The 249,415-nt window shown below is 43.3% G+C and overlaps 2 protein-coding genes across 17 annotated transcripts; both read left to right on the top strand.

Annotated features, from left to right (window-relative positions):
• Positions 1–21,339: 21,339 nt before the first annotated feature.
• TJP2 (tight junction protein 2) lies at positions 21,340–133,082 on the top strand. 14 transcript variants are annotated; one of them, XM_070495348.1, is made up of 25 exons: positions 21,340–21,479; positions 46,719–46,839; positions 52,460–52,592; positions 97,952–98,005; positions 101,326–101,450; positions 102,589–102,691; positions 104,095–104,674; positions 108,978–109,081; positions 109,712–109,865; positions 111,143–111,251; positions 111,356–111,471; positions 113,281–113,347; positions 114,190–114,340; positions 118,250–118,358; positions 119,516–119,726; positions 120,437–120,624; positions 121,085–121,180; positions 122,172–122,251; positions 122,667–122,877; positions 125,361–125,461; positions 126,670–126,882; positions 128,095–128,205; positions 129,304–129,633; positions 130,972–131,057; positions 132,097–133,082. In XM_070495348.1, exons 3-25 carry the CDS (start codon positions 52,497–52,499, stop codon positions 132,260–132,262), a joined length of 3,561 nt encoding a protein of 1,186 aa, XP_070351449.1. In that variant the 5' UTR covers positions 21,340–21,479; positions 46,719–46,839; positions 52,460–52,496; the 3' UTR covers positions 132,263–133,082. The 14 variants fall into 14 exon arrangements, with proteins under 14 accessions (XP_070351449.1, XP_070351450.1, XP_070351453.1 ...); XM_070495350.1 differs by lacking the exon at positions 52,460–52,592 and adding an exon at positions 25,676–25,833 and having other exon boundaries at positions 21,348–21,479; XM_070495349.1 differs by lacking the exon at positions 52,460–52,592.
• A 53,815-nt stretch (positions 133,083–186,897) lies between these two features.
• On the top strand, positions 186,898–249,110 carry ENTREP1 (endosomal transmembrane epsin interactor 1). 3 transcript variants are annotated; one of them, XM_014845987.3, is made up of 11 exons: positions 186,898–187,483; positions 197,220–197,276; positions 224,715–224,825; positions 231,715–231,843; positions 233,291–233,398; positions 233,508–233,641; positions 240,317–240,446; positions 240,620–240,698; positions 242,041–242,193; positions 244,690–244,979; positions 248,213–249,110. In XM_014845987.3, exons 1-11 carry the CDS (start codon positions 187,064–187,066, stop codon positions 248,414–248,416), a joined length of 1,815 nt encoding a protein of 604 aa, XP_014701473.3. In that variant the 5' UTR covers positions 186,898–187,063; the 3' UTR covers positions 248,417–249,110. The 3 variants fall into 3 exon arrangements, with proteins under 3 accessions (XP_014701473.3, XP_070351650.1, XP_070351651.1); XM_070495549.1 differs by lacking the exon at positions 197,220–197,276 and having other exon boundaries at positions 186,944–187,483; XM_070495550.1 differs by lacking the exons at positions 186,898–187,483; positions 197,220–197,276 and adding an exon at positions 205,190–205,483.
• The last annotated feature ends 305 nt before the right edge of the window (positions 249,111–249,415 follow it).

The following is a 249,415-nucleotide window of genomic DNA, read 5'->3' as shown; positions in this document are numbered from 1 at the left end:
TGTTCTGGTACCCTTCACTATTAAGCCGAACATTACAGATTTACAAAACTATAATGTCATTCTTCTCACTAAATGCTGTCTTTTTTGTTTTGAAAATATAGTTATTTATCATAAATTATGTCATTAATATTAACAGGTAATGGGTTCATTATTGTTATTTCTAAATTAATGAACTAATAAATATCTTGAAATTTTTCAGATTTAATTTTAAATATGGTAAAAATGGACAAACAAAAGCTCTTTGCAGCCCTTTATAACTTTTTTTAATAGACTTTATTTTTCAGAGCAGTTTTAGGTTCACAGCAAATTGAGAGAAGGCATGGAGATTTCCCATACACCCTGCCCGCACGCATGCACAGTGTCCCCACCACCAACATCCCCAACCAAAGTGGCACGTTTGTTACAGCTGATGAACCTACGCTGACGCATCACTCTCACCCAAAGTCCATAGCCTACATTAGAGTTCACTCTTGATTGTAGTAAATAAATGACAAGCAATAGGATATATTAGAGTATATGAGGAAGCCATTTAGGTTAAAACTAGTTTGGCCTGACCTTGTTTTTCCAAAAGTTCATGCTGTGGCCTATTGAGCATGCATTGTATAACTGCTTTAAATGTTTACTATGTCCCAAAGACAAGAACAACACTCTTAAAGATAAGGATGTAACTTCCCCCTCATCAGCATTTCTTTAAGGATAGGCACCTCATCCTCTAAGGATTAGTTGCTGACCTGCTGTGCTCACCTTGTGACCACCTACCTTGTGACCACCAACCTGCTGTGTTCACCGAATTGCTGTGCTGGGAAAGCAATCTTGTGACTATTGTAAAAGGAGTATTCCTGTCATATGTGATGCATGCTCTTTGATGGTATATAACCACTCTGTACGCCCCACACCTTTGGAGTGCTCCCTTCCTTTGTGAAAGGACTCTCCCGGGCTATATGGTCCTCAGGGTTGGCTCATAAGAAACTCAGCCCAATTTTGATTTATAGATTGTTTATGGATTACTTGTGTCAACAGTTGTACATCCAATGGTTTTAGACAAATGTATAATGACATGTACCTATTATTACAGTGAAGGAGTTGAAGACATGACAACTCAAAATATTCCACTTTGGCATATTGTCTATTCTGAAGGCACTTGAAAAACAGCAAATGCAGGGAGAGCCTTTTCTGAACCCTCCTTATCTGCCTCCTTTGGAGGCAAAAGAAACTCACTTGTCACAAATCCCCTCCCTGGGAGCTTCATCAACTAGGGAGGATTGACTTTTATCCCAGGCGAGACTAGAAGTCAACCCCAGACAAACTTTGTCACAAACTATCTTATCTCCCATCTAGTCTTCTAAGGGCCCATTCATCTTTTCTAAAAATTACTTATTCTCCTCTAAGTGGCCTATAACCCTCATCTTCTTCCCCAGTGAAGATGTTATAGAAATTCTCAAATCTCATCATTTTGGGGGGTATTCACTTTTTTCCTGTGATGCCCTTATGCACAAGATATTAAAAATTAATTTAAAAAAATTAACAAATTTGTATACCTTTTCTCCTGTTCATCTGTTTGTTGTCAGTTTACTTCATAGATCCAGCTATGGAACCTAGGAGAGCAGAGGGAAAGTCTTCTCTTCCCTACGACAGTATCATACAAAGGAGTTTCAGTGCTCTGAAAATCCTGTGTTTGGCCTCTGTAGCTTTGAGTGTAAGGAGTCCTGAGATTTTTTCTTAAAGTTTGGGATCCACTGTACTATTCTATCCTACTAGGATCAAGGCTGCCCCAGGGAGAAAAGCCCAGGGCGCCCTGCCCTACATGCTGATCTGTATCATCCTCCGGGAAGCATAGCACATCCTACCTGATCTGACCTGATTCGTACCCAAAGTTATAAGACCACCCGATAACCAGACCCCACCTGCACTGATACGATCTTAAGGGTTTTTTTTCATGATCTTTCCTTTGTCTTGTAAAGAAATAACTCATATACCTATGCCTTATAAATTTAGCTCTAACCGTCAACACATTGCAGCTCTTCACTGCCCATGGGTCCTGTCTCCATGCTACTCCATGTTATCCTCTGAATAAAAGAGCACTACTGCCAGACCTTGAGAGTCCAAGAAATCTTTCTTTCAACTCCTTGGCTGGCTGAGCCCACATCAACCCCACAATCCACTCTGGTTTTCTGAATTTCTAGAATTGATGTGAGCCTTGAATCCTCAAGTTCCCCTCACAGCATCCCCTAGCTGTCATTGAGGACTCTCTCTCCATGTGGGCTTCCTACTTTTTCTTCCCCTTTTAAGGGCCCTTTTGTCCTTTCCTCTAATTTTGTGAGTCACCGGCAGGGTACTGCTCCTTCCAAAGCTGGTAGACCCGTCTGTACGGAGCAGGGGATGGAGGAGGGGAGAGCCAAGAGCCCTCTCATCCATCTGCCCTCAGGGTGCACTATCCTCAAGATTATGGGACATTTCCAAGGACCTGACTCCTTCATCCTAACCAGGTGTGTGCCCAACCCTGGGAGGAGGGAGGAAGAACCAGGAAAATGAATGCTGCCCCCTGCTCTGGGCAGCTATGTACCCTGCTCTACCCCACTATGTACCCTGACACTGCTTCCAGTGAGGGCTGCCTGCTGTATGGACTCCAGGTCTGAAAAGCAAGATCAGCCCTAGGGAGTGAGGTCTTCCAGGAGTTTTAGAAAAGAACTAACAAGGGGAAAGTTAAAAAGATTGCAGGACGCCATAAAAACATCACAATAAATGCCTTTCCAGATGTTCACAGGAGCATAAATGAAGCTCAGCCCCATCCTTCACAGCTGACCTTGTCCTCAACTTTGCGGTGAGCTACTGCTATGTGACTCAGGATTTTTCACCAATGGTTAAGAGTTTTGCAGGGACCACCCTATGCTCAAGGTTAAAAGTGCAAGCTGTATAAAGAGAAAAAATCATCAGACTCCCAAGGAAAGTTCGTTCACCATGCAAACACCTGGACAAACTCTAGGGCAAAGGAGAAATCTGCATCTTTGACTAACTCCCCAGGGGGGTTCTCATGTAAACTAAAGTCGGGAAATCAAGGGCCTTAGAGATAATAAGAGGGGTTATTCAGAAAACCAAAGAATACAGTGGATTCCGAAAAGAAGGAGAATCCAGACCTTTCCTTTCTTCCTGCTCAGCAAGGGGCCTGATAAGGGCAATGACTTCCTGGAGCCCATAGCCGCGTCTGGTGGAAGGAAGTGGACCTGGCAGGGAGGGGAGCGAGGGAGTTGGAACTAGGCAATATTAATATCCCCTGCCTCATCCCTTATCCCCTCCTTTCGTCCCCAGAGACTGGCACTGGGACCAGAGAGAGTGGAGAGGTGGGAGGCCAGGCAGGCGCACACTTCCATTGCCAGCTCTAGGGGTGTGTCAGTGACAAGGAGACCCGAGAGAAAAGGAATCCCGCAGGCAGCTTGAAAAGGAGGGGAGATTCCCAGGGGCTGTGGGAAGGCGAGAGAGTCCCAGTGGAAAGCACTCAGGGCTGCATTTGGCTGCAAACCTATAAATACATTCTTCTCTAAGATCAGATACAAGCATTTAGAAGACGGGCCATTAAAAAAATAAACAGTATTAACGATGTTAGTAATCATGAGTGTCAGTGTGTTGAAATTTTTCTGGAACCCTTTCCTGAGTTGCTTAATGCCCAGAGAAGGAAAATAACAGTGTTTAGCAGACGTAAATTATAGGATCAGGGCACAAAGCTATTGAAATGATGAGCCAGGGCTTGTAAATTGGTTTTGTTTGGTCTAATTAGATGTTCGTTGTGTGTATGTGTGTACACGTGTGTTTAATTTCATGATTTTCTTTTTGCCTCTAGCTCTTTCTGATTAAAAACAAAATTTTAAAGGTTGGAAGTGACATACACCTTTGATGGATCTGTGTTTATGTTAAAAAATTGGCTTAGTAAGTTTAACTGAGACAAGGAAACTGTTAAAGGCAGTGCTTTTGCCTTTATTTAATGATTTATTCAACTGACTTTTACTGATTGCCTGTTGGATCCAAGCCATGCGCTAGGTTGCAACAGTGAACAAAGGCATTCCCTCCCCTCAAGGAGTCATGGTCTGGAAGAATTGGAAAAGTAAGAGAAGAAAATGCATGGTGAAAAGGGCGTGTACTCTGGGCATACAGAGACCCGCCCTGTACTTATCCAAGCCTACCAAGATGCCTTTTTGAACTATAAAAGGCTGTAGTACACTGTACAACTGCTGGGCATCTTGGGTTTGTGTTTTAGGTTTGTTTTCTACTGTACAATATTCCCTGGGGATCATTTTACCTGGTGGTTGTGCTTTTCAAATAGATCCTTTGGCCCTGAGCAATGGGTAGTGGGAGGAACTGGGACAGTGCGGAGCGAACTGGGGCGCAGAGTCAGGAAGGGAGGGAGGTGCTGTTGCTGCGTTTTCATGGCTGCGTGCCCGGGTGGGAGGGGGACGCCTTCAGCCTGGTGCTGGACCTAGTGGAGGCTCACTCACCCTCTTGCATTTCGCTACAGCTTCTCTAGTGGAAGAGAAAACTGCAGTTCCTGCCAGGGCAAAACCTAGAAGCTATTTTATTCATGCCGCAACTATGGCGAGCTAAGCGCTGGGTTAGTGTTCAATAATTATCGCGACAAATACAATTTACTGTAAGGCTTAAAATTTAGGTGTGTAAACATCTGTAACTCTGTTATGTAGTTCTTAGACATAAATGTTAAGACTTTAAAAATTGTCACATCTAGGGCCAGCCTGGTGGCACAGCGGTTAAGTTCGCACATTGTGCTTCCGCAGCCCAGAGTTTGCTGGTTTGGAACCCAGGTGTGGATGTGGCACCACTTGGCAAGCCATGCTGTGGTAGGCGTCCCACATATAAAGTGGAGGAAGATGGGCATGGATGTTAGCTCAGGGCCAGTCTTCCTCAGCAAAAAGAGGAAGATTGGCAGCAGATGTTAGCTCAGGGCTACTCTTCCTTAAAAAAAAAAATTCTCACATCTAGCATAGGATAACCTGTGTTCAACTCTAAGGTTCAATTACATATCTATCGATTATTATATAATTCTATGTAACCATTTGGGAACAATTTTGATTTTGGTAGTGCAATAAATAAATAAAACAAAATTAAACCACTGATTTGGGAGAGAGCATAGAATTCGGGGAGGGCGCATCTCCTCACCTTAAATTCTCAAGTGTTTTGTCAATGTGCTTCATAATGCTGGGTTGTTACTCTACTGTTTGTCTAGCAAAGGCTTGCCTTTTCTAATTGAAAGGATAACTTATGACAAATAGAAATGGCAAGCAATAGGATATATTGCAGTATATGAGGAAGCCATTTGGTATAAACCTAATTCGGCCTGACCTTGTCTTTCCAAAAGGGCCTGACCGTGGCTGTTGAGTATGCATTGTATATCTGCTTTAGATATTCCCTGTGGCAAGAACAAAGGCCCTTGAGATAAAGGTGCAACTTCCCTCCTCCTTCCAACGTTGGCATTTCCTTAAAGATTAAGCATCTTTCCTTAGGCTGGGAACTGATTGCTGTGCTCATCTGTGACCACCCAGCTCTAGACAACAGACTTGCTTCCTGCTGCGCCTGCTGAGGTAGCAGACCTGCCACCTGCTGTGTCCATCAAAGGCTGTGTCGACAGGGCAATCTTGTGACTATTATAAGAGGGACATTTCAATCATATGTGAAACATCCTCTTTGAGGGTATATAACCACCCTGTATACCCGTGCTTCTTTGGAGTGCTCCGTTCCTTTGTGGAAGGACTCTCCGGGGCCATGGTCCTCACATTTTAGCTCAGAATAAACTCTCCCAAATTTTCATTTATAGATTGGTTATGGATTTTGTCGACACTTCCCAGGTCCTTATCCCTGCCAGTATCTGCTGTGCAATCCCCTAAATTTGATGAAGAGCTGTAGGAATGACTTTAGGGAACCTAAGCTGGGTTCCCTGTGCAAATAAAATGTAGTGGTCCTGGGGAGCCAAACCTGGGCAGAGTGGTGTGCCGGGAAATACTTAACAAGCAGTTATCCGAAGGGGCAATGCCCTGATTTGTAGGCTTTGCCAATTCCATGGTATAAACACTTCTCCCAAGGATGATAGGGCAACCAATTTGTTCCAGTTTACCTGGAACTTTCCCAGTTTTAGCCTTAAAGTCCTGAATTACAGGACACCCCTCATTTCCCAGGAAATAGGGTGGTTGGTCACCCGAATGGCCGGTTTCAAGCTGCCAACATAACATCGGTGACCATGGAGTGCACATGGTGCAAGCCTTGTGGGGAACAGCCTGCAGCACACCACTGCCTGGGTGTTCTTGGCCTGTTAGAGGGGTGCTAACATGGCTAGGTTGTTGTTCATGTCATCTCTCAATTTACCACCTGCCCTGTGTTAGTTTCCTAGAGCTTCCACAACAAAGTGCCACATACTGGCAGGCTTAAAACACAGAAATTTATCATCTCACAGTTCTGGAGGCCAGAAACCCACAATCAAGGTGTGGGCAAGTCCATGGTCTTGACGGTTCTACAGGAGAATCTGTTCCACGGCTTTCTCCCGGCTCCTGGTGTCATTCCTTGGCTTGCAGATGCATAGCTCCAATCTCTACCTCCATTGTCACCAGGGCATTCTTCCCTCTTTGTCTCTGTGCCTTCACATGGCTTTCACATGGTCTTCACATGGTCTTCTTATAAGGACATCAGTCATTGGATTAGGTGCCCACCCTACTACTCCAGTATGACCTCATCTTAATTTAACTAAGTTACTAAGTTGACTTAATTTAGTTACTAACTAAATTAATTTAATTTAAAGAATTAATCGATTTAATTAATTTAACCTCTGCAATGATCCCATTTCCAAATAAGTTCACATTCTGAGGTACTAGGGGTTAGGACTTCAACATATCTTTTTGGGGATGGGGACACAATTCAACCCATAACAACCCCTTCCACCAGTATCACAACAACCCTAATTACTAGGTCCTTTTTTGAAGAAGAAGAAGATTATCCCTGAGCTAACATCTACTGCCAATCCTCCTCTTTTTGCTGAGGAAGACTGGCCCTGAGCTAATATCCGTGCCCATCTTCCTCTACTTTATATGTGGGACCCCTACCACAGCATGGCTTGACAAGCAGTGTGTAGGTCCACACCCGGGATCTGAACCAGCGAACCCCAGGCTGCCAAAGAGGAATGTGCGAACTTAACCACTGCACCACCGAGCTGGCCTCCCTAATCACTAGGCCTTGAGTCAATGTGTTAGAAATATAGGAGTTCTAAAACTTAAATCTGTTTTAAATATTTTGCTACATACGTTCGTAATTGAAGCAGTAAATGAATGAATAAGATTTCACCAGTTATAGAATCATCTTAATTAAAAAACGCTTTGTTAGAACTATTTCTGTGTGGTGAGAATTGGGGTAAATTTTCATTTTCTTTACTCGTCCTTTCCTGTATTTCTTGCTTTTTTCCAAATAGTCATATCACTTTTATATTTTGACAACTAATGACAGATCCAGAGTTTCAGAGAAATGAAGAGAATCAGGTTATTCCATTTGCACTAGGAAGATGATCCGTGGGAGCTGAGCCAATGGGACATGATGGGACACGATGGGACACAAAGTGGGCCACAGCCAGAGTAGCTGCAATGAGGACAGGCATGGAAAGGGGAAAATAAGCTCTGAAAGTAAGCAGAGAGATTGTCCACTCCAGCACCTTCCCAAGTGAGTCCATGGGTTCTGCAGGAATAAAAGAATTCTGTGGGCAAGGAAATCTGGGACGAGCAGCTTCCTCTCTCCCACTTGAAAAGTCGCAGTGCACACATGCTGAAGTCCTGCAGCACAGAAGCCTGTCTAGCCCTGAATCCCAGACACCCGGATTCAGACCCCTGGTTGGGAGCACGATGACATCTATCAGAACTGGGGGTTTGCTCTGCTGTAGTCCAACTCCTTCATCTTATAGACAAGAAAATCGAGGCCCAGAGAGGTTAACTGAGATCAAGCAAGTAGTCAGAGGCAAAACTGGGACAAAACAGTCAGGCCTCCTGATCATTGATTTATCCCCATGCCTGCTGTTTCCTGCATTTCTTCCTGCTCAGGTTTGGTGTGGTTCTGTTGGGAGTTTTGGGGAAGAGAAAGAGGAGTAGGACATCCCTGTAAGATTTAGGGAAGAAGGAAGGAGTGAAGCTGTCATTAAAGCAATAGAAGCCTACTTGTTTGGGACAGTTGTTGGGTTTTGTTTGGTTTTTGTTTTTCGCTGTGATAATTCTCAAGTAACTTAAACAAATTTTTTAAAAAATGTTCTCTTGGTTGCTCCTTCATGAGCCAGAAATCAGCCAAGTTTTGCACACGAGAAATGGCAGCTTGCACAACAAGTCTCCACGTTCTCTCCATCTAGGCTTCCACTGGCCTTGGGAGGACTCGCCCATGGAAGACAGACGTCCGTGGTGAAGTGGACCAGTCAGTGGGGTTTCCTGTGGGCCAACACTGATTTCTCCCTCCACACTGACTGAAAGCCAAACACGGACAAAGCTCTGCCTTCCCCGGTTTCAAGTCCGCTCATCAGAAGCCGTCTTTCCTGTGATGACACACAGTAAACATCTGCCCTGCTGATTCCCTGCCCTGTAGACCTCGGGGCTCAATCAGGTGGACCAGACAGGGCTGTCTCTTCTCTCTGCCCGTGGGCAGTGGCCATGAAGTCACATGTGGCCCCATCCTGTTCTGGCATGGCACAGCCACTAACACCCCCATCTAAAGCTGAGAAACAATAGCCTTGACAGAGGGTCAGATGTGGAGTATAATGCCCTGGAGGCACATGTGACAAGAAGTCAACTCCGACAAACTTGCTTTGAGCACCTGTTGTGTCCACCACCACGCTCCCCTCAAAGCTTACAGTCTGGTTGGAAGGAGAGATAGAAGCACACAAATCTTTGATCCCAAACCCAAAATAGTGTTCTAAGAGAGGCTTGAAATAAAATACCATATGAACGCAAGGAAATTAACACTTGCATTTGATCTAGGAAGACTGGAGGAGAAGGCCTTGAAGGATGAGTACAATTGTGGCAAGTGGAGAAGAGAGGAGGGTAAAGGCAGTCCATGAAAGGGGTCAGCTGGAAGAGGAAGGGGGCGCATTCTGGATAGGGGAGAGATTTGAGGAGATGTGAGGAAGGAATAAAGTGGACAAAGTGATAAAGTGAGCAGAAAAGTCTGCTGTTGGCGGAGAGTCGGGGGTAGTGGGGGGAGGGCCTCGATTCTCGAGGCCATGAATCTGTAGGCAAGGAGCTGGATTATGCTCCTGTGACCCTGCTCCATGCAGTGATTTGGAGGAAGGAGGGGACATGCTTATAAATTCCATGGCCACCTTAATTATCGTACTGGAACTGTTACCGTCAGAAATTAAGATGTCATGCCATCTATTACATTTGGACCTTCTACCGCCGTTAGTAAAAAAGCCACAGCTAGCTCAGGGAGTTTTTTGTTGTTGTTCATGGTGTTGGTTTGCTCAGGACCTAACATCTTTCTTAAGTCTTACGTGAGACTTTGGCATGCAGTGGAATCAGGAAGTTATTCCTCAGAATTGATCTATGTAACATTCTGTGGTTAGCACTTACTATTTCTTCTTCTCTTTTTAAAAATAGATTTGTTTTTCTTCTAAACATGGAGGACTGGGGAGTATGGAAATAATAAGATCAGATCTATGTTTCACAAAGATAACCCCGATAACTCTAGGGTCGGTGTTCAGGACGGACTGGATTAGAGGCGGCGAAACTAGAAGTGGGAGTGCTAGTTTTGGACCCAGTTTGCTTGCTCATTTTCATTCATTGCTCCAGAAAATCTTCAGGGTATTGACAATGTGCCAGGCCCTGTTCTGGGCATCGCAAATATAGGAGTGAAGAGAACAGATGAGGCCCCTGCTCTCCTGGAGCTCCGTTTCATCTGGGGGAATACAGACAATACACACGTGAATCGACAGTGCTGGGTATTGATAATTGCTAAGAAAAACAAAGCAGGCCAGGGGGCTGCCCGGTGGCACAGTTGTTAAGTGCACACGTTCCCCTTCAGCGGCCCAGGGTTTGCCAGTTCAGATCCCGGGTGTGGACATATGCACTGCTTGGCAAGCCATGCTATGGTAGGCATCCCACATATAAAGTAGAGGAAGATGGGCACGGATGTTAACTCAGGGCCAGTCTTCCTCAGCAAAAAAAGAGGAGGATTGGCAGCAGATGTTAGCTCAGGGCTGATCTTCCTCAAAAAAACAAAAAACAAAAAAAAGAGGGATGGAGAGTGCTGGGAGGGGCTCTTCTTTCTTTTTTTTTTTAATTGTGGTAAAATGTGCATAATATAAAATTTACCACTTAACCACTTTTAATTGTACAGTTCAGTGGCATTACGTACATTCACATTGCTGTACAACCATCACCACCATGCATCTCCAGAACTTTTCTGGGTAGAGCTCTTTTTGATGGAATAGCTGAAGTCTTCTCCAACACAGGAGCCTCTAAGCAGAAGCCAGAATAAAGAGTGAGAACAGGCTTTGAGCTTAAGGAAGCATGTCCCAGGCCCTGGAAACAATAAGAATATTTCAATAGCCCAGGTGAGAGTTGATACAATAAGGGCTGGTGTAGCCGAAGCCCCCCCACGCCCCCCCCAAAGCACAAAGGAGAACAGACTTGGCAGTCACTTTTCTCCAGGAAGTAACTCAGTTAGTGGAGAGGCCACCCCAGATCCACAGAGAGACAGACAATTCAGGGCTAAGCACAAGATCTTTAGTCATGGAGAGGATTTTTATATCTGTCCCAGGATCCCGCATCAAAGAGCACGTGGAGTTTGTGGACGCCAGTTTATGAGGCTGAGAAGTCTACTGAGTTTCCTTTTTGAGTTATGACTTTCTTCCATCAGATAGGAGCAAGGAGTCATGAGTTTACTTTGGAATGTCCTTTAGCCTGTTGGTACACGTTTGCCTGCGACAGGAGCAATTAGTCATACATTACTGAGTACATTCCATTTTTCTGCGGACAACAAGGAAGTGCCTATATCGCCTCTCCTTGGTCAGCAGAAATACCTTTAGACCTTAATCCACTCATCCAACCTAATAATTTTGTCATCCATGAAATCTTCATGTGTTCTGAATTCTGTACCTGATTCCTGTTCATTGAAAGATCCAAATCATGATTTCTGACTTACCTGGATATTTGAAAGATTCACTTGCTGTGGTAATGTTACTGAACCCAGATTCGTTTTTGCCGGTTGCCAGGAAAGTCCAACACCACGACAATGTCTGATGAGCAGAGAGAGGGTTTAATCACAAGGCAGCCAAGTGAGGAAGCGAGAGAATGAGTCTCAAATCGGCTTCCCTGAAAATAGGGACTCAGGGATATTTATGGGATGGGGGGCAAGGTGGTCTGAAATGTGGAGAGGGGTGATTGGAGGTGAAGAGAGGTGAGGTAATTGATGATCTGCGCAAGCATAGTCAGCCTCCATGCCTCTTCATAGGACCCATGTTCACAAAATGGTGGCATTAGGATGATCTGAGGGTGGAGTTTTTAGCCTGTTGATGTCAAAAGGTCACTTATCAGACATCTGTGCAGGGCCCAGTTGATGAGCTGGTGGTCTCAACCGGACTGAAGTGGATAAGGAGTTCTAATTCCTGAAAAACAGCTTAAACACCCATTACCATGGTGACCCAGGATCCAGGGAGATGTTACCTATAGGAACCTAGTGGGAGTCAGATAGCATATTGCCTAAACAGCACAGTCAGCAATGGGCAGGTAAATAGCTAAAGGCTATAATCAGTAATTGCAAAAAGGAAAACAAAACTTTAGTTCCTACTACTTAATCATCAATGGCTAACTGTTTGCCGGTTTCAGTAATAATATACTGAAGTCACAAAACCAAACCCAACCCCACAGGCGTGAAAAGGAAATGAAGGGACACACAAAGAAACTGAACATGTTCTTCTTTCAGTTGCTGTTCTAGTTTGCTTTCTTTGGAAACTTGCAGAGAAACTTGAGTAGATTTGCCCTAGGTTGATAGCTCTGTTCTTATTGATATGAAAAGCAGTAAGAGGAACTACAGTAGTGTTGCCTGTAAGGAGGGGCAGCCCTTGTAAATATAGGCAGAGCCAGTGCAAATTTGTAGTGTAAGAATTTTGGGGTGTGTCTGATGAGTTTGCAAACTTTTCTACCGGGCTGATACAGCATGCAATAATTAGGGGTGGGTATAGTGTATGTTCGGTCAGGGAAAGCAGAGGCTCTACAGCTCATAAGGTGCTACAAGTGCAATTTGACATGCTGAATAACTCATCAATAACTGCTCATCTCCCTGAGGTTTAATTTTACAGGTTCACTATCCTTTACCTGAAACCCTTGGGCCATCTGTGTTGGAATTCAGAGTTCTTCAGAAATCTGGTGTATATCCTATATGGCATTATATAATACTTCCAGCCGAGTCTGGAGTGGCACCCCGTCATTAAATCCATGGATATATCCCCAGTGAAACGCATGATTATTAATAGGACATAGAATAAATAAAGATCATAAATAGACCCACATCATCAGTTCAGGGTATGGGAATACTAAGACCACATCTCTGTTGTAAAAAGATAACCTGATAACTCTAGGGTCAGTGTTTAGGATGGATCGGATTCGAGGAGAGAAAGTAGAAGTGGGAATACTAGTTTAGATTTTGCTGCCAAATTAGTTTAAGCACCAAACTTTTGGTTTCAGAGACAAAACTCTGAAATTTCAGAATTGCAGCTAAGGGTTTATGGACCTATGTAGCCTTCTTGTGAGTAATTCCAAAAAGCAATTGCTTGAACCAATCTCCTGAGTGGCCACAATGCCATAAATCAAGAATGTTGGCCGGGCCGGCCGGTGGCGCAGCAGTTGAGTTCACATGTTCCAATTCTTGGCCGCCCGGGAATCGCCGGTTCGGATCCCGGGTGCGGACATGGCACTGCTTGGCAAAAGCAATGCAGTAGGCGTCCCACATATAAAGTAGAGGAAGATGGGCATAGCTCAGGGCCAGTCTTCCTCAGCAAAAAGAGGAGGACTGGCAGTCGTTAGCTCAGGGATAATCTTCCTCAAAAAAAAAAAAAGAATCTTGGCACAACCAGAAGGACCTACAAGTAGAATATACAACTATGTCCTGGGGGGCTTTGGGGAGAAGAAGGGAAAAAAAAAAAAAGGAAAAAGAAGATTGGCAACAGATGTTAGCTCAGGTGCCAATCTTTAAAAAAAAAAGAATCTGGATCTGGGCAGGAACGAATTCCTCAACATCGCATCCTTCCACACACGTTGCATACATCTGTAATGGAAGGTCCTTGATTGGGTGGTGTTTAGTGTCTATCAGTGGGACCTGAAAACATACAAGTAAGAACTAATATGCATTTGTGGGGTGTTTTTATCTGGTTCACCAGAAGGCAGAAACCCTATGAATCATAACCAGTGAAGCAGGTGCAGGCCACAGACAACTGATAGCTCCCAAGTGAGTTTGAAGGATCTTATTACCCAGGATCCTAAGGGGGTTGTTGCCTTGTTGCCTTGGGAACCATAGGTAAGGATAATTAACTCAGCTCCTTATTTTAGTGACTCGAGTTTTTGATCCAATTTCTCGCAGACATGGCTGCCTAACAATTGCCAGACCCACACTCACGACACATTTCTTCTCCCGGAAGGTTAACGTGGCACCCTTGGCTGCTCCACCCAGGACAGGCACTGTGGATCATGCTCTCCCAACAGGCCACGTACAGGACTACTCCTGGTTTCCATCTCCCGGGTTTCAGATCAGCGAGTTTGAGGCAAAGCAACCTGGACAATGTGGTTCGTAGGATGGCTTGGGAGCCACGTAAGTAGCTTTTTGTTTTTTCCTCACTGTGGGTGTTTACTATAAAGGAACATATAGAACTTTCTTGACAGGCTGTTTAGTCCTATCAAGTCAAGAAATTAGTATTTCACTTTTGACTTACTGTTCACATAAGAAATCATACCTTGATGAGATAGTTCAATTTTTTAATTCAACACATATTATTTATTGAGCACATTTATGGTCACTGAGTCAAATGTAAGCTCAATCTGCAGAATTTAGAGGCTGGGGTATGTGTGTGGGTATATGTGAGTGTGTAATCAGTAATAGACTTAGGAGCCAACTTTGGCTAATATAACATAAGCAGAAAAGCACGTAGGAAAGCTTACAGGCAGACTCAGCTGGCACAGGCTTCTGCTGACACTGTGCACTAGATGCCTGAGGTGGAGGAACTGTCTTGGAACTATGAAGATGAAACCACAGGCAAAGATGGGCTGACCCAGTGGCGTCATGGTTAAGTTCCACATGCTCTGCTTCAGCAGCCGGGGGTTTGCGGCTAGATCTGGGGCGCACACCTACACACCACTAGTTAAGCCACACTGTGGTGGTGTCCCATATAAAATAGAAGAAGATTGGCACAGATGTTAGTTCAGTGACAATCTTCCCCACCAAAAAAAAAAAAAAAAAAAACCACCCATAGGCAAAGATGCCAGAACAGAAAGACTGGAAAAGCGGTCCCCTGTTTTAATCTTAGAGCTGCTGTACCAAAACTGGATTGTCTGCCTCCAGATATTTTGTGATGTGAAAAAAAATAAGGCTTATTTCTTTTTTGGCCACTGTGGTTGAGATTCTGTTATCTGTAGCTGATCATGATCCTGATACAAGATCCTTCTAGAGCTTTTTCTCTGCGTATATAGAGATATAATTTCTAAGACTAATAACAGTCTATGAGGCAAGGAATATTATTCTCATTTTTAAAAGGGAAAACAGGTCCAAGTAGGTCCAGTGAGCTTACTTCAGTCACACAAGTAGAAAGTGGTCACCCTGGGACGTACGCCCAGGTCTCTGGGACTCCAAAACCCATGTTTTCTCCTATGTGCCCCTCTCTAGAGTTCTTGCGCTGGCAGAGGAAGAGGTTCCTCCAAGTCTTTAAAAAGTACACATTGTTAGAAAACTTTGGTGGCATAGTGGTTAAGTTCGCCCGCTAGGCTTTGGCAGCCCGGGGTTTGCAGGTTCAAATCCTGGGCGCAGACATACACACGATCCATCAAGCCATGCTGTGCTGTCCCACAGTCAAAGTAGAGGAAGATTGGCACAGATGTTAGCTTAGCGACACTCTTTCTCACCCCCACCAAAAAAAGACTTTGAACCAACAGTATTAACATGCATTTATTGAAAAAAAATAAAAGATCAGATCCTACCGCTTTTTCTAGTACTTTTCCTTTCTGCATAATTGTTTCAACTCTTGTTCATGTGTGTGCAGAGCTGCAGCTATTCTGTACATACTACTTTTTTCAGCTGATGTTTCTTTTTTTTTTTTAAGATCGGCTCCTGAGCTAACATCTGTTGCCATTTTTTTTCTCTTTTTTTCTTCTTCTCCCCAAAGCCCCTCAGTACATAGTTGTATATTCTAGTTGTAGGTCCTTCTGACTCTGCTATGTGGGATGCCACCTGGGCATGGCTTGATGAGCGGTGCCATGTCCACACCCAGGATCCCAACCAGCAAAACCCTGGGCCGCTGAAGCGGAGCATGCGAACTTAACCACTCGGCCACAGGGCTGGCCCCTAATAGTGTTTCTTGATGTTTCTATATAGCTCACATTTTAAATTAAAAAAGTACTGAATGCAATCTGTAAGATGATGAAAGGGGGGAAATCATCTGGGCTATCACTGCCCCAAAAAAACCAAAAGCACAGTTTGCATTTTGGTTTATTTTGTTCCTACCCTTTCACCTACACGTTTCATTTTTGCATCTTGGTAATCATAGCATGTGAATTTTGTGCTCTGTCATTTACACTGAATATCCCATGGTAAGTATTATCCACGAGCTCCATGAGGACAAAACCTCCATTTTTTGTTCATTATTGTACCACCTACGCTTAGCAGGATATAGTAAAGCTGACTCAATAAATATTTGTTGACTAGCATATTGCTACATACTCTTCATAGTTAACATATAAATGCCCGTATAATGTTCCTTTTAGTAGCTATGCCTTAATTTACTTAACCTTCCCCTAATTATTGGATATTTCTGTTTTCAATTTTTGCTTCACTTTTTTTCATAACAATGTATTATGAAAAGTTTTCTGCATATAATTTTCTCTGCATTTGTTCTATTTTCTTAAAAATAGGGCCCCCAGGGTAAAATTACAGGGTCAAATGATTTGGGCATTTTTTACAAGTCTTGATGCATTTTATGGAAATGCTTTTAAAACAAGGGAGCACTTTACAATGGCAATAGCAACAGGACAGTTTCTTCATACTCTCAGCTGCCCTGATTTTTGCTGTGTTTTTAAATCGTTGCTATTGATTTAAGTGGAAGAATCCCTTAATCAGTTAGCATGCTTATATAACCTCAGTTTAGTGTCACAGGCATACTAAGCCAAATAAATACTCATTAAAATGTGAGCCCATTATTTCAGTCACGTCCCTAATACCCCGACTATTAACCGATGCATAATAAGCACAGGTGCAATTCAACTGTATCTCAACTCTAATTTCCATGACTGGCCTATGTGAACACCAGTTGTAATTATCACAGAACTATTATCTTATGGTTTAGAGCTTTTCGAGCATCATAATGAGAAAGATGATTTTTACATTAGACACTATAAGTAATCATATCCTTTTTTCTACAAAGTCGTTCAATGAATTTATCTCTAGCCGTGTCTCTATATATTTCTATCTCCACCTTTCTCCCTGGAAATTTATAGGCAATCCCAGCTCCAGGGAAACTATGCTTTTCATGTGTGTTAAAAATTAAAATTCAGGAGCTGGCGCCGTGGCTGAGTGGTTAGGTTCACACGCTCTGCTTCTGCGACCCAGGGTTTCACCGGTTGGAATCCTGGGTGGGGACATGGCACTGCTTATCAGGCCACGCTGAGGCGGCGTCCCACATACCACAACTAGAAGGATCCACAACTAAAAATACACAACTATGTACCAGGGGGCTTTGGGAAAAAAAGGAAAAATAAAATCTTAAAAAAAAAAAATTAAAATTCACCAGAGGCTTAACTAAAACTATGGTGATCTTTGGACAGTTAACAAATGATTGACACAAAATATTATTTCTTTATGAGCTGTTTGTCAAAGTCCAAATAATTAACATTGTTGAATGTGATAAAGCAGGCAGTGTGCCACTTAATGAACTAATATTTTCTTAGAAAAACTTCCAAAGTTTTGGCCATAGAAACAATGAATCTCGAGGTAACCCCTAGCTCCAAACAGAGTTATAAATTGAAGGACTTAAGGTATCACACGGAAGTAGAATGGACTATAAAGTGTGTTCAAGGGGATCAGAATAATTAACCCAGTAATTGCTGAGCAAGGAGAAGGCATCATCTTTGCCTACTCTTCTTGCCTTTCTTTCCACTCCATGACGGGAAGCTACACGGGAGGTGTTTATCTGCCCCATTTCCGCCTCTGCTTGGAGAGAAGGTGGGGCTACTGCCTGTGCGGCCCCATGGAGGAAGGTCCTGGGATTTCTCCAGGCCCAGGAGCAGCCTGCCCTCAGGCCAGACAGGTGTGACTGGGAATAAGGCCAAGGTGGGGAGCATTGAAAGAGCACTCAGCAGTCACATGACTCAGGCAGTCAGAGCCAGTTTGTTTCTGAGAGCTGCAGCTGGCTCCATTCAATCTTCAGGAAGCACCAGGGCGTCATGACCACAACCTCTCACGAAGTCCCCATCAGGACAGACGTCCTTCATCCCATTAGGCTCACTGCAAGTGTCAGCCAGAAGGTACGCGACAGATCTTCCAACCCACCCCACGCATTTATTTTACTTCTGCTTTTACTTAAATTCAAAATAGTACCCAAAAGTACAGGTCTGTCTTCACCACCGTCTCTACCCCTCTAAATCACAGCCTCTCCCATTCACCTTTCCAGTTAACCACTGTTGTCAAGATGCTGAGCATCCTTGCGGCCCTTTTTCTATCCGTTTGCATATACATGTGCATGTATGTATTGCATAAAGAGGTTCATACCATACATATGGTTCTGTAACTTGCCTTTTTCCTTAGCAACAGGTCTTGGAGTCGTGTCTTTGCATGTTGGGTTCATATAGACTAGCTTACTGCTTTTAACTGATGGAGAGCACTCCTCAGAGTCAGTCAGGGGAAATACCTTAAAAAGTTGTGATCCCTCATCAAAGCCAAGACAGACATCCAGAATTCAATCCAATTCAATTGCCCTGCAATTTTTCTATCCGAAAAGTTCAAATATACAAAATAGTGGAAAGGCTGGTACAGTGCCACCCGTATACTCGCCACTATTTTCAACAATTGTCACCACTTTCGTTGGCTGTCACTTTAACTCTGCTAGAGTTAGATGGTTCTAAGATAATTATGAAAAGAAATAGGATTCATCAAATCCCAAGGTCTTGGGGCTGGCCCCGTGGCCGAGTGGTTAAGTTTGCGCGTTCTGCTGCAGGCGGCCCAGTGTTTCATTGGTTCGAATCCTGGGCGAGGACATGGCACTGCTCATCAGCCATGTTGTGGAGGCATCCCACATACAAAGTAGGGGAAGACTGGCACAGATTTTAGCTCAGGGCTAATCTTCCTCAAGCAAAAAAAAAATTAAATTAAAAAAAATAAGGAAACCACCCAGAAAGTCACCAAAATACATTTAGCACATTCTGTGGATGTACCATTGTTTATTCAGCCATTCTTTTGCTGGCATTTCATTTTAATTTTTTGCTATTCCAGACACACAGGAATAAGCATTCTTGAATATATTTCTTTCAATACTTGTGTGACTTTGGGGGGCAAGGGAGATAGATACCTAGAAATGGAGTTGTCAGGTCAAAGGGTGAGGAGACTGAAGTTGAGGCCAGAAAAGTTAGATGCAAAACTCAGGATCACACAGGGCAGCAGGTAGCAAAGTGAAGGCTGGAAACAAGGCTCTTTCTGGGGCTCTGTGGTGTGCCCATCGCCAGGAAAGAAAACAGCTGTCTTATCAAGGGATGTGTCCCACTTTAGACTGTGGCGTCACCCTTTGCCCCTCCTGTCTGGCCAGCCTGCAGGTGAAGTACAGTATCGATTTCAGAACCTCAAGACACAGAACACAAGAGCTCCCTGTCACAAGAGGCAATGAATAGGGCTTTGTCTGGAAAGGCATGGTGGTTTCTATGGGACGGCCTTGGTGCCAGTGGCACAGAGGGAACCTCAGCTGAGCTCCAGCTCAGAACCCTGAGTTCTCATCCCACTTTTCATAGCACTGCCTCTGTGGCCCATAGAAGCGTCTCTTTTTATTTCTCTGAGCAGATTTTGCAGTGTTTAGTCTTCAGAGTGGACATGGTTTTTAGTTACTGAAAATGCTGTTTTGCTGATTACAGGAAAGCACAGACAAAGGAATACATACAGCATGTACCCAGAATAAAAAGAGTGGGTGGGAAAAACGAAGATAATGTCAGTTACCAGCTTGGCCAGCCAGAGTCCCTTTCTTCCTACCTGAACACATTCAAAGAAAATCCAAAATCCAAGACTTGCTTGAAATGTTCATTTCATTTCAGATACAGAGAGAAATTAAACAGATGTTTTATTGTGTGTGCATACACATATATAGAAAATGAGTATGCCACCCAAACACATGTAGTAGCAACATCGACTCCATGTGTGTACTAGATTAAATCAGTGATGTATGATTAAAACTTTAAAAAATTTTTCCTAATTTAGGGAATATCAAATTTCCCCAAATATCTCATAATTTTTTTTAATGGTTGGTTGGTTTGAATCAGGACCCAAACAAGAATTATACATTGTATTTCATTGATACTACTTAAGTCTTTTAATCTGTAGGTTCCCCCCCACCCCATCATTTTGAACACCTTGCTACTTGTTGAGGAAACTGGGTCATCTGTCTTTTTGAGTTTCTCATGTTCTGGATTTTGTTGATGGTACTCAAAGTAGTTGTTTAACACATTCCTTTATTCCAGCAGTTCCTATAAACTGGTAATTGGATCTAGAAGCTGGTTCAGACTCAGGTTTGCTCTTTCTGTGCTGGTGTGTATTTCCATCAGATGGCACATAATGTCTAGTGATCCTTTCTGTGATGTTGGTGGCCATTGATGACCACGGCCTTGATCCATTATTTCATTAGAGTTTTGGAAAATTCAAATGTTGTCATCCCTTATTTATTGACCAGAATAATGTCCTCGTCAACGACTTAAGTTATCCTGAGACGCAGTTTGGACATGTCTTAGCCTGGGTTTCTCAAGAAGCAGAGCCTTGAGACGTGGGCTGCATTGGGGAGCGTGGTCCTAGGGAAGAAGTGAGGCATGGGGGAAGCAGAGAGCCAATTCAGGGGAGCCTCCCCAGGAGTCTCCTGCTTCAAGCCAACACCGCTATCCATCTCCAGAACATTTCATCACCCCAAATTGAAACTCTGTACCCATTAAACAATAACTCCCCATGATCTTTCTAGGCTTTTTAAAAAGACTCAATGGAAGGAGCACCGGCTTGCCAGGTGCAGGCTTGGGCCCTTGCAAGAGGCTGCCCTCCCGGCTGAGCAGGGATTCCGTTGTGACTAAGCAGGCTCTCCGGTTAGCGCTCCCGCCCTCACCTATTGTCCCAGCGGGAAGAACCGGTATTTCCGGATTGGGGCCTCAGACTCTGATGCCGGCTAAGGGCGAAGGAAAAAGGAAGGGGGCAGGGGAACGGAAGCCGATCATAAAAAGTTAACTTTCCACCAAAATCATTAACCTGCTTCGCATCCCCCCCAACTAAAACAAAGACCCCAATACCACCGGATAGACACTCGCAATGGCCCACAACCATCCTCTCGTGGTCTTTTGAAGGTAGCAGAGCCGAGCCCTTCCTCGCCAGCACCCCTGGGGAGGATCGGAAAGCCGACCTGGGCAGAAATAAAGAAAGCAGCACAGAGAATTCCAGTCGCCCTGGGCGGGAAGAAAGCTCAGCAGCGGTTTTGCAGAGAAGGGAAGAGGCAAGGGAGTGGGCGCGCCGGCTCTGGGACGAGGCGGTCTCCGCGCCCCAACCCCTGCCCCACCACTGGGTGGCGTGTGTGACGCTCCCCTCCGTCCTTCCCGACACCCCAAAGTAGCGCTGCAAGAAGCTGCGTCCTTCCCCGAGGTGACACGTCTGGCACCCTCGGGGTCTCCAGGACGCAGGTGACAGCCGCGGCCCACCCTCGTCCCCTCCGGATCGCCGCTCTCTGACTCGCTGCCGCCCACCTCCCCCTGCCCCCACCCTGGATATTCTTTTTCTTTCTTCTAAACCTCCAAACAGGAAATAGCTTGAGTCACAATAATACACAGGAGCAGCGGCCGAGGCCACTGGCTCCCGCCCATTCCCGGGGCAGCCTCCTGCACTCCGCCTCGGGCCAGGCGCCGCCAGCGACGCGCGCGGGGAGCGCAGGGGACACGGGCCCAGGAGCTGGCGCGGCGACGGAGCGCGCCCAGGCGCCGCCGAGAGCCGCCTTCGCCCGGCGCCCGACTCCGCTGACTGCGGCCGCCACCCGCCTCCAGGCGAGTACCCTCCCTCCTCCCTGTCCCTCCCCGGGCCCGAGAGCCGGCCGGGCGGTCGGAGGAGAGCCGCCCCAGGCGCAGCAGCCCGGGCTCGGGCGTCGCCGGGCTGCCTTCCTCCTGTCCCAACTTTGGCGAGGGAGGGATTCGCGGGATGTGGCGGGGCGCTTGCGCCGTGGATCTGTCGTGCGGGCGGAGGTGAGGGGCAGCACCAGTAAATGCGAGTGGATGCCCCCCTCCCCTCCCGATCTCTGGATTCGGGGTGTACTTCATTGGGCATTGATTTTTTTCCTCTCTGGGGATGCTTAACTGACTTTTGCCTCCTCGTACTCCCAGGGGACGACAGCGCATCACGGGGTTTCTGTTGGGGAATCGCCCGGAAGTGGGTTCCAGCAGCTACAGGTGCCTGGGAGCCACCTTCTTTCTCCTACCTGGCCTAGAGCCTTCTACCCCAAGGGATGGGAACTGTTTCACTTTCTGCTGAGCTTCTCTTTAACCAGATTAAAAGGGCCTCTGAGTTTCTGTTGGCGCAGCCAGCGTTTGCAGTATCTGGAGAGGGCAGGAGCTGGTGCCTTGGGTTGAGGGAGGCGCTGGTTAGCTGAAAGCAGGTGAGGCTGCCGGGCGGCCAGCAGATCTCAGCTGCGGGGCTGGAAAACTGTGCACACTTGCGAGCCTCGCTGTACAGCCCCGGAGGTGCTCGCAGGCCTGCGCAGCCGGCAGAGCGGGGATCTGTGCCCCCGGCCCCGCAGGGCTTTCGAGCATCTTATGTGTGTGTGAGGTTTTGTTTTGGTTTTTTTTCTACTTTCTGACCCATTTGTAAGGGAGGGGCCGAGTTCATCAACATGCTGGGTGTTGTCAGTTTTCAAGGGCTGCGTTGCAAGATTCTTCTATAGGAAACTCAATCAGAACTGAGTTGGAGACTTTTATGTTGGATAAAGGCCACTGAATTCCAGGCATTCTTCGAGCTTGAGAAGGGTATTTTCAAGCCCGTTTTGAAGTCTGCATGAGGGCTTTCTGCGAAACTGCCTCTCTGTCAACTATCCTTATCCTTGGCTGCTTCCTGGTCCCGGATGGGTTGAGGGGTGGGGGGTGCTCTCTGGCGGCCCCTTCAGTCAGTCCTTCTGTCCAAATGTCTCAGCGTATTTTTACAAACGGTGGTTGGTAGGTAAGTTGAGTCCTTAACCAGGTTGCTTGAAAGATACGCTCGACCCTCTGCATTTCTTGGTGAGGCCAACGGTGTTCTAGATGGTCAGACCGATAGGGTGACAGCCTGTTTACTTTCCAGTGCTCTGGGGACTTGTTGCTTCAAGGAGGGCCATGGTCCAGGCGCAGGGGCATCACCTGGGGGCCTATTAAAAATACTGGATCTCAGGCCCCACCCAGACCTGCTGAGTCAAAAGTCCCAGGGGACTGTTTGCACATTAACGTTTTTTTTTTTAAAGATTTTACTTTTTTTCCTTTTTCTCCCCAAAGCCCCCCAGTACATAGTTGTATATTCTTCATTGTGGGTCCTTCTAGTTGTGGCATGTGGTTCGCTGCCTCAGCGTGGCTTGATGAGCAGTGCCATGCAGTGCCATGTCTGCGCCCAGGATTCGAACCAACGAAACACTGGGCCGCCTGCAGCGGAGCGCGCGAACTTAACCACTCGGCCACGGGGCCAGGCCCTGCACATTAGCGTTTGAGAAGCACTGGCCTGCGGTGTTTAGGGAAGTTTTCTGCTCAGTGATTCACAATACATTTCCATCCAGTCCTCCATCTGAACCTTGATTTTTGCCAGGTGGGGACAAATGCACCACAGCCGAATGGGTCCCAGCCCCTCGACCCCAGGGTGACAGGCTCCTTAGCAAGATTTGGACAAGTGGTTGGCATACTAGCCTGTGATTTTTTTGTTTCTGGATGCTTTTATTTTATTGTTGTGTAAAATATACATAACATAAAATTTACCATTTTAACCATTTTGAAATGTACCATGTAGTGGCATTAGGTACATTCACGATATTGTGCAACTATCACCACCGTCCATTTCAAGGATTTTTCCTTATCCCATTAGACTCTGTACCCATTCAACTATATGCCATTCTCCTCCTCTCCCCAGCCCCTGAGCCTCTGGATGCTGTTAATGATATTTTTTGTAGGGTATAGAAAAGGTGGAATAGGAATGTGAAGTAAAACTGAAATTGTGTTCACAAAACATGAACAAACATTTGGAGATTCCTGGGTTGCTGGCCTGGTGGATATGGCACTCTAGTTCCAGGCTCTTAGAGACAACCGTAAACCATAAATTAGGGATATTTATGGGATAAAGGGGTAGAGTGGCCTGCAGTGTGGGAATAGATGATTGGAGGTAAGGAGAGGTGAGGTAATTGATGATCTGCACAAGAGGAGTCAAGCTTCCTGGCTCTTCACAGGATGCACGTTCACAAAATGGCGGCCTTACCATGATCTGAGGGTGGAGTTTTTGGCTCCTTGATGTCTATGAGTCCTCCAGGAAGGCCCAGTTGATGAGTTGGTGGTCTTAACCAGCCTGAACTGGACAAGAAAAACCACACAGGTTACGGCAGTGACCTAAGCAGCCCTCAGAGATGTTATCTATAGGGTGGGGCTTAGTAATGTGTTACCTAACTGCTTTTGCAAACAACTAACTGAGTTTAGTTAAAGCAAGTTGGCCCCCAGTTTCAAACCCATGAGGATTTCCTTTTTGGTTTGGCTGGAAAGGAATGGAGCTCCCCAGGGCTCAAACTACACTAATTAGCTAAACGTGATACTGGTAAAATCCATCTCTGTGCTTCTTTTACCTGGCTTCATTTTAGGTGTCTTGTTTATATTGGGTTTAGGTTTTTTTAACACTGACTCAAACTCAGTTTTGAAAGTAGTTGAAATAAACCCGAAGGAAAAGCGCTGTTGTTTGGTAAATAGAGGAGGTCACAGCAAGACTTCAGAATGAAGATTCGAAGTAATTTTCCAAAATACCCCAAACTATTTTGTTTCTGCTTTAATGTTAAATACGTCCAATAGCGTTTTTTCTAGTTGTAAAAACGTTTGTATACTTTAGAAGAGCCTTGCAATAGTGAAAATTATCTCCTTAAAATTGTCCAGCCTGTGGTTTGAGGACACGCTGTTCAGTGAGGTCATAGATATGAATTGGTGATCTAATAAAAATGGTTTCATTTATGATCTAAGAAAGTTATTGTTATGGATCGAGAGTGTGGTTCAGAATACATAGGTGATCAGAGATATTGGGAAGATTTACTAAATAGCTGATTAGTGAGAGATCTTTCAGATTCTTTCCAGATTCTTTTTTTCTCTAAGACCCTTGACTTTTCTCGCATTATGATTTTCATCAGAATGAGGCTGTCAACTTGTAGGAAGGAACGTCCAGCTTCCTTTGACTGAAAAGTCCCTTTGAAATGATGAATGAAAATAATTCAAATGGGCAAGATTTGGCAGAAAATTCTCCTTATTGAGGAAATTCTTATAGTCAGAGGATTTTAGAATGTTATTTCCTTCTAATTCTAGTAATGCAAAAGGGAAAAAGTTTCCCTACTCCACTATATTATCTTTTGAAATAGCAATATAGTTCAGTGTTTTATTTGGTGAACAAATGCTATTTTGTAGTCCACACGTAAGAAAAAATTCCTTAGAAACTGTCCAATGAATGGTTTTACCAGTGGTTCAGTGATGCCTGGGGAATCATGTGGGGAATTTAGTAAATATAGAAACTCTCCAGCTACTCCCAGACCTACTGAGTGAGAATCTTTGCATTGGAATCTGTTAACACCTTGGGTGATTCTGATATATAATTAGGTTTGGGTTTCTCTAGAATAAACACACACACATGCAAACTAAGATAATTGAAAAGTTAATCTGAAGGTATAAGAGAACATAATGTTATATTAAACATGAAATAAAATTAATAATGAATTTTTCCTTTAAATTAGGTAGACATTGTTTCAGGTGTGGCAAATGTAATCAACACCTTTTGATGTTGGTCATCATTCTTGAGATCTGAGATTTAGAATCCTGAATGTCTAGAAGAACCCAGGGGTCTCCAGAGGAGAGATCAAGGTATTAGACTATTTGACTTAGCATCAGCCAACGTTTGTTGAGTGCCTATTGTGAATCCGGTATTTTCAGATATATTCTCATTAAATCTTTATAAAAACGTTGAGAGAGGTATTTCTTTTTTTCTCATTTTACAGACGAAAAAACTGAAGCCAACCTGGGTCTTCCTACTCTAGACCGTGGTAGTTTCCGTGGTCCCTCCATGTAGCATAATAAATCCCTGCCTACGACTCTGTTTCACCTTCAAGAAGCTATGGTTTCATTAATTCTTCATTCACATCTCTTGGAACATCAGGTACTATGTGCACCAGGTCCTGAGGCAAATAAAAAGATGAGCCAAAAATCTCAAAAGGTTGTAATCTATCATAACATTAATAAAAACATAAAAAAAAAAAAGATGAGCCAAAACTGTAAAAAATTCCGAAAGAGCAAAGAGTTCTTTTCCGTGGTACCACAAGACCTCTGATGAGTGGTCAGTTAGATTATACTTGCTTGAGTGTAGCATTAGTGTAGCTAGTCCAGCTCCCAGAAAAATCAAGTCTTGGTCATTCTTATGGTTGAGATCGGTCAGCTAGGTTATCTCTGCGCATTCGCCTGACAGTGTCTATGTTGGTGCCTCAAGATGTTACACATGTAGAAGAAAGGGCACGGAATTTAGGTAGAGAAAAACTGACATTTCCCTTGACCAGCTGCCTGAGCAGGAGGAAACCTCATAAACTCAGAGCCACTGCCTCCTGGACTGTAAAATTAGGGAGTAATTCTCCCCTCTAAGATCGTGGTAAGGACTCGAAGGGAACTTATTTGTAAAAGTGCTTGTAAACTGTCAGATGATGATAAAAAGCTATCTCCTGTCTTCATTTGGGAGAAGTTTACAGTGCAAAGGAGACAGAAAAAGCAACACATTTGAGGTAACTAACACTTTTTAGTTAACTGAGTCTGTTTGTAATTCTTTTCTAGCTTTAGGCCATTTTTTAAAAAACAATTTTATTGAGAAACAAAATTCACGTGCCATACAATTCACCTCTTTCAAGTGTACAATTCGTTGGTTTTGAGTATATGAACAGAGTTGTATAACCGTCACTACAATAAATTTTAGGACATTTTTATTGCCCTAAAAAGAATACCCCCCAAGCCCCCATGAACCCCTTAGCTGGCACCTCCCGAGCCCCTCCCTCCCTCACCCTAAGCAACCACTAATCTACTCTCTGGCTATAGATTTACCTATTTTGGACATTTCATATAAAATGGAATTACACAATATAGGGTCCTGCATGTCTGGCTTCTTTCACTTAGCATAATGTTTACAAGATTTATCTGCCTTGTAGCATGTATCAATGCTTTATTCTTTTTATTGGCAAATAATATTCCATTGTACGTGTATACCACATTTTGTTTATCCATTCATCTGTTGATGGACATTTGCATTGTTTCTACTTTTTGGCTATTATGAATAATGCTGTTGTAAACATTCATGTACAAATTTTTTATGTGGATATATGTTTTCATTTCTTTTGGGTACATACCTAGAAGTGGAACATATAACACTATTTTAACATTTTCAGAAACTGCCACACCGTTTTCCAAAGTGTCTGCACCCGTTACAATCCTACCAGCAATGTATGAGTGTTCCAATTTTTCCATATCCTCATCAACACTTACTGTATCTTTTTTTTTTTGAAAAAGGTTAGCACTGAGCTAACATTCATGGCCAATCCTCCTCTTTGTGCTGAGGAAGACTGGCCTTGAGCTAACATCTGTGCCCATCTTCCTCTACTTTATATGTGGGACGTCTGCCACAGCGGCTTGATAAGCGATGCATAGGTCCACACCCAGGATCCGAAGCAGTGAGCTCCAGGCCACCAAAGTGGAGTGCGTGAACTTAACCGCTGTGCCACCAGGCTGGCGCCTTGTATGTCCTTTTTATTTTAGACATTCTTCTTGCTGTGAAGTGGTTTTGAATCACTCTGCTCTGATGGCTAATGATGTTGAACATCTTCTCAGGTGCTTATTTATTATGCCATTCTTTCTTGACTTTTTAAAAAAAATTCTTTTCTAAGGGAAAACCAGATAAAGAAAGAGGGAAATCAGTTTTGAATAGATTCTCAGTTTTGGTGGTTTAGAAGAATACTGAAAATGTAAATTGAGCCCATTGCTCTTTTGACATTTATTTCAGTTTGGGCTCATCTTTTTATTTGCTTTAGGTCCCAGTGCATGTAGGACCTGATGTTCCAAAGGACATGAGTGAAGAATTAAGGAATACGTAGCTTCTTGGAGGTGAAGGGGAGTAAGTAGGCAGGGACATATTATTCCATATGCTGATTTAATGCCCTCTAAAACATCATGCACCTCTCAAATGTCAATAACACACCAAAAAATGCATTGGTGCTAGCGGTAGACATTTTAAACACTTTAACTAAAATATCGTTTAATATTATTTTGGTTAACATCTGTCCATTCTACTTATTAAAATATACAATGATATACTTTAAAAATCGTATTAACAAATTGTTTACATATTTTGTTAGGATACTCTTTATTTTATTTTCAAGTACTCCCAAAAGGAGGTAGACTGGTGGACATTTTTGGGTTAGTATGTTTTTGTTCTTTCCCAAGCTGCCTAGCAGTGTTTTTTCTCTATTGCCATGTGGACAACTATCTTCATGCTCTACAGTCACAAATCAATTGTGAATTTTTAAAATACCTGTTGGCATTTTGGAGGCCTACTCTATTGAACTTGGTTTGTGCTGTTTTGATCTTGCATTACTGGTAATGTAGGTAGCATTAAGAGAAATAGGGACATCAGCTGGATTTAGAAAAAGAAAATGACTTCCATTTGAGAATTGTTTGAGACAGCCGTGGAGTAAGCAAGTGGCAGTGTGTGGTGCAGTGGTTTTCAAAAATGAGCCTGAGTCTGGTGGGGCGGAGGGTGGGGAGGGAGGAAGCTGAGAATCTGCATCTCTAACCGGTACCCAGGGGATGCTGATGCTTCTGGTTTGCGGACCACATTTTCAGAACCAGTGGTTTGGAGGTATTTGGAAGTGTAGGCCTGGAGCAAGACAGAGGGAAGGGACAAGGCTAGAGGTTGCCTTGGGCATCCTGTGCACACAGGAGCTTGGTGGAGCCAGGGGAGTGGGTACAATTGAGGAGCGACATGGACAAGTGCTGGGCCCTGAAACATAGGGATCTGGTGGGGAGTGTTAGCTGAAAGAAGAGAAGCCTCTGAGATGGGGAAAGCATGGGCAGAAGGTAATGAGGTGACCAAGGCTGGTGAGGGCCCCAATTGTTCCACGTAAACAGAGGAGCGAGGACACATCTGGGGTGTTGGTTGCAGAGGAAGGACTGGGCTGCTGCCCAGATGGTGGGTGTTGTAGCTGTGCAGGCCTTGCCTTTCCACCACTTTCAGGAAGGCCAGCATTACCGGGTAGTGGGATATGCTGCTTGGGGCCACAGGGTCAGGTGTGGACTTTCATGAGATGACAGAGCCCCTTTAGTCCTTCAGGCCACAGTCCTGGAGTCATGACTGACTCCTCTCCTTCTTGCCTGTCAGTGCTAACTGTAATCAACTTAGAACCACGGCGAGCTTTGTGAGCCAGAAGCAAGAGTCCTTAGTGCAAGTGGGGCTGTCACCTTTCCGCCTTTCATGCGTTTGCCCGCTCAGCTTAATAGCTTTAAGATCTGTGCTACCGTGCGTCGAGTCTCCTTAGTGTAGCTCAGTATAAGCCGATTCTGAGAGCGGGTGCTGACAATCCACATTATGAAGGTCAGAAGATTTGCTACAGAAAAGAAATCCAAGAAGGGCAGCAGCCCACTGCTGTTGGGTCCTCTGACGCTGAGCTGTGTGCCACCCTTCCTGCTGGTTTCAAAGAGTCGAGACAAATGCCTCCTGATTTTATTTCATATTTTAATTTAAAGGAATCCTCATTATATTTGAGGACATAAAGCATTTCTCTTGGGTTTCGGAAGAAGGCCAAAGCCATCCTAAGGTGTTCTGTGTTATCCTTTGGGGACACTGAGCAGAGCGAGAGGGTTAATATCAGTGGTTGTAAGCTAACTGCCCAGCTCTGCCTGGGGCGGGCCGGGTGGTCAGGAGCTGAGTGGCAGCTACCTACTTTAGACTCACCTATTTGTCCCCAGGCCTACTTAGCTGGTTGCACACTTTTGCATTCCTGCCTGGCCCCTGCAGCTCTGGGTGTCTGATTCTTCTGGTTAATGGACAGGACTGCATAGGAAGTCTTTCACAATCCTGTTTGTGTGGAGAGACCATGTCTTGAGACCCCTAAGACCACCCCCAGTCTCAAAGATTCTCTAGGAGGCCTCCCAGAGAATCTTCACATATAGTCATCCTCACCACTATGAATATTACAGTGAAAGAACACCAAAAAAGTCCACCAGGGGAGAAGGTATATGGAGCGAAGACCGAGGAAACCAGACTCAAGCTTCCAAGTGTCTTCCCCCAGTGGGGTCACACAGGACGTGCTTAATTCCATCAGCAACGAGCTGTGGCAGCCCACGAAATGTTGCCAACATTCGCCTGTTCATTAAAGACTCAGTGCCCAGCGTTTTACCTGGGGACTTGTTACATTGACATCCTCCGCACAGCGTGTACCAAAAAGTTCAGACTCCCAGAGGGAAAACAGGTGTCAGCCACTCTTATTAGTCCTGGGAATGATGGGAACCTTCCTAAAATCCAAGTTCCCAGATGCCAGCCAAGGGCCGACCTTGTCCACAGTCCTTTCAAAAGATGGTAACTATTCTGTGTACTGATGGGGCTGAGGATGGGAAGTGAGGATGGTGATGCAAGCCCCTGCACTTGGGGAAGGGGTCTGTCCATGCAGCTTCAGAGTCTGGTGCTGCAGGAGCTTCTCTCCCTCTGATCAAAGCAGGGGAAGGCAGAAGTGACCTTGGGTTTTGCACTCAGGCCTTGGTTTCAGGATGATGACTGGGATTCCTTCACTACAGGGATCGAGAAGGGCACATTGGAAAAGAGTTCAAGCCTTGTTCATTCATGCATTCGTTCATTCTTAACATGCACTATTGATGCCTGTACTCTGCCAGGCATTGTGCCAGATGCTAGGGATATTGAGCAGAGCAAAGTCTCTGCTCTCATGAGACCCATATTCTGGAGGAAGACAAATAAGTAAAGAGGCAATTACATTCATTATGACGGGGATAGGACATACCTAGGGCCCTCGGGCACCTACCCAGGCTTAGTGGGTGTCAGAAGGCATGAATTTTGTAATCAGACCATCCTGGTAGGAATCACACCTCCACCACTTCTTACCTGTGTGGCCTCCGGCAAGTTGCTTAGTCACTTGGTGCCTGAATTTCTTCACCTGAAAACAGGAAGATTTTATATGCACCTTTCAAGGTCATGAAAATTAAACAAGATAATGCATATAGAGTGCTTGTCTCAGTGGTTGGCACAGTGGACATGTTCACTAAATAGTGGTTTATCGACATCTAAGCAAGGGGAAGGTGTATTAGCTGGAGGGTTTGGCATCTGCCATACCCTTGCTCTGTGCACAGCCTCATGTGAGAAGGCTACCCTGCCTCCTGCCAGCCTTGGGCTCATAGATGCACCGCAGGCTGCGTTCCTGCCAGCGCGCTCTGCTTCCGGGTCCAAGAACACTCTTTGCTGTATCGCTTTTCTGGCTCTTGGGGATACTTTTCCCTCTGCTTAGGATGCTTCAGATCCTTTTGTCAGCCTAAGAAATATCTACTTATATTATTAAGACCTAACTCAAGGACCTTCTCTGTGAAAACTTTGCCAAGCCAAGCCCCTGCGACAGGATTGCCCACTCTCTGCTTTGCCCCTCCCTCTTCCGTGGTCACTCGCATCCCTGTTACTGCCTACTAGGTTGCAGTTACTTGTCATCCCATTGCACTGGGTCATTCTCTTTTTTTTTGAGGAAGATTAGCCCTGAGCTAACTGCTGCCATTCCTTCTCTTTTCGCTGAGGAAGACTGGCCCTGAGCTAACATTCATGCTCATCTTCCTCTACCTTCTATGTGGGATGCCTACCACAGCATGGCTTGCCAAGCGGTGCCATGTTCGCAACCGAGATCCGAACCGGCGAACCCCGGGCTGCGGAAGCAGAACATGCGCACTTAACTGCTGCGCCACCGGGCTGGCCCCCGACTGGGTCATTCTTGAGGACAGGGATGGTTTGGTGTTATTTGTATGTCCAGGTCAATCAGTGTTTGATGGGGAGGGAGCGGCTCAATGGTTGTCCAGGGAATGAATGAATGAATGAATGAGTGTAGGGTTGGACTAGAAAACCCAGCAGGAAGTGGATACACTGTCAGCAGAATAGGTCTCTGCCCTCAGATCAGAGCTTGCAGTGTAGAGGGGGAGGCAGAAAGAAACAGGAAAACACAAATATGTAATTAGAGACTGAGAGGTGACACAAGGTAAACAGAGTCTGGTCCAGCAGCAGATGCAAGGGGAGCTGGAACCGGCAGGAACGGGAGGTCCGAATGTTGATGCCCTGGGCAGTGTGCTGTTATTTTCTGCAGTGTGGGCGGTGTTGGAGGCTGGAAGGACTGGTCAGGCAGGGAGCCGCACCAGGAGAGCCAGGAGCCCTGCAGATGGAGATAGATATGCAGATCAAAGGTTATAAGCAACTCAACTGCCAAAGGACAGGCCCATGAGAAGATCTAAGTGGACACTGGGAAGCTTGAAGTGGTCTAGTCAGGGGCCGTGGAAAACTGGGGTTGAGGGCCCTAAGGGTGATTGAGGAAGTGGCACCCAGCGAGCTGAAAACCTGTCTGAGCTGGATCCAGGATAGTCAGCTCAGGCTTCCATAACCAAAGGCCATAGACAGGGTGGCTTAAACGACAAACTTTTATTCTCCACACTCCGGAGGCGGAAGTCTGAGATCAGGGTGCCAGTGTGATCAAGTTCTTGGTGAGGGCCCTCTTCCTGGCTTGCAGAAGGCTGCCTTCTTTCGGTGTGCTCACATAAGCTTTCTTAGGTACATGTGTGCAGAGAGAAAGAGTGAGATCTCTCTCTTCCTCTTCTTATAGGGGCACTTTTCCCATCAGGAGGGTCCTGCTCTCCTCACCTAATCTAAGCCTAACTACCTCCCATAGGCACCTCCTCCAAGTACACTGGGGATTAGGGCTTGGGACATAAACATTCAGTCCATCGTCACCTGGGCCAATAAATATTTACTGAGGAAATAATAATCGTCGCTAGCACTTAGATAGCATTTTGTATGGTCTAGGCCCTAAGTGTTTTGCATTTTTCATTAAATTTGACTCCTACCCAACCTTCACAGGTAGGTGCTATTATTATCTCTTGTTTACAGATGAGGAAACTGAGACTCTGGGGAGGTTAAAAGACTTGCCCAGATCACACAGCTAATTAAGTATGAAGCTGGGATTCAAATGCAGGCAATCTGGTTCTAGAATGCACTGTCTTAACCATTATACCCTGCTGCCTCTTAATTAGCAAGTGAACTCTGATATTCTTGAGTATCTATCATATGCTGGTTCCTGAGCAAGGAGAGACTCTGGAGATACAAGGATGAATATGACATCCGGCTACCTTCTAGGCCATCACAGAATGCTCATGGAGATAGACCAGCAAAAACATAATTTTTTGAAGTCGATTAAAATTTATTGAGACTAACAAGAAACTTTCTTTACCTTTTTCTCTTTTTTTTTTCTTTTGAGGAAGACTAGCCCTGAGCTAACATCCACTGCCAATCCTTCTCTTTTTGCTGAGGAAGATTGGCCCTGAACTTATATCTCTGCCCATCTTCCTCTATTTTTATGTGGAACACCTGCCACAGCATAGCTTGATGAATGGTGGATAGGTCTGTGCCCGGGATCCGAACTGGTGAACCTCAGGCCTCCGAAGCAGAGTGCGCAAATTTAACCACTATGCCACCAGGCCTGCCCCTACCTCCTCTTTTAACTGTGATACATAGAACTATTGGCAGAGGGAAGTGTTTTGTCATTTCAAATGTGTCTGGCAGTTAAACTGCTTGAAAAAAATATACTGTTTAGGGAATAGTGGGCTGACTCATCAAATTAAAATTTACTATTTATTTTTAGTAGAGTGAATAATATAATGAGAATAATTAAGCGATCGTAATAGGTAACCTAAAATTTATAAGACTCTCAAGATGCAATTGAAAAAGTAGATGTATTGAAAAAGTAGAACCACTTCTGTGAAAGAATTTTTTTCACTAAAAAAATATAGATAATTTAGAAATATTTTATAGGAAAGTTTAAAATGAGATGCCTTAAAAGCCTTGTGGTATTTGAGGATCTTAACTATTAGGGTCCTGTGGAAGCTCACTGAGCCCAGGAGGTAAGTCACTTCTGGTTCTGGATGGGGGTGTCCAGGGAGAAACTCAGCCCATGAGGGGGAGGATGAGGAGGACAGTGCCCCCTTGGTGAGGAGCCAGTGTGGTGATGGTGGTGGTGGGGCTTACTGGAGAAGGAGAAGGAAGAGGTTGTCTCCTTGCCACAACTCCACATTTGGATCCACTGAAACCGGCAGATTGGGCAAGAGGGGGAGGAGAGGGAAGAAGAAAGTCTGCAGCTAGGAGGAGAGTCTGAGGGTGGGGGTGTGAGACCTCCTGTCTCAGAGGAAGCAGCACCCCCTACCCAGGGATCAGGGAGCAAATGCTCTGGCTGGCTCATCAGATGCATGAGGATCTACTTTTAGAAGGCACTAGAACAGAATAGTAAAGAGTCAGACCTGTGCTTGAATATTGGCTCTGCCACTTAGAAGCCACGTGATCTAGAGCAGGTTTCTTAACTCTGAGACTTATTTTCCTCCTTGTAAAAGGGAGTCGGTAATATTGCCTTCTCCCTGAGTTGGGGTGGCTCCAGTTTCATTGCTTTTTTGGTTATTCTTTGTCTCAGGTCTGCACCCTCCCATCTTGAAAGGGGAAGGTTTCGTTCAGCCTCCCACACTCTCAACCAATGATCATGAGCTCTTTTTTCAAGGGACAGAAGCTGGCTCTGAGAAGAAAGGATCTTTCCAGCTTTTTTCCAAGGTCTTTTAGTTTCTTTGGAGACCTCCTCATGTTCACAGCTCATCTTGTCGTTTGCTTCAGACCTTTGCTCCTCTGGCTCTGCCTTGACAGGTAGCATCCCAATAAGCTCCATTTCTTTCTCTTGACAAAGTGCCATCATTTCATTTCCTCTCTCCTGAAGGTTTTGAATTGTACTTTCAATCAAAACTTGCTCAATCTGACATTATTAAGATGGCCTGTCGGGTCTGCTTTTCTGTCCTGTTCTTCTGCAGTGTTAGTGTAGATTGATTCTTCTCTCCATCTTGGATGGTGAGATTCATGCTTGATTTTGGAACATCAGGCAGTTTCCTCCTGGATCTTCCTGCCTGGTCATCAATGTGGTCTCCATCCTCTGATTCCAACTTATCACCCCGTTCTCTTCTCCAAGAGAAGCTGCCAGTTCTTTGATCTTGAGTGAGCAGCATTCCACCAGACGCGGCTCTGACTCCCCACACAGGCCCTGGAGTGCTGTCCAGTCTTTCTTAGTTGCTCGTAATAGTTTTATGTGGCTTTGTCCTCTTATATTTTAATGGATTCAGCTTCTGCTTCCAGAGACTAGATCATTCTCACAGTATCAGGCATTGGCTCATCTTGAGGACGGAGAATTTTTTTTCCTAGCTGTTGTGCTCTAAGGCATTTGCTGGACCAAATTACAGTCTGGACATGTCCAGGCCATCAGGTACGTCTGGGCTTTCGTCTTTTTCCATCACAGGGCAAAACTTCAGGAGAGCTTTATATTGTTTTTTCACTTTAGGCAGCGTTATAGGTTGAATTGTATCCCCTCCCCCTCCAAATTCAGATGTTGGCGTCCCAACCCGCAGTTCCTCAGAATGTGACCTTATTTGGAGACAGGGTCTTTACAGAGGAAATCAAGGTAAAATGAGGTCATGAGGGTGGACCCTAATCCAATATGACTGGTGTCCTTATAAGAAGAGGAAATTTGGACACAGACATGTACAGAGAAAAGATGATGTAGAGACACTGGAAGAAGATGGCCATCTCCAACCCTGTCAACACCATGGTTTTGGACTTCCAGCCTCCAAGACTGTGAGATAAAGAAATTACAAGATTTCTGTTGTTTAAGCCATGCAGTCTGTGGTACTTTGTTATGGCAGCCCTAGCAAACTAACACAGGCAGAAAAAGAAATTCTGCCTGAAACTGAGAACCATTAACACAGCGGCTATCACGGCACACTCCTCCACCTCCCACTGATACCCAGGGAGAGCAGGGCTGGGTCTCACATGATCAGGTTCTTCTGCCTTGAACTCCGCGGCGTCTCCTGGGTATACAGCTTTGGGACAGGATGAAGCTCCTCCCTGGGGCCCCACACTGGGGCTCTGCGGCCAGCTTGGCCACAACACTGTGATCACTGAGCAGATGTGCGCCTGGAACCAAACCTGTGTCTGACAACCAGGTGGACCCTGCTGGAGAGGGTTGGGGGCAGGCCTCAATCTATGTGGAGCTCAAACCCCCTCCAATGCTACCCAGGACTCCTTCTTTCCTTTAATTAATCTTCTCCATGGAAGGGCCTTCCATGGCCCAGAGGACCCACTGTATCCTCTGCACACATTTCAACACAACATAAATTCATCGTGGTTCCAGTTTTAATAGGTTAAGCAGAAAGTATTTGAGAGAAGAAGGAGCACCTAGCCCAGTCTGGGGTTCAACCAAAAGAGCTTTCTGGAAAAAATGAAGCCGCAACTAGTTAGCAAGGAAAAGAAAATAACACACACTTTCTGGCACATAGAATATGCTGGACATTACAGGTGCTAAGAGCTTTACATATAATAACTTAGTTTTTAAAACAACACCATGAGGTCAGTGCTCTTACTAGCCCCACTTTACAGTTGAAGAAATGGAGGCAAAGAGACGTTAAGTGACTTGTCCAAGGTCACACAGCTAGTTAGTGGTGGAGCTGGACTTCAGTCCTAGGCAGTGTGGTGCCCCAGTTCATGCTAGTGAGTGGGAGGGGTGTGTCAGCAGCTGGAACTTCTCTCTCCAGGCGCCGGCAGCAGACTGCTGTATCCCAACCCTTCACCCCTGGCATGGTCCCTGCCAAGTTCCAGAGACTCTCTCCCTTTCCTACAATTGCAGAGCAGAGGTGACTGATATTCCCCTAAGCCAACGAATGGCCAAGCCCCTCTTGAGCTAAGCCAGCTCCCATCAGTGTTCTAAATTCTGTGCAATGCCTCCTCACTCGTTGGCTCCTGGGCGAGAGACTGGACAGAATCCAAAACTCTAGGTTCTGAGTGGAAACGTAACATGAACACAATTTCTACCAACACTAGTAGGGAGATTTCTCTCACGTAAGGAGTTGAAAGTTTTTTATTTCTTAGGAATGAGGGTACTTGAAGAATCCATGAATTATTATGTAAGCAGGTTATTTGGGAGGGGCAGTCAATAAAGTGATTTTAATTTTGGCTTTTAATTATTCAGTAGCAGAGGTTAAAAATCTGGGAAATATCATAAGGAAGAACCTCCCCAGATAGTGGGCACCCAAGATCCTATGTTTACTCTTTCGAACTCACTCCAGCCCCTGGGTCCCTGTACCCTTCAGCCAGCCTGTTTTCCAGTCTCTGTTTTTCCCACAAAACCTCTCAGCCTTGGGGTTTTTGGTTCTTTGACTGTGTGTTGAAGGAAGTTGTAGCTGCAGGGAGAGTCAGAAGTTTATCAGTGTACCTTGTTCTTACCTGCAGAGAAATGAGGATTGAGGAAGGTTTCTTGAATAGGTATTGGGGATGGGAAAAGCAGAACAGATGGCAAAGGTGGCAGGAAGGCAGGGAGGAAAAGCTATCCATTGAATGCATATACATCATCTCATTGATTATTGAAACCACCCCTGTGTTGTGGTCTTATTCCAGTTGTACAGCTGATCAAATAGGTTCAGAAGGATCAGGTAACTTGTTCAAGTTCACAAAGTCTTAAACAGCAGAGGTGGGATTTAAGTCGAATCTGATTTAACCACATTTAAGTATTAACCCATTTAACCACAGCTCTCTTTCCCTGTGTCGTGGGTTTATATGATTGGGCACCCACAAGGAATGGGTGAGGGTGGCTTCAGGGTTGTATGTCGGAGAAACAGGAGGAGGATGCAAGAAGCAAGAAAAGGCAAGAGGCAGCACTGCTGGGGGCTGGGCATTGGGTTCTTTCAGATATATATTGGGTTGGGTGGGAGAACAGGTTTGGAATGACAGATTTGGTGACATCCAGTTGAAGGTAATAGTTTCAACTCAGTAGCGAGTGCGTTCTGAGAATGACTGTGAAGAGAGAAGGGTAGTTTGTGTTGAGGCGGGTGAATCAAGGAAAGCCACAACGAAGCCTCTTGAACTCTTTGTTAATTCTTTTATATCAGGTAGCCTGTTTTTCTTACAGTGTTCTGGTGGGTCACCTGAGTAGGAGATAGGTAAATAGATATTATATATGAAGATATTAAGGGGGGAAATGAAATGACATGCATTAAGCCATATGGTCTATTTGTAGTAGAGCTAAAAAAAAAAAAAAAAGAAAAATAGCTGTTCTCTACTCTTCTACTTTTAGTTAAGGCTTTTTCCAGCTCCCTGAAAAGCAGACCACACCCTGTAAAACAGCCTGTTTGAGAAATTAGTTCATTTCCATTTTTATACTTCCAAAGCACAGGAACAGTTAAAGGACCCAGTGAAGAAGGATGTCCACTGTTTTCCTCCAGCAGAAATAAAGTTGAAATAATTAGTTCAAAAGGAATGTCAGTGTGATCTGTGAATTTTTATGTTCAACCTTAATCATTCAAAAAGAGAACTTGAACATCCTGACATAAAAGCTATTTTTGGATCATGTATATTTAAAGACTTTTTTTAAAAATAGATAAGTGATTTTTAATCAGACACTTGTAGTTGTAAAGAATTTCTGGAACTCTAAGGGAGTTAACCAAATAAATGCGTATTTCTAGAATCATACAGAAAATGCCATATAAGCACATACCTGGATGGGGTATTTTGGCTAGATAGATTTTTATTCTGTGTTACTGTCCTTGTGTACTATTATGAGGGAGTTCACACAAAGATGACAATTTGTTTTAATGAGTAAATAAACTAGAAAACTGAACAATCTCGTTTGTGAAAGAAAAGCAAATTCTTTCTAAATTATTTGCTAAGGCAAAATTCTTTTCCTAATGAAAGATCCTATTTTAATTTTGTATGAGATCATCATAGATAAAGATCACTTTGTAAGAACCGTATGCTAAAGGCATCAAAAATTCTTACAGAAAATGAAACTTTAAAACGGGCCATTTCTAAAGTATTATGTCACTTTTACTGTAGTAAAACAGCTTCTAAAGGGGAAAAGTTTAACGATGTTTTTATCATCGCAGGCTTCATTTCTTGTTTGAGAGTGTTGTGTAGTAATTTTTATCATGCGTCCTCAGAAACGTACAAATTGTTAGAACAAAGACTGTTGTGTAAGTATAATTACATCTTCCTGTATCATTAAATGAGAGCTGTATTGAAGCTTTTTTCAGGGGTGGCAGCTGTAGCCAGCCAAGTTCAGCCTGTAAAAGAATTCCTGTGACTAACTGGTACTAATTGTTTGCAGAGCAGCCAGTGGGAGGAATAGTCATGAATACTATGGAAATGAAATATCCCAAGTCCAAATGGTTTATTCCTTGTTTTCACCACTTTCTTGTGGTCAGATTACGTTATTTGGATAATCAGGCGAAGTGAAGTGGGTGATCTTAATCTTTTGTTGTTGCTGGAAGATAAGAGCATTCCTGTGTTCAGACCGCTCATCTTAGAAATGGGGAAACTGAGGCTTAGGGAGCAGTTGAGGGGCTATTTAAGTTACCGACCTTCAAACTTTTGGCTCACACACTCCTATCAGATTTTCAAGTGCTCCCTACAATATATATAAGTATATTAATTTATAAGTGATATACCTTAATGTAATTTGCTCTCTTAGTTCTCAAAGTAAATATGAATATTTAAAAAACATAAATACTCAAACTAAATTTTTAATGGATGAGGGAAATGAAAGGAAATAGGTGGTTTAATATTGTCTTCTCACACCCCGAAGATTGTTGGTGTGTGTACCCAACTTTGGAGACCACTGATTTAGGTCATTTTGCTTTATTCAAAAAAGCAAAAGGGAAAAGAAACTTGCTATTGAGGAAAGAGAGAGAATCTGCAGAAGAGGGTTCAAGATTTAGGGGGATGGGGAAGGGTTTGGGACATTTATTCACTGTGGATATCTAGGTTAATCAGAATTAGTACACAATGTTGTCCTTTTCTACTTTACTTCCCTTTTATATATGAATTTGTTCAGACAAGAAGCAGCACAACTCCTATAGCACATTGAACAGAAAGAAAATAGCTTGAAGAGGTTCCTCAAGGAGGTGTATAAATCAGCTTGAAGAAGTTCCTCAAGGAGGTGTATAAATCAGAACTACTTCAGAGTTCTGGAACTCTGAAGTACAGTGACAGAAACTCAACTAAAACTAAATTTCACAAAAGTTAATTTATTAGCTGTAATAAGAGTGTACCGGGGATCTCCTGGGATGACAGTGGCCTTAGGCATAGCTGGATCTGGAAGCTCAAATGATGTCATCCCATTTCTATTGGTACTGTTTTTCTCAGCTACTGATGGTGAGCCCTCTCCACGGGTGGGGAACATGACTGCCAACAGCCCTAATTTCTGTCAGCCCTGGTTAGCAGCTCAGTGGAGAGAGGGTATTTCTCTCTCAAAGTCATATTTTCATCCCAGGGAAGACTGTGTACCGTGACCCATTAGGTGGGCCACGGTGATGGACGAACCACCTTTACCCCCTGGAAAGAGGGCAAGAAAGGTCCTCAAAGGTGAGGGGAAACACATAAAAAAGGAGGAGGGAGTAGATTTGGAGCATCTCCAAACAATATATTTTCAGGCTAGCAGAGCTCACCCATGGGGTTCTAGAGGTATTTAAAAAGATATTTAAAAAAAAAACAAAACCAAAGCCAGAATTATTCCTCAATTAATTAGTCTTTGCTTTGCTATTGACTCAAGCTAGGAATTTATAGCATTTAGAAATGTATTGCTATAAAATGACAACTGGCATTCCGTCATTTGTCAAAGCACAGCCTTTTAGAGAGAGAGAGATCTATAGAACGAGCAAATCTGCTTCTGATTTTAATTCTTACAGAGGCATGCTGGCTTTTTGGACCAATTATTACCAGACCTTGAGATAAATCACCTCCTGCGCCATTAGTACTTGAAGGATTAGTGGCCTCAGATTTATGTGCGGATTAATTGGGCGGTGGACGTTAGATTGCTGTGTTTACAACCACGGTCATCCTGCAAATCATTTTCATTAGTGCTTTATTCAAAATTCTTTAGCTTATATAATACTGACGTTGCAGGGAAATCTGACCGAGCCTTTTCTTTCTTTATTTGTGGTTCGGCCTCAGCTTCGCAGCCACCCTTACCCCCACCGTATTGTTTAACAGCTCTGGCTGGGGGTACACAGAGCATCTAAAAACACAGCAGCTTCTAGTAGTGTTGCAAAGATTACTTCAGTTGCTTCAGCTGAACAGTGACTGAAATTTGCATGCCCTTGAAGTGAGAGAGACAAGATGAGGTACAAGAAATACATGGCTATTCTGGAAGCAGCAGTTGGCATCACCCCACTGAATAAAAGAGAACTTCTACCTGAGAGCAGAAGACATGTGAACCTTTGGCAGCACCCCGGGTAAGCAGAGGAGACCAGAAGACGCCTTGTGGGGGTCTGGGGCCTGGATGGAGGAAAGGGTCATGGGTGTTGTAAGGGCGACAGATGTAGAGTTCTTCATGGAGAACTTTTTTCTTCCTGGTGGATATGGCCTTCCCAGACTGATTTTTTTAACAGTCAGTCATGAAATGCATGGTAATAATACTCTAAGAAAAATCCCTGGTCTAACAGTCAAGAAGATGAAGAAAACGAAGTCTACAGATGATTTTTACATCCAGATATTTTAATTTTCTAATTTTGAAATTTTTTTACATGGTCTATCAATGTAGCAATCCTTAAAGATGAAGTCAATGTGCCTTATTCTTTTCTACAATGCAAGTGTTTTTCTGACTGAAGTGTGTGTGAAGACTGTTTCAGGTAAATACTTTTCTTGAAACAGTAGTTTTTACTTCATATACTTTACTTTCTAGGGCTCAGTGATTCACTGTGTTGAGGAAGTGTTTCGACGTTCTTTTCTGAATGGTTAGAGGTCTCCTTCCTGACTTCTCTGTAATCTCTCTCCTGTATCTTTTGCACAATGAGGAGAAGTTTAATTTATGGTGCTGGTGTGGTAAGACAGTATTTTTAGGGACTGCATTTAATTTTTAAACTGAATGAGCCACACCTTGGCGCTCACCCAAGGATCAACTCCAGGTATCTGTGTAGCTAATGATATTTCTTTTTAAAAAGTAGAAAGTTTATTTAAAGTCACCAGTTTATTTTTATTATGGAAACAATATATGTTCATTAGAGAAGATTTAGAAAATACAGAAGAATAAGGGGGAAAAGTCACCCATAGTCCCGTCTCCCTATGAGAACTACCACAATCATTTAGGTCCATAGTTCTCAGTGGGAGGTGGGGGGGATTTGCTCCCCAGGGGATATTTGGCAATGCCTGGGCTCATTTTTGGTTGTTATAACCTGGAGGTTACTACTGGTATCTAGTGGGTAGAGGTAGGGATGCTGCCCAACATCCTACAACAGACAGGACAGCCCCCCACAACAAAGAATTAGCCAGCCCAAAATGTCAAGACCGTCACTCTGGAGACCTTTGATTTAGGTAGATTTTCTTCCCATCTGTAAAAGGTTGTTTTTGTAAGAAATAAATTAGATATTTCTTTGGGGAATTTTTAGGATGCTTTGCAATGGAATCCTTAGGCAGCATTATTACCGTTACTATTACTACTATTATGATTTTACTATTCTCTTGAAAGTAAAAGGAAGTGTGTGTAAGTGTGGAGGGGCAAGGGGCATATGGTGACTCCATGAGAGTCCATGTGGGTTCACGTGTGGCGAGGGCTGCGGGAAACAGTGTAACGACCAAATTGAGATTCTTCAAGTAGCCGCTAGAGATTGGACATACTGTAGCCTGGACCTTTGTCCCAGAATGATGAGGGTTTAGAGCTGGGAGGGCCTTTTGTCAGGGATGGCGAACAGGTCTCATAGGGCACGTCAAAGTCAGTTGATGGGGGTGCTGCTTAGAGTGTCACGTTAGGTAGAACCCCGGGTCAAGTCTGGGCTTAGCAGAAAAGCAATAACGCAGTTGATGAGGGATGTTGGTTCTGGACATGTAATTGGAGACTTGGGGAGCTGCAACACGTGGTCTGTATATTTACTATTCCTTAATTCTAGTTTAGTCTTCGAATTTTATAAGTGTGAAACTCAGCCTCATTTGAGTCATCACGAGCTAGAGCTTGGCCCTCAGACAGCAACTGGATGTTCTTAGTTTCTGACTCAGGATCATTCATTAAGGGATTCACCCTAAACAAGCTCACATGATTTAGATGTGTAAATTGAGAGCCAAATTATTCATTTCTTTTTGGAGATGACCTTTTCCAGAAATTGGAATAAGTAAGTACCCTAACTAGAACCATCTCTGCTTCTCCTCATTTCCCCAAGTCAATCCAAACAGAAGTCAAGTTATTTATTCCAACACGATCCTTAATGAGGGAAGTGGAATGTTCCTTTCTTTTTTAAGAGAACGTTTCCTGAAGCCTGATGAGGTAGCCCTGCCTGACAGGACAAGAGGACCTTCCTTATATCTGTAATACTTTGAGTTCTTTGAAAACACATGGACAAAACACGGTTTTGTGATGCCCATTTTTTTGTTTGCTGACTCCTTTGTCACCTGACACAGCCTTCCTTTGGACATACTAATATTCCTCACTAAGCTTGTAGTAAACTCTCCTTTCTGGGTCTGCTAGGACGGGGTATCTTCTAAATCTTTCAAAGGCGCCTTTATGTCTTAAAATGCAGATTCTAATTCTGTAGGTACGGTGGGGCCTGAGAATCTGCATAAGCCTCCAGGTGATGCTGTCAGTTCAGGTGATGCCCTATGGATGGTCCAGATGATGCTGATGGTTCAGTCTCTGAACCACACTTTAGGGAGCAGCATCTGGAGAAGCGCTTTCCATCATAGCATACTTGTTTCTCTTGACCTGGAGCTTTTCTATTTTATTTATTTATTTATTTATTTAAGGAAGATTAGCCCTGAGCTAACTACTGCCAATCCTCCTCTTTTTTGCTGAGGAAGCCTGGCCCTGAGCCAACATCCATGCCCCTCTTCCTCCACCTTACAAGTGGGAGTCCTACCACAGCATGGCGTGCCAAGCGGAGCCATGTCCACACCCAGGATCTGAAACAGCCAACCCCGGGCCACTGAAGTGGAACGTGCGCACTTAACCACTGCACCACCAGGCCGGCCCCTGACCTGAGATTTTTATGAGGGTGGTTGACTAAACAGTGAGGCTGATATTTCTTCCAAGAATTCTGTCTCTTTCATTCTTTTCAAGAAGTGTTCTGATTACTACCGCATCCTTGTACTATTGCATAGTTTTCAAGAGCAGCTGCTTTTGTGTTTTAAAACATAATTGGAAGTCAGGTTATGAAGCAGATTTCAAAACCTCAAGGAATTCATTCTCCACCAAGCCCCTCCTCCTGTTTGTACTTTTTCTTGCTGTCTGCAGACGAGGCTGTGCTTGGCCTTCTGCTCTGCAGACTGCACAGTCACTCGATAGGCCAAACCACCAGCTACAAAGCAATTGACTGAATGTTGCAAGTTCACTGAAGCACAGATCGGATGATTTATACATGTGCGTGTTTCCCCCACTGTCCAGCACATGATAGGTACTCAGCAAATATTTGCCGGTGCTTACTTGGTTTCGGTATAACCACAAATGAAGAAAAAAAAGTTTTAAAGGAATTGGCATCCAAACATAAAATGATTGAGCCACCTACGGATTTTCCTTTTAAAAGTTTGTAAAGTTTTTCAATGCTAACTCATGTTACCTGACGATAATGTTACATATCTGTCAATACTATTGAAAACTAATAATATAATTTAGATCTTTCTGCCAAGCTTTTTCTAAATTTAAAGGTAGCCCTAGTCAATAATAGTATGTTTTAGAAACGGCTGATTGTTATTGATGGTTCCTATACGTGTCAAAAACCTTGGGAATGTTACAAAGAAAGTTAAAACCAAGATGTCTTAGGAATGCAGAAAAGTGAGTAAATTAACAGCAAGCTCTTTCAATAAAAGAAACACGCTCTCTTTGGAGCTGATACCTGTAGGAAAATTTCATATTAAGGCCAAAAGCATAACCAAGCCCATGTTGATTTGCTGGCCATTTATTTCTCTCTGGAAGTAATAATAGAAACCATGTGTAGGCTGGGCTCTCACCCTGTGGTTTGCTTTGTAGGATGTCCAGATGACCTTGCCTGAGCCAGGACCTACATTTCCTGCTGGTCCTTGGAGAAGGGAAATGTGTCCCCTGCCTGTACAAATAAAATTGATGCTATCTTTTAGTTTTCTTTTGTGGTGTAGGGAGTGTTTTGCACAGATGCCACAATATCACTTTGTCTAGCAAACAGAGGAGTATGTCCAGAACTGGTGAGAAGCCACATTCTTCCTCCCACTGCAAGTGTTCTCTGTGACCGCCCCGTGCGAAGCTGCCATGGCCCAGGCCCAGCCCAGAACTGAGCTTGTTTCCTTGTGCTGTTTGAAAAGCACATGCAGGATTAATAAAAATGTCCAGAGGGATATTCCTTGGATTTTCTTGGGATAAGGGGTAAAAAGTATTTGCCATCTGTTTTTTTAAAGATTATATTTTTCCCCTTTCTCCCAAAGCCCCCCCGTACACAGCTGTGCATTTTTTTAGTTGTGGGTCCTTCTAGTTGTGGCATGTGGGACGCTGCCTCATCGTGGCTTGAGGAGCGGTGCCATGTCTGGGCCCAGGATCCGAACCAGTGAAACCCTGGGCCGCCGAAGCAGAGCACGCGAACCTAAACACTTGGCCACGGGGCTGGCCTCTGCCATCTTTTGTAATTATGGGCAACCCATACATATGGAAGTAAAGCCAAGCCAGTATTATAAATGCTGTGAAGAACGAATTCCCTTTTAGTTTAAAATCTTTTCTCTACTGTATACTTTAAAAGGGTAAATTTTGGGGCCGGCCCAGTGGCACAGCGGTTGAGTTCGCACCTTCCGCTTCTCAGCGGCCTGGGATTCACTGGTTTGGATTCCAGGTGTGAACATGGCACCGCTTGGCAAAAGCCATGCTGTGGTAGGCATCCCACGTATAAAATAGAGGAAGATTGGCAGTAGTTAGCTCAGGGCCGATCTTCCTCAAAAAAATAAATAAAATGGTAAATTTTATGTTATGTATATTTTACCACAATTAAAAAAAAGTTTTCTTTAAATATTTTCTCACCTGCTGAGCATTTTTTAACCTGAAAAGTGAATTCTTATGTATTCTTCAGGATGACCCTCAGGTGGACTGATGATGCCAAACTTTACATAGTTACTCATTTTCTCCATTTTTTGAAGACTGAAAACATTAGGGGCAACAATTCCTCTCCTAGATATATATATATATCCACAAGAAATGAAAACTATGTCCACATAAACACTTGCACACGGGTTTTCATAATAGCCAAATAGTGGAAACAGCCCAAATGTCCATCAGCTGATGAGTGGATAAATACAATATGGAGTGTCCATACAATGGAATAGTGATTGGGCATCAAAAGGAATGGAGTTCTGACATATGCTACAACATGGATGAAACTTGGAAACATTAGGCTAAGTGAAAGAAGCCTGTCACAAAAGCTCACGTATTGTGTGAGTTCATATGAAATCTTTCAGGATAGGTAAATCTATAGAGACAAAAATTAGACTGGTGGTTGCCTAGGGCCAGGGTGAGGTGAGGGGAGGCAATTGGAGGAGTCGGGGGGTGATGTCTAAGGGGTGTGGGATTTCTTTTTTGAAGCAATGAAAACATAAAATGGACTATGGTGATGGTTGCACAACTCTGTGAATAGGCTCACAGCCATACTGTAAATGGGGAAATCGTGCAGTATGGTGAACTCCAACGCATTTCCCAAGATGTTGCCATGCTGGGAATGACCACGTTGGATTTTTAACAACACTGTCTTTTTCAGGGTGCGGAGTACCACCTTATTATCCTCTCCCTGTGAGTGGGATTGGCACCCCAGCTCTACCTCCTGGCATAAGTACTCCACGAAACGCAGACGTGTGCCGGCTGACAGCCTGCCTTACCAGGTACTTGCGTTTTTGTCTCTCATCAACCTACTTACTGATGGAAATTATTTCCCATGCTAGAATCAAGGCCACCATTTTTGATGTTGCTGATAGAGAAATTGTTTAATATCAAAGAAAATTTCTTTGTCATGTCCTGTTTACCAAAGAACAGAAACATCTTACCTGCATTTATGGTCTAAATTGATAGGTATAACTTTGGGTGAATGCTAATTGAGGGGCCTTCCTGGCTAAAGCGAATAAGTCCAACTCCTTTGGTTCAGAATAAATGCCTAGCGAGGTATTTTGGTGTCTGGGGTTTTAGGTCATTCTGGTAGGTCACGTTTCTTCCATTATCTTTGAGGTAGCACAATTGTATAACAGTGGTAAGCACTTTGCTGAAAATATAAAAGACATCAGTCACATTGGCTTCTAAAGATTAATTATGTACATACAAGCTTTTAGTGGAAGAGCTAAGAGTGAGTATTATCTGTTTACTGATTCAATTTTAAGTACGAATTAAATGAGATTTACAAGGTATTAGATTTTATTTTGACAGATGCTGGGACGTATTTGTTCTTAGTTACACTTTAACCCCTGATTATAGGCCAGTCCGTGGCCGGCCGGAATGGGGTTGGAATTTTTTTCATGTGCCTGTTTCATAATTCCTGTCTGTGTAAGCTCACATCTCCTGCTGGGTGGATTCCCGCTATGCGTCAGAGTTGGAGTTTAGTGGAGTGTGAATAGCACATTCTGGAATAGCAGATAGCTGTTCAAATCCCAGTGCTCCCGCCTTCCAATTGTGTGATCTTGGGCAAGTGTCCTAATGCCTCTGAGCCTCAGATCCTTCATCTGTAAAAAGGGAACGTGAACATGAAGCTAAATGAGTTAGCGTACAGAAGCACTGGGCACAGGCCAAGGCCTTTCTTGGAGTTTAGTTATCCAAATGGGAGGCTTGAGTGGGGAAGACTCAGTTTCCACTGAACTGACAGGGTTGGGAGTGGCTTTGGTTTTTCAGAGATGTTCTCTATGGAGCTTTAAAGGTTCCAAACCTAGGAAGACAGATGCTTGCTCAGGCTCCAGAAGTGGTTTTCCTGAAACTAGATTTCTAGGTAGGATCTGCTGATTTAGTCAAATGAGTTGGTGGGACAGCATGGAGTATGGCAAAGGGGGATCGGAACTGGCATTGTCTGTTGAAGAGAAGGCACTTTCCCACTCAGGCAAGCCCCTCCTGATAAATACCTCCCAGGTTCTGATTCCTGTCCCCCTCGACATCAGTTCGTTTCCCCAAGTCCATGCCTTACTCCAAGCTCTTTCGTGTATAGACACTTAAGCTGGGCTTTCTGAAATGAATTAGCCTCCGGAGAGCTTGGGGGGTGAGGATTTTTCCCAGAGCATCCCACATCACCCTCATTTCAGATCCAGTGAACGTCTATGTAGAGCCTTTTATTTGCCAGGGACTGGGCAAGGAGCTTCCGCCCAGGTTGTTTATCCCCAGAAAACCCTGAGAGAAAGGGGTTACAAGACCCCTTCTGCAAATAAGGAAACTGAGATTCAACTATTTTAAAGATTTTTTATTTTTCCTTTTTCTCCCCATAGTCCCCTGGTACACAGTTGTGTATTTTTAGTTGTGGGTCCTTCTAGTTGTGGCATGTGGGATGCCACCTCAGCATGGCCTGACAAGCGGAGCCGTGTCCGCGCCCAGGATCCGAACCAGCGAAACCTCAGGCCGCTGAAGTGGAGCGCACGAACTTAACCACTCGGCCATGGGGCCGGCCCCCAAGATTCAAGGATTTTAAATAATTTCCCTAAGATTGCACAGCCCCTGACTCCCAAGTTCAGTGAGATTCCTCTCATCACAGCTGGCTTCTAAACGAACTCTATGGAGCTTGAAGTCTTAACTTCTACCTTCGGATAGTAAACAGGCTCTTTTCAAGGGCCAGTTCTGATCGATTGATAGTGGCTGCCTGGAGTTAAGCATTCGTAGGTGCCATCCCAGTTTGTTTGAGCAAGGATGTTGTGATCCATTAGCAACGTCTGGCATGAGTGGAGGAGCGTGGCTGTAGGGCCTGCCCTTGACCTGAGGTTTCGGATCATCCGCTTCTACCAGTTCTGCCTCCGTTACGGTCTTGGAGTCTCTAGAGAGCACTATTTGCGTGACGCTTGTTTCTTGCTACTTTGAGGGGCTTCAATGATCACTTTTCTCATGTGGCAAAATCATCCTTGCCTCTTGCAGGAAGGCTGCTAAGAGTCTGGGCAGAGCCTCACTTCCTAGACGTGGATTCTCATTGTTGGGCAATTCAGAGTCCTTAGAGTTATCACTGACTCACCCCATAGTATGGGCTTAGGAAAGTGAGTTGAATGTGAAAACTTAAAACTTGTACTTCCAAGCTCCACAGAGCCCCTCCGCAGTCCCCTCGCCCTTAGGGGCCCCTCAGTCTGTAGGAATACTAGGGGCGATCACACCAGCAACCACGCCTCCTCATATTGAATTGGGTAGACGCAGAGGAGTCGTTCTCAAACTTTAGCCGCATCAGAATCACCTGGAGGGTTTGGAAAACACAGATTCCCGGGTCCCACCCCCAGAGTGTCTGCTTCAGCCAGTCCGGAGGGAGGCCCAGAAACTTGCATTTCTAACAAGTTCCCGGTCAGGCTGCTTTCCCTGACCACACTTGGAGAACCACTAAGCTGGAAAGCATTTTTGACAGCTGCTTTAGAGTTTGGGCTTGTGTGGCCAGTTTCTCTACCTGTGGTGAAGGGAGTCCTCCCTCAAACATTTGATGAGCGTCTCCCACAGCGCTGCCTGAAGGACATTTAGAGGAAGGTAAAGGCTCCTCCCTGGGGGCCTTGGGAATTTGGAATCAGTGATCCCACTGCTGTATGCAAAGCACCGCTCTCACCCCTTACAGTGGGTGTGAGCAGAAGGCCTGAGGCAGTGACTGAGCGAGGGGAGGCCTCCTGGGGGAGGTGATGTTTGAGAGCAACCTGAGGAGGAAAATTTGTTGGCCGGGTGTGCGAAGGGGGAAAAGAAACCCAGGGAGCAGAGACTGTACCTCAAAGGGCCAGGAGATGCTGCACTAGGCTGGAGGAAAGCTTGTGGTGTTTGTGGTGAGAATTCCGTTGTAATTCCGACGTGAAGTGAAGCATCAACCTAGAGTAATAAGGGTGAAAGCTTTCTGTTTCTTTGGGTGCTTATTGTCGTGTAGTTGGTACTGTGCAAAACGCTTTAGCTGCATTGTCTTCATTTAATTCTCATACCCACCCGGTGAGGCGTGGTCCAAGGATAATCCTGATTTGTATGCGTTTCCCAGGGCTGCAGTGACAGAGTACCACAAACTAGGTGGATTAAATGATAGAAGTTTATTGTCTCAGGGTTCTGGAGGCCACAAGTCTGACATCAAGGTGTCGGCAGGGTTGGCTCCTTCTGAGGGCTGTGAGGGAAGGCTCTGTTCCAGGCCCCCCTCCTTAACTTGTAGATGGCCACCTTCCTTCTATGTGTCTGTTTCCATGTCCAATTTCCCCTTTTTACAGACTCTAGTCATACTGGATTGACGCCCACCCTAAAGACCTCACTTTAACTTGATTACCTCTGTAAAGACCCTAGCTCCAAATAAGGCCATATTCTTAGGTAATGAGGGTTAGGGCTTCAACATATGGATTCTGAGGGTACACAATACAACTCTGAGGGTACGCAAATGACACCATTTTACAGTTGAAGAAACAGTAGCTTAGAGGACAAAGATAAGCTGCCCAAGTCACACGGCCATTAGGTCGAACTATGCAAACTTGTCATTTTTATAGGTCAGAAAGTTAAAGAGAGGCAATGTCGTAGGTTAGACCTAAAAAGTAGCAGAATTCGGGCTTGTTGAAACCCAGGTCTATCTGATTCATAATTGCGCTCTTTCACTCACTGCGTTACTGGCTTCTAGTGTTTTCTTTGTTTCCGCCATGTTTCCTGATGGCTCACTGGGAGAAGCAGTGGTGTGGATATCAGGGTACCAAACTCCTAGCCTGTTAGTTTCTGGATAAGATACTCTTGTATTTCAGTTTTCTGTCGTATCTGTTTAAGGAAACTGTTGGGAAGTTATTAGAATATATAAAACATTTTTTCATGAAAGAATCGGCTATATTTTTGAAGAAGATGTGCTTTTTTTTGCTATCAAAATGTTAAATATCTGTAAATACACAGGTTATCTGAATATAGATGTCCTTTCTTAATTTCCTTCTCAAACCAGTCTAAACATTTGTAAACACTGTGTTAGCCCTTACACTTGTATTATAAGTACATTTACTTGGAATTATTTCAGCATTCAGGGATTCACGTAACTTCATTGTCTAGCCATAAAGATTTCAGACAAATCAGTACCCATGCAATAATTCCATCTTTTCCTCTGTAAGTATTTAAAATGAGAGCGCATTGCTCCAAATCCCGATCTACAAAGACTGTCATTTTAGCAATTCAAGCAAATTTTCATCATGAGAAATTGCTATACTATTTAAGTAGAAGAAAAAGAAAAATACAAGGGGTTTATGCTTGTTTTCAAATGTTTTAGTGATAGTCTAACGTGTTTTCCAAACAAAAATTAGAGTGTATGGTTTACTCAAGAAAAACAAGGCAGTGGTGGCTATCTGGCCTATCCCTGGAAATCTGAGGTGTCTGGACATTTTAAGTATAGCACAGAGATGGGTAATACTCAACCTTGGATCTGAAATATAAAGTTAATTATACTCTTTGCATGTTTAAGAGAATTCAGGAGCTAAGAATTAAAAGATGAGTAGGAGCTTGCAAATTCACAGCCCTCTCTCTCTCTCATACTTATTACGGCTTAATTTCTTAAAAGGATTCTCTGTGTTTATTATTCCTTTTCCTCACCACCACTTGCCCCTCTCTCCAACACTTTCTCCTCCACCTATTCTAGCCCATTATGGATCCAGTAACTGGTTGCAGGTTCCCTATGGGCTGGGCGCTGCACATGGATAAGGAAATTTACATGGATAGGGGCTCTCCCTGGCTGGGAGTTGCAGACTAATTTGCAATCAGCAGTTACGGTACTCTGCGTGCTGCCTGTATTGGTCCCTGGTGCTGTGATTATGTGGGGAGTCCTAGAGGCAGCTTACTTTATGATTCCCATTAACCTGATAAAATTGAGATAAAGAATTTGCAACTAGCTTCTGGTGGGAGGGGTGTCATCATTGGAGCCTGATTTTGGTACTTCATCACAATTTCATCAATTGAGTGGGTGGCGACAGCAGTTTTCAGTGCAGCCAAAATTTTGATTCATTTAAAGGTAATCTGGTTGTTTAGCGAGATTGGACGGGATATCTCCCACACAATTATAATTATATTGATATTTATATATATCAATTTTTATATATAATATATATTTGATATATATAATTAATATATAAATATATATACTTATATTTATATAAGTATAATTATATTGAAAAAATATACACAGTTATTCATTATAATTATTAATATTTGATATTTATATTTGAAATAGTTATTGATATTCAAAAAATATATGTATAATTATTTTTAGTTAGGATCTTAAGTCTGGTTACTAGAGTAATTAGTTCTGTCAACACTTTGAAAGAGGCTTCGTGATAATGTTAAAGTTAAATCTGTCTCTTCTAATAGCTTTCGCTCAGCATAAAAAATATGACAAGAAAGAGGGATGCTTTCCGAAGACTTAGAAGAAGAATCAAAATACTTTCGTAACTGGAGGATGGTTCCAGCAGAGGCAGAACTCAATCAGGGAGAGAGAAGATGGGTAAAAAATAAAGTGTCATTGGGAATAATAGCTACAACTGCTCCTGAAAAAATAATAGAAAAACACTTTATTTGTGAATTTAGTGTACAGAATGTAAATCTCAGAGAGCTCTGAATCTCGGAAATAATCTTGATTGATTTCTTAAAAACTTAGGTAATAATTTTGGAGGTGGGAAAAGCTGAAAGCCACATGTATTCCTGAAATTGAATTAAAGATTTCACTCTTGTGCTAACCTCACCCTCTTGGCACAGAGTAGCAAAGAATTTGATGTAGCTTCTATAAACCTAATTTTAGTTATTATAGCTCCCCATGCTGCTTGCTTCTCTCCATTGCTCTAGGAGTGTTGGAAATTAGCTTGGTGTAGTCTTAGCCTCCGAGACGCTGCCAGGCAAGCTCCCCCAGAGATCATGAGACACAAAGCTCAAAGACCAAAATCAGGTGTTCCAGTCACACGATGTATTCGATTTATTCAACTTGAAAACACACAGCAAGAAGCAAGGGAAGGAGATTAGAACACGTTAAAATAATTAGATTAGGATACAAATAGGGTGAGAGGTCCACACTTCTGGGAGCCTGCACTTCCAATGTTTGTCCTGTCTCTCTGCCATGTCAGCAGATGTGTGGTCACAAAGACCAGAGTTGAGGTTGAACCAGGGGTCTCAGCAGATGGAAGCTGTCTGAAGCCAGCACATGCTTGCTCCATGGGAGGGATGCAGGGCAAGTAGCCTGGACAACAGCTGTAGCTTATCAGCCACCTGTGTGTATCTGTATTTCCCGGCAGAGTGTACATGGGGCCAGAACTAGACATAATGGGTGTCCCCAGTGGGTGACCAATTTAGGGATGACCTAGCTATCAATCTGGAAGTAACATGAGCTGGGCTTTATTATATATTATTAATATTTTATTAAATAGGAAATATTTATTACTGGTAATATAAATTGTAAGTTATAAAATATATCTAAATAAATACAATTATAAATTAGATATTTATTAAATTTATTAATATTTTATTAAATATTATTACTATTTAATATGTACTTTGTCTTTCCATCCCATTCTATTTATAACTAACACTCTCATTTGTTTCATTCTTTCCATCTAAATTTAACACACAAACCCTCCCTTTATTCTGTTTATCTTTACCGCATCTTACAGGTTACTAACTTACTGTCTACACTATACACATCTTATGAATTCTGCCTGAGTCTTACAAGCTACTTGATTTCTCGTTATCTGTGTGAAATATTGCTTAGACGTTTCATCCATCTGGTTTTTTTCCTTGTCCTCTCTACCAGTGTTTTTTTTTTTTTTTTATGGAGGAAGATTAGCCCTGAGCTAACATCCTCTGCCAATCCTCCTCTTTTTTTTTTTCCCCTGAGGAAGAGTGGCCCTGGACTAACATCTGTGCCCACCTTCCTCTACTTTATATGAGGGATGCCTGCCACAGCATGGCTTGATAAGTGGTGTGCAGGTTCACACCCAAGGATCCGAACCAGCCAAACCCGGGCTGTGGAAGCAGAGCACAAAAACTTAAGTATTATACCATCAGCTGGCCACTATACCAGTTTTTAAAAGAACTGTAAATATGCAAATTATAGTATATTCATACAAATGGATTAGTATGCAACTAGAAAATGATGATAATCTGTATTAACATGAAAAAATAGTCAAGCATATTTTTATGTAGACTAACAGCTAGTGGAAGAGCATGTCTAGTGTAGCCCCAGGTGTATAAAGTCGTATACGATAGCTACACGCTTACCTGTGCATAGAGGTACCTGGAAGGGTGCTCATCCAGCTAATAAACAAGTATCGTTTACATAAAAATAATTGAAATCCAAATGCGTGTATATAAACATAACACAAGAATTATAGGACCAGACTCTTTTCTTTGTAAACCAAAGACAACATTTTGCAAATAGAGAATTATTTTCTGACCTTCCAAATGTTTTACATGCCTTCGCAATGGTAATCTTCCTGTCTTGTGTCAGAGAATTCTAACAGCATCCCTTTAGCAGAATTTCCTAAACCTCCCCAATGATGAGACTCACCTGGGAGTAGAGGCTAAAAATCCCAATTCCTCAGGCCCCTTCTCAGCCCCACTGGAGGCGAATCTCCGAACCTCCCAGGAGGGCCTCAGGTGATTCTTGCCATCAGGCAAGTTTAGGAGGCCATCCTTATGGAAGCATAAATGTTACGAGCCACGTTTTCGGTTTTTATTGAACGCCTCCTGGAAGTGCCTTTTCCAGGCCCAGCTTCCTTTGTTTTATTTAAGAGGCCTGCCCTGGTGTGCAGGGCTGCCCTGGAAAACTGTCTGGGCAGTTTGCTAAGGTCCCTTTCAGGTCTGAGAATTCTTGGAAAATCTAGGAGACTTCAACAACTTCAGTCCGTGTTGATCAAGGATACTGAATTCTTAGGCCTAGAGGATTTGGGTGATGGCTTTTTTTAAGTTATTCAGTTGTTGCCAGAGGCCCCTCTGGTTTCCCTGGAGGACTCGTGTATCTCATGCCGACAGTCCCCTGGGCCTCTCGGACCTCAGATTCCCTCCCTTGCCCATGAGATGAGGGCCTTTTTACTTAGTGCAATGTTTTAGCTTATTAGAGTGGGGGGTTATTTTTGCTGGTTAACTAATTTTATGGTGGTCATAATTTTGCATATATACACATCAAATCATGTTGCACACCTTAAAATTACACGTTAGATGTCAATTATATCTCAATAAAGGAGCAAAAATATTTTTTCAATGATTTTATTGAGATCACAATGGTTTATAACCCTTTGGATGTACATTATTATTTATCAGTTTCTGAATAGACTTCAATGTGTTCACCACCAATAGTTTAATTTTTGTCTGTCACCATACATATGTGGCCCTTTAACCCTTTTGCCCACCCCCAGCCCCCTTCCCCTTTGGTAACTACTAATCTGTTCTCTTTTTTTTCATTTTTTTTTAAAGATTTTATTTAACTCTTTTTTTTTTTTTCTGAGGAAGATTAGCCCTGAGCTAACATCTGCTGCCAATCCTCCTCTCTTTGCTAAGGAAGACTGGCCCTGAGCTAACATCCGTGCCCATCTTCCTCTATTTTATATGTGGGACGCCTACCACAGCATGGCTTGACAAGTGGTGCCATGTCTGCACCCTGCATCTGAACCGGCAAACCCCAGGCTGCCGAAGCGGAACATGCGAACTTAGCTGCTGCGCCACCAGGCCGGCCCCTCTTTTTTTTCTTAAGATTGGCACCTGAGCTAACCATCTGTTGCCAATCTTCTTTTTTTCCTTCATCTTCTCTCCAAAGCCCCCCAGTACATAGGTGTATATTGTAGTTGTGAGTGCCTCTGGTTGTGGCATGTGGGATGCTGCCTCAGCATGGTCTGGTGAGCGGTGCCATGTCTGCGCCCAGGATCCCAACGGGTGAAACCCCGGGCCACTGAAGCGAAGCATGTGAACTTAACCACTCGCCCATGGCGCCGGCCCTGTATGGTATTTCTATTTTTAATATTTTGAGAAATCTCCATACTTTTTTCCACAGTGGCTGCACCAGTTTGCATTCCCACCAGCAGTGCATGAGGGTTCCCTTTTCGCCACATCCTTTCCAACGTTGGTTTTTTTGTCTTGGTAATAATAACCATTCTGACCAACATAAGGTGATACCTCATTGTAGTTTTGATTTGCATTTCCCTAATAAATAGTGATGTTGAACATCTTTTCATGAGTCTGTTGGCCATCTGCATATCTTCTTTGGAAAAATATCTGTTCCTACCTTCTCCCCATTTTTCGATTGGGTTGTTTGCTTTGTTTTTGCTGAGCTGTAAAGTGGTTTTCTTAAAGCACTCATTTAGGGAGAGGGAGCTCTGACAATCAGACTCCAGAATCACATTTGCATCAAGGACGCTAAGTAACTAACCCACCGACTGGAGTCAGGTGGCATTTATTTGTGGCAGCTTTCCCTCCTTAAATCGAAGTTTCCTCACCTCTAAAGCAGGGCAATAATACCAAATATGCAGGGGCGCTGTGAGGCTTCACATTAAGTGAGTTAAAATAGTGTTTGAAAGATTTTTGGCACATAATATGCATTAAATCAATGACTGTTTATTCTGTTTTGTTATTGTTTTTTAATGGAGGGTTAACAAGTAGCATCTTTCCCTGAGAGGAGAGTGTGGATTGTCTAGACCAGACTGTGCTCCAAAAGGTGCTTCCAGGATCTCCAGGCCTTGGGCTGGAGTATGCTCTACCTCAGCCCCGTGTTGACCAGGCTGAGTACACCTCGACCTTGCCTGCCTGCCTGAGTATACCCAGACCAGCCCATAAGTCTCCCAGGAGCCTGCACCCAAGCAGCCTGGCACCAGGAGTTCAGCCCAGACCACAGCTGCCTCTTTCCAACCAGAACTCCCCCTCCAGGGCTTCAGACTCATAATCCAGCCAGCCCACAGCCAACTCTGATTTGCACAGCTAATTCTTTTGTCAACTCTGTGGCCAGCTAAACTAGTTATGCCCAGAAACATTGCCGGTCCCTTACATCAGGGGGAGGATACTGGGGTTTGGGATTTGTGCCATCCCCAGGGAGAGGAGGGCAAATAGACAGCCAACATCCACTGAGAACTGAGAACTTTCTCTCCCTGTCAGTCTGAGTACTGATGTTCTCATCACCTTTGCACTTCCTCTGACATCTTTTCATTGTAGTGATAACAACATCCTGCCAACATATTACCAATAGTAATGATAATAAGGTTAAAAAGAGAGAGGCATGGATAACAGGCACCTTTGCTTTCTTAGGCTACTCTCCCTTCCTGCCTTTGTTCCTCCGTAGGCTTCCCTAACCCTGACCAGACCACCGACTGCCGCCACCTTTCCATACCCCTGCACTGTGCTCTCTGAAACACGCAGCTGGACTCCGGCTCTTTGCTTTAACTTAAACTTGGCCCTCTCCTGAGGTCCTCGCTTCCTGGTAGCCACCTCAACGGATGCTTCCTACTTTAGATAGAAAGTGAGAGCTGAGCAGGAGCTGGCTCTGTGGTCCAAGCAGAGAAGCTTGAACAAAGGCTCTGGGGCAGAAATGAGCTTGGCAGAGTCTCAAGAGGAACCGAGAAAGGCTGGTGTGGCTCCAGGAAGTGAGCTGGGGAGAGTGCAGGATGAGCTGAGCCTGGAGAAGGCAGCAGTGTCAGCTCATGTGGGACTTGGGGGCTGCCTTAGTCAGCTCAGCTGCTACAACGGGATAGCACAGACTGGGGCCTTAAACCACAGGTGCTTATTTCTCCTCGTTCTGGAGGCTAACAAGTCCAAGGTCAAGGTGCTGAGAGATCTGGTTCTTGGTGAGGGCCCTCTTCTTGGCTGTGGACAGCTGCCTCCTCCCTGGGTCCTCACGTGGCCTTTCCTAGGAGCATGAGCATGGAGAGAGCTCTGTCTCTCCCTCTTATATGGCCACAGATCCCATCATGAGGGTCCCACCCTCATGACCTAATTAAACTCTAACTCCGGAAGGCCCCACCTCCAAATACGACCACATTGGGGGTTAGGGCTTCAACCCTCTTAGGGCGCAGAATGGGACACAAACATTCAGCCCATAGCAGAGGCCATGGCAACGAGTTTGGACTGGTGACCTTTTGAGGGTTTAAACGCACAGGAGTGACAAGATCTGATTTGCTTTGTGAAAAGATCACTCTGGCTGCTGGGGAGAACGGATTCGGGGCAGGGGGTGGGCCAGGCTGGATCGGGGAGGGGAGATGGCGAAGAGGCAGGTCCTGGGGAGTAAAGAAACTTTCTGAAATCAAAACATATAATTTTTTCTAAATTAAAAAATGACTCAATGTTTTTCATAATAGGTTTTTCCTTTTTTTTTTTTGAGGAAGATTAGCCCTGAGCTAACTATTGCCAGTCCTCCTCTTTTTGCTGAGGAAGACTGGCCCTGAGCTAACATCCGTGTCCATCTTCCTCTACTTTATGCGTGGGACGCCTGCCACAGCATGGTGTGCCCGGTGGCGCCATGTCCGCACCTGGGATCTGAACCAGCGAACCCTGGGCCACCCAGAAGCAGAATGTGTGCACTCAACTGCTGCGCCACTGGGCTGGCCCCCCATAATAGGTTTTTCTTAAGAAGTGTCTTTGGGAACTCACTATTGAAGATTTTTGAGGGGAAATTAATCTTTCTTTCCTCTTCAGATGATCTTTTGGGGCCTAATATATTGAAGAACTATTTATCTTATGTTCATGAATTTTTTAATGTTTCATTCGAGTTTCTTTTTTTCTGTCAATAGCAAATAGAATTTGATTCACTACTTTTAAATTAAAATAGCACTGTAGTAGGGTCTCATTTTTGTTAAAATGATTCTGTCTCTGGAGTAGTCATCATCTAGCTTTCTATCTGTATCTATGTATATGTCTGGAATGTTCACCTAATGTCGAAGATGGTTGTTACGATTTTAGTTGATTTTTAAATTTCTTTGTGCTTTTCTGCACTGCTTTGCATGCTTTATAATGAGCATCTTATTTTTGCAAAACTTGCTGGTCTAAAAAATTAACAAACCTGAAAATAGTTTGTGTTAACTATGGAACAATGTAAGTAGCGTTACCTTAAGTCACTACTTTACTGAATCGAAGAATGGCTATGTGAAAGTTGGCACTGCGCTTTGAGACACTAAAATGTAGATATCTGGACATATTTGAAAAGCGTCAAATTAGAGGAATAATAGTTTGCCTTTCCACATAATATTAAACTATGAAAACAATTCTGAAGACTGGCAGTCTGCAAATTGCTTATCAGTGAACTAGAGACATAGCATGTTCAAAGGTAAAGCAAGAATCTTTAGTTGCCCAAAAGATGGAAGTGGACCTGAGAGTTTTTCTAGCGGTTTATAATGCATTCATCTTTTAGTCTATGTGATTCTAAGTGCTAAAGGATAGTTTGAAAATAATTCTCTGCCTCTGCAATCTTTATAAATCTTTGACTATTATACTTAAAGTCAACTTTGCTCCATTGTAGTATCGTATTTATAGAACCATTGCAGCTTTGAATGAGGAGTGTCTCAATCAGAAGTCTATTTCTCTATGGGGCTTGGGGGTCCTGTGGGAATATGTGGTGTTAGAAGCAGTTCCATATACAAGTGGGCTCTTCCATATACAAGTTAAGCAGTCCTTTAACTTAGAAACAGGATTGGGAAGCTAGGTAGCTAGTCATGCCCCCTCATACCCTCCCCACCACAAGAATACTTTGACAGACTTTCACAGTGAGCAAGAGTAATGTTAAATAACTAAACGTGAAGGCGTGAGGGGCAGAGCAGAACTTTTGAGGCCTCTCTCCTGCATGTTATTTTAGGGCCTTGTGGGGGCTGCTTGGGGAAGGAGTTCTTTAAGTGAGCACGTGTGGTTATTGATATGGTGTTTGGACCAAGAGGGGTGGGAGAGGCCAGGAGAGAAGAGGCGGCTACTGGGAATGGGAGGGAATGCCAGGCCTTTCTCCGGAAAAGTGCCCCTCCCTCGGGCCGCTTTAACTGCTGCCTCAGCACCTAAGGCATACGTGAACCTGAACAGTTCTCGTGCCTTGTTGTTATTTGTTTATGTGCCTTTGTCTTCATCACACTGTCAGCAAGGCCCCCATTACATACTGCCTTCAACTTCTCTGTACCTGCCCCAGGGTACGTGGTAGGCATTCAAGAAATATTTGTTGAAGGAGTGTCTATGATTGCAGTCCGCCATTCAGTGTCCAGTTAACCCGTAAACTTTTCAATGTCAGATTCTGTTGCTCCCATTTAACAACCCTTCATAACCATATTGCAAATATATGTATGTATACACAAGTGTGTGTATGTATATGTGTATATATGTGTATACGTATGTGTGTGTGTGTATACATGTCCCCTAATCTTAACATTCTTAAGGAAATCTGATTATAAGTGTTTAGTTTATCATATTTATTTGAGGTCTTCTGACCAACTTGTTTCAAAGACCTTATACATTGTCATATATACTGAAAAGTGTTGAAAAACTGTCCATTGCACAAACAATAACTACAATTAAAAAAAAATACACACAATCCTATCCTTTCATCAAATCATGTGCCCATATGCTTTCCAATTCTTTCATATATTTTTCATAATTTCTTCATTGTCATCATAATAGGTAAGATTTGTGTACTTTTTCGTTGATTATCATATTATTCTCCTTGTTGCTATATAGACTTCCTTATTATAATTTTAAGTGATGCCTTGCTGTGCCCATTCAGTTGATTTAACCGCTGTAATTTAATAGCCCTCTCTCATTGCACATTGATGGTTTCTATCTTGCGTTATTATAAAGAGGCATGCAACAAAGTGCTGCCTCGCCTCCGGGTCACCCACTGTAATCTAACCTCTGTCCCATCTTTCTGTTGCAACAGCTCTGGCCAAGATAAGCAGCGGTCTTCTTCTCGAAGAGCATTTTCCCTTCTTACCTTAATTGGCCTCCAAGCTGCGTGTTATTGGCTTCTCTCCCCTTCTTGAAATTCATTCTTCCCTTGACTTTTTGGACACTCTTCTCCAGAGGGTTTTTTCTTCCCTTCTGGCAGTTCCTCTGTTGTCTCTGATGTGGGCACTCAAGCTTGCCCCCTCTATACTGGCATTCCCAGGGATGGGTCCTATCCTTAATCCTCTCTTGCCTCAGTCTGCTTTGTGTCTGTACCGTCTCATCCTCTCCCATGACTTCAACTTTCTTGATACATTGATGATTCCCGCATCTCTTCCTCCATCCTACATCGCTCAGCCCAAATACTCCTCAATGCCTAGCACAGAGTAGACATAGGGACATCTCCATCTGGACTTCACAGAGTCCTTAAACCCAATGAGTCCGTAACTAAATTCACCATCCTCCCCCAAACCCCTCCCAAGATGTGCTCCCACGCCTGTGTTCTCTATTTTGGTAACCAGCACTGTCAGCTACTTAGTTAAGTAAGCCAGAAACCTAGAGTCACCTTAGACTCACTTCCCTCTTCCTTTCCTCATATCTAATCGAGCAGTCATCCAGCCTGCTGGTTACACTTCCTTAATTTCTTTTGAATTGTCTCTTTTTTTCTGACACTGCCTGACTTCATAGCCACATCATCTCTCACCAGCATGCCTACAAAAATGCATCTTTTGCTGGTCTTGTCATTCTTACGGACACTCCTCCCCCCAACCCCCACCCGCCAAATCCATCTTCCAAGAGGCCAATGGAGTGATCTAAGGCCAATCTAATCCCACTTCCACTGTGTTCACAGTCGAGCACAGCCCCTGCTTGCCTGGGCAGCCTCACCTCCTGGCACCTCAACAGCAAGCCTACAGTCCCTTTATTCCTTGTTTTGCCACTTGCTATTTATTCTCTTCACCTGGAAAGCTTTTCCGCCTCTTTCTGTCTCACAAACTCCTTCCTGCCTGTCCTTTAGAATGCGTAAGCAACCCTATCTCTAGAAAGCCTTCTCTGAACCCCATTCCCTTAGTGTGGGTGAGAAACCCCTCCTGAAAGCCCTAGAATACCCTGAGCCTGCCAGCAGTCTCAGCACTTACACAGTTTCTTATTATTTCCTGATTTTCTACTGCAATAGACTGAGCTCCCTGAGGGGAGAGCCTAAGTCTTTTATCAGAGGGTTCTGGCTTGACAGAAGGTGTTCAGTAATTACTTGTTGGATGGAAGTTCTTTGGAGAAACAAATTCTAGGAGTGGGTTCAAATGTGCAACCCCACTTGTGAAAAAGATGTACTATAAATTGCTTCTCCAAAGAGTTGTATTGATTTATACTGCCACCAGCAATGCTAGTGTATCACGTTTTTCAACAACTATTTATTGAGTGTTACTATATGTCAGGCATTGTGCTAGAAGGATAGGATTTCTACTATGTAAGTATTTCATCATTTGGAGCAGTGTAGTCCAACAGAACTTTCTGTGATGATGGAAATATTTTATAGCAACGCTGCCCAAAAGGTAGCTATTATCCACATGTAGCTACTGACCGAGCGCTAGAAATGGGACTGAATTTTTCTCTTCCTTTAATTTTGATTTAAATTTAAATGTATTAAGTACCTGCATGTAGCAAGTGGTTATCATATTGGACAGCGGAAACTCTAGAGAGAAAAAGGAGATCACTTAGCATTGCTACATTCTGGGTTCCGTCCTTTTTAAATGCTTACTGGGCGAAGCTCAGTTCACAGATGCTGTCATTGTTATTATTAGGCAACACCACCCAACCTGGGAAACAAAATCAGTGCTTAGGTCAGGCGAGTAACACCTTGCACCAGGAATACAACGGAAACACCTAAGTCTGGAGACTTGAGGGAAGTGGGAAATGTTAGGCACAGCCCTTTTTATTCAGAGGCGTGCACTTACCTACTGCAAAGGAGACCAGAAGCCTAACACTTTCAGAGAGGCATCTGCTGGACTTGTTTTTCCACATAAACTGCCAAACTTGTTTTGATTAGGCAGGAAGTGAAGCAACTTTTCTGGCAGAGAGTCCGGCATCTGTATCTTGTCAGCGGCTCGGGCCAGACCTCTTCACCTTTTCCCTTCAACTTGTGAGCCTAGGCCGTTTTGCTTTTCCAGTTAAGGGAAGAGCAGGGTGCACCGCGCTTTTCTCTTACAACGCGGTTTCCTTACATTTCACACCCAACGTTATATTTTCAATCAGTGTACTTGTTTTGATTCTCCAAATAATTTACATGCTCTAAAATAAGGAAGCTTTTCTTTATCTGGCACAGAGAAATGTGGGGTACAGTGCCGTGTACGTGTTGGCTGGCCGGGCAGGCTTCCAGGCAGGGCAGAAAACTTTGAGGTTTCCCCTTTGCAGACAAGAGGCTCTGCAAATCTCTCCAAAAAGTGCTGGTACAAAAAGCGTTCGCATCCTCCCATTGGATGCGCACGCGACCTCACGGGAAGAAGCCGCGGACCCGCAGGCTCGCGTCCGCACTTGCAACTCGTGGCGCTGTCCCGGGCGCGCGCTCGGAGCCGGACCTGCTGGCCCCAGCGCGCGTCGCGGAGCGAACCATTGGGCCGGCCGGGGGGGGGGGCGGGCTCAGGCGTGGAGGCCGCGGGATGCTGGGGCCTCGGGGTCCCTCTGCCGCCGCCGCCGCCCCCCCTCCGCCCCTGGCCGGAAGTCGCGCGGGACCCGGGGGCGGCGGGGGCGCGGCGCTGGCGGGCCCTCCTCCCGGGCGGCGCGGGGGTGGTAGCGGCCCATTTGAGAGTTTCCTGGGCCGCGGCCCGCGGAGAGGCGCTGTGGCTGGCGGGGGGCGGGCCCACGCCGGCGCCGCGGGAGGAGGGACAAAGGGGTGGGTCCCCGCGGGCCGGCGCTCCCGCAGACCTGGCGGCAGGTCCGAGGACTGACCAGCCTCGCGGAGGAGGAGGAAGGAAGAGGAGCAGGGCGCCGGTCCCGCGCGCCCACACCGGACCCGCGCCCGAGATGCCGGTGGGAGGAGATCGCGGGTTTCCACCCCGGCGGGAGCTGTCAGGTTGGCTCCGTGTAAGTTCCCTCTTGAGTCCGCTCCTTTGGGAGCAGGGTCGCGAGGAGTGAGGGTGGGAGCGCATGGTGGCCTTCCCTGAGGTGCTCTGGGTAGCTGGGATTCTACCCGGAGGTGGGGCTGAGGGCAGGGGGTAGGTTTCACCGGAGGGGGATGGTGGCTCGTGGCCTCCAGGGCTCCTGGATCCTTTTCTCTGCTCCCTAGAGTCACTTGGGTTTCAGGTTAAGCCGCGAGTAGGGAGAACTGTCTTGAACCCTGTTCGGAATCTCTGCTACGCTGGAGGCATCTCGTTGTGCCTCTGTGTCGCCTGCTGTATGCCTTTGTGTTTTCTTTCTCTGCTTAATGCAGAGTTACGGACGTGTGTGCTTGAGACAGACTGACAACTTGAGACAACTTGAGACAGACTGACACCAGATTCTCGTTTTCCCTTTGAATCAGCTGCCTCTGCAATAGTATAAGTAAAAGTTATTTTCAGTAGGGAATGGAGACGGGGTTGGGGAAGAAGTTAGGAAAAAGCAGTGATGAATGCTTTCTCCTCTGGTGTTATCTTACCTGTCGCGGGTGCCTTTTACGTTTTCATTTGTCAAGTTTCCGCTTTTACACTGCGGTGTAAGTTACAAATATTCAGGGTTTGGACTAAAGGGTTTTAGCATTCTTGAAATGTGGACGGCTTGGGAGTGAATACTCCGGGGCTTAGTAATGGAATACAGCCTCCCACCTCTATTTTAGCGTCAGTTCTTAGGCGGCGCTGCTTTCCTGGCAGCTGTCTGGCCTGAGTGATGGTTGTGGTTTCGCAGGAGCTCCCAGCGGAGACTCAGCCAGTCATAGAAACTGCCCTGCGATTGCAGCCCCTCTGTCCGCTTGGGGAATCCTAGCAGAGAAGGAGAGAGGCCCTTTTCTTCAAATCTTAAGGTGTGGTGACAGTTACTTTGGGAGAACAGGCCCGTCTTTGTCAGGGTCGTTCCTGGGAGAGACATCAGTGAATAATGTCTACACGCTCCGCTCACCTGGGAGGAGAGGTTTAAAGTGAGGAGTTAGTAGGAGTAATTGCGTTTGTAGTGAAGTGCCATTTAATGTCCTGTCCAAGAGAATGAAATTTGATTATTCAATAAGTTTTCGTGAACAGTTTCACTTCCGTGTGGGGAATACAAATGGTTAGAGCGTGCCTCTGCCGCACAGTCTTATTGGGGAAGCCTGCAAATAATTAAGACCGATGAGTTCCAATTAGACATATGGACAGGATGCTGTAGCTTCCCCTCTCTGGGGAGGTGAGAGAAGAGGATGCTTTACTAAGGCAACAGAGGCTTTTTAGGTGTTTCTTGAGCGTTTTCAGACCGGTTGCCAGAGATTGATGAAGGGATGTTTTTTCCCCCTGAAATGCTGTTGGCACCCTTTTCAGGACCCTGCAGCTAATAGCTTAACCAGCAGCCACTTGTGCCGGTCACTGTGCGGAGACACGAGATGAGGGAGACTCATTTCTGCCTTTAGGAGTCTGTTAGGTCTGAACATTTTAGACTGTGTTTTGGAGACTCTGCAGACTCTCTGCAGGGATTCTTGGGGCTGAGGGAGGGAGTGTGCAATACAGAAACACAGCAAAGGGTGGGGTTGTCCTGGAAGCACTCCCTTCAGGGGCTCTTGCTGGGAAGAAAGTGTAAGCCGGTATGGAAGATGGGGCTCATAGCGCGTCCACCTCAGGGGGTTGAGCGAGGACTGAAAGAAGTGACGTGCGGTGCTTGGCATGTAGTGGGTGCTAAGTAAACAGTAACTAATAACATGAAGCAAAACTGGTGCTGAAAACTAAGCGCTGGGTCCTGGGGTTGGTAAGGGACGTGGGATCTAGAAGTACAGGCAGGAGGTGCCAGGTAGATGTCAAGGCAGGAGCTAAGGGAAAGAGAAAGAGTTGCTCACACTCTCTGGAAAGACTTCGAATGCCAGTAAGAGAAGCTCAAAACAGAAAGTTATAGAAATCTCTAATGTATTAATCACTTGACTTTTCCTACAAAGACGTGAGCCTGTTTCCCAGTAAACACTCCCCTCCACCCCCTGCACAGGGAATATGACTATTTTTGAGGCCCTCATATGCTAAGACCAATTAATTTTTACGTCACCCCCTGGGGAATTCCATTTGCAAGGACTTCTGCCTACTTTTGTTTAACTTTTGATCTGGTTTCTTGTACACTGATAAAAGGTCGCAGCCAACCATTTATTTTCTGCAGAAGAGCCTGAGAATGCAGGGAGCCCATAAAATTCTTACAGGGACTTTTGAGTTTAGCAAGGTTTTCTTTCCTGAAGAAGGTTTTCTTCTGAGCAGGCAGATAAGTTCTTGAAACTAGGCGGGGCCCCTTCAGTCCTGTGTACTGTAGTTTTAAAAAGTCACCGGGAGTGGCAGGAGGTGTGGGAGTGGTGGGGGTGGGGTGAAGAATTAGGAAGGCTTAGTAATCACTGCTGAAACTGTCAACAGACTGCTACCAAGAATATGAGCCATCAGGGAATTCCTTGTCTAATCCCTAAAATAAATCCCACAAAGGAGTGTGGTCACAGATTCATTTATCCAGGTCGAGAGCTGACTCCCTATAAAATGCCTCATTGATCAGACTGCAGGAATAATTAGGAGGCCAGCAGTTGCTGGCCAGAATGGACCAGCCAGCCTTGGTGTTGAGGGGCATTTTCCATGGAAAGTTGGGTGAGCGGGCAGACTGATTATCTTAGATATTTCACTGAGTTAGTTTCTTGATCCTAAACCCAAGGGTCAGGGTCAGAAACAGACTCAGAGGTCAGATTTCCACCTAAATCAATGTTTATGTGAACTTTTTTAAGGTTAAAAAAGAAATCTTCCCTAAAACTCTTTAGGGCCTACTTCACCCCCGCAGGAATTTTTGTGATGACCTTTGTTAGTAGAAGCCCATATAGCTAGCAGATTTTTGAGGGCCTGAAGTGGTGTTCCCATTCAAATGTCAATGGAGAAAAGTTATGGGTCCCAACATGGGTATTGGCAATAACTAGTTCCGGTTTTGAAGGTCCCCTAGGAAAGCCGTCGATGAAGCTTGCGGGCCACCCACATCATCCAGTGACAGGCAGAATTCTGAGTCACAAAGTGCCTGCTCCCGCTTTCTCAACTTGATTAGGAAACGCTCTTCTTAGAACGTGGCGACTGCCTGGCAGAGCCGAGGAAAGCCTGCACGGGCCTTCCCATGAAGGTGACGGTTTCATTTTGGTATTTAAAGGACTAGTGCTGCCACCATCCAGCCGGCCATGGCCCCCAAAGCTTCATCAGCCTCAGTAATCTCTGAGCTCAGAAGAGAGACTAGGGGCTGTCCTGTTGAAAAGGTACCTAATAAGTTAGCTAAACATTTTCTCTGCCTTTTTTGCTGTCCCCAAGGAGTGCTGTACAGGTAGATAACAGGTGGCACACGGAGGGCTATATACTATTTTTCGATTACTGTGCATGAATGTTGTTCCTTAGGAATGAAAAACATAAAGGCAGCCACCAAACTTCATTTATTTCATGGATGGATGGCTTAGAATGAGGCAAAAATAAGTATCAAGTAAAACAGTGAGTTTAAGAAAAATAGTAAATTATTGGGATGAGCAGTATGAAAATAAGGCAGAAATTGTGAATGTAGCTCTTGAAATCTGAGATTTAGGAAATACTACTTAAATGATGAGTGTGACATTTATTATGGAAAGCTAGCCATGCCTTGACCACACCTTCAGGAAAGTCGGACACAGAATGGCCCAGAAAAGGCAAGAACGTCGGATTTGATGGACTTTGTGCCTTAACATGTGCATCTTGCTCTTGTCCACCCCGCTTTCTTATCTCTTATTGCAAACAGTGTTTGTGAAGCTATTTCATGTGTGGCCCAATTCTCATTCCTTTCTCTGCTTCTCACAAGCCATTCTGCAATTTTTTTTTTTTTTGAGGAAGATTAGCCCTGAGCTAATATCTGCTGCCAATCCTCCTCCTTTTCCTGAGGAAGACTGGCCCTGAGCTAACATCCATGCCCATCTTCCTCTACTTTATATGTGGGATGCCTACCACAGCATGGTGTGCCAAGCAGTGCCATGTCCACACCCGGGATCGGAACCGGCGAACCCTGGGCCACTGAAGCAGAACGTGTGCACTTAACCACTGCGCCACCAGGCGGGTCCCCATTCTGCAATTTTTAAGGTCTGTTGGTATGATATTTGTGATGTGATAGAGTGAAGAGGGAGGGAATATTTCGGCACTACTGAGGGACATCGCTTGTCATCGAGTACATTTCGCTCATGGTCCATTGGTGCTCCAGAATGGAGAGAGCCAAGTGGCCTTACACGTGAATGCATTTAGCTTTTTAAAAAGTGTTTCAAAAGGGGGCCAATTAGAGAAATTTTTTTTTCATGTAGCTTATACTGGGCTGTAAATAGGCTTTAACCAGGATTCTCATAGGAACTGGAAGTCTTGAGGTAGAAAAAAAAGTAACCCTCTCATGACCTAGAAAAATGAGCAATTGACGTTCACGTTGATGGTAGGTAAATAAAAGCAGAACAGAAAACACTTTCAGAGAGCAAAATCGCTAATTGTGTGTCTGTGCACACCGTTTATGAGAAATCCTAAGCCTTCAATTAGTAACTTGTACTTTAGTCACTTTAAATCACTACAGATATTTGTTTAGTGCCTCTGCCAGATGGTTAAAGTTAAATCTGGTCTTTAACCTTAAAACATAATGCAGGGGTCTGACCCTGCGGCCGAGTGGGTAAAGTTCCCCGAGGTCTGCTTTGGTGGCTTGAGTTCGCCGATTCGGATCCCAGTGCACACCTACTCCACTCATCAGCCATGCTGTGGAGGCGTCCCACTTACAAAGTGGAGGAAGATTGGCACAGAGGTTAGCTCAGGGTGAATCTTCCTCGCCAAAAAAAAGAAAAGAAAAAAACCCCATAATACAGCTTTCCTTAGTCACTTATACACTATTGTACATTGCAGACCATAGCAATATACATTTTTGTAATAATGAATGTTTAATTTTCAGACTAATATTTAGCCTAGTTAGAATACTCATGGGTTATAGTTTCTATTTATATTTCTCTTCTCCCGACATGGTATGTGTGTAGGGGGAGGTTTAGGGGCTGGCGGAATGATAGTGGAGGTGAAAGCATACTTTTGATAGATCCTTCGTGGATATAATATTTGTCTGTGTTTTAAGAAACTGGACTCACCAGGAAACTTCAAATTATAATGTTAATTATGGCAGAGATCTCATGTCACATCCTTGAATACAAATGTTTACTAAATTTTACCTATATGCATATGTAAACACGAACTTAAGAATTCAGAATTAATATGGTAATTATTATTTCTATTGTAGGCTTTAATCAGCCATATGAAATATATGCATTATATTCACAAGAAAAATGGTATCATCTTTCGAAACTTTAATTATAGTTTGCCTCATCTGATAGGCACCCTGCATAAGCATGGGGCTAAATATATTGTTATATATTTATAGTTAGTGACAAGTCAGAGGTGTTTGGAGGGAATATATATAATACATTGTGGGAGAGAATTATTGGGATAGTTAATCTTGCTGGTAGGTAACCGTTAATAGGCTGTACTTAATACATAATGATTAAAATCCAATTATATCTTTGCCGTTGTATTAGAGAAAGCTTTGATAGAGAAGAGAGAACACTGCAGATCCCCTAGATTTTGTCACTTGAGTTGAAGGTGAACCGGGGAAATAATGCTTTCTAGTCATCAGTGGGAATTTACTGAAGTCTCCTAGAACCTTTGTTTTTCTGAGGAGGAAATAATCTTCCGAATGTAGCTGCTTGTTTCTGTTGGTTGAGAGGCATTTATCATCAGAGTTTTAAAGGAAGTGTTTCCAGTTCTAGGTTGTGGGGTTTCTTTTATGCCCTATGTAGCAGCGTGCATCTGAGACCCCCCCCCCCCGGGTGGGTGGAACTCTTGGATGGGGAGGGGGTGTAATGTATGCTGTGAGAGGTGACTGGCCCATTCTCAATCCGTGGAAGACTGTTCCCAAGTATATCTGGCAAAGCAGAATGACATTATTTGAGGAAACTAATTTAGCAAAACTAACCATTTCTCTTTTTGAAAAGAATGAAGGAACTTCCTGGTGAGCTCATTTTTAGAAGCCGAGTTCCTCCCTTACCCTTCTACACTCAGGCTGAATCAATTGCCCTCTTGGCTGTGATTGGTCACTGTGCTCATGCCAGTATTTATTGGAGCCCTTCTCACGTCTGCCACATGCCAGTCACTTCCCCTCAGTCACTTCCCATCAGCCGTGAGCCCCTCCCTGGTCTGAGTCATCTTGGTCACCCCAAAACTGACAGGGCACCAAACATGTCCACTAAGTATTTACCATATAGAGCCAACTTGATTTGGGGAAGGCCTGTTGCATAAACTAGTAAGAATTGAAGACCCATTGAGAATTTGGAAGACTGGATTCCTGACATTTATATAGTGAGTGGATGATAGCTTTGTAAGAAAAAAATTGGAGAAGTATGTACAGACTATTTCTGTAGCAGCGTATAAGCTGTACTGCTAATCACCTGGGGGACTTTAGCTAAAGCATGGAATTCTGGTTCTCAGTTTCTTTGTAGGAAAGTGAGTAGTTACACTGATGGTCTCTGCAGTCTTCTGCAGTGCTTAAGATTCTAAGTGTTGGGGTATAAAGACTAGAGAACATTCTGAATAATTTCCGTTCATTCTTTTCTTGAATTGCTTCCATGCTCTTTAAACAGCTTTTGTGTTTTTTCTTTCTGTTTTTTTCTTTTAAAAAGAGATCCAGTGGATTCTCTCTGAGAGGCATTTTTCTAAGACAAACTGAGAGCCCAAGAGTGGCTACAGTTGTTTAGTTCATGAAGTGATGGAAAGATCTGTTACTCAGTGCAGCTTAAATAATGTACCAGCACAATGTGTGCTGGATTCTCTTCCTTACTCTGCAGCCCAAGCCAGCAACCGAAACCCTTTGCAGAGCTCCGTGGGAATCACTTTCTCTTTCCTCTTCCTCTCCACCCTTCCCAGTAAAAGCTGCATACTGGGAGCCTCCAACACCCCCTTCTTTTCCCATGGACTTCTCTCCCGGGGACTGCCTTGCCTGTAGCAGCAGCATGGAAGGTAAGGCAGGCCTGTGGTTGGGAGCCCTTTCTGGTTTGTTCTTCGTAAATGCGCTGAAGATGAGCCTCCTGGTTACTCTTGCAAGACCTCTTGCTCACTGACTAATGTGAAATCACTCACTGTCATCCGAATTCAGCGTCCCTTCAGGCACATCTGAGGTTTTCCGAGGAACTGCAGGCTGAGTACTTTGCCTCCCTTGGGATGGTCTGTTTAGTGTCTGGGTGAGTTTTAAGAGGGGAGAGAGATTTGTGGCATCCTAGACACCCATTGAAATTTTCCAGAAATGGAACTGGAGACATTTGTGCTTTTCCCTCTGGTGTTACTGTTAGTCTAAAAACAGGCAAGTGGTGGCACGTTGAAGTGAAGAGGCACTGAGTTCATTTTGAGATCGGTGGCCTTCTTTCTAGCAGACCCTAAATTCGAATTTTAATCAAAGGTCAGGGAAAAATATTGGGTCTACTTACGCTGCTTAAGCATACAGTTTTTAGATGTCTTTACTGAAGAGTCAGGAAGAGGCAGGAAAGGTAGACTCAATTTACCAAAGAACTGAGGTTAAAAAATTTGCCTGAAACTGAGAAAATTTTTTCCCATAGAAACAGTGTCTGTCCTCCCAAACCTGCTTACTCATAACGATGCTTTTTCTAGGTTATTATTTTTGTGGTGTTTTTATGGAAATACAAAGTATAATTTACATACAATAAAATGCACAGATCTCAAGTGGAGAGCTTGGTAAAGTTTTTTTATTTTGCTAAAACACATATAACAGAAGAGCCACCATTTTAACCATTTTAAAGTGTAGAGTTCAGTGGCATTTCACACATTCACAATGTTGTGCAACCACCACCACTGTCTAGTTCCAGAGCTAATGGACTTTTACAGGAATGCATTCACCTGTGTGATTACCACCTAGGTCAAAAAACAACTTTCCATCATTCCAGAAGGTTCTCTCTTGCCACTTCTTCTGACTGTTACCACCCCACCCACAAGGCCGCCTTTCTTCTGACTTCTCTCACCAGGGAATAGTTTTGCTTGACCTTGAGATGATCCATATAAATGAAATCAACATTTTGTGTCTGGCTTCTTTCACTCAACGTTACCTCTGTGAGATTCTTCTGTGTCATTATGTGATTCAGTAGTTCTTTCTTTCTTCTTTTTTGGGGAGGAAGATTGGCCCTGAGCTAACGTCTGTTGCCAGTCTTCCTCTTTTTTTCTTGAGGAAGATTGTCCTCGAGCTAATGTCTATGCCAGTCTTCCTCTACTTTATGTGGGATGCCACCACAGCGTGACTTGATGAGTGGTGCTAGGTCTGCACCTGGGATCCAAACCTGCGAACCTGGAGCTGCCAAAGCTGAGTGTGCGAACTCGACCACTACGCCCTCAGGCTTGCCCCCAGTAGTTCTTTTTTGTTGCTGAGTAGTATTCCATTTATATGAATTTACCACAGTTTGTTTATCCATTGCATTGATGGATATTTGGCTTCTTGTCAGTTTTGTTTTTGTTTTGTTATTATGAATAAAGCTGCTGTGAAAATCATCTGCACTTTGTTTTATGAACTTATGAACCCATTTTTCTTGTGGAATTTCCTAGAAGTAGAATTGTTGGATTAGGGATATGTTTAACTTTCATTCTGTAACTTTGAAGTCAGATACACCTGGATTCAAATTATTCTGTCCTGCCCCTTCCGTGCTTGACCTTAGCCAATTTACTTTTCCATGTTCACTTTCCTTAGCCGTAAATGGGCATTATATACCCTATCAGTCGGGGTTCAGTGAAGAAAACAGAAGAGCGTCTAGCATTTCAAGGAGAAGGGGATTTAGCGGAGAGAATGAGGTGCCCACAGAGCAGTGGAAAGGCTGGAGAAGTGAAAACCAAAGGCCCACCCCTCCCTTTGAGATTTGCCCCCCAGAAAGCTGGACAGCCGCTGCTCCCGGAGCCAGGACCTACAGAAAGCCCTTCCCTGCACTGCCCCGCACCCCTCCAACCTCTGTCTCCTCAGGGTGGCTGATCTGGTAGGGAACCTGGAGATAGCTGCAAAGCTTAGTCTGGGAAACCCACTTTTTGCCCAAGGCTGCTGCTATAGGAAAAAGGAAGACAAATGGCATCTGTTTTCCTTCGTTCTTCCAGATCTTAAACACGTGCACCCCATTGGCGCCCTGTTGGCAAGGGAGTCTGGGCTTCCTGGACTCTGGGAGTGAGGGAAGCTGAGTGCCAGCCAACAAGAAATGGCATAGACGCCTCCTGCGGTTGCAGTGGCAACCTAAATGGCCGTGGTTATAATTTATCGTCATCGTCGTGATTACTAGGAACACAGTGCCGCTGCAGTCCTCAGACTGATTTCTGTATCACGTGTTCAGAATCGGTCCTGGGACGTGATTGTCCCCTGCTGGACTGTGGATGCTGCCGTGGGACCTGCCTGTCGCGTAGGCATCGTCTCTCTGAAGGGCCTCCATTTCTTCGTCTCCTCCTGTGATTCTAGCTACTTTTCTGTATGGGTGAGCTTGAGAAATGATCATTTTCAAGCCTACAAATTAATACCAGAGTTCCAGGTGCCTGAATTCTAAGAGCTGCTGCTTTGATGGATAGCTTTATGAAACTTCCTGAGTGTTTTCTTCTTAAAGTCATTCTAATTTGTTAGTCTTTAATGAAGTAAAAGGTGATTCGTAAATCTGGTTTACGGTGGGCTAAAGAGGACGCTCCTTTTTATCTCCCTCCCTCTTTAACTTCCTTTATCTTTTGACAAATGAAATGGAAAGAGATTAGATTTATATCCTATTTTGTGCCTCACATCTCATGCTGATAGCACGTTCTAGTCCACCAAAACATTTGGCAATAGTGTCTGTCCTGTTTCTAGCTTATTTTATGAAATATGAGCTGTAATGTATTGCTCTTGAGACGTTTAAAAATCTTGAATCAATTTTGGCAAACTCCTCCCTATAATGTTACATGTGGGAAGAACTGCGTATTTCTCACTTTTGACTATCTGTGCATCTTCTCTCATTCAAATAATGTTCCCTATGACCCTGCCGGATTTTACTTCCGAGGGATCTTGCTGTTGCTGCTTTGGGGTGGTTCCTAGAAACAGGCCGGCTGAGTGATTTATTGATTAAGGTATTTTAGGCTTAGATCTGCAGTGCTGCTTCTCAAAGCTCCTTGCAGACACATTTGAAGCGATAAGGAAAGCAAATATTCCAAGTGCCAAGATAAGCATGACCTGGTAACTTCATTTCAGCCACTGGTTTAGCAGTAAGAGTGAGCTGGCTCTTTGCAGAGCTTGCTTGGAAATACATTGACAGAATCCCCTGTTTTATCTCTTTTTCCCCAGACTTAACCAGGCGGCCAGGGCTAAGAATGGATGTCCAAACAATTTACAGTGGCTAACACAATGGACAAAGGGTTTCACTGTTCGGAGAGTAGAAAATAGAGCCGATGGGGAGCTTCTTAAGGGCATTGACCTAGTTCACTCCTTTGACAAAAATTATTCGTTTTAAATATTTATGTATTTCTGATCCAGGTGTCTGTAAATATTTCAGCTAGTAGTGTTACAGCCTGAGGAAGGGACGTGTGCTGCTGCTTTGTGTGTATTTTTATAAAGTACAGCCGCTATTTTTATTTGACAATATCCTTTAAAATTAAAAAGAAAGAGTTTTGCCGTGAACTGATATTCCACGAAAGTTAGAGATTAAGAAAGGCAGCTGAAATCAGATCGTCACCCCCCAAGTCCTGAAACCACCTCACATTTGGGAATTGCTTAGTCATCCACGTTTTAAAGATAAAATTCCCCGTGGATCTTTCCTTTACAAAATGTGGGGAAACAGAACTGGGTTAAAAATAAAATTAGTTCAGGCACTGCTAAATTTCCAAGTATCGTGTTTGTGATTTACTTTGTCCAGGAAACATAAATTGGCAGTGTTTCTGCTGTTTGTTACCACAGAATATTTGCTGTTGGAATGCACTGCCTCAAAGAATAGCTCTGCCTATTAATAGAACGGGAGCGCAGGGGAGCGCACATGTCACCCTGGGGGGAAAGCTCCTCTGGCTTAGTAGTAAGCTCCAAGTAACAATTGCATTGTTGTTCTGAGTTGTCTTTGAGTGTGATTGGATGATTAAATATAAATGCTGACCTGATTGGATTACATCCCAGCGATGAACCTTCCTGAGAAAACAGCAGCACTGTATCACTCCCGACGTTTCCCAGACTACTTCTTTTGGCTTTCTATTTGGGATAATGATTTATGCAGTGCAGTGTCATAGAAACTGGGGTGCTGTCGTGTCTGTCTGTCTTGTCTTCCATTGGTGTCGTCTTGGATGTACTGGCTCTATTTGTGTAGTCCGCTACATGGAGAGGCCATTATCTTCATGGGAAGCGGCGTAAGCTTTTTGATGGGGATGAGCTGAATCAGAACGAATGCCTGGAAGCAGTGAACTGCAGAAATGTCCTCATCTGATATAACCTCCAGTGCATATGTTTATCCTTTCAGAAGAGCCACGTGTTTTCAGGGAGGCCTGGATTCTCCCTAGTGTTGGGAGGGGGGTCGGCTTTAATGTTGGGGGTGGATGGCAGTTCTCAAGGGCAGCTCTGGTTCTTGCATTCCTAGGCCAGGCAGGGAGTAGTTGCTCAGTAAATGAGGGAAGGTGAAAGGAAGACAATGGAAAAGAGAAATTCCAAAGGACTGCAGTGTGCTCAGCAGGGGTGTGTATTCTCTTCCCTTTCTTACCAGATTCCCCCTTGCCCCCCTCAAAAAAGCACTTTGCGGGTGGTTTAGAGACAGTTTGAGCCCGCAGCTTTGCAAATTTGGACCAACCCATTTAAAATATGCATCAGTGGTGCTTGTGGAACAGGCCGTGTCCTCGGTTTCTACAAATACGGGCGTGTTGGGGGCAGGCTCACTCAGCCTCGTTCCCAAGTGTTCAGTAGGTCTCCTGATGTTTGTGTGAAATGCCTGATCACGAGGGAGCCCAGACACAAAGTAAGAGGCGGTCGTTTTTGCTCTGTGGTAAGACTTCTCTTTTCTCCACAGAACCCAGGGAAGAAAGCCCCGTGGTTGACGAGGCGTTAGACCCTTGGTACAGATCTCACCGAGTACTCCCAACCAGGTGGAGTGAGGTGTTAAAACCCGATTTTATAGGCAGGGAAATTGAGACTCAGAGACGTTAAGTAACTTGCCCAGTGTCACCTAGCTTGTGTGACAGGGAGGGAATTTGAGCCAAGGTCCATTTGACTAATTCAAAACCTCTAGGTTCTTTCAAGTCCACCAGCCTCTGCTTTTCAGAGTCAGATGGCCAGAGAAATAGGGAGAGAAGCTAAAGGTCCTCTGTTGATTTTTAGGAGTTTAAACATTATCATTGGAAGTATACAGAAATTTTCCACTCCGGGGAATCATGAGCAACAATAATATATCAATGTTTTTAAGAGATGTTTTTATTCTTCAGTGACCTATATGTGTCCTTTACTGTGTGAGGCCCCGAAGATTCTAAGATGAGTAAGACACAGCCTTATGGGGAAGTAGATTACATAGACAACCAACTAAAATCTCAATTTTATTATAGAAATATTAAGAGACTATGTCTTGTCAAATGAGAGTCTGCTGTCTTCAAGTCTACAGCCTCTGGTTAAAAATGATGTGTTATCCCCCCCACCCCCACCCTTTACTCCCCAAAACTGGTTGTTAGTGTCAAGAAAAACTTGTGGTTACAAAGCACTCTATTAATAGAGTACTTTTGTCTCTTCTTCACTGCCTCACCGTGTGGCTTTCTTCCCCCAGGACCCGGAATCTCTTCCATAAGGCTGACACCATTTGAAATGTCAGTGCTTGGTTCTGAGCTCAGCTGTGACAGTGCTGGGTCTATAATTCTGACCATATTCTAAGTTGGACTTCATGGTGGGCAATGGAGACTTCCAGTGTTTACACCCCTCTTTAAAAAATTTCTTCTAAAGCCTTGGGTTGTGGGTGCTACATCCTTGTCATCTTTTTGTGAGCATCCCAACTTGAGACCAGGAACCAAGGTTTCCACTCCTCTGCGTCCAACACGTTTCTTCACACAGTGTCTTGCCCAACACATGTGTCAATAAGACCAACACATGTAGTTAATTATCTGCTTTGAGTATTATCGGAAGCAAGATTTTGTTCCCAGGCCAGCTTGCCCTGCACTATGTGATTGGAAATTGTGAACAAGGTCAGATTTTAGTTTAGGTAAAATATAACCAGAGAACTTCCGTTGCTACCAAAACCAAGCGGAGTTCACTTCGAATTGACCTAACTTTTGGATTATGTACCCAATAAGAACGTACCCCTGTCAATTAAAAAAAGAAGAGAAAAGGAAGAGACAGGCACACAAAACAGGATTATCCCCAAATAGTGCCTGGATGCTAAGACAGCCCTAAGGCTTGTTGAGGATAGAAGTGAAAAATGAGATGAAGGAAAGCGAGAGTCAAGGAGCCTGTGCACATCCCTCTGTCCCGGGCAAGCACCCTGCAGGTAAAGACCATGTCTTGATAAACAGACACCTGCATGTCAGTCAGGGTCGGCAAACTACTACCAACAGCCTGTTTGTTTTTCTGCCTACCAGCTAAGACTTGTTCTTACCTTTTTAAATGGTTACATTTTAAATGATTATATAAGTATCTATAGAATATCCTCACCCACAAGGTCTAAAATACACCCTCCATGGCCATATGAGACCATGCTCGCTCCCCCTGGTTTAGAACGCCTAGAGGCAGTGTGCTTGGTTTCTGGCCTGTTCTGCCTTCTGGGAATAGATATGTCAGGATGCTGACTTGTGAAAGATTCTGGCTTCATGAGGATGCTCTTGTCCAAGATCCCTTGGCTGTAGGAAAGCAAAAGAGAGAAGGGGTTGGTCCTGAGCCCCAAAGGGCTGGTTTGTCTCTGGTTTTGGTCGAGGAAGGTGACTGATAACAGGGCCAGTTGTGGAGTTAGGAGTATAGACTTCCTCCAGGGTGAGCAGTAACATGGGTACAAGAAGATGTGGGAAAGTATGCTTCGAAGCGCACGTTTTGTTTTTAGGGTGTAGAAAGGCCATAAAACTGAAATGTCTCTCTATGATAAAACGTTTCTGTCTGGATTGTAGATACTCTTATTTCCTTGCATTTCCAGTTTGGGGATGGGTACTGTTTGCTGTGTTTATAAGTTGTTGACCGTTTCAGTTCCAAACAATGCATTCTGTCCTGTCAGGGAAAACTTCAGAGCTGGAATAAAACTGCCGTCATGTGTTCAAAGCCTTGAGGAGATGTAGCGCGGAAGAGGAATTAATGACGTTCCTCTGGCTCTGGGGGTTTGGAAAGGCTTTGGCTAATCGACATATCAGTGACTGATGCCCCAGCTCAAAACGCATTAATTGCGTTGTCCCCAATACTATCTCAGGCCTTTCTGCATCACCAAAACAAGCTTCCTTTGAGGGTAGGGCCTGGGTTCTATGTGATGGGCCTTTGTTTTCAAAGCCTGATGCAGAGTGGATACTTAACTGTTGAATGACTGAATGCAATCTATTTTTAAAATCTTTCGTTAAACTTAGACCACATTACCCTCTTTTAGAGTGGGGCTTTTCTTTTTTTTTTTTTTTTTTGAGGAAGATGAGCCCTGAGCTAACATCTGCTGCCAAGCCTCCTCTTTTTGCTGAGGAAGACTGGCCCTGAGCTAACATCCGTGCCCACTTTCCTCTATTTTGTATGTGGGATCGGCTTGATGAGCAGTGCGTAGGTCTGCGCCCGGGATCCGAACCAGTGAACCCTGGGCCACCGAAGCAGAGTGCACAATCTTAACTGCTACCCCACTGGGCCGGCCCCTAGAGTGAGGCTTATTTAATATGGGAAACATCCTTCCTTTGTGTGGTACTTTACAGTTTGTAAAAACTTCCACATAAAATTCTCGCTTCATCTCCCAAGAACCCTGTGCGCTGGGTATTATCACCCGAGATGTTCAGAGAACTTAGAGTTTATACACCTAGTTAGTGATAAATCAGGGACTTGAGCCACTGACAAACTGGGAAGGTTGGAGAGAGAGTGTTGTGTTCTTGTCTGGCTTCCACCCTCAACCCCCAAGGGGAAACACAAGCCTGAGTCATCTGGCAAATGCAGGGGAGGTCCTTACCTGAATTTTCTTCGGTGGACAGGTTTGGGGGCTTGTTGCTCTCCTTCAGATGAACACTCTTGACGGTGCCCAGCGGCTTCCCTGGGTCCTTTGACGTTCCCTGGTGTGTGCGTCCGTTTCTCAGAAAGCCTAGGACACATTTCTGAGGCGTGTCCTGATACCAGTTCCTTACCCGCTCCTCAGTAGCAGACTGCAGAGGTGTCTTTGGAACCTGCCTTAGAAACGATACTTTACTTTGGTCTTTCCTCACAGGCGAAGGGGATCTTGACTGGTACCTAAACCCTTGGCCTCAGCTGCCCTGAGGAAACCATTACTGCAGGCGGAATTCAGGGCCTCCCTTTCTTCCTTCTTCCCGCCTCCTGTATGCAACAACTTGCTGGGGCTGCCGACCTAGGCTTGCATTTCTCCCCTGCTTCTCAGTAAAGTGAGGAATTTAGACTTAAATAGATAAAAATACACACCCACTTGTGCCATCGACCTGCCTCAGACTTCTTCTTATTTTCCTCATAGGTGGGGACCAAGATCCTTCCTGAGACCAGGGTCCCCCATCTGCCTCCTCTCTGTGCCCCAGCTGTGGGGGTCTCCTGCCTGTCCTTCCTCAGGGGGCCGCATACCCTGCTTCCACAGGGTCACTAAGAGGGAGAGCCTTCCCTCGTCTGCCTGGAGAGGCCAGTCCTCCTCTAGACCTTGCTGTGCTTTCCCTTCGTGGCGCACGTCACAGTTTTCATTCTGCAGTTGCTGACTGACCCTTGATTTAGGGCCGACCGCGTTAGCCGTGAGCTCCAGGAGGGCAGGACCGTGTTTAGTAGCCTCACCATTTAATCTCTAGTGCTCAGTACAGAGCCTGGCACGAAAGAGGTGCTTAATAAATGTTTATTGAAGGAACCAACGATGGAGCCCACCTTCTGCGTGAAACTTCAACTCCTGTAGCTCTTTCTCCTTGAAATTCTATTCTTCCATACCAGTTAGGGAACGATGAACAGTAGAAAGTGCTGTCTTCTCCTTTGCGGATGGCTTAAATTCCTTCGGCGATCCCGTGGCACCCAGAGCAGGGTCGGAAACTGTGGGTGTTGATTGATTGTAATAACGCTTTTGTGTTTTTTTAATGTTAATGAGCAACAACTAAAGGTGTAATTTTCCACTTTTGGTTTCCCCCCTGCTATTTGCACATTTACCTGGCCTCTTACAAAAGCCATAATGGCAGCCTTTTATTGTCATTATTAAAGTCCATTTCTAATTTCCTCTAAATTACGTTTTGAAATTTTAAATTTAAAGGGAAACTGGTGTCTCTCCCTTTTTATTTCTGCGTCATTGTGCCACCTAGTGGATTATAGGTGTGTTACTATGCCGTGGCCTTTGCTGGTTTCCTGATAATCAACATAGTCCACAAAAGGAATATGATGGGTACCTTTTTATGCTTTAAGATCACACACAGTTTCTGCCAAAAATTTACGTTACTAGGCAAAAATGGATTTTTTTTGAGAGAAGCTCAACGTTATTTAATTCAGAATTTAAAAAAAAATGTTGACCCGTATCTGAAATTTCCCATTTCACCAATAAAGGAAAACAATGTGTGTGTGGAGGGGAGAGTGTCCTACACATTTTTTTATGGACTGTCAGTTTAACTCAGTTTATTTAATAATGGCACACAAGATACTAGATCAAAGAATGAAGTCTTTTTTTAAGTTTGGAAATAAGCCGGTTTCAAACATCTGAACTTTTTCTTTCTTTCAATTTTGTCAGGAGAAAAAAAATTAGAGAAGCCTAACTCTTTTGGTATAACTTGCTTCAATTTCATCTACTTCTCTGTTTTATTATTAAGTCGAAGTCATCAGTAAGGCTCCTTGATTTGCATTTTTCTTATTTTTAACGGCCTGGCTCGGGTTCCCACATTTCATACGTTTCATCGGTGTGGGAGGTAGATGCAGGAGACCTCACCTTTCCCCTTCTTGTCTCTGGTCTTTGCCGCCCCCTCCCCTTAATGGAGTGTGTTCTAGTAGGACCGAGCCAACTGTGCAGACCGAGGAGTTCTTTGTTTTTCTCCATTGATTCCCTGAGACGCAGTGGACACTTGTGCTAAATGCACCATACAAGTACACCTTCTATTATCAAGTTGATGATATTTTAAATACGTATAAATATATAACAACAAATACTTATGCAGTACAAGCCCTAAATTGTAAGTTTTTTAATCGCATCCATACATTAATGGTTTAATTTAAAGTTTTTGTGTCTCTTACTGAGAGCTGGTTAAATTAGTGTTTTCAAAGTGTCATTTGCTAAGCGTTATTGACATGTCTACAAAAGGCGTTCAGTCTTTTCTTTTTCCCCCACAATCTTTTTTTCTTGCAGGGAAGTTTTTAAAAGATTACCAAAAGGATGCTTAAAAGTATGAAAACAAGTACTGTTTTTGTAAATAAATAGTATTTTGTAAATAAATAGTATTTTTTTTCTCCTCAAAATGGCGTTTGAAAAATATGGGATTTGACTCATGTTGCTGCAGCACTGTAGATGGCTAGAACTTTTTTTAAAAGAAGAGTCAGTACACATGAAGAGGCTTAGAGATGTTGATGCTCTTTAATTCAGAAATACTACAGAATATGGGGGGAGTGCTTCAGATACAACTACATTTGCCATAGTATTAGTTACGGTAGCCAGAAATTGCAAACAGCTTAAATGACTGCTATGAATATAGTTAATAAATTGTCTACTAAATGTGGCTATTTACAAATTTAATTTAATTAAAATTGTGTAAATATTCAGTTCCTTCATTGCAGTAGCCACATTTCAAGTGCTCAGTAGCCGCATGTGGCTAAGGGGCTACCATACTGGACAGCACAGCCACAGGACATTGTCATCGTGGCGCAAAGTTCTGTTGGAGAGCTCTGCTGGTCCACTGCCTCTCTGTGTCAATGTGCCTACCAGTCACGTGCGGGCTCTTGTTAAAATGCATGTTCTTATCAACAGGTCCAGGGGAGGGCTTGAAATTCTGCTTTTCTGACAAGCTCCCAGGTGGTGACAATACAGTACCTAAAGATGAGATTCTTCAAGGTCCTGCATTTCTTCCCTGGTTATGATAGGAAAGGCGTGGCTTTGAGACTTAGGACTCTGTGTGTAGGCTCACTGGCTTTCTGGGGATTAGCCAGGAAGATTGATATGTGGCGGAAGCATCGTGTCACTCTTTCCTGTGTGAGCCATCCTCTGATGGTGCCCTGGGTCTTCGAGGCATAGTTTACCTTGTGTGTTCCATCACGGCCAACCCTGCTGGCAGGATTTAGCTGAGCACTCTAATAATTGGTTTTCTAACCTGCCTTTTGATGAAGCAGTTTATAATTTTATTTATCTTGGTACCTATCATGGGGTGGTAGTTTGTTGGTATGTTTGTTTTTATAAAGTGAAGCTGTGTCTGATTGTTATGGGCTTAGTCAGATTTAAAATCATAGGGTAGACAGGGTTGTGTCTGTTTTGCCAAATTAGCACCTTTCTGTTCAGCTTATTAATGGCTTCTTTGTAATTGCAAATAAGAATGGTCTGTTTAAATGATAATTATACTTTATAGCTTAGTGTACCAGAACTATGAACATTGAAGTCTTAAATGTAATTATCTGCTGATGTGTTTTTTTTGCCTCATATTTTACTAAAATTGGACTCATGCAGATCTGGATTCAGAACATGACCAGCCACCTACTAGCTGGGGGGCTGTGTGCAAGTTCCTTAATATCTCAGGTCATATATGTATATATTTTTTTAAGACTAATTTTTTCAGAGCAGTTTAAGGTTCACAGCAAAATTGAGGGGAAGGTGCAGAGATTTTCCATATATTCCTTGTGCCCACAGGTGCACAGCCTCCTCCATTATCAACATCACCTCCCAGAGCAGCACATTTGTTGCAGTTGATAAACCTACACTGACACATCATCATCACCCAAAGTTTGTAGTTCACCTTAGGGTTCACTCTGTGTTGTACATTCCAGGGGTTTGGACAAATGGATAATGACATATCTCCATCTTTATAGTATCATACAGAATATTTTCACTGCCCAAAAAATCCTCTGTGCTCTGCCTCTTCGTCCCTTCCTCCCTGTTCCCCTGGCAACCACTGATCTTTTTCTTGTCTCCACAGTTTTGTCTTTTCCAGAATGTCGTATAGTTAGAATCATGCACTATGTAGCCTTTTCAGATTGGCTTCATTTATTTAGTGGTATTGCATTTAACTTTCCTCCCTGTCTTTGGTCTGATGGCTCATTTCTTTCTAGCGCTAAATAACATTCCATGATCTGTATGCAGTACAGTTTATCCATTCACCTACTGAAGGACATTTTCGTTATGTCCAAATTTTGGCATTTATGAATAAAGCTGCCATACACATTTGTGTGCAGATTTTTGTGTCGACCCAAGTTTCCACCTACTTTGGGTAGATTCCAAGGAACGCGATTGCTGGATTGTGTGCTAAGAGTACGTTTAGTTTTTTGAGAACCCACCACACTGTCTTCCAAATCAGCTGTACCATTTTGCACTCTCACCAGCAAGGGAGAGTTCTCCACATCCTTGCCTACATTTAGTGGTGTCCTTGTCGCAGATTTTGGCTGATCTAATAGGTCTGTAGTGGTGTCTCATTGTTATTTTAATTTGCATTTAGCTGATGAGATGTGATGTGGAGCATCTTTTCGTATGCTTATTTCCCATCTATATGTCTTTTTTGGTGAGGTGTCTGTTAGGGTCTTTGGCCTGGTTTTTTTATTCAGTAGTTTTCTTATTGTTGATTTTTAAGAGTTCTTTCTGTATTTTGAATAACAGTCCTTTATCAAAAGATGTGTCTTTTGCAAATACTCTCTCCCAGTCTGTGGTTTGTCTTCTCATTCTCTTGACTTTGTCTTTCATACAGCCGAAGTTTGTCATTTTAGTCAAGTCTGGTTTATTAGTTCTTTGTTTCGTGGATCATCAGGGCTTAGGTTTTCGTATGTAAAAAAGGGAGGAATTGGATAGGGTTTTTGGGAGGATTAATGGTCAACAGCCATAAAGCACTTAGCCTGGTGTCTGGCATGCTGTGACGTTCAGTCAATGATGGTGTATTTCAGGCCCCCTGGTTTGCGCATGTGTTCATGAAGGCGCAGCCATTAGGGAGCTTAAACCTAACTGGCTACTGAAAGAGCCAGAAATAAAATCTGACCCGATTCCCTTCCTCCACCCTCTTCTTACCACTCCTTGCAGAAGAGTCACTGAGCCAGGTCGACTGAACCCAGGCCAACTACTTGGAAATGACCATCATGCTTATTAAGATGCTCTGAGTTGTCTGAGTGATTGCATCCATTGCTAGTCTGGGGCCCAAGTACCGACAGCTGTGGAATTTTTTTGGTTTGAAGGCCAGGGACCAGTCCCAGGTAGCTTTTGAAAGCCGCAATGGGTGCACTGTGGGAGAGGCAGTGTTCTTCAGTGCAAAGGATATAGACTTTGTAGCCACGCTGACCTGGGTTAGAGTCTGTCCTCTGCCACCTTTTACTTGTATGACCTCGAGCAAGTTACTCTACTTTTCTGACTTCAGTCGTATTTTCTGTCAAATGAGTCTAACAATTTTGGTATATTGATAATAGCTGAAAATGCCGGAGCATTTCCTCTGTGTCAGGCACTACCCTGAATTCTGTATGTGTGTTGTCTGATTAAATTCTCACAACTCTGGAGAGGTGGGTCTTGTTACTGCCCCAGCTTTATGGATGGGGGAAACTGAGGCAAGGAGCAGTTAAGTAACTTGCCTAAGGTAAGTGACGGAGCAAGGATTGTAATCCCTGCTTTCTCACTACAGATGCGTTCTTTTTTTTTCTCAAACAGCTTTGCTGAGATATAATTCACATACCATACAATAAAAGTGTACAATTCTGTGGTTTTTAGTTTATGCAGAGTTGTATGTACAGCCATCACCCTATCTATTTTAGAATGTCATCATCACCCTGAAAGGAAACCCCAAACCCATCAGCAGTCCCTCCCCGTTTACCCCTAAACTCCCCTATCCCCAGGCAACCACTCATCTGCTTTTGGTCTCTGTGGATTTGGCTCATCCGGACATTTTACAAAAATTAAATCATACAATATTTGTCCTTTTACATCTGGCTTCTTTTAGTTAAAATGTTTTCAAGATTCATCCATGTCGTAGCATGTATTAGTACTTCATTCCTCTTTATGGCTGAATAATAAATAGTCCACTGTATGGACATACCACATTTTGTTTACCCAATTATCAACTGATGGACATTTGGGTTGTTTCCACTGTTTTGCTCTTGTAGATAATGCTGCTGTGAACATTTGTGTACAAGTTTTTGTTTGGGCGTATATTTTTCATTCTCTTGGGTTCCATGATGCATTTTTAATTACTATACTTACTCTGCTCTTCTGGGAGAAGGAAAACAGGCAGTTCTTACTTGGGAGAGGTCACTTTACTTTGCTGCTAATTAATTTACCAGCATTGCCTCATTCATTTCTCTCAGCAATTATAATGGGCTGGGGATTGTGAGTCCCATTTTACAGATGAGGCAACTGAGCCTCACCAAGTGAACTGCTCTAAGTCACAGAGCTCGGAGCATGTGTAGGGAGCTGAGCTTGGACCCAGGTGTGTGTGATGGGCTACAGAGCTCTTACCTCCATGTTGTATGGCCTCCATTCTCAGGGTATTTATGGCCACCTCACCTCCCACTTGAAGGTTTACTGGCCTGGATTTCAGAGAATGCTTTCGCGGGACTTTCCCTTCTTTCACCCTGTGAAATAGATGATCATATCCTTGTTTGTACCAAGTGGCAATGGAATTGCTTGGGTGCCCAAGGTCATGGGTAAGTTGGAGAGTCAGAGTCTTGGCTGGAAGTGTCTTCTTGGAGTCTGGGCTCATTGCTCCTTATATTTCAGCACAACTGCTTTCAAAACAACAGAGCGTGCCTCCAGGCTTACTGTCATCCTCCGCCAGTTCCTCATTGCTTACTTAAATGTTCACTGAAAATTTTCCCTTAGGTAAATAAAAGGCGATGGGGTTAAAAACTCAGTAACTCTGGTACCCTTCAGCGGTAGGTCTGGAATCTAATCATATGAATTCCGATGACCTATCAGAAACCCATCTTTAAACTTCTATATTTAGGTTTTTTTCTTACCTCTGGTCAGACGCTGGCTGTGTTTGTTGTGAGGTGTGTGCTGTGAGCACACTGTGCCCACGGGTCTAATTGTTGCCTGTCAGCACTCGCCTCCCTGAGTTGTGAAGGGAGGGTCAGGAGCTGGGGATAGCATTGTGATTGTATTGGAAAGTGAAATACTGTGGAGTAAACTATGAAAGACTTTTATTGGTAAACCAGAAATTACATAAGGGGTTGTTTAATTCTCTGCTGACTAGTTTACTGCTACCAGGAAGGATTTACCTTTGAAGAGACCACAGGCAAGGGCCTCAAAGCCAAGGAACTTAGTTTATAAATTTAAAAATTACTCATTTTAGGAAGAGGGAGAGTGGAGCTCATTTTCTGTCTTCTCTGGGAAAAAGCAGTTCCTGTTTATTTATTTGATGGGTGTCTCAGAATTATGTCCAGTGAGTAGAATTTTGACTAAATCCTTCACAACCATTAAAATAAGACCGATTTCATGGGGGGAGAGGAGGAGACCACAGAAGCCCCATTCTCGGCTCAAACCATAGCCTGCCCATCCTAAGGTTGGCTGGCTATTTATACTCTCTCTTTCCAAGGATTTGAGATGCCTTCTAGAATGACTTAGTGGACACAACATAAAAATATCAGAGGAATTCTGATGCAGAAAACCATTGGCCCATTATAGTGGGGTGATGTTCTCCTAAGGTTTGTCAACTTAAAAGCAAATTCACCTGTTATTTTACCCCCAAAATGAGTTTATTCAGGAATAGCCTAAAGAATTTCAGTTGGGGATGTGCGTGCTATAGCGAACCACAGGCAAATCTGGAAAACAAGGGAGGGGAGCTGCTTTTGTAGAGGAAACGGGGGAGTGGGAGGGGCTGTTGTAAAGGAAAGTCCATTGGAAGAAAGTAACAGCTCAGGGTGGAAATGGCTTCTCATTGGCTGAGCTGTGGTGTTTCTCATTGGCTGAGCTGTTGCCAGGTGGAGAGAGAAATCTTCCTTCAGTCGTAAAGTAGTTTTACTTCCTGTGGAAGATGAAGATGCAGGCGTCCCTCTCTTCCTGTTTGGTGTGATTGACGATGAATGACAGGGCGTGAGAGCTCTCCCTGCAGATCTTCCCCACTCCAATTTAGTTAAGGTTTCTTTTATTAATGTCCACAGGTTTCACATCTGCAGTTTGGAGCCTCTTGGGAACTTTGATGATTTCTATTTGGACTCCTTTAGTCTTTCTTACTTTCTTCCTCCCCCTTTCCTTTCTCCTTCCTTTCCTTCCTTTCAGCTACCCACATAACACTTACTAAGGGCTTAGTGTGTGCAAAGCACACATCACATTCTGCTTGTGAAAAAGGGGTTCAGTCTGGAGCCGGGCACCATCTTCACCTCTCTGTCTGGTGGTGGTTAGCTGGGTAAACTCTCTGGCCTCAGCTTTCCTATCTGTAGAATGGGGGCAGTCAAGGCCTGCTCACAGAGTTGTCGGCCTTCAGTGAAAAACTGTATACATAGCCCTGGTGCGGAGCTCTGCTGACTGTTAATGACTTCCTGCCTTTCCAGTTCTCATTTTGTCTCCTATTTCCAGGGAGGGTATGGGTTTTAAGACCCCCAAGCTGCAGATTAAGTTGTTTCCACACTTGTTTCCATGCTGAGATTGTAGAATCCTGTGTGTGTTGTTAAGCACTTTACTGCCCAGCCGCACTGAGGACTTGCAGTGACTTGAACACACCTTGCAGGTTATCCCTCCTGCTCTGCCATGCTGGTCCATCTTCCTACAATGTTCCCCGACCTGGCAAGTCAGCCAGCCTTCAGCACCGAGCTCCTGTAGAACTCTGAGTGGCAGAGAGGGCCTTCCTGTGGTCGGGCACACCTCCCCCCCCCCCCCTCCGCCCCCCCCAGACCTCCCATCCCCAGTGAATAACTCCCACTTACGCCATCACTTTCACGCAGTATGTACTTGCCATTACCTTGTGGCTCATCTTGTTCCAGCCCCACACGGCCTTTTTTCTTTCATGAAATAAGAAGCTTGGTTCTCACCTCAGGGCCTTTGCATTTGCTCTTCCCTCTCCTTGGAGAGCTGTTCAGATTTTCCTGGGATTAGTTCTTTCCAGTGTCACAGCCCATGGCACTTATTGCTACCTGCGATTATAATATCTGTTTACTTGTTTATTGTTTGTTTCCTCTGTTAAAATCCTCCCCGTGAGGGAAGGACTTTGGCTTGTACCCCTGCAGCATCTAAAACGGTATCTGGCACGTCGTAGGTATCGGGGAATATGTGTTGAATGCATGAACCTTGTACATTTGTCTGCTGTTGTAGTTGCACTGAGTACGGATAATTGTTTATGTGGCCCACTTCCCACTGGCCTGTGACTGCTTAGCGTCATGACTTAGGGTCATTCGTCTTCAATTTACAGGGCTAGGTGTCTAGTTGCTGCTCGGTAAGTATTTTCTGAATATGTGACTGTGGAGGTTAGGAATCTTTGAGGAGGTAAATCGCTAAACTCTTGAGATCTTCTCATGGAGGTAGCTGTCCACCACAAAACGTCCCTTTGACGTCCTGGCAGAACAGCTGCTGGTTGGCACGGGCTTCGGTGGTTCTGCTGGCCATGCCCTCTGGCCCCTCCCCCTTTCTTTTTCAGGGTCTTTGCCCTGTGCTGTTCCTCGGGTCCTGCACAACCCCCTCCACATTCTTCAGGCTTCATCTCTGCCTCCCTTGCTCGTGCAAACAGCCCCCGCTCCCCACCCACCCAACTGGATCAGGTGCTGGGTCTTGCCAAACTTCCTGAGGGCAGTGCTGTATCTGTTTTGACTTTCATTTGATCCTCAGCGCCTAGCGCATTGCACTTGGTAAACATTTGAGTGAATCAGTAAAGAACTAGTAATAGCACACTCATGTTCATAGCAGCGTTATTCACAGTATCCAAGAGGTGAAAGCAGCCCAGGTGTCCATCGAGGATGAATGGGTAAACAAAATGTTGTATATGCCTACGGGGGAATATTATTCAGCCTTAAAAAGGAAGGAAATTCTGACACGTGTTACCAGGATGAAACTTGAGGACATTATGCTAAGTGAAATAGCCAGTCCCAAATAGACACATGTGATTCCACTTTGGTGAGGTATCTAGAGCGCTCAGATGCATAGAAACAGAAAGTACAACAGTGGTTACCAGGGGCTGGGGGAGGCAGAGATGGGGAGTTGTTTGATGGGTGCAGATTTTCAGGGTGTACATTTTGCAGGACAAGAGTCTTGAAGATTGGTTGTGCAACAGTGTGAATGTACTTAACACTACTGAACTATACACTTAGAAATGATTAAGTTGGTACGTTTAATGTTATTTGGTTTTTAGCACAATTACGAAAAAGAATTAGGGCAGAGACTGATTCTGGAAATCACTGTACAAGAATCTGGAATCCTTAAATTATAGGACACCTGTGACTTCTGGGCAGTATGCATAAATTTAGGGGCAAGAAGTATTTATTTCCTCACCAGGGAGACCCGGATGTTTTCTTAAGGACTGTCAGAGTCAAGGAGTGGGCTGGCTTGAGCCCCTCCACGCCTCCCAGAATTCCTGTACTTTTTGCCCCTGGGGCCCCGTGAGCCAAGGAGCCGGGCCCTAGCCCCGCTGGTGTGCAGGGACCCTGCCCAAGTCTGCACGGCCCGGACTGCTTAGCTCCAAGCTTCCTCCTTCAGTCGGCTCTTTTGTCCTTTCTCCTCTCCTGGGTGTAAGGTCTGAAACAAACTTTCATTCACCTCCCATCTTGTTTTGCTGTTCCAGCACTTACGAAGAACTGATTCTTGTAGAGTTCAAGGGAAGGACATGACCATTTCGAGTGCCTGTTCAGCGCAGGCACTTGGTAGTGGTGGCCTCATTTCATGCTGACATTGGCCGCTGAGGTGGAGGTGGTATTCTCCCTGTGTTATAAAGGAGGAAGCAGATTATCCAAGGCCCCACAGCTAAGTCACACAACAGAAGTTGCACCCCAAATCGTCTCCCTTTCAAACTCACATTCTTGCTTCTGCTTCAAGTTGCTCCCTACGTGGTCTCCATCTTGTGGTCCAAACTTATCGCACGTCTCAACCTCAAACAGATCTGATGGTGTAGTCCTTACTTGCAAATGGCTCGGTCTAGTCCATTGGTGTGACCTACACTATGGTAGTGAGAATGATCACGGGCTCCCCAGACCAGCTTCTGAAATCCCAAACCAATCTGAAGCCCTGGGCATCCCATACAATCTTTTCTAGATATTCAGAAACCTAGAAATGTGCTTTTCAAACCCCTCTCCCCCAAGTGGTAAAGACAAAGAAAGAAACAGATAGCAGGGCTCTGTTTTGTTCTTTTATCTGCTAAATTTACAGAAAGTTTAGAGAGAAGAGAAAATTCTGCTGAGTGAGGACTCTGTCCCTGAGTTGGCCTTATGCTGCCCAAGTCTTATCTTCTCCAAGAATGTGAAACATCTTATCTTCGTGCCTTTTCGTTTCTATGTAACAGTAGCAATTCAGTTCGCCTAAAATATTACCAGTTCATTTCCAACCAGCTTTTTCTTTGTGTGTGTATATGGGAGGGTCTGTGTATATAAATACTTCTCCAAATATTCCTTTCCATAGTATTGTTCTAGAATGTCCTGCTTTCTTAATTTCTACTAGATACTGAATCATTTTATATGTCTAAAAGGAATATTGACTCAAATTCTCTAGTTCCCTCGCCCAGGAGAGAGGGAGGAACAGAAAGCTGTGAAAGTGGTGCGCAAATGCAGACTGCTTTCCTTTTTCCCTCACAAGCGGTGCTTTTCAAAGCGTTTGGCGTCCCTGCTGTGTGGATGTGCCACTGCGAGATGACAACAGGATTTGCTGGGAATGTGGGCCACTATTGTATCCGCCTTACGTAACCACGTGGAGTGATGGCAATGGGTGAGCAGCCTGGGATGTAGGCAGTAGCCTGGCTGAGTACCCTCCAGAGTACCCATGAAGACTGCTCAGGTCCTGCAGAGGATGTGGATCCAGGCTGTTAAAAAGTTGAGGAGATGGAAAGGCCGTGTGAGTCCCTCTGCAAACTCCCCCCCTTTTCTTTCCCAAGCTTTCTTTGTGGGAAGTTGGTGGGGGGTGGGGGCTTGGGGGGGAAGCAGAAGCCTTCTCACAGTGACTCCTTTCTCTTCCGTTCTTGTGCTATTGGCAGCTTTCAGTATCAAACCGTCAGATGCAGATTCTAGTCAGTGTGGGTTTTTGAAATACTCATCTTATTTTTAGCAGACTTGCACGAAACTGATAGCCTCTTATGGGATTTATGAATCAAAGGCTGCTGTATTCCATGTGTTGGCAATCTGCACGCACAGTTTTGCTTGCTGCGTGTAGCTTTAATATACTGCCTTGTATAAGTCGTTTGTGTTTGGGATTTCTTGTTTTGGGGTAAAACTTTTTGCTTCCTTGTACTGTAGAAACCTATATTCCTTTTCTTATATGTAGGTTTCTAAATTATAGGAAAAAAATTTTTCTCATGTTCCTTTTTTCTCTTTTAGTTTGAACACGTGTAATACTGTCACACACAGGAGCGTTCACTTTTATGACTTGGGATTTTTTCCAAGCATGTCCCTTCTGGGCAGATTCCAATTCATCTTTAGTTTTAGCTGTGGCCTCCATCCCTGGGAAGCAGCAGTTTGTGGACAAAAAGCCTAAAAGTTGCCTTTTGGGGGAGTCAGGACAGTGAAGACTTTTGGTATCTGCCTTCTGCTTGGTTTTTATCATACTTCTGTATTCTTACGTAAACTGTAGGATTTAACCGGTTCAGCCAGGATTTTTCAAGGGAAAGAAACTTATAACAGCTAGAGGATATTTTTTAAAAGATCAGATAGCTATTTGTCTTTGTCCCTTTCTCATCATTCTTCATGTAAACACCTTATCGTTAATGCAAAGTTTTTTGTTTATGGCAGAAAAACAGGCTCACTTTGAACTTCCCCTGTGGTCCAGGAATGACCCGTTATAGTATCGAGGGGGTTGTTGTCAACACTGCTTCCATGAAAAGTGAAAGTGATGAGGAAGAGGGGGTGCAGGGCGGCTGCAGATCCTGCTGGTGCACGGAGTGTTGACTCTTGGGTGAGAAGGGGACCAGGGGGCTTCTGTGCGCTGCTGCTCCCCCAGAGCTGGCCTCCTTCCTTCTCCACCTCACCTGCCTATCAGGCACCTTTCCAGTTACAGCCGCCAGCCCTGCCTTGCCCTCCCTCCAGCTGAAATGATCGCACTTTCTTCCGCTCTTTCGCTTTGCAGACTCTGTACTGCGTTAAAAGGTGTTTGGTATAAGATCCTTGGCCGGGAATTGGGTACCCACTGATGTTCATTTATTCCGCCCCCCCCCCCCATTTTTTAGCTTACGAAATGTTTGGTACATGTAACAGAATTATGTATCTGAATCGTAAAGCATAATTATAAAATCCATATCCCTGAGTCCATCACACACCCCGGAGACCCTCACCAAGACGGACGCGAGTTCCTTCCCCACTGCTCTGCCTCATCCCCAGGCTGCTTCATCCTGAACCTTGTGTTTTTCGTTCCCTTGCTTTTTCTTTATAGTTTTACCACACACACACACACACACACATACATACAATACATACAAACATCTCTAAACAAAAAAATGGTTTTTTAAAGTTTTTTTTGGTTTTGGGGGGTTTTTTGCTGAGGAAGATTCACCCTGAGCTAACACCTGTGCCAGTCATCCTCTGTTTTGTATGTGGGTTGCCACCACTGCCTGGCTGCTGCTGAGTGGTGTGGGTCCGTGCCCAGGAACCAAACCTGAGTCACCAAAGCAGGGTGTGCTGAACTTAACCACCAGGTCGTGGGGCCGGCCCCAACGAAAAATTAGTTTTGTTGGCTTTTTTTCCTATTGTAGTCAAAAACGCATAATGTAAAATTTACCATCTCAGCCATTCTTCAGTGCCCAGTGCAGCAGTGTATATTCACATTGCTGTGAAACCTTGGTTTGCTTTTTGAATCATATAAAAATGATATCACACTCTGCAAATTCTTCTAGGATGTTTTTCACCCAACATTTTGTTTTGAGTTGCGTCTGTGTTGTGGTATGTGTGGCTCTTGTTTGTTTTCATTGCAGTATTGCATTTTAATAGTATAATTCTATGTGTACCCTTGTGCACATATATTTGTGCATTTCTCCTGGGTCTCTGCCCTGAAGAGGACTCATCGCATAGTGGAATATGTGTACCTTTAACTCTGTTATATGTATGTTCTTCCTATGGCCCTGCATATAAAGCTCCCCAAATGCTTAGCAGCTACCCACAGCCATTCACCCAGAGAGAGTCTGAATATTGACAGCAGCTCTCTGATCTGTGCATAGCCCAGCACAGGTTGGGTGGGGCCAGAGCCCAGCAGCCCAGTTTGAAAGGCATGAGATCAGCTCTCAGCTAAGCTGCTACAGGCTGGCAGCCTGTCCCAGGGGATGTACACAAGCTGATGTTCTGAGGCATGTGTGTGATTATGTGGGGTGCTCTGTGTTCTGAAAAAAGAACAGATAGAAGAGGCAGGGAAGATACTCAGTGATTGGCTTTTGGGGCACACCGTGATTGGTTTCTCCACGTGGGCTTTGGCTGTTTTATTTTTTCATTTTTAAATTTTTTTTTTTTTTTTTTTTTGAGGAAGATCAGCCCTGAGCTAACATCTGCTGCCAATCCCCCTCTTTTTGCTGAGGAAGGCTGGCCCTGAGCTAACATCCCTGCCCATCTTCCTCTACTTTATATGTGGGACACCTACCACAGCATGGCGTGCCAAGCGGTGCCATGTCCGCACCCGGGATGCAAACCAGCGAACCCCGGGCCGCCGAGAAGTGGAACGTGTGCACTTAACTGCTGCGCCACCCGGCCGGCCTCTTCTTTGGCTGTTTTATACAGCAGTGTACCCCAAGTGCCACATAGTGGTTGCTCAATAAATATTTTTGAATGAATGAATGAGTGAATGAATGAAGGAAGGGTCTCAGTAAGGAAGGGTTTCCTCTGAGACTTGCAAAAAGTCACAGCACTGTGGGCTCAGCACGCAGGTGTCGTGTATTTTTAATGCTCAAAGGAGCTATTAAAATTTATTTTTAGTCCAATTTCCTCACCTTTAAAATGAAGATTTTATATTTATCACTTAGTTTAACAGAACACATATTCTTTTAATATTATGTTTAAGTCGGTAATGGTTTATGTCATAACCCATTAGCCCTGTGTAAGGTGAAGCCCCTTATGGTCTGATCAGTTTCATGTCAAGTTGGTCAGCAGCTGGCGAGCTCTGATTGATTAGGAATTTGGTTCAGTCCTATTGGCAGTAGGGGATTAATCCTCTCTCTGACAAATCTAATTTAAATTACCCCAGCAGGCAGCACTGGCATACTTAAAGACAGCAAAATCTCATTATGGAAGAACAGTCCGTTTCAAAGCCAGATTCTTTCTACTTGGACAACATTTTTAAAATGGAATTTTGTAGTAATTCATTTATTTGGCCAAATGATAAAATTTAAATCCAAAGCTTTCAAAAGGGAGTTTGCTGTTTTCTATTTTTAAAATAAAAATGTATTCCAAAATGTGCTCATAGAAAAATCTCTGCCGTACCACAGCTCCTGGGGAAATTTAACATTTTTTGGCGTTTATTCTTCCAGTCTTTTCCCTATATACCTATATAAATATATATAGTTATGAAAATAGGAATGAAAACAGTGATGGTTTGTATCTTGATTTTTTTTCTTCCCCAAATAGACATGTAAGTATAGATCTATAGATGTGCAACCAATCTCCAATTGTTGGGCATTTCATGATTATCTATTTAAAAAATTAAAAGTGGTTGTAAATAAATTTATACGTATGTCTTTGTGCAGTTGTGCAAATATTTCTGTGGAATAAATTTCTAGAACTGGAATTGCTTGACCAAGGAATATGCAGATTTTAGATTTTGATACATATCGGTCATTTGCCCCCTGGAAGGTTTGTATTCGTTTATATTTCCATGGCTTCCACCAACAACGGGCAGACCAGAAAATATAAAACTAACTCTCTTTCTCTCTCTGTTTAATTGGAAAAACAGTCATCATCATGAAGAAACTTTTTTTTTAGGTTATAAAGGTTTATAACATTGTGAAATTTCAGGTGTACATTTTTTTTAAAGATTTTATTTTTCCTTTTTCTCTCCAAAGCGCCCTGGTACATAGCTGTATATTTTTAGTTGTGGATCCTTCTAGTTGTGGCATGTGGCATGCCGCCTCAGCATGGCCTGATGAGTGGTGCCATGTCCACGCCCAGGATTCGAACCAGTGAAACCCTGGGCTGCTAAGCCAAAGTGGAGCACGCGAACGTAACCACTCCGCAATGGGGCCGGCCGCTCTGGTGTACATTACTTATCAGTTTCTGTATAGACTGCATCTGGCTCACCACCAATAGTGTAATTTTTTTTTTTTTTTTTGGCGAGGAAGACTAGCCCTGAGCTAGCATCCATTGCCAATCTTCCTCTTTTTGCCTATGGAAGATTGTTGCTGAGCTAACATCTGTGTGAGTCTTCCTTCATTTGGTATGTGGGGTGCTGCCACAGCATGGCTTGATGAGCAGTGTGTAGGTCTGTGCCCAGGATCTGAACCTCCAAACCCCGGGGTGCTAAAGCAGAGTGTACGAATTTAACCACTATGCCACCAGGCTGACCCTCTGTTTGCCTTCTTGGTTAAATTTATCCTTTGGAAATTCTATTATTGCTAGTGTATGGTAAAATCTGCCCCAATTTTTGTTTTTGTTTTTACTTAAATGTGTTTTCTGCCCACTGAATCAACAGATGTTGTTTTAAAGCTATTATTCTACTGACTTCACTTCTGTAACTGCTGTTAAGAAGTTGGCTGCCGTTGTAACTGTTCTTTTGTAGGTAATCTCTTCTGTCTAATTGCTTTCAAGATCTTTGTATCTTTTTTTGCAGTGAGATTACCATGTATTTTAACATGTTTCTTTAATTTACCCTGCTTGTGATGTACTGAAAAACCTGAAACATCTGCAGTTCGGGAAGAGCCTTTGCAGTATCGCATCTCTCCTCCCTCTCTTACCACCTCCTTCAGGAAATCAAAGACTCCTTGTAAGACTTCCTTACTCTTCACTTCTCTTTCCCACGTTTTTCACTCTTTGTGCTGCATTCTGGGCATTTTCTTCACATCTGTCTTCCTATTCATTAATTATTTTCTCAACTGTGCGCAGTATGTCATTTAATCTATTGTTTATCTAATTTCAAATACATTTCTTCATTTCTAAAAATTTTATTTGCTTTTTTTTCGAGTTTGCTTGGTTATTTTTGATGTTCTCTTGTTCTTTCATTATACATTGTTTCTCCTTTTAATTTCTTATAATAAACATGATACATGTTGTACATACTTTTTTTTGATCTGTGACTATTTCCCATGTTTCGTCTTTGATTCTCCTGTTTTTTTGTTGAACTCTCACTTGTGGTGACTTGTTTTGTGTGTGTGTTTAAATTGTGAACTCCTGTCTCTCAGATGTTTACCTGGGTGATTCTTCGAAGCCTGTTTTTAGCCTATTCTGGAGAGAATTTGCATTTGCCTCTGTGTACCTGAGTGGCGCCCCCAACACAGAACTGTTTTGGGTGTGAGTGTTTTTGAGGGGTGTGGGCATATCCATAACATGAATTTCACTCCCGAACCTGTGTGGCACAGGTCTGTTGATAGGAATTCTCTAGGGAGGTATTTTTAGTTATTTCTGTTCTACCCAGAGCCAAGGTTGAGACAGGCGAGCGTCCTCCTGTCTCCATCTGCCTGGTGGTGTTTTTCCCCCTAATTCATCCTCTCGGATCCGATCTCCAGCCTGTTGGATCCTCCAGTTTCTCTCTCTTCCCAGGCTCCTGTGTAAATGCCTGCTTCAGCGCTCACTTCTCTCTCTGGCTTTGAGCTTTCTTGGCGTTTCCAGGCTTTAAGGATTTCTCCTCAAAGGCAGTTTGACTTTAATGCATTACTATTATTTTAAAAACGATATCCACTGTTTTCAGGTTTTTCTAGGCATCTGTTTTGGAATATTGTCAGAAACTGAAGCCCCAGTGGTCTTTTTATGAAGGCATTTTCGTCTTGCACACCCAGCAATATACTGGTGGAGAAGGGGAATCCCACAGATTACCCAGTTGGGGGCGCTGTTTGTGATAAGACCGTGGATTCTTTTAGACATAAAATGCAGAAAACTTGCCTGGGAGATTGCCTTTGCTGGGGGATGGGGAGAGTGTTATAAAAAAAGAATGAAAAAATATCTGTTTGAAACTATCTTGATTTCTATTGGAAGGATTTTGGAGTGCTGATAATAAATGGGCTCAACACTTAATGTTCCATTCTTTTTAGGGTGTATCTCTCACTGTGCATTTCGCCGATTTTCTGGTCCTGTCAGGACTGCCATTTCATCAAAGGAGAGTGTATCTGAAAATAGATAGCATAATGTTCCTAAAAAACAGCAATTCTTGTTGATGTGTTGAAAGCGTGAGCTGGACTTTACAGTGAGATATTTTGAATTATAATTTTTGCTTCTGGCATTGAAACGTTTGTGGTTTTAATCAGGTTCGTTTTGCTTCTTTTAAAACAGGCCCCAGGCATGGAAGAACTGATATGGGAGCAGTACACCGTGACCCTGCAGAAGGTGAGTGCTGCGCGTCTCCTACAAGCTGCAGCTGTGTTCCTGAGTTTCTAGATCACGGATCTTAGTTATTTTTGCCCAAACACTTTTTTCCCCCCTTTGAAGCGGATAATGCTTCGTAGGTGATAGCTGGCAATAATTACCAAATTAACAAAGACCTGCATGCTACTATCTTTTTTGGTTAAGGTCACATAATATGGAAAATTATAGAGATTAATAGTGCATTCACCTATCTCCAGACAGAATAGGTTATGGAAAAAGAGAAAGGAGGGGAAGAATGGAAAGAACCCATACTGTTTAAGGACGTTTAGGTGGCCCCTACAACTTTGGTCATTTTAGTTATAACATATATGTAGCTTGTAAGTCCTTCAGTCAGTTTTAAGTCCAAACTAAATTTTTTTTATTAATTTTTTTTAAAGATTAGCACCTCAGCTAAGATCTGTTGCCAATCTTCCTCTTTTTTAAAAAATTTTTACTGAGTTTATGATAATTCACAGCCTTGTGAAATTTCAGTTGTACATTGTTGTTTGTCAGTCGTGTTGTAGGTGCACCACTTCACCCTTTGTGCCCACTCCCCACCCCACCTTTCCCCTGGTAGCCACTAATCTGTTCTCTTTGTCTACATGTTTAACTTCCACATGTGAGTGGAATCATACAGAGTTGTCTTTCTCTATCTGGCTTATGTCACTTAACATAAGTCCTTCAAGGTCCATCCATGTTGTTGTGAATGGGATGATTTATCCTTTTTTATGGCTGAGTAGTATTCCATTGTATATATATACCATATCTTCTTTATCCAGTCATCAGTTGATGGGCACTTAGGTTGCTTCCACGTCTTGGCTATTGTAAATATTGTAAATAATGCTGCAATGAACATAGGGGTGCATGGGACTTTTGGATTTGCTGACTTCAAGTTCTTTGGATAGATACCAAGTAGTGGGATGGCTGGGTCATAGGATATTTCTATTTTTAATTTTTTGAGAAATCTCCATACTGTTTTCCATAGTGGCTGCACCAGTTTGCATTCCCACCAGCAGTGTATGAGGGTTCATTTTTCTCCACAACCTCTCCAACATTTGTTACTTTTTGTTTTGGTTATTTTTACCATTCTAACGGGTGTAAGGTGATATCTTAGTGTAGTTTTGATTTGCATTTCTCTGATGATCAGTGATGATGAACATCTTTTCACATGCCTATTGGCCATCTGTGTTTCTTTTTTCAAGAAATGTCTGTTCATGTCCTCTGCCCATTTTTTGATCGGGTTGTTTGATTTTTTTGTTGTTGAGTTGTGTGAGTTCTTTATATATTATGGAGATTAACCCTTTGTCCTCTTTTTTGTTTTTCTTCTCCCCAAAGCTCCCCAGTACATAGTTGTATATTCTAGTTGTAGGTCCTTCTAGTTTTGGCATGTGGGACTCCACCTCAGCATGGCTTGATGAGTGGTGCCATGTCCGAGCCCAAGATCTGAACCAGTGAAACCCTGGGCAGCCGAAGAGGAGCACGCAAACTTGAGTGGTTAAGTGTGCAGACTTAACCACTCAGCCACGGGGCCAGCCCCAAACCAAATTTTGAAACATTGGTTTAGCAGTCAGGAGTGATGGGTTGTATTCCTTGTCCCCCTCCTGATTATATTAAGAGGTGTTGAGTTAATCTGATTTTAGTCACCTCCCCACCCCCCACGGGATTGAAAGTAGAAGTAATGCCACATGGAAATATATTTTACTTTATTTTTAAAGTCATTTCACAGGTATTGCCTCTCTTGATTAAATGAGGTAACACAAAGAGCTTCCAATACATGGAGTCTAGCACATAATTGTTGCTTAATAGATCTTAGCTCCATTCCTTTTTGTTTTGACAACAAAGTTCAAGGTAAGCATGATAGGTATTAGCCCCACTCGAGACGAGCAAGTGCGGAGTCTGGACATGATTTGTGTGTGGCTGAGCTAGACTCGAACTGCACTCGGGGTCCTGAAGTCTGTTCCATCAAGGTGCCTTGGTCAGCATCGCTGTGATTTTCCTGGGCCCCACAGGGGTCTTAGTCCTCCTCTGATTCCCTTCAGTCTCTGTCACTTCCTAGAGGGATTATAAGTTCCTCAAAGGGAGATTTTTCTTTCGACCCTTGGAACTGTGAACTTCAAACCCTGTCTTCAGTGAAAATTTGGTTCCTAGATAAATGTGTCTTAAGTTAAGCTGGATGGAAAAAAATAGATCAGTGCTCAGGTGCCAAAACCTCCTGAGCAGCAGTCACGGTTTCTTCAGTCCAGGGCTTCCAACCCCTTTAGGTCTCATTTTTCAACTCTAGCCATCTTCTACTTGCTCCATCTTCTGCTTGCTGTCTTGTGCCCTTCCACCAGCATTTCACATACTCTTTGAGTTGTGGACCCCAAATCGGCAAAGGCGAGAGACATTTTAGGCCTGGTATGAAGGATGAAGCTGCCTCTGCGTAAAAGCAGGTAGCAGGTGATGGTGCTGCCAAATTCAGAGCCATGTGATTAGCAGATAACAGCTCAGCCTGTTGTCGTCGTTCGTCATCAGTTGGCATCGTGGGCCCCACGTGGGAACTTTTCTTTGGGGGGAAGGTTTTTTCTTTTATTCCCTGAGTAGATTTTTACAGAATCAAACCCTGATTTAGGGTTATAGTCACACATACCTGTTATCATCTGGGTGAAAACTGGGAGCTTAGCTCTTTTAAACACTGAAATGAATTAGGATTATGTGTTATCTGAGTTCCCTGTTATACATTTCTAGACCAATCATGGATGTAATTAATCTGTGTTTCCATCGTATATGCATGTAGAAAAGAGTTTAAGACTTTGCTCTCTTATAGGATCTCAAAACTGAGTTTATCTTCAGATTTTATTTTATCTTGAAAATCTGTTTACTTCTTTTTCACCTTACATTAAAAAAACCACCAGCTCACCTAACGTAGAAGTTCAAGGTATACTTTAAAAACACGGTTTTAGCACGGACTCAGCTCAGGCCAGGACCGGAGAGCAGGGACGGTTGGTGATTAGAACAGCACAGCCCTCTTTGGACAGATGTTCTTTCCCGTCCCCAGCCAGCTTCTCATGGTAACTGCAGTCTATGCTATCAGTCTTTTCCAGCTTTCCCAAGGCTGTTTCTTTAGATAAGAAATTTCCCTTTATAAACCTGTCAGCTCACCACGATGATGCTTTATTTTGTTCTCATTTGTTTTCTGTAAACCCTCTGTTCCTGAGCTGTCTCTGGTTGTTGGTTTGACCTTTATTTTATCAGGTGCTTATAATAAATCCTGAAAGCCACTTATGGAAGGATTTTTTTTTTCTCTTAACTCTGATGAACAGGATTCCAAAAGAGGATTTGGAATTGCAGTGTCTGGAGGCAGAGACAACCCCCACTTTGAAAATGGAGAAACGTCCATTGTCATTTCTGACGTGCTGGCGGGTGGGCCCGCCGATGGGCTCCTTCAGTGAGTGTCCTTTCTCCGACCCCTAGCCCCTGGCAACCGCTCTGGCGAGCCCTAGACAGGGTGCTTTGGGTGGTGTGCACTTTTAAAATATTAAAAAAAGAGAACTTTTATATATATATAGAAAAGTCTTCAAATGGGAATTGAGACTATAACATACTATGTTTTAGCAATGCTAGACCTTTGGCAACAGCCAAATTTTGGAGGAAGGAGAGCAGTCATTTCCGTGGTAAGATAGTTATGATTATCACAATTATCATTCCTGGGTTTAGGGATCATTTCTGAACATGGAATATAAAAGTAGCATGGCCCCCCCCATGCCTACCCATCAGTGTTTATGTATTTTTAAATTTATATTCATTAATTTAATGGGGATACTCTGACTTAATGATTATCTGATTTGTAAGAGGGATGTGGAAATTGAGAAAATTTACTACATGAAAGTACAAGTTTTCCAACTGCCAGCCTTCTGGTCTGAAGAGATAATGCCATTTGAAAAGATGCATGCCCAAGTCCCCTCAGGATAATTTCTCAGGGCACCATCTCAAGTTGGCCAGATAGCCCCAACATTTAGGTTCTCTCAGCATTTCAGGTCTCGATGGTCCTATCAAAGTAAGTAGTCTTTACTACAGGAACCCAAGTAGAATTTTTTTTAAAGATTTCGGGGGATAAGATAAAGTAAGAGTTAGGGTTCTGTGACCTGAAAATTTCTTGAAGAATCTGAGGCAAGCTCTTGACTTCTTCCCCTCCTAAACACAAGTGGATATAAACCTATTTTGGGGGATATTTTTAGAGTTCCTGAAGTCCAGCTAGCACCTTGAGTGTGGAGGGCCTGATGCAGAAGTTCCATTTGTGTGCAGTCCTCGAGAATGTCACGTGCCTCCTGGAAGCACCCCGTGGTTTGGGTCCTTCCCCCAGGTGGTTCCCAGTAGACCCTGTCAGAAGTGGACTGAGCGGCCCCTGGGTTCCTCCCTCAGAAGAGCTCAGACCCAGTCAACTGATTAAGCCTCAGGAGTCATCAGACACTGAGCCCTTTAATAAGTATTTCGGGTCAGATTGCTGCTTCTATTTGTTCTTAAATAAACGATTTATTGTGAAGAGATGGGAGTTTTTCGCATCCCGTTTTTATTTTTGTTTGCAGAGAAAATGACAGGGTGGTCATGGTCAACGGCACCCCCATGGAGGATGTGCTCCATTCATTTGCGGTGCAGCAGTTGAGAAAAAGTGGGAAGATCGCTGCCATTGTAAGTTCCGGGTTCGGCTGCAGTTCGCCTCAATAGCGTTTTGTTTTTATGCCCAGAGGAAAATTACCACTTGCTTTTAAGCACTTGACAGAATTACGTAATCTAGAGGCCACTACTTCTTGTATCCTCAGTACTTTGAAGGGTGATGTTATGGATGATGTGAAGATGTATGTAAGTGATCTCTCCCTGCCTTTTCCTCGACCTTCTCCTAACTTCTTAAGACCAGTGATTCTTTTATCTGAGTGAGTTTGCCTTAAGACGGATTAGAGAATTAACTAGATTGTGAACAATAGTAAAATAGTATTAATTTAGAAAAAAATTTTCAGCTCAAAAGCTCGTTTGTAAAAAAGGCACAAACAAGATCTGTTACATCTTAATAGACTGGAGTTCCTTAGGAGACAGAGGCTGTCTATCGCATTCATTCATTATTCACTCACTCACTCATTCAGCAAACATTGGTTGAGGATCAGCTATGAGCCAGATGCCGTCCGGCCCTGGAGCGGGTCTGTGCTGACTGGGGCAGGTGGACACACGAAGTGAGCGTTGGAAGAGGGTATTTAAGGGTGCTGTTAGGGGGCTGCACCGGGGATGTGGTGTTTAATTTTGTTTTCAACCTTATATTATGAAAATTTTCAAACAAAAAGAAAAAAGTTCACAGACTAGTAAAATAAACACATTTTTTACAGTGTTAATATTCTGCCATCTTTATTTGATCTTTCTTTGTCTGTATGTGTACAAACACTGTACGTATGTTTAGTGAACCATTTGGAGGGAAATTACAGACATGCCAGTTGAGTCTTACTCACTTCAGCATGCATCTCCTAACTAAGGACATCCTTCTCCATAACTGTAATTTTCCTAAGAAAATTAGTAATAACTCTGTGGTATCATCTAATATCCAGTCCATATCCCAAGATGTCTTTGACTTTTTTCTTCCCCATCCAAGATCCAATCAAAGTTCACTCGTTGCATTTGGTCCTTATCTCTTCAGTCTTTTTTCAATCTAGAAGGGTCCCTCTTTCCCCTGCCTCGCCCTCTGCCTCCTTTTTTAATGACGTTGACTTTTGGAAGACTCCAGGCAGTCATAGACTAGAATAGAATGTCTCACTTGCTGGGTTTTCATTTTTATAACTTAGTGATTTAAAGTCCATTGGTGATTTTCACACTCTGAGTAGAAGCAGATTTTGGAGGCACTGTGCTCAGAGGTTTATACTCATTGTTGTCGTATTTTAGTCACAATCATGTGAAGTGTTTATGGTCCGTTTTCCAGATAGAGGAACCGGAGGCGAAGTGAGTAGGCGGGGACATAGGGTTTTACTCGAAAGAGAACCAGGACTCTTGACCACTGCATTCTGTTTCATTGTGATTGTCCTGTGTCTCCGCTGTGTTCGTTTTGTTGACAGGTGGTCAAGAGGCCCCGGAGGGTCCAGCTGGCTCCGCCGCAGGGCAGCCGTCCGCTGGATGAGGATGACCGGGCTTTTGAAGTGATGGACGACTTTGATGGGAGAAGTGCCCACAGCGGATACAGTGAGAGGAGCCGGCCCAGCAGCCGCGGTGGGCGCAGCCGCAGCTTGGAGGACAGCCCGGAGAGGGGGCACCCCCACGAACGGGCCCGGAGCCGGGAGCGGGACCGGAGCCGCGGCCGGAGCCTGGAGCGTGGCTTGGACCACGACGACTACGGGCGAGCGCGAGAGCGCAGCCGCGGCCGGAGCCTGGAGCGGGGCCTGGACCATGATGACTACGAGCGAGCGCGAGAGCGCAGCCGCGGATGGGGCATTGATGAGGCCTACAAGCGGGCCTACAGCCCCGAGGTGGAGTACAGCCGCAGGGCCCAGCCCGATGCCCGCTACGAGGGGTCCCGGAGCCGCAGCCGCGAGCACCTGTGCTCCCGCAGCCCCAGCCCCGACCCCAGGCGGCGACCAGACAGGCTGGATGCGGACAGGCCCATCGGTGTCCTGCTGATGAAAAGCAAAGCAAATGAAGGTAGTCATGCTTGATGAAGAAAAGCACTGTTGTTATAATACTAACAGCTAACTCCTGCATGTCGCTGACTGTGTGCTGAGCAGTGACCCGAGTGCTTTGCACTGTTAGCTCATTTCATCCTCACAACCACCTGACGATGGAATTCCTCTTAGAGCTTCGCTTTATAGACAAGGAAAGCGAGGCACAGAGAAGTTCATTGACTTGCACGTAGTTGTGTGTCAGCGGCAGAGCCAGTCTGCAGAAATTTGACCTTAAGCTACTAGTACAGTGGTTCTCAAAGCAGCTAAGTTATCGCCTGGGCCCTTGTTAGAAATGCAGATTCTCAGGCCCCAGCCCCACTGGTCAGACCCTGGGGTGGGCCCCCGGAGTCTGTGTTAACAAGCTCTCCTGGTGAGCCTGGTGCAGCTTAAATTGATCAAGGACAATACCGATTTTGACTTTTTGCTCTTTGCCAGGGCCTATGCTGAATATTATCTTATTGAGTCCTCACCAGGGCCCTCTGTGGGAGGTGGGAGACTTCATTCTTGTCTCTCAGGTGGGAATACAGATGCAGAGAGGTTTTTGGTACAGCCGTGCAAGAGGGGGCATCTGGCCATCCTGTGTTACTTCTGGCCGCGTTTGCACATACTTAGTCACATCCGGAATTCACTAAAGCCCCGTGCAGCAGCTAGAGATCTAGTTGCACCTACAGTTTAGTGAGGATTCTGAGTTGCCTGTGTTTTGAAGCCAGTAAGTAAGTGTTGGAGCTAGAACTCAGGCTGTATCTCCTGGAAATAGATGATAGGAAATAAGTAGATGAATGAGCAGGGCTTTAGAGCCCCGTGTTGAGATGTTCCTTGCGTCCATTCTTGGCTTCCAACTTTTCAAGTTCCTTGTAACTTACCTTTTATCTCGTCATGTTTCCTAATTGTTCTACTTCTTAGAGGAAAAAAGATGAAGGGCATACCTGAGACTGCAAAGTGAAAAGCTTCTTGCTTTTTAGGTTTAGATTTTGCATAGTAAATGGCCTATCAGATGAGGGGCTTTGCTTTCTTTAGTTCTGGAGGAGCATAAAGAGTTGAGTTACAGAACTAGGTTCCTGTTGAAATACCCGAAGAATAATGTAAGGACGTGAGTAATGGGGTACCTGCAGTCCAGTTCCAGAAGATGCAGGCCAATGTTGAGATTGCACTGTCTCTGAGGAATGTGCATCTCAGGAGGTTTAAGGATTCTGTAGAATCTGTATAACCGTTTATCATGACATATTAATTCATTAACCCCCAAGAGTTGCAGAGTAAAAACCCTCTGCTCCCAGATTAAAAGGCGGACTGTAGAGAAGTTTTGAGAAAGAAGATTTGAGAGATCCGATGCCCATTCTATAGGACTTGCCTCCCAGGTTGTTGAGTTACCCAAGACAATGCTTTCCAAACTTTTCTTCTTCCTCCCCTTCTTCCTTTTCCTCCCTCTCCTCCTGCCACAGAACGAACCACATCTTGCAAACAATCATGGATGCACTTACATATCAAAAACTTGAAAAATGTTGTGGAACGGTACTCACTCTGTGTAATGCAGTCTGAGAGGTTCTGTTACATTTAATTTAAAAATGCTGGCCGTAACTCACTAAATGGATTTCCAAACTAATGGGTTGTGACCTGTAATTTAAAAAGACATTTTCTGGTTCTGAGAGACTGTCCAAGTTATGCCTGGTGTAAGTAATACTGTCCTGGAAAAAAGGGGCTTACGTCTCTTTGCTGAGACAGCCTGTTATTCTTCCCGGGCTATTTTTCTTCCTCAAACTTGGAATTTGTTTAAAAAAAAAAAAAAGGTCACGCCAGCCCTGATGGCCTAGTAGTTGAAGTTCAGTGCTTTCACCACTTCGGGGGCCCGGGTTCGTTTCCCTGTCTTGGAACCCCACCACCTGTCAGTCAGTTGTCATGCTGTGGCGGCATCCCACGTACAAGAACTAGAAGGACTTCCAACTAGGATATACAACCATGCACTGGGGCTTTGGGGAGGGGAAAGGAAAGAAGAGGAAGATCGGCAACAGATGTTAGCTCAGGGCGAATCTTTCCCTGCAAAAAGAGAGTTCCACTTTTTAAAAGAGTTTTGTCACCTTTTGCTGAGATTACACAATAACTTAGCTGTCTCTGGCTAGAGTTGCATAAGAATTAATCTTTAAAGAAATATGGCAGTAGGTAAGACCTCCATTTGATAAGAAAAATATGATCCATTCGTATGACCAGCTATTGCGTTTCATGGGCACCAAATAGCCTTGCTGGTAAATCTTATAGAAGCTGGTCAGCTGATTTTTTTTCCCCCTTCATTTAAGAGATACCCATGCACACCACAGTAAATCTATTTGCAGCCGTACCAGTAAGAGTGCAGTTTTTGGGGCTGGCCCCGTGGCCGAGTGGTTAAGTTAACGTGCTCCGCTGCAGGCGGCCCAGTGTTTCGTTGGTTCAAATCCTAGTGCGAACATGGCACTGCTCGTCAAGCTATGCTGAGGCGGCGTCCCGCATGCCACAACTAGAAGGACCCACAACGAAGAATATACAACTATGTACCAAAGGGCTTTGGGGAGAAAAAGGAAAAAATAAAATATTTAAAAAAAAAAAGAAATACCTTAGACTCCCCTCTTTACACCCTGCCCCACAATATTAAAAAAAAAAAAAAAAGAGTGCAGTTTTTAACAGGAGAGAGGAATTGTTGACATATGAGAAAGAAGTCATCACTCAAACGTGTTTCAGCCTTCGGTCCTGGGCTGTGAGGCTGTTTAACCAGTAGGGAATTGTCGTCCGTGAGAGAAGATGCTGTCTTACCCATCTTTCTTGTCAGCTTCCTAAAGGGGAGGGGGTGGACCTCAGCACTTTTAATCATTGTGGTAAGATCTGATGTTAACTTACTGTGTCATTTAAATCATCTTTAAATCCACTTTATAAATTTTCTTTTCTTTCTTTCTTTCTTTTGGTGAGTAAGATTGGCCCTGGGTTGACATCTGTTGCCAATCTTCCTCTTTTTTTTTTCTTGTCCCCAAAGCCCCAGTACATGGTTGTGTATCCTAGTTGCAAGTCATTCTAATTCTTCTATGTGGGATGTCTCCACAGCATGGCTTGATGGATGTTGTGTAGGCCCAGGATCTGAACCGGTGAACCCCAGGTCACCAAAGTGGGTTGTGCGAACTTAACCACTTGGCCATGGGGCCGGCCTCCATAACTTTTCTAAATGGTAGAAAGTTTCTTTGTTTTGTAGTTATAAGAGTTTCAGTGCAGAATAACAATATAATAAAATTTGAATGTGGCTCTTTTAAAATCTGCTAGGTTGTGTTAGCTTCCTAAAATAACCAAAATTCATCCTTAAAATACATGGTTTACTAGTTTTAATAAGTAAAATCAGGATAGTTTGAATAGTATTTAAAATACCTTAAAATATGCATACTTGGTAAATACAGTGTTTTTTCTTCTGAGAGCATTTGAAAGTCCCTAAGCCCCAGAAGCCATGCTGGTTTTGGTTAAAAACTTTATTTATTGCTTTGCCTGGCTTTTTTACCCCTTTTCTTCACACACTGACTTTTCTTGAGTTCCAAATGCCACACAATCTGAATTGTTGCAGACGGAGAGTATACTGTTTGCAGTGCCTGCCTGTAGGCGGCTACATTGTCAGCAGAACATGTCTATTAAGATGGGCTGAGTTCTTTTTTTTTCTTCCCAACATTTTATTTTGAAAAATGTTAATTCTATAACAAATACTCATATAGCTTTCACCTAGTTTTACCATTTGTTAACATTTTGCTACATTTGTTTTCTTTCTCCTTCCATTTTCTCCTTTCTCCTTTCCCTCTCTCTCCCCTCCCCCCATGAATTTTTGGAACCACTTTAAAGTAAGTTGCAGGTAACGTAATTCTTTACCCCTAAATATTTCAGCAGATATTTCCCAAGGATAAGAACATTCTCCGACAGAACCATAATGCCATTGCTACACTTAAGATAAATAACATTAATATCCCTTTTAATAGATTTTAGTACAGTTCATTTTAAAGTTGCTTTAACATAAGGTAACCCACCTGCCACCTCTGCCCCACATTGGATCAAGGATCTAGTGAAGCTTCATGCATTGTGTTCTTTTTGTCTTTTCATCTCAAATAGTCCCTCTGCCTCTTTTGTTTTTTTATGACACTTTTTTGACAAATCCAAACCGGTTGTCTTACAGAATATCCCATGTGCAAAATTAATGTTTTCATAAATATTTTTAAGTAGTGCTAAAAAACCAGACTAAGTTTTCTGAACAAGTTGATGAAACGTGTGTGTATTTATGTGTTTTCTCCTAGAGTATGGTCTCCGGCTTGGGAGTCAGATCTTCATAAAGGAAATGACCAGAACGGGTCTGGCAAGTAAAGATGGCAACCTGCACGAAGGGGACATAATTCTCAAGGTGGGTCACGAGGGTAGGGGACAATGGGACTCATGCTTGGCTTCATAGTCTGCAGTTCCACATTCGAGAGCCAACACAGTGAAATGTTGTTGGGACCGGAGTCAGCAGTGAGGCAAAGGCTGGGGAGAGCAGCAGAGTGACATAATCTTATTAGAAAAACCAGACCTGGAGATTTGTAATAGTTTAATGTCAGTCCAAAAAAACCCTCAATGAATACTTTCTTCTTCCCTGTTTATTTAAAGGTTAAACTCTTATTCTCTAAACTGAGGAAAGATGAGAGCAAGAGTTGGTGGTATAGGAGTACTGAATATTTAATAGTTTTTGTAAACCTGTCTGGTCAGGAAACACGTTCCAGCAGTAAACCAAACCATTGTCTTGAGCTTGGAAGTTAAATAAATTAGCAGAGCAACTTAAGGACATTACAGCTCTCTCACGCCTGTGTCTGGATCCAGGCCGGCAAGGTCATATTTAATTTAAAGGATAATTTCTTTTTATTCAGTCAGTCATCCGGAAGTCCATGTTTATTTTGAATATCTGAGCAAAGCCTTTTTTGAAGGGGAAAACACAAATTTTCTATTTCGCTGTGAATAGTCGTATTGCATGTAACATTACTGTTCTTCATAAACACAGATAAATGGAACTGTAACTGAGAACATGTCTTTAACGGATGCTCGAAAACTGATAGAAAAGTCAAGAGGAAAACTCCAGCTGGTGGTGTTGAGAGACAGCAAGCAGACGCTCATCAACATCCCGTCCTTGAATGACAGCGACTCAGAAATAGAAGGTAAAGGAGGCCGTGAGCTTAGCTGGCCGCAAGGAAGGCTGCGCTTTCACAGTCTCATCTCTAGTTAGCATAGCCATCCAGCTACAAGTTATATTTCCGACAAAAACCTCTCTTTTAAACTTGAATTCCAAAAGATAAGTGTTTGTTGTTATTTTCTTATTAAAGTGTCTGCTGAAATTAGGTTTCCAGTATGGAATTCTGGTGCCCTGGTGAACTGCCGGTGCACTCTGATTTAGGCCACTGAAAACAAAACTTCTCAGTGAAAGATGTACGTACGAGCATTTCGAAGAACTAACCACATACATTTGTAAATTGCTCATTCTTGCACTTTCTCGTGTGTTTTTTTTTAAAGGGGCTTTTAATATTTCCAACAAAGAGAAGACAATGCGGAGGATAGCTAAGACAGGTAGACGCTAGAATGAAGAGTTAGAATGGCTGCATATTGTGGTATTCATTGATTAGCAACCGGTGTCACCTCTTTAATGAAGCTATGTTCATTTCTCCAACATGAATTATATGTCGGATAACATTTTAACCATGTAAAAATTACCAATAAAAATAAGTAATCATGATATTTCTTGCTTAACCATCTAATATTGCCTTTGTTCAGGAAAGTTTAGAAAATATTAAGTTGGCAAGTTTGAAAACAGACTCCGTTGATTTTTAAAAGAATTACTTTATAAAACCTTAAAACTTAGTTTAATTTCCATTATATCAAAAGTCTAACCAATTGGTGACTGCCATGAGTGCAGTGCGGGAAAACGAGTGGAGTGTGAGAAATGTTCCCGGCTTGCTGGGAGCTTAGGGTTTATGTCCTTGCTGTTCAAAGCGTGGTTCTCAGGCCCCCCAGCAGCAGCATCCCGGAGCCTGATAAAATTGCAGCATCTTAGGCCCCACTGCAGGACAGCCTTATTCTAACCAGATCCCAGGTGATTTTTATGCACATTAAAGTTTGAGAAGCACTGGCCTGTGTGGGTAAAAATGAGTATAAACATATATGATCCAATAATTGAACTTTGACTCTTCAGTAGCAGCTTTGATGGAAAGTATAATGAAAGAGGCACACAAAATTCTGAATTTGGCTTCCTCTTTATTAATTAATGCCTTTCCCTTCAAACTCTCAGATTGTTTTTTCAAGTGAAGACTATTAGACTAATAGCACACTTACTGCCTGCCTCTCTTCCATTTCCCACGCTTCCTTACCCAGAGAAGAGTATAATTTCTGGTACAGGTCTTAAATATTTTATTGAACAGTCTTTGCTTATTTTTGAAACTAGATATCTCAGAAATAGAGTCAAACCGATCGTTTTCGCCAGAGGAGAGACAGCAGCAGTATTCCGATTATGATTATCATTCCTCAAACGAAAAGCTGAAGGAAAGGCCAAGGTGAGATGATGTGTATTTCCCCTTGCACCTGCCACTGTGAGCGCACACACACAGTGTTTGCAGATCACTTATGTTGCGAGGCATTAACATGGTATGTGCTTAAGTTCAAGAGAGGACATGCAGAACAGATGGTCCAGGATGGGCGCCACTCCCACTCCCTTTAAATCCTCCGGGGATGTTGAGACCAGCAAGGAGCCCAGACACCAAGAGGAACCCCCAGGTGAGGCTCATTTTCCACAATTGTGTTCAGAAGTATGTGCTTAGAAATTCCAGGGGGTGGCTAGAAGGAGAGAGAGAAATTATTTTAAAAAATCATTCTCATATGGAAGAGGCATTCCAGTCTCTTTCTCTTTTAATCTTGAAAAAGTATGAAGAATAGCTCTTTCTATATGCCAGTAGATTGGTCACATTTTGTTATATTTGATTAGTCTTGATCCTTTTATCTCTCATCCCTGATTCCAACCTGAGCTGTTTCTGCTCACAACACTTCTGGCACCAGTTGTGTGGGTTTTTTCCTCTACCCAACTGTCAATTCTTGAATTCTCCAGTCGCCAACTGGATGTCCTACAATTCGGTTCAGTTCTCACACTGACAAGCTGGAGTTAGCACAGACCCCCACAGGTTAAGGACTTGGTCCCCCAGGATGCCTCCACGTCAGACATCAATCGAAATTCCCAGGTTACCACCTGTACTTCTGACCGAACGGCTCTAAACTAGGGGTTCCCACAACGCCCTCCTCAAGTTTGATAAATTTGCTAGAATGGCTGACAAAACTCAGGAAAGCGCTTTACTTTGTTGCCGGTTTTTGGTTTTTTGTTTTTGTTTTTTTTTTTGAGGAAGATTAGCCCTGAGCTAACTACTTCCAGTCCTCCTCTTTTTGCTGAGGAAGCCTGGCCCTGAGCTAACATCCGTGCCCATCTTCCTCTAATTTATATGTGGGACACCTACCACAGCATGGCGTGCCAAGCGGTGCCATGTCTGCACCCAGGACCCGAACCGGCGAACCCCAGGGCCGCTGAGAAGCGGAACATGCGCACTTAACCACTGTGCAACAGGGCCGGCCCCATGTTGCCATTTTTTTTTAAATAAAGGATCCAACTCAGGAACAGCCAAATGGCAGAGATGCCTAGGGGAAGGTGTGGGGCGAGGGACACAGAGCTTCCACGCCCTCTCCAGGCACACCACCCTCCCGTATCTCAGTGTGTTCACCAACCCTCAAGCGCTCCACACACTATCATTTATGGGTTTTTATGGAGGCTTTGTCCTATGCGTGATAGATTATTTACTCCATCTCCAACCCCTCTCCCCTCCCAGAGGATGGGGCGGTGGGCTGAAAGTTCGAAGCTTCTGATCATGGCTTGCTCTTTCCCCGTCCTGAAGCTGAGAGTCATCTCTTTACAACCAAAGACACTCCTTTCATCCAGGAAATTCCAAGGGATGAAGGGTTCTGTGTTAGGAACTGGGGTCAAAGAGCACATATTAGAGCAAAAGATGCTCCTGGCACCCCTGTCACTCTGGAAGTTACAGGGATTTTAGGAGCTCTGTATCGGAAACTGGGGACAGAGACCAAATATATATTTCTAAGTACATGTCACTTTTTGTCATATTTGATTAGTTGAGTTTCTTTTGTCTCCTGTCTCTGATCTCAACCCCATCGCCTAACCCCACCTCCACCACCCTACAGTTATCATCATGATTTTACACACATAAATATTTATCCATGGAAAATATAGCATCGTACATGGTTTATAAGTTATGAAAAATGCTCTCTTCTTGTACATGGAATTAGGCACCTTGCATTTTGGAGGTTCATTTTTCTTCTCACTTACTTTGGGAAACCATTGGTTCCTGTTAATGCCTCAAAATTAAACTTTATTTCAAAGACTTATTTCATTTGTTTGATTTGATGACATATATGTAGCGTAAGGTACACACTGGAAATTTCTGTGGATTTTGTGATCCTTCTGTTTTGATACGAACAAACTCCCATTAGTTCAGGTTGACATCAATAGATGTTTTTAATCCACAGCTCCTCAACCAAAACCAGCCCCAAGAACTTTTTCCCGTCCTAGTCCTGAAGATGAAGCAATATACGGGTATGTATTTTAGTCTCTCTCTTTTTTCTTTCCTCTTCCACACAGCTCTGTCTTCATAACTGAAATTGAGAAGAATGGTGTTTTTAAACTACAGATGGTGATGCTGCATATAATCAGCCACCTTTAACCAACCCCTACTGCCAGTGTTTATGAGGAAGAGAAATCATTTATAGGAAAAGTAAAATGTCGAGTGGGTGAACTTTGTGATGTTAACTTTATCTGCTGTCTGCTTATCTGGCTGCTTCTCCAGAATGTGATTCAGAATATTTGAGTTTTCCAGATCAGCAGCTCCCAGATAGGAGGAATATTGCTGAACTGCGGTGTCTCAGTCGGGTCTGCATGACAGGAGGATCCCAGCATGTGGAGGGCAGGGAGACATGGCACGGTGACATGCACTTGATAATGACAGGCCCTGGGTCATCGGTGGTCAGGAGCAGCAGCTCCTGGAGTAGGATTTGCTTCCCTAGACCCAGGCTGTGTCTCCATTTGACAAGAGCTCTATGGTGGCGGCAGGATTTCCTTTGGAAGAATCCTGAGCCAGGAGGCAGATGGCCGCAATTTAGCCCCAACTCTGCTCTTTGTTGCTTTCTCGTCTTGAATGAGCTTACGTAAGCATTCTGTATTTCTGCTGCTTCTTCACTGGTAAGGTGGGCCTACTGATGATCGTCTCACAGTCCCAAGGAAGATAAGATTGTAGACTAGATGAGAAAAATGAGAGAGACCTTTTTAAACTATGAATCACTCTACAGATAGAAGAAATCTGATCTCAACTGCTGATGTTGGTTCCCCTTTACAAAAAACCCACCTCCCTTCTTTCCTTTCTGAAACTGAACCCATTACAGCCCCAATACCAAAATGGTGAGGTTCAAGAAGGGAGACAGTGTGGGCCTCCGGCTGGCCGGTGGCAACGACGTTGGGATATTTGTGGCCGGCATTCAAGAGGGTACCTCGGCGGAGCAAGAAGGCCTTCAAGAAGGAGACCAGATTCTGAAGGTAATGAAAACCCAGCATGTTTTCTAGAAGTTACTGGGAAAGAGTGGGGTTTTCTGGAGAGGCAAGTGGTCCAGCTTGGGAAAATTGACTGGCTGTGGTTTTGTTGATGCTGAGCCTTAAAGTCTCTGTTTTCCTTGAATGGGTCCTGTCTCCTCAATCCCGGGACCCAAAACTCCTCCCTGTGTCTCTGGGATTTTATAGTATCGCAAGACCCTTGCAAAGACTTTTATTAGTTTGGCAAAAAACAATTGTGACTCTAAGTAAAGGCCTAGGAGGAAGGTCTTTCAAAAGGTCTTGCTAATGTTTGGTTTTAGTTGACTCCCCTGCCTGGTTGTCACTCTTAAGGCCGTGTGCTGTAATTGAACAAAGGTGGGTGTTGTCATCAGATCGTCCCGTTTGAATCCATTCCCAGCGTCTCATTAGTTCTGTGCCCCTGGCTCAACCTCTGAAACTCGGGTTTCTGTATCTGTTCATTGAGGATAAGGGTCCTTCCTTGTGGGGACCCTGGGGAGATTAGAATAGATAAGACTCACAAGGCACCTGGCAGAGTTTCTGGCACAGAGTAGGAAGGTCAGTGTCCATTCTTTTTCATCATTGGGAAACAGTAAGTCGCTGCCACTCAATATGTTATTTACATCTAGAATTGTCCAGGAAGGGGAATTCCCGGTTAATCAAATATTGATACTTTTAAAGTAACTATAGGTTTGTATCCACCTGTTGGTTTTAAAGAGTTAAAAAACGATAACCCACTCAGCTTTGACTGAGTTTTATTTTTGACTGTATATTTATTTATTTATTTATTTTTGACTGTATATTTATTTATTTTTGACTGTATATTTATTTTATAAAATAAATATAATGTGTTTTCCATTGACTTTAAAATAAACTTCAGGAATGTCAAGCACCTTTGTGGCTAAAAAGAAGAATATGAGGGAACTGTTTTCACCAGAATTTCTGCTTCTGAAAACTTGCAGTTCTTATATCTGAGGTTTTTATCATCAACTTTAGTGGAAAATCCATGTGTAATCAACTAGGGGTCTGGAAAGACCATCTAGGTGCAAAGGAGAAGAGAGAAGAAGTTGCAGAGTTCCTGAGGGACCAAGCAGCAGAGCCCCAAACAGGCGCTCCTCGTCCTTCCTGGCTCCTGACCCCCTGCGGTAGCCCAGCTTTCTTTTCTGGAGCAGATGAAGGGCAAACCTTGATCAAGAGCTTTGCTGAAGCTTTCCAGTGACATTCTAGACCCTCTTTGGCTCCGGTCAGCATCCTAGAAGACTAAACGTACCTGGGTGAACTTCGTGGTACCACACGATCCTAGGAAACACCACTTGCCAAGTGTTAGGGATGAGAGTCCCGTCCGGGTGCCAGCTCATACCAGTTTACTCCTAGGCTGATGCCAAAGAAGAAAAAGCCTGTTTCCTAACTAGTGTGGGGCCATAGGATGTCAGCTAGCAATTTGGAATCCTTTGCTCCTGGAGGTTCAAGGATAAAATATTTTTGTACCACAGGGAAAAAAAGATTTTCTGGATTTCCATGAAAAAAATAGTGAATTCACCTAGGGGCTTGACGGATCTCTGTGTAAGTCGTTAAAGATGGGAGAGTCACTTCCACAGACAAGAGTCATGGTACGCACATTTATACTTAGGAGTTTTGTTTTTTGTTGTCACGCTGGTGACAAGGAAGACACTGTGGGAACCGGCTTCTTTTGCAATAATCCCACATGGAGGTCAGGCAATAGACGGTTCTCCTTCTCCGGCGTCAGTTATCTTCTGTTGACTCCAGAAGGAGCCCTCAGTTCTACAAATCGGTGAAAACGATTGAGTTCGCCTACCAGGGCGGAGAAGCTGCTACACGATTGTAAGCTGTAGCTGACACAGAATCATCTTCAGGCTCACAGTAGAAGTAGCTAGATCCTGCAGACCACTAAATAGGTAACGAAAGAGGATATTTATTGGAGAGGACTGTACAACTTAACCTTCAAGTATCAAAGTGCTACCCTGGCCTTTTTCACTTTAATTTGTTTCGCTGCCCCTTTTCATGGCCAAATTGAATATACATGGAGAACTAGGTGCATAGACTAGACACATTTTTCTCTTGTGGATTTTTTTTGGGGGGGGGGAAGATTAGTCCTGAGCTAACATCTGCTGCCAACCTTCTTTTTGCTGAGGAAGATTGGCCCTGAGCCCATCTTCCTCTATTTTATATGTTGGATGCCTGCCACAGCATGGCTTGATAAGCAGTACATAGGTCTGTGCCTGGGATCTGAACCAGCGAACCCCAGGCCACTGAGGCAGAGTGCACAAACTTAACCGCTACACCACCAGGCAGGCCCCTGTTGCAGATTTTTTTAAGTGCACAACTCTTCCTTTTGTCAAGGTGACAGGCTTACATGTGAATGAAAGCATGTGTGCTCTGCTGTGGCAGAATATGTGCCTTATCAATAACAGAAATGTATGTGCTTTTGTGCTTGGCTTGACTATCTCTTTATTGTTTATGGTATTGGTTGTCATTTCTCTTTCGGAAACTTCTGTGAAATGGAAAAAAGAAAAAAGCTCCTAAGTTTGGTTATTAACTATGTGGATTCTAAAAATGTAGCTTCCCTGTGTACTTTAATTTTGAGAATTACAGCTTTGGGCTTGATGGAGGGTCAGTCTCAGGTGGCCATAGAGATGGAGAGAGGGACCTCCAAGGTCTTCCCCCAGCCCTAGGGCCCTGTCTTATTTAAGTAAACAAATAGAATCATGAACAGCATATGAAAGCATACATGTGGCCATGTATAGAGACAGGTGTAGTATACCAATGGCACAAGAAAGGATTCGATTCCACAGGCAGTGATCCCTATTAGGGAATGGAGAGATGGGGGGACAGTTATCCTGAACAGAAGTATGTTTCAAAGGAAAAGTTAATGTGATTGCTTTAGCAAATCGCTTTATTTTAAAAGCACCAAGTAAGTTTTAGTCTAATGCCTATTTTCACTTAGTCATAAACTCTAACCTTAATTAAATTAGGCTCAGTTAATCATCTTTTTCCAGTAATAAAGCATTATTCTTCGATTAAAAGGATTCTGCAGTCCTCAATGATTGAAGAAAATCTTCTTTTCACTTCTGTAATTCATTATTAAAATATCAGGTACTTTAAAATAATTTTTGCATTTTACTAATTCTGTTTTAAAGGTACAGAACTGAGATTTCAAAATGTCTTTTTCTTTGTGTCACATTTCAGTTTTACTTTCTTTCTAACTCATCTTCCAAAAGCTATTTAGAGTGTCCGCTACTTAATCAATGAGGAATAAATGTTGTGGGCTCCTTGCCAGAAATAAGTGTGTGCCAGAAGCTTAAATATATAAGCCTGTATATTAGGCTAATGGTCTTCAATTTCATAAACATATTAAACACCTAAATTTAGTTGATACAAGCTAGAGGAGAAAGGCAGACTTGGTCAGAATTCTTATTGTCACGCTTTTATTTGAATCAGTTTAAAAACAGTGTTAATACCTTAAGCTGGACCAGCATGCTTGTTTGCCATAGACCCCACCACTACCTATTGCATTATAGCTCTCTGTTCCATGATTGCATGTTATCCCCTTGGCTACCTCTATGGGAGACTCAAAGAAGAGAGGGAAACAGACACAGCCACAAGAAACTCTAATGGGATCCCGTGGCACATCCTTGATGGACTGGCATATCCCTAAGGGGTGGTTGGTGGTGTGAGGAGCAGGAGCGGGCGGTGATGCTCGCACAGCCCAGGCCCACAGCAGGCTGCTGCGAGGGTTCGAGCGGGCACACTGAGGACTGCCTTACATCTGAGCTCTGCTCTGGGCGGGTCCTGATGAAAACAGACAGACAAAAAGTGCAGGTGGCACCTTTTTATAAACTCCTTTTTTTTTTTTTTCCTGTTTGCCCTTCCTGTCAGGTGAACACGCAGGATTTCAGAGGGCTGGTTCGGGAGGATGCTGTTCTCTACCTGTTAGAAATCCCCAAAGGTGAAGTGGTGACCATTTTAGCTCAGAGCCGAGCCGATGGTGAGCACGTTTGGTCATTAGTTTAATTGGGAGGGGAGGGGAGGAGATGAGAGAGGTATCTTGGCTCCAGAATAGGCTAATCTGGATATTGAAAAATTGGTGGTTCTTCACCCTTCATCTCTGGGTCACAGGTGTGTGGAGAAAATTCGGGTACTATTTAACTTTCTATAGAAATGTTTTCTATGCATCCACTGAAATAATTTCACTAGTCGTGTCAGTTTGGAATAACGCTGCTTCTCTGAGCAGTGATCTGTCCTGAAGCACTGCCTGGGGTTCTTAATGAGTTCTCCATGCGACAGATGCAAGGGCCACACCTGCCATCGGCCCCCACGCTAACCCTTACCATCTGACACGTGGCTTCCCCTTTCCAGGCCTCATTCCCATCTGTAAAAAGGGAGCTGATTGTATCTTCCCTGTCTGCTTCCAAGGGTTGATTGGCAGCTGTTTTAGTTAAGATTTTCCAGAGAAACAGAACCAACAGGATGTTACACAGGGGAAGGGCGGGCAGAAAGAGGACGAGAGATTGAGTTTTATTATAAGGAATTGGCTCACGGTTATGGAGGCTGGCAAGTCCCAAGATTTGCCACGTGAGTCAGCAAGCTGGAGACCTAGGAGAGAGAAGGGTTTAGTTCCAGTCCAAGTCCAAAGGCCTCAGACCCAGGAGAGCCAGTGCTGGGGGTGTCGTCTGAGGGCCAGCGGGCTCAAGACCCGGGAAGAGTCAGTGTTTCCATTTGAGTCTGAAGGCAGGAAAAAAGCTAATGTCCCAGTTCAAAGGCAGGAGGAGTTAGCTTTCTCTCACTTGGGGAAGAGTTCACCTTTTTGTTCTATTCAGGCCTTCAGGTGTTTGGATGAGGCCCACCCACATGAGGGAGAGCCATCTGCTTTACTCACTCTGCTGAGTTAAATGTTAACTTAAACAAAAGCACCCTTGCAGACACACCCAGGATAATGTTTGGTCAAATATCTGGGCAACTCATGCACTTAGGTATTTGTCCTTCTTCCTTCTTGATCTGTGGTTCCCTGGGGCCTGTCCACTGGGTTCACTGAATGAAGAGAGGGGAAAGAGGGTGATCAGAGATGGCAGAAGCTCGTACCTCTTCAAGAAAAGACCTCTGGCCAGGCTGAATGCGACATATGACGGTGCTTTTGTCTTTCAGTGTATAGAGACATACTGGCTTGTGGCAGAGGGGACTCGTTTTTTATAAGAAGCCACTTTGAATGCGAGAAGGAGACTCCGCAGAGCCTGGCCTTCACCCGGGGCGAGGTCTTCCGAGTGGTTGATACGCTGTACGATGGCAAGCTGGGCCACTGGCTGGCCGTGCGGATCGGAAATGAGTTGGAGAAAGGCTTAATCCCCAACAAAAGCAGGTATCTGGGACCACACACTCCCACATGCCCCTCTTAAACCTTCCCCCCACAGATAAACCGCAATACTTCCCCTCCGCCCCCTGTCGGAAAGAAAGCCCCACGTGACTTCGTTATTTGTCCTCATGTCCTCTCCCACCATCTACGTGTTGTTCATGAGGCGGGGCCGGGAACTGGGGAATAGCCACCAGCTGGTTTGCTGTATTAGCATCACGTGGTTGGTTGGTGCACTTGGCTGGCGTTGAACGACATCCTGAGGAGCATCTGCTGCCTTGCACAGCATATGAGCAGGTGCCACTGGCCGTAGCACACCAGCACAGCTCTTAGAAACAGGCCGCCCTTGTCGAGTGCCCGGCCCTCATTGTCGACCCCAGTGAACGCTGGGTAGCTGACAGTGGGGAGAATAGGAAAGGTAATTGTACTTGAGCCGGTGTTTCAGGTGTGTGTACCATATACCAGCCTCCCAGAACGAGCCATGTGTAGCGTGTTTATTACTGAGCGACTTCGAGTGGATTTTACGTGCACGCATCTTTTCTTTCCCTCCACTGGGCAGAGAAGGTCCCCATGTTTCCCACCCTGTGAAACTTTTTCTTCATCAAGCCTCATTGTCTTTAATCCAGCTTCATGTCAATGTTACTGGATTTGGTTAATGACACGCACATTTGCACATCTTCTGGCTTTAGGGGTTTACTTCCTGTGGTTTCTTCTCTCAGAGCTGAACAAATGGCCAGCGTTCAGAATGCCCAGAGAGACAACGCTGGGGACAGGGCAGATTTCTGGAGAATGCGCGGCCAGAGATCTGGCGCGAAGAAAAACCTAAGGAAGAGTCGGGAAGACCTGACGGCTGCTGTGTCTGTTAGTACCAAGTTCCCGGCGTATGAGAGGGTTTTGCTGCGAGAAGGTGAGGAGGCCAAGTGGGGCCAGGAAATGATCCGGCCGGGGTCTGAGCCTGTTTCTCTTCATTTTCAGACTGTAATGGTCAAGTTCAAGCTTATCTATATCACTTAGGCCAAAGCCAGGTTATAGATTAGAAATCATATTTAAACAAGAGTTACAAGAAAGTGAGCCGTGCAGACTCCTATTGGAGACCTATTTCCTCAACCTCATTTATTCTTTTTAATACCACCATCCAAACGTCTATTACCCGAAGCGAAGTTTATGTTTAATGATGGCGAGGGGAGTAAGGGCATGTTCTACAGGAAAGAGCTGGGCTGAACTGGGCGTGGGGAATGCAGTTTCTTTCATTCAGTCATCTTATCGATAGCCCGTGAAATACTTGTGTTCTTGTCTCAACATCTGGGACATTGTATATACCCATTTACATAATACGTGTTTTCATGGCTTTTCTCATTTCGTTTCAGCTGGTTTCAAGAGACCCGTGGTCTTGTTTGGCCCCATAGCAGATATCGCGCTGGAAAAGCTGGCGAATGAGTTACCTGACCTGTTCCAAACTGCTAGTAAGTCTGTCAGGGATATTTTTTTCCTCCCCCAATTTTTATTTTAAAAAATATCTAACATTTAGCAGGAAAATTGAAAAAATAATGAACACCCACATACCCTTCACCTGGAGTCACCATCACTGGGTGTTACCATTTTGCCGTTGTACACCCCTCCCCGCCCCGTAGACACACATAGTTATACACTTTTTTAAATTTCTGGTGAACTGTTTGAAAAGTTAAGGTGCACATGTTGTAACACTATTTACCCTGTGAATCTCCTAAGAACAAAGATATTTTCCTCCTGCACAACCACACTGCCATTATCACAGCCAAGAAATTTGACACTGGTGCAATAGTATTATTTACTATATAGTCTGTTTTTCAAATTTCCTCAATTGTCCCAAGTATGTCCTTCACAGCTTTTCTTTTAATTCAGAATGCAGTCAAGGGTCATGCAGTATCTTTGATTTTTTTGTGGGTTTTTTTGAGTGAGGAAGATTGGCCCTGAGTTAATTTCCGTTGCCAATTTTCCTCTTTTTACTTGAGGAGGATTGTCCCAGAGCTAACACAGCTTCCTCTATTTTTTTGTACATGGGATGCTGCCACAGCATGGCTTGGTGAGTGGTGTGTAGGTTCACGTCCAGGATCCAAACCTGCAAACCCCAGGCCACTAAAGCAGACCACATGAACTTAACCACTACACCACTGGGCCACCCCTGCAGTACATTTGATTTTTATGTCTCTCTAGTCCCCTCCTTTTTTCTAAATTATTTTGTGGCATTGAAATTTTGAAAAGTCCAAGCCAGTTGTCTCATGGGTTGTTCCCTGTTGTACTGGCCTGTTTCCTTCTGATTGGGTTTCAGTTGAACGGTGGTGTGGGTCCTTTCCATTGCCTCTCCATAGGAGGCACATAATGTCCAGTGTCCCATCACTCCTAATGGTAGGCTGGAGAATTTGGTTGTCACTAATTTCTAAAAAATTTTTTAGCCAATTTTTTTTGCTTTTACAGAAACGGAACCAAAAGATGCAGGATCCGAGAAATCCAGCGGGGTGGTGCGGTTAAATACCGTGAGGCAAATTATTGAACAGGTGAGCAAATTCATCTGAAGCCCATGTTATCAGAAAGAATTGGGTCGTGATTTGCCACAGTCTATTTTAGAACAGAATCTGCATTTTCATAATCATTAAATGTTAATGATAAAAGATGACTATAAATGCAAACCGTGTCATTGTGTGGAAACCAGTCAATGTTCTATGGCAGTGATGTGTTGGTTTTTTTTCCAGAGTTCCCAGCATTATACCAAATAACCTGTTAATTCATTTTCTCAGAAGTTCTAACAGATTGGTAATATTAAAGTGGACATAATATAGAGGCAAACATTTTCTGCTTTTTTGATTTAAACTGACAAGTTTTATCTGATGCAGCCTTTATTATTAAGGCAAACTCATCGATGCTATACAACTTTATATGCTCGTTTACGTGACTTTTCCCCATTTCTAACAGGATAAGCACGCACTGCTGGACGTGACTCCTAGAGCTGTGGACCTGTTGAATTATACTCAGTGGTTCCCGATTGTCATCTTTTTCAACCCAGACTCTAGACAGGGGGTCAAAACCATGAGACAGAGGTTGAATCCAACGTCCAACAAAAGTTCCCGAAAGTTATATGATCAAGCCAACAAGCTTAAGAAAACTTGTGCACATCTTTTCACAGGTAAGTGAAATGTAAAATGTAGCCTCTTTGCTCAAAAATGAGAAATAGAGAATTGAAGAATGAAAGAAATAAGAAAACCATCTGAATAGAGAATAGTAATCTGAAATCCTATTGATGATTTCTTGAAAAGTAGCTAATCCTAAAAAATGAGTACATGAGACTCATGGCTTTTGTATATTTAGTTTTCAATGTTTGAAAATGATCATAAAGATCCATGACATGTAATAATTGGTCATTTTGATGAGGTTCAAATTTTTGTGGGGGCCTGCAAGGCTAGCGCATGACCTAGCACCCACATGTCTATGGATTGCATCATTGTTCTCTACTTATCATCCATGCGTACTAAATTACAAAGTGGTGGGGACTTGGTTTAATTATTAAAAAACCTAATGAGTAAAAGCTAACATGTTGTAAACTAAAGGTACGTGATTCCCAGTAAAGGAAAGGCAGCATCGTAGTTGCGTACCCGCCTGTCAAAAAGAGGTCACGTGGGGCCGGCCCAGTGGTGTAGTGGTTAAGTTCGAGTGCTTCGCTTTGGCGGCCTGGGGTTTGTCAGTTCAGATTCTGGCCTCAGACCTACACAACACTCATTAAGCCATGCTGAGGTGGCGTCCCATGTAGAAGAGGGAGAAGGAGCTACAACTAGGATATATAACTGTACTGGGGCCATGAGGAGAAAAAAAAGAGGGAGATTGGCAACAGATGCTAACTCAGGGCTAATCTTCCTCAACAACAAAAAAAAAGCTTACCTTAAAAAAGATCTACTCCTTAAAAAAAAAGATGATCAAGTGCATGAGTTAGATGTTGCCAACATAGTTGGATATTACCTTTATACGGGCTTAGGAAATTAGCTACTGTGAAGCTCCCCGCCCCCCTGCCCCACATGTTTGACTCAATGTGAATTCAATAAGAGGTTTTATGACTTTTTTTATTTTTTCAGGGGGCATGAACATATTTTCAACATTTCATAAATAGCCCTTTTAACGTTGGGTTTTCCTCATGATAAATACAGACTGTACTCATCTCAGACAAGTCCAACATAAAGCTCAAAAGGCAGCTTAATGTTCTGTGTACATTTAGTACAAATCACTCATTTTGTGTGTGGGGTGCACAGTCTCACTTCTGTAGTTCCCGAGAGCACAGTAATCTCTGCAAAGTACCATGATAAGGATACAACTCCAAGGAGTCGAGGGTAACTTCCTTTGAGTTGTCCCATGTCTCAGTTCATTCTAGTGTTATAAATAATTAATAACTGAGGAAACTGTAAGACCATTCAGGATTTTCCAAGGTCACTGTTAGAACTTTCTAAATGAAAGAAGGCTATGTGTTACTAGGGAGAAAAGTTGAAGCATAATTGCTTAGAAAATTTGCTTCCTGGTTCTTCTTGGCCATCTATGGAGAGGAGTAAGCAGACTTAGGATCGATGGAGCAGGGTGCCGGCAACTTCTAACCAACAAGCTCCAGCTTCTTTCAAGTGGTACACGTAATGTGATACACCAAATAAAAAGCCATGCCAATATAGTTTTTAAAAATCCTAATTTACCTCCAGTTTGACAATTTTAGGCCCAATTTTGCTTGTCTGGCTTATCCTCATTAAGTCCATAAATACATATTGCTGAAGAATGATTGCGTATCTTCACTTGGTTGGCATTTTATGTTGGTGCTGTAAATTCATGTTTTTAGAAGGCCATGGGCTCTTAAAGCAGACTTCCAAGTTTGCATCCAGGCTTCTCCACTGGCCTGGTATGAGGCCTTGGGCTACTTTCACTTCTGTGCCTCAGTTTCTCATCTGTAAAATGGGAATGATAGCAATACCCACCTTGCAAGGTTTGTTTAAGCATGGAATGAACTAATCCATGTAAGGTATTTGGAAAAGTGCTTTGTCAATCCATAGTAAGGGCTATTATGTAAGATATAGTTTGTTCTGAACAGAAAACATATATTCCACAAATACACACCTGTACAGTTCAGTTAATCTGTGTCTGTATTCTAAAATGTTTAAGCCTATCAAAACGATATACATTTAAATGTTACCTTTAGTATTTTATTGGAGATAATAGTCCATCGGTTGTATATTTTTCTTACTATATACATGTCTATGTAGTGATCTTTAGAATATGATTTTTTATATTTATTTTAGATGTGTTGTTTGCTCCTGAAAAAACATTCTTTAAAAACATTTTTTAAAGGTAACCTTTCTGATAAATAGACATTCTGAAAAGGAGCTAATCCATTTTTAGCTTTATAACATTTGTCTGTATTGTAAACTCCGACAGCTAGATGGGAAAGAGTTTTAATTACATTCAGCTAAAAGGGTTTAGAGTCCAAATATGTGCACACTTTCTCTTGAGTTTGCCAAAGCTCCCCCTTCCCAAAGTTTTAATTCAAATATGACAGAAATTCTTGTAAATTACGTCAAATAGCATTTGTACTAAACATTGCTCTGGAAATTGACATAGACCTTTGTGTTTACGTTTCTGTAGCTACAATCAACCTAAATTCAGCCAACGATGGCTGGTTTGGCAGCTTGAAGGACACAATTCAGCAGCAGCAGGGAGAAGCCGTGTGGGTCTCCGAAGGAAAGGTATGTGGCGTGATACTCTGCTCCGAGGTGAGAGTCGTGTCCTGAGTGTTTTCTCAAGAGGGTAGTGAATGTAGGGAACCCGTGCCCATTTCAAGTGATGCCCACATGTGCGTTCATCAAGTTTGAGATTTTATAAATTCTCTGGAAAAGTAATACCACGAAGCGCCTTTTAACAGAAGAGCAGAATGTGACATATGCAACCCTACATTCACTTCCCTTTCACTGTTAACGTAGTAACTAGTGTTGTATTCCAAGCACACTAATCAGAGCTTACAAGATCCTGTGCTGAGCTCCACTGCTTACTAAAGACGCAGGAACTCAGAGTGGAGGGGAGAGGTGAGGTTGAGGGGCGTGGAGAACATGGTAAAAATTAATAGGAGGAGGAAAAGCTAATGGAGTTGGAATCATCTGCTTAGAAAGAAGGTTGGCAGAGCACGTGTCCTGGATTTGAGTAGGTGATCAGAGGGCTTAGAAGCTCGTGGAGGCTCCCCCAGCTGGCCAGCTTCTCGTCGGTGGAGGTGGTTTCCACACAGCTCTGCTGCAGGGAGGAAGCAGAGAGGTCATAGGAGTCCTCTGGTTCTGGGCGCCTTCGGTGCTAGTGCAGGCCAGCTGAACTGAGGCAGTTTGTGCGACGTTAGAGGTACGATTTTGTTGCGGAAGGGACTCAATTATCAGTTAGGTTGTTGAGTCCTAGTCTTGCCCTTTGGGAACTGTGTGTTAGCGAAGGTGTCTAGCATCTCCTGAGCGCTTGCAGCCTGCTGAGGCTCTATGCTGGCCCCCATGCTGAGAGGAAGTTGAGTAAGGCGGAGCTGCTGCCCTCAGGATTGAGGAGCTGTGGATGAATGGAGAGGTGTGCAGCACGGGGCAGCGTGCGTTTATTATTAGGAGACAAGCACCAGCAGAAAAAGCTGGAAAGGAACCAGATTCTGGAGGAAAAGCCCAACAATCTGAGGAAGTGTGGCTCAGTAGCGGTGTGTGGATGCATGGTAGCAAGTATAGGCAGGGTGGAGGGTTCGTTATTTGAATCCCTGCACAAAAATTAACATAGTAATTTAAAGTGAAGTGATTTCAGCAAAATAAAGGTGATTTCCCTTTCTAGAACATGTCAACGTTTCAGTCACTTGGCTCTGCCCTTGGGAATTTTCTTGAGTCCCCATTCCCAGGAGCCATGTCAGACCCCACTGACCCTCCAAAACAAATTCCTCTAGATGGAAGGGATGGATGATGACCCCGAAGACCGCATGTCCTACTTAACCGCCATGGGCGCGGACTATCTGAGTTGCGACAGCCGCCTCATCAGTGACTTTGAAGACACCGACGGCGAAGGAGGCGCCTACACTGACAATGAGCTGGATGAGCCAGCTGAGGAGCCGCTGGTGTCTTCCATCACCCGCTCCTCGGAGCCGGTGCAGCACGAGGAGGTGAGGCGAGGCAGGCCACAGGCTGCAAGGCCACGGGCAGGAAAAGGCGGTTCTGGTGTTGCACTTGAATTCTTCCAGACAGCTGTTCACTCAGGGCGCCGTGGAAGGTATTCCTAAGGGCTAGAACAGATGACTTCTAGGGCATCTCTCATTCCCAGTCAAAGCCTGTCTGATTGTGGCTCTGCTCCATGGGAAAGCGGGGCAGGGACTAAGCGCTGGGAGAGGTTGAGTGGTCACTGCTCATCACACCGATGCCCTCAGGCAGGATGGAGAACCTGACCGGCCTTACGTGCTGGCTGTCCAAATTACACATGGAACAGTATTTTTAAACACAATATTGTTGTATTTACTTGTAACCTTTGATTAGGTCTCTCTCTGTACTCTTAGGTATCCTCGCTTTTTCTTCTCCAGCCTACCTTTAACCTTTCTAATCTTGCCAAAGCTCCTGAGTGTTTCCCCATCAGTTTCCTTGTCTCGTGTTTCAATTTTTAAATTGAGTTCATGATCAAATAGACATCTGATCACATGTACTATGCCTCCACTGGCCAGTGAACAGACAGCTTCTGTGATCCTGGAAATCACCTGGACAGGCACTCAGTTAGGACCCGAGCAGTTGTTGGTTGCAGCTCTGAGAACACTGGGATGATGATCTTTGTAGACGAGATTATCCGTGTATTTGGATAATTATTCCTGTGGATTTCCCTTTAGCAAGTTAGCTCCTTCCAGTGAACGATTGTATTCTTTCTGAAATAGAAGCAGCAAAAAATAAGTTGAAAGGAGCATAAAACCCACCATGACAAAAAAATTAATATATACTGCTGGACAAGTTGTAAAGAATAACTTAACTCCTGAATGTCTACAGGTATAGAGGAGCTAATGCTTACAAATGCTAAGCTGTAAGTGACAAAAGGGATTTTAGACTTTAGGAGGACTTTTTTTGTCCTTTAAAGGAAGAGAGAACTGCCATCAAAGCAGTTACTTTCAAAAAAATGTGTCCTAAGCATTTGCCAACGGGAATATGCCTGGGATCTGCCCTTTCAGTAAAGAAGCGCTGAGTGAATCTCAACTTAATGCAAGGTACCAACTGTTATACAGGTTACGAACCTCAACTTCTGAACTTAGGCAAGTTCACAGAACTCCAGCAAAGCAGGCGAGTGCTCTCTCCTCTCTGCTGGGATGTTTTTGTTGCGAATGAACCTTTGTGTCTTGTAGAGCATAAGGAAACCCAGCCCAGAGCCGCGAGCTCACTTGAGGAGGGCGGCTAGCAGAGATCAACTTAGGGACAATAGCCCGCCCCCGGCCTTCAAGCCAGAGCCGCCCAAGGTACGTGGCTGGGAAGCCCAGGACGGGAAGGAAGAGGAAGCGGACGCCCTATGTTCTCTCTTAGAGCCTGTCACTCAAAGTGAACCCCCAAATTAGGGACGGGCGAAAAGATAGGAGGGAAAGGCAATTTTAGAAGAGCATCCAATTTTTGAACCATTAGTGTTTATTTTGTTTTATTTATTTATTTATGTAGAAAGAATAAAAGTTTGGCAATTACTGCATGCCCAGAATCACCAGTCTCAGAATCTGTTTCTCTCTTTCTGTCCAATTAAAGTTTTCTGGCCACAATTTGATTTAAATGTACCAGAAAATATTTCCTGGTGATTTGCTCAAGAAAACAATCACTACCATTGTTTACAGTGCCTCTCATTACAAGGCCTGCTTAATTTACTTTTTAAATAAATGTTCAGAACAGAATCAATATAAGGACACATGGGCATATATCATATGATTCCTTACTCCCTCTGAATCAAAGCTGTGACCACAGGCTTTTCCTTATAACCCAATCCAATTTCTCTTTTTAACTCAATACTTTGGATGAGAAGAAAGTAGTAATTGATTGTGTGAGCTGTCAGAAGTAATTGGTGACCTCATAAAAGGTATCAGTGAAAATTTACAGCAGGCCTAGGATCGAAGGATGAAGGAAAAGTGACTATTAGCAGGATAGGCTGCCTTCCCCGCTCTGCACCCCAGACTCATGCATGGCTGGACATGGGCGTCACCTCAGGCCAAGGTGTGCACCTCAGTGAGGTGTGAACTCAGGAGCTCAGGTCCGACCCTACAGCCTGACTTGTTCGGAGGTCCTTTCCAACATTGTGATCTTCTCTAGTACAGATGAAGTCTAACCGACCTTGAGTACTGGCAGGCCTCCCAGCACTTCCCCACACCCTCCCGGGTTCCTAGAGCTCTTAATACCCTTCTGTAGGAAGTGAGGTGGGACTCAGGATGCCCGACCAGTGGCTCTTGGATTACTTGTCAGAATGGTATTCGTTGACCGCCTTTGGAAACTGATCAGGAAATGGAGTGTATTAAATCACTAATATAGATTTGAAAATAAACCGAAAGCCCAAAGTAAAAATGCGTCATTGCTGTCTGCAGGCCAAAACCCAAAACAGGGAAGAATTCTTTGACTTCTCCAGATCCTACGAATACAACTCAAACCCCTCAGCCGTGACTGGTAATGAAGTTCCCGGGGCATCTCCCAAGGGTGGTCCTCCTCCGGTTGCTGCGAAACCTGCCCTTGGCCGGTCTATCCTGAAGCCCACCACTCCCGTCCCTCCGCCCGAGAGTGAGGAGGTGGGAGAGGCCGGGGAGGGGCAAGACAGCGCGCCCAAGTCCGTCCTGGGCAAAGTGAAAATATTTGAGAAGATGGATCACAAGGCAAGGTTACAGAGAATGCAAGAGCTCCAGGAAGCACAGAACGCAAGGGTAATTGTTTTGAAACCACTAGATTATGTTAGTGTGTCAACAATAAGAATTTTAAAGTTTCGTTTCAGTATAGTGATTCGCAGTCCTTTTTCCAATGCCACAGACATGAAAGGGATGTTCACATGCACAGGACCAAAGGCACATCTGTGTGTGTGTCATGTCCAGGTCGTCAACTCTCAGTACATCTCAGTGCCAACGAGATAGGTGAATAAGATTCTGCTCTTCATACTTAGAACTTTATATCAGGTTCTGGAATGGGGAAGTGTGATAAGAGAATCAGTGCCTCTCAGAAGTTATTTTTCATTAAAACATTTGTTGGGGCTGGCCCCGTGGCCGAGTGCTTATTAAGTTCACGGGCTCCACTTTTGGGGCCAGGGTTCGCTGGTTCAGTTCCTGGGCGCAGACATGGCACTGCTCATCAAGCCATGCTGAGGCAGCAACCCACAGAGAAGAACCATAATAATTTACAACTAGGATACACAGCTATGTACTGGGGCTTTGGGGAGCAAAACACAAAACAAAGCATTTTTATATTTGTTTGGGACTTTGAGTTTATTTTGCTCCCAAGTTTGCCACAGAAATCAAAGCAAACCTTGGGTGCTAAAGTTGAAAGGCCCATAGATTGTACTTTTTGATACTGTTTGAATTTTTGTACCATGTGCACATATAACCTTTCAAAAGTCAAAGAAGAATGTAAAAGGTCCATGGAGCATATTCTGCCCAATAGGTATGAGTGTTTTCTTTATTCAGGTCTGTCACATTTTTGTGTGTGTGTGTGTGTGGTAAAATAATAGGTAACATAAAATTTACTATTTGAACCCTTTTTTAAGTGTTCAGTGGCATTAAGTACATTCACATTCTTGTGCAACCAGCTCCACCATCCACCTCCAGAACTTGGTCATCCTCCCCCACTGAAACTCGGTATCTCTTAAACAGTTGTCCCCATTACTCATCTCCCAGCCCCTGGCAACCCCCATTCCACTTTCTGTCTCTATGAATTTGACTGCTTAGGAACTGCATATAAATGGAATCGTGCAGTTTGTCCTTTTGTGACTGGCTTTTTTCACTTAGCATAACATCCTCAGGGTTCATCCATGTTGTAGCATGTGGCAGAATTTCATTGCTTTTAAAGATTTTTTTTCTATTTGACATGTACCACTAGGCATCGCACACAACCATGGAAACTAGAGAGCTGTGTCTACGATTCCTCTTCTTCTTGAAGTGGACTGGAAAAGAAATAGGATGTGGGGAAAGAGTGGGACCAGCAGAAGGCCAGCGAGCCGACTGTCCAATGATGCATTCTTTCCCTCTTGTTCTTTTTTCCCTTCATCACCACAGATTGAAATTGCTCAGAAGCATCCTGATATCTATGCAGTTCCCATCAAGACACACAAACCAGACCCTGGCCCGCCCCAGTACACAAGGTAAGGGCTGCTCGGCAGAAAGCAGTCTGAAAAGGGGCCTGCCTAGGAATTGGACTCCTAAGAAAGAATTTTCTTCACCTACATTTCAGAGCCACAAGAAGATTTTTTTTCCTGGTCAACTGTTTACCTTACTTATTTAGTCAATTTTAGTTGTAAAGATTATAGAGTCAAAAATTCACGGTAATGTTGCTTGTGTGCTAAAAACTCGGAGGAAGCATCATCAGTGTTTCAAGTCAGTCCCCTTTGACACCTTGGAGCGCAGTTCTATTAAATTGTAGTAGGATAGCACATGAGCTGAATTCCTGGGATCTGGACCTGTTTGTCGCTGATGTCTGTCTCTTAGCCAAGCTCCTTAATCCCTTTGCGTCACCTTGCAAGGTCAGGCCATTTGGGTCGAACTGTGGCCTGAGGGGAAGGTGACAATCAGTTGACTGGTCTAAGCAAGATGCTTTATATTTAAAGTGCTCCCTAAGCACCAGGAATTATCACAGCGTCTTCCTGTTGAGGTTTACACCGGATCGTTTCCTGCTTCTGAGAATAGAAAAAAATAAATCGCATTTTCTTGCAGCCACTCTGACTGGAAGCTAGAGTCTAGTTTTACAGCATTAGAAAACTCGAGGCAAATTTCTTCTTTACCAGACAGTGGCACAGCCAACCAGGTCTCCCCTGGCAACAAAGGGGGTTTGGTATAATTGACAGAAACTGGCAGAGAGCTCACTCTACTGGGTGAGGCTGTACTTGGGCCTTAGGGATGAGGAGGGCCCCCCAACCCCCCCAGTCCAGCTGGGGAATTCCTAGGTCAGGGAGCATGGCTGGCTTCCTCACTCACTTCCTCCCTCCTTAACCTACTACCCTCATCCCTGTGTGAACCTGGAGCGGGGCCGAGTGCCCCTGGTTTGTCAGCATGGAGGGTGGCTCAGTAAGCCATCTGTCTTGGGCAGTTGCCTGCTGTGTGCATCACCACACCCCCACGGGCAGCTGGAGCAGTTGGAGGCCCTTGGTGAGCTTTGGGATGCATTTAACCCTCTCACTTTGTTAGTTCCAGAACCCCCGAGCCACAGAAAGTTCCTTCCAGACTCTATCAGGATCCCGGAGGAAGTTATGAAAGTGACGCCGAGGAGGAAGAATACCGCCAACAGCTGTCAGAACAGTCAAAGCGCGGGTACTACGGCCAGCCTTCCCGATACCGGGACACGGAATTATAGATGCCCGGGAGCGGACTCCTGTGCCCCGCTGCCGCCGCCTCAGAGAACACTCCCACTGAGCCGTGGGATCGTGCTTTCCGGTTAAAATGCACTGTGGAGATGCAGAGGGACCTGAGCCCCCATTCCTTCACGGGAGCCCAGGGGACAGCCAGCCCACGTCAAGAACTGAAGGCTGTTTGGGGGACTGGGTCTGGGGAGTTGATGGCTTTTTACTCAGAATTAAGAGAAACACTACAGTCTGATACTGTTACCTGCTTCAGTGGACCAAAATCTGTATTAATTCTGTTTGCCTATTTTTAACATGTATATTAAGACGTGATAACTATTTTTCCTTATTAATAGCTGCCTTCAAGGACTGTTTCAGTGTGAGACAGAAGGTGAAAAAAGGAATAAAAATACTGTCAGACTCAAATTCAAAGAAGTATTTTATTACAACTCTAAGTGCCTTTTGATGAGAAGTGTATTAAATTTTCTTCTTTGAAGCTTTATGCAAAGCCATAATGAACTAAAACATTTTGACTAAATTTTTATACCAGTTTAATAGCTATGGTTTTCTGTGCACTGTGTCATCTTTTCAAAGCATTGCTTTTGTAATATTTTCCACAAATTCTGACTATATACATAATAGCTAAACTTGGTAGTTTGGCTACCAGTGCTAAATATTAGCTTGAAGACCAAGAAGTTGGTATAGAAATTTTTTGTTTAAAACCCTGTGCCCCACAAAAGCAGAGACTCAAGAAAAACACATTTTATTTCCAGAAGTGTGTGTATTGACTTCAGTTTTATAATTTAATAAAGAGGAGGACATTGCAATCAATAATTTGCCCTGTGGTGGATTTCTACACTACTTGCTATTTTTAAAGGCAACTTTTATTTCAATTACTGATCATAAAAGTGAGAATGGGCTCATTGCTGAATATTGGAAAATGGAGACATATATGAAAAAGAAATTAAAAATTACCCATAATCCCACACCTCAGATAATTTTGGTACACTTCCTCCAATATGTATTTATGGAGGTCTGTGTGTTATGCTTGGGGATATACTGTGTCTGCACTTCTGTTTTTTACTTTTTCTAATTAACATTCTATCATGAGTATTTCTCTCAGGTAGTTAAAACTCGTGCACACATCATTGCTAACAACTGCAGAATAATTTATCCCATGACTGCTTGATAAGCAGACAGTTCTGTTACTGTTGGCTATTTGGGTTTCCAGTATTTTGTCTATTTTACATGAAATGTACCTCTTCGTATATAATCCATTTTTGTATATCAATGATCTGTATTTCAATCCTTTTCTGCAGGTAGATTCTCAGAGGTGAAATTACTGCGTACAAGCATAGGAACATTTTTTTTCCCCCCGAGGAAGATTAGCCCTGAGCTAACTACTGCCAGTCCTCCTCTTTTTGCTGAGGAAGCCTGGCCCTGAGCTAACATCGTGCCCATCTTCCTCTACTTTATATGTGGGATGCCTACCACAGCATGGCGTGCCAAGCGGTACCATGTCCACACCCGGGATCCGAACTGGTGAACCCCGGGCCGCTGAGAAGCCGAATGTGTGAACTTAACCGCTGTGCCACCAGGCTGGCCCCTAGGAACATTTTTAAGGCTCTTGATGTTCATTGCCAAATTGCTTCCTAGGAAAGTTGCACCATTTATACTCCCACCATCACTCTTTAAGGGCTAAAATGTGTTTAGAATTTAAACAAGACAGCCTAGGCGTTTAGGCTTGTATAAATCAAAAGTACACTGAATTTAGGAAAGGAGGAGGAAAAGAGTCTTGGTTCCATGAAAGGTCTTTATAATATGAGTTGACACAAAGGCGTTAAGCTTATGTTTTAGTCGAGTTAAAAGTTCATCTCACTCGTAACTGAGTTATATTAGAAATAGGTCCTTGGTTGTGTCTCTGTCACTCGGTGCTGTCACTCATAAACCATTTAGTGTTGTAGTACCTTGAATTTCTGAGCAGTCCTCAAGGCACTGACTCAAATATGTATATTCTGTAAATAAAGGCCACCTTTCGTGAATAGAAGAAAAAATACGATGTTTAAGTGTATGATGATTTAGTTTCCTTGTGTCCTTTAAACACAGGAATGAGCACTTCGCCAAGCCAGGGAGGGGAGGCGGGGAGGAGCTCAGCAGGAGCTGGCCGGCATCAGCTCCAGCACCGTGATGTCCCAAGTGGTGCAGGCAGGCAGGGCCTCCATTCCGCGTGGTGCCCCCCCCCCACCCCTTTGTTATTCCTATTCTGCTTTGTTCTGGGGAGGATTTAAGGCTGCCTACAATATTCAGGGAGTATCATTAAGAAAAAGTAGGTGCTAGGCAAATAGGGAAAGCGGGACAAAGCCGTCAGAATAAGAAAGATAATGTCGTGAGTGAGGGTAGTGTTGTCTACACATGCTGTCCGGGCTGCTCCACGGTGCAGCGGCTGGGGTGGGGCACGAGGTGTGACTGCTGTGTGATTTGATTCTGTATGTCCCTAAGGGAGGATGTCGTTCCGGAGTTCTCTCCCCTCCTCCATTCTCTCTCTTCTCCTGTGGGGTCTCACGTTGCATCCGGCAGTCAGGACCGCTTCCTTGCCAGGATGGTTTTGGAGGTCCATTCCTTACTGTGCCCCCTCGTGTGAGGCGATAGACAATTCAAGGGCCCTTCAGTCAAAGTTCTGGAGACAGCACCCAAGCTGCAGTGTGGACGCCTGGCTCTGCAGTCTGGCCTCATCCGGAGATCAATTCCAGACCATCTCGAGCCAATGCCTCCCCAATGGCAGTGTGACATGCCTGATGCCCCAAGGTCAACGTGTTGTCCGTCTTCCTGGAAAATCTATTTTACTCAAAGATTGGGGGAGGGGCGTTTTGCATTACAACGTAGGGTGGATCACGCAGCAGAATGCAAACATCACACGAGTTTGTAGCATAAAAACATGGGACTGACTGGAAGTTGTGCGACTTCCGGCGTCCGCGTAGCCGGCCCGCCTCCTAAGCAGCCTCGTTACCCGCTGCCGCAGGGAGAGCGGCCACCTCCCCGCCATCCCTAAGCGTCTGTCAACCACGGTTTTTTTCGGTGAATGAACAGCAGTAATGGGTGGGGGGGGGGAAGGGCGGGTCTTAACTGGCGCAGCAGACGCCGAGACCAGGCTTTGAGTGTTGGTAGTTAGGTTGGGAAGGACAGGGAAACTGCGCAGTGGGAGACCAGAGCCTAATCCCACCACGGGATGCTGGTGGACCGCGTAAACACGGGCCGCCGCGTGTCCCCCCACCGGGAGGTGGAAGAGCAGGGCTAGTCGCCAACCGCTTCAGACTCAGGGCTGCTCTGTGCAGGCGTGCGGGTTGGTCGGGGGAGAGGGTGTCCTTGTCCCCCGCCACCTCAAGCAAAGAGATGCAGACATTGGCCCTTGAAAGGCCGGAGCGCCCAGGGAGCGAGGCCTGAGGGCGGAGGAGCGCTGACCGCGCGGGTGGATCAGGGTGGTGACTGGCCTGTGACTCTGCCGAGGCCTCCAGGGTGACAGGTGTTTTCTGTACAGTGTCTTAGGGTGGGCTGGGAGAGACACGGAACTAGAGAATTATTCCTAGGGAGTGGAGAGGGTGAAGCCTGCACACCTGCAGTCTTGAGGGTTCTCCAGGGAAACAGAACCAAGGGGATGTGTGTACGGAAAGGGATTTACCTTAAGGAATTGCCTCTCACACCATATGAAGGCTTGTAAATCCAAAATCCAAAATCTGCGGGGTAGATGGCAGGCTGGAGACTCGGGGAAGATGGCAGTCTGACGGCCAAGGGGGTGGGCTGGCAGAATTCCTGCTCGCTTGGGGAGGTGAGTCTTTGTTCTCTATTCAGGCCTTTCACTGGTTGGATGAGGCCCACCCCCGTTATGAAGGGCCATCTGCTTTACTCAGAATCCACTGGTTTAAACGTTAATCTCATCCCCCAAACACCCTCACAGAAACATCCAGGATAACTTTGACCAAATAATCTGGGCTCTGTGTGTCTCCCGCCCCCAAGGTGACACATAAAATTAACCATCACAATACCCCGTCCTTTTTACTTTGTAGGCCACCTGTGCAGCTGTACTTCTTGTCCAGTTTAAAGCATGAATGAATGAATGAACAAGTGAACTAGAAGAAGGGAGAATTACATATATTTACATATATGTATAGATTTTATATGATAGATATAGTTCGCCTAGGCATACTTATAAATATATTGTTTTAAATAAAGAAGAATAAATTTAATTTTAATGAGTAGAAAAGTCTTCAAAATTAAGCAAAAACAAAAGTGAGTAAAAGAGATACAAATAATAGAGAAATCCCAATAAAAATAAAATATTTGACATTTAAAAATATTACTGAGTGAAATAAATTAGATTTAAAATAAAAGGCTGACTGACAATTAAAATATATATGTGTGTACACATATAGAGAGATAAAACTTATTGCCATCCTGCCTTTTATTTTAAACCTCATCTATATATACATAGATATAAATTTGGCACAATCTACATTCCCAGCCTAGTGACTGCAATGGCAATATTAGTATTTTGGCATTTATTTTGTGCAATAAAAAGTGAGATGTAGGAAGCAACCTAGGTGCCCATCAGGGACGAATGGATAAAGGAGATGTGGTATATATTCTCAATGGAATACATACTCAGCCATAAGAAACGATGAAACCTGGCCATTTGTGACAACATGGATGGACCCTGAGGGTATTATGCTGAGTGAAATAAGTCAGAGGGAGAAAGTCAAATACCAGATGATCTCACTCATAAGTAGAAGATAAAAACAATGACAAACACACACATAAAGACAGAGATTGGATTGGTGGTTACCATAGGGGAAGGGGGGAGGGAGGAGGGCAAAAGGCGTGATCAAGCACATATGTGTGGTGATGGCTTGTAATTAGTCTTTGGCCGGTGAACATGATGTAATCTACACAGAATTCAAAATATATTGCAATGTACACCTGAAATTTATTTAATATCACCAACCAATGTTACCACACGCACACACACACAAAAGTGAGATGTGGTTTCATTGCTACTGACTGCACTGTCCTCAGATGCTGTTCCACCTCGGGGCCAGAGTCCAGGTCCCTCTGCCTTTCTGAGTTTGAGTCTGTCCAGGAAGGACGATTGGGAAGAAGATCCTGAATGATATAAATCATCCCTGGAGAGATAGGTTGAGTTTACGAGAGTAGATCTGTCTCTGAGGATAAGAGGAGAGAAGAGTAGAGAGAATGAAGGCCTGGAAAAAAGGAGGAGGAGCGGCTGACGCTGGGCAGAAACTCCCCAAACCCCCTCTGTCCCTCGTCCTTCCCTAATTCCACACCAAATGCTGTTTCTTTTCTCTTCGCCCCCCTGCCATTCTAAAATTCCTCCATTAGGGACTACAGGAAGTATAGAAGACCCAAAGGATGTGTGGGAAACATCCATGATGAATACGCATAAACCTCATTAGAAGCCCAGGAAATAGGAACCACAGCAAGATACTTGGGAAGGGTTTGAAACTGGGGAGGGACGGGTTCTGAATCTTTCCAAACAAATGCACCTTTGAGTCAAAATGTAAACGACTCAAATTTCAGGTATTTTAAAATATCAAAATGTTTTACGCCAATAAATACACTGGCATTTTATTACTTAAAAATAGAATGGTAGGCCAAAATTTAAAGTCACTATTCCAGTCCCTACCCAAATCAAATGTTAGTGCCTTCCTGAGCTGGTTCCCTTGTTATCCCCGTCCTGAGATTTTGAACTCAGATTCTGGAATCAAAGCAATTTTATGTTCAAACCCCAGTTTTGTGAGTTCTTAGCTTAGAACCTTGGGCAGGTTACTCAACCGTTTTAAGCCTCAGTTTTTTTTCATTTATAAAATAGGGATAGAAAGCTATAACACTATGTCATAGTTTTTTTTTGTGGCACTTTAATCGGATGGTATGCATAAAATATTTGTAATAGTAGCTGGTACAAAATAAATACTCAATAAAAGTAGCTAGTATTATTATCACTATCAATGGTTTCACCATACCGATTTAGAAACCTGAGTGGTGTCTTTGATTTTCTTACTCTTCTTCCAAGTGATGACCTACTTTATTCTACTTAAGAACTATTTTTAATTTGTCCCTCTGTCCCTTTTCCCACAGCCGCTATCCTAGTTCGGATGGTTGTAAACTCTCTAATCCTCCATCCAGCTGGCAGGCAGAATCATCTTTCTAGCATAGATCTGAGACTGTTTCCCTTCTGCTGAAAAAACTGGGATGACTTCCCCTTGCCGAGAACAAAGTTTAATTCTTTTTTCTTAAGTGAGATATAATTGACGTATAATATTGTGTAAGTTTAAGATATACAACGTGTTGATTTGATACATTTATATATTGCAATATGATCCCCCCCTTGGTGTTAGCTAACACTTCTATCATGTTACGTAATTATCATCTAGTCTCTTAGCAACAAACTTTAATTCTTTATCACGGCATTCAAGGTTTTCTACTATCTGCCCCTGTGGTAGATTGCATCATTGGCTCCAATTCTTCACCCCTCTTTGTGTCTGTGTTCTTTGCCATGTGACTTTACAGTGCCTTCCACTAAAGAGGCAGAATCTATTTCCCCTTGGCTTTGGATTGACCACGCATCTTGCTCTCTTGCACTTCTGCCGTCCCAGGAGAGGAAACTCCTCAGGCGACCTGGTGTTCCGGGAGCAGGGTGAGAGATGGAGCAGAAACACTCCAGCTGAGTCCCGCCTGCATCAGCCAACCTGCGGATGTATGAGAAATAATGAACAGGTGTTGTTTTAAGCCACTGAGTTCTGGGGTAGTTTGTTAAGCAACAATAGACCCCCAAATCCTTTTTCGGGTAACTTTCTCCTACAAAACCCATGTATGTTCCAATTTCATAGGAGAACTTGTCCCCAATACATTTCTTGAATTCTCTCTGTTTCTCTCTGCTGGGAATACCCTTCCCTTTTTTCACCATCTTTCAAAACCCTAGTCATCCTTCTAGGTCGAGCTAATATGTCACATTCTCTGTCAAGCCTTCTCTGATGCTGCAATCAGATTTAACACTGATTCCTTCCATAACCTTCCACAGCCCTCCATCTGTATCCTCTGGTATTTTAGTTATCCATGTACAGATCTGCTCCCCACTAAGTTCCCTTAAAGGGAGTGTGTGTGTGTGTGTGTGTGTGTGTGACCGTTATTCATATTTGTCTCCTCTTCAGTGCCCTGCATACATTCTAGAAGTGTTTGTTGGAAAAATGGAATGAAGGAATGAAGGGAGAAATAAATTGAAATGCAGTGTCTGTCTTTTATCACAAAGGCAGGTCAATGAGGGACCATCTCATGGCCGAGTGGTTGAGTTCGTGTGCTCCACTTCGGTGGCCCAGGGTTTTTGCCGGTTTGGATCCTGGGCACCGACATGGCACTGCTCATGAGGCCACGCTGAGGTGGCATCCCATAGCAGAGCCAGAAGGACCTACAACTAGAATATACAACTATGCTCGGGGGTGCTTTGGGGAGAAGAAGAAGAAGAAAAAAAAAGATTGGCAACAGATGTTAGCTTAGGTGCCAATCTTAAAAAAAAAGCAGGTCGATGACATAATGATTTTCTGACAATGTGCCCGGTTTAAACTTCAATGCTGATGTCACTGATCTAAACTGGAGAACATTAGTAAAACAAATTGAGAAAAACTGCTAAGAATTCAGTTTGGTTAATATTAAAGTATAATTTTGAAAAGGATAAAATTGTGATTCTCATGCAAATATAAAATGAACACATGTCAAAGATTTTATTTATTTAATGAGGGAACCAGTAAGATGTTAATACCGGTTTACACAGCTTTTGAGGAACTAGGTATATTTAAGCAATTAAGGAATATTAGAATAAGCATTCTGAGTTAAGTACAAAGTTGGTTAACATTCTACAGAATAGTAAATGATGACCTTTGTAGATATCTTATTCACCAGACAGTAATTATTTGCATCTCTACCAGACAAAAATCTATACTTTAAGATGTAATTTTATGAAGTCTGGGAACTTTGGTCAATGGTTTTAGCATGAATGAGTCATCATGTGAATTATTAAGCTTAATAAGGCACACAAACTATTTTAGATCAGTAAAAAGATTAATTCTCTAAATTTGCATTATAACGGAATTTTGGCAAGCTAAGTCAATTAAAAATATGTGTTGAGTGTCTGTGTGCAGACAAGCACAGGCACCGTGTGTGTGCCAAATATCACTTATTCTCTGCCTTCCAGAAGTTCACATTGTAAATTCTTTCATTTTATGAGAATTTCCTGAATTGATAGTCTGATTTGTTCTTTGCCACGGCCCTGCCTAGGAAGAACGGCAGGTGTGGCTATGCCAATTTTGTAAGTAATCTGTAACTTAGTCAGGTAACTTGCTCAGAATTCTTCAACTAATGAATCACACATATAGTTTGGATTCAAACAAAGTTTTATGCTTCTGAGTCCAGTCTCCCTGTCTTTCCATCGAGAAGCCCCTTCTGTAGGATCTCTCGAAATGGTTTGCCCATCATGTTGCATGGTTTTCTATTTACAATTTTTTAAAAAAAGCACTTTAGAGCTGGGTCTGCAAATTGCCAGAACCCATGGGACTGTTAGTTTCCCAAACATGTTTTGTTTGGCCTGCATAAGGCAACGAAATTTTTTTTTTATTTATAAATCAGCAGATTTTACATACAAGTCCAGATTTGGGGCCTTTTTTTCTTTAAAAAAATAGTAGATTTGACAGTCCCGGGCCCATATCTTTGTATGACAACCAGTGGCTGGAGCTGGGTGGCTGCTGCCCCATACAGACAGTCCCCCACCACCCTCACTAACATGGCCTTCATGTTGCCTGAGGGCATTGAGTTTGCAACCCTTGCTCACTTCTTCCTTGCATCCCCTCTCCCCGCCAGACCCAGCCATGTGCAGCATCCACGCAGCTGCAAGAGAAGTCAGTGATCTGAGGGCGCAGAAGGAAGGCCGCGGCTCCCACAGGTTTGCAACGTCCTCTACAAGATGGGCCAGAAATTTCACCTGGTTCTAGAGGAAATTGGTGAGAATGTCTTTTCAGTCCTGTTCTCTGTGACCACAGCAGCTTAAATGGGTTGGAATAAGAAACAAGAGATTTTGGCAAGGGTGGCAGATAAACTTTTGTGGCTTAGAACATTACCTCCCATAGCTCTGCTGAATAAGGACCAAATGGAATTTCTGAGAGATGGCTGTCCACCTTTGCTAGCAAGATGATGGCACAGGTCAGAATTGTGGAGCCAGTCTGGGGAAGTGCATTCTGAAAAATTCTGGAAAGAATAAATAGAATGTTGTCTAGTACATTACAGGAGATTAGATCATAGCTTTAGGCCCAGCTGCTGGACTTGTTCTGTGCCTGTGTTCCTCTTCAGGCCTAAATTAATTAACATTCCATAAACTAATCAATATTATCCAACAATAGACGTGCATGTGACAGAGGGGGAAGGAAACCAGGGCTCCAGTGTTCTGCATTTGGACCCACTCGGCTGAAAGGGGGTCAGATGGAAGGATGGTAATGTTATCCTGTGTGCCGGGAAGGGGGAGTGGTACCTTCTCCCTATTTGTCACTTTCTTTTTTGCTGCACAGATGATTGAGCTGAGAGAGGAAAAGGGCTCCTGTGAGAGAGCCTGAGAGGCTGGAGTAGAGCTAGCCACCTCCATCCTCGGCTCAGAGCAAGGGCTGGCGTCTCAGCCGATCTGGCTGCAGTTACTCAGTGGTCCTGTGACCTGGGGTAAGTTACCTGAGCCTCAGGCTCCTCATCTGCAAAATGGGGCCAGCAGTAGTTCCTTCTGCAAAGTGTGCTTGTGAGATTGAGGGAGGAATCTGTGTCAGTGACTGGCCCAGAGCAGGGACTACAAAAATATTAGGCCAACCCTGCCACCAATATATGTTGGCTTCCTTTCTTCTTTGACAAAGCTTAGGGTAGAAGTCCTCTGAAGGCAGTGAATTAACGAAGCTCAGTGATTGAGAATGTTGGCCCTCGAGCAGATGACCTGTGTTCAAATCCTTCCCTGAAAACTACTGTCTGTGTGACTTGGGCTAATTATCGAACTTCTTTGTTCTAGCCTCAGTTTCCTCATGTGTGAACTAAGTATAAAAATTACCCCTATCTCAAAGGGTTGACTATGAGGGTAACATACCATAGGACAGTTAAGCACTTAGCAAAAGGCTTGGCACGAAATAGGTGCTCAACAAACATAAGCTTTTTTAAAAAAATTAAATGCAAAAGCTTATCTCCTTTAAAAAATCAAGGTAAAATTCACATGATCTAAAATTAACCATGAACCATTTTAAAGTGTACAATTCAGTGGCATAAATTTAGTACATTCACAAAGTTGGGCAAGTATCACCTCTATCTAGTTCCAAGATGTTTTCATCACCCCAAAAGGAAACCCTGTCCCTATTAAGTATACCCCTTTCGGGGTATACTGCCCATTCGCCCCTCCCCCCAGCCCCTGGCAACCACTAGTCTGCTTTCTGTCTCTGTAGATTTGCCTATTCTGGATGTTTCATATAAATGGAATCATACAATATGTGTCCTTTTGTGTCTGGCTTCTTTCACTTGACATAATATTTTTGAGGCTCCAAAGCCATTATTTTAATTATTACTACTCTCTGAACTGCTCTGGCTAACATTCTAGAATTATTAGATTCCTTTTGGGGAGTGAAGATAAGATAATAAAAGCAAAACAAAACAAATTAATGGTTAAAGTGCTTTTCTAGGACAAATAGAACTTCCTTCTCTGCATGTTTGGGCGTCAGATATTTGGGGGCAAATGAGAGACAAAGCTGTTCCCGGGTCACTGCAGCCCCATAGTGGCACAAGTGACAGGCCAGATGTGCCTGTCTTGGCGGTGGGAAGCCTTAGAGGGACAGGTTGGAGCTGGGTCATACCTGACCCACAGTTGTTTGTGAGGCTGGAGAGCACATACCAACGTCTCCGAACTAGAATGCTAAGGGCCAGCCTGAAGAACTGTGTCCAGATTCCTCCAAGTCATTGGGCCTCAGGCAGGCACTGAGCGTTGGCTTAAGAGGCAAAGAGGGTCAACAAAGAATGCATCAGCCCTGGAGAAGGGGAGAGAAATTCCAGGGAGGGCGACCCAAAGCCCTTGCCTAGGGGGACAGTCCTTTCAAGAGCCTCTTCAACAACCAGACAAACCAGTCATGGGTCCTTCCTGTGACAAGTGCTTATTGAGTGTCTGGCTACTGGAACCACAAAAATGAACAAAATGAAGTAGGTTCCTAGGGGTCTCTGTATCACAAGGAGCACGTGGGTAAATCTATATAAAGGGCTTAGACCAGGGTCTGGCACATAGCCCTCAATAGGAGATAGCTGTTGTTATTATTACTGTTGTTATCATAGTGTCTTGTTTGTTTAACTATTTTCTGGTTATTAATTGTAGGAGTAGTAGCAACGGTAGTAGTAAGATAGGCAGATAGATGGATAGATAGACAGATACAGTCCTCTGGGGATTCTGCCAGTTGTTGTGTGAGTCAATTCCAGTTATGCATTCCCAACGTAGGGAAATAGCTAAATAACTACAGGTGAGGTAAGGGACATCCCAGGGGTAACATGAAACAGACCTGAACTCCATTGATCATCTGACCTCCGTAAGTCCTCTCTGGCTGCTGGGCAACAGTGGCATTTTGAGTCTCCAGAAAGTAGTGTTAATTCAAAGCCAATGACCAGTTATTTCCAATCCACAGTCACCTGGGCTTAGGTCCCTTGGAGGAAGGCTGGGAGGTGTGAATTTCTGGTGGTATAGCAAGTTCTTTCCTCAGTGTGCCCGGCCTCCCCTTAATTAAGGGGGCTCTGGGTGTGTGAACTGGCCCACGACTGGAAATTGACTGAGTGGCCATGTCTCTCCATTATGAGGATTCAAGTCAGACTTCTCGTCACCAAACCTAGAGCTTTTGTGGCTTATACAAATCAGATAAGACTTTGGAAGGCTAGCCATCTGTACACTTCTAGGGGCACCATGATCAACTAGCCCATGCCAAAGATCTCTGAGGTCAGACTGCTGATGACTGATCCACTCTGTCGTTCATTCCTGTAGCCACGCCCTCCATGTCTTTGACTACCGAGTGCAGCCACTTGGCTTCAACCACTCCCAGATCCCATCATTTCCCTCTCTGAGAAGCCCACCAACATAGAAGGGACCAGAAATTGCAGGTGGACTTTCTAACTTCAAATGAGTGTTTGAAGGGTCAGATCTAGATGTCTGGATATTGATATAATATAAATGTGTGGTTAATACACTCAATCAATTCTTTTAAAAAACCTTCCTTCAAATCAATGAGAAAAGCTGAAAGACCAATAGAAAAATGGGCAAAGGATAAAATTTCTTTAAAAAGCAATACATATAGCTAATGAATACATGAATAGTAATGAATATGTGAAAAAATATTCAAATCCTCCAATAATGACATGAAAATAAGACAACAAAAGAGACTATTTTTCAAGGGAAGGATGTGGAGAATTCTTAAGTTCGGTATTTGGAGTATAAATTGGTACAAATTTTCTGCAGGACAACATGGCAATATACACCCAAATCCAAAATATGTTTATCTTTGACCCACAGTTCCACTTCAAAAATTTATCCTAAGGAAATAATAAATGTATGAAGATGTCACAGAGCCATTTTTATGAGCAAAAACTTTGAAGCAATCTAAATACTCAACAATAGGAACTTGTTTTCAGTAAATTATGATATATATGTGAAATATTATGCAGATATTCAGTCAGTAAGCATTTATTGAGCACCTACTCGCCAAGAGTACTCTTGTAAAGTCCAGGGGTACAGATTATCTCTTTTTTTATGGAGCTTACGTTTTAGGGGTTGGTGACATAGAGTAAACAGATAAATTTTTAAAACTTGAGTCATGTAAGTGCTGAAAATTAAAATGGTGGTGTGATAAAGAGTGACTAGAAGTGGGGCTGCTTTAGACTAAGTCAGTCAGGAAAAGCCTGACCGAGGAGATGACATTTAAGGAGAGGTGTAAATGCCAAAAAGGACATTAGAAATCATTATTATGTAGGCCAATGTTTCTTGACCTGAAAAGATATTACAGATCCTATTTTTTCATTAAACTACATACATGGGAGCTGGGTGGGGTTGGTATATGCCAGAAAGAAGTCTGAAGGAACTGATATTGATTAGAACGCTTTCCCAGCTGCTAGTCACTGAAAAGCCGACTCAAGACTGATTTAGTAATAAAGCAAGTTATTGATTCCTGTAACTGAAAAGCCATGGTTTCCGGGGGCTCAATAACATCCCGGAGGGGCTGGTTTCTTTTTGTCTCTCTCTTCTGCATTCTACGGAGTTGCTTCATCTCTCATGATTCCAAGACGGCTGCCAACAGTTCCTAGGGCTACTTGTTTCCTCCTTCATGTCTGGAAGGAAGTAGAGAGCATCTTTGTCTCAACATCCCAGAAAAAGACAGGAACTTCAGTCTGATTGGACTGGCTTGGGTCACATGACCATTCCTGAACCAAATTCCCTGGCCAAGACGATGGGCTATAATGGTTAGCATAAGTCATTGAACATCTAACAGTGGAGGTGAGAGTGAGGTGATCCCTAAACCACAGGGCTGAGAACTCGGGGGAGAGAATATGTCCCAAAGGAAGTTTCGGGGAGCCTTTCCCAGAGGAAGAGGGGAAAGTTCTGGGTAGCAAATACCAGTTGTTGCGTACAGAAAAACGCTGGAGAGTAAATAGTGCTTATATCTCTAAGCTTTGGATAAGGAATTACTGGTGATTTTTACTTTGTTTTTATACTTTACCATATGTTTGAATTTTTTTACAGTGAGAATATATTGATTTTATAACTGTAAGACTTACAAAGCTGTTTCTATTTTTTAAATCTGGCAAAATGAATAAAAGGTGATAAATGGATAAAGACATTTTTTTCGGCTTGTGTGCAACAGCTCTCCTCTTTGAATTTGCTTCTCCTCCCCTAAAGCATTATTCTTGCAACTAAACCAGCTCTTCTGGCCTTTTCCTTAAGTAAAAAGGAAGGCCATGTACAGACGGGCTCTCAAATCCTGAGTTTTCACAGAATCTCCCTCCTACCCGCCCAGTTTCACTTAACAAGTTAGCAGCGCCTGCCGGCTCACTCTTCCCCACTTCCAATGTGCTATTCTGGGCCACGGTAATTATTCAGCCAGTTGAGAGTTCTCCTCAGTGACAACTGAGATAGCTCAAACTAAGAATAGGACTCTGACTGATAAAGGAAAGCGACAGTGATGGGGCCGTGAGGAACTTGGGCCCCTGCAAGGGCTTGGGACCTAAAACTCAGTTTTGTTCTTTGCTCCTAGGGCTGCCACTGGTCTGTGGTTTTGCTCTTCTATATGTTTCTGTGAAATCTTGTCAGCTGCATAATCACACAAATAATACGGGCTGGAGAGGCTTATCAAGGGTCCCAAAGAATGTTGCTTCTCAGCCGGGCTTCCAGCTGGGAGCCCTGGGTCTAAGCTTGCCAGACAATTCTCTATTGTACATTTGAGGACTTTTTCTTCAGAGGCTTTTGAGTTGAGGCCAGAGGATATTTTTGCATTTTCTAAGATCTTCAGTGAGAAACAGAGGAAACGCTCTGCCCTCTTGGGGCAGTAGATGCTCTTGTAAAGTGGTGAGGGAGTTTGGAGTTAGAGGGGGTGCTCCACCCCTGCCTAGCTCTGTCATCTAAGCCTTAGCTTTGTCATCTCTAAAATGGGAGTTATTGAAACTCACTCATGGTGGTGTTGTAATGATTAAATGCGTGTTTGGAAAGTACATAGCATGGTAACTGCCCAGCAAACGTTTGTCAGTATTATCCTACGGTGGAGAAATTCCATATGCCTCTCAGGTAGTCGCATGGAATCAAGCTCCACCACATAGAGTGACAACCTCCAAAATGCGCCTTTGTGTGGTTTTTCCGCCTTTCAGGTCTCATTCTCCTCCTCCCTCACTCCGGCTCCCTGGGGTCACCTCCCACACAGACCACCTGCACTTAGGTCCTTGTCTTGGGCTACACTTTTCGTAAGATTAGGCATCATTTGGTCGTATCAAAGATTATGATGACAACAGCGTTGATCATGATTTTGGTGATTTGTAATTATTTGGGGGAAGATCGCTGATGGTGCCACTACTGCTGGGTATTCAGCTCGCTAAATTCCACAAATTCTGTTTTTAGCCACCTGAAGAGTATGGAGTGGATGTGTGTGAAATGGAGAAAGGCCTTGAAGGAAGCCGGAAAGCTGGAGGCGATAAGGCCCAGGGGCATGTACTGATTGAAATCCCCATTCCCCATACCTTTTCTTCTTTCTTAAAATAAGGAGGGGACTATAAAATGCCAATGCCAAAAATAGAGTTCTGGCAGACACACTGGAAGTGGGCAAAAGTGAGGCCATCTTATTTTGCTAAATGTCCCCAGCCCCTCCTCGCTTCTCTGCGTGTACTTTAGTAGATTCACATGCTCTCCTGATTTATGGCCTCTGCTTATGTATGTAGTCCCCGATACCTTGATAAATTAAAACTCTGTTCTATGACTTTCTCTCCAGGAACAAGCTGACCACAGACGAGAAACACGCCTACAAGGTATCCATCACAGCTGACAGAAGAATGGAACAGTGTGATGCCTGGAGCCCGGCATGCCTGGAGACCAACATCCCTGGACCTCTCCTCACTGCCCATTTTCCCTATATAACTGCCTCAAGATTCTGTAAACCTGGAAGATGGGTCTTTGAGACATTAGTCACCCATCTTCCGATTAGCCAGCTAATCTAATTAAACTTTCTTTCTCGATCTCCAACTCGTTGTGATTAATTGGCTCAGATCGCAGCAAGCAGAGCGAGCCCATTGCTTGGTATCAGCACCATCAGGGTTAGAAATGGTCGGTGTTGGATAAATTACATTTTACTCAACTATACAGTCAATTCCCAGTTATTCTTATGCTTCTGCAAGTCTCTTCCCATTTTCCATTTCTTGCTTCCCTCCTGTTGGCTGTGGCACAGACCCATCCCTGTGGTTAACCCTCCAGTCTTGGTGACACAGTAAGTATGAGCAGGAGTCTGCCGCTGCCAATGTAAGGAAGGGACGTTGGAAGATTTTACAGTTTATTCTTGGTTTGCTGTTCTAGTTACTATGGCTGTCTAACAAATGACCCCCAAATTGAGTGGGGGAAATATCCATTTGTAATGTTCATAGAGTCCCTGGGTCAGGACTTTGCAGCAGGGAGAGCTCATCTCTGCTCCATGGTGTCTGGGGCTTCAGCTGGAGGACCCAAAGGCCAGGGGTGGGAATCGTCTTAAGGCTCATTCATAGACGTGTGCAGCAGTGAATGCTGGCTGTTGGCTGGAGGCGCAGTTCTCCTCCACTTCGACTTTCCCATGTGGTTTCTCTGTGAGTTGGTTTGGACTTCCTCACAGCATAGCTGCTGAGCTCTGAAGCAAGGGTTCCTAGAGAGGGAGCCAGGAGGAAACCAAGTCTCCTTTTGTGACCTGGTCTTGCAAGTCATGCATCATTATTTCCACCACATTCTCTTCATCGAAGCAGTCATAAGTCCCAGTGAGGTTCGAGGAGAGACTAAATGGAATCTGCCTCGTGATGGAGAGAGGCAAGGTTCTGGAAGAATGTGGGACTGGAAATTTTGCTGTGACCATTTTTGGAAAATGTAAGTTGCCCCATTTGCATCCAGGTTGCTAAGGGAGTATCCCAAGGTGCTTCCAAGACTCTGGATGATTCTACTTTGAAACAGAGAAAGGGTGATGGTGTTGGGAGGGAGTGATGGCTGGCCCCGTTGCAATAAACAAGAGTAGATGCTTGGTCTCGTTTCCCTGCGAGATCCCTGAGAGAAAGTCCAAGAAAAAAGAAGGCCAAAGGAACGAGCCTAAGTAAAAAATGGTCACCTGGTGTGTTGAAACGCCCTGCCCCATGACAGAGAACTTAAGTTTAAATGGTTGCATCTTCTGACAAACTTGAAGGACCAAGTCTGCATCATTCTAAGATGTGCTCACAGTGCCTCACACATAGAGCTCCAGCAATGTGTGTGGACAAGAGGGCCATGGAGAGGACTGGGTGTTGGCGAAGATCTGAGAATAAAGATTGTATCCCTAGCTTGACCGGTAGGATTACATTCCGAGCGTCCTAAGCGAGGGCTTGCGCTGCCAACATGTTGACATTTCACAGGTAGCATGAGGATTGCAGGCCTCTGGGGAGCTCTATGAAGAGGACCCTTGAGGTTTGTATGTGTTTTTTGGCCCAATTTTTCATTTATCCCATTTCCTCAGGAAGGGGCCTGAAGGTTGCCGATGACTCCATTAGAAATTCCGTTCCTGCTGAGAGGGAACATGGTTAATTGCGTAGATTCACAGACTCTGAGTGAACTTATCGAGTGATTATTAAGTACCAGATGTTGCCTGTGGGTAAGACCGTCTTACTGACTCCAGAGCCTGAACAGTGCTCTAGAGTCTGATGGGGAACTGCTAACAAAGGAAGGAAGAACCAGAGTCAAGCATGGTTGGGCAGAGGTGGGCTGAGGAAGAGGGAGGGGAGGAGACTGAGGCTAAAGCTTCTACTCTCTTCCTTTTACTGCAACTTCTGGGCTACGCTTTAGTGAAGAGTTCACACAGAAGTGCCTTTCTGGGTTCTTGACCCTGACTTGCAGGTAACTTTCTGCTGATGCCTTTGAAGGCCTAAAAGTAGATGACAGTGACTGGCCAGGGAGGGGTCCTGCTCTTCTGGAGACTCCTCTTTCCCTTTAACAACATCTCTTCCTCCTTGATCCTGCTGAAGCCATGAGGGGCTGGAGGGAGGAAATTGCACACCTGAGGAAGAGAGTCTCAAATCGCTCAGGGCCCTTGGCACGGTTTGGAGCATTCCCCAAGCTTCTTCCAGCCATTCTCCTTGGTCAGGCCTCTTGCCTCAGTCCTTGGATCAGACACCTTTTTGCTCACACCTGCTCTTTCATGCCCAGACCCAGGTTGAATATGCTTCCCACAGACCATGCACGCATCTGCAGGCAATGATAGAATCATTGACATGGGGGTTTTGGAAGGGAAATATGAGGAAGTAGTGGGGAATCCTCAGGCTTAGAACATTCCAGGGAGTGGGGCTCAGACCACCAGTGATATGCTCATGGAAACTTCCTCCATAAAACATTTGTTAAGTAGCAAGATCTTTTCACTGTCTTATGTCAGCTGAAGAGCAACTTCTCCAGTGTCCTAGATTATTTCTCTGTGTGTCTCTCTCTGTCTCCCCTCGGCTCTCCTTTCTTAACCCAAAGGAAAGGATCTCCAGCAACCCCGGAGTCCCACTTTCTCTTTCAATATAACTAGTCCTTCTTAGGAGTTCAACCACTTCCAAAAGCACTGTTCTCTCTTGCTTTAGGTATTATCTTAAATATCGCCTCCTCCAGGAAGCCTTCCAAGGCTGGGTTAGGTGGCCCCCCATGAGCTCCCATAGCAACTTTGCTTCCCCTCTAACAAATCATTTATTACATTGTTAAAAATGCTGATTATTGCCCTTTGAACAGTCTTTCTCCTCCACAAGGCTCTAAGCTCTCTGAGAAAGGAACTGTTTCTTTTTCTTCCATTTTAGCTTCAGCACTGGGCACATGGAAGGATTCAATAAAATGTGTCATAACAGGAAAAGATACATTAATTCATTTTCTTCCCTTTAGACTTTCCAGGGACAAAAGAGAATGAGGAGAAAAGCTGGAGAACTTGCATAAGGAAATGACACCCTGATGTACTTTGTTTCTAACAATTGCATCAGTATTGGGACTATGATGTTGTAGGGAGACGTAGTTAAATTGAGGCAGACTTCAAGATTTGAGACACCAAGGTCTGAGATCAGAGGGTGGCTCATCCTTAAATGGTAAACAGCCATTCTGAGTGTCGTGTCAGGGAACAGCCAGTTGCACAGTAAGGACAGGAACTAAGAGGACTGGTCTTAAATTGAGGGAAAAAGGCTTAGATTTTTAGCTTAAATGTTGAGTGCTAAGGTTCCTAGATATGCATTCTTAGAGAAAATGTTTTGTAGTTTGTCTTTTTTTCAAAAGAAGAGAATTTTGATTGTTGTCAAAATAATGCATGCAGATAATTTTAAAGTCAAACATTTTTGTTAAAAAGCTATAACAGGGGCCAGCCCGGTGGGGTTAAGTGCACACATTCCGCTTAGGTGGCCCAGGGTTCGCCGGTTCAGATCCAGGGCATGGACATGGCCCCGCTTGGCAAAAGCCATGCTGTGGTAGGTGTCCTACATGTAAAGTGGAGGAAGATGGACATGGATGTGAGCTCAGGGCCAGTCTTCCTCAGCAAAAAGAGGAGGCAGCAGATGTTAGCTCAGGGCTGATCTTCCTCAAAAAACGAAAAAAAAGAAAGAAAGTAAAAAGCTATAACAAAATGCAGCAGCTCTAGCCCCATCTGTCCCCATTCCCCAGTTCCGCTCTCTGAAGCAATCACTTTCAAACCCATTTAGCTATTTTTTTCTGATCTTTTTACTCCTCCTCCCCTTTCCTACATACTGTGCTTCTGTTGCTATTTCTTAATTTGTCTATTTTTGACACTGTCTGGTGACATTGTTCTTGAAGATGTGCCTCTCTTAACCACATCTCTACACGCATTCCCTCCCACCATCTTCTCAGTAGAGTTATTTCATCAGTGAAGATAAGGTTCAGTTGCATATAACAGAAAACTCAAAATGACAGTGATTTACAAAGAATTTTATTCTCTTTTGAGTAAAAGAATCTGGGAAGTAGGCCTTCCAGGGCTGGTATGGTGGATCTAGCATCCTTCCAGTCAAGTATGGCAGCTTTGACATCCTTCCTAGGATCTTCCATCTTCCATCTTCCGTCTTCCATCTTCCAGGCCATTCTTGGAGGTCCAGCGTTTATGCCTGAATTCTCCAGGGACAAAGAAGAAGGAGGAAGGGGCTGTCTCCATAGAATTGCCTATTCTGGATATTTCAAATAAATAGAATAATACAATATGTGGTCCTCTGTCACTGGCTTTTTTTACTTAGCATAATATTTGTAAGGATCATTCATGTCGTAGCATGTATCAGTACTTCATTCCTTTGTATTACTGAATAATATTCCATTGGATGGATACACCAAATTTTATTTATATATTCATCAGTTGATGGAGATTTGGGTTGTTTCCACTTCTTGGCTATTATGAATAATGCTGCTATTAACATTTGTATACAAGTTTTTGAGTGGACATACGTTTTGATTTCCCTTGGGTATATACCTGGGAGTGGAATTGCTGGGTTATATAACTCTATGTTAAACCTTTTGAGGAACGGCTAGACTGTTTCCGAAGGGAGCTGCACTATTTGACAATCTCATCAGCAGTGTATGAGGGTTCCAATTTCTCCGTATCCTTGCCAACACTTGTTATGATCTATCTTTTTTATTCTAGCCATCCTAGTGGATGGGAAGTGCTATCTCGTGGTTTTGATTGGCCTTTGCCTAATGATTAATGATGTTGAGCATCTTTTTATAGGTTTATTGGCCATTTTTATATCTTCTTTGGAGAAATGTCTATTCAGATTATTTGCTCACTTTTAAATTGGGTTATTTGTCTTTTTGTTGTTGAGTTGTAAAAGTTCTTTATATATTTTATATACAAGTTCCTTACCAAATACATGATTTGCAAATATTTTCTCCCATTCAGTGGTTGTCTTTTCAGTTTCTTGTTGGTATCCTTTGAAGCATAAAAGTTTTAGATTTTGATAACGTCCAGCTGATCTATTTTCTTTTGTTGCTTGTGTTTTGGTGTCCTCTATCGATTTTTCAGGTATTTTTGAGAGCTTTGTGTGTGTGTGTGTGTGTGGTTACTCTAGGAATTATATTACTCATCTTTAACTTAGAACAATCTACTTCCAGTTGATACTGACTTAATTCTGCTAAAATATAGCAACTTTGCTTGAATATAGCTCCAGCTCTCCCCTTTGTGCTATCACTGTCATATATATTACATCCTTATATGTTATAAACCCAAAAGTACAGCTATTTTTTGTTGGATGAAAAGGTGAATTTAAATTCAGGTCAAAATAACACGAAGGATGGGCGGTGCGGGAAGAGCTACTCCCTGCAGTCGTGGTGAGGTCTTTTTCGAGTCCTGGAGCAGCATAGAAAGACTGTAACTTTCAACATTCACAGGAAAAAAAATGGGTGGCATTGACAGTAATATTAAAATCACAGAAATGCAAACATAGCAAACAAACCAGCAGAGGGAGAAAGAAAGGGAAAATGTAGAAAACTTTTATCAACACATCAGTCAGGAATAGATGGAAAAATAGGCAAAGGAAAGGATGCCAAAGAGAAAATATGTAATGTTATGGTAGAAATACGTCAAAATGAACCAGCAAGTATAATAAATTTAAATGTATTAAATTTACCTATCAAAGAAAGAGATAATCAGATTGAATCTTCAAAGCATAACTATACTTACAACAGACAACATCTAAAACAACTCCACATAGGAAAGTTGAAAATAAAAGCATGGAAGAATATCACAAGCAGATAACCAACCAAAAGAAAGCTCCTTATGGCAGAGAAACTTAAAAAACAAAACATTAATAAGGACAAAGAGCAACACTCTACTTAACAACTGAACTACACAATACGAAACTGACAGAGTCACAGGAAGATACAAACAAATCCACACACACAGGGAAAGATTTTAACATACCCATAATAGAGGTGTATTTTTTAAAAAACAAACAATAAAAGTAATTGAAAAGATTTAACAATCAGATGAACAAGTGAACTTGACTTGGCTGTTCCTTTGAGATGACAGGAGATATTTACAAAAGACTGCCCACCACCACGTTCAAAGGAAGTCACAGCACGTTTCTAAGAACTGATATTTCAGCTCAGACAACACTTTACTAATCATGATGAAATTAAATTGGGAAGATACTTTAAGATCACGCATGTTTTATAAACTTTAAAAATGATTTCTCAAATAACTTACGAGTTTAAGAGGAAATCACTGGGAATTGCATAATTTTTAAAACTGACTACGAAAGTAGTATTTATAAACTTATTGCCTTGAAAGCAACATATACAAATTTATTATTTTTAAAAAACAAAACAAAGCTTGAAGATAAATGAGTTAAGTATCCAATCCAAGCAGCCAGAAAAAGAACGAGAGTAACCTAAAGTAACCAAATGAAAGGAAATAATAAAGAAAGAATTACATATTAATAAAATAGAAAACAAGAATCAACAGAGAAAATCAGCCATAACAAAAAGCGGTACTTTGACAAAACATACGAAACAAAGTGCCAGCCTGACTGATCAAGAAAGAATAGAAAAGACACAAATATAAACTATTAGGATCAAAATAGTGAAAATAATTACTTACACAATTAAGATTTTAAAAACAAAAAGAAAATGCTATTAACAACTTCATGCCAATAAATTGATGTGACAGACTACCAGCTGCCCGAATTCGTTCTTCTCTTCTTCCTCAATAATGGAACCTCTGATTTTTAATTGGATGCATGGCCTCCTGGAATAAAAAAGACACTTACTAGCATTCCTTGCCATTAGGAAGGAATGGCTTCCCAGGAGAGGCTCATTGGCTATGTTCTGATCAACAAAATAGAATACATATCGTGTGGCAACTTTTGGGAAACGCTAGAAAGTCAGCTTTCACTTGCTTTTTCTCCCTCTTCATTCCTTCCCCTAAGCAGCTGGCTGGAATATGGTCATGATGTCTGGATCTGAGGTAGATATATTATACCAGGAGGCAGGAGTCATGTGCAGAAAATAGCAGAACAGCAAGATAAAACAAGCCTACATCCCTGGAAATTTTGTGATGATATCTACCAATTCCGTACAGGCTGCCTGTGGAATTCCTTTATATCCCCGAGAAACAAACTTGTAGCTTGTCGAGCCCATGGTATTTCACATTTTCTCTCAGCCATCAGGAGCATTGATGATGTAGTACTTAAACTATTGATTATAGGATTTTTTTGGTCAAGCTTCTGACACCCATTTTGAGAAGTTTCTTAATATGTGATGGGCAATTCTTTTACATGCATTTCAGTTACAAAATATAACACAATGTCATCTAATCCTTTCTTACGTCTCATAAAGCACAACTCTGCAAGGAAATACCTATCTAATCAAGGTCATTTCTCCAACAATGAAAATTTCTTTCACTAATATCAATTTTCTACTCAACTGATGTGTTTCAGCATCTTTCTAGATACATGATAACTTCTTATTTCCATGTTGAAGTATAGCGTAATCTTTTTGAAGATCGCTTAACTCAACACATGCACACAACAGGGCACACTGCCCGATGAAAGTGATGATAATGTGAACAGCCGTGACCAAGGTTGGCTTTGTAAAGGCAAGAATGACTATGTCCTGACTGCTGGCTGGGGAAAAGTAATTACACAACGTCCTAGACTGTTATATCTATGCAGCCTAGTTTCAAAGATAATAAAATGTGTCTTAGAATCAAAGACATGTAATAATTATTTTTTTAAATTTTGTGAGTTTATAATAGTTTACATCATTGTGAAATTTCAGTTGCACATTATTTCTTGTCCATCACCATATACGTGCTCCCCTTCACCCCCTGTGCCCACCCCCTCACCCCCTTTCCCTCATAACCACTGAACTGTTTTCTTTGTCCATGTGCTTGTTTATATTCCATGTACGAGTGAAATCATCCGATGTTTGTCTTTCTCAGTCTGGTTATTTCGCTAAGCATAATTCCCTCCAGGTCCATCCATGTTGTTGCAAATGGGATGAAGTTGTCTTTTTTTCTGGCTGAGTGGTATTCCATATAATAAATTTGGTATCCAATAGGGAAAATCCTTCCATTTTGCTGGTTACTGCTTTAAGCCACTAAATTTTGGGGATGATTTCTCATACAGTAAATGCTTAGTGAAACAATCATTTATAAAAATACCATAACCAGGAAATGCATCTGTTTCTAAAATCATACAAATCCCTCATTAAATAAAAAGTTAGGGGCCAGCCCCGTGGCCAAGTGGTTAAGTTCATGTGCTCCACTTTGGTGGCTGGAATTTTCACCAGTTCGGATCCTGGGTGTGGACATGGCACCGCTCATCAAGCCATGTTGAGGTGGCGTCCCCTGTAGCACAATCAGAGGGACTTAAGCCAGAATATACAACTATGTACTGGGCGGCTTTGGGGAGAAGGAAAAGGAAAAGAAGGGAAAAAAAGATTGGCAACATGTTAGCTCAGGTGACAATCTTTAAGAAAAATAAAAAATAATAAAATAAAAAGTTACACATCTGTACAGCATCAATTCTTGACCATGTATTTATCTGTGCTTATGATAAAAGGAGAAATTAGCTCTTAGCCATTGCCTTTATTGAAATGTCAACTTGTTCTTTCTGTAAAAACCAGTATGTTGGGAAAGCTGAAAGTCACCCAGGTTTAGGCCAGGGAGGAAAGACAAGTGAGCTCAGATAAACTGCGAATCACATTGTGGCCGAGAACTCAGACCGATATTTATGAGCAGTTATATAGCAAAGATTCTGTCATTTCAAAATACATGCTTTTAGTGATGAGTAATAAACCTTTCCAGGATCGAAAGGGTTCTTCCTGCTGTCAGCTTCGTTCCAGTCGCCGTTCTCTCCTCCAGTGGAATAAACTGTCAGAATATTGTTTGCACAACCTAATAAAGGAGTACTGTTTTGCTATTGATAGTCATTGAAGTTGGATGATGGGCACATGGGGTCCATTGTTCAATTTTCTCTACTTTGTAGTATGCTTGAAAATTTTTAAAATAAAACATTTCTTTAAAAGCTGCCACTTAAAACAAAGTTCGGAACAATGATTAATATTCAATGAGTATTCTCCATATCGGCGTTTAATAATTAGACACTCACAATGTACATTACTCCCTAAGAAATATCTAGGCCACTTCTGCCAGAAGCAGACGCTGAAATATTTGTGGATGTAATGATATGGTGTCTGGGGTTTGCTCTGAAGCACTCAGGTGGGCAAGGGAGTAGAGAGTGTGAATGTGGCAAGATTGACCATGGGTTGGTGTTGGTTGAACCTGAGTGATGGGTACCTGGGCCTCTCTACTTTTGTGGATGTCAGAAATTTTTCATAATAAAAAAATTTTAAAAAAGATATGTCTATCATCCAGCAATTGCACTTCTAGGAATATACTCCTAAAGAATTGAAAGCAGAGGCTTGAACAGATATTTGTATACTCTTGTTCATAGCAGCATTTTTCACAACAGTCCAAAAGAGGAGGCCACTCTGAGACCAGCCCGGGGGGCTAATCTTTGTCAAAAAAAAAAAAAAGAAACAGCAACTCAAATGTCCAATGATGGATGAATGGATAAACAAAACGTATTGTATACATATAATGCAATATTATTTAGCCTTAAAAAGGATGGAAATTCTGACACTTGCTACATGGATGAACCTTGAAGACGTCATGCTGAGTGAAATAAGTAAGGACAAATTGTATGATTCTACTTTCGTAAAGTACCGACAGCAGTCAAATTCATACAGATGGAAAGTAGAATGGTCGTTGCCAGGGACTAGGAGGGGAAGAGGAATAGAGAGTTATTGTTTAATGGGTACAGAGTTTCAGTCTGGGAAGATGAAAAAAGTTCTGGAGATGGATGGTGGTGATGGTTGCACAAATACGTGAATGTACTTAGTGCCACTGAACTGCACACTTAAAAATGGTTAAATAGTAAATGTTACATATATTTTACCACAATAAAAAGACATTTTTAAAAGATATGTCTAGGGGCCGGCCCTGTGTCCGAGTGGTTAAGTTTGCTCACTCCACTGCGGTGGCCCAGGGTTTCGCTGGTTTGAATCCAGGGCGTGGACATGGCACCGCCATCAAGCTATGCTGTGGTGGCATCCCACATGCCACAACTAGAAGGACCCACAACTAAGAATATATAACTATGTACCGGAGGGCTTTGGGGAGAAAAAGGAAAAAAAAATAAATCTTTAAAAAAATACGTCTAGTTTTAAAAAAATGATACTAGAGAAAGAGAAGTAGAGAGAGAAACACTGAAAGTCTATGTGAACGTGATAAACATTGTAGATCTCTAAACTGTGGTAATCCTTTCTGTCCTCACACATATGCGTCATTTCCTTAAATAGATTCTCTGGTTTACTCTCGCGCTGCCCCACAGAGTCCCTGTGCTTCAGAGTTGGGAGCTGATGTCCCTCACAGAGCCCGTCACAGACGGAACTGTGCGGTGGGACATGTCTCTGCTGTACCCCTCAGCCATCCCTTCACTGTCCTTCCAGGAGTTCCCTGTCCCAAAGGCTGCCCTCTTGAGGGTGGTCCATGCTCTTCCTATCTTTCTTTTCTCCTAACCAGACCTGACCATTGGGCAACTCTCCTCATTTTCCTGAGGAGAAACCTAAGGCTCAGAAGAGAAAGATGGATCATTCACTGTATCCACAGAAAGGATGCAGCGGGAAGGGACAGACCAGTGCGACCTGCCCCTTCTCTCTGCACTTCACACACATTACTTCAACCTCTGGGTTCTTCCACCGGGCTGTGCTGACTTTCACTTCTGCCCAGGTTTGTCAGGGCTCCCTAGAACAATCTAGAAGTCTGTTTTGTCTTGGAAAACACTCCCAGAATGCTCTTGCAGAACTCAGCAAAAGCTCTTTCGTGGCACGTCATGTGGAAGAGGTCCAATAGTGGGAATAAAGCCATCAAAAGTTAAAAATATCAAGACGGTTGAAAAGCACATTCTCCACCTCAGTACGGAAAATATTGGTTTGTAAACACAGGCATTCAAAGACAGACAAGGCAAGATTACAAGAAATGGGGTGAAAGTATTTTTAAACAAGCTATTTCTGTCAATTACCCATCTGATTTCTTTGTTCCCATGTTTATACCTTATCTCTCCCCCACAGAGTGTTGGCAGTGGCTTGCAGAGAGGTGTGGAGTAAAATAGGATTGATGCCATCGTGGAGAAGAAAGCCCGGTGTAGGAAAAATAAATGGTTCCAGGGGTGACTTGGGTATACACAACCCGTGCCGTAGGGTCGTCCGCTCTTTGCCAGCGTTGCCTCACAGGTTGGACTCTGACCTTGTCGGCAGCCAAAATGAAGTGGGCAGTGCCATCAACACCAAGAATCACACAATCGTTAAAATGAAAAGAAATCAGCGAATCAAGGGAAGCAGAACTTTTCCTACAGCTCCCTTTCTCACAACTCCCTGGAGACCCCGCGTGACGTAAGAGACAACACCCTCATAATCACCCCTACAACTGAAACAACAGGCAGTTTCAAGGGGCTTTTGTGAATGTGTCCTTCCGCGTGAGAAAGGAGTAACACAGAAGCAACTGTCGTTAAGGGAGCTCCAGAAGTGGCCAGAAGAGTGCAGTCCAGATGTGTGACGACCAGGTGACCAGGTGTAGTTGAAAGACTGTTTTAGACTATCAAGGGGACTGCAAATAGTGTAACACTCCATGACTATCCTTTTCCATGGCAATACCCTTGACAAAAGCTGGACCACAGAGACCCATCTGACTGCCTCAGGGACTTGTCTGTGAAACTCGTACCTGTTCCTTGTTCCAACCCTTCCCCTGGGTATCGAAAGCCTTAGCTTCAGCTTGTGTGACCCAGTTCTCTTTCTGGCACACTGTACTGGCCCAGGCCCACCCACCCTCTATGGGATGAACCCTCCTGAACCCAAAGTCTTGTCCCTGTGGTTGTCCTGGGACTGGCAGCTCTTGCAATACTCTGATCTTACTGTCGACTAGAGATGCAGACACTGTCCAGAGACTGCTCAGCCTCTGTGGCTCTTGACTCAACAAAAAGGTTTGAGCCAAGGTCAAATCTACTTCCTCTACTAGGCTCTAAATTGCATTGTTATCTTCCCCACAGTGGAAGTGATAAGAGAAAGGCATTCTGGACTACAGCAGATGTGTTTACGGGAGTGAAAACTATGGCAAGTTTTTCACCTACCACCCTCATTGGTCTAAGCAAAAATGTTTTCATGCAAAATCCAGAACAGAAACAATTTTTTGTTTTCAATTTTGGTTTAATCAGTGTTCTATAGATTGGCAGTCATTAACAAAAGCTCAACGTGGGGCCAGACTTGGGCATTTTGTTCTGCCCTGTACATTTGCTATTTTTATGGGCCTGATCCTGTGTGTCCCATGTGGGCCCTGTGTGGTGGGGAGAGAACGACCAGACACTGTCTGTCACCAGAAGGCTCTTGAAGCAAAAAGCTCTCAGGGTGCCAGACACAATATAAGTGGAATATCTACTAGAAAGGATCCCAATACCGGATCTTAAGTAGCCCGGCCCAGAGAGGGCTCATTAACAGGCATTAACTTGTCTTTGGAACTTGCAAGAGTTGAAAGGAGGATCTCAAAAGGGGAGCTTTGCCTCCCCAACAACAGACAGTGAGGCTAATCAAAGAACACACAACCAGCTACAGGCACATGCGGTGGGCTCAAAGAGAGGCCCTCAGAAGGAGTGTGGGAACTGCACTGTTAGTCCCTTCTTGGCCCCCTTCCCAAAGCACTTGAACACGGGGACCCACCCTTCCCCCTTGGGGAGGGAGGAATGGGGTGATGAGGAGCGAGTTGGGCAGATGGGTCTGTACGTGACTTTCTTCTGCTCTGCATGGATCCATCACTTAGACATTTTCATCGTGGTAATTTCACAAAACCACCGATTTTAAAGAAAAACCGTTTATTTGAACACACGAAAATTCTGGTACATTTGCTTAAAAAATCTGTTTGTAGTCACAATCTTCAATATATTTAAACTGGTATAACTCTGATTAACTTGCTTAATAAAAAAAGTTTACTTTTATATGTGACTTTATCATTTTTCCATCTTTATGGAGGTATAATTGACACATTATAAATGTGCATCTTTAGGTATACAACTTGATGTTTGAAATATGCATACATTGTGAAATAATCACCACAATCAGGCTAATTAATACATTCGTCACCTCACATACTTACCATTTTCTTTTTTATACTTTTCTTTCTTTTTTTTTTTGGTGGTAAGAACTCTTAAGGCTTATCCTCTTAACAAATTGCGAGTATACAATACAGTATGGTTAACTATAGTCACAGTGCTTTACATTAGATCTCCAGAACTTAATCATCTTGCATAACTGAAACTTTGTACCCGTAGGCCAACATTTCTCCATTTCCCCCTCTCATCAGTCCCTGGAAACCACCATTCTACTCTCTGCCTCTATGAGTTTGACTATTGTAGATTCCACATATAGGAGATCATGCAGTGTTTGTCTTTCTTTATCTGGCTTATTTCACTTAGCCTCCAGGTTCCTCCAGGGTTAATGTTCTCCAGGTTCATCCATGTTGTCACAAATAGCAAGATTTCCTTCTTTTTCTAAGGCTGAATAATATTTCACTTATATATGTATAATGCCCATACCGTGTATCACAATGCCTGTTATGTGTGTATATACGTACATACATATAGATAGATAGATATCTATAATGTATATAGATAATGTATCTTTAATGTGTGTCCATTCATCCATCAACGGACACTTAGGTTGTTTCCATATCTTGGCTATTTGAATAGTATTGCAACGAACATGGGAGTGCATTGTTATCTTTGCATTGCCATCAGTTTCTCCCTTTAGATCTGTCACTATTTGCTTTACACGTTTAGGTGCTCTAATGTCGGATGTGTATATATTTATAATTGTTATATCTTTCTGTTGAGTTGATCTTTTTATTATTATGTATTATGTATTTTTCTCTAGAGACGGGTTTGATTAAAAGTCTATTTTGGCTGATATAAGTATAGCCACCTCTGCTTTTATTTTGGCTACCGTTTGCATGGAATATAGTTTTCCATCTCTTGACTTTCAGCCTATGTGTGTCCTGAAATGTAAAGTGAGTCTCTTTTAGACAGCCTATCACCAGATCTTCTTTTTTAATCCATTTATCCATTCTATGCCTTTTGATTAGCGAGTGTAATCCATTTACATTTAAAGTAATTTTTAATAGATGAGGACTTACTATTGTCACTTTGTTAGCTGTTTCCTATCTGTTTTGCAGTTGTTTTCTCCCTCTCTTCCTTTTTGCTGTCTTCCTTTGGTTATTGATGATTTTTTTTAGTAGTGATTTGCTTTGATTCTTTTCTTTTTGTCTTTTGTGTATCTGTTATGGGTTTTTTCTTTGTGGTCATCTGGAGGCTTGCATAAAATATCTTGTAGTTACAAACGTCTATCTTAAGTTGATAACAACCTAACTTCAATCACATACAAAGACTGTTAAATCATTGTTTTTCTGGGGGAATAAGGGCTGGGACCTCCTACTCTGCCGTCTTGTTGATGTCACCTCTTCGATAAGCAACTTTAATTTCCTAAGAAATCTTGACACTTTCTGTTCAATCCATTCACTCTCCTGCTGTAAACACCTTCTGGTATTCCATATTGTGGTTATTTTGTCATTGGACAGGACCAAATATCAAGGACATTTTGGCATGGAGCAAACGTCTTATGGACCTTTTGGACAGGACCAAACGTCCTGCAAGGATGCGGTAATAGGAAATAACACAAAGAGATCCCATATGCCGTTCACCCAGGTTCTCCCAGTGGTAACATCTTGCATAACTATAGTACAATATGGCAACCAGGAAATTGACGCTGATACAGTTGATCCACCAGTTTTATATGCACTCGTGTGTGTGTGTCTGTCTGTGTGTACTTTATACTATCTGGTTTTATTCTGGTGACCATCACCACAGTCAAGATACAAAACAGTTCCATTACAACAAGGATCCCTCTTGTTGCCCTTTTATAACCACAACTACTCCCTTCCCCATCCCTAAACTTTGGCAACCACTTATCTTCCCTCCATTTGTCTTATTTCATTATTTTAAGAATGCTACATAAGTAGAATTAGACAGTACATCCTTTTGAGATAGGTATGTTTCACTCAGCATAATTCTCTGGAGAGTCATCTAAGTTGTGTGTATAAGTAGTTCATTCTTTTTATTGCTGAATAATATGCTGTGATATTGATGTACCATTTTGATCAATTTGAAGAAAATTTGGATTGTTTCCAGTTTGGGGGTACAAATTAAGCTGCTACAAACATTCACGTACAGGTTTCTGTGTGAACGTATGTGTTCATTTTTGGGGGAGAAATGCCTAAAAGCACGAGTGCTGGGTTGCATGTTCAGTTTTTCCAGAAACTATTGAACTATTTTCCAGATAGGCTGTACCATTTTGCATTTCCACCAGTAATGTGTAAGTGATCTGGTTAACTGCATTCTCACTAGGATTTGTGGTTTCACTATTTTTTGTTAGTCTATTTGTGTAGAGATGTCTCATTGTGGGTTTAATTTGGTTAGTGATGCTGAACTTCTTTTCGTGTGTTTGCTGGTCGTGTATAAATCCTCTTCAGTGAAAGGTCATTTCATGTTTTTTGCTCACTTTCTAATTGGACTGTCTTTTTCTTGTTAAGTTTTGAGGGTTCTTTATATATTCTATATACTAGTCCTCCATTGGATGTATAATTTGCAATTTCTTTTCTCAGTCTGTAGCTCGTCTTCTCATCCTCTTAACAGATCTTTTGCAGTACAAAAGTTTTTAATTTTAATGAGATCCAATTTTCAATTTTTCCTTTTATAGATTGTGTAATTGGCATCAAAAGTAATAATTCTTTGCCTAGCCCTAGATCCCAAAGATTTTCTGCTGTTTTTCCTAAAAGATTCATAATTTTAATATTACATTTAAGTCTGTGATTTATTGTGAATTAATTTTTGTATAAGGTGTGAGGTTTCGGTCAATGCTAAATTTTTTTGCCAGCGAATATCCAGTTGCTCCAGCACTATTTGTTGAAGGGGCCCTTACTTTTATTTATTTTTCCTTCATAAATGGGAGAGAGAGACAGACAGACATACAGACAGAGATTTTAATGATATAATTGTGCCTAAGCCGTGGCAGGTGTAGGAACTCTGGGATAAAAATGATGATTGAGAAAGAGGGAAGGAGGAAAGCTGAGTAAAGTACTGTTAAAAACTAAGGAAAATAGGGAGACATTTGACCTGTGCATTTTTCATTTTTAAGGGAGAGAAAGACTATGATAGGAAAGAGAATGGAAGAAATCAATTCACCTCTTTGCTACCATCTTTGAGGTGAAGTAGCAACATGGGGCTGTCGTGTAATTCTACGGAGTGAGGAGGGTGAGGAGTTAAACAGGGTGGCCTCCAGGGGAGTGTTTGAGGAGGTCGTACACAGCTGATACGAACTTGGGAAGACACTATTTCCCTCCAGGTAGCCTCACAGACTACAGTGGTGGCAACACTCCCTGCAGGGCACCCTAACTTCTCTAGGGCATGACCAAACTTGGTATCTCCCGGGAGAAGAATGCCAGGGCAGCCTCTAACACCCTGCTCATTGCATTTGCTCCCTTCAGCTTCCTTGTGATGTTGGAATGTGACTACTTAAGGACTCAAGAGGCCTTTCACAAGTGACAGGAAGGCTTTGCATTCCAACTCTTGGTTCTCTGCCATGTGACTGTCTCCAAAACCTTCTATGTTATTTTTGGAATGGAAAAACCAAACACCGCGTGGCTTCTTTGGAAAAGCGAGAGGATTGCTCTTCAGCTTGTTTGCACAAAGTAGACGCTCTGGATGAATCTCTCCAACATGCGTTTAAAATTTAAGAAGAATGAGGCTCTGAGGAAAGAACTATCTTGACACAGTTAATTCTGTGTGCACACTCTGTTCGTGATTGTGGTGGAATTTGGAGCAGAATATAATCAAACATTTTGGCACTTACATGGAAGAAGCAAATAATAGAATGGGCGATATAACCCACTTTGAGATTTTTTGTTTTCTTCTATTAGTTTTATGGTTTCAGGTCTTATGTTTAAATCTTTAATCCATTTTGAGTTAATGTTTCTATATGGTGTAAGATAAGGGTCCAGTTTCGTTCTTTTTCATGTGGATATTCAGTTTTCCATTTTCATTTGTCTTGAGATACTTTTTCATTTCTCTTTCGATTTCTTCTTTGATCCATCGATCCTGATCCATTGGTCAGGAGTGTGTTGTTTAAATTCCACATATTTGTGAATTTTCCTCCTATTATTGATTTTTAGTTTTGTGTCATTGTGGTTGGAAAAGATACTTGATATGATCTCAGTCTTCTTAAATTTGTTAAGACATTTTGTGGCCCAACATATGATCTGTCCTGGAGAATGTCCCATGGGCTGTACCACTAGCCATGTGTAAGAGTTTTAATTTCTCCACATTCTTTCCAACACTTGTTATTCTCTGTTTTTTTATTCTAACCATCCTGATCGGTGTGAAGTGGTATCTCATTGTGATTTTTCCCCCTAATGACTAATGATGTTGAGCGTCTTTTCACGCACTTATTGGCCATTTATATATATCCTCTTTGGAGAAAGTTCTATTCTGATTCTTTGCTCAATTTTAAATTGAGTTAGTAGTCTTTCTGTTATTGAGCTGTAAGAATTCTCTAGCATACAAGTCCTTCATCAGACCTATTATTTGCAAAAGTTCCCCCCCATTCTGAGGATTGTCTTTTCATTTTCTTCATGGTATCCTTTGAAGCACAAAAGTTTTTAATTTTGATGAAGTCTAGTTCATTTATTTTTTCTTCTGTTGCTTGTGCTTTTTTTTTCAGTTATTTTATTGCGGTCATAATGGTTTGTAAGATTGTGTAATTTCAAGTGCACATTATTATTTATCAGTTCCTATACAGACTGCTTTGTGCTCACCATCAATAGTCTAATTTTTATCCATCACCATATGTTATGTGCCCCTTTAATCCTTTCACCCACCTCCCAACCCCCTTTGCCTCTGGAAACCACTAATCTGTTCTCTTTGTCAATGTGTTTATTTATCTTCCGTATATGAGTGAAATCATGCAGTGTTTGTCTTTCTCTGTCTGACTTATTTTGCTTAACATCATACCCTCAAGGTCCATCCATGTTGTAGCAAATGGGATGATTTTGTCTTTTCTTATGGCTGAGTAGTATTCCATTGTATATATATACACCACATCTTCTTTATCCATTCATAAGTTTAAGGGCACTTGGGTTGCTTCCACATCTTGGCTACTGTGAATAATACTGCAATGAAGATAGGGGTGCATAAATCTCTTTGTATTGTTGATTTCATGTTTTTTGTATAAATACCCCGTAGTGGGATAGCTGGATCATTTGGTTTTTCTATTTTTAATTTTTGAGAAATCTCCACACTGTTTTCCATAATGGCTGAACCAGTTTGCGTTCCCACTAGCAGTGTATGAGGGTTTCCTTTTCTCCACAACCTTTCCAACATTCATTATCTTTTTCTTGTTAATTATAGCCATTCTGACAGATGTAAGGTGATATCTCATTGTAGTTTTGATTTGCATTTCCCTAATGATTAGTGATGTTGAATATCTTTTCATGTGCCCGTGGCCATCTGTTTATCTTCTTTGGAAAAACGTTCATATCCCCTGCTAATTTTTTGATCAGGTCGTTTGTTTTTTTGTCATTCAGTTGTATAAGTTCTTTATATATTTTGAAAATTAACCCCTTGTTGGATATATGATTTGCAAATATTTTCTCCCAGTTGGTGTGTTGTTGTTTCATTTTGTTCATGGTGTCCTTTGCCTTGCAGAAGCTCTTTTGTCTGTCATAGTCCCATTTGTTTTTATTTTTCCTTTTGTTTCCTTTGCCTGAGTAGACATGGTATTTGAAAAAATGCCACTAAGACTGACGTCAAAAAGTGTCCTGCCTATATTTTCTTCTATCAGTTTTATGGTTTCAGATCTTATATTCAAGTCTTTAATCCATTTTGAGTTAATTTTTGTGTATGGTGTAAGATAATGGTCTACTTTCATTCTTTTGCATGTGGCTGTCCAGTTTTCCCAACAGCATTTATTGAAGAGACTTTCCTTTCTCCATTGTATGTTCTTGGCTCCTTCGTCGAAGATTAACTTTCCATAGATGTGTGGGTTTATTTCTGGGCTTTCAATTCTGTTCCATTGATCTGTGTGTCTGTTTTGAGCCAGTACCGTGCTGTTTTGATTACTATAGCTTTGTAGTATATTTTGAAGTCAGGGATTGTGATGCCTCCAGCTTTGTTCTTTTTTCTCAGGATTTCTTTGGCTGTTCAGGGTCTTTTGTTCTTCCATATAAATTTTAGGAATCTTTGTTCTATTTCTGTGAAGAACGTCATTGAGATTCTGATTGGGATTGCATTGAATCTATAGATTGCTTTAGGTAAAATATGGACATTTTAACTATGTTCATTCTTCCAATCCACCAGCATGGAATATCTTTCCATTTCTTTATGTTTTCTTCAATTTCTTTCAATAACGTCCTATAGTTTTCAGTGTATAAGTCTTTCACTTCTTTAGTTCAGTTTATTCCTAGATATTTTATTCTTTGTTATGATTGTAAATGGGGTTGTATTCTTGACTTCTCTTTCTGCTGATTTGTTATTAGTGTATAGACATGCAACTGATTTTTGTAAGTTGATTTTGTACCCTGCCACTTTGCTGTAGTTGTTTATTATTTCTAATAGTTTTCTGATGGATACTTTAGGGTTTTCTATATATAGAATCATGTCATCCACAAACAGAGAGAGTTTCACTTCTTCCTTTCCAATTTCGATTTCTTTGTTTATGTTTCTTGCCTAGTTGCTCTGGTCAAAACCTCTAGGACTATGTTGAACAAAAGTGGCAAGAGTTGGCACCCTTGTTTTGTTCCTGTTCTCAGAGGGATGGCTTTCAGTTTTTCACCATTAAGTATGATTTTGGCTGTGGGTTTGTCATATATGGCCTTTATTATCTTGAGGTATTTTCCTTCTATACCCATTTTATTGAGCGTTTTTAACATAAATGGGTGTTGGATCTTGTCAAATGCTTTTGCTGCATCTATTGAGATGATCACACGATTTTTATTCCTCATTTTGTTAATGTGATGTATCGCATTGATTGATCTGTGGATGTTGAACCATCCCTGCATCCCTGGTATAAATCCCACGTGATCACAGTGTATGATCCTCTTAATGTATTGCTGTATTTGGTGCCAATATTTTGTTGATTTTTGCATCTAAGTTCATCAACAATATTGGCCTGTAATTTTCCTTCTTTGGGTTGTCCTTGTCTGGTTTTGTTATCAAGGTAATGCTGGCGTCACAGAATGTGTTAGGAAGCATTCCATCTTCTTCAATTTTTTGGAATAGTTTGAGAAGGATAGGTATTAAATTTTCTTTGAATGTTTGGTGGAATTCTCTAGAGAAGCCATTTGGTCCTATCCTGGACTTTTGTTTTTTGGGTGGTTTTTGATGACTGTGTCAGTCTCTTTACTTGTGATTGGTGTATTCAGATTCTCTGTATCTTCTTGATTCCTTTCGAGAGATTGTCTAAGAATTTATCCATTTCTTTTAGGTTGTCAAATTTGTTGGCATATAGTTTTTCATAGTATTCTCTTAGAATCATATGTATTTCTTTGGTATCCATTGTAAGTTCTCCTCTTTCATTTCTAATTTTATTTATTTGAGCCTTCTCTCTTTTTTTCTTGGTGAGTCTAGCTAAGGGTTTGTCAATTTTGTTTATCTTCTCAAAGAACTAGCTCTTAGTTTCATTGATCCTTTCTACCTCTGTCTTTTAGTCTCTATTTCATTTATTTCTGCTCTAATTTTTATTATTTCCTTCCTTCTGCTGACTTTGGACTTTGTTTGTTCTTCTTTTTCTAGTTTTGTTAGGTGTAGTTTAAGATTGCTTATTTGAGATTTTTCTTGTTTGTTGAGGTGGACCTGTATTGCTATGAATTTCCCTCTTATAATCACTTTTGCAGCATCCCATAAGAGTTGCTATGTTATATTTTCGTTTTCATTTGTCTCAGATATTTTTTAATTTCTCCTTTGATTTCTTCATTGACCCAACTGTTGTTCAGTAGCATGTTGTTTAGTCTCCACATATTTGTGACATTCCCACCTTTTTTCTTGTTGTTGATTTCTAGTTTCATAGCACTGTGGTTGGAAAAGATGCTTGATATGATTTCAATCTTCTTAAATTTTTTAAGGCTTGCCTTGTTTCCTAATGTATGACCTATCTTTCAGAATGTTCCATGTGCACTTGAAAAGAATGTGTGTTCTGCTGTTTTTGAACAAAATGCTCTCTATATAGCTATTAAGTCCATCTAATTAAGTATTTCATTTAAATCCTCTATTTCCTTTTTGACTTCCTGTCTGGGTGATCTATCCATTGATGTAAATGGGGTCTCCTACTATTATTGTGTTGCTGTTAATTTCTCCCTTTAGGTCTGTTAATAGTTGCTTTATATACTTTGGTGCTCCTGTGTTAGTGCATATCATAAATATGATGTCTTCTTGGTCGAAAGTTCCTTTTATCATTATGTACTACCTCTCTCTGTTTCTCATTTCTTTTTTTTTCTTGAAGTCAACTTTGTCTGATATAAGTATGACAACACTTGCTTTCTTCTGTTTGCCATTTGCTTGGAGTATCATCTTCTATCCCTTCTCTCTGAGCCTGTGTTTGTATTTAGAGCTGAGATGTGTCTCTTGGAGGCAGCATATTGTTAGGTCTTGTTTTTGAATCCATCCAGCTACTCTGTGTCTTTTGATTGGAGAATTCAATCCATTTACATTTAGAGTGATTATTGACATATGAGGGCTTAATACTGACATTTTATCTCAAGTTTTCTGGTTGTTCTGTGTTTTCATTGTTTCTCTTCCCTTGTATTTCTGACTGCCGTTTCAGTTTCGTGATTTTCTGTGGTGATTTTCTCAGTTTTCTCTTATTTATGAATTGTGGCTCTGGTCTAACTTTTTGTTTAGTTGTTACCATGAGTTTTGTATAAGAGATCTCATAGATGACATAATCCATTTCCCGATACCCTCTTATCTCCATTAGCCTAAGCAGGTTCCATTCCTTTCCTCTTCTCCTTCTGAGTTATTGTTGTCACAAATTATTCTCTTCTGTGTTGTGAGTTTGTGACTAAATTGAAGTGTTTATCATTATCTTTGATACTTTCCTTCCCTTTATCTTTTATGTATAATTGTTTGTTAACCTGTTCTGATAGAGAGCTGCAGTTTTCTGATTTTGTCTATTTATCTCCTTGCTCAAAGTTTTGTAGACCTTTGCCTTTTTGTTTTAGGTAGGAGGGCTTCCTCTATCATTTCTTGTAAGGGAGGTCTAGTGGCGATGAACTACCTCAGCTTTTGTTCATCTGGAAAAGCTTTTGTTTCTCCACATATCTGAAGGATAGTTTCACTGGATAGAGTTGTTTTTTTTTTTTTTTTTTTTGGTGAGGAAGATTGACCCTCAGTTAATGTCTTTTGCTAATCTTCCTCTTTTTGCCTGAGGGAAATTGTCCCTGAGCTAACATCTGTGCCAATCTTCCTCTATTTTGTATGTGGGATGCTACTACAGCATGGCTTGATGAGTGGTGTACAGGTCTGTGCCTGGCATCTGAACCCGCAAACCCTGGGTCATCAAAGCCAAGCATGTGAACTTCACCACTATGCCCCTGGGCTGGCCCCTGGATAGAGTATCCTTGGTTGAAAGTTTAGGTCTTCAGTATTTTGAATATATCATTCCATTCTCTCCTAGCCTGTAAGGTTTATTCTGAGAAATTCACTGAAACCCCAATAGGGGTTCCTTTCTAGATTATTCTCTTCTGCTTTGCTGCCCTTAATATTTTTTCTTTGTTGTTGACTTTTGCCAGTTTTACTATTATGTGCCTTGGAGAAGGTCTTTTTGCATTAATGTAATTATGAGTTCGATTGGCTTCATGTATTTGTAAGTCCATTTCCTTTCCCAGGTTTGGGAAGTTCTCAGCTCTAATTCCTTTGAACAAGCTCTCTGCTCTTTTCTCCCACTCTTCTCACTCTGGAATACCTGTATTTCTCATGGAGTTTTTCCCAACTGAGTCAGATATTTCTCGAAGAATTCCTTCATTTAAAAAAAAATTTTATTTCTTTCTCCTTTTCCACCCAGAATGTTTCTATATTTCTATTCTCCAAAACACTAATTCTTTCCTCCATAAAGTCAGCTCTATTTTTTAAGGATTCTGGATTATTTTGTATCTCATTAATTGTGTTCTTCATATCCAGAATTTCTGCTTGGTTGTTTTTTTCTTTATAGTTTTAATCTCTTTGGTGAAGTAGTCCTTCTGTTCATTAACTTTATTCCTGAGCTCACTGAACTGTCTTTGAGTTTTCTTATAGCTCATTGAGTTGCTTTATGACAGCTATTTTGAATTCTCTGTCATTTAGAGTGTAAATTTCTGTGACTTCAGAGTTGGTTTCTGGAGACTTGTTGTTTTCTTTCTGCTCTGAATCGTCATTGAAGTTTTTCATGGTGTTTGATGAACTAATCCTTTGTGGGTGCCTTTGTGGTAGCATCCAGTCTCAGATTCCACCTGCTACCATTGAGGGGAAGCAGGAGCTGTGTTTCTGATCCTACGCCATCTACCGGAAGTTGTGCAGGTGTGGTGGGCACTCCTGCAAGCTGGGATAGCATTTGCACACATGTGCAGGACTGCTGCCACCTCCTCTTACAGTCACACAGAGGCACGTTCCCTTTCATGAAGCCATGGCAGCATTGTGGGTGCTCCCACACACCAGGAAAGTGTTCACATGTAGGCATAGGGCTGCTGCTGCCTATTCTTACAGTTGCAGTGAGGCACGTTCCCACTAGCAGAGCCACAGCAGCATGCTCCTGTGGGCTGGAATAGGGTTTATCTACAGGCTGGGCTGTCCCTACCTCCTCTTGGAGAAGCACTGGCTGCTGTGAGAGAGCCCATGACCTGGTTTGCTGCTGCCGGAGAAGAGTAGGGGAGCACTCATTGGTCTCCACTGCTTCTCAGGCACCCAGACCATCCACTTTCAGATGGATAGCCGCATGGGTCTCTCAGGCATCCTGCTGTGCTGTGTGAGTATCTTCTGTTGGTCAATGAATGTCTGTTTAGTTGTAATTCAGAGGGGGAGAGACAAAGGGAACAGCTCACTCTGCCACGTTGTGAACATCACTCCCTTGTTGCTTGTGCTTTTAGTGTCACACCAAAGAAACTATTTCCTAACTCAAGGTCACAAAGATTTACTCCTATGTTTTCTTCTAAGGATTTTATAGTTTTAGCTCTTACATTTATGTTTATGAGTTAATTTATGTGTGTTGTGTAAATTTAATATTTCATAAATGGCAAGCAGCTTAAGTACAAGTTTTCTTTCTTTTTTTTATTAAGATTATGATAGTTAACAACCTTGTGAAATTACAGTTGTACATTATTATTAGTCATGTTGTAGGTACACCACTTCACCCTTAGTGCCCTCCCCCCATCCCCCTTTCCTCTGGTAACCACCGATCAGTTCTCTTTGTCTATATGTTAACTACCACCTATGAGTGGAGTCATATAGAGTTCGTCTTTCTCTGTCTGGCTTATTTCACTCAACATAATACCCTCAAGGTCTATCCATGTTGTTGTGAATGGGACGACTTTGCCCTTTTTTATGGCTGAGTAGTATTCCATTGTATATATATACCATGTCTTCTTTATCCAATCATCATTTGCTGGGCACTTAGGTTGGTTCCATGACTTCACTATTGTGACTAATGCTGCGATGAACATAGGGGTGCATGGGACTTTTGGAATTGCTGATTTTAGGTTCTTAGGATAGACACCCAGTAGTGGGATGGCTGGGTCATAAGGTATTTCTATTTTTAACTTTTTGAGAAATCTCTATACTGTTTTCCATAGTGGCTGCACTAGTTTGCATTCCCACCAACAGTGTATGAGGGTTCCTTTTTCTCCACAGCCTCTCCAATATCTGTCACTCTTGGTTTTGGACATTTTTGCCATTCTAACAGGTGTAAGGTGATATCTTAGTGTAGTTTTGATTTGCATTTCCCTGATGATTAGTGATGATGAGCATCTTTTCATGCGTCTATTGGCCATTCGTATATCTTCTTTGGAGAAATGTCTGTTCATGTCTCCTGCCCATTTTTTGATTGGGTTGTTTGATTTTTTGTTGTTGAGCTGTGTGAGTTCTTTATATATTATGGAGATTAACCCTTTGTCAGATAAATAACTTGTAAATATTTTTTCCCAGTTAGTGGGCTGTTTTTTTGTTTCAATCCTGTTTTCCCTTGCCTTGAAGAACCTCTTTAGTCTGATGAAGTCCCATTTGTTTATTCTTTCTGTTGTTACAAGCTTTCTTATTGAAGAATTTCCCAAGGCTATTCAATATTAACGACTTGCTATGACACAACTCTGCCTCTTTGAGCTGGGGTTTTCCCACTATACAGCTCTTATGAGAATTTGTCAAATTCTTACCTGAATTTACCCAGTAATATTGAAATATTTGCATTGCCAGAGGCAGAAATCCAAATCAAAGTAGTCCAAAGAAGAGATTTTGTTGGAAAGACGTTGAGGTGTCTCATGTAATTGAAGGAAGAGTTGAATAGCCCGACTGCAGGAAGTCAAGTGCAGCTGGACCTGAGAAACTGAAGCCAGGACTTGACTGCTACCAGACACGTTCTCTCTCTCTCCTCTTTGCTTCTGCCCTTGCTCTCACCCTCACTCTTGCTCTTTCTCTGGGTCTTACCTCTATTTCTCTCTGCCCATCAGCTTCATAGTCCAAGACATGACTGCAGGCAGCTTGCAAGACCCTGGACTCTCACCCAAGCTTTCACCACCAGAGAGACTCTTTCCCAGCTCTGGTTTGAAAAATTCTAGGCAAGTTCTCTGATTGGCTTATTGGGGTCATGCTCCCCTCTGGACTGTTAGTGCAAGCTTTTGGTAACACTGAGAGTGGGTTTTATTTGCAGAAAAGACTTCAGAAGTTTACCTTTGGTTCAAACAAGTTGTTTTCAATTTATTATAGCTCTAGTTCTTACAGACCTTTTAATTCTATTTATAAATCTAGCAGGTGTTAACAATCACCTTTTCAGGAATGTTTAAATGTTGTTTGGTCTGTTTAAAAACTCAGTTAATTAAACTGTTTCAATAGTTCAAACATTATTTATCAATTTAATATATTTGATTTTCTTCTTAAGAATTTTAATTGCTTGAACAAATAAATCTTCCTGAAGACTTAAATAACTCTTGTAAATGGAATAAATCAATCTTATAAATAAGGGAAAGCTAAACTTCTCTTAGGTCTTCCAATACTGTGCATGAACTTGGTAGGATTTCAACACAGTATTGTAAGTCTAACTTAGTTATTCAAAATAACTTAGTTATTTTAAACTGGAGTTACAAGGCTATCACTTTTTTTTTTTTTTTTTTGAGGAAGATTAGCCCTGAGCCAACATCTGCTGCCAATCCTCCTCTTTTTGCTGAGGAAGGCTGGCCCTGAACTAACATACATGCTCATCTTCCTCCACTTTGTATGTGGGACACCTGCAACAGCATGGCTTGACAAGTAGTGTGTAGGTCCACACCTGGGATCTGAACCGGCGAACCCTGGGCCGCCGAAGCAGAGCGTGTGAACTTAACTGCTGCACCACTGGGCCAGCCCCAAGGCTGTCTTAATAGAACAAATTCTCTTCAATATTATAAACATATAGGATATCAAAAATGTATAGAGTCTTTCTAAACACCAAAGTATTAATACCATGGTTTTGATCCCCTTAACATTTTTAATGCTTAATTTTAAATCTTCCCCAGATCTGGTACTCACTAGGGAATATTAGTAGAATTCCAGAGAGCTCAGAATATTTAATTCTAAATTTTTCCAGGGTTAAAAGATACTCACTCACTAAGGAAACCTCATCTATTCTAAGATGCGCTTTTTTTCCTTCACATTTTAACATCTCTGACATTGGGATGTGTCTTAGAATTACTGGCACCTTAATTGGCAGCAATTAATCTTTCGTGATACATAAAACAATAGTGTCTTAAATCAGGTGAGATATGGTGCTATCTCAGTTAACTGGAATTACTTAAAAATAGAAATTAAGGCTGGATGTGAGGCCCGGAGCTGCAGACATCCAGTGAATTTCTTCTCAGAGACACCACTGTCATGTTGAGGTTATCTTTTTTGGTTTCTATGACATGACTTCAAAACTTAAAAAAGAAGCGACGTTCATACAGCCCACCAGCTGGATGCAGTTTATCCAAATACTCGAGTCTCCGCCTGCTCACGAAATCTACGAGTCCTATTCTAGTCGTCCCTTGGTTGAATTTGCACTCGTCTGATTTTAGTGTCTGAAAATGTCTTTTTTCCATCCAACTTTGAAACTGATGGGAGCCTATGCTAGTTAAACGTTTTTTTTTTTTTATTTAACTTAAAAGATATTTGAATTTGATGGATACTTTTATTCTTTCCAGATTAACTAATTAATGTTCCAGATTTGAGTTTATCCTACTTTGTCCAGGTATAAGTCATATATTTGAAATTATAATTATTCCCTTTTCAAGTATTTGTCATTGCTTAGCTGGAAAGCTTAGAACAACATTTCAAGTGGAAAACAAACATATTCTTAACTTATTCTTAATTTAAGGAAATTGTATACTGTTGATGATGATTTGAGATAGATGTAATGTTAAGAAATTATGCCACCTATTTTATTAAGAGATTTTAAAAATCAAGAATGGGTTTTTTTAACAGCTTTATTGAGATCTGGTCCACATACAATACAATTCACACATTTAAAGTGTACCATTCAATGACTTTTAGTATATTCATAGATATGTGCAAGCATCACCCCAGTCAATTTTAGGGCATTTTCATCACCTCAAAAAGAAACCTTGGGGCTGGCCCCAGTGGCACAGCAGTTAAGTGCACACGTTCCACTTTGGCGGCCCAGGGTTCACTGGTTCGGATCCTGGGTGTGGACACGGCACCACTTGGCAAACCATCCTGTGGTAGGTGTCCCACATATAAAGTAGAGGAAGATAGGCACGGATGTTAGCTCAGGGCCAGCCTTCCTCAGCAAAAAAAAGAGGAGAATTGGCGGCAGATGTTAATTCAGGGCTAATCTTTCTCAAAAAAAAAAGAAAGAAAGCTCATACCCTTTGGCTATTCTCCCCATTCCCCCAACCCTAACCAACCTAGTCTACTTTCCATCTCTATAAATTTGCATTTTCTGAAAATTTCATATAAATGGAATCATATAATATATGGTCTTTGCGACTAGCTTCTTTCACTTAGAGAAACAGATGCTGAATTCGATCAGCCATCTTTTTAGGAAATATGAGGGATATCTTACTTTTTGATTTGGGCATCTCATATAGATTTGTCTGACTTGCAGTCACAATGATGAGGTCATTCTGTTGTCATGGACCAACCAATTGTGGTCCTGAGGGAAGGTGCTGGGAAGGCCTCCCAAGGCAGGTGCCTGTGCCAGACCCAATCTCCAGACATGGGGTGGAGTCAGGCAAGAACCTGGCAGCCCTGACTGGGGCCACATGGTTGGGCTAGTGGAAGGAGTAGACCCTGGCAATGGAGACAGACAGAATTGAAGACGTCTTCTTTAATTCAGTCATCTGAGGGCCCTCTCCCGTGTGCTTTCCTGAATCACGAGTAATGTGCACACAAAATATTGCTGTGGTGTGCTGGAAAGAAACTGAATTAGAAGTCACAAGGCCTAGGTTTTGGCTTTGGCTTTGCAGTTTGACTTTAAGGAAGTCACTCTGTATCTCAGAACCTGAAGTGCTTCATCTTTAAATGAGTGAAAATTAACTGCCTGGCGTGGTTGTTGGAGTGTTACATGAGATGATATGACTGAAAGATTTAAGCAAACAGGAGAGTCCAGTATCTGTCTTCTCACTCTCCCTGGTTCTTGATATCCTGCCTGGTTGCTCCATAGCCCACTGCTTTCTGGAGCTGTTTCCGATTTAACTCTGGTAAGTGCACTTGGCATGTCTCAGCGTCTACCTCTCCGCTTCACGTTACCAGGGGGATCTCTGTTTACAAGGTCTACGTTTAGTGGCCTCCAGGGTCCTCAGAGGGTTTCCCCACACTGCATCCATCCACCACTTCCAAGCACACTGAAAACCATGCACCACCGCCCCCTACTCCCCGCTCCGCCCTCACCTCACCTTAGGCCTCCACTCACCCCCGCAATCCCAGCAAAGATGGTTTGGTTGTTGGTTACGACAGTCTCCTCAGAGGTCCGCTGTAACCACGTTCATCCTTAGTCACATTCTAAGCTGCAAAGCCTCTGAGCTGAAGAGTGGCACAGCTCCTGCTCCCTGGGGCTGAGTTCTCAGGCTGACAGATAACAGCCACCACGAGCAGGACACCTGATATTTGGGGGGCAAGTAGCCTGACACCAGGGTTTCGGGACCCTGGCTTATCTTTCAGCTTCATTTACACACACACACACATACACACACACACGTCTTTCTTTGTACTTTCCCATTGAGATGATTCATAATCAGAATATTGCTATTCAAAGGAGACCAAGGCACCTCGCGGAGAGAGCAATTCTAAATGCTGGCTTTTAGAATTGCAAAGAACCGTGCACATAATCTCCTCTAAACCTCTCCCTATCCACCCCCACTCCCCATTTATGGAGAAGACTGACATCCATTGAGGTGACGTGACTTGTCTAAGATCACACAGTAAGTGAGAGAAAAAGCAAAGATCATTCACTCATTCCATAAAAGCTTATTGATTCCTATTTATCAGGCACTGTTCTAGGAGATGAGAAAATAGGCTTATTCAACACAAAATCCCTGCCCTCGTGGAGCTTACATTTGTCATATTGCCATGGAGACAATAACAAACAATGTAATGTCAGGTGGCGATAACTACCAGGAAGAAATCCAGAATATGGGGATAGGGAGTGAAGGAGGGGAGGAAGTGCCACATTTGATAAGGAGGTCAGGAATTGTTTCTCTAAGAAGTAAAATAAGAAGTGAAATAAAGGGACAAGACATATATGGAGGAAGAGCATTCCAGATAGAGGGAACAGCAAGTGCAAAGGCCCTGGGGCACTAAGGAGGCCAATATGATCAAGATGCCTAGATTCACCATCCAGAACTCCTTCATCAAACTACACCACCTCTAAGTTGTCAAGGATGCCCCTAGATTCTTATGCCATATACAGTGTCCAGGTTTAAGGATGACTATAAGAACCAAGAAGTCACCCATGCTGCCCATGTTGGAAGAGAACTTGTGTCCCCAATGTGTATAACATTGATGGAGAACCTCGGTGTAGCATAATAGAAACAGCTCTGACCTGGGGATCAGGAGACCTGAGGGATGTTCTTTGTTCTTCTACCGAATGTATGATCTTGGTCAAGTCCTCTTGGAAGATCAGATTGTTGTTTTATTGAATTTAAGGAAAATTTAATTTTTAGTTTTAAAATGAACGAGTTCCCAATTGTTCTTGTATCCTGACTTTTTTTTTGTGGTGGTCATTATAACAATACAGAGATGTCCACAAATTTTAAGTACACAATTTGATGAATTTTTGTATATGTATACATCTGAGACTACCGCTCAGATCAAGACATAAAACATTCCAACGCCTCTGAAGGTTCTGTTACAACGTGTCTCCCTCCACATCCCTGGGCCAACACATTGCCCCCACCCTCTGCCAAAGATAACCATCTGGCCTCTACCAGCATAGATGAGGGTTGTCTGTTCTTAAACTATACAGAAGGAATCATACACAATGTACCTTTTGTGCCTGTCTTCTTTCACTCAACGTTGTGTTTTTGAGGTTCATCCATGTTTTTGAGAGTAGCAGTAACTAGTTTTTTTCATTGCAGTGTAGTGTTCCATTATATAACACATTTTATTTCTCCATTCTCCTGTTGATGGCCATTTGGGTTATTTCCAGTTTGGGGCCTTTTATGAAAAAGCTTCTATGAACATTCTTGTGCCTGTCTTTTGTTAGACATAAGCACTCATTTCTCTTGGGTTTATACTCAGGAGTTGACCTGTCAGAGCTTTTTTAAAGTTCAAATAATTCTCAGACAATTATATGACAGTAGCTGTACTTTGGTATCTCGTAATCTTAGATATTAAAGTCAGGAAAGCTGTTAAATAATTCCTTATTTTATTAATTATGAGCATACCTGTGTGCATTTGGAAAAATATCCATATGAGACGTAATTTATTCAGGCTTCAGATACGACATTGTGTCCAAATGGTTCTTGAGCTACAGGCGGGGAATCAAGTCTTAGAGAATGACTAAAGTGTCCTTGAGATGTAATCCCCTATGACCCTGAAAGGCAGTGTTCCTAAAGGCATACATTTAGTTTGATTCTTAACAGAGCTTTCTCCTCTTGAGCTATAAGCTGGTGTTTAGAAATGGGACTCATGCAGAAACTGTGTGTCTGTCTGGCTCATAACATTATTCTAGTATTGAGTAATGAATGTATGTAATATCAAATATCTTCTTTTTCTTTCATCAGGGGCGTACCCTTCTCCAAATTAAAGTCCAGAATGCCATAAAAAGGCCCAGTGAATACAGCATGCTAATTTACTCTGGAGGGTCAGCAGGTAGTAGGGGCCCCTGAGACATCCTGTGATCAGGGTGATGGCTCTTCAAAGGGGTGGTGTGAAGGTTTTGCTGCAAGAAGGACTGATGGCAAACCAGGATGACAGCCAGATGGGATGTGCCACTGTTTGGTATGGCAGTATGGAAGATATCTGTTTTTTGTTTGTCCAGCACATTCCATTCTCCTCTCTCCATTTCTAGAACAGACCGTACTTCCTAAACACAGAGTAGGAATGTGACCCAGGATGGCCAGTTGTGGCACTCAATTCCCCTGGCCTCAGTGATTGGTCAAAGAATGGGCAGATAAGCCAAGCTGCACTAATCATGATCCTTCTAAGGACTCTTCTCATTACATAGATGGGAGGATTCTCCTTCTCTTGGATGCCAACTGTAAAGATGAGATGTTGGAGTTCCTGTAGCCACATCTGCCATCATGGAGACAAGCCTGGCAGAATGACAAGAGGTAGAGAGAAGGTTCTGGCAGGTTGCATCCCTGTTTCTTGTCTCCGATGGGCAAAATATACCCCCTTTCCCTTCAAACTGGTATGCATTTGGCTGTTAAGCTTTGGTGGAAAGAATCTGAATAAATACACAGCCAACTCCTTGGTAACCAAACCTACTGCTTAGGGGACGGTCTGGGTGGACTTAGTCTTGAGAGCTGGCAAGGAGGGCACACATGGCTGGCTCTTCATTTGGTAGAACAAAGTTTATGCTCTCATCAGCAATTGCTGCCAGGGCTAAACAGGAACAGGAGTCCTCCAGCGTTTCAAAAAAGATCATGTGTTGACCATCCCCCAAAAACACAAGCTACCATTTACGGAGTGTCTCCCACCTGGAGAGTCTAGACAGGAATCTAGACAAGACATCAAACAACCACAATACGGTGTGGTGAAAACTACGATGGGAAGCAGAAAGTGATATGAAGCACAAAGCAGGCTCACATCGCTTGGTCTCTGGGGCGATTCATGGGGATGCCGAGGATGACTTTCTGGAGCAAAGGAGCTCCAATCCATAACCAGGGACGAATAGGAGGCCCCAGGGAAACGTGTGCCTGTAAGCCGGGGATCAAGCAGGTGGGCACAGAACAGTGTTCTTGGCAGAGGGAGAAGCATGCTTAAAAGCTCAGAAGTAAAACTGAGCCTGGCACAATAGACTGATATATGTCAGGATGCCAATTTGTTAAATCAGAGCAAGGTGCGCAGGCGAGCATGTGAAAGGCTTTTGAATGCATGGAATTCATATCTGCTGCCAAGTGCAGCCTGTTTCCTAGATTGAAGAGCTGGGAGAGTGATTCAGCATCATAACATTTCATGGAGAGCAACTTTATTTTTTCTGCTATTTTTATGGACTGTTGAAAGACAAATCAGATCTATGAGTGCAAGAGACACAAAGATGAATAATTTTCATTGTTTCTTTCTCTTCCTTTCTGGCCCAATTAAGCCAAGGATCTACATGATAGAGATGTTGTATTAGAAATAATGTACTCAAAGCTGGCTCATAGCAGAATGTTAAAACCAGCAGCTGGTATTACCAGGAGGCGCAGACAAAGCAAGGAGTCGCCCCACTTCCTATATCCTAAGCTCCGCGTTCCTCAGTTCTCATTTCCTGTTCCAGGAATCACTGTCATAGGATGGCTGACAGCAGTTGTGTCCTCTCTTTTCAGGGGTACCCCACCTCTTTCTCCCTGGGTGACTTTGTGGCCTTCAGTGGCTGAGACTTTTGAAATCCAATGAATTTGTACATTTCCCACAGTTAGAGTTTGTCAGTCTTGAAAAACCAACATAATGGGCATATTTACAACTCAGCCTACCTGGGCTGCACCAGTGCAGGCCAGTCCCTCTTGTTGTCTCTCCTCCATCCTCTGACTACTTTGGGGGGCCCGAGGTTGTTTCTCTCATGAATAGTTGCCGGAAAGAAGAACATGCACACACACACAGAAGCAGAAAGGTATATTGGTCTGTGAGCCATAGCTTTCGAGGGCATCTCTAAACTCTGGGGAGCTTTTACTATGTCTGCTTGAGCCTCACCCCACGGCAGACCTCATAAACCAGTGTATCTGCAGCTGGGGGCTTAGAAATCGTATATATTTTGAAAGCTCCCCTGGTGAGTCTGACAAGCGCCCCAGACCAAGAGCCCCTTAGCGGAGGAGGATATGCAATTCTGCTCACACCAGGCAAAGACAGCCTCTCTTGTTATCGTACAGCTTTTTCCTCAACATCTTCATTTCTGGAGGGTCTAGGCTTCACATTTGCATATCTCAAGGGCCTGTTCAAGAGAGCTCCCCAGAACAAAGGAATGGTCTCTGTTCAAAAGTGAATTAGAGCTTTGCCTTCCACAGAAACTTGAACTCACAGGAAGCTCTGCTATTACAAGTTTTCACACACGCACACTCATAGGACACACTTTATTACATATATATATGTGTAGCTTATCTCCCCTAGAAATTCATAAGCCATGAATAATTTTTAGGGCAGTTGACTTGAATTGTCTTTTGCGGGATTTGCATTATAAGACTTTTTCAGAATTTAATTTCAAGAATGAGAAAAGTATGGCTGCAGCCCCTCTATTTAATAAATGTCTGTCTTGGGGCCAGTGGCATTAAGAATCCTTAACAACCGGTCTGCACCATTATTTCAAAAAAATGGAGTGCCTGATTTGCCCAGCTCTGCTCCGGGTTGCTTTCTTTCATTCTCTCTCTCTCTCTTAATTAGAAAAAAAAAAGTTCCACAGTCCTTTCTCTGCAAAGTGAAACGTTATAACTGAAGTTGCCACTCCACTGCCCCGACACAATCCTCATACAACACAGTCCCTCATGGAAAAACATGAGACCGTGGAACCTGAGGCCTTCAAGTTTAGAATGAGTTTTCGGTTTTGTCCTGGGTATTTTGGGTCTGTAAGTTTAAGGACTCCACACCCCAATTAACCTGCTTTTCTTGATTTCTGTTCTCTTGCTGGCCATCTAAGAAACCAGGGTGTTGAGAATGGCTGAACTTCAAAATTGCAGGCCTTGGGGACACCAACTGATCACACGGTCCAGCCTCAGCCAGATGAAGCATCACCAAACTTGCCCTTGACAGACAGGCAGTTGAAGCTAGAGAAGCATGGAACTGGCTCAAGGTCACAGAGTGGAGGAGGGGCTGCAACTCAGGATGTCTGGCTCCTAATACGGTACCCTTTCCATTAGAATCCAGGGATCTAAATCTTCTCGAGCATAAAAAGGGCCTGAGCAGAGTGCCTGGCTGGGGACCAGCAAAGCGTCCCCACCAGCCTTCCGCAACATGTTCACACCTAAGTTTGCTTTCAAGCCAAATCTTCTGCTTTCCCCTTCCAACAAATTTGCTACTCCTAGTGCCCTCCCATATAAATATTCCCAAATAAAAATTCTAGAGTCGGAATAGCACCATCCACTAATGTTTTTTGGGATGTATTAAAATGCAGGTTCCCAGGCTTATCGTCCAGAACGTCAGATTCCGTGGTATAGAGGAAGCCGACGAGCCTGCATTTTGACATGCCCGTGGAATGGTTCTGAGGTCTGTGGACCACACTTTGAGAAGCCGCCCCAGAGCCACCATATTAAATAAGGACTTCTGGAGGCCACTGTGCCTTACTCAGAGAAGCGCTGCTCTTCGTAAAATATAGGAACGGGAGTCAGGTTGTGAGGCTGTGTGTTTTGAGGAAAGAGTTTCTTCAGCAGCTCCCACTCCGATGGGGAATATCCTCCTGTAATTAGCTGACAGGTTGGGTCTTCTGAGAAAGGGTGGGAGGAACGGAGGAGTTTGTTTAAGGTGTCCAGTGAAACCTGGGCGAAAGAGCCTGAACTCCTGAGTGGTGAAGGTTTGGAGTGTGGGGAGTGGAAAATGAGGTACAAGGAAGGGAAGACTGGGTGGGAATTTCTCCTTGGAATTTGGCTTTGATCTTGAGGAAAGCTGGCAGCTGGGTTCCACTGAACAATACACTGCAACTATTGTTTCTCTGAACTTTCACCTACGTTAATGAAATGTCTGGGTCAAATTTTCCACACGTTCTTCCTCACTTTGTTTATTTTTGATTTTTTTTGGTAAGGGCTTATTGAGATATAATTCACAGGAATCTTTATTGAAATACAACTCACCCATTTAAATTAGTGTACAATTCAATGGGTTTCAGTATGGTCACACTTGTGCAATCATCATTACAATCGACTTTAGAACATTTTATCTCCTCAAAAAGTAACCCTCGGGGCAGCCCAGTGACGCAGTGGATAAGTGCACACGCTCCGCTTCCGTGGCCTGAGGTTTGCTGGTTTGGATCCCTGGTGGGGACATGGCACCGAGTGTCAAGCCGTGCTGTCGTAGGCGTCCCACATATAAAGTAGAGGAAGGTGGGCACGGATGTTAGCTCAGGGCCAGTCTTCCTCAGCAAAAAGAGGAGGATTGGCAGCAGATGTTAGCTCAGGGCTAATCTTCCTCAAAAAAAAAAAAAAGTAACACTTTACCCTTAGTTGTCACCCTCTCTGCATACAATCTCCCCATCCCCCACCCCTAAGTAACCATTAATTTGCCTTCTGTCTCTATGGACTTGTCTATTCTGGAGATTTCATATGGATGGGATCATATGATACGTGGTCTTTTGTGACTGGCTCCTTTCACTTAGCGTCATGTTTTCGACGTTTGTTCATGTTGTAGCATGTATCAGTACTCCATTCCTTTTATTGCTAAAAATATTCCATTGCACGGGTTGCCACATTTGGTTTACCCGTTCATCCATAATACTGCATTTTGTTTATCCATTCATCCACGCTTGGGTTGCTTCTACTTTCGGCGATTGTGAATAATACTATTTGTGTGCAAGTTGTTGTGTGGACATATGTTTTCGTTTCTCTTGGGTATATACCTAGGAGTGGAATTACTGGGTCAAATGCTAACTGCAACTTTTTGAGGAAATGTCAGACTGTTTTCCAAAGTCCTCACTCTACTATTTTGTTTAAGGCAACCTGAAATCAATAGCTCTGAATCATCCTCGAAGAGCTTAGTTACATCCAGCTCAGCTTGATGAGGTCTAAGGACTTAGTGCAAGCAAGTGTTTGGGGAATGCAAAGAATCAAGCCTGGGTTACAAAACGCAGAGCTCAAATACTCAAGAGAGTTATTTAGCATAACCTTAAAGGTTGGGGCAATGTGACATGGATTCACGTCTATGATAAGCAGACAAAGAAGCTCACAGTATAAAGGTGGCCTCTAACAAAAAAAGAAAACTACAGCACAAATCTTAACTAGCAGCTTTAGAAAAGGTTTAGTGGCCTGAAAAAAGTAACTAAAGCTATGGTATAAAACTATCTATGCATTTTTATGATCTCTGCTATCATCTGTTTCTATATACAGAAATAGACAAGGGCAAAGTACTTAGAAATACTTTAAAGTATTCGAGTATAAAATACAGAAAAGGGCACAAAGTGTAACTCCCTGAATTTACTCCAAACGAACCCCACCCACATAACCAGCCCCCACAGCAAGACACAGATGGTTATCAGCTCCCCTGGAACTCTCCCTTCCAGTCATCAGCCATCCACGGGGAAGGAGGGCAACTGACTTCTGGCATCAACATTGCCAGACACAAAGAATACATTTTAATAGTACATTTCAGGGGCCAAGGATTGACCAGTGGAATAGATTCGTTAAGCTGACACAATTTCTCAAGACTCAGACTCTTTATATTGCACAACGCAGTAGAGCCTTGAAAATTAAATACCTTTAAGCTTGTGTCTAAAATATAAGGTATGAACTCGGCACACAAGAAGCTTTTAATTTAACATCACCTGCAATTTAAGAACATGTACTGCAAGACATTTTTAAAGTGCACGAAACAACGGACTTGAAACGTTTACTTTAAAAGACAGCTCCTTTTTTCTCCAGGATTTGAAGTTTATTTCCAAGAGGCATTTGTAAAAGAAGTCTTAGGGACTATTCATCACAGGTGCTTTAATAATTCAAAAAGTGTATATGTAAACACACAGGCACAATGGCAACACATCACATTGTGGGTTGAAGTAAGTAATGACCAAAATAAACACAGTATAGCCTTTGCAAGCAGAGCATAAAAACGGACACACATTTCCCTTGGTTTATTGGGCAGGAGGATGTTAAATACCCTCAGTTTCCTGATAAAATGAGCTGCCTGATACTGAGACCGACTAACTGCAAAATGACACTACTCTGGTTCTTAACCTGCAAAAAATAAATTAATCATTCTATGTATAAGAACACTTTCACACATAAGAATTCATCGCAGGGAAAGGTACACTATTAGGGAAAATCATTTTGCAAAGGCGAATTTTTTTTTTTAAAAAAGCTCTAATATGTTTTATAAACTAGCAAAAACAGATTAGGATTTTATTAAGATATTTCTTCGGAAGTTTAGCATTTTACGTTCTACCAGGTGATGCCCGGTATAGCTCAGGAGTCAAGGGGAGGCTGACACAGACTGTAACCTTTGCCACACGCTCAGGGCCGTCCCGGCTTCTTTCTTTCCGGATGCTGGGTACTTACTTCCAAGGTAACCTCGTGCTCACTCTGGCTCCTACCCTTGTGTCGGGAAAACGCCCCGCCCGCCCCCTCTACCCTCCCCTCCGCTCCCCTCTCCTCCCCCACTTCCAGCGGCTGGCGGCCGCGCAGTGTCAGCGCCCGGAAGCCCGGTGCGAGGGGTGACTTCGCTCAGCCTCGTCCTTCCCCGAAACCCTGCAGTTTAGACTTTTCCCACCAAGTCATCCATAGCCCCTCCTCCTGCCATCTTCCCCTCCCTGGGGAAAAAGAGTTTAACGCTAGGCTCCCTTCACATTAAAGGTTGCCAGGGTCCCCCTGTTGGCTGGATCGGAAGGGGGCAAGTGTCCACAGCGCTTCTCCCGCGCTCCTGTCCAGCTCGGCGGGTGGGGAACAGACTCTTAGACTGTCGGCCGCCAGCTCCGACGCACCGTGACTGCGAGGTCCCTCCTAGCCCGAGGGACCTATATAAAAAATTGGAGCTGGGCACCCTTCCTGGACCCCAGGGAGCGTGCACGGGTTCTACCGCGACCCAAAGGCTGCAGCAGTCGCCCGGCGCGAGCGCAGGGCGCACGTGGGTTACAGCGAGGGTGCGCTGGGAGCCGGGCGGGGGCGGGCCCGCCGGGTGGCAGGTGGGTGCGGCCGGCGGGAGCCGGGGCAGCGGTGGCGGCGCCGGCGGCGGCGGCGGCGGCGGCAGCAGCAGCAAGTGGTTGGGCCGTGCGTAGTTCCTTCCCTCCCCCTCGGCCTCGGAGCCCGCCCGCGGTGCCCAGTGCGCGGCGCCCGCGGCTCCGCTCCGCGTCCCCTCCCCACCGCCGCCGGCCGCTCCTTCCCCGCCCGTCCATGTCCCTGCCCGTGGTACTCCCGGGCTCCTGCTGCCCGGTGGCCGGGCTCTCCGGCGGGCCGCAGGCCGGGGGCCCGGGCGCCGCGGCCGCCGCCGCCCAGGAGCCGCCGCTGCCCCCGCTGCGGCCGCGGTGGCCCCGGGCCGCGCTGCAGCCCCCGGCGCGGCCTCGCTGCGCCGCCCCCGCCGCTGCCGCCGGGGTGCTGGCCGCGCCGCCCGCGCTCGCCTCCCGCCGGGCCGCCGCCGCCGCCGCCGCCGCCGCCGCCCCGGGCTCGGCGCTGCTGCCCGCTCGCCCGCTGTTGTCGCTCGGGCTGCTGCAGCTGATCTTGGGCTGCTGCATGGTGGCACTCAGCTTCGGGGCGCTTTCGCTGAGCAGCTCCCCGCAAGTGAAGAACTCGTGCCCGTTCTGGGCCGGCTCCTCGGTGAGTGCCGCGCGTGCCCAGCTCGCCTCGGCGGGGCCCCCCGGGGAGCAGGGGGCTCTGGTCGGTCCCCTTCATGGGCCCGCGATTGGCCCCCAAGGCTGCAGAGACAGAGCACAGCCTCTCAGTCCTGTTGAAGTTTTGGAGGCGTTAAGGCTGGAAAAGGCTCAAAGCTAGTGGAGTTCAGGGGTGCATTGGGTTGCACCTGGACAGTGTCTGTTCCTCGCAGGCTAAAGGGTTTTGTTTTCCCTGTTAAGCTAATAGAATGAAACAGATTTCCAGGTCTTTGGGAGATTGGAAGGATAGGGTGGGTGGCAGGAAAGTGGAGGAATATGATTAAACTTTCAGCCACTATTTATTTCGCTGACAGTGTCCGTCCAAAGAGGCCAGGGATTGTGGTCTATTTGTTCACTGGTGTATCAACAGTGCCTGGCACATAGTAGGTGTGTTTGTGGGATGACTGAAGTGACAGCTTGACTGGGGCCCTTATTTTATTCTACGTTAAGGCACACGTAAACGTGAAATGTGTCTGGTGTAGGATGGCCCCACTCTATTTGGGGACGAGTTCAGGAGGTAATGACAGGGTGTGTGTAAACGCATGCTTGTCGCTGGCCTTTATAAAGGAGGCCCCTAAGCCCCTACTCGGTTCCTGGAGCCACACAGTCTGCTGTCATTATGCATGAGCTCGCCAAAGCCCCCAGCAGCGCGGGCAGCTAGCTGGAGCTGTCAGTCCCGCTCAGGTTCCTGGCCCTGCTTCCTCCAACGGGGAAGGCTGATCTGGGGCAAAAGGTGATCTGGGCAAAAAGGTGATCTGTGCAAAAAGCCTTTCCCTGGAGAAAGGCTGTTCCCTGGAGCGTCTGTGGACACTGAGTGGCTCCTCATCCCTCCCTTCCAACAATTTCACAGTCGCGAAGGCATCCAACCTCTGGAGGTTTGCTGGGGGTTGAGAGACTTGGAAATGGGTTTTTGTGAGATGATTGTGGAAGATGAACATTTTAAAGTAAACGATCTTTTTTATGAACTAACTAAATCTTAAAGTCTGGCAGTCCTATAGTTTTGAGTAAGATCTGTAATGAATGTATGTTCTCAATGCATAAAAACTGTCCTTTTGCAGGTCCACACATACCCAGGTTCAAGATCAAATTTTACGAATATAGGGAGAACTAATTGAACCCAAGTAATTGTTTGAATAAGAACATTAAGTACCTGGAGCCTGGCCTGACTATTTACACTTAAACTGATGCCAATTTGCTCTCCTTTTGAAATACTTGGATGCAGTGATCCTACTGTGGTACAACCCAACTATGGTGACCTGAGTTCACAATGTGTGCATGTGTAGAAGGCATAATCCCATCCTCCTGGCCACCCCCCCCCGCCCCCGCCACCCCCAAACTCTCCTCTTGCCCCTTGAGTGTTCTTTAAAACTGCAGGAGGAAGGGTATTCCCAGCAGGGTAGGGATTAGATCTAGTCTATTTGTCAGACTAAATTCAGCCAAAGGGTGGGTGCATTTCATTTCTCTGAATACCATGGGCCAGAAATGACTCTTGCATACATTTTTAGGGATTTACTCTTTGTAAAATCATAATCTCTTGTCTTCTCAAAGATAGCTACTTTAGGGTTATTGAAAACTAATTTTTCCTTTATAAAATTAAAACCCAAAATCGGTGTACTGTTGTGAATTATTTCAGAAGCAAATGCACTTAGATGTCAGTCAAGCCATAGTTGGATTTGATGAAGTCTGTAAACAAAAGGTCATCAGCCAGAAGGTGAGGGCTGTGAACCTGGGCCTGCTGGCTGGGCGTGTCCTTGTCTCCAGGACCCAGGAAACCAGAGCAGGGAGAGAATCGGTAACTTGGAATTAAGTTCTCTTCTATAGGGTCATTTTCCACACCTTGTCCCCTAGCTCTGTGTGCAAACCTGCAGCTGTTCATTTTTCTTATTTTTTGTGGCCTCTTTCTGAGGTTGACCTCAGAATTTGCACAGTGACGACAGAAACAACAGATGCTTCATCTCCAGAACAACCAAAGAGGATTTGAGGATGGCACGAGGCCCCATGACTCCCTTGGTGTTTTAGGAAAAAAGTCTCACCAGTAGCATACCATTTGAATTTACGTATGTGAGAGGGGTTGGTTTTTTTCTTTTTTAACTTTGCATTATGGAAAATTTTAAATTTATTCAGACACTGTATGATGAGCCATCATAAACCGCTCACCCAGCGCCAACAATTGTCTACGTCTTCCCAGCTTGCTGCTGGCTCTGTGTGTTCTGATAACTCCAGAGGGATGGGTATTCCAGGCTGGCTAGGGATTAGCTCCATCCTGCTCCCCATTACCATTGTCAGATTAACTACCCATATTATTTTGAAGCAAATCTCAGACATCACATCATTTCATCTATAAATATTTCAATGTCTGTATATTTTTAAAAAGAAAATGTAAACAGAATAGAGAGACCGCATATAAATGACCAGGAAGTCTTAAGAGCCCCACTCCACTTTTAATATTTTATTATGAAAATTTTCAATCTCAACAAATGTAGAAAGAATAGTAGAATGAACCCCCATTTCCCCATCACCCGACTTCTGCAGTTATCAACACATGGCCACTTTATACCCATGCTCCGCCTTCTTAACGAAACTGGATTATTTTAAGGCAAACCCCAGATATCATAACTTCAGCCTTTAAATATTTCAGTATGTATTTCTAAAAGAAAAGGGTTTAATAGTTAAAAGAAAGGGGCTTAATAGCACGTTGTAACTAATTTAAAGACAGCTGAACTAAGGTTTTTATGAAAAAAGCTTAAAAATTGGCTTGACGACTGCAGAAGTCTTTTTAATAATAGCTTTATTGAGATATAATTCACATTCCATACAATTCATCCATTTAAAGTGTACAATTCACTAATTTTTAGTAAATTCACAGAGTTGTGCAACCATCAGCACAATCAATTTCAGGAAATTGTCATCACCCCAAAAAGAAACGCTGCACCCATTAGCCCTCACTCCCCATCTCTCTCTGACCCCCTAGGCAACCACTGATTAATCTGCTTTCTGTCTCTATGGATTTGTTATTCTGGACATTTTGTATAAATAGAATCATACAAGATGTGGTCCTTTGTGAAGGCTTCTTTCATTTAGCATAATGCAAGCTTCATCCATGTTGTGACATGTGTCAGTCCTTCATTTCTGTTTATTGCCAAATGAGATTCCATTGTTTGGATATACCACGTTTTATTTATCTCTCAGAAGTTTTATTGGCATATGAAACAAGGTAGTTGAGTGACAGTGCCAACTTAAGTCTAAGGTTACTTCAAACACACGTAGGAACCCAGTAGAAGGATGGCCTCATATTTCAAGCTTTGAAGGGTCATTATGTGCCTTCGACTGCTCTGTCAACTAAATCAGCAAATCTTTTGGCTTCAATAAAAGTTTTGCTTGTATACTTGATACAAAATTAAATCTAAAGGACAAGTGTATTCATTTGCAAGGACTGTTTTGTTAAACACGGTTTGGTTCAAGAATGTTTTTCCATATACACCTCTGTAAGTGCTCTCACCTTGAACATGAGATTTTGAGGCTTTTCTCACTTGTCTGAACCTTGAAGGTATATTTTATCTATTTTAATATATATTTAAGAATTAGCAAGTCCTATGAAGACTCTTTTTCTGTACTTTACATGCATACTTTCAGCAACTGGAAGGGAGTGTTTTTAATGTACTCATTGTTTTTGAGCACTCTGTGATATTTATTTTCTTCCTGGTATCCTTGGTTAATGACTCAATTGATTATTATTCCCCAAATTCATGAAGCTCAGAGATTAGCCACTTTTCAAAGCATCCTGAAATTTGACTCCAGGTGGTGGCAGAGGGCGGGTCTCAATGTCCAAGTTCAGGCCATGCTATCCTGGCTCCTAATTTAGGGGCACATTTAGTTACTATTAGTTAGATTCCCCTGGGATTCCGGGAGACCCAGCCTACCACACTGTGTTAGATTAATGAAAAAGGAGAGAGAGTTGCATTGGTTTGTGTCTCCTTCAAAAAACAAAATTCCTGATTCTGATGACATCTATGATCCTTGGGAGCTATTTCAGGCATGTGGTGGAGAATTGGTAATTACTTTTCATTCTTCTCTGTTGGGTCTGATGTCCTTTCTCTTCTGCATACATTCATATCTCTCTGCTTTAAGTCACTGACCTGAACTCAGGGTTGCCCCCCCCACCCCTTGAGTCTGGGAATATTTGCTAAGATTCTAGTTCCTTATAAAGAGACAAATATTGGTGACCCTTAAGGTAAACCTTTTTTAAAAAAAAAATTGCAATGATGAAACGTGAACAAGAATGAATGGTCCAAAGGAGAAACTTAACGCAAAAATTTTGAAGTCTTTACCAGTTAAACAACTGTAAATACATTTTTTTTCTTTTGGTGAGGAAAATTTGCTCTGAGCTAACATCTATGCCCATCTTCCTCTATTTCATATGTGGGTCGCCACCACAGCTTGGCTGCCGATGAGTGGTGTAGGTCTGTGCCTGGGATCCAAACCTGCAAACCCCAGGCCACGGAAGGGGAGTGCGTGGAACTTAACCACTATGCCACAGGCCGGCCCCTGTAAATACACTTTTTTCTATCCTAATCATAAAATGCAACTTTAATAGTTAAGGAGCATTTTAAATATGATTTTTGTGATGGATTTTATTTTCTTTGGTCCTTTACTTTACATGACAGAAGAGTCACATGGATAAATTCTTGAATAAGTCATTGTGCTTCTCAGCCTCAGTTACTCATCTGTAAAATGGGTGGGATGATTCTCACCTCAGAATTGATTTTGAGGGTGTAATTAGTATAGGAGAATTTGCTGCTGGGCCCTAGCACTGGGCCTGTCACCTACTAGAACCTCTATCAATGTTTTTTAAACATCAAGGCAATATTTAATCAAAGTAAGGTGAACAGACCAATTTTCGGTGGTGCATTCTGGTAGCTGTCATGGGTACGTTACAAATATCTGGTTGTCCATTTCCTCAGTTTTTTTTAATGCATCATGCAGAGCAAATAGGGAAGAATGATACACACCCACACACATATTTTTTTTAAATTGCCAGTGTAAAAGCTTTAAGGCAAGATAGGTTGTTGAGAGGTTTGATTATAGTGTGCTTATTTGCAAGGTAAATATGGGACATCGACAACATGGCTCTTTTTATCTCTATTTTTAGATACAACGACTTTTGACAAATAATCCAGAACATTTTGCCCTAAGGCATATTAATGGATTAGCAAAGAAAAACAGGGCAGTAGCCTTATATGCTTTTGATCTCAATGATTTGATTTTTAAGCTGGAAAATTAAGGCACATTAGCTATATATGGTGGGTAACAGCATTTCTTGTGTGGTGTATCTCAGAATCCTTCTTTGCAACATCAGAAAAATGAAAGCCCTCTGCTTTTTCCTGTAAGCTACAAGGAATGGGTTACAAGTGAGTGAAACTGAAATTGTAATAAATCTCATTATAACAATAGAGAGATAATTTGCTGTTAGAAAATAGGCTCTTGCTTGTTCATTCAGGGCAAGTCGCATCTTGCACTGGGTGGAAACAATGCTGATGGAGTTACTTTTTGCTGTTGGTGTGCTCTTTTAGGAAGCATAGGAGTGAAAAATGTATTTAGGCTTAAATAGTCGTCTTTGAGCAGGTTCATCTCTTGTTTCTGACCTTCATTCATTCATTTATTCACCATCCATCCATTCGTTCATTTATTCACCATCCATTCATTCATTCATTGACTCTTGCCATGACTAACAGAGTGCCACTAGGGGCCTTTAGTGGTACTTGAGAGAACGCTCAGAGACCCAAGCCCTCATGAGATTACCAGTGAGTGTAAAACACAATTCAACAGGTAATAGCATTATGATGAAATGGGTGCCATGAGGGACCAGTGTTAAGGGACCTTCGTGACTCTGGTCTGATGGAGCTCCAGCTACTGCTGCCGCGGACGGAGACAGAGGCATTGAATGCCCTGCCTCCTTCTTTTCTCCCTTCCCCAGCCCCTCTCCCCATTTATGAATCCTACCTAGACCCTCCCTCCCAGATGAAATGTGAGCATCTGTTCCTTAAGTCTTGAACTCTTAGAAGATTCATTCTCAACTACAGCGTTTCTGGTCTGTATTCCAGAGGCTTCTAACTCTCCAGTCCTACTTCCTCTCTTTCCCCTTCTCCTCCTCACCTCTCACAGGGTTCCCTAACTGTCGCAGGCTTTAACTGGACTTGAGGAGTGGGAGAAATCGAGTAGAAGTTGGTGTATCCTCTGTTGCAGGGTTCAGGAGTAAGAGGGATGGAACGCCAACTCCCACCTGCACCTGAAGTGTAGTTTCTGGAAGCATCCTTATAAGAAGGGGGGTGTACAAAATCCCGTTGGAACCTAATGTGGTGTGTGCTGACTCTATAAAACAATTCATATGGAAATGACATCTTTAAATGATTTGTCTTACAATCCATGAACATGGGATATGTCTTGATTTTTTGGGTGTTCATTGACTATTGCTCAGCAGCTTTATATATCTCCCTACTGAGATCTTAAGTATCTTTGTCATATGTATTTTGAGATTGTTGGTAGTTCTTATTTGTCAAATGCATTTTGTATGTATTTTTTAAATGATGTTTTATATAGTTTGTTGCTAGAATATGCAAACTCCCCCCTCAAAAAAAAAAGGAATAAAGATAGCTTAATTTTTTTGTACCAGAGACCCTTCACTTGAAATGACAATTGTATCTGTCATGATCTATTAAAAAAACATATATATATATATACACCTCTTCAACTTAGCAACCCTACTCCTGTGACTTTATTCAACAGAAATAAAAGTAAAAAGCACTTGTTTTTAAGGATATATGTCCATTTATGTTTACTGTAGCATTGTTTGTGGGGCAAAAAAGTGGAAATAGAGAGAATATTTGTGAATATGGAAATGATCAAATACATTAGGTACAGCCATACAAAAGAATATTATGTAGCCATGAAGTGGAAATGAATGGGAGCTGTTCCAGTGGACATGAAGAGATTTCCATAAAATATTTATTGAGAGAAAAAGAAGAGAAGGAAAGGTATCTTTTTGTAAAAATTACATCACATCCCTGTGCATTTCTATACACACACACACACACACACACTCACATATACACCTGTGTGTTTAGTGATAAGAATTCAGAGAAAAAAATATGTACATAAGTATAATATGTAAACTTACTAAATTGTTAATGTGGAGGAGGGTGGGATGTTGTGGCCGGTGGGGGAGGTAGGATGTATAGTTTAGGCATATCACTATTTTTATGGGCTTTTATGGGCTGGGCCAGACCCTTCACTTTAATAGTAATATTGTTTTAATGGGAAAAAGTGTGTTCCAAAAAGCTGAACCACAGGGTTCTGTGTTAATGGAGACTGATGGCATAAATATCAAACACTAACTGATAGTTCAAGTCATATTCATGTTTTAGTGAAGTGGGCAGTTTGTGTTTCCCTCAAGGGCAGTCAAATTTTCAGTTACATTTTCACAAAAATAGTTGTGTTTCCTCAGCAAAGTCCAGTCAGCGGCAGGGCGGGCAGGCAGGTAGCACACACACATGGGGACACACACACGCACACACATGCAGGGACTTAACATGCACACGTCCGTGCGAGCGTGCCTGCCCGCGCACAACCTGCGTCTGCATGGTGGAGCCAGCGCTGGATTGCAGGGTTTTAGAGGAATTACGATCATCACAGCGGGATGAATTTTTGAGTTAGAAGGGACCCAGAGGTGGTTTCCTTAACTTAACATATTTCTTTTTTTTTTCTTTTTATTATTATTATTTTTTCCTTTTTCTCCCCAAAGCTCCCCAGTACATAGTTGTATATTCTAGTTGTGGGTCCTTCTAGTTGTGGCACGTGGGACACCACCTGAGCATGTCTTGATGAGCGGTGCCATGTCCGCGCCCAGGATCCGAACTGGCGAAACCCTGGGCCGCTGAAGCAGAGTGCATGAACTTAACCACTCGGCCATGGGGCTGGCCCCCCACTTAACACATTTCTAAGGAAACGAGAGGGAGGACAGGAGAAGTGACATGACTTGGCCAAGGTCACACAGTTATTTAGAAGCCAAGTGGGGAACCTGGACCCCAAGGTCTCGTGGATTCTAAGTCCCAATTTGTAAAGTCGGTACAGCCCGCGCTCTTGCGGCCAGACACACACGCCCTGCATGTCTCCGGGTAGAAATCCCTTAGAGTGAGGGAACAGCCTATTGAATTTAAGATGATTGCAAGGATATAGCGCCTCGTGGGCAGGCAGCTGGCAGGATGTTTAAACATAGACGGGATGCAAGGAAGTTGTCACCTATCTGCCCATACGTGGTTTTTGGTCCTTGATCTAAGTGGGTGGACTTGTCCTCTGCTGGTTTGATGTTACGGAGTGATTACTCTCAGCTAGTAAATGGAGAATGGAGAATATTGCAAGCAGGCCTGTGGGCTTTGGATGTGAAGTAACACTATAAAATCCTTGCCGATTTCTAGTTACTAGACAGTCATCGTGAATTGGTGCATTTGGGGGATTTTGGTAAAAGTGCACATGAAGGAAAACCCTCGTAATTGCATTCAGCAGGTGCGCTTTGTTACACAAAGGTAAATGTGCTCAAATGGCATCAGAATGTCCTGGGCTGAATAATTACTTTGTGCTTTCCCAACTGCGTAGTGAACTATGTCATCCAGAGAGCTGATGTTGGTTTCCAGTTTACGTTTCGGCAAAAAGCTGCTTCCTCTTTACGGAGGATTTTAGCCTGTGGTTTGAAGTATCATTTTGCAGCATGAGGTCTTTCTCAGTGTAGCCCCGCTCCCTTTGTGGAATAAATGCTCAGGGACATTTATTAGTTGCCAATCATGTGACAAGCACTGTGCTGGGAGCTGGGGATGCAGAGAGAGAAGATCAGAGTGTACAATCAGTGGGCAAGACAGAGAGGCACCTCTCAAATCATTGCAATAGAGAGGTTTTTTTTGGAAAAGTGATAAGTAGAGGGCATCCAAGAGTGTGGGGTGGTGGAATCAGTGAAGGTGACTGTTAGTTAGGATCTTGCAGGATGAATAGGAGTTCTCAGGTAGCTAGGAGGGAGGACTGGAGACACTGCAGCAAAGAGAAATGCAAGGCCCTGGAATGTCTAGAACCTGGCCAGGCTGAGGAGGACAGGTGTGCCTGGAAGGAAGGTGTGTGGTGGGAGGGGCAGGGGGACAGGGAAGCCTGGCTGGAGAAGTGGGGGGAGGGAAGATCCTGTGAGGCCTTGCTTACCGTTTTGAGGAGCTTACTTGTCCCATAAAGGATGGGTACCCAGCTACTGGTTGGGTTGGGAGGGTTGGAAGGGAGGGTTGCAGCCAGACGTGCATCTTACGAGGCTGACTCTGGCAGCAGATTAGGTGCTACTGGGGGCAGGGAGCTTGGATCCAAAATGGTGATTCTTCCACTAACTAGAAGGATAGGCTGATTTCTGTTTGTGTGTTCTTAACTGACCTTAAGAAAAAAACATACACAGTCAATCAAAAGGCTTTGTGGTCTTGGATGTGAAGGATCGTCCAGAGTGGTCTGCCAGGGCTCCTGTGATCAGCAGGAATACTAAATGTTTGGGTTAGAAGGCTTTGAAATTTGAGTATTTTTAAAAATCCATACTTTAGAGATTAGGGATTAGTTTATTGGAATTGGTCCACTTTCTAGATTTATGATACTGTTTATCCTCCTAGGTGATCCTCTCTGGAATCATAGGATTGACAACTTGGAAACGGCCTATGATCCTCCTGGTATGTACTGACCTTATAACTTGTTACCCTTTGTAAAATGCGCTACGGATGAAGGCTGTTGAAATAGCCACTGAAGAAATGCTAAAGCTTCCTTGTTCATTAAAAGAAGCTAACAATAATGGACAACGTTAGAACTTCACAGTAAAGTAAGATGATAATTTTGCCAGTCTTCTGATTTACTTTGAGCTTCTTATATACCCAATGCTAGACATGTGTTCCTAGTTCCAAGATTAAACCTATTGTAAAGATATAATAATTTTTAAAAAACCCAGTTTATTATGGACGTTTTTAAACATGTAGAAAAATGGCAGGAATAATCTGTCAGTCACACGGCTTCGGCAGCGATCGATTCATAGCTGATCCTGTTCAACTGGACCCTCACCCTCCATATGCTTTTTTTCCTTCGTATTCTTTTGAAGCAAATCTCAGATTAAATCATGAATATATAATTTCTTATTGTTACAGTGCTTTGGTTGGACAACCTCAGAGTTTCATTGCTTAGATTTTATATATTCTGTTTATCACACAAATATTATATTTTCATGGTGACATAGACATATATTGGGGACCTTATCTGTTTTTTAGTTGTTTAGGTAAAATTCACCTTCTATAAAATTAGCCATTTTAAAGTGTACGCTTCAGTGGCCTTGAGTACATTCCCAATGTTCGTCCTTTGTTTTCGTTTGCTGTGTCCTTTTGATTCAGGGAATACTATTAAAAATCAGACAGTTGCCAATGGAGTTGCCAACTTTCAAGGATAAAGTAGAGGGTCTAGGAAATTGGATTTGCACTATACTTAGATTTTTTTTTATATAACATCTCTTATTTTGGTTTTTCTCCCATCCGTTTTGAAGTAGGATTAAATAATTTTCTGAAGTCATCTTGTATGGATACTTAACAGTTCATCTTTAACAGACCACTGCTTCTAAGTGATGGGTAATTAATACAAAACTAGGTAAATTCTTAAATACAAGGAGGAGAAGCACACTGTAGAATACAGTCAGAATGATGGGTCAATACTGTGTTGATGGTCTTGAAAAACTAAACTAAAGAGTTTTCAGCCCCACAAGACAATTTAGGCAACATTTTACAGGTATATCAATTATTGCATTTAGTGAAACTCTGTTCATATTTCTGGAAGGAGTAAATTATTGATGCAGCATTTTAATATATTAGGTAGCAGGATAGGAGGAAATGAGACTCTGGATGGGTTTTATGGCACGTGTTATGAGTGGCTGAGGTTTGTTTTGCAACAATCTCTGGGTTTACAGTCTCTGCAGAACAATTTTGGATGGTGTTCAATGTTTATACTAATATTTGGCTATAGGAGTCATCTTTGCGCTGTCTTTCTCCATTGAATCAAGATTGAAATGCTCAGTAACACAAACCTCAGATATTTAAATTAAATTTAAATCAGAAAATCCCTAATGTTATTTGTACTTTAAAAATTCTAAATGATGAAGAGAATATGAGCACGTGTTCTAGGTAGATACTAAGAAAGTCCACCTTTAAAGACGTTTATTTCTTTAACATTGTTTTCTCTTGGAAAGATGCCTTATAAATTTATTATGTGAGCTCAAGCAACTTCAAATGAAAATGACTGTAATTATTTCTCATCTTTGTTGATAAGTATATGTACTTTGTCACAAAGTTGTAGCCAGTTTGTACACACCATCTTGTGCTCTGCTTTTCTGTTTAATATTAAATTAACTAAGTTCATATCAGTAAATATTATATTTCCATGTATGAGGAGTCCACATGCCTATCACTTAACATTGCTAAGTAGCATTCTGTCACATTTCTGTATTACCATCAATATGAGCCTGTTAGAACCTGAGCTTCCATACTTTGACTGTTATGAATTGTGTATTTAGAAGGTCATGTAGAGATTGTTTGAAATGTTAATTAACATCGATTTATAAAGAAGATACATTAATTGACAGGTATTGTGCAAGGGAAAACTTTCTGAGTATATCAACAGATCATTGAGCCTTAGTCAGTATCATAAATGAAAAATCCTCAGTCCACGTGAATCTTAATAGTATATCATTAAGTATGTCATTATAACCTGTGCTAATGTTTTTGTTATGTTTAAAAACAAAAAACCTCTGGGACCAGCCAGTGGCACAGTGGTTAAGTCTCATGCTCCACTCTGGTGGCCCAGCATTCTCGGATTCCAATCCCAGGTGAGGACTTACACACTGCTCATCCAGCCATGCTGTGGTGGTGTCCCACATACAAAATAGAGGAAGATTGGCACAGATGTTCACGGCAAGTCTTCCTCACTAGAAAAATAAATAAATAAAACAAAAAAACTCATATGATGTAATGAAAGAAACTGGGTCGGGTCAGACCCTCCTCCTTTGGGTCCTAGCTCGTCCCCTGAAGAGCTGTGTAGCTCTGTGCAAGCCACATAACTTATCTGAGTCTAGTTTTCTTTTCTGAACAGAGAGGATAATCTTGTGACACCAAGGAGTGGCTTTACCACCATACCATCCCCCCATTTAGTGGATACGTAACTTTACTTTTTTTTTTTTTTGCCTCGCCCCCACCCCCTTTCTGAGTTGAGGGAATGTACCATTGGGGGATTTTGAGAGGGAGGCCATGTTCCTTCGAGAAGCCAGGAGGGCCCTGTAGGCCTCTGTTCTTGCAGACTTGGGCTTAGGTGGTCAGAGTTCCAGCCCTTCTCCCCTTTGCATCCCACACTCCACCCACGGGGCACCTTCTGATTCTGACACAGCCAGGCCGTCTTCCACAAACCTGGGACCTTCTTCCCCTAGCTGTTTGCTTGGCTGGCCTTTCTCTTCTGGGTCTCAGCTCAGCAGTCATTTCCTGGGAGAGACCTTCCCTAACCACCCTGATTACAGTGGCCTCTTGTCTCTGCCCCTTCCAGTGTGCCAGCACTGGATCCTGGCTTCTCGGTCTGTAATTAGCCTGTGCGCTTTCATTTAGTGCGTGTTGTCTGTCATAGTAATAGTCAGTTCTGTGAGGACAGAGGTCCTGTCAGCCTTCTTCACCCTGTGTCCCCAGGGCCATTGTGCTCAAGACACGTCTGTCGTTGACCGTGGAGTTAATTTGGCAGCCAATTAGAAATTTAGGTCCTAGGTGAGTTCTCAAAGTTTCTCTTTTACTTTTGTCTTAAATTTCTCTCACTTGCTTTTGTTCTCTAGAACTTTCTATTCATCTCCTTTTAACTTCAGGGTGGTTAGAGAGCATTTTGGTGGTCGGGAGGGGGCAGGTTGGTCATTTTAGGGGCCTTGGAGAGGCGGGCTGTCCTCATTTTAAGTTGTTGGGTGCATACCAGTCTAGAACACTTGAATGTTTCCTTTTGAGAACTGTTTATATTTGTGCTCCCTCTGTTGTGATTATTTCTGGGATTACATCAGGTTTTATACTGGTTTGAAGAAAGAAGGGTCAATTTGACCTAGTTCCTTCAAACTCAAGTTTTCATGGAAACTCAGAATTGGAAGCTCTCATTCACTGGGTTCTCTTCCTTAAACTGGTAAAATACTCCTGTGTCCAGAACAAAAATAATAATGTTAGAAAACAGTTTGTAAATATTTGTAGCTGGTTTTGGCTGTGATTGGGGTTAAGCTAGGAGTTGTGTGCATGTGCGTGCATTTGTGTGTGTGTGTGTGTGTGGGTGTGTAGTGTTCTAGGTTGTGTGTTTTCCATGAAGAACAAACGTTTTCCATTTTTAAAGAATGTTCTTACTTCTTTTAGATATCATTCTTTTTTCATTCTAATACAATGTTTTAGAAGTGTTTAGAAATCACAGACTCAGTTCTGGAAATGACCTCTAGGATCGTCTTGTCGAAGCCCCTCAGTTAGAAAACAGAATTGTCTTAATGAGATGTTTGTGCTTAGTGCTTCATTGGTAAGAACCGTTGCTGTGAAAAGCCCAGTCAGCCATTCTGCCTATAATTTTGGTTGCGTCTGAAGTGGTAATTTGAGCTATTTTTTTTTTCTTGTCAGTTTGGAACAGATGGGATGAATATGACCTTAAGGGCTGATAAAAGGACAGCTTTATTCTTTAGCACCAAGAATGAAGGTTTTCCCCTGGTGATGTTCTTGGGTCGCATCTGTGGTTTATTCTCAACTGTGGGTCCTCTTGGTTGGCACCCTAGATGACGAATAGAAGAGGTAAATGAATTGCCTATTTACAAAAATGATCCAGCAGTTTCTCTTCTAACTTCGAGATTATAGTATTTAAGGATAAAGCTTCATTACCCTTAGAGACTCAAACATGGCTTAAGTAAGATATCCAGATATTCTCCCGCCTCTTCTAACAGTTTAAGTAGGGTAGGCTGGCAAGACGGTTCTGCTCCATGAAGCCACTTGGGGATCCGGGTTCTTTCCATCTTATTGTGCCTTGAAGGGAGAGTCATGAAACACCCAGACTCTTTGTCAAAAGAGATGGAGGAATTAGCCTCACCAGGTAGTCAGAAATAGTTATAGGTGGGCTCTGCTGCAAGATAGCTGGTGGTCCTTTCGTTCCTGATGATCTGAAGAACAGGAGGGGTCAGAATACCCAGGTGCAGTTTAGGGATCTGTACCTCTCTAAAAGGAGTTCTGAGCTCTGGCTTTATGCAATCTGATTTTTTTTTTTTTAAAGATTGGCTCCTGAGCTAACATCTGTTGCCAATGTTTTTTTTCTTTTTTTCTTGTCCTCCCCAAAGCCCCCAGTACGTAGTTGTATATTCTAGTTGTAGGTCCTTCTAGTTGTGGCATGTGGGACGCCGCCTCAGTGTGGCCTGATGAGCGGTGCCAGGTCCGTGCCTAGGATCCGAACCAGTGAAACCCTGGCCCGCCGAAGCAGAGCATGCGAACTTAACCACTCGGCTAGGGGGCCGGCCCCAACCTGATTCTTTCAAGTATGTTTCGTGGTTGTCAGTAATTTAGAATGAGCCATGCTTTGAGAGTTCAAGAAATCTGCATTTTAAGGCTGACATGTTACCACTAATTATTGGGTGACCTTGGGGAAATCTCTTGATTTCTGTGTCTGTAAAATGAGGGGCTTAGATTGGAACAATCTTTTAAGAGTCCTTCTAGCACTCGTATTATGGGTTCCAGAATCCTCTTTAGCTACCTTAATGGTGTTTAACTTTACATGGGCCGTTTCAACAGGCCATTATAAGCTCCTTGTGTATGGACTGAAATACTATGATTATTTCACTCTTGGTTTAAGGCGTAAAAATGAATGACTGTTCTCACTCTTGAAAATTATTAATACTACTCTCTTGCATGCATATGATACGTAAGAGTTTACCAGGTTCTTTCATATACCTTTCTCATGTAATTTGTATGGCAGATAATCATTCCTGTTTTAGAGATAAGGGACCAGTGGCTCAGGAGTTAACTGGCTTGTCCAGTTCACAAGCGAATGAGCTATTATTAGAAGGAACCTAAGGGCTTTGACTCTTAATCCAGTGTTCATTTCATTGTACCATTCCATCACCTCCACTACCACATGGGTAAGTACTTCTCTGTGGCCAAGAATGGTGTGTGTGTTTGTTGGCACCATAATTTAAATGTTATTTTCCTATTTGTGACTGTCTAACTCTTTTTCAAGGTCTAAAGTGGCAAAAGTTTCAGGAATTTTATCCTTGACTCAGAAAAGCCAGAGGCAGAAACAAACAAGGCAACAGAAGGTCCAATTCTGAATCTTAGTCCTCTCACTTTTAATCAGCGAGTGGCCAAGGAGATTATGCAATCAGCTTCCTCATTTGTACAATAAGAATACACGCATCCCTCAGAATTGTCGTGAAATTGTAGACACAAATGCACGTTGAAACTATAAAATGGAAAATAGAGCCTAGGGCTAGGCGAGCACATTATGAATTCTTTTTCATCATCCATTGAGAAAATCTCCAAGAGAAGATCTGGTCTCCCAGTTTGGTGTGTCATTAGGTAACCCATGGCGGCAAAGATGCGCTTGGGTGTCGTGACGGCTCCCTGGGCTGGGCTCGGGCTCATCTGTGACCACAGTGGGTTTAGTCCATTGGCAGCAGAGCTTTCATTTATCTCCTCTGATCCCCTGCTCCCAGGAACTGTGCCCTGGGTAGGCACCTGGCATCTTCAGAAATTGGAAGCACTTCGCGCAGCCCATCTCTGGGCAGAGTCAGGCCTGGGCAGAACTTTGCTTTCCAAACTGACCTCAGCCATTTGGGTCTGCTTGCATTAGCTGGTTTAGATGGGTAGCAGCACGTAATTGCCAGACCTTCGAAGTGACCTTCCCATCAAGTCAATTGTTAGAGTGAAAGTGAGCCTCAGACCGAATTCTGCCATATGTGCAAACACTTCTTAGCAAACAGACAAAAAAAATTGTTCACACACTCTGTTCTGAACACATAAAGGTTGGAGAACTCGGATTTTTCTCCAGCTTACAGAACAGAGTGTGAACAATTTTTTACCTCTAATATTTGTTGCATCCATTTGTCTTGAGTACCACTGCCCATTCCCCGAAATCCTGCTGATCAAGCAAAGCTCAGTTTATTGGCCCTGCTGCAGTCGGAGAGAACGCCTCCTTGACTTCTCAGAGGCGTGAGCCAAAGGGAGGATATTTATAGGCTTTGAGGGCCCTGGCGGGGTGACTTTAAGGTGAGTCTTATGATAGAAGGAATTGATTAGGGTTGGGCAGAGTTTATGGTGTAATAGCTTTGGATTGGTGGGCAAATGGAGGGGAGCGTCTGAAGCAAGATTTGATGAGTAAGCTGGGAGTTTTGAGAAACGATTTTAGTTGGTTATTTTTGCTTATTCTCAGTGTTATTTACTGTAGGATCAGAAAAATATGGCTGGTCCCAGAAATGATTAACATAGAGATAAGAAATTATGTTGGTTTTATTTCTCACCACAGATTTCACAGAGAATCCGTTTTTAACATCCATTACGCTAATTAAACAAGCTAATAGTTTCATCAGTTGGACAATCCTTTCCATAGTCACCATGCTAACTTAGCAAAGTCACGTGGATGTTGTTGGGAGATAAAGATAAAGGAAGCTTCTGGACTATGGCCTTTCTCATAAACGCTAGATAACTATCCTGGAAGATGAATTCCTGACTGTCCTTGGGGTATTGCTTGAAGCAACCAATATGTACATGGTAGCACACTGTCTGTGCTGAAGTATTTCAAAGTGCATTACAGACTCGCTGTACTAGTATGTGAGTATCTGCACCCTCTCTCTATCCTTCATCCAGGCTGTCTGGGCCTAAAACACCATAGTGATCCATTCCGAATATGGCAGTGAAAACTGCATGAACTATGAATGATTTGGGGCAAGAGGGGAGACCATTTTGAATTGGGGAGCATCTTAAAACAGATGCACCATCATGTGAAAAGTTGCCGAATAATATATATGGTACCATTTTTGTGTTTTCTTTAAACCTGGGGGATCATATATATGTGTTTGTAGTTACATGGAAAACTTCTGAAAAGATGGAAGAAACTGTTTATGGTAGGCACTTCTGTTGAGTGCCGCGGGAATGGGAAGGAGGGAAATTTTACCTTTGCACTTTATATCTGGAGAGGACTTGTGTTGTGTGAGGAGGAGCCTGGTTTAGTTTCGTCATGTTTTGTTTGGGTTTTGGCCATCGGTTCCTGCAGTATCTGAACTCTCTTTTTGGGGTTGATTTATCTGCCTTTATGTGAGAGGCAGGCCCCACTTCCAGCTATGGAAGCTCCTGAGGCCAGATGCTTACACTCCCGAAATCCAGCAGTCAGGGTGTGAGCCTGTGACCTCCACCCACGGAAGCTCCTGCCCCGGGCGCTGCAGCTGGAGCCATTGATGCAGATTAGCCGGGGCAGCTTAGAATTCATTAGGCAAAAAAGGCAGCTGGTGTCCAAGGCTGGCAGACAGGAACCTGGTCTTCCTGTGGCATGACCTTGGTAGAGGTCCCAGTACCCAGCTTCCCTTGGCTCCTTCCTGGGTTTCTGAGCCTGGTTCCTGTGGATTCTGTGAGCTACTCGATAGCCTTGCAAGAAATTCCTTTTCTGCTTAAATAGCCTGAGTTGGTTTCTGTTGTTCATAACATAATCAAGAACTCTGCTGTGGGACTGTGATCTTTTTCTTCCATGGACGTTGCTTTCATCACAGTTTTTAAAAAGCTAGCTCAAAAATAAAGACGTTGATTTTAAACGTTTGGTCATTTATGGCAACTCAGTTGAAGAAGAAGAAATCCAGTAGGTGTTCAAGTTAGACGGATTTATGGTGAGTGCTTGACTTGGGTGGGAAGTGTTGGGTGGAGGAGGCTGGGGGTGTCAGGGCCAAGACAGCTGGAACTGGGTCTTATTAGCTGGAATTTCTCGGCGAGAATACCAACAGCGTTTCCTTTGGAGCTCTTTAGAAAAGAATAATTTATAAATGGACATTGTGTCTTAGCGGGGAAAGACCTAGACTGATCCAGTTCCCCTAATTAGTTGTATAATTTAGGGCATAATAAATAAATCACCTCTCTGAAACTGTTTCCTGTTTATTTTATGTCTATATCTTTAAAATATATTTGTATACGATATGTATAACATGCTGTATATATATATCAAACATATATGGTATATATACATACACATTATATATATATCAAACATATATGGTATATACACATACACATTATGTATATATCAAACATACATATGGTGTGTATATATGTATACACACACACATCTATCTATCTCAAACACACCACTGTGACAATGTGACATTTTATTTATTTACTTTTATTTTTATTTTTTGAGGAAGATTAGCTCTGAGCTAACATCTCCCGCCAATCCTCCTCTTTTTGCTGAGGAAAACTGGCCGTGAGCTAACATCCACGCCCACCTTCCTCTGCTTTATACGTGGGACACCTGCCACAGCATGGCATGCCAAGCGGTGCCGTGTCCGCACCCGGGATCTGAACCCGCGAACCCCGGGCAGCCGAAGCGGAACGTGCGCGCTTAACCGCTGCACCACCAGGCCGGCCCCACAACGTGACATTTTATAGTTTACTAAATGCCTTTTAAGAGGAAAAAAATATTTTTTATTTAAAAAAGGGAGAGCTCATTAGACTTCTTACTCTTATTAAAAATAATAATTAGATGCCTCTGCGTTTCTCCCAGCATCCAAACCTGATTACACTCCCTCAAATTAACCGTTTTAAACTCTTTCTGGTGTTAGTGCTCCTGGTGGTTGTCTGCATCTTCCTAAAAGCGAGGGATTTGTAACACTAATGCTCTCCCACCTATCCTCCTCTCTTACTTTTTTGTAATTATTTTTATTTCCCCTATGGATGACTTTATAATTTTAAATAATATTTTAAGCTTCTATTTCTTTTTTTTTTAAAGATTGATTCTTTTATATTTTTTTTAGATTAATATTTATTTTTTAATTGCAGTAACATTGGGTTATAACATTATATAGCTTTTGGATGTACATCATAATATATTTCTAATTCCGTGTAGATTACATCATGTTCACCACCAAAAACTAATTATAGTCCATCCCCTCACATGTGGGCCTAATCACCCCTTTTGCCCTCCCCCCTCTTTCTCCATGGTAACCACCAATCCAATCTCCGTTGCTGTGTGTTTGTTTGTCGTTTTTATCTTCTGCTTATGAGTGAGATCATAGGTATTTGACTTTCTCCCTCTAACTTATTTCACTCAGGATAATACCCTCAAGGTCCATCCATGTTGTCACAAATGGCCGGATTTCATCATTTTTTATGGCTGAGTAGTATTCCGTTGTGTATAAATACCACATCTTCTTTATCCATTCGTCCCTTGATGGGCACGTAGGCTGCTTCCAAGTCTTGGCTATTGTGTATAATGCTGCGATGAACATAGGGGTGCATGTATCTTTATGCCTTTGTGTTTTCAAGTTCTTTGGATAAATACCCAGCAGTGGGATAGCTGGATCATATGGTAGATCTATTCTTAACTTTCTGAGGATACTCCAAACTGCTTTCCATAGTGGCTGCACCAGTTTGCACTCCCACCAGCAGTGTACGAGGGTTCCCTTCTCTGCACATCCTCTCCGACACTTGTTGTTTCCTGTCTTGTTAGTTATAGCCATTCTGACTGGAGTGAGGTGATACCTCATGGTAGTTTTGATTTGCATTTCCCTGATAGCTAATGATGTTGAGCATCTTTTCGTATGCCTCTTGGCCATCTGTATATCTTCTTTGGAGAAATCTCTATTCAGATCTTTTGCCCATTTTTTAATTGGGTCGTTGGTTTTTTTGTTGTTGAGCTGTATGAGTTCTTTGTATATTTTGGATATTAACCCCTTATCTGATATGTGGTTTGTAAATATCTTCTCCCAATTGTTAGGTTGTCTTTTCGTTTTGTTGATGGTTTCCTTTGCTGTGCAGATAAGCTTTTATTTCTTAATTCATCAACTTTGGCTAATATCTTTTGACTCTGTCTTTTATAAGATGAAGAAATTTGCACTTAGCTCTGCTTCTTTCTCCCTTCGACCTCCCAATTTTTGATACTAACACCATTACCTTTATACGATTGTCAATGTTTTAACATTTACATTTTGCTCTTAAACTGTATTACACCATTCAAAATTTGTCTATAAATTGTTTCTATACTAGTGAAAATCAATAATAGTATTTATACTATTTTAATTATGAGAATGTGATTGTAACAGGATGTTAGAATTGGATTCTTTATTTCCAGATTCACCTGAGGCCACCATAGAACAGATGCCAGCAGCTCCCCGCAGTACAGATTGTGTTTGACTGTCTAAGCAGGACTTGCAAAGCTTCTGGGTGAAAACCAGTTTTGCAACCCTTAGCTGATCTGCATCTCCCATCTTATAAACAGATTAGGGGTTAAAGAGATAAATGGGTTGAAGAAAACTACTGAATTGCTGTGGCATTTTGAGTTCCATCCGCCATGGGGGAGAGGAGAGGTGCTTAAAGATAAGCACTTGGAGAGCTGACATGGGTCCCTTGGTGGTTGCCTGGGCTGGTGTCCGGCACATGCCTGGGGAATTTAAAGGGCTGGCTGGAGTGCCCAGTGGCCTCAGAGTTACAGAGTGCAGTTGGGAAATAACTGCACCTTCACAGGCCAAGCCCAAGAAGCGTACTTCCAGCTGCCCAGATGGGCCCCGCAAGAGAGAGCGGGCCTGGGATGAGCTTAGATCCGGCCCCGGAGAGCCCCGGAGAGGAGTGAGGAGACCACAGCAGAGAGAGGCCCTGCCAGCCGGCACTGCTGGATGCCCCGGTCGAGGGAACTGCGGGCTCTCTACAGCGGCAGGTATCTCAGGGGAGCCAACGGAAGCACTGGAAGCACCGGGCCGAGAGTCCTCTGTAAACATTTGCTGAGGCGAGATGTGAAGGCTCAGGTGAACTCTTGCCGCCCCTTATCTTGTTTACCATCATGCGCCAGCCTCCCCCTGCTCCCCCTCCTCTCCGAAATGACAGAGCTGTGGCTAGCAGGCTTCAGGAGGAGAAGTGGACGCAAAAAGGAGGGAAACTGAGAACACTGCATCGCTCCCTTGCCCTTCCCACCGCAGGCCTGCTTGCTCCCTGCAATAATCAGCCTGGTGAAAGGGAGAGAAGCTGAAATCTAAAGGAAGTGCTGAGTTTTGATTGGGACACAGGTCTGGATATTTTAACTACAGAAAGGAGACTTTTTGTGACTTGAAGTGACTGGATGACTTTTTGCATCCGATATTGGCCAGAGAAGTCATGGGCGCGGCCCCAAATTTCATCTAAGGGGTCAGGAAGATCTGACCCTACAAAATGGGCTGGAACAACATTGGGAGAAGAACACAAGGGTTTTCTGTTGACCCATGTGAGTCCTGCTTGTTCAAGGGATCAGCTACATTATTTACTGTAGCATGGGGAAGAATGCTTGGATCTAGAGAGAAGGACATGCAACCCCATGTCACTCAAAGGAGGACAGTTCCCGACAGCCAAGTCAGATCTCTTCTTCTTTCTTATTCTCTGTCATTTGCTCAGAATCATGCCACATTTTAGTTTGCCTCAGCTTTGGACTGTGACTCTCATACGTAGATTTATGTTTTTCCTGGAGTTTCGAAATGACTCTCTTCTTTTTCTTGTTAACAAAAAAGATACCTAATCTCAGAGATAATCTAGCTGCTGCTGCTTCAAAATAGGTTTATTGAGATATAATTGACATACCATAACATCGACTCATTTAAAGTGTACAGTTCGATGGTCGTTAGCATGTTCTCAGATTTCGCAAAAACATCACCATCATCAATTGTAGAACATTTTTATTACCCGAAAAGAAACCCTGTACCCAGTAGAAGTCACTCCTCATTTCCTCCCAATACCCTCAGTCCTAGGAAACCATTAGTGCAGTTTCTGTTTCTATAGGTTTGCCTATTCTGGATATTTCAAATAAATGGAATCATATAATATGTGATCCTTTGTAACCGGCTTTGTATCCTTTGATGATTTTTAGCATCATATTTTTAAGGGTCATCCACATGGCAGCATGACTCAGTAATTTTGTTTTTGTTGTTGTTGAATAATATTCCAATGATGGGTATACCACATCTTATTTCTCTATTCATCAGTTGATGGACATTTCTACTTTTTGGCTGTAATGAATAATGCTGCTGTGAACATTAGTGTACAAGTTTTTGTGGACATGTTTTCACTGGCTGTATGGCTAGGGGTGGAATTGCTGGGTTGTGTGGTAACTCTTTATTTAACATTTTGAGGACCTGTTTTTCGAAGTGGCTGTGTCGTTTTACATTCCCATCAGCAGTATATGCACGTTCTGATTTCTCTGCTCTTCGTCAACACTTACTATTGTCTGTCTTTTTGATCATAGATATCTTTATGGGTGTGAAGTGGGATCTCATTGTGGTTTGAATTTGATGTTGAACAGCTTTTCACGTGCTTGTTGGCCATTTGTGTATCTTCTTTGGAGAAGTGTCTGTTCAGATCCCTTGCCCATTTTTACATTGGATTATTTCTCTTTTTGTAACAAGTCCCTTATCAGGTATATGATTTGGGAGTAATTTCTTTCATTCTGTGGGTTATCTTTTTGCTTTTTTTGATGTCCTTTGAAGCACGAAAGTTTTTAATTTTGATGAAGTCTCGTTTATCTATTTTTTCTTTTGTTGCTGTACTGTCACATCTGAGGAGGCTGGTCTAGCCCAAGACCATGAAGATTTACTGCTCTATTTTTTTAAGAGTTTTATTGTTTGAGCTCTGCTTAGGTCTGTGATTCATTTTGAGTTAATTTTTGCATATGGTGTGAGGCGGTGGTCCAAGCTCATTCTTTTGCATGTGCATTTCCAGTTGTCCCAGCACCATTTGTTGAAAAGACTGTTCTTCCCTCATTGAGTTGTCTTGGAACCCTTGTTGAAAATTAGTTGACTCTAAGCATGGGGTTTATTCATCTAGCTTCTTTTTTTTTTTTTTTTTTTTAGGAAGATTAGTCCTGAGCTAACATCCACTGCCAATCCTCCTCTTTTTGCTGAGGAAGACTGGCCCAGAGCTAACATCCATGCCCATCTTCCTCCACTTTGTATGTGGGACGCCTGCCACAGCATGGCTTGCCAAGCGGTGCCATGTCCACACCCGGGATCCGAACTGGCGGACCCCGGGCCACCGAAGCAGAACATGTGCATTTAACCTCTGCGCCACCGGGCCAGCCCCCATCTAGCTTCTTAATCATACTGGTTCTGCTAGTTGTTCCACTTTCTGCTTTGGACATTTCTCTCTGAGACTACTGACTTGCTCTTCTAATTTGGACTTAATTGTTTTCTAGGCCTGCTGCACAGATGTCATCCCAATATTCCTTTTCTCTGTATTCTTGGATTAGAGCCACTGTTTCTTAGAGCTCGTGCATTCTTCTTCCTTGAATTCCTTTTTCATTTTGCCAAAGAACATTCTCAAATAATAATTTTTAGAAAGAATGTGAGAGAAGGGAACTGCCTTAGGGTTTGGATGTCTTCATGTGTCTTTGTTTTGCGCTCCCACTTGAATGATGGATTGGCTGGATAGAGAATTCTGGGTTCAAAATAACTCTCCTTCCAAGTTTTGAAGGCATTGCTTGATGACTTTGTCATGATGAGAAGCGCGATGCTGACCTGATTCTTGTTGCTTAATAGGCAACCTCTTTTTTTTCTATCTGGAAGCTTTTAGGATCTTTACTTTCGTATTTATAAAGTTTAATTTTCAAAAAGATAAAATCATGACTCACAGTTAAATGTAAAATGAACCTGTGTCATTAATGAGGGAAAACTGGTTCAAAGAGCCTTTGAGAAACTACGTACTTACAGGCAATGTTAAGAGAAGATTGCTGAGATAGATACAGAGCTGGTTGACATCCAGCAGGACTGGAAACTGTAACTTTGGAGGTTTTCTGTTCCATTGGACAGAACTTATTTTCATCTTTACTGAAAAAAACCTACAACTTAAACTCTGACTCTACAGAGTTGTAACATAGCCAAGTAAATAAAGAAATAAGTAAATAAAATATCCAGTAATCTCTTTTGCCTATTTCCAAGTTTCAGATTATTTTTCTGAGAGTCTTCTGAAATTACATGAGAATACGTCTAGATGTGGGTCATTTTCCTTTATCCTTTTTGAGTGTTTTTGTTCTTTGGGTATTTGAGCCCTTTTAAGTTGAAGAGATGTGTCTCTCTGCAATACTGAGCAGTTGTCTTTGTTATTCCTTTGATTATTTCTTTCCCTCCATTTACTCGCTCTTTCTAGAACATCTAATAATCATATGTCGTTCCTCTTGAATTGCACTTGTTTCTTAACTTTTCAGTCTCACGTTTTCTATTTATTTGTCTTTTTTATTTAGGTTGTGGATATTGAAATTGTTTTGTCCTGTCATTTTGTTGAAGTATTTATTTTGAGAATTATATAGTTTATGTTCAGAAACTCTTTTTTAATCTCTGATTTATCCTTTTTTTTTTTTGTAAGGTAGATTGTCCCTGAGCTACCATCTGTGGCAGTTTTCCTCTGTTTTGTGTGTGGGACACTTCCACAGCATGGCTTGATGTGTGGTGTGTAGGTCCACACCCGGGATCTGAACCTGCAAACCCTGGGCCGCCGAAGCAGAGGGCACAAACTTAACCACCACACCACGGGGCAGGCCCCTGATTTCTCCTTTTTCATAGCAGCTGTTCTTGTTTAATGTATGCTGTAATTTCCATCTCTTTGAAGATACCTATTAGGTACATTTTCTTTTCTATTCCGTGAGTAATCTATGTTTCTTTCTGGGAGTCAGTGGTTCTGGTTGACATCTTGGTCCTTCTTTTTTGTGCTGTTAGATTTTTGAGTGTCTGTTGATCCTTGATTGTTCATTCTAGTTATGACTAAAGAACTAAGTAGGTAATATTAGTAATGATACACACATAACTGGGATGCATGTATCAACACACTCATCCTATGAGGTGTTATTAGTGTCCTCATTCTGAGGAATCCAAGGCACAGAGAGGTTAAGTAATTTGCCCAGGGTCTCATAGCTAGGAGTAGCAGAGCTGGCATGTGATCTCAGGTGGTCTGTGTCTAGAGTTCACGCTCTTAATCACCCTCTTGCTTGTGTGGGTCTGTCTCTGGGTGCTCTGTGCAGCTGAGTGGCTTTGAGTGATGGGTAGGCCTTAGTTTGGGGTGTGCTGAAGAGAAGCAGGCAGATGACCCTGTTATGCCAAAAAAGGACACTCGATTTTGAACTGAACAGGCCACCACCAGACACCCTGTCCCCCAGGCAGATCATCCAGCTCTTTTAGAAAAGAGTTCACTAGTCTTAGCCGGTAGGCAAATGCTTCTTCTCCTTGTTGCTTCTGTCCCTGCAAAAGTCTCTTCAATATTTTTTCAAAGTTTTATTATGAAGATTCTCAAACTTATGGAAAAGTTGAGCAAATAACAGTGCATTCTCATCTACCCTCCACTTTCATTCAGTAGCTGTTAACATTTTGCCATTTTTGCTGTGTCTATACATAAGTAATATATTTTATGTTGAATGCTTTCAGAGTTTCAGACTTCATGGTACTTCACCTCAATTTGCTTTAGGAGGCGTCTCCTAAACAAAGACATCCTTCTACCTCGCTATAATAACATTATCATTACTAAGAGAATTATCAGTAATTTCCTAATGTCGTCTAATATTCAGCCCATATTTAAATTTCCATGATTATTCCCAAATGTCATGTAACTTTTTCTTAGTCAAAAAGCTTTTTACCTGAAGTATGATTTGTACACATTTCTGTATATATAAGTATACAGCTTGATGTATTATCAAGAAGTGAATACCCCTGTGTAACCTAGTTCTTTTTTTTTTTAATCTAGGCCCCAATCAAGTTTCAGTCGTTTGATTTGATTACTCTCTCTCTTTAGTCTTTTGGATTCTAGAATATTCTTTCTGCCACATTTTCCTCTTTTCCCAGGAATTGACTTTGTAAAGAGTTGAGTCCAGTTGGTTTATTTCTCCTCTTCCTCCCTCTCCTTTATCTTCTCCCCTCCCCATCCCCTTTCCTTTTCCTCCTCTTCTTTTCCTTCTCAACCCTCTCCTCTTCCATTTTCTCCTCCTCCTCTTCTTTCTTCTTTTGATTTAGAAATTTTCAAATATACTCCTAATCTCAGAGAAATACGACAGTCTCCTTGTGTCCATTGTCCATCCCAATAATCATCAACGCATGTTCCCACTTGTCTCATCTTTCCCCCTAACCATTTCTCTTCTCCTTTGCCATTGGATTGTTTTGAAATAAATCCCAGCTCTCACCACATTTCATCCTTAAATTTGTGTAAATATTTATAAAAGACGTGGCTTGGAGCTCAGCAATGGTTGTTGACTAAAGCATGAACACATGACCTCCCCGCGTAACAGCCACCCAGCATGGTGGCTGGGTTCTAGACGGAGCATCTTAGACGAGTGTTCTAAGAACCCAAGCTTCTTAGGATCTAGCCTTGGATGTCCCAAAATATTACTCCCGCTACCTTCTAGTGGTCAACCAAGTTCCTAAGGCCAGCTTAGAATCAAGGGGAGGGGAATTAGGAATTTGACTCTGCTTATTCTCCTCTTTTTTTTTTATTTTGCGATTCTTAAAAATTGTGGTAAGGGGCCGGCCCTGTGGCCGAGTGGTTAAGTTCACGTGCTCTGCTGCAGGCGGCCCAGTGTTTTGTCAGTTCGAATCCTGGGCATGGACATGGCACTGCTCATCGAGCCACACTGAGGTGGCGTCCCACATGCCACAACCAGAAGGATCCACAACTAAGAATATACAACTACGTACCTGGTGGCTTTGGGGAGAAAAAGGAAAAAAATAAAATCTTAAAAAAAAAAAAATTGTGGTAAGCGGGGTTGGCCCAGTGGCACAGCGGTTAAGTTTGCATGTTCTGCTTCGGTGGCCCAGGGTTCACTGGTTTGGATCCCAGGTGGAGACCTAACACCTCTTGGCAAGCCATACTGTGGTCGGCGTCCCACATATAAAGTAGAGGAAGATGGGCATGGATGTTAGCTCAGGGCCAGTCTTCCTCAGTGAAAAGAGGAGGATTGGTGGCAGATGTTAGCTCAGGGCTGATATTCCAAAAAAAAAAAAAATTTGTGGTAAGGGTCGGCTTGGTGGTGTAGTGGTTAAGTTTGTGCACTCTGCTTCAGTGGCCCAGGGTTCACAGGTTCAGATCCTAGGCTTGGACCTACATACCGCTTATCAAGCCATGCTGTGGTGGCGTCCCACGTACAAAATAGAGGAAGACTGGCACAGATGTTAGCTCAGGGACAATCTTCCTCACCAAAAAAAAAAATTGTGGTAAAATATACTTATTTCAAATTTTATCATTTAACCCTTTGAAAGTGTCCTATTCAATGGCATTAAGTACATTCACAACGCTATGCAACCATCACCACTCTCCGTTTCCAGACTTTTTCTTCATCCCAAACAGAAACTCTGTACCCATTCAACAATAACTCCCCATTCCTCCTCCCCCATTGATACTCGCCATTCTACTTTCTGTCTCTATGAATTTGACTACTCTAAGTACATTGGATAAGTGGAATCATACAGGTGTAGCCTTTTGTATCTGGCTCATTTCACTTAATATAATGTTTTCAAGGTTCATTCATGCTGTAGCATGTGTCAGTACTTCCTTCCTTTTTAAGGCCGGATAATATTCCATCGTATGTATTGGACTCCACCTCTTGATGTGAGAAACAGCCTGTGAGCCCAGAGAGGGAAGGACTTGATGGTGGCCATTCCTGGAGACTGTTGACTCTGGATAGCTTCTCAAGAGCTGTGACCTTCTTGCTGGGGAGTCATAAGATCTGACTCTAACTTGCTGAACATTGAGAAGCTAACAGCAGTGGAGAAGGAGCTAGAATCAGGCAAAGAATGAAAACTGGAGAAACACACAGGAAAGGAGGAAAGAGTAATGGATTAAAAAAAGTGAAGTCTCAAGAATCATAGATCTGCAGTGTTGTTAAACTTTCTGCTGCCTTTCTTGTCTTCAAATTCAAATTGACTTCTGCTGCCTTCTTCCCAAGGGGCATAGCAGAGCGCGGTCCCGACTCTTTGACCTCGTTCGAATAGCACATCTCATGTGTCACGTCATCCTCTGATTATTTCTCTTGAGACCCTCATTAGGCTGTTTTCCTTTTGGTCCTCAGCCACATTCTTGATGAGAACATGTTAAATTAGGGGTGGCAGAGCTGTCTAAGTTTGTACTGGGGAATAGTGGAAGCCAATACACACTGAAAGCATCGCCTTAGCTGCTACGCCTGATTCCTTGGGCCGTGGGGAAAGTCACTTTCCTGCGAAATGAGGGGCGATGTGCTGAAAGGGAGCCCTAGGAGGCCAGAGAAGGAAAAAGGACCCCAGATAAGGCAGAATTTCCTCTTCACAAGCAAGGAACCTTGAAAGTACCCCTGAGATTTGTACAATTTCACCAGGAATTAGCAACTCTTAGTGATAAGTGCTTTTAGCTTACCTTGAAGCTGTGTAACTTTGTGTCTTACTCTGGTGAGGAGAGGAAGGAGCCTTTCCTGTTGAAAAAGGAATTAGAAATAAATGTTATTAGTATATTTTAAACACTTTATAATAAGAAGATCTGGGGACAGCCATAATAACACTAGTAAACCTGACACTTAAACATCTTTGAGAACAAAGAGAGACAGCTGGTTCTGTTCACAGCAACGGGCCTGTGTTTGGCTTGTTGGCAAGGAGAACCAGTCTGGACGTTGGTAATATATCTGCCAAGCTTCTGGAAGAAGTTTAAAGGGTGTCAAGGGAGTGAAGCCCGGGAATAGGTTCTCTTGGGATCTAAGGATTAAAGGCGCCCAGGCCAACCAAGTCAGTGCATGTGTGAGCTCCCGAAGCAGGTTTAAAGCAGCAAGAGGCTGAGCTTTGTGAGTTGTTGTGATTTATTATGTTTTGTTGGTTGCCGTGGTGCTGCGTGGTCAATCAAAACATTCATTTTGCTGGACTAGTTCAGAAAGATTTTAGTTTGGTGTCTTGTCTTCAGTTGTTTTGTTCCAGCGCCGTTGTGTTGTGTTTGGATAACTTTGCTCATGATTCTAGATCTTCGTATTAAAGTGCTTTCCCAAACCGAATTAAAATTTTAAATGTTAAAAGTCAAATAAGCCGTTACCTTAACTGTCATGGATCCTATGACGTTCTTCTTATTACCCAGTGACTAATCAGTAGTTTGGAGCTTGGACTCCATGTCTCTGCAAACATAGAGGTTAAAATGTGGGTTGGATTCCCAGCCAGATCACACGATGTTCTTGTTCCAATGGGAAAATGGAACCTGAATTCTAAGGACTGAGTGCTTTGTTCTCCCACCCACGCACCAGTCATCCTCACTGCTTCTTCCTTTGTAACAAGGGGACAGGAATCTCAACCCTTCCCACCTTTTTTCCCCGGGAAGTGGTGGTGAGTTCCCCCCAGGAGCACTGGTGGTAGCCATTTTCACGCAAGCCATGGTAGTAAATCTGGTGTTTGCCTCTCAGGGCCTGTCTGTGTATGTTCCAGAATATTAGTAAGGATGCATGATACCTCCATGTAGTGTTTATCATAAAGAATCAATTTTCTTCCATTTGTTCATTGATGATTGATAGAATCACTCATTCATTCATTAAGTATTAATTATTTAATAATAATTTTATTATTAAAACCACCTATGTTTTTGTGTCCTTGGTTCAGATTTTCTGCCCCACTGGAGGAAAGGGTATTTTGTTTTTCATTTATTTTCAGCAGAATCAAAAGGCTGCATGTGGAAAAAAAGAAAGGCGTAGCAATTAAATGAGAACCAGTGATATTTTCTTGGGAAATTAAAAGATGAATGAGTGTGAAAGAAAAAGATTCTGAGGCAGTGTTTGTATTAAATTTTTCTTTTAAATTAAAAGTTTTTGAGAAGTTTCTCCTCATGAGGAAAGAATTTGGTGAGCTTTTGATGCTTTAAATAGAAAAAAATACACACACACAAATTCACTAATCCCATTCGTGAGGGCTCTGTCCTCATGACCTGATCATCTCCCACAGGCCCCACTTCCTAATACCGTGGCTTTGGGGGTTAGGATTTCACCATAGGAATTTTGGGAGGACACAAACATTCAGACCATAGCATTGAGTTTTATTCCATTTATGAGTCTACCACAATTTGTTCATCCAGTCTCCTATTCTTGGACATTTCAGTTGGTTCCAGGTTTTAACTATTATGAACCAGTTGCTATGAGCATTGTTGTACGTGTGTTTTTGTGGATATATGCATTAGTTGGTCTAGCGTATATGCCTAAAAGTGAATTGCTGAGTCATAGGATACTATACGTTTAACTTTATTAGAAACTGCCAATAGTTTTCCATAGTGGTTGTACCATTTTCTAATTGCTTCCTAGACTCTCAGTCCTGTTTTTCGACTCGCTTTCATTTTCAGAGGTACCTCGTGCCACCCACTGTGAACATTTGGAGATTCTGAGGAGTGCATCCTGTTGAGTTTTGGCTTTCCTCATTGCCATTGGAGGTTTTCTCAGGGCCACTCAGCCAACTCTCACTTGCCTGTAGACTTTCTAGCTTCTCAAATTTTGTCACTATTTTCCTGTTCTCTCCGTTTTTGTGGATTTCTGCATTTAAAATTTTCCCTTTACTGCCATTTTAATGGGTTTTCAGGAATTAGTAGAAGTAAATGCTTACGTTCAATTCACTGTTTTAAACCTATTCATTTTTAAACTCCTCTACCTTCGCATAATCACTGGAACTATTCATTCATTTAAACATGCATAGGTTGAGTTTGAGTTGCATCTTGAGCTTGGAACAGTAGGGAAGTAAGAAGCAAAATAAAATTCCTTAGGCAAGAGGAAAAGGTCAACCTATTTAGAGAATGAAATCTTGTGTCAAAAAAGACACTCAACAATACCAAGCTGTGACGGGCATAATTATTTAATGATGTTATGTGATGGGGATTATGAGGGACTTTTAGGAGCTAAGAATAGGCAAATTGAAGGTGATGTTGCTTCTTGATAGTCTCAGCTTCCCCGAACATTCTTTCAGTGGGTCAATTACTTGAGACCTGGAAAGAACCTGGGGCACAATTGCAAGAGATCAGAGTCGAGGTGAATTCCCAATACCGAATTGGAAAGTATAATACCTTTTGCATCAAGCCACCTGGTATCATAAAATATATCACCTGGTATCATTAAAGTATCATAAAATACTCATGATTCAAGTTAGTAACAATAAAACCCAAAGCACAAAAGGCTTAACGCCTGTGGCCAGTCCTTGTGAGAGGACCGGCTCTTTGGATCTTAGATTCTGCATCTTACCCTTGAATGGATGGATTTTGTGTCCTTCCATTAAAAGCCACAGGCTGCAGTGGGGCAAGCCCTCAACTTTTTGGGTGCCATTGTCTTTCATGTCTAAAATACGAGTTCAGAAGCACAATTCTCCATCAACTCAGGCTTTTCTGTTTCTTGAGAGGAAATCCCAGTGATAAATTGGCTTCCTTGGGATTCAGGAACCGTAATCCATGGTATTCACTTCACCGAGCAAGTGATGATTCATTTGAAGTGAGAACAATAGGAACTAGGCTTAAAGAACAGAAAAAATTGACGTTAGATATAAGGAAAAATTTTATTGAGAAATTGTATCGGTCAAGGTCCCAGCAGGACACAGATGACGCAATAAAATTGTAATTTGATGAGAGGTTGATAAAGAGCCTGTTCACAAAGGTGTGTGCAAGAGTAGGGAACAGTGAAGCTGTTGCTGTTCCCTAGGCCTGATGGGAGAGGAGGGAGCCATGGCCAGAATCTGGACTGTCCGGAGGTCCCCTTGAGAGGACCTGTAGCTTTCCACTGAGGGACACAGCCAGCCTGAGGCTGCAGAGAAGGAACCAGGAGAATAAGAACCCCACCCTCACTCTCCTCCCTCCCTCAGGTCTTCTGCTAGGGCTCCCCATTGGCTGAACTTAACTAGAGACCAGAGGGCAAAGCAGCCCCATTGATACAGTCTTCATAGGTCAGCTTCCTGGGAAGAGAGCGGAGTGGAGAGAGTGGAGAGGGGATCTGGAGGGGCAGACGGCAGACATCCCACACACGCGTGTCAATGGTTAGCACGGAGTGAGTTCCTAACGTGGGCTCCAGAAAGAATTCTTTTTGGAGAAGCTTTGGAAAGAATATACCTGCAGATTATTCTTACATTTGGGGTATCCCTTCCAGCTGCCATAAATTCAGGTGTGTCACAAGCCTAAGAACAAAATGCTGGTACCAGACCTAGTGAAATTCATTTTGTGACATTCACTTTGTAATAACAAGCTGCTCCCTCCCAAAAGAAATACCTATCATTAAAAATAATGCAACTGTTTATGTAGCATTTTGTGGTTTACAAAGGGACTTTCGTTGATATCGTTTGGTGTGGTTCTCTCAATAACCTTCCGAGGTAGGAGGGAAGATAGAGGCGTTTAACAGAGGAGAAGGGTGAGTCTCCCAGAGGTTGCCTGTGATATCATGGCAAACAAGTGGGAAAGCCTGAATTTGAACCAGTGTCCTGATTTCAAATTCAGGTGCTTTCCACAAAGAGAAAGTCAAATCACCTGCAATGATTTTTTTAAGAGAAGAATGATGACAATATAAGAAATATAAGAAATTCTTCCCCTTTCCAGATATAGTTAAGTGGGCTTTGTGACTAGGATGTCCTTCATTAGTAGCTGATGGTTTCCTGTATTCTATTTGGGGGGATGCCATCTAGCGATGATTGGGATGAAGATTTGGGTCTTGGAAGTCATGCCATTGTAACTAGGTTAAAGCCAGAGGGGTCCATTCTGAAGGTCCCTTAAATCCTAAGAGGGTCCCTTTTTAAGTCCATTATTTTGTACCCATGAACCTCATCCAACCTCTGAAGGAGGTACGCTTGGCATCCTAATAGCCTCCGTGTCTGATATGTACCACAGTGGTCTACACTAGAGTAACTCAGGTGACCATTTGGCCAGTAAGTTTGGCCAGAGTTTTAGTAACAGGAATAAAAAAGCCACGTGCAGGAATAAATTTGGTGAAGAGTCTATGGCGATTTTTGCCTGTGTGTCTTGGCCGTGGTCCTCATTCTGGGGTTGACAGGGGTGGCATTCTGGTGGCTTGACTTTGACTTCTCATTGGCAGCCCTTCTGGTGCAGGAGAGAAGCCCAGTCTGCCAGGCACTGAACCCCTGGGGCATTCTCTCATCTTGTTGTTTGTCGTTCTGACATTTTAGAAGTAGCCCCAGTCATTGTATGATCTCACACTCCTGTCTTGGCAGCTGGATTCAGGCTTTTCTTTCTCACTTAAAAAAAAAAAAAATAGGGCAAGTATAATTTACATAAGTCCCAGGTTGAAAGTGTTCAGTTGGCCAAGTTTTGACAATTGTATACACCCCTGTAGCCAATATCCAAGACAAGGTAATAGAACATTTTTATTCTGTTAGAATAGAACTCCAGAAAACTCACTCATGTCTCTTCCCAGTCAATCCCCTCACTTCACGCCTCCTCCCCCCAAAACAGGCAGCCACTCTTCTGATTTCTGTCACCGGGATTACTCTGCCTATTCTTGACCTTCACGTAAGTGTAAGCATACGGTATCTGGCTTTCGCTCGGTGTAGTGTCTTTGAACTTCATGTTGTTGTCGTGTATCAGTGGTTTGTTCCCTTTTATTGTTGGAAGTGTTCCACTGTTTGAAAATACCACAGTTTGTTTATTCTCCTGTTGTTGGACATTTGAGTTCTTTTCATTTTTGGTCTGATAGGAAGAAAGCTGCTGTAAACATTCTTCTGTGTCCTTTGTGGGCAATGGCGCTTCCATCTCTGGGTCTCTTCCGAGGAGTGGAATTGAAGGTCATAGGGTTGTTGTATATTCACATCTTTAGCAGTTTTTTAAATAAAAATTTTATTTTAGAATAGTTTTAAATTTATAGAAATACTGCAAAGATAGTACAGAGAGGTCCTGGATACCCTTCACCCAGTTTCCCCTATCATTGACACCTTACATTAGTAGGGAACATTTCTCACAATTAATGAAATGATATTGATATATTATTATCAACTAAAGTCTATACTCTTCAGATTTCCTTAGTTTTTACTAATGTCCTTTTTCTGTCCATGACACCCTTCTAGGACACCACATTACATTTAGTTGTCGTGTCTCCTTTGGCTCCTCTTGACAGTTTCTGAGACTTTCCTTGTTTTTGATGACCGTGCCCGTTTTGAGGAGTCCTTGTCAGATATTTTGTAGCATGCAGCTCTAGGATTGTCTGATGTTTTTCTCATGATTAGACTGAGGTTATTATGGGTTTTGGGGAGGAGGACCACAGAGTAAAGTGCCGTTTTCATCACATCATATCAAGGGTATGTGCCATCAACATGACTTATCACTGATGTTAACCTTGGTCACCTGGTTGATGCTGTGTGTGTCAGGTCTCTCCACTGGAGAGTTACCCCCTTCCCCTTTCCATACCGCAGTCTTTGGGAGGAAGTCACTTGTGCCACCTACACTTAAGAATAGGGAGTTGAAGGCAGAGTATTTCCATAAATTATTTGGAATTCTTCTGCATGAGAGATTTATATTTAATTTTTAAGAAACTGACAGTCTTCTTAAGTGGTGGTACCATTTTATACTTGGAAAAGCAACGCCTGAGAGTCCATGTGCTCTGCATCCTCACCGGCTCCTGCTGCTGTCAGTCTTTCTGATTTTAACCATCCTAGTTTGTGTGAAGTGGTATCTCACTGTGGTTTTAATTGGCATTCATGATGACTGATGATGTTGAGCACCTCTTGCTGTGCTTTTTGTCCATTTCTGTATCTTCTTTTGTGAAATATCTGTTTGAGTCTTCTGCCCAATTTTTTTGTTTGGGCTATTTGTCTTTTTATTATTGAATTGAGCAGCTATTTATATATTCTGGATAAAGGTTCTTCATTCAATATATGCACAAAATATTTTCTCCCAGTCTCTGGCTTGCCTATTAATTTTCTTAACAGTGTTTGTTTGTTTTTTTTGGTAAGGAAGATTGGCCCTGAGCTAACACCTGTTGCCAATCCTCCTCTTTTTGCTTGAGGAAGATTGTCCCTGAGCTAATGCCTGTGCCAGTCTTCCTCCGTTTTGTATGTGGGACGCTGCCACGGCATGGTTGGGTAAGTGGTGTAGGTCCACGCCCAGCATCCCAACCCACGAACTCCAGGCCACTGGAGCAGAGCACACCAAACTTAACCACTATGCCACTGGGCCAGCCCCTTTACAATGTCTTTTATTTTTTTATTTTTATTTATTGATTTATTTTTTGAGGCAGATTAGCCCTGAGCTAACTACTGCCAATCCTCCTCTTTTTGCTGAGGAAGGCTGACCCTGAGCTAACATCCATGCCCATCTTCCTCCACTTTATACCTGGGATGCCTACCACAGCATGGTGTGCCACGCAGTGCCATGTCCGCACCCGGGATCTGAACCAGCAAACCTCCGGCCGCTGAGAAGCAGAACGTGCGAACTTAACTGCTGTGCCGCTGGGCCAGCCCCTACAATGTCTTTTAATGAGCTGGATTTAAGATTTTAATGAAGAGATTTGGGCACCGTGTTGGGAGTGATGGACCCTCACCCATTCTATATCTGATGCTACTAATTGTTAGTTGTGAAGTTCAGTGGTGTGCTGGTGGGCATAAGGATTCTAATCATGCTTTCTTTTCAAGGCATCTGATATTGCCTTAGAAGAAAATTTCCAAAGGGTAGTTCAAGACTTCCCCATAGTAACAATAATTGTGTTGCTATGTGTGAAGATTCCAGATATTTTAGATCTCTTTGAGTAGCAACAGCCAGTGCACAGAAGAAGCCCATGTAAGAGACCATGTTCTATCCTTTGCCAATTCTGCTTTCTAGTTTTCCAAGAAGCTTTGGCATGACCATGAATGACACAGAGTAAGAGGGGCAGGTGCTGTATGCTGCTCAAGTGAAGTCCTATAGACTCTGAGGAATCTAGCCTGGGGACCAGGAGCAGCAGCTGCTGCGAGCATTTTCCCAAGGATCTGATGACCGGGTGTAGAGTCCTTTTACAGATTAACAAAAAGGGAGAGAGGCAGAAGCCAGACTCCTCCTGGAGAGGAAGCAAGATTCCTCTTTGGAAAAGGGCATCATGTGATTATTAAATATTGAGTCATATCATGGTTCTGGGGAGATGCTGCCAAGCTTGACTTAGAATACCAATAATAAAGAATGAGTTTTCTCTATTAGACTCCACATGTTAACTCGTTTGCCTGCCGATTCTGACATCTCAGCTGCCTGAAATGATGCTTGTTTCTAACACTGGCAGTCGTTAGCTCCAATCTTTTATATTTGCTTTCGTATTTGTGATAATGTTTGATGTTGATCGTAATCATAGTTTTCAAGTTGAAAAGCCTTTGGAGTCTCAAATTTGAGCTAATACTGAATATTGGCTTCTTAGTTGATTTCCGTCAGTTCTTAATTATTTAGGGTAATATTTGTAATTTTTAACTTTGCAGAAAAGTGCATGGAAGATCCTGATACACTTTTTCTTTAGTACCTAAACTGTTCAGAACTGACAAAAGACTCCTCTATTTTCACTTGTAAACTGTGATTTCTGGCTAATAATGGCTCTGAGCTCCTTGTTTTCCCTGGGTTCTGCTTATATTCTAGAATTCTCCATTTGTCTACTTACCATTGATCCTGCAGAACTCGGAAACAATAACAATGGCTCAAGGAGGAACTAGTCGTATCTTAATGTAACGTACAGATAAAAGTTAAAGAAGTCAGAACACCCTTGTTCACAAAAAGGAAAGAAAATAGGGGCTTGAAATTATTGAGAAGACTTGAGAGTCAAAGGCATCCTCAGCACAATTTTAACAGTTCTAAAATATGAAAAAAAAGTTTGTACATTAAAAATACGGTTCTGATTTTTTTAAAGAAAGTTTCCTCTAGGGTGAGAATATGAGTTTTTATTGAGATGAAACTCTGAATTCAGCTGTCGTCTTTTTCTAACTACCTATTTTCTCGCCATTTCAGGTGAACCTCTTCGTGCTGCTCTCTGTGGTGTGCGTCCTCTTAAATCTAGCTGGATTTATCCTAGGCTGCCAAGGGGCCCAGTTTGTGTCCAGCGTGCCCAGGTGTGATCTGGTAAGCAGTCTTCAAACATCGTTGTGTGTCTGGGCCGACGCTGGCCCGTCTAGCTTTCTTGTGCTGCCAGCACTAGGCGACAGTCCTAAAGTGAAACCTGAAGTTGGTAAAAGGAAAGCTGCCTGCTGATTCTTTTAGTCAGGCTGTCAATTATTTTTTCCAAAGCAGGGACCAGCCAGCATAACCCCAGTAATGTAATGCATCATTAGTTAGTGAAAGGATGGATCCGGTGTCCACGATCAATATCTGTCTGCTCTCATCTAAAGAGGGAAAATGGATATGATCAGAGTACAGGTCAGCCGTCCTTTAGCCAAAACCTTTGCAGCCGGTGTGTTTCCGCATTCAGAGGTTTTCCTTTAGAAAGATAAATGTGACACATACACTACTTATTCAGTGGCACTGTCAGAGTACAATCTGAGACTTTCGGTTTTCAGAGCTTTTTGGGTTTCAGAATTGTGACTAAGACGTTGCGGACCTGTACCATCTCTGAGTTAAAAAAATTTTTTTTAATTGTGGTAGACTACATGTAACATAAAATTTACCATCTTAGTCTTTCAATAGTGTTGAGTACGTTCACACTGTTTTGCAACCAATCTCCAGAACGCTTTTCATCTTGCAAAACTGAAACTCCGTACCCGTTAAACAGCATCTCTCCATCCCCTCCTCCTCCAGCCCCTGGCACCCACCATTCTACCTTCTGACTCTGAACTTCACTGCTCTAGCTTCCTGATACAGGTGGAATGAGACAGTGTGTCTTTTTGTGACTGGCTTATTTCGCTTAGCATAATGTCCTCAACATGTCCACGTGTTACAGTGTGTCGGAATTTCCTCCCTTTTCTAGGCTGAATGATATTCCATTGTATGTATATGACACATTTTGTTTACCCACTCATTCATCGAAGGACTCTTGGGTATTGTGGCTAATGCTGCCATAAAAATGACTTTACAGATATCCGAGACCTTGCTTTCAATTCTTTTGGGTATATACCCAATTTCCGGCCATCTTTGTACTTTTTAAAAGCACTTCTCCATGGCAAATATCTCCCTGTGACACAAAGCAAAAGAAATGGACTCTTTAGAAGTTATAGTAAAACATCTATTTGGAACTTGGTTACAGAGCAGTCTCATCGTTTCAAAACCAGCGGGATGCAAGCAAAGAAGGCTGTCACATTTCTCATAACGCTGTGGAAAGCCCTTGTGGTGACCTTCCCAACAGGAAAACTCCCCAGGGACGCCCTAAAAACCTGTTGGTCTCTCTTAACAGTCCTTTACAATATTTTTTATTTTTTGATCAAGCCATTCCATTGCTTAATAACCTTAAGGTATGGAATCACAGGCTTCCAACCTTTTCTGGTTTTTAAGGCTCTCTGAGATGTGCCCTCATCCTGCCCTCTCACCACAGCTGCTCACACTCCCTGTCATTGAGCTCCAGCCTGCACATTGGTACTAGGCTCCTGCCCTACTTTCTTATTTCTAACGATGCCATCTCTCCTCCCAGAATCCCCTCTCCCTTACTTCCCTGCTCATCCAAATGATACCAGTCTTTTAAAGCCCTAGTCAAAGATTATCTCCTTCAGGAAACAGTCCCTGATCCCCAGAGAAGATCGTCTTCCAGAATATCCTCTCTGCACATCTCTTAGGCATTTATCCTTTTCCTTTTGGGGCTAAAGATATTCGTACACCTGTTTTCTCTCTTCTTCTGGGGCAAGAAAAAAATTTTGAACAAAGCTGGGTTTTCCAATAACTAATCACACAGCAAATAAGAAAGGGGCAAAGAAAAAAGATACAGGCTGGAGGGGAAAAGTCCTGATACATTGAAAGACCATTTGGCAAAACTGCAGCATCTGCTATATGTAGGACACTGGGCTAGAGGCTGGAGTGAGTAGAAAGAAGAGTCACCATTGTTTCTGACCTGGAACTTGACTGCGTAGCAAGAGGAGGAGGGTGAGCTGGCAAATGCTTGCTCAGTATTTGTGGAGGGAATGAATAAACGCCCAACTGCAAAGCATGGTAGACTCTGATTGCGTCAGAGTGAGACCCAGTACTCCGGGGGTGCAAAATGAGAAGGGCTTCTGTCCATGGGAAGATGGGGAAAGGCCACCTGGAATATAGGTATTTGAGATGGACCTTGAACAATGAATAAATAAAGGGAGTGGGTAGAAACCAAGAGAGGAGAGGATTCCAAGGGCAGTGGTCAGAAGTCAGCTTAACGGTTAGATCATTGATGGCTCTGGAGAAAACAGTAGCCAGATTGCAAGGGGTAAAGGTATATAGTTGACTTTCCTGAGAAATTCTGTGCTTCTCTACCCTGGCTTCCCATTAGAATCACCCAGGGTAACTTTTTAAAGAATACCCAAACTTGGGCCCCATACCTAGAGATTCTCAGTTGCCCTGGAGTGGGGGCCTGGGCATCAGTATTTTTTTAAGCTTTTAAGTGTATTTTTAATTAAACTTTTTCCCGCCACAAAACCAACGCTGTAATTATTTCTGATTATGTAATTGTAAAAATTTGGACAAGCCATAAAAATATAGGACAGAACATAAAAGTCATTTGAAAACTCGCTGAGATAGTACGGTTAACCATTTGACTATTTTGGGGCACATCTCTTATGCATAAAAGTGCACATAATTTTCCATCAGCAGGACCATATCATAATTGCTGTTTTCATTAGGGAGGCTACTTGACAAATGAAGACCTTCTAGGGGACGAGATGCTCTCCTCTCCTCTTTCCCTCTCCACCCACATCAGTCACCCCAAATTCATGGTAACAAGCTGGGGAGTTTCCATTCATGTTTCATGCTCATATAATCTTACGTAAATCTGTGTGGGGTAGGGTTATTCATGATTTATGTCTCTAAAATGAAGTGTATTGGATCATTTCCCTGCATATTCTTTTTCTCACTTAAAGGTATGTTAGATATAGATCTAACACTTTTTTTCCTTTAACAGGTTAATTCTCTATTGTTGTCTGTTGGATTTGGGTTTTGACCAATAGAAACAACGCTGCCAGAAGACCATTCTGCACAACCCGTGAGGGCTGTTACCTAAGTGGAGTAGGCTCCCAGGACAGGGATTATTCTTCTGTTTGTCTTCTTTTTTATTACACATTCAGCCATTTGATGACTCTATCCATTTTTTTAAAAAATTGAGGTAAAATGTGCAAACAGTGAAATGCACAAGTCGTAAGTGTGCAGTTCATTGAGTTTTGACCAATGGATACATTCATATTGACAAATGTGTACACGTGTATACACCCCAAACAAGATCCAGAACATTTTCATCACTCTAGAAAGTTCTTTCTTATCTTCTTTCAAGCAATCTCTACTCTCTTATTTGAAATCACTGCTCCAGTTTCTTTCACCATAGATTAGGTCTGCCTGTTCTGGAACTTCATGTAAATGGAGTCGTATGTTATGTACTTTTTGTATCTGACTTATTTTGCTCTGCATAATGTTTTTGAGATTCATCCATGTTTTTGTGTTGTATCAGTTGTTTGCTCTTTTTTTTTTTTTTTTACAAAGCAATATTTCATTGTATAAAAATATCATAGTTTGTTTTATCCGTTCTCCTGTTGATGGACATCTGGGTTGTTTCCAGTTTGGGATATTATGAACAAAGCTATTGTGAACATTTTGTTTAGTGGATTTTTTTTGTGTGTGTGGGCCTGTTTTCATTTTTCTTAAGTAAACACATAGGCGTGGAATTGCTGGGTCATGTGGTAAATGTATGTCTAACTTTGTAAGAAACTGCTGAACCATTTTCCAGAGTGGTTGACAAATAAGTATTTTTAATTTAAAGTGGATAGCTAGTTCCTTTGTTAAAGGGCTTCAACTCACATTTCTACCAGGGACCCTCCACTGGCAACAAATGTTCCTCTCTCCATAATTTTTTGCCCGTCTGATGGGGCTAACGTGAGATCTCATGGTTACTTTAATTTTCAGTTCCCTGTTTGCTAAAGATAGCATTGCCATTTTTGAAAACTCCCTGGAACATTCTAGTGTGCAGCTTGGGTTGAGAACCCCAATACTGGATGATGAATGGGAGGAAGGAGAGGATCTGAGAGCTGCAGGTCAGGGTCTCGAGGCGAAGGGTGGATGTTTTCCATTTAGGATTGGGGAGGCTTGAACAGGTTGTAGCAGATGGTTAGAGAGATTGAAGAGAAATTACAGTAAGTTTTCAGAAATATTGGGCAGAGATGGGATTAAGAAGGGAGGTAAAGAATCGGGAATTGGAAGAACAAGGAACGCAAAACACACAGTGGCCTAGAACCATTCTGTCCAGAGCCTCAGAGCATCCCTGTGTCAGCTGCGCACGGTATTTGAAATTCATTAGCATTTGCAAATAGTTAAACTTTCAAGTAGTCTTGTTTAAAGGGATTAACCATCACCCGTCTGGAAAATTTTGCCGTCCACACTGGCTTACGCCAGAGTTTCCACATAGCTGGGATTGCCGTATATTTCCATATATTTGGATGTTGTGTGAATAATGCAGCCACGTGTGTGCCGCCCACACAGGCCTGGTTTCTCCCTTAACTGAATGTCTTGTATCAAGACTGGACTTGTGTGGGAAGGGAGTACGTTGTAAGATGACACCTGGTATTGCCCGAAGGAGGTAGAATCCTCCGGAAAGATCTTGAGGCTTACACAAGTACAAGACATAGAAATTGCACTGCATCCTGTTGAAGGAAGCGAGCCTGGTTCCTGTTTGGGGAGGAGAGGGCCTTGTGTACAGGAGCAGAGTAGAGGCTGATGCATCGTCTCCATTAGCTGCTCATTCTACTAAATAGTGCTGTTAGTATGAAAACAGGAAGTTCTCAGTAGGAGACTTTGAAGAAGCCCAGTGGGAGTCATATTTACCTGCTGGATTTAGCCCAGTGTAAGGACACTTATTAATTATGGAAGAGAGGCCAAGGGAAAGCCACTGAGCCCTGAGAGGAAAGGAAAGTTCCACCTGCCGAGACCTTGCCTAGAGAGATCCTGTCTGCGTGGCCACAGTGGTTCTTCTTTAGAAGGCAAGAATCTAGCGTGGCTATTAGCAGCAGGATGTGTCTTCAAATGTGAGACAATGGAAGAAAAATTCAAATACAGTCAGCCTCGTGCCTTTGTGTGTGTGTGCTGGGGGGCACAGTTGTGGATGTGGGTGTGGGGCGTAGCTGAGATCACGATTTCCATGGACAAACCAGGACAGGACAGAAACCAAGTGGGAATGAACTGATAGATTATGGAGCCCATCGAGGTCACTCTAGTTGTAATTCTTTGTGTCAGAGGCAGAATTTATATCAGAATCTGGGCATCCGTGTTTGAGATAAGAATGCATCCCTTTCAATGTGGTTTAAGGACAAGGAATAAAAAATGTTACGACTCCATGGCATTCTGGAAAAGGCAAAACTAACCTATGTGGGGAAAAAGTCAAAACAGTTGTTGCCTCTAGAAGAGTGGGGGCAGAGATTGACGTGAAGGGGCGTGAGGGAGTTTCCTCCTGTGATGGTCTTGTTCTGTGTGTTGATAAAGGTTCGGGTTATACAGGTGTACGCGCTGCTCAATATTCCTTGAACGTATGCTTAAGATTTGTGTATGTAAATTTTTGTATGTGTATGTAAACTTCACCTCAAAAGAAAGAGAAATACAAACCAAAAAATGTTGTGCAATGCCTACTGAAATTTTTCCCCTTAGCTTCCTAGTCAACTTGTATTATAAGGAACTAAGTTTTCTGGTAATTTGGAAAAATACCATGAAATTTATTACTATGACTAAAGGGTAAGAATCTTAATTCAGTAAGAAAAAAACCTTTTTTTTTTCTGTTTAGTAAGCAAAACATTGTATATGTTCAGTCATTCTTAAAGATTCCTTGAACATTTTGCAGCTAGTGAAGTCAGAGCTGCCTGATGAATTTGACAATTATGAAAGAGGTGTGGCCTTTCCTTTTAGCCAAAAGAAATTAGCCAACTTCAACAGCTCAAGCAGCAGAGCAAGTAAGAATGAGCCTCCACCCCCAATTATGGGTCATCTTAGCCAAAATCAGATGTTACATATTTTTACAACCCAATTCAAGGGAAACTTAGAAGAGTGACCAAAAGTTTGCAAAACATCTCACTAAACATATATGAGATTACTCATCAGTGATTTATCACGGGAAAACACTGAAGATGTGAATTAAGAATTAAGCCTACGTAGCTTAGGGCTACTGTTCTCCAAGTAGACGTTGTGCTTCTTACAGGCGGGGGGTAGACTGAACTTCCAGGCTCTCTTAGAGCTCAGTGGGGCCATATGATTTGCTTTGTCAATGAAATGTGAGCTGAAGCGATGAGCGTCATTTCCAAGAGAAAGATTTAAGGTAGGGTTCCCAGAGTTAGCAAATAAAAACACAGGACATCCAATTAAATTTGAGTTTCAAATAAACAGCTAATAGTATTTTTTTTTTTACTATAAATATCTCATGCAATATTTGGGACATATTTATACTAACAAAAATGATCTCTTGTTTTTCTGAATTCAAATTCAACCAGGTGTCCTGCATTCTATCTGGCAACCCTACTTTAAGTGCCAATGTGCAGTTCATCCTGTGCTCTCCATCCCTGAGCACAGTGATCATCAGTCCTGAGATGGTGGATGCTCCATCACCCTGGGTCCCTAAGGGAATATGATGAGCAGAGTCTCCTGCTGACCTGCAGTGGATGTGTAGTGTATTCGAGCAATAACCTTGGTTGGTTAAGCCACTGAAATTTGGGGGCTGGTTGTTACCACAGCATAGCCTATCCTATCCTGACCGATACAGACATGCCTGACGCTGAACCCTGCCATATCTCATTCTGTAGGATTGCTGCTCTATGGTGTAGCCTGTGTGTTTTTCTTACTAATTAAATTATTGTTCTGCCTTTTCTCCCTTAAGGTGGACTTAGGTGAAGGCAAGATTTGCTTCTGTTGTGAAGAGTTCCAACCAGCCAAATGCACAGACAAAGAAAATGCCTTGAAGCTCTTTCCAGTTCAGCCTTGTAGCGCCGTTCACCTTCTACTTAAGGTACCGCGAATGGAAATACACCACAGAGCTCCCGAGGAAGGCAAAGTTACCCGACAGCTTCCTGCTATGTTACCTCCGCCAGCAATTACACTGCTGAAAGGATATGAGCAACCCCTCATCACTGACCCAGAGACAGAATGGAGTGCAGAAAGAACCACAGATTATTGGCTGTCTCTTAAATTATGTATGGATAGCTTTCTTTGTGTCCAAGAATTATAGTAAAAAAGACTACGGGAGCCTAAATATATATATGTATGTATGTGGTACACACATATGCATCCATACACATGTCATGTAGCTGCACATACATAAGGTGGCCTTAGCAACACCTTTCGATGGCATGCCATTCATCATTGTTCTGATGCTCCTTTGTTGGCTTAAATGAGTCCTGTGGGCTGTTGCGTGCTGCTGCTCTATGACACACAGAATAGGGAGACATACTGGCCCGAAAATACAAGAGAAATTCAAGCACATTACCTCTTATGTAAGAGGCAGCACTATGATAAGCGAAGGAGATTAAGAACAAATGATCCCAGTTGAAGAGAAATGCAAAATTCGCCTTTATTAGGGAATTGGATAAAAACTGTGTGCTGACTGAAGGCCCATTAGCCCAGTTGGTGAACCCGGAGGTAGGAGCTTTTGGGTGGCCCACCACTCACCGCCCTCTTTAGATCTTTGTCTCGGGTTTATTTTTTTGTGGGGAAGAGGAATCTCTAAGCAAAGAGAGAAGCTGCCAGTTCTCCGGGTTATGTAGGATGTAAAAATGGCCTTCTTTCTTTGGCTTTTGGATTTTTGGTGGCTGAGTCACCCGCAAACTCTCTGAGCCAGGAGTTAGCTTGGGGAAAGCCCCGCTGAGGAGCCAGGACTGTGGCAACAGAAACTTTTGGAATTGCCATTGCTGCTATTTTGAGACGTGTGTTTAGAGGAGAGAAGCCCCATTTACACTCGGCCGGCCTGCCCCCTGCACCGTCCTAGTTGGGTGCCTTGGGCAGCTCTGCCAATTGCTCCTGAAATAGAATCAGTGGCCACAAATTAAGCAGCGTGCCATCCTGGTGGGAGGCTGTGGGAGAGGGGAGGATGGGAATTTGCTGTCACCAGGGACACCAACTTCAGAAGAGAATTTCATTGCTCTCCTGGAAGGAACATTTCCAGACAGTGTTCTGATGCAGAAAGAAATATTGTAGTATCAGGTCTTTCTGGCTCAGGAAGCTTCTAAGATCAGTTTTTAAAATTAAGAAATGCACCCTATTGCGTGAGAGTCATAATAATAAGCAGCATTTACTTCCGAACTTTCTATGAGCAAAACGTCATCTGAGGCCTTCACATGCATTTTCTCATGAGAATTGTCTTACTGGGACAGTATTATTATTAATTTTAAAAGTTTTTGTATTGCATTCTGGTCATCAGCTTTGAAATACTCAGTGGCGTCCCTGTTTCGTTGCTCCAGAAAGTCCTTTTCGCCCTGTGTGCCTTGAACGCCCTGACCACCACGGTGTGCTTGGTGGCAGCCGCCCTTCGCTACCTCCAGATATTTGCAGCCAGAAGATCCTGCGTCGTAAGTCCTTGCGCTGAGCCCGCCCACGGGCCTTTTTGCGCCGTCCATTGCTTTTCTCCCCGAGCCTTTAGAGGGAAGGCGTTAACTGACCGAGGTGCTGTTTAATTAGGACGAATCCCAGATTTCTGCCGAAGAAGTGGAAGAGCACGGACGCATCCCAGACCCCGATGACTTCGTGCCGCCGGTGCCTCCCCCTTCGTATTTCGCCACCTTTTACTCGTGCACACCCCGCATGAACCGCAGGTATCTCCCTCCAGCCCCGCCGGCTCGGTTCTGAAGACTCAGGGGTCTCCAGAACTGGCCGCAGGAGCTCTGACTTCTCTCTTAAACCGCCAAATTGTATTTTTTAGGATTTTCTATTTTCTCCACCCCATCCCACCTCCCACCCCCGCCCTTTTTTTTGTCTGATAAACTTCATGAAACCAAAGAAAAGTCAAACCTTGACCTAAGAATATACTCTTTCAATGTCAATCAGCTTCCTAGGAAAACTGATATCCAGTGAGACAACCGCTGTAATTTGACATGGTTGGGGGCTGCTGTTGCCCTGGAAACGTGCTCAGTTAGGCCAAATCGATGTTCATTATGACACCATCAGCAGGTCCCCAAATCATGAAATTCTTCCCAGCCATTAATAAAAGATTAATTATTAATTACATCTCTCTGGGCTAGAAAAAAGAGACACCATGCCTATTTTCCTTTTCAAATTCTGGCTCAAAATTTGATCGCCTGTTTCGTAAATCTCAGGAATTATTATTTGTAGGATGAAAGGCTGCATGTGTTTGGTTGGTGAGCACAGTGATTTCATTTATTCATTCAACAAGTGTTTACTCAGTCCTCTGCTGCTTACTAATCGCTGTGCTGGATTATTGAAATTCAAAATGAGTTAGACTCCCCTCTTCCCTCTATCAAGGAGCTCCCAGTCTAGGTCATTAACAATAAGTGTTGGAAGGATCACGTTAATACTCTCAAGAGAGATTTTGTGTGCACAGAAAGGAGGCCATCTAACCTAGAATGGTGAGTGGGCTGCAGAGAGCTTGAAGGAAGAAGACTTGGCCAGTCAGGGTGGGCTTCCTGGACTAAGTGATCTTCGGCTGAATTAAAAGGATAAGCAGACGTATGTTTAAGCTTCCAAAAGAAAAATCTCTGAATTCTGCAGGAAGACTAGTGTCTCTAGGAATTTCTACTTCTTTTTTTTGCGGGGGGGGGGGGGGGTCCTATTGGCTTATAACATTGCATAAATTTCAGGTAGGAATTTCTCCTTTTTACTCCCTGAAGTACCCCTGGAGATGTGTCAGATTTGGTGCCAGGCTTGGGGCTTTTGGAAATCCATTTTCTAATGCCCAGGGCAGTCATAAGTAACTTTGAAACAGGCCACCATCAGGAGCTACCACCCAGATGCTGTTAAAATTATTTTCAGTGGGTCATCTTCCTGAGTTGTCCCCCAGAGTCACACTTAACCCCCAGCTCCATTCCCTCCACTGCCCATCCGCCTAGGCAGAGGTAAAGGTGCCTACAAAGCCAGAGAGAACATCAGCTGGGTGGACAGATGGCCTGGAGTGGACAGCTCAGCCTCCCTGTTGTTCAGGGCGTGGTGTCCTGGATTTCAAAGCTCCAGGGGCCAGGACAGCTTCCCTAGTCCCTTAGGAAACCAGCCAAGAATTGCAGGGGCCAGAGAGATGTAACAACAAAACACATATTCTTTGTGTACCATAGGACATGTTTGCTAAGACCTTAGCCCAATCTGAGGCTGTCTGCAGAGAACATTTTGGAAGATAGTAAAAATGCCTATTTCATGGCTGGGAAAAGAAGTGCCCTCTTCAAGAATTCCTTGGCTCTCTGAGGTTGTGGGTGAGCACTTGGTTCACCTAAGAGGAGGCAACAGACAGATTTAATTTCCTGCAGTGGCAGAAAGGGAAAGTGACTCATGTGGGTTTCGGAGTCTCGGTGTCCAGCAGCGTGTCCCGTAGATGCCTCCCGCCCCCAACCCAGCTGCCCTTCTCCTCTCTTTCCTTTCTCTCCTCTGCTCCTCCATAATAACGTTGAGCACTGTGGGCATTTCTGCTCTTCGGGGACCTGAGTGCAACCCTGGCTTTGTCCCTCTAAGTCCTGAGACAGACTCTGGCCAAATCCAGGTTGGAAGAAGACAGACTAGCTTCTCTCATCAAGGGCTTTCCCCTTCAGAACTTTCCGGAAAGAACGCAGGGGAAGGTGTTAAAGCAAAACACCCTTATGAGAAAGAAGACACTGCTTGGCCTAAAATAGAGACCTGGAGCCCTAGGTCGCATCTCCAATGGGCAAACACTGTCATTTTTGGAAATTCTGCGAATATGAGAGTGCAGCCCACTTTCCTTTTTGAAACGGCTAAATTTATTCACCTTTAGATACATAGTCTATCAAAGATATTTTTAAATTTGACCGACTTTGCTGGATTCTCAGGATGAATCAACTTTAATGACACTAGCTGTTTAACCTCCATTGGTAATTTTCTTTCTCGTAAGCAGGCAAGCGAGAAGATTAGTGAATGTGTACGTTAATACTTCCACAACCAGTTATGTTAAGAGTTTTCACACAATAGAGCCTCGCCGTTTCCTGTAAGGTATTCTGACCTCTCAGAAGAGGTCTATTTATTTAACGTCTATAAATACAACCACTTTGTGCATTGGTACCTGCTTGAGAAAGGGCTTCTCAAGTTACTGCCATAAACTGAAGCCGGACTATGGTCAAGGCTTCTGTCCAAATTTGGGTTATCTACTTTGTGAATTGATTTGTAAGTACAGGAGTGGGCTCTGCACCCCATCTCCACTATTCCAGGGAGTCCCCCATTCTCAGACATTGGCTTGAGCCAGGAGTCAAAAAGGAGAATCTCTGCCTATTTCATGAATGTGGACCTGGTTGTACTTGGAGGATGTTACCTGTTATAGAAAATTGGAGTGTGAGGGGCTGGGAGACAGGATGACATGGCATTTCTTAAAGGGAAAGACACCACCACCCACCCATTTCCTTTCCTAACAAGCTTCAAAACCCAAAGTCAAGTGGAGCCAGACTGTGCTTGCGGTTGACTCAGTGCTCAGCCATTGGGGGGTGCGCCTCTGCCTCCTGCCCCCTCCATGGGCACCAACCCTACCACCGTGTGCCCGGTGAAAGGGCACAGCTTTTCCAGTCACAGAGGAGGATCACTCTTTGGTCCAGGGCATATTAGTTGCTCCGTCAGCCTCGGATGAGTTCTCAAGGCCTATTTGTAGCATCAAAGCAGAAGGTATTTTGCATGATTCCTTTGGGTTTCTTACTCGTCCTTAGTGCTCGTGAGCATGAACCAGTGAGGGGTTCCTGGGGACTTTGGGGTGAACCTGAAAGAGCCCAGGCTCTCCAGTCTCTTAAAAGGGTGACCCTGGGCCGATCTCTTACCATTTCTGAGTCTCAGTTTCCTCATCCACTTGCCTTGTCATGTGGTTGCTGAGAAGATTTTTAAGAGACAATGGGCATAAAAAATCTTTTTAAAAATAAAAGCTCATACCGTGTCTACCACTGTTAGATGCACGGTTTACAACGTCCTTGCCTGTGTGTTACTCTTAAGAAACATTTAGCCCTTAATCTTAACCCTACCTTATCAGGCAGCAGTTTTCTAGACACCCATTCTTTTTTTTTTTTTTTTTTAATTTTTATTGCTTTAATGATAGGTTACAATCTTGTGTGATTTCAATTGTACATTATTGTTTGTCAGTCGTGTTGTAGGTGCACCACTTCACCCTTTGTGCCCACCCCCCACCCCACCTTTCCCCTGGTAGCCACTAATCTGTTCTCTTTGTCTATATTTTTAAATTCCTCATATGAGTGGAGTCATACAGAGATTGTCCTTCTCTATCTGATTTATTTCACTTAAGATAATTCCCTCAAGGTCCATCCATATTGTTGCAAATGGGACGATTTTGTTCTTTTTTATGGCTGAGTAGTATTCCATTGTATATATATACACCACATCTTCTTTATCCAATCATCTGTTGATGGGCACTTAGGTTGCTTCCATGTCTAAACACCCATTAATAAAAATCTGATCCCCTTTCCTAGATGTTCGAGGGTTTTCATTTCAGCCACTGTGATCCATGTCCTTTGGCAGTGGTCTCAGTCCTGGCTGTGCTTTGGAATCACCTGGGAGCCCTGACAATATACCTGGGCAATGAAAGCAGAATTTCTGGAGGTGAGGCCTGGGCCATGCATAGTTTCAAAACCCTCCCAGGTGATTCTACTCAATAGCTAGGGTTGAGACCCATAGGGATCAGGAAAAAAAAAACCTGCCAGGAAATAGTAGACCCATTTCCCTCCATAGATCTTTCTTTACCCAAAAGAGGTAAAATAAGGAAGAGCTGCTTACTAGGAAAGGAACTTTCCTTCTGCATCAACTCTAGCAGTGTCTTCCATCAAAATGAGGCTTTTCTGGTCATTTTAATAGCCACCATAGAAACCATTCATTTTGTGGCTAATTTAGATAAAGTGTGCCCCCACGCCGCCTCCAGTTTTCCTTCTTGAAGAGATCCTGTAGTAGTTTAGGATCTAAAATGGAAGCCCGTTTCTCTGACCTCTTGGCCCTGAGCAAGCCCTCTCTCCTCAGTGAATGTCTAGGTATGCACTGGGTTGGGAATATGAAACAGAGACCGCCAGCTAACAAGCAATCAGGCAAAGCTGGGGGCTGAGCCTGCCCGGCAGGGGCACCGCAGAGAAGAAATGCACGGGGAGTTGGCCGAGGGTTTGTAAGTGCTAGAAAGATGGCTCAGGGGTTATGCTAATTCAGAATTGACTCGTAGCCCTCTGGGGAGGACGAAGGAGTCTATAGGTCTCATTGAGTAAAACAAGTCTCCTTGTTCGTGGGTCAGGAAAGAGTCTTCACTTAGGTCCCGGAAGGCTCTGGATTCCTGGAGTCACTCGGTGTTTATAGTCCATAAACAGCTCTGACTGAAATGGAGAGTTGGCCTGAAACCTGTGGCAAGTCCTGCTGTAAGGGGTGGATGTGCCTGTCAGGATAACTGTCCCAGGACCCTCCCACCACCCCAGGGAGGGACCCGTGCTGGTACCTCTCCTCAGCCGAGTGCAGTGTTGTGCACTGAGCCTGCGCACATCCCGCCCTGGGTGTCAGCGCCTGACGTCCTCCTTCCCTTTAGGTCACATGCGGGTGAGAGTCTTGTTTCTGAGCGAAGATTAAGGGAGAAAGGGAGAGCTTTCTCACTGTTTCGTTCAGGCTGCAGAAGTCTCATTCTTCTGAATCCTGGAATTCCAGAAGTTTTATTGTTAGGAAGAAAGAACATCATATCTTTTTCAACTTTTTTCCTCCACCAATTGGATTTTTATAAGGACACAAGGAATGAAATCAAACAACCATAAATCCAGAGAGCACCTTTCTGGAACAACTGGTCCCCTGCATGCACCTGCCCCAGGATCTGTCTTTTCATCAGTCTGCTTTCATTTAGGCCCATTTTTGCATTTCAAGAACAGACGTTGAACTTTTATTATCTCTTTCAATCATTCTTTAATACTCCATGGCCTGAGTACAGGTTTTTTGGTCTTCTGTGTATTTTTTTAAATTGAGATATAATTGACACATAACATTAATATTAGTTTCAGGTGTACAACATAATGATTCAATACTTTTGTATATTGTGAAATGTTCACCACAGTAAGTCTGGTTAACATCCATCACCATACATAGTTACAATTTTTTTCTTAAGAACTTTTTAGCTCTACTCTCTTAGTAGTAGATCTAACTTTCATACATATAATACAGTATTACTAACTTTAGTCACTATCCTGTACATTATATCCTCAGGACTCATTTATTTTACAACTGGAAGTTTCGTCAAAAGGTACAAGCTTCCGTGTATTTTTTTTTCTTCTCCTCCCCAAAGCCCTCCAGTACATAGTTGTATATTCTAGCTGTAGGTCCTTCTGGTTGTGGCATATGGGACGCCACCTCAGCATGGCCTGATGAACAGTGCCATGTCCGTGCCCAGGATCCGAACCGGCAAAACCCTGGGCCACCAAAGCAGAGCGTGTGAACTTAACCACTTGGCCATGGGGCCGGCCCCCCATGCATTTTTAACTATTATTTTAAAATTTAGGTTCTTTGTTATCTAGATTATGTGTGTGTGTGTAATTTTCTGTGAACACTGCCAGAAAATCTTGTGGGTTTTTTGTTTTTGTTTTTTGCTGTTGAGGGTCCCTCACCCACAGGACAAAAACCACAGTGCCTCGTGGAGCACCCGCTCCATCCCTGTTTGCTGAAGAACCACATTTAGGAAGAGTCACTGGGATTCCGCCTGCAGTGTGCTGCTTTGTCTCTGAGCTATGATAGTTGCTTTTTTTTGAAAAATTAATTCATCCTTTCAAATATTTATTTAACAAATAGTGAGTTTCTACCATGAATCATATATTAGGGAAACTCAGGCAAGAAACTTGTGTCGTGTACTAATGTAAGAAATAATTGAGTTTCCCTGGGTCCCTAGTTTTGTTTTTTGCTTTAGTTGAGATGAAAGTCATATAATATGACGTTAGCCATTTGAAAGGGTACAGTTCAGTGGCATTCAGTACATTCACGGTATGATGCAACCATCACCTCCATCTAGTTCTAAAGCATTTCATCACCTCCAAGGAGACCCCGTACCTGGTAAGCAGTCACTCCCCGTTCACCCGTCCTCCAGCTGCTAACAACCACTTTTCTGCTTTCTGTCTCTGTGGATTACTGTTTGCTTTTTGACTAGTGGATTTAAAAGATTATTCTCCCGCTCCTGAGCCAGGAGACTGTGTGGGTGAGTGGTTTTCCCCACTATCAGTGGGTAGCCGTGTAGCGGCAAAGGCCAGCATGCAGTAGCCCCCAGGGTCAGATGGCCGGTCTGTAGAACATGCTTCCTGACGCCAAGATGCTTTTCCTAGGATGGTTGCTCCTGATGTTATTCCACTGCCGCACATCTACGGAGCACGAATCAAAGGCGTGGAGGTGTTCTGTCCTCTGGACCCGCCGCCTCCCTATGAAGCTGTGATGAGCCAGATGGACGAGGAGCAGGTACTGTCCGTAGAGTTTCTCTTTGATACGTTGACCGCAAGTACGCAAATCAGCACATCACACACAGAACAAGGGGGCGGCGGTGCCCTGCAGATCTTTGTAAGTTCACTGGCTTCCAGATGGGGATTCAAATGAATATCAACAAACGTCCCTTTTTTTTTCCTGTGCTGCAGGGATCTTCATTCCAAATGCTGGAAGGATCAGAAGCTTCCAGCAGCCTGTTGGAACCGATCTGCACACCAGTGACTCAAGGTAATAAATACATCGTCGCTGCCCAAACTCATGATCCAGTAGATGAAAACATAATAATGATCTGCATGGGATTTTGTTGGAGGTCAAATATCGGAGGAAAACAGTTCAAGCTACATCCTTCTTTCCAGGTGCAAAAATACTCTCAACTCTTAGGGCTTACAAATGGGAGATAATGTGTGATCAGAAATAAAGATATCCTTAGAATCTTTTATGGAACCAGCTGCTGCTCAGAGACCTCTGAAATGGATTACAGAGTTGAATTTGGCATTCCTGTGTTTTCCCATCTAAGATTTTCTTTCTCCTCTTAAAGGAAGATGGGCTCTTTTGGGGGGAGGTGGAAAAAAGAGTTTCGTGTATTGCAGAGTGATTTGCTGTGAGATTGTGCTGTCATTTATAACCTAGGGCCCAGGTCATGCTGCCTTAACACGTAGTGAATTCTGATTTTTCAGTCCTGCATTAAATACTAGGGTCAGTTTACATTCATCCTTGTCATTTAAGGGAGCCTTGGTACAGCTTTCTCTCTTTGGAGAGGTTTTAAATGGCCCAGAGAACGGTCCACCAGGAGAAAATTGCAATGCTGATGAATAATGGATCAGCTTTTAGCTATTTTGGTTGGAGGTGATTTTTCAGCAGCACCCTCAGGAAGGGCCTTCTGCTCTGTTCACCTTCCATCTTAAGTAGAATTATGCAACAGTGTTCTTTTACCTAAGTGTTTATAATACTCCATTTCCTTAAAAAACTCCCCCACACGACAACTCAGACTCACAACCAATTTGATTTTCTTTTTGTGAGCAGAAGCCATCCAATTCCAGAGCAGTTTGACTGATCCATTTTGTGGCCACTGGCTGTTTACGTTAGCTTTCTGGGGGTTTCACAGCCCGACCTGCAGACCCCTGGTCTGCAGCCCCCAGGGCAGCCACGTCCCCTGTGCGAGTATTTCCTTCTGCCGAACCAAGCTCATCCCGAATTGTCGGAAGCTATAAAATGGCCAGGCGCTTTCCAGGGCTGCCCCAGGATGCCTCACTGGAGGAGATTCTAAGCACCTTTAGGAAAAACTGACATTTCGGCAGAGCTTCTTTATTTTACTCTTGGCTTTAAAGTTTTTTGTTTGTTTGTTTTAGGTTGTGGAGGGGTGGTTTGGAAAGGCTGTATTTCCCATAGTGCAGGGAAATAAAAACTTAGGGGGCCGGCAGCCGAAGCCGGGGTTGTTAACTGTATCACCCTCGCCCCGGCAGGTTTGGGCTCACCCTGTCTCCTGCCCAACACTTTGAAGGCTGCAGCTGGTGAGATAATTCTCCTCTTTTAAATGTTTCTCCTCTTTTTTTTAAAAAAAAAATTTCAGGTGGGGACATTCCTAACGCACCTGGAGAAGAAAGCACATTCGTATCAACTCCCAACACAAACCAGCTACAGCCCGCGAGAAGCCGGAGGGCCCTCCCGCCCCTGAGGACGCGATCCAAGAGCGACCCTGTGCTCCATCACTCCGAGGAGAGAGGTGACGTCCTTGCCCAAGCTCTTCTGGGCTTTTTTGACTCAGGGGGCCAGGTGAGAGCAGGGGGCTCTGGCCAGCCCAGGCCCTGCAGTTCATGAGATCTCTTGAAGGAGGTTGAGAGGTCTTGAGAAAATCAGATATTCTACATGCACGCTAGGAGTATGTATCCGCCACATCTTTTAAGGCTGGTAGGGTGTTTTTCTTTTCAAGTCATTGTCATCAAAAGCGTTAGGTTGCACACGTTACCGTGTTAGGTACTACACAAAGAAAATAATGCAAACCTAGTTCTGGCTTCTAGATGCTGGCAATCTTGTGGGAATAAATATTCTTTCCCGAGGAGAAAGTCAAAGGGGAGGTTTTTTGTTTTTGTTTTTTTTTTTTTTAAAGATTTTATTTTTTCCTTTTTCTCCCCAAAGCCCCCCGGTACATAGTTGTGTATTCTTCGTTGTGGGTTCTTCTAGTTGTGGCATGTGGGACGCTGCCTCAGCGTGGTCTGACGAGCAGTGCCATGTCCGCGCCCAGGATTCGAACCAACGAAACACTGGGCCGCCTGCAGTAGAGCTCGCGAACTTAACCACTCGGCCACGGGGCCAGCCCCAAAGGGGAGGTTTTTTTAACTCCCTCTTCTATAATTTGATATTACTTATCTCTTTCCTGTGTATGATGAGATTGAATTATTCAAATCTGACCTTGTTTTAAGAATTTTGGGTAGAGTGAAACCCTCACACCCCATCTCTTTCCCTCTCTGTTTTGAGTTTGTTTGTGTATAGATGTTATTCGAATAATTTTAAATTTTAAAAATTTAAAATAACAACAGCAAGTCTTTTTTCTGAATATATGAGTACATGAACATCTCCAAATATCTCTTCATTGTAAACAATCTTACAAAATAGAGAAGATAGAGGAAGAAAATGAAAATCTGTAATCCCCCAGCACAGGCTTCCTTCGGTGACCTGTTCTGACACGTGGCCTCTGCTCTCCTCAAGCTCTTTGCAAATACAACTTTGTAAACCCTCTCACCCTGCGCTCTCTGGGGCCTTGTGTCACCCCCTTGCGGTCTCGGTCCCATTGTGTCCCTCTGACAGGCTGTGTTGTTTGCCGCAGCTCTGGACTGACCGTGTGGGAGCCAGAGAGAACACCCCTCTTGTCTCTACATCGGTTTCTGAGTGGGGAGGAGTCCCACTGCCTGGGACTGAGCCTGCCCCGGCCATCCCAGCGGGCCGGCAGCCTGGCCCCTTGGCTCCCTAGACCCGTCTTCACCGTGGGTTCCTCTGCCCTACCTGGCAAGCTGAGGACTTGAGCTGGCCACCTGCTGGCTTCACCGGGAACTTAGTTGTCTGCACAGCATAGGGAGATCTTTCTGGAAACTTCTGTCATTCTGCAGCGCTACAGGGGCGAAGACCACTCATGTTTACCTGTTAGAGTCCGCCATTGTGGAAGGGACCAGGTTGCGTTCAAGTGACTGTAGTCCCTGACTCTGTCCTCACACACGAGTGTCTGTAGTGAGTGTTTCTGGAAGACTCCGGCTCTGTGACATACACGTGGCACCCTGGGAGGACAGTTGCTAACCCTTGTTTAGAGCTCCTCATGCCTACCTTTCTCCAGAGGAAAAGAAGTGCTCCCCTTCCTCCACCTGTTCTCCCACCCCTGGCTTCCTTTCTTCCTTGAATATCTAAATCCTGCTTATCAGGCCTTTGCAGACTGAGATCTCCAGTGTCGTGTACACTGAAGGCTGCTGGCTGGCTTATGAGCCCATGGAGACCAGGCCTGAGTTTCACTTCTCCCACTTGATGGTGCAGTAATGTTCTGCCAGACCTTTTCCCCTTGCTCCAATAGGTAGTCGTGGAAATTGGAGCCTACGGTGGATTTGCCAGGCTCTCTGTGGACTTCCGGAGTGATGTGGAATTTTTCTGCCTAGATTTCTCTTTCTGTAATAGTCAACCATAGAGCCACCTCACAGCTATGGCGTGAGCATCGGTAATGTCAGTACAGTGCCCCTGAGGATGTTTAGGACAAAGGTACAGTCACGGTGCACAGAGCATTCCATTCACCCCCACAAGTCATGTCTCTCTTCGGTCCATCTCTTTAAGTGGCTCCTTCATCCTGCCCCCTTGGAACCTCCTTTCATCCGTCAACCATGTTTGTTCTGCCTGCCCCATCCATCCATCGGTCACCACCCATGACCCTGCTGCTCCGTTGTGGTTTGCATTCTGGGTGTTCTTCTCTCTCATCTGCCTTTACCTTGGAGGTTGTTTTATGTTTTATTTATAAAATGTTTTGGGACATGTCCTGTTGGAACTACGCTTCAGGGAATAAGCTTGTGTCATAGTTGTTTTTTTCTTTCCTTTTCCTTCTGCAAGATGGAAAGCAAGATGTGCATGGCTGTAGCATTTGTCAGGTGGTTTCCACACTGAGTTTAGTGGTCTGTGCTGTTTCCGGTCCAGCTGTGCGCCCGCACGGCCATGGCCAACAGGTCTGTGTTGTTTGTCTCGCCCACAGCCGCCCCCGTGCTCAGCTGTGAGGCTGCGACTCAGACTGAAGGAAGGTCAGATCTGGCCGCGGTGACCTTGAGGAGAGGCTTGGGATCCAGAGCTTCGCGATGCAGACCGAGGTCTTTGATAGATTACAGGTCTTACGTCGACACCAAGCTGCTGGTGGCGAGGTTCCTGGAGCAGTCCTGCAGGATGAGCCCGGACATCCATGAGCTTGTGGAAGACATTAAAGCTGTTTTGAAGTCTGACGAGGAGCACATGGAGGAAGCCATCACAAGTGCCAGTTTCCTAGAACAGGTAGTTTTATTATTCTTATCGGGTGTGAATCAGATAACTTGTTTCCATGGTAGCGGAAGTGGCTTCTCCGATTTCCTGTCCAAGGCGCAGTAAGTTCATGGCCAGTGTATCAAGGGAAATGGGGTGAGGAGGTCTGGGGAGGGAGAGAGAGGAAGCTGGAGCATTTTCTCTTCAGCTCTGGTGACTTTTCTGCAGCCTTCTTGGTCCAAGGGAAGAGAAGCCAATTTTCCTGGGATGTGGAATCATGCCTGAAAAAAAAAAAGGTTGCAGCTTAGTAAAAAAAAATCGAGAGGTACTGGCAGCGTGGAACACATTCAGCATTTGATTTCCTGAGTTGAAAGTTTCCTTGATGTGCCATATCCTTTCAGCCCTTTGGCAGTGATGGGCGCACATGAATTTTCATATTGGCAAGATTCCAGGAGCTTTTCACATTCCCATGAAATATTTGGTAAGATACGTTAAGCTGATAACACTTAAAGGAATAAACACCTTTTCCTTTCCATAGATTAAAAAGTACGAAGTAATCCCCTAAACTGAAGCTACCCAGTGAAAAGATAAAATGGGGCATGTAACGTAAGCCATGTGGGTGTCAGGTTTCTTGTCTTTAAAGCGAGGGGTTGGACGAGGTGGTCACTACACCTGTTTTTCTGAATGAATGGAATTTCCTCCTGATGAGAACCGGGGATGGGTCACAGCTTTAATTTTCCACCTCTTTTACAAGCAATTACTGGGGCCGGTCCCATGGCGTAGTGGTTAAGTTGGGCGTGCTTCACTTCAGCAACCTGGGTTCGTGGGTTTGGATCCCGGGTTCGGACCTACACCACTCGTCAGCCATGCTGTGGCAGTGACCCACATACAAAATAGAGGAAGATTGGCACAGATGTTAGCTGAGGAACAATCTTCCTCAAGCAAAAAGAGAGGAAGAGTGGTAACAGATGTTAGCCCAGGGCAAATCTTCCTCAGCAAAAAAAGGGGGAAAAAATAATAAAAGTGATTCCCTTTTAGCTTGTTGCTCCATGAATGTGGGGTGGTTGTCATGGCGCTCAGTGCACAGTGGCTCACAGGTGTCACCCGGCTGTGCCTATGTGCATTCAGTGCCCAGCAAGTACTTCTTGAGTTGAATTGGGCTGGTTTTCAGGGTCCTTACCAGCTACAGGATCCTAGGTAAATTTTTTAGGCAAATTGACCAAATCCCCTTCTCACCCTCCTTCCTATTCCCCTTTCCACCTGCTGGCCTCTTCTTACAGAATCCAGAAGCCAGATCGTCTCCCAGTCCCTCAGGGGATGCAGGGGAGCAGAAGGCAGTCTTATCCCTCGCATGAACCGTGGACCCTCTTGTTTGCTTTCTAAAAGACCGGTCAGCCAGTGGTCCTGGGTCAGGCTCAGTATCCTGCGTAGGGACATTTACATTCTCGTGTCCCTGGTTACGCCAGATGTCATTCCCTGTCCCCTTCCGTCCATCCAGCCCTAAGAGCCCCATAATCAGGAGCAAGCATTCTTAAGCCTCATAATCAGGAGAAGCATAGCCACTTCTCAACGGCTGCCGAGCTCTGGGGAGCTAAGGGCTGGAGCAGCCACCAAGCCATTAGTCTGGATCTTCTGCAAAGTCTTGCTCGCTGGAAAATAGCTCTGGGGAAGAAGAACAAGCACTTACAGTTTAGCAGATGCTATCGCTCTGAATGTTTGCCAGGTCTTTGCGCCCAGACTGGATAAAAGGTCAGCTACTGGCCTTGTTGCAGTAGGTTCTGGCCATGTGCTGGGGCCTTCCCGGACCCGACCCCGGTGGTGGGGATCATAATGCCACACCCATCCGCAGACAACGGAGGCAGGGACAAGGAGAAGGCCCTTTATTTCTGACTCTGCGCAGCTTTGCACATTTTCTCTTTCTCTAGTATTACTAGAGTACGTTTTTAGATCCATTTTAATTTTTACCAATATCAAAACCGTTTGTCTTAACTTAGAACAGTCAACATCCGTGAATGTTCCAATTTTCTTCTTCTTAATCAGGAGACCAAAGACAGGCCTTAAAGACAAATATAATAATAAAGTGTTAGCAAAATTTCATGTCCTATCTTTTGGGGGGATTAACTTTTTAATGATCTTAAAATCTCAGAATGGTACAAACTAAAGTTCATCCCAGTGATAGTTCCATGATGTTAGGTGGTAACCAAGCACCTGCGTTTTTCCCAAGGGGCTAACAGTGTTACAGGTTGTATAGACGTGACTGTGCAATTCGAAAACATTGTATGTACTGGACAATTCTACCCTCGTCAATCCCAGTTGCATGAGAATTTTCCCCTTTTTTGGACATGTTTACAAAGTGAGTGATATTATGATCCAGCCATGTGCTGCAAACCAATGTTTTGGTCAATGACAGACCACATATAGAATGGTGGTCCGGTAAGATCAGTACCATATAGCCTAGCTGTGTGGTAGGCTGGACCATCTAGGTTTGTGAAGTGCACTCTGTGGTGTTTGCACAATGACAAAATCACCTACTGACGCATTTCTCAGAAGGTATCCCCATTATTAAGCAATGCATGACTATATTTAAAATTCTGTATTTGGCACACTGAAAAATAGATCCAGCAGGAGAATCATTCTTAAGAGTTTTTACAGATAGATTGGCCTAGTTTTTATGTTGTTTATTGAAGGGTTATCAAATCAATTAGAAGCATCATTGGTTTTGGTTGACATTTTATAAACTCATTACCAGGTCATAGTCCCAGCCCAGTGGTTATCAAATTTTCAAGTACATTGGTATAATCTGGGTTCTTGTTAAAAATACAGGTGCTCGAGCCCTGTTCCAGACTCAACGTGTCAGAATTGCTGGGGGCGGAGCTGGGAATCCATGTTTCTGACAAGTTCCCCTCCTGTCTAGTGATGTGTAGACCCCAGTGAAAATCACTGGCTTAGACCATAGGGAGACTGGAAAAAAGTGATGAGAAGAATGTTAAATATAAAGCCAGAAATTACCATAGGCAATCAGTGAAAGGAGGCAGGTCTGCAGTTGGAACAATAGAAAATGTGGGGAATTTCTTAGGAACTTTAGAAAAGATGCAATGTGTTAAAAATACCTTTGGAATTCCAAGTGGGCTCCACTTTGGGAAAATACCCTTTTTTCTTTCCCAAGGCAACTGAACTAAACATGTCATGGCTGGATTTAGGAGGGAGGTCAGAGGACCATGTCTGGCGGTGCTTAACCTCTCCCCACCCTCTTTGTTCTCCCAAAGATAATGGCCCCGTCGCAGCCCAGCATTTCCAGGGCCCACGTGCTGCCCTTGCGGAGACAGCCCGGCCTGCTGCACCTGCGGAGCTGTGGAGACCTGAGCACCTTTGTCACGGTGGGGAGGCCGAGGGCCGAGAGGAGGCCCCGGCGCGCCGAGGCTGAGAGGCCACACAGCCTCATCGGTGTCGTCCGAGAGACTGTCCTGTGAACCTGTGGGGCTGGGCTCCTGCATCAGCCTGAGGAGCAGGAAGGAAGGAAGACGGGCCCTGGAAGGAGGAAAGCTGCTCCAAGGGGATGGATCCCCTTCCTTACCATGTAGTTTCCTGGCTGGGAGTTGGGGTCTCCCTCTGGGAACTCCTCAGAAGGGGGGCACTCCAGAGGACATTTATTCCCACTCTTTGGCTCCCCTTTGGGTTGCCTAAGGGCATTCAAGGGTGAGCCAGCAGGTTCTTCCAGGCTCACTGGCTTTGGATGCCCTGAGCTGGAGGCTGAGAAGACAGCATCTCTCCTTCCAGTGAGGATCTGTGCCCTGGGGTGGGCGGAAACTGGGCTCCTGATTCTTCGCCCACCTCACCTCCGATGGCTCTCTTCCTCGCCGAGGTCTCCCTCATTAGAGGAACAGATCTGCTGGGCTGCTATTTATAGCAGCCTGCGGCCTCCGCTCCTCCGAGAGAGAGCAGTTGGCACGGAAGCAGGATGATTAACCCGATGTTGTGTAGCTGGCAAGCCTCATTTTAGGTCACCCTCAAATCACACTCTCTTTAGGAAAAACGAACCTTTTTTCAGCGACACATTGTAATGAAAGACATTTAGGGAGAGAATTCTTGTTGATTCCGTTTATTCATGCTTGCGAAACTAGAGACGGCTAAGGCAGAACTGAGAATAAAAATGTTTCCTTTGGACCTCTGGGCTCGCCGGGCGAGGTTTGTTTATGCGTAGGCGGCCAGGCCTTACCTGACGAAGGGTTTGCAGCTTGGAGCAGTGGCGGTCAGGTGGACAGGTCCGGGTAGGCCACCAAACCAGCTTAATCTCCAACACACCGGACCCCGCGGGGGTAACAATGCATCCTTCATCCAGCATTTGGCTGACCCGGTTCCGGGAGCTGCCTTCTAGGGGGGCCATGAGTACTGTGACCACAGCCCGAGGTGAAGAGAGAGGTGAGAAGAGCTTCAGGCTGGATTTTAGGCTGACAATCAGATACCATGGG

This window comes from Equus asinus, chromosome 23 (genome assembly GCF_041296235.1).
Source record: "Equus asinus isolate D_3611 breed Donkey chromosome 23, EquAss-T2T_v2, whole genome shotgun sequence".
NCBI classification, from domain to species: Eukaryota; Metazoa; Chordata; class Mammalia; order Perissodactyla; family Equidae; genus Equus; species Equus asinus.
The sequence above is the reverse complement of the archived record's forward strand: the minus strand, read 5'-3'. Positions and strand labels throughout refer to the sequence as shown.

Excerpts from the sequence above, each read along its gene's own strand:
- TJP2 (XM_070495348.1), top strand. The coding sequence starts at position 52,497 with ATGCTTTCCGAAGACTTAGAAGAAGAATCAAAATACTTTCGTAACTGG. Across the intron at positions 52,593-97,951 it reads ATCAGGGAGAGAGAAGATGG|GCCCCAGGCATGGAAGAACT; the intron begins GTAAAAAATAAA and ends CTTTTAAAACAG. Across the intron at positions 111,252-111,355 it reads AAGCTGAAGGAAAGGCCAAG|TTCAAGAGAGGACATGCAGA; the intron begins GTGAGATGATGT and ends TATGTGCTTAAG.
- ENTREP1 (XM_014845987.3), top strand. The coding sequence starts at position 187,064 with ATGTCCCTGCCCGTGGTACTCCCGGGCTCCTGCTGCCCGGTGGCCGGG. Across the intron at positions 231,844-233,290 it reads CCGTTCACCTTCTACTTAAG|AAAGTCCTTTTCGCCCTGTG; the intron begins GTACCGCGAATG and ends TCGTTGCTCCAG. Across the intron at positions 233,399-233,507 it reads CAGCCAGAAGATCCTGCGTC|GACGAATCCCAGATTTCTGC; the intron begins GTAAGTCCTTGC and ends CTGTTTAATTAG.